This window comes from Ochlerotatus camptorhynchus, unplaced genomic scaffold (genome assembly GCF_037179485.1).
Source record: "Ochlerotatus camptorhynchus isolate MF236.1 unplaced genomic scaffold, CSIRO-AGI_Acam_v1.1 ptg000443l, whole genome shotgun sequence".
NCBI lineage: Eukaryota > Metazoa > Arthropoda > Insecta > Diptera > Culicidae > Ochlerotatus > Ochlerotatus camptorhynchus.
Window position 1 is genome coordinate 5442364 of NW_027040929.1, and position 288358 is coordinate 5730721.

Consider the following 288358-nt stretch of genomic DNA (forward strand, 5'->3'; position numbering starts at 1 on the left):
TCTTCCTAGCATTGATGTTCTTTGCTCGAACATGCCCGCATCCTGCTGTGCTCTCCTTGATGGTTTCAACTTGCATGGCTTAACGCAAATCAACTCGATACTGAATAGCAACTCTCAGCTGCTTGATCTCGGTCTGGCGACCGAAGCTGCAGGACTGGAATGTTCTATCCTAGAAGCCCCAGAGCAGGCCCAGGCAGATTGGCAGTTCCTTGACACGTGTTCATCTGTTGATGAAGCCGTCAACTACTTCGCTGAGGTCGTTGGCCGGGCAATAACTGATTCTGTCCCACTGAGGAGACCCTCCCCCAAACCCGCATGGTCCAATGCTCGACTACGGAATTTGAAGCGTCTGAGATAACCGCATTCTTTACAAGAGCTACACAAGGCGTGTGCAGGCTAATTTACGGCTTAATCCAATACAGTTCTGGTCATTCGTGAATACCAAACGAAACGAGGAGGGGCTACCCGTCGAAATTCACCTGGGTGATAGAATCGCCAGCAATTCTCTTGAGAAATGTAATCTTCTGGCAGAACATTTCAAAAGCATTTTCAATGACACTATACGTCTTCGTTGTCCCAAGTTGCTGAAGCGGTGAGGGACACTCCCAGTGATGATTTCAATTTTTCGATTACCTCGGTTACAGTAGACCTCGTCGAATCCGCCATCAAGAAGCTGAAATTTTCTAATGCTGCTGGCCCTGACGGGATCCCCTCAAGCATCCTGAAGCGATGCTGTTCAGAGCTTCAAACACCGCTTTCGAAGCTGTTCAATATTTCATTACAGCAGGGGGAGTTCCCTACGCGTTGGAAATCGTCATTCATGTTCCCGATCTACAAGAAAGAAGACAAGAGAAACGTCGAAAATTACCGAGGGATCACATCACTCAGTGCCTGCTGTAAAGTTTTCGAAATCATAATCAATGACGCATTATTCTCTAGCTGCAGAAATTACATTTCTCCTGACCAACACGGTTTTTTATCCCAAGAGATCAGTTTCAACAAATCTAGCTCCGTTCATTTCTTTATGTCTTCGGAGTATGGAAGCTGGAGCGCAGGTGGACGTTGTATATACAGATCTTAAGGCTGCATTCAACCGGGTTGACCACTCCATACTGCTAGCTAAGCTTGAAAAACTCGGTGTATCCTCGGGTTCAACTCGTTGGTTCAAGTCCTCTCTGACCAATCGGGAACTTTGTGTTAGAATCGGATCAGAGCAATCGGACTATTTTACAAACAGCTCCGGTGTTCCTCAAGGTAGCAACTTGGGACCATTGCTATTCTCGATTTTTGTGAATGAGACCGGACTGATCCTCCCAACTGGTTACCGATCGTTCTACGCGGATGATGTGAAGATCTATGTGATTGTTCGTAGCTTCGCCGATTGCTTGCGGCTTCAGCACCTAATCGATACTTTCGAAGAGTGGTGCTCAAGAAACTATCTCACGTTGATTGTACAAAAATGTAATATTATCTCATTTCATCGCAAGCTGAAACCAGTGCATTCAAGTATACGATAAATCACCAACTTCTGCAACGTATGGGCAATGTTCGTGACCTAGGAATCACGCTGGGCTGCGCCTTAACATTCAAGCTTCATGACTCGGGCATCGTTACGAAAGCTAACAGGCAACTCGGGTTCATTTTCAAGATCGCTGACGAGTTTCGCGAGTTCCTGCCTGTCTAAAAGCTCTATACTGCTCTCTAGGGCGATCGATCTTGGAATTCAGCTCGGTAGTATGGTGCCCGTATCAAGCAGTTTGGATAGCGAGGATTGAACCTGTTCAAAGGAAATTTGTTCGGTATGCCTTTCGTCACCTTCCTTGGAATGGCCCTGTGAACCTTCCGCCGTATGAAGATCGTTGTCAACTTCTGGGTTTTGAAACACTAGAACATAGGCGGACGATTAGTCAGGCCGTGTTCGCAGCGAAAGTACTTATTGGTGATATTGACTCTCCATGAATCTTGGCTGAATTCGAAATCTACGCACCCGAACGAGTTCTTCGGTCGAGGAGTTTCCTGCATCTTGGACCTCGTGCTGCAAACTACAGCTTGCATGACCCAACACGGTTCATGTCTGGGCGTTTCAACGAGTTTTACGAGTGTTTCGGCTTTAACTGTGCAGCGGAAACCTTTCGTCACCGTATTCAACGCAGACTCCTGAGAAGGTGAGTAGCTGTCCATTTAATGTACACGTGAAGGATTGCGCTACCTGTTTATTTTTTGTTTCCGGTTCAACTGCATGACGAGGACTTCTACCTGATTCACGGACAACTCTATGCCATAGGAGGATAACTTTTTTTATGCTATAGACTTGATTAATGTTCGTTGTAATTGTATTGTATTATTGTGATTCATGTATTTCGAAAAGATATGGGGTTTTTACGCCTTTTCTAGGCTTTTCCCCATCAGGCTTCAATTAAACACATTAAGTCCGCCAGAGTCCATTGTCTGAACGCAGAGCGACACGAATTCGGTCAAATTGGTTGTAACTGACCGTTTTGGGTAGAATCCATGCTGAGCCGTGGATATATAGTTTTTACAAGAGCTGAAGAGCGCCTCTCTTGATGATGATCTCGAACACTTTGGAGCAGCAACATAGTGATGTGATCCCTCTGTAATTCTGGACATTCCTTTTATCACCTTTCTTGTGGACGGGGAACATATACGAAAATTTCCACGCCTCAGGAAATTGAACCTCCTGTAGTGACAGATTAAATAGTTTCACCAAGGGAGTGAGCACCGACTCCGAACACAGCTTCAGAACGGACGCAGGAATGCCGTCTGGCCCGGCAGCAAACGAGAGTTTCAACCTTGGAAGAGCTAGATTGACGGTATGTTCACTGATGTGAAACGGACGGAGCTCAAATGCATCTGTTGGAGAATCGCTAATAGCAATCGTGACTTGATTTGGCGAGGCCGAAGATTCATTGAACGAACTCATGAAATGTTGAGCAAAAAGGCGGCATTCCTCCAAGTTTACAAACGACCAGAAACGCTTTGGATTTCTGCGAAGAGATGATTGCGTGCGGAAGACGCATCGTCGAACAGGAATCTGTTGCATTTCCTAAAGTCGTTACTTGTGCGGTTGACCTCCTTCTTCGTAATGTACGAACGCTTTTGGCAGTATCTTCGTAGCGATTTAGCCCTATACCGTTTCAGTCGACGCAAGTGACCGTTAGACCACGGTGGCTTTGGTGCGGGGCGGGCAATCTATACAAATTCAGCCATGATATCCCAAATCATTTGACTGAAATATTCAACGGCATCGTCAACACATCAAGTTAATTCTAATGGTCGCCAATCGATACCGGAAATAGCAGCACTAATCGCAACATATTCGGCTCGACGGAAATTCAGTGTACGATTATTTTCGGAACAATCCTCAAAAACGATTGGCGCTGGGAGGTTCATCAGGACGTCTAAAGCAGGGTGGTCTGCATCAAGAAAGATCAGAGGTTTTATGGCTTCCGAAACGGTGCATGTCAGAGTTGCAGCTTCGTTAGACAGAACGAGGTCTAGAAAGCGAGCGTTCCTATTCAATACACCATTCGTGAGGCCATGTAAAGCGAAACCGTCGATAAGCGTTGAACTAGCAGCCGATATAACTGATTGAGGCTCAATCTGGAAAGACCCATCGTACGACTTACTCCACCGGAGCAAATCTGGTTTTAATCTCCGAGCTGCAGAGCATAGTCATTGAATTCCAAATTGGAAACAATAGCACCGATGGATCTTGAATACCAATGACATCGTTGCGGCGGTCAGGAGGTAAATAGATCATGCCTACACTATTAACTCGACTTGGCGTAGTGATTCTAACCCACAGCTGTTCTAGAGCATCGGAAACAGGTGTCGGATCGATATAGCTGTTCCAACGAGATGAAACAGCGATAAGGACACCTCCACCATGGGTTTTTGCACTGTTGGAGGCATTACGGTTAGTGCGATAAACCGAAAAGGCATTTCCGAACAGTGTTGCACACATTAGAGCAAATTTTAGAACTTGTTGTTAAAGGCCAGCTGTTGGAGTATTTGAATAGCAACTCTTTGTTGATACCAGAACAATCGGGATATCGGGAAGTTCATTCCACGTTGAATTTGGTGTTAGCGAAGTGGAAACATAACTTGGAGCGTAAAGATATGATTGCTGCTGTTTTTTGGATCTTAAAGGCGCTTTTGAAACAATTTCTAGGCCCTTATTGTTAACATAAATTAAGCGCTTTGGAATTCCAAGTACTGCATATACATGGTTTGGAAGCTATTTGTCTGACAGAACTCAAAGGAATGTTTTAAATGATTATGTTTCCAGTCCTGTGGGGAATACCCTTGTAGTGTTCGAGGGAAGTGCATTAGGGCTACTTTTATTTATTATGTATATTAATGACTTGTGACGTGTTTTACGATTTTGCGACATTAATCTTTTTGTAGATGATACTGTGTTATTCTTGCCAGCTAAAGATTAAGATGATGACGTTTTACACTTGAATGAAGTTTGCGATATCTAAGTAGATGATTGAAGTTTGAAAAGTTGAAATTTAATACTAGTAAAACTAAATGCATGGTTATTTCACGGAATCGAGTAAACGAGAACGTCTCCGTTGTAATTGATGATGAGACTATTGATCGCGTTCGGGAGATTGAATATCTTGGCGTGAATATTGATGACATACTTAAGTTCAACTCTCACATTGACGATGTCATCAAAAAATTGCCAAGAAGTATGAAATTCTATGTCGACTGAAAAACGCTTTAACTATTGCCAGTAAATACAGCTATACAAATCAATAATTTCTCCTCATCTAGACTTTTGCCTTTCCATTCCATTTTATTTCTGGCCAATGAAACAGAAATATCGAGATTGCAGAGCTTACATTATAAAATAATGCGTATGATTTTGAGATGTAATAGATTCACTTCCTCAACTTTGATTTTGAACACCTTTAATTGGTTGTCGGTTAAGCAAAAAAATGTATATTTGGCGATGGTGTCCTATTTTAAGATAGTTAACGGTTTTCTGCCGCTATATTTTTGCGTGATTGAAATAAAAGTGGTAGTGACGTTCATAGTTATAATACTAGAAACGCGGATGAAAGAAGAATGTCACATTTCTTGACTTGTGCTTCACAAAATTCATTATATTTTAAAAGACTAACTGTTAAGCGGCGCCGATGGTGTAGAGGTAAGCGTGATTACCTCTCACCCCAGCAGGCCTAGGTTCAATCCTAGTCGGCGCCGCCGGGATGTTCTGAGGCATAACATCGCTTATCACGCCTTCCTTCGGGGCAGGAAGTAAAGCCGTTGGTCCCCGGTTCATGAGTTGATGGGTCGATTGGTAGGGTCCAGGTGTGGGAGCTGCCTCCCTAGCGTCAGTAGCATTGGTGCTCAGCATGGAAAACAAGATCGACGGAAAACAAATCAAGGAAAAAATAGACTAACTGTTTTCAAATCGTCACATTACAAATGTCACATTACAAAATCTAACATGAGACATGTAACGAAAATGGGGCAGTTTTCAATCGCATATTTCTCAAAACCATTTATGGGTAATATGTAAACAAATATGTCATTCGAAGGAGAATGTATCCAGCAATTTTATGTACATATAGTGAAAGTATTCAAACAGTTAGGAAAGTTATCGAAAAAATAGGAATATTTCGTGAACCAATCTGAATAGTGCACTTATGGGAAAAATCTGGATTCTCTCGCACGGACATCACTATCGAGCCCATGAGTAAATTTGCTTCCCGCAGTGCTATCCGGCTACACGGTCGATCTGATTCGACATCAGTTTAGTTAAAACACCAAAATAGAGGAAGAGGAAGAGCAGCTCAAATGTTCATCTGCAAAAGGGTCTGCCAAATAGCATCCACTATCAGTTGCTGCCAGATAATCGAGTTGATCGGAGCTAGCAGATATCGTAAGAGTAGAAGGAAAGCAAGAGCAGTGGAAATCTTCGTCGGTAAATGCTTCTGACAAATCACATCCACCATCCAGTTCCAGCCCGACAGTGGAGCAAGTTGGAGCTCGGTGATAATTTTTGACTGAGTAACATCACGGTTGTCAAATTGCTTCCACACAAACAGTTGAGCAAGTCTAAGCTTCGAGGCATCAATTTAATTTAGAAAAGAAGTCTGGAACGTGTATTTTTGGTCGATGCAGTGTTTAGGAGGAAAGGGAAAGACAATTTTCACAACAGTTTGCAAATTATTGAGAAAGAGTTGATATTTTTTTTTAGAACGGGTGAACTAGCATCAAATCAAAAATCAATCCTACTGGATGGATATCAATGCGGGTTTTGGTGAAAAAAAACTGTATTTTAGATGCCAACGATTCATCACTTACTTCTGTTTTCAACACACGCTGGGGATAAAAATACGCAAGTATCTGTATGATAATTAACTACTGATCCCGCAGGAGAAACTGAATCAAATAACCTTCATGAAATAAATCAGCGCTCAAGGACTTCATTTCCCACCTGATGATAACAGGTAAATAAGTGTAGAATCCATCATTTTCTCTCTATGGACACTTCTTATGTAACTTTATACATATTCTCAAGCCTCGAAGGAAATTATACGAATCTTAAAAAGCCCTCTAAACTATGTCAAAAATTGCATTCTGAAGAATTGTCTACACCCCCCCCCCATTTTTCAAAATGAAAATTGCAATCCACCTTTCAATGGCGTGCATCAAATGGGTATCAAATCTGGGTGTTTCTCAATCTATGGGTCGCGGGATGACCTAAGATGGGTCGCGGAAATTCAGACAACTTGGTTCTCGTTGGTAATATTTCGAGCAAAATTCAGCTTCATTTAATATTATGTTGGGATAATCCATATTGAATTACAGAAACATTGGGTTTAATTTGTTGCTAGTTAAATTGAATTGCAAATAATCAAAATTTTGTAAAAAATATTTAAAAAAAAAAACAACCACATCGATTGAATCTTGTTTTATTAAATATGTTGGCGTTTTAAAATCATTCAGCAAATTTAATGCCATTTGGTGATTAATGTGTTATTCAGGTTGTTTTGGTATTTTTCGGGCTTCAAGATTATTCATGCGTTTTAAAGCTATTTTGTCAATTATAAGGACATTTTACCAGTTTGGATGTTCTAGGTCAAATTGGACCATTTTGATATTTCAGTAATGGTTTTAAAGATTACTTTAAAAGCTGTCTGTTCGTTCAAGAAATAAGCCTATTTTTCAGTGTTTTGTTATTACTATATTTTGCAGTTAGCGGACTTCACACCAACTCGACTAGTGGTTGACAGTACTCTCTCATATTCCAATGAAACATTGTGGGTGTAAATATTTCATCTATGTACATACTTCAGCAACTTTGAATACTTATTTTCTTTGAAAAATATGAAGACTACCAAGACTACCTTTTCTGCAAAAAAATGCTACTCAAAAATTATGAAACCTACGCAAACTTTGTTCAAGAGTCATAAAAGTAAATATATATAATTCCTACACTTAACAAGATTTATATTTATATTTGAAAAAGATCTCCAGAATACATTTTTTGGAAAATTTAAAATTCATTTTAAATAAAAGGCGAACTTATTATCTACAACTAGGGAGATTTAACAAGAAAATTGTTATTCTAACCATTATTTTTTTCATGTTTGCACTGAATGGAATTTTAACAGTTAAATTTCATCCCAAAGCGGATGAAATTCTTACAGATCCATTCCAAATTAGAATGCAATATTGTTGGTGCCAAGACTTTGGATAATTAAGCAAGTTAACCGTAGCTTGCTATTATTTTTAAATTACAATATGTTGTGACTGAATTGTTTGCAACAATTTCCTAGCGAAAGGTTACACTTTGTTTTAGAATGCTATTGAATATTTTTGGAATGAGTCAACTGGGACCGGAGATATTTTAAATCTTAATATATATTTTTTCATTGAAGGAATTGTATTTTTGATGTTTCTTATGAAAGTCACATCGTTCCTTACAGGCCGTTCTTGCACATGTTTTTTGAAAAGTGAGTCGCAATCGACAAAAGTTTGAGAACCACTGATCTAGACGAGATATTATAGTAAATTACCGATTCAAATTCTTTCTAATTTTTAAAGATCTATTGTTAAAAATGATATTACACTGAAACCTCCGTTTACGAAGTCCTTTTTTACGCAGTATTCAATTTACGTCCCTCTTTTTACGAAGTAAATCCCAAATAACGAGGTTTTTTTTTTACGAAGTAAATCCCAAATAACGAGTTTTCTTTTTACGAAGTAAATTCCAAATAACGAGTTTTTTTTTGTGATTTTGGGAAACTGGGATATACTGTGAAATACCTCACAATATGGGTATTGTTGGAATTGGAGTGACGTGTAGGGACCGGAAATCGATGTCTGACGCCATTTTAAAATCCAAGATGGCGGCTTCCGGTTACAGGAAAACTTGGACATTCTGCCAAATACCCCACAATATGGGTATTTTTGGAATCGGAGTGACGTGTAGGGACCGGAAATCAATGTCTGACGCCATTTTGAAATACAAGATGGCGACTTCCGGTTACAGAAAAACTTGGAAATTCTGCCAAATACCCCCACAATATGGGTATTTTTGGAATCGGAGTGACGTGTAGGGACCGGAAATCAATGTCTGACACCATTTTGAAATCCAATATGGCGACTTCCGGTTACAGAAAAACTTGGAAGTTCTGCCAAATACCCCCACAATATGGGTATTTTTGGAATCGGAGTGATGTGTAGGGACCGGAAATCAATGTCTGACGCCATTTTGAAATCCTTGATGCAACTTCCGGTTACATAAAAACATGGAAATTCTGCCGAATACCACACAATATGGGTATTTTTGAAATCGGAGTGACGTTTAGGGACCGAAAATCGATGTCTGATGCCATTTTTAAATCCAATATGGCAACTTCCGGTTACAGAAAAACTAGGAAATTGTGCCAAATACTCCCACAATATGGGTATTTTTGGAATCGGAGTGATGTGTAGGGACCGGAAATCAATGTCTGACGACATTTTGAAATCCTAGATGGCAACTTCCGGTTACATAAAACATGGAAATTCTGCCAAATACCAAACAATATGGGTATTTTTGAAATCGGAGTGACGTTTAGGGACCGGAAATCGATGTCTGACGCCATTTTGAAATCCAATATGGTGGCTTCCGGTAACAGAAAAGCTTGGAAATTCTGTCATACACCCCACAATATGGGTATTTTTGGAAATGGAGTGACGTCTAAGAACCGAAAATCGATGTCTGAAGTCATTTCAAAATCCAAGATGGCGGTTTCCGGTTACAGAAAAATTGGCAAATACCACCACGTCACACCGATTCTTAAGATACCCATATTGTAGGTTATGTAATATAACTTTAATGTTTTTATGTAACCGGAAGTTGCGATATTGAATTTCAAAATGGCGTCAGACAAAGGTTTTCAGTCCTAATAGGTCACCCCGATTCCACAAAACCCATATTGTTGAGTATTTGACAGTATTTCCCAGTGTTTCTGTAACCGGATGTCACCATCTTGGATTTCGAAATGGCGTCAGACATCGATTCTCGGTTCTTACAGGTCACCCCGATTCCAAATATATCCATATTGTTGTGTATTTTACGGTATTTTTCTGTTTTCCTGTAACCGGAAGCCGCCATTTTGGGTTTCAAAATGGCGTCAGACATCGATTTATGGTCCCTACACGTCACCCCGATTCCAAAAATACCCATATTGTGGGGTATTTGACAGAATTACCATGTTTTCCTGTAACCGGAAGCCGCCATCTTGGATTTCAAAATGGCGTCAGACATCGATTTCCGGTCCATACACGTCACCCTGATTCCAAAAATACCCATATTGTGGGGTATTTGACAATATTTTCCAAAACCTCTTTTTACGAAGTAAATCCCAAATAACGAGTTTTCTTTTTACGAAGTAAATCCCAAATAACGAGGTTTTTTTTTACGCACTAATTCGATTTACGAACCCCCGTTTTGGTTCGTAAATGGAGGTTCCAGTGTACAAGAATATGATGGTACTTACAAATCTTGAAACTATAGGTTCTAATAATCATTAATTTCCCATCAGGTACACGGTAGCCTTTTTTAATGGGATTGGTCTTACTATTGGTATCCATTCCATTTCGCATCTTGATACGACCCTTTTCACACAGCCGGCCTCCATTTGCAATATTTAAAGAATTTTAAGTTTATTGATTTTAAACAACTAAAAGAACTAATCGCAAAAACAATCGGTAAACATACTTTTGAATATAAAAACCAATAAATGATCCATAACAAATTTAAAACCGCTCCTTAATAACACCCAAATCATCCATAAACCCCAGTGAACATCCTTAAAATGTGCGAATGATCCAAAAAACAATATCAATATGATCCATTTTTACACTACAATTTAGCAACACAATTGTAAAAATGTACCGCTTAATGTCTAATGAATGAGATTGAAATTGTAAGAATTATCCATACACATATTGCAAATGATCCATAAAATATTCAGCAATGAACCTTAAACTAATGAAAGTGATCCATAGAAAATCAAGTTTGCGCTCTTAAAAATATAGGCATGATCCATACATTAGACATTTACTGTTCATGTTTTTGGACACTAACTTTTTGATTTTGTTCCATAAACCTTGAAAACATGTTCCATAACTACGTAGCTACTAAGATTTACTGACATACCCGTGTTTTTAAAGTTAGAAGTGCGAATCGACGGGTATGCGTCTAGAATTAGCTTCCAAAAAAGCTTCTATAATAATCTTTTTAACACTCTGAGTACGATGCCTCTGGTCAAATGTGTAAGGCAAACTTGTAATGTTTCAAAAATCATAGCTCAGCTATTTATTGAAGAATTTCAAATCAATGGGCGCCACTTGAAACTAAAGACTTAAAAAAGATGTATTCGGTGTTAAAAGGTTTATAATATATTGATAAATAGTTGATTACTGATTTTTCAAACATAAGCAATTTGCCGTTACACATTTTACCGGTTTCATAGTGTTCGGAGTGTTAAGAAACATCCTAGGAAATATTTTTTAAAAGCTTCTTTCAGATGCTACGCTCTTCTGAAAAAAAAATGGATCCAATATAAAAAAAAATAGTGTTCAAAACATGAACAATATATGTCTGATTTATGGATCGTGTCTATATTTTTAAGTTTGCAAGCTTGATTTTCTATGGATCACTTTCATTAGTTCAAGGTTCATTGCTGAATGTTTTATGGATCATTTGCAATATGTTTATAGGTAATTCGAGCAATCTCAATGATCATTCTTTACAATTACAATTGTGTTGCTAAATTTTACATAAAATATGGATTATATTGATATTTTTTAAGGATCATTTACACTTTTTAAGAGATTTCTTGTGGTGTTTTATGGATCATTTCTTTAACAGTTTTTCAATATTTTATGGATCGTTTTAACAATTCTAAAGGTGCATACTTAGGGCTGCCAAAACAATCGTACCGACCAAACGCGATCCTATATCAAACTTCCGTTCGTGCCCCTAGGCATTTTCATATTCGAAGAATGCAGATCACTTTAATTTATACCAGACGAATTATTTTGAAAAGTTCATTGTTAACTATTGCTGACCAAAACTTTCGCCTCGATCAACTCAACTTTTAAGAACAAACATTTTGGCTGATAGTTTTCCTTCAAGCTGCCTTTTCTTATTTCATCAAGTCTTTATAAGCTCTCCTCCGAGCGAAGCAAAGCGAACTCATTAAAACGGAACTAGCTAATTAACTGCTTAAACCGTGTCTGACTGGTGTGAAAGATAAGAACCAATTCTCCGCGAAAATACACATCACTCCCACTGGCACTGGCTGGCTCCGTTCGTCTCTTCGTAAATGCACACACCTCAAAGCCGAAAAACGACTTCCGCAGTTCCTCTTTCCCTTTCTTTCAATCCGACCAGCAGCTTTTAACTCATTCTTTCAGCATGTTTTTTTTTTCGTCTTCACGCCATGCTTCTGCAAATTCCCAAGACACAGTCCACTCCTGCTTTGAAGCCCTTGAGCACACGCTAAACCTGAATAATGTGTTTTTAATCGCCTTTAATTAATCTATCGGACACATGTTTTTTCCCCCACGGCCTGAAGATGCAGACGTTTTGTTTTCCTCGTCGCTGTTTTGGGCACTTTTTACTTGTTCAGCTGTGAATAGGAGGTAAGTACGGACGGCTGTCAGGGACTATCGATTTTCTACGAAACTACTCCACGAAAGGAAGACCTAGCCCTTGATGAATGAACCGATGCACAGAAGAACTCGTTTACCAGCTGCGGGAGGAATGGGAGTCAAGTCTGATGAGGATCTGGACTTGCCATCTTCAGACACTCAAGCGAAAACGAGCCTGGAGAACCAGCCGAGGGGGCAAAGAGCGCAATGAGTTATTTTAATTACTCGCTAATATCGTTCTTCTCCCGTGGCTTCTCCGCTGGTTGAGGGAAGTGCGAATCTTCACGAGAAACCGACAAGAGTCTCTTAGTCCCCATTCGCACTAATCCATCACGTTCAATTAAAGAGCGATGATCCTCGGATCGTGAACCATCTCGGTGCGCTAGGGGCCAGCCAAATGCATGCAGCAGAAGCAACAGTGCAGAGCTCGAGGGCCGACAGAGTTGACCAAAGCGCAACCAAGCCAATCTATTATTCATCTAATCCATCAATCAGTTTAAATAGAATTTCCGGAGAAGTGGAAATCGAGCTGTTGGGCTTTGTGCCGTGTTGGTTTCCAATCGAATCTCGGAAGTGGCTGAATGGACGACGAACACAGTGCGAGAAAAGGGGGAGACCTACATTAGTAAATGTGTGTTGTTCAACTCGAGCGATTAAGATTGAAGAGGCTTTTAAAACTGGACCAACGAGCTGATTCAATTTAATTGTGGCTTTGATTGCGGATAAGTGAGAGTTTGGCCAATTTCTTTGAATGCTACGGAAAGTTAACGGAATGGAGAAACCTTGCGGAATATGTATGATAATGGTCAGTTTAATGGAACATATACTTAAATGTATGATAATCGTAGGGAAACATTTCAAAGTGCACAAGAATCGAAGCGTGTTGAACTTAAGGAACAGGTGAACGTAAAGAATGAAATTATTAAATCATATAGGCTATATTCCAATTAGGCATCGAATAAAACTTTTTTTTCACAAGTTCGAACGGCAATAAAGTCGAAAGTTTATGTGAAATTTAAGGCCCATGTCTCGCTTAACCTACAAATTAAAATGATTAATTTGCGAATTCTTAAATCCTCGTCATAAAACATGAAACTCGAGACAAATTAGCTTCTCCTCACTTTTCCTTATCATTGTTGTTTGACGGCTCCATCGGTTCTCTTCCCCGGCGCTCTAAAAACCACACTGGATCATCCCACATTTCATTCCGTTTCCCGAAATCCAGAATTTATTATTTTTAATTGGATCGTAAAAAATTTGCACGTTATATTGCCGTCGCTCTCTTTCCGAATATGACGAGATGATATAGGGTGAAAGAGTTCTACCCTGCTTTACCAAATCACAACACGATCCATCCGAAGATAACGACCTCTGCTTTCTTGACTAAAATCTCTAAAATAAAGAAGAAAGCAGCGATTTCAGCGAGACATCAGAATAATAAACATCCCAACTCCGAGAGCTAAGTCAGGTCGTTTCCATCGATGTGACGACGACGTTGCCTGGAGGCAATAATTATAACAACGGGCGTCGTAAAAGTGTTACTGCTGTTATTTTCGGAAGAGGCGAAATTGGTCACATTCGGAGGTTGGTTTCCTCTGGGAGAGAAAGGAAAAAAACGGGGGGTTTTACACTTTTACAACTGGCACGCAGTGGCTTCTGCTCCCGTACGGTAAGATCTTTTTTGTAAGTAAAAATTGATGGCCTCCATAAAAGTGTTGGCTCTATCTTGCGGGACAAGATGAATGGTTAAATTAGAGAAATAATTAGGCAAATCATAACCTGCTGGCTGAAGGCAGCCGGTGGCTCTTCCTTTTTTGTTTTCACCCGATTCGAGTGGACCATGTGGGCTGGCTCAGGTGAAATGATGACGAACTGGGGGCTTTGACATTTGCGTGAGTGTGATCATCCCTCAGGCGCCGTCGTCCGTTAGTGTGATGACAAAAGTTTCGATCGCCTCACTTGGGTTGTCGAAAGTTTTAATTATCAAACTGCCGTGTTTGGCCTAGTTTTGCTAATCACTTCCTCTTCTATCACCAGAAGAGTTTTATTGCCATTCCCCCCCCCCCCCCCCCCCCATCAACCGTCTTTGGTTCGATGCACTCTGATTGATGCTGTCGAAGTTTTAAGACAACCGGATTGTTTATGGACCTTATCAGTGGATGCTATTCCACTCGAAGATTGGGTGCAGATGTTTTGAACTAATAGTTGCATGGAGTATTAATCGGATTAACTAGGTATTAGAAACATATAAATAAGATGCACTTTGCTGCTAGACTTCAGAATGTATGGAATTTTTTTAAATGAGTTTTGCAGCATTGCAACTGACTTTTTCTTATAAATACTAAAACTACTGGTCTTATTAGAAGAGGAAAGGAACAATTTATCTAATAAGTTTGAATTATTTTTGTTGTTAGTTTTAATTTAAAAAAAATACTCTTTATGATGTCAGCTAGTTCCATGATAATCTACATTTTTTAGACCATTCCACACACAGTTAAATTATTTCAATTTTCCTTATTATTAATATTATTTCGTGGCATTCGTGTCGGGTAAAAATATATTACATAACGAATTCCTCATGGCAATTATTAAGATTAGATTTCATTTTATAGGTTGCTATCTTTGAAAAATTGTAGAACTGCTGCCTCTTTCCGTGGGTTGTACGCCAATATTTCAGCTAATGATCCATTGATCCCGCAAGCGATTCGTGTTTGAGCATATTCCCTGCATTCGACTAATATATGCTGCATTGATAGTTGCACTCCGCAACATCTGCATATTGGTGGAGGGTTGTTGTTCTGTAACCGTTCTGTTACAAAGGTTCAATACAATATTTTAAATATGCACCATGTGATCGAGCATTCAAATAAACTTGTGTAACATTTGCGGTGAAACCCACTGGGCAGACGACACGGCCATGCTTAACGGCCGACTGCTGAATAAGGCGCGCATGGCCGCGGCAAAATGGTGACACGGAGTCACGGGTGATGAGCTGAAGGGTTCTGCGATGCTTAGAGAACGGCCATCGTTCACTTTATCTCAGGCGAGCGTGTAGACCAGAAGTGTCTGTGGAATACATTTTAACAGAATACAGTGCGAGTAGTGAATCAAGGTGCAGTGGAAATCACCAATTCAGCTGATTCAGGTAAAGTCCAAGTCATCCTCTAAATTGGTCCAAGGCACTAATGGATGTTACCTCCTCGCTAGGACCTTTCTTTTCAACCAATCAAATGGTTTTCTGGTTGGCGAGTCAAAGACCGCTATTGCACGTTACGGTCTAGGTGACATTGAGCTACCTTGACCTAACCGTAAACGACATCGTTCTCGGGCTGAAGGCCCTAAACGCCAAGGAGAATTTCCCTTCCCGGTACGACAGAGGGCGGCCTTGCCGTCGTCGACCGGCTTCGTCAGAAGGAAGCGCCTGTGCATCGGAACCATCTCCACAAACCGCTATACCAGCCCGGTAAAACCAACCCGCCATCGCACTACGGCCGACGTTCGGTCAGCCTCGTTTCGTCCGCCATTGTCGGAATTGTACCGGTATTTCACCGAGCGGTGGTACCGCCATCTTGCCGACAAGATCGGCCTTTAAGGATCTTTCCGGAACCACAACGAGCGCTCGCTGGTCTACAGTCGTCGTAGTCGCCATCGTCATCAAGGGTATGTGCCAAGAAAATCGAACACAACACCACACAATCCACACTATCGGTAATTGGAGAAATACAGTGTTTAAATTGATCCGCGTTGTGTTTCAGTTTAATTGAAAGCTTGAGTGCCTTTTCATCCGCGTAGCCCCTCCAGTTTGCCCAGTAGTGCGCCGACTCTGAGACACAGTTCAAGGAGTCTCGTGCTGCTGAGTTGTTGTCGGGCAGAACATTAGTTTCAGTTCAGCAAATGCGAGTGGGTGAGTCGAGTGTGTTCTATTCGAATCCGTGTTAAAATGCGTTGTTCGGAAGCACATTTGCGATCCGGATACTTCACTGATGTGGGTTTGAAATGCCTCAGTTGAGCTTGGCTGTGGTGCCATTTGGATTCCCAAGCAGCCCAAATGTTCCTTTTGATAGCATGTATGATGACTTGAGATGGTATTGGGATGTCGAGTTCAGCTTCATTTCTTCCTTGTTTAGCTTCTTCGTTTCCGGTAATGCCGGAGTGCCCTGGAATCCAACTGAATGTGACGTTTCGGCCTTCTACGGATTTTTCGACAGATTGGATCCATGGATGTTTAGACAACTAGCAGAATCCGTCAGTACGATTGTGTTTTGCTGTTTATGCAACTTTGATGCAGCAGCGTTAAGGGCAAATGCTTCTGCAGAGAAGACGCTGCAAATACCTGGTAAACAGTAACTGAATTGATCGCTACTTATAACCACTCCAGCACCAGTGGAGTTTCCATCTTTAGAGCCATCAGTGAAAACTTGTGTGTGAAAGTGGTAGCGATCAGCGAGGAACTCTAAGAACTTTGGCATTACTATTTCCTTGTTTGTTCCCGCTCTGATATTGCTTCTCAGATGATTGTCGATTTGTGGAGTTGGTGTGAATGCTGCTTACCTTCGGAAGGGAGAATCCTGCAGATTCTGGCAGGAGTTCTTTAGCTCGTTTTACAACCGGATAGTCGATCGTAATTGGGATTTTTTCAACGAGTCGTACTGCTTATGGTGAAAGACGTTGTATGAGTGCTAGTCGGAAGGGAAGACATCCGGCCTCCGCCAAGATGGAGATGATTGGGCCTGACGCAGAGTTCTGCTAGTTAGATTTTCATACAGGTCCCAGTCAGCTTTATCGTAGATCCACCTAGCTCGATGCTTTGGTTCATCTGAGACACCGTAGATGTCAATTAAAATTGGGAGATGGTCACTATCGAAGCAATCCGGTAGGATCCTCCAGTTGAATTTGGCAGCTATCGATGTGGAACAAACGGAGGCGTCGAGAGCTTGAGAGGTACCAGTGGTGAGATCTATCCGAGTATGAGAACCATCGTTGAGCACCAGCATGTCGTGTTGTACCACTAGATCTAAAATTTGTTCACCTCTTCTTCTCTCTACTGAAGCTGATGGGCATAACCTACTGCCCCAAGCTGTGTGGTGTGCGTTTAGATAACCCAATAGCAGTACAGGTTTCGGGAGTTCGTCCAGTAATCCACGGAATAATCTTGCATAGTTTTTGTCTTTAGGTGGCAGATAGACTGATCCGACTGTTATCTTAGTTGGAGCGTATAGTTGAACGGCAATTGCCTGGATGTTGATTTGTATTGGAATCTGACGGAAAGGAGTTCCGCTCTTGATAGCCAAACCAGCGCCTTGTCTGCCATGGACTGAGCATTGACTCAATAGAAGCTGGTACCTATTTCCCAAGACACCAGTGGATAGTCTGTGATGATCAGCGTTCGTTTCTTGCAGACAGATAACGACAGTTTCATGTTTCGTGGTCAGGATCTGCAGCTCACTTTGGTGTGAACGTAGGCCACATATGTTCCACTGCATTGCAAAGGAGAGGTGTGTCCTTTGTTGTTGGAAACCACAGTGTCGCCAGAAGACTGGGAAGACGACCGTGCGTTCTCTTTTTGAGGTAAAGATTGCGGTGATGGGAGTGGTGCAGCCGGACTTTGGTCGAACTGGACTGCTTGATGGCTTGCGTTGTTTTTCTTTCCGGGCGTTGCTGCTGTTGTAGTTCAACTCGACTGGTTTCCGAGTGGATTGAAGAGATGCAAGGCACTCGTGGCTTACTCTATTCCTGTCTCCCCGAACATCCACTCCCAGTGCTGGGAAGGGGGACGTTACTACACGATCACTCTCCTCTCGACGAGGGTGTCCGTAGGACGGACTGAAAGAGCTTGAACAGGCTTCGTCGTTTTCGGTAAAGATGTCTCCGTTTTGCTTAGGTGGCTCGGCATTTTCACTGGGACCTAGATTGGTGGAGAAGGAATTGGGATTTGGCTGCTTTTTAGGTGAGCCATATGTAATGGTACTTGCCCGGAGATGCGAGCAGTCCACATCGACTGCCGCCAGAGGCTCATCCCTGGTCAGGGTCGACATGGAAGGCCTCGCGCTTGGCGAATCGAGAGTTCTAGTTGCTGTTGTCCTGCTGGATGATGGTTCACTGTTAATTTTGCGGAAATTATCGTAGGCGACGGAGTTGGAGACTGTTGAGGATGGCAGAGGCTGCAGCTTCAAATCGACGGCGGCCGAGCTGAAAGTTTGGGTATCAACGGGTTGGAGGAAGTCGTCCCGGACCCCCTCTCTTGCCAGCTTCGCTTCCTTTTTTGGAAGTGAAGGGGGTACTACACTTTCCCCGCCTTCGAACCGCATTTCTCGTTGATTGTTGGAATCGATTCGTTTTATTCAAACGTTGTTCTGAGTTATATTCCATGTCGATATTGTCGGCGTCTTTTTTTTATACAGGGGGGAATCTGCTCACAGACACCTGAGAAGGAACTCAGGGTATGGGGATGGGAGAATTTCACTCCCGACCCACTAAACCTTACCCTGTGCGCTTGGCCCTTGACCTCCCCGGAACCGCCCGAAGGCATTACTTCGTGGGAGGGGCCGCTGTAGCGCTATGGCGCCTCTCTAGCAATACTCTAACGATCTAGTCGGGCAGTAGGTAACTGCTGCTCGGCTCGCCACTGTGGTTGTAATATCGGAACTATGTGGGTGACCGCAGTCACCACCGCGCTCCAGTTCTCGGTGGTACCACACATCCTAGGAACGATGTTATCCGGACTGGTATCCGCTCCGCATATCGCTAGCATAGCGCTCGATACTGGCTCGCGAACAGGTGAACACAACGTGTTCGGCGGTCTCCTCGACACCAGCACATGTGGGGCAGATGGGAGTACTTACATGTCCGAACCTATGCAGGTAGCTCCTAAAGCAGCCATGGCCTGACAGGAACTGTGTCAGGTGGAAGTTTACTTCCCCATGGCGCCTGTTGACCCAGCTTGATACGGAAGGTATGAAGCGGTAAGTCCACCTCCCCTTTGTGGAGTTTTTCCACTCCAATTGCCATCTCGCGGTCGACACAACTCGCGCGTTGTTGCGCACCCCTCGAACGGTCCTCGCGTCATAGCACACCACATCCTCCTTAATGATAAGGCTGATTGGCACAATCCCTGCTATGACACAGACAGCCTCTCTCTAGATAGTGCGGTATGCACTGGCCACCCTCGAGCACATTAGCCTGTGTGTGCTCTCTAATTTCTGCCTGTGGTTGTCAATATCCAGTACCGCAGCCCACGCAGGGCCGCCGTATCTGAGGATAGATACTACGACCCCAGCGAGGAGCCTACGCTTACTGGCATTCACTGCCGAGCTGTTTGACATCATACGGGATAATGCCCCCACAGCCATAGACGCTCTCTTGCAGGCGTACTCGACGTGGCAGCCGAAGCTGAGCTTATCGTCGAGCATAACCCCCAAGAGTTTCAGAGAGCGCACAGACCTAATTGTGTTTCCGTCGACTGTCAACGTCGCATGCTGTACTGACAAGCGATTGTTGACTACGACCACTTCCGTCTTGTGATGGGCGAGCTCCAGTTTCCTGGTTCTCATCCATTACTCCACAAGCCTGACGCAGTTGGCCGCTGTCAGCTCTACCTCCTCGAGGGATTCCCCGCAGACTACCAGCGTGACATCGTCGGCAAAACCTACAATTTTCACGCCTACCGGGAATTTTATCCTCAACAGTCCATCGTACATGACGTTCCTTAACACCGGGCCCAGGATGGAGCCTTGTGGCACTCCTGCGGTGACTCTAACGCATTTTTCGCCATCTTCTGTGTCGTACGTCAACACACGATTCTGGAAGTAGCTTTCCAGAATCTTATACAGCCCTCCGGGAATTTGGAGCTGGTGTAGCGAGCGGACTATCGCCCCCCAGCACGTGCTGTTGAACGCGTTCTTCACATCTAAGGTTAGCACCGCGCAGTAGCGAATGCCCCTTCGTTTCCGATGGACCACCTCTGCCGTCTGGATGACGTCGCGGATGGCATCCACCGTGGATCTGCCCTTACGGAACCCGTACTGGCTGCTTGACAGGCTGTTAACACCTTCGGTGTAGGCCGACAACCTGTTGAGGATGACCCTCTCAAGCAGTTTCCCAGTGGTGTCCAGCAAACAGATGGGTCTGTATGCTGACGGGTCCCCAGGGGGTCTTCCTGGCTTCGGAAGCAGCACCAGCTTCTGCCGCTTCCACGCATCTGGGAAGATGCCTACTTCCAGACAAGTCTGAAAAACAGAACGGAACATGTCTGTATTTTCCGCAACGGCCGCCCTCAGAGCCACAACCGGGATCCCATCTGGGCCCAGGGCCTTGCCCACCACCAGCGACCTGGCAATACCGCCAAGTTCACTGTTCGTCACTCTAGACACTTCTCCTGATCCGCGCCTGGGATCCGCGGCCAGGAGTCTACGTCCCTACGCGGGAACAGGAACCCAACGATCGGAGCCAGTACCGCTGGTGATCTCTCCGGGGGTGCCGTCACGCCGCGGGTCTTTGCCATGACCACTTTGTAAGCATCCCCCCATGGATTCGTGTTGGCGCTTTGGCATAGGCTGTCAAAGCACGCGCGCTTGCGTCTGGCGATCTCTTTATTGAGGGCTGCCTTAGCCGCTCGGAGAGCGACGCGGCGTTCCTCCCGAGATTCAGTCGTACGAGCTCGTTGCATCCTCCTTCTCGCCTGGAGGCAAGACGCCCTGAGGATAGCAATCGACTCACTCCACCAGTACACCGGTCTATGGCCATGCCTGGGATAGGCTCTCCTAGGCATGGTTGTATCGCACGCCCTTGTCAGTGCTGCTACCAGTTCTTCCCCCGTCAGATCCGGGGTTATTCGCTCCCGCCTCAGTGCTTCGCCGAAGACCTCTTCCTCGAAGAACGACGTCCGCCACTCGCCTCTCACCTGGCCCCACACTGTACCGAATCGCCTGATGGTCACTATGAGTGTAACCCTCATCGACCCTCCAGTATAGGTTGCCCTCCAAACTCGGGCTGCAGTATGTCACGTCGATGACGGATTCTGCACCATTCCTTCTGTAGGTACTGACCGAGCCGGTGTTGGATAGTACAACGTCCAGCTTGGCCATTGCCTCCAGTAGGATGCATCCTCTCTGGTTGGTGTGGTGGCTGCCCCACTCCACCGCCCATGCGTTAAAGTCGCCCGCAATGACCACCGGTCTTAGGCCGACAAGTACCGCAGTGAGTCTGTCCACCATCTGCGAGAATTACTCGATAGACCACCTGGGCGGAGCTTAGCAGCTACTTAAATATACTCCATTAACCCTGGCGATTCATATATAGTTCCCGGTAAATTGATCGAAAAGTGAGTTTTTTTGTAGTAGAAAGTGTCATTTTCGGAACGATTAATCCGTGCTATTGGTAATTCGCAAACCAATTTGGGCATCATCGTTGCGTGGTCACGCATACGCGCTCACGCATACCCGCCCACGTATCATCATCATCGAGTGTGAGCACCCGATTCTACATCTACATCGTTCATCAATCATCGTGCGCCTGTGTGCGCTGAGTACCGAGCCTCGATCAAGTGCACCACAACGAAGGTCATCCACGCAGCGCGTCTCTTCCAGCCATCTGTGTAAACGCCTACACATATAACGCTCGGTGGTAGTAGTATAGAATTATCAGATAAGTTTTTGTTTTTTTTTCTTGTTTCTTTTCCTCCCCCATTAGTTAAATTTTCATTTTGTATTTCTGTGTTTGTAGTGTTTTCTGTGTATTGTGTCTGTGCGTTCAGTGGGAGAGCATTTTGCGCTCCCACTAGTTGAACAAAATGGATGTTTTGTCAGAAGACGACATGGATGACCATTCATCTAAGAAAAATGATGATGTCATCCATGGTTCGTCGTCTCAGTCTGACAATGGGCAGGCTGAGAAAAGCTCCAGATTGCGGGCCTACCCGAATGACTCGACTGGCCCATGGGTTGTCTATTTTCAGCCCAAAAACAAACCCTTGAATGTTGTTCAGATATCTGATGATCTGACAAAGCGATTCTCTGCCGTGACCGAAATAACGAAGGTTAGGCACAACAAACTTCGTGTGACCGTCGCTAACCTGAAACAGGCCAATGAAATTGCTGTTTCCCAGTTTTTCACACTGGAATATAGGGTGTACATTCCAGCCTCTGATGTGGAGATCGAAGGCGTGGTCACTGAGGCGAGCCTGAACCCCGAGATACTGGAGAAGCAAGCGGTTGGCCGATTCAAGAACCCCTTGCTTCCTCCGGTAAAGATACTGGCCGTTCATAGAATGAAGTCAGTATCGCTCAGCGAGGGTAAAAAGAGTTTTACCCCCACAGACTCGTTTCGGGTGACCTTTTCTGGATCTGCCCTTCCTCAATACATCGAGCTGGGAAAACTTCGTCTTCCTGTGCGGTTGTTTGTACCTCGGGTCATGAACTGCCAGAATTGTAAGCGGTTGGGACATACGGCCTCCCACTGCGGCAACAAGGCACGCTGCTCCACATGCGGGGAGAAGCATGAGGATGGCGCCTGCGCAGCTACTGCACCAAAATGCGTGTACTGCAATGGAACTCCTCCTCATGCTCTCTCGTCGTGCCCGGCGTACAAACAGCTCGGGGACAAAATGAAACGCTCCCTTAAGGAACGTTCCAGGCGGTCTTTTGCAGAAATGCTTAAGACAGCCAAGCCATCGACCAACGAAACAAATCCCTTCGCTCTTTTGTCAGATGACGAGTCTGGCTCTGACTTGGCTGAGGAGGGAGTTTCTTTCAGTTTTCCGGAAGGTTCTGCCCGGAAACGAAAGCGCATCCGTTCGCGGAAAGTTGCAGATCAAGAACCCCAAATCAGCTTGCCCAAATCAAGGAGTGGTGGAAAAAAGGAGACTTCTACTCCTCCTGGATTCCGCAGAACTGATTATACCCAGGATTTTCCACCTCTTCCGGGGACATCCAAAACCCCTGATGCCCCAATTTTAAGAACAGAAACTCCTTCTTCATCTGGGCTGTTCTCATTTGATGACATTGTGGACGGTATTCTCAAATACCTCAACATTTCTGATCCTCTGAAAAGCATTGTCCTCACATTGCTTCCGACTGTGAAATCCTTCTTGAAGCAATTGACTTCAAAATGGCCCCTTCTTGCAGCTATCATCTCCTTCGATGGATAATTTTCCAAACGAGGTCGGGGATTTGATCACTGTTCTACAGTGGAATTGTCGAAGTCTTATTCCGAAATTAGATTCGTTCAAGTATTTAGTCCATAACAATAATTGCGATGCATTTGCCCTCTGTGAAACATGGCTCTCTTCAGAAATTGATCTCCCTTTTTATGATTTTAACATTATTCGATTGGATCGTGAGGATTCACGTGGAGGAGGGGTACTTTTGGGGATCAAAAAGTGCCATTCCTTCTATAGAGTGAATCTTCCCGAATTCCCCGGTATTGAAGTTGTCGCATGTCAGGCTACCATTAAAGGTAAGAGCCTTTGTATTGCTTCTGTATATATTGCTCCTAGAGTCTCTGTTAATCGCAAACAACTTTTCGACATATGTGCGGTACTTCCCGCTCCATGGTTGATCATGGGAGATTTTAACTCCCACGGTACAGGCTGGGGGGAGCTGTACGATGATAACCGTTCTACTTTGATTTATGATCTATGCGACAACTTCAACATGACAATACTTAACAATGGAGAAGTAACACGTTTGGCTGGTCCATCCTCGAATGGTAGCAGATTAGACCTCACCTTTTGCTCCAATTCACTATCGTTGGATTGCACTTGGCATGTAATCCAGGATCCGCACGGTAGTGATCATCTGCCGATCAAAATTTCGATTGCCAGTGGGTTCAACTCGTCAGAATCCGTTAACGTCGCGTATGATCTAACCCGTAACGTTGATTGGACTAAGTTCCAATCCGCGATAGACGATACAGTATCGTCAGTGGAAGAGCTTCCGCCGTTGGAGGAATATAATTTCCTCTCTAATCTCATTGTCGACAGCGCACTTCAAGCTCAAACACGACCGGTGCCGCGATCGTCTATTCGTAAGAAAACACCATCGCTCTGGTGGGATCAACAATGCACGGAGGTTTACCGTAAAAAGTCCGACACGTTTAAACTTTTTCGGAAACGCGGAACACGCGAGCATTTCGACGCATACACATCTCTTGAACGCGAACTCAAGAGTCTCATCAAGGCCAAAAAACGGGGTTACTGGCGGCAGTTTGTAGACGGATTGTCGCGCGAAACGTCTATGAATACGCTTTGGAGTACGGCGCGAAGAATGCGTAACCGGTCTACTAACAACGAAAGCGAGGAATGCTCGGATCAATGGATTCTTAAATTCGCGCGAAAAGTGTGTCCGGATTCCGTGCCGTCGCAGTTGATTCCTCGCGAAACCGCGAATTCGGTAGACGAAATCAGTCAGCCTTTTTCAATGGTGGAACTTTCACTCGCTCTCCTTTCGTGTGGCAATTCTGCCCCGGGATCTGATAGAATCAAGTTCAACTTGCTGAAAAACCTCCCAGACGTCGCTAAGAGGCGCATGTTGAACTTGTACAATCAGTTCTTGGAGCTCAATATTGTTCCCGACGATTGGAGACGAGTAAGGGTGATAGCCATTAAAAAGCCTGATAAATCCGCGTCGGATCACAATTCGTATCGGCCCATCGCGATGCTGTCGTGTATTCGGAAATTGATGGAGAAAATGATCCTTTTTCGCCTCGACAAATGGGTTGAGACGAACCACCTTCTTTCAGATACTCAATTTGGATTCCGTAGGGGTAAGGGAACGAACGACTGTCTCGCGTTGCTTTCCTCGGAAATTCAGTTAGCTTTTGCTAAGAAAGAGCAAATGGCTTCTGTGTTCTTGGATATTAAGGGGGCTTTTGATTCAGTATCCGTTGAAGTTCTTTCAGAGAAACTCCACGCTTGTGGATTGTCTCCATTAATGAATAATTTTTTGTACAATTTGCTGTCAGAAAAACATATGAGCTTTTCTCATGGAAACTCTACAGCTTTTCGATTTAGCTACATGGGTCTCCCCCAAGGCTCATGTTTAAGCCCCCTTTTGTACAATTTCTACGTTAGAGAAATTGACAATTGTCTTAATGACAATTGCACGTTGAGACAACTTGCAGATGACGGCGTAGTGTCTATCACAGGGCCAAAAGAGGTTGACCTGCAAGGACCCTTACAGGATACCTTGGACAATTTGTCTACTTGGGCTATTCAGCTGGGTATCGAATTCTCCACGGAGAAAACTGAGTTGGTCGTTTTTTCTAGGAAGCATAGCCCAGCACAACCGAAGCTTCAACTTTTGGGTAAGCCGATCACTCATTCCATGTCTTTCAAATATCTTGGGGTCTGGTTCGATTCCAAATGCACCTGGAGATCCCACATTGAGTATCTGAGACGAAAATGCCAACAAAGGATCAATTTTCTCCGAACAATTACCGGAACGTGGTGGGGAGCTCATCCACAAGATCTTCTGACGTTGTACCGGACAACGATTTTATCGGTTCTAGAATATGGTAGTTTTTGTTTCCAGTCGGCAGCTAAAACCCACATCATCAAGCTGGAACGGATCCAGTATCGTTGTCTTCGTATCGCGTTAGGATGCATGCACTCGACTCATACTATGAGTCTCGAAGTGCTGGCGGGCATGTTGCCACTATCCGTCCGTTTTTCAGAGTTATCTCTGAGGCTCCTCACCCGTTGCGAAGTAATGAACCCACTGGTGATCAAAAACTTTGAGAAGCTTCTGGAGCTAAATCCTCAAACATGTTTTATGACTTTGTACTACCTTTATTTAACACAGGATGTCAGCCCTTCAAGAAATATTCCCAATCGTGTAGTCTTCTCCGATTTCGGCAATACAGTGAATTTTGATTTATCTATGACGCAGGAAATCCGCGGAATTCCAGAGCATCATCGTCCTATGATTGCTCCGTCATTATACGCTGCAAAGTTTGGCCATGTTGATTCTGCAAGAACGTTTTTCACAGATGGATCTCTAATAGAGGAGTCCGCTGGTTTTGGTGTATTTAATGAATTTCATAGCGCCTCTGGAAAACTTGAAGCTCCTTGTTCTGTGTATGTGGCTGAACTGGCAGCAATTCACTACACTTTAGAAACTATTGCTTCACTTCTTCCAGACCACTACTTTATTTTTACGGATAGTCTCAGTTCTGTCGAGGCTATCCGTTCCATTAGGCCGGTAAAGCACTTCTCGTATTTTCTCTTGAAAATACGAGAACTGCTTAGTACTTTATCCGTGCGCTCTTTCATCATCACCTTCGCGTGGGTCCCTTCGCATTGCTCAATTTTGGGCAATGAGAAGGCGGATTCACTTGCGAAGGTGGGCGCTATGGAAGGCGACATTTATGATCGACAGATCGCCTATAGTGAATTTTTTTCTATTTATCGTCAGCAGTCGCTCGTAAGCTGGCAACATCAATGGAGTGAAGGGAGCTTGGGACGATGGCTACATTCAATTATCCCTAAGGTGTCGAAGTTTGCATGGTTCAAAGGGTTGGACTTGAGTCGAGACTTCATACGCGTGATGTCTCGTCTCATGTCCAATCACTATTGTCTAAACGCTCACTTGTTCCGTGTGGGGTTGGGAGACAGCAATCTCTGTGAATGTGGACAAGGTTACCAGGACGCTGATCACATCCTTTGGTCTTGTGCGGAGTATCGTGGAGTCAGATCACATTTTTATGATTCCCTTCGGGCTCGAGGTAGACAACCTAATGTTCCAGTTCGGGATATTTTGGCTAGACGCGATCTGGAGTTTATGAAACTCATATATGTTTACTTTAAGGATATTAACCTTAGATTGTAAGTTGGATTAACCTTGTGTTTAGTTTGTATTTTGTACGTGTGGGGTTTTTTTTTTCAATGTTTGTTTCCAAGATGAATAGAAATAATTTCATGCTTTAGGATTAATTAAATAGTTGTATCGTAAACCACATTTCAAACCTCCTTCTTCCCTTTTCCCATCCAAAAAATTGTAAATCTCCACTAACCTCGAGACAACCGCGAGTACTCGGTCCAGTTCCTTTAACTTTAAATTTAAGACAGTAATAATGTATAACGCAAAGGATAACTCGGCTCTGTAAAGTTTATTCGATTGAGCCTGTACAAATAAAGTAATTATATATATATAACCCTGGCGATCACGAATCCCTCGCTCGAGTTGGACACGACTACCTCCTGAATGGGGAAGCTCCCCATCGTGCATATCGCCGCCATCCCCGACGCGTCCGTGAACCAATTCCCATTGCCGGTTGGGACGCGGTACGGATCGGAGATGATTGCGACACCCGCTCCCCATTCCGCTGCCGATTGCCGCAGCAGTTGCTGGGCAACCGAACAGTGGTTCAGGTTCAACTGCACTACCTCGAACATGGCTGAGCATTGCTCTTTGCCTTAGCAGCATTGCTCTTGGCCCCCGGGCAGCGTGGGGCACCTGCCATGTGGTTGGTAGGGGTATTCCCCTTCTCCGCGCATATAGTGCACCTCGGCGGCTTTTGGCAACCTCGCGTCTTATGGCCCTCCGAGCCGCACCATCTGCAAAGCTTGCTCCTGTCGGTGTTCTTACAGTCACGAGCCACATGGCCCTGACCGAAGCACCTAAAGCAAGCCGTAACCGGTCGGAGAATACTAACGGGGCAAACCGACCAGCCCACTTGCACGCTCCCTGCGGCTACCGCCTTTCTGGCCTCAGCTGCAGAGAGCCTGACGGTAGCCACTTGGGTGGAAAACAGTACCTTCCTCAAGGTAATCGCTTTTTGCGGTACCTCAACTTGACACACTGTTCCCGGAGCGCCGTGACTATCTCAGTCGCCTCCGTCACTTCGTCCAGGTCCTTGACCTGGATGGTGATAGTCGAGCCTAGCGACTTCACCTGCACCCCAGTACCAACGACCTCCTTTGCCAGTTTCTGGTAGGTTGGTCCCTGGTCTTTAGCACCACGCTTGAGCACCAGGAGCATCTCGCCTGTACGAGTGCGCCTGATGCTCCTCACGTTGCTGCCCATCTCCGCAAAACGCTCGTCCGTTCTCATATTCTTCTTTCCGCGTATTTCGACGCTTCCATCTTGAAGATGAGAGCTTCGCAAGCAAGGACAACTTTAGGAAGGTACAAATCGGTTTTATCATCTCTCGTTACTCGCTTTCTACTCTCTATATACAATTTTCACACTGCCGTACTCTAACGGAACTATCAATTCTATACTTTCATCTCCACATCTATCGTATAAAAATTACCACTTTAGTCTGTTATTTGAAATTATTTACCACTTTAATCTGTTATTACCACTTTAGTCTGTTATTTGAAATTAGCATCTTCAACTATATTGAGAAGGATTTTCGGAGGTAAGTTACAATAAATTTCTCAGAGGAGCCAAAAGAAACTTCTATGGAATCTGAAGATCTTCTGTGGAAAATCAGAAGAATTTTATGAGGGAAGCCAGAAGAAATTTCGGATGTCGGAAGATACTTCCGGAGATGTCGAATTCTACTTGAATAGAGAAGAAGAGCTTGCTATAGAATTTGGATGAACCTTCCAGCCTAAGTCAAATGCAGTACTTAAATATGGAAGAAGCTTCTGAGGAAATCAGAGGAAAATTTCTAGGAAACTAAGAAGAGACTTCTGAAAGAATTCGGATATATCTTCTGGGTCAAAAGAAACTCCCGAGGGTAGTCGTAATAGAAGAAGTCGGAATAAGAATCAAAAAGCTGCCTTTGATTCTTGTTCAGACTTTTTCCATTACGTTCGGATTTGTTTTCTAATAGAAACCAAATATTAGAATTAATCAATTAAGCTGTTACATACTTACATTCGTTGTCCTTACTGATTCACAATGCTACCAACGCAAGACAGGCAGCTCCCACACCTGGACCCTACCTATCGACCCATTAACTAATGGACCCCCGGACCCCAACGGCTTTACTTCCATTCCGAAGGAAGACGTGATCAAATATTTTATGCCTCAGAAAATCCCGACGGTGCTGACTGGGGTGAGAGGCAATCATGCTTATCACTATACCACCGGTGCTACTATTTGTAAATCGTTCAACATAAGTATAAACAAATAAATGCTGATGAGTAATTGTCATGAATTCAACGTTATACTTTTCTGGTCTCTGAATTAGAATATTTCCCGATTTCCGGGAATTCCCCGAAAGAGCCATCAGCAGTTTCCCGTTTTCCTGGAAACGAAACATGGTCGGAAAAAGGAAACTAATTGGAACGCACCATAATAGGAACGAATAGCCATGACTGGTGCACCTACCCTTTACTCCCGTGACAAGCTGTCTAACTTTTTTTTGTCCAAAACATCATCTCATAAGAACGAACTTTAATGTCATCTATCAAGTAATAGAAAGACGGAAGTGAGTTGTTTTTTTGTAAATAACGTTCATCAACCAGAAAAAATCCCATCCACCCCACACAGTGACCTTCTCCGGCTTGTAATCGTCCGCCACACTACTAATTAAACATCACAACAAAATGTCAACGCCGATCCACCGAACCGATATCCTTTCCTATTTTTATTTGCCCATAAATTTCGTCGCGCCATTTCTCTCGCTGCTCTTTCACCCGATGGGCACGAGACTATGGCCCGACGAGGAGTGAGATTCGTTCGCTTCGGGACCACGCGGGGTTTTATGGTACTGGCAGTTAAATTGCCAATCAGTGGCGCTAATGAGCCCATATTTTATTCGCTTTTTGGCTCCGTCGTCATACTTTGAGGAAGGAACCAAACCAAAAAAAAAAAAAATACTAAATATATTTATGCGTGCAGATAGAGCACACTAATAAATATGTCGCTGGTTTCAGTTCCCACTAAGTTCGCCGCAGTTTGCTGTAGTGGACGATTGATTTTTTCCGTCCTTTCACTCTCACCGGTTTCTGTTTTGTTTATGAGCTATGGTTGGAAACCTGTGTACGCCCCGCACTCAAGCGGAATAAGTCAAATTGATTTTTATTATTCCCCTGATCCTAATCACCGTTTTCTTCTTGTTGCTGCGAAACGCTTTTGCTGGTTGCGTGGGGCATTACCAAAACTCCCACAATCAATGGAAATGACCATTTTCTCTCGTTAGCTGGAAATGTTTAAAATATTATTGATATTTCTGGAAAAAATGCCACATTTCTATAATTACCTAACACAAAAATCAATTGGATTTCACTGTCTGTTGGAAATCACACGCAACAAGCGCGCATCCGATGAAGCGGAAAACCAAGGCCGCTGAATTTCGGTTCTACCTCCTGCTCACTTTCCCCAGTCCAGAAAAGCGGAAGGTAGTGGAAAATTACTATTCCCCTCATTGAATTTCGGGTGCGTTTCTTTGCGGACATAATAAGGAGTCACCGGGCTGGGTCGCAGGAAACCAATCATACTCAGCCAGGGCCAGCTGTCCGCTGGTTGATTGCTGCTAACGAGCCTCTCGGAGTAGGGGCCAAAGCGGAAAGTTGATTTCGATCGCTAATGAATAATGAATTTTGATTTTCCAATTTGGAGTGTTCGATTTTTCCTGGAAGAAAACGGAACATAATCAGAAGAAAAGTGACGTGAGGGGTGGAATCGAATAATTATTTAATGCCTCATTTCGGCAAAGTTTTTCCTGTGTTTTGTGAATGGTTTCCGATAAGGACGAGGTTTTATGAATTGGGGAGGATGGCGAAGCAATGAATAAAAATATGGCTGCCACTTTTATTCTGGAGCGCACCCAAGCGAAATTGTCGCAGTTGTAAAATAAATTATCCTGTCAGCCAATCCGGCCGACAACGACGACGACGGACGACAAGTCGGTGCTGGATGATAAAATTCTGTCTGCAGCAATGAAAGCAACAGTAGACCTCAGGGGACATTTGCCAAGTTTGATACGTTGATGTTTTTTTTTTTTCATTTTCCCATGCCTTTTTCTCAGAAGGTATTGAGATTTTAATGTCAGAATTGATGTTTTCGTTTTATTTCCATCAGGTTTATTTTGGATACTAAGGGCTAATTTTCTCTTGGTCTTCCCATTGACAATAAGGCACTTGTCCAAGATGCAATATGAAATAAATACGGTTAAATGACACTTAAAACTTAAGTAAACTGGGGCCTCCCTTAGCTCAGTCGGAAAAGGTGCAGCTACAGAGCAAGACCATACTGTAGGTGGTCGCTCCGTGGTCCGGTCCCGGGAATTTTTAGATTGGAAAATTTCTCAACTTTCCTGAGCATAGAGTATGATTGTACTTGCCACACAATTATACTAATGCAAAAATGGTACAGGCATCGAAAGCTCTCAATTAATAACGGTGGAAGTGCATCTAGAAGACTAAGTTGCAATAAGCAAATACAGTCAAGATTCCTATAGTACGGTTAATAGGGACCGCACTATAGGAACCGGCATTAACGAATACACGTAGCATATGGGATTAGAGCTAGTTGGGACCAAACACTGATTATCGGGCAATTTGAAGAGATAACTTCCTGATGTCTTCTGAGAAGTTGTTAAGCAGAAAGTTGGTCACCTTTTGGGACGATTCAGTTTCCGGTAGGACACAAGTCTGATCCTGTGGAAGATCCGGAATATCCGGTAAAGTGGCTAATTCATGAAACTGATCCTAGAGCTCCGCGGATTTTTCGAAACCACTCATAAACGTCTAATCAGAAAGAATTTGGAGTTGTGACCGGAATATGGGCCCTGGAGACCACGGGATGGTTCACCGGAGGATCCGGAACATCCGTAAAAGTGGTCAATTCACGAAACTGATCCTAGAGCTCCGCGGATTTTTCGAAACCACTCATAAACATCTTATCAGAATGAATTCGAAGTTATAACCGAATAATTGACCCTGGGGACTACGGAATGATCCACTATAATATCCGGAACAACCGTAAAAGTGGTCAATTCATGAAACTGATCCTAGAGCTCCGCGGATTTTTCGAAACCACTTATAAACGTTTTATCAGAATGAATTTGGAATTGTGACCAGAATATGGGCCCTGGGGACTACGGGATGGTTCACCGGAAGATCCGGAACAACCGTAAATGAGGTCAATTCATGAAACTGATCCTAGAGCTCCGTTGATTTTTCGAAACCACTCATAAACGTCTTATCAGAATGAATTCGGAGTTGTGACCGTAATATGGGCCCTGGGGACTACAGGATGGTCCACTAAAAGTTCAGGAATATCCGTAAAAGTGGTCAATTCATGAAACTGATCCTAGAGCTACGCGGTTTTTTTCAAAACCACTCATAGACGTCTTATCGGAATGTATTCGGAGTTGTGTTCGGAATTAAGACTCTGGCGACTACTTGGTGGTCCACCGGATGATCCGGAACATTCGTAAAATAGGTCAATTCATGAAACTGATCCTAGAGCTCCGCGGTTTTTTCTAAACCACTCATAAACGTCTTATCAGAATGTATTCAGAGTTGTGACCGGAATATGGACTCTGGAGACTACAGGATGGTTCAACAGAAGATCCGGAACATCCGTAAAAGTGGCCAATTCATGAAACAGATCCTAGAGTTCCGCGGGTTTTTAGAAACCACTCATAGACACCTTATCAAATGAATTCGGAGTTGTGTTCAGAATATGGACTCTGGAGACTACGAGATGGTCCACCGGCAGATCTGTAACATCCTTAAAAGTGCTAATTTCATGAAACTGATCTTAGGGCTCCACGGTTTTTTAGAAACCACTCATAGACGTCTTATCACAATAAAATCGGAGTTTTGACCAGACATTTTACACTGGGGACCACGGGATAGTTCACTTAAATATCCAGAACATCCGTAAAAGTGGTCAATTCATGAAACTGATCCTAGAGGTCCGTGGTTTTTTAGAAACCACTCAGAGACATCTTATCATAAGTTTCGGAGACGAACCAGCCCAGGGCTGAAAGCCACCTAACTAAAAATTTGAGTTCAGAATATGGACTCTGGAGACTACGGGTTGGCCCATCGGAAGATCCGGAACATCCCTAAAAGTGCTCAATTCATGAAATTGACCCTTGAGCTCCACGATATTTTAAAAAGCACTCATAGACATCTTATCACAATCAAATCGAAGTTTTGACCAGACAGTTTATACTGGGGTAATTAATTAATTGAAAGTGATTAATTCATGAAACTGATCCTAGAGCTACAACGTTTTTTTTTTCAAAACCACTCATAAATTAATATTAATAATAACTCAATAAGACGATGTTTTCAAATGGCTAATTGATTAAATTTTGATGTGATTAATTAAAAATATAAACATTGAAGCTCGTCAAGGAAAGTCAAGGGAAATAAGTTCATGAAATGCAAGGAACAATATTCAAAAATTCCGTTTAAAGTGTCTAGAATTATTAAATACTTAAATACCACCTAGAAATCATCCATGATAATATATAAAAAATGTGTCTATAAGCAGATATAAAAAAACCACAGAGTGCTTAGATCAGTTTTCTTGACCTATTCACTTTAACGGATGTACCGAATATCCCGGAGGAACAACCAATGGCCCCTAAAAAAACAGATTTCTTCGAATATCTTTTCATAAGTTCATTTCTCGTAAAAAACTTGTTTTGGTTACATTTAGAACTTATGATGACGCATATTTTTGCTGAAGCAACCAGGCTGCTATCTTTATTATTATTATTATTATTATTAGAAACTAAAGGGAGATTTTCTTCGAAAAAAATTGTTCTATAAAAATGACAATGTCTCTAAATAGAGCAAACTAATTTTCAAACTTTTGATTTCATTTAAAGATCGTATTTTTTCATTAATGGTGAAAAAATATTTAATTTAAAAAAAAAAAAAAAAATATTATTAAAATATTTAATTTAATTTAAAAAAATCTTTTTTTTTGTCAAAAAATATCCATAACTTTTAAATAAAGGAGTTATTAGTGACTTCTGCAAAAATATGCGTCATAAAAAGTTCTAAAATTATTTAGAACAATGTTTTTGTGGGAGGTTAGGGTGGCCTCTAGAAAATCGGCTTGCTTTATATATTGTTTATACGTTGATCACCAATAAAAATATTAAAAGAAAGATTTTCTAGGGGCCACTCTAACCTACTCGTTTAAAATAACCATAAGTTATGAACCATAAGAGATAAAAATTTGATGCCGTGAGCAAAGTTGGTTCAAATTAATTGTTCTACAACTTTTTTTAAACACGGCATTAGTCTATCTCAAGTAATAAAAAGAGGTTGAATTTTCAATTCACCAATTTTAAGGACCACCTTAATTTCAAATCGGCTGAAAAATATGAAGAATCTTTCCCCAAGACACCATATACCTAAAAATGATGGTTTTGGTGCTAATATTTTTGTCTTCATAAATACGGCTTTGGGACCATTGAGCATTGGTCCCAGGGTCGATTTTCTGGTCATATCTCCAAATTAATTCCGATAAGACGCCAATGAGTGCTTTCGAAAAAAGCGGACCTCTAAGCTCAGTTTCAAGAGCTGTATTTTTTTATGGATGTTCAGGATCTTCCTGGTGAACCATCTCGTGGTCCCAAAGATCCATTTTCCGTCCTAGCGTTCATATTCCAGTCACAACTCCAAATTATTAGAAGTCGGAAAAACATTGGGGGAACTTCCAAGAAAAATATTGAGAATCTTCTTAGGAAAACTTACGGAAAAATCGGATGACACTTCCAAGGGAAGCCAGAAAGGTTTTTAAAATTGGAAGAAAATTCCAAGGGAAAGCCAAAAGAAGTTCGGAAGCACCTTACAATAGAATTCGGATAAAAATCTCCCGAAGAAGCTAATGAAGAAATTTCCAGAAGAAGACGAAAGAAATGATAAAAGTTTGGAGGATCTCCAGGAAAAATCTTGGATGTCAACAAAAATTGAAATCGTCTTATTCATCAAAAGATGGACCATTTGATTTCAAATAACTTATAAGCAGACAGAAACTACCAAACACGAATTAGAGCGTTAAAGTTATCTGTCTAAATATTTTAAATAATTCGCATCCTAAAGTTCCGCAATGTTAACAAACGGATCTAACCGAAACAAGGGGTGGTAATAAGTAAGTATAACAGTATTTCATAAGAGGGGAAGCCCTACTAGAACCAAAATAATGCATACCCATCCAGCTTCCAGCAATCGGCTCTAAAGTAAAATATACGTTTGAGCTAACACACATACACACACCCGACCGTATTCAGGCGTTATTTATGATTTTCCCTATCGGCCCAAGGAAAATTCAGACACCAGCCGCCCTACAAAGTACTGGTTCGGATGTTTTTTTTTCTTTTTTCGTTTCGTTGGCTTATGGTTGAAGTTAATATTTTACTGTTTTATGGAGTATCCTTGGTAAATTTTAATAGAGCTACCTTTTAAGTTTCCGTTCCCAATGTCTGCAGCAATAGGATTGTTCATTTGAACTCACACCTTTCTCTCAAAACCCCCGGATGAAATATTCTCTTTCATTCAAATGCCTCAGGTATTTGTAAACATATGAAGAACAACACATTCAGTCTGAAATCACCATTGCCACCAGTGTTATTTATCACAAAGCGTGGTAAAAGGTATAACGTCCATGCATTCAAGAAACCATGAAAGAGAGGAAACCACAGCATGAAACGTGCAATTTCGTTTTGTTTTGCGAAATAAAATATTACATTTTGATAAAGTTCTGAAAGATAATAATTCTCACTTGTTTCCAACCGGAGGCTGTCGTTTTGGGGATCTGTTGAGAATCACTCGTGTGAGCGCATTAACCCCTACGTGTGCCTCGTATGTATGATTTCATACTTCTGTGCATTCGTTGGATGTTTGCAGAGAGGGCGCGGAATTCGTACGCTTTGATCTGTGGACGAGGCGAGGGTTGGCCGTGAAATATGTACCGCACCGACCTGACTGACTGGCTCAAGAAGCAAGTAGGTACGTTCCCAACTATAACGATTCCAAGAATTCACTTACCAAGAGACATCACCTTGTCGGTTTTGATGGAACGTGGGGATGGATTAAATTCACTCGTGCTTACTTATTTGGGGGAGCTTTCTGCATATAGACGGTCCTAAATCAACGGACCCCGAAGAATGTAATCGTAATAACTCACATGCCAGCCGAGGCCCACGGATGGATGCTTGTCTAGTGTGATGGATTTCAGGGGCGTAGTAAGTGTTTTGGTATGCAGGGATGTATGAAGAATCTCTGCCTACTTAGACCTATGGCAAGCCGTACGTCGTTGACATCTACCTTTGCAGGGTAGAATGTAGCAAAATCCCCAGTGCTTGGTCCTATCTCAACAACAACACCGGAATCTCTTCAAACAGGTCTTAGTCTTCGGCTCAGCAGAAGGTCGCAATATTGGTAGAAAGGCACCCTAAATGTCATTCTAAATTCCTCTACGATCCGCTATAGCCCACACAAGCGTGAAGTGTAGCTACTTGCCAGGAGCTGATTTGAAGAAGGTGAAATGACCTGATATTAATTCAAATTCCTGCGTGAGAAACATACGGTTTGTTGGGATGTTCATGTACTGCATACTCAGCCGTTACTCCCCCAAATGGGACCACAGCTCCAATCACATCCCTACCGTGCATGCAAAGCATCCTTCTGTTTCAGAACAAATACCTTCTCCGTTCTCCACCGGGCTTGAAGGTAGAAGGCAGAGTTTCAATCCATATGTTCTCGTTGTGTACCCTCGTAGGTATTTACTTGTGTAGCACCTCTAACCTACTTTTGACATTTCGCCTCTGGTGGGTCTTTTCTCAAACCCTATTCTCGGTACCGACAAACAACTCCCAAGCACACCCACTCATGGACATATGCGAAAGGAAAAACAGTCTCGGGGATGGAAATCAACTCCCCAGCATAAATATGTTACTTCACATACCAACTACACGCTCCGGGATGCTGTTTTCGGTGGTGGATTTGCTCCTCGGTCGGTTGGTTGGTTGGTCGGAACCGACACATGGACTGAAATGGCAAAGTCGAGAAAAGGGCCCCACATATGCAGCGGGGAAAAATTTCCAACGCCTCCGTAAGCTTTCATTTTCACAAGGCTTCGAGAATGCATTTGTGAGGAACCTTAATGAAAGAGGAAAGTGGCAACAACTATAGATAGCAGCATTGCGGCGAAATTTTACCCGCATATTTAGCATAAGTAACTTTTACTTTCCAGCTCAAGTGCGACCCGAGAGCTGGTGCTGGTTATGAATGTGGAACCGTACTTTGAAGGTTTGACGGGTTGTGTTGTATTAACAGGGAAGTTTTTTTTGATGCTTCTCGGTTTCGGGTTTTGAGCCTTCAACGTAAGGGGTGGTCGGCTTGAGTATATTTTCTTCTTCTTTTTTTTGCCAAAAAATTGTATTTCGGGAATAATTGACAAACTAAGTAAATTCCTACTGGACAGAGAAATAGAAGTGACCTTTCGTTCTTTACAATTACCATGATAAGGGTAGTTGAAACCAGATTTATTATGCAAAAATATAAGGGAATTCTGGTATAACCAGTAAAACGGATATATGAAAAAAAAAAAATTAAAACATATTCAGTCATGAAAATATCTTCTAAAGTTCATCGAAACCCATCCGTTTTTTTTAGTGGTCTTATTGCAAACACATCAATTTTCAAGGTAAATGAGAAAGATTTGGCAACGATTAACATTTTTACTTAAATTAAGCCAATTTAGAACATGTAAAGTTTTAAAATTTGTATTTTTTTTTCCATTGCAGCTTGGAAACGGTACTGCTAATTATAATATCTCCTGATATAATGTTGTAAAGAAAATAAACTCTGGGAAACATATACAAGAGAAGGTAAAAAATACTTAAACGTGAGAAAATCCATGTATCAAAATGTTAATATACCAAATATAAAATATATCAAAATGTTCATGTCCAATTTTTCAAAATATTAATAGAAAAGCTCCTGAAAAATACAAAATATTGGAATGTTAAAAATTATAGCCAATAACAAATTAACACAAATCGTATAATAAGAACGATTGATAATTTTTTTTAAATTATTTTATCTAATCTTTTTTATGTAATTTAAACTCTGGAAAAGATGTTTAAGCGAAATATTTAAAATCATGTTATGAAAAAAAAAACTCAAAAAATCGTACTAACAAGAAGTAAACACATTTTATCAAAAGTTCTTATTCTGCGATTTGTGTCCATGGTTTTGACTTTCCAAAAGTTTACATTTTTGAAACAAAATTATTGTTTGGGACTTCAGTTTATTTTTAAAGTTTACTTAGACTGTTAAAAAAATTACTATATATTTTTCTCGTATTTTTTTTTTCTACAAACTTGTCTGACACATTTAAATCAGGAGTACCGTTATAGTGCTACATTTTTTTTAATTTCAAGGACGCCATTTTGAAAATTTTACGTGATCCAAACTGATTGAATTTATGCAAATGTCAATTAATGTGCAAAAAAAAAACAACAATTATGCCAAGTTTCATACAAATCAGGGAAAATCGATTCAAATATTTTTTTTCACTTTTTGCCTGGAACTGCTCTTACGCGAAATCATTAAAGATAAAAGTCTGATGCATAGAGGAGCTGACATAGTTGGGTCATTACTAAAATTATCGCAAAATGGTAAACTCTAAACGCAAACCAAATGGGATCAACATCAAATGTAATTGTGGATTTCTTACATTCTCTGAATGATGATTGGTAATTGGGCCGAATTCCGTTGGGCCTAGGTTGAAATTTTTATCTATGTTCACTTTTCGTCATACGACATCTACATTGTACCAACTTGAGGACATACTTTTTGGAGTAAAAATATGTCTTGATCTATCACTTCGAATATTAGGACCTCTCACCACAGCAGGCCTGGGTTCAATCCCAGTCGGCACCTCCGGGATGTTCTGAGGCATACATCTTAGATCACGCCTTCCTTCGGAAGGGAAGTATAGCCGTTGGTCCCCGGTTAATGAGTTGATGGGTCGATAGGTAGGGTCCAGGTTTAGGAGCTGCCTCTCTGGCGTCGGTGGCATTGGTGCTCAGCACGGAGAACAAGATCAACGGAAAACAAATCAAGGAAAAAAAAACTTCTAATATTCCAGAGTACAAATCTTGGAAACTAAATAAGCTTCACGCTTTGCAAATGTAGCTCGATATTTGCTGCACTCAGCATACGTTGGGATCCATTTTCATATTTTTATTCTTGGAGCTGATATTTGTGCCCATTTTTAAGTAAAGAGAGATTCATCACGGCCATTTGAAAAACCTTTTATTAGAAATTTCATCAGATAAAATAATGTAAACTCGATAAATAAGAAGGAAAATCTGCTATGAAAAATAAAATCCTTATTCCTTATCCAAATTTGTTCCTATTTGCAAGATCTCTCGAATATTTTCAAAGCATTATTTCTTTAAGCATTTTCTACGCTTATGATCTTCATATTTTTCAAATGTTCACTATCGTGGATTCCAAATTGAAAAATGTTCAAATTAGGAAAGTGTTTGATTACCTTATGGGATGTCATTAAACTACGTAGACAACTGCGTACGTAGACACAATTTTAAAACTTGTATGGGCTGTGAATAATTGCCCCCTCCCTTCTGTACTGTCTTCGTAGCTAATGAACAACCCTTTAGGATAGGCTTTCCATATTTATTCAACAACACAGAATTATGAGAAATATTTCCAAAAATTCAATATTTTAATAGTGTGTGATTTTGATAGTTTTTCAATCCTGAATCAATAACATTTTTTCAAGTTCAATATTTAAAAAGGCATTTAAGAATTCATGTGTGTATTTCACTTCTAACACAAAGATATTGTAACATTTTCAAAGCTCGAGGGTGTTTTATATGTTCTAATTCTATATTTCATCTTTTCCTTTTGAAGTTTCGGTCTAATGTCCCATTCGGCATAATGAATTTCAAACCAATGACTCATTCGGTCTCATGACATTAGGCCTAATGGCGTCCAGGCCTTTGGCACTCAGCCTAATGGTGTTCAGCTTAATGGCTTTCGGCCTAAGGACGTTGGGCCTAACAGCATTTGTCTAATGGCCCTTTACCCCTCTGTATATGTTGCTTACAACAACTGTAATGGTGCTTCTTACAATGAACTTTAACGTACACGCGGGATTCGAGGAAACAAACTTTGTTCGACAATTTAGCTAACATAGAATTTACAATATTTATGCAGTGTTCCAGTGTGCTTAATTTGTACCACATTTATTGAGTTTATGTCCCGCATATGGTATTCGAGCTTCATTATTTAAAGGATTCAGAAGCTACATAAGAGGTGCCTTTGAGAAGAATTTTTTTTTTTGTCTTTTGAAAGAAAAATTCTTGTTCATACAGAAATCATGTTGAAGCAGAGTTATGGGACATGTCTTTTTTTCGTGGCATGAAAAAAAACATGATCAACGACCGCCACACTAATCTACACGAGGAAATGATCCGAATGCCCCCGAAGAAGTGGTCATCGTTAATTTAGTGCTGGCTGATTTTTGAAAAATGCCACACCAAAAATAGTTGAGTCCAGACCCTCACCTTAGCAAGCCAAACTCCAAATCACTTAAACAGATCGCCAACAAACATGAACCGGGGGGGGGGGGGGGGTAATTATAATGAAACTCTTCGCTGCATTACAGAAGAAAGCCACAAAGCCAGAAGATCCTGGATTTTTTCTGAAACTCTAGAAACTACCCTGAAATTTATGTTACTTTCCTAAAGATCTAAAAACTATCGTAAATTTATCAGGGTTTTCCTGAAACTTTCCTGAAAAAGTGGGCTTTGATAATTTTTTCCAACGTTTTTAGAGAAATAAAAATGTGCCAAAAATATTTTTGACGTAGGACTACGTCTGTGATTTCTATATGGGGGTACACTTTGTGAAAACCAAAGATGGAACATGTAACAATATTATGAAAGATTTTGAACGTTAATAACTCAGCTGCCTCTGAACCAATTTCAATAATTTTATCACTTATCGATCAGAAATATTTCGACTAATCTGTTAAACTTAAGAATTTGTTATTTTCAAAATGTCGCTATTGAAAATTGCACAAATGAAAATTATTACCGATTGCCTGCGAAAAGCGATTTCCCTAACACAGATTTCAAAGTTGAATTCCATCCCGTCTCACCAAACGGTGTTTATCGATCACCGCGTGGTGAGTGGTGGCGTTCTCCAGTACACAACAAAAGACTGCCTACAAGCAGCGAGCTGCAGCCGACATGAGCATCCATAGAAGGAGGAAGAAGCCGCACCGCTATTGATCGGAATCAGTAGCTCTTCGTAAGTCATTGTGGGTCATCTATGGCAAGCGCGTCATACTAAAGAGTTTGTTTTTTCCGTCGATCTTGTTTTCCGTGCTGAGCATCAATGCTACTGACGTGCCAGGAAGGCAGCTCCCACACCTGGACCCTACCTATCGACCCATCAACTCATGAACCGGGGACCAACGGCTTTACTTCCCATCCGAAGGAAGGCGTGATCAGAGATGTTATGCCTCAGAACATCCCGGCGGCGCCGACTGGGATTGAACCCAGGCCTGCTGGGGTGAGAGGTAATCACGCATACCACTACACCACTGGCGCCATTATCCTTCTGCAGTTAACAAATAAGATTTATTATATAAGTCCACGTAGTCCTACGTCACCATTGCGTACAACCCCATAGGGCTGGGCTGTCCCTTGTAGTATTTTTCATTTTCGGGGCGGTAATCTTCCCCTTAATGAAGTCCACAGAATTTCCTAAAAAAATCCTCCAACTTTCCTGAAGTTATTGTGTGTGATGCTCACGGTACTTCCCTTAAAATCTTTGAAGTACCCTGATCTTCTTTAGACTTTCCTAAAGCTATTGCAATTTTCTGGAATTCAAGGAACTTTCGGAAGTTTTAAAAACTATCCTCAAGCTCTCGAAAGACGTCTTATTTTCTTGCATGTGTCCTGAAACTCTTGATGCATATCTAATCATAATTTTAATTTTAAACAAATTCTTCATTATCTAAGAACTTCCCCGAATGCTTAGATATTCCTTATGTTGAAGATGCTTACCTGATATTATTGGATCTACCCGAAAGATCTCTGATCCTTACTTCTGTTGAATTCCTTGAAGCTCTTAGTATTTTTTTTTAATTTCCAAGCTAAGCAGTTCCCGGCCAAATAACGAAAATATAAACAAATTTTATATTTTACTTCTTAGTATTGCATGAACCTTCGCATAATTGTTCGCAAGGGGAAATTACCCAGGTTTGTGCTAGAATTCTGAAAATTTGACAAACGAATATTTTTCAAAATGGCATATTCGATATTTTTCAGTACATCATAGCGGAAAACATCTAATTAAAATGCCATCTGAAAAAAATTGTAGGAAACGGAATCGGCTTCTCAAAAACAAAACAGAAATAAATACACACTGAAAAAAATATATCAAATTATCGGCAAAAAAAAATAAACTGTTGGAAACTTCAATGTCAAAAAAAAAATATTTTAAAGATTGTTGAACTTGTGTTTATATGGAAGATTATCTGCTAATGCTAACTTCGTAACCAAATCGTAGAATATAAATATTTAGTAAAAATTTTGAGCTTGCTCCTAGCTATGCGAAGTTTCATGGAATTTAGCGATGGAAAATAAAATCGTTTCGGTAATTTTCCCTTAACGTGTCTGGACTTCCCTGAGGTTTGGAATATTTTCTGAAGTTCCCTAAATTTTCTAATGTTCCGAAAATTTTCCTAATATTCATAGAATTCCATGTAAATTTCGCAATTTTCCTGAAGTATCAGAACATTCATGAAATTCTCGGAAAATATCACAATTCCTTGTTATTGATGATGAGACAATTTATCGCGTTAAGAAAATGACAAACTCATGTTAAATTCTCATATTGATAATGTCATTAAGACAATTTACAAGAAGTATAGAATTCTATGTCGCTTGAAAAACGATTTAACTATTGGTAGTAAAATACGTTAAACAGATCAATTATTTCCCCTCATCTAGACTTTTACCCGTCAATTATATTTTTGGTCAATGAAACATAACGATTGAGATTACTGCGTTTGCAGAATAAATTAATGCATTTGATTTTAAGGTGTAACAGATTCACTTCCTTAACCTTAAATGCTGGGAGCTTTGCAATGGCTGTCAGTGTAGCAAAGACTTGTGTATTTGACGATGGTGTTCATTTTTAAAGTAGTTAACGGTTTGCTGCCTCGATATTTATGCGATCGGATTGGAAGAGGAAGTGATTTTCATAGATATAACACTGGAAACGCGGATGAAGCAAGAACACCCCATCTTTTGAATAATTTATTGTTTTTAAAATGTATAGGGGAAATGGCTCTAATGCTGGGCTATGAATCTAATGTTGGGCCCATCGCTAAAAATCTGCTATAATCAATTTTATCTAGATGAACGCGTCATTGGGTTGGAACTAATGGATATTTTTGGTCGCTATTGAATATTTAGTCGATTGCTGATTATATGTATGGACCCAAATTAAGGGAATTTAGGTCAACATTACATCCATTTCCCCTACATGTTTTCATTTCGATGCCTAGACTCATCAAGCATGCAACTACTCTTACATAATTTAAGAGACGCTGCATATTACATGTAAAAGCTGTTTATTGAGCAGTAATAGTTTTATGAATTGATAAATAATTTATCTTGAGGAAGTTATTTCTAACTGATTATTTTAAATGAACACTGTCATAAAGACATTTAATTTATTTGTGTAGCATGTACAAAAATTACATTTAAATAAAAAAATACTGAAAAATCCAGTTTTGGTGGATCAAATATCGGTATTCCGGTTTTTGCAGAATGGTAAAGTATTAGGGGATAGCCAAGTAAGATCACGCTGATGAGGCAACGAAACTTTATCCCGAAGCTCCTCTGCTGATCATATCCTTCAACAATGTACCCCTCTAACCTCGGGTAAGCTGCGAGTATTCGGCCCAACTCCTACTAGATATAGAAATAGGCAGTGGCATCACGTCCACATGTGCAACCTGTGCACAACACAGGTGAAAATAATTAAGAAAAAAAAACGTTTAGGTTTTTATAGATTTCATTGTCACATTATAGCTGTACTTCTTTACTCCAGACCACAAGTGACCATGAATACAATATTTAAAAGTGTGGCTCAATTAAATCTTCGACCTTGGTTTTCTTCAAAAAGGACTAAATTCAGTTCGGATGGTCTGCCTAAAGGGTGTCCACGATGAAATTGCCACACACAAAATTGATTCGCAAAATTCGAGTTTTCATCCGATTGCCATCAAATTTTCAGGGATTGAGAAATAACTATTAAACTTCATTTTACCATTTTACTCGTATTTTATTTACAGTCCATACGCAAATGCCCGCACCTTGGCCTTAACCCCGGCCATAAGATTCTGCACAACCTGTGAATCAACCGTTTTTTGCATGTAAACCCATACTTTCTTCAGTTCCTCGACTGTCTTCACTACCTTAGGTCGTTTAAGAAGGTGCTGCTTCATAATCGCCCAGTACTTCTCGATGGTGCGGAGCTCCGGAGTGTTGAGAGGGTTGAACATTTTCGGCACGAAATTGACCTTATTGTCCGCATACCACTTCAGCACGTCCTTGGAGTAGTGGCATGAGGCCAAATCCGGCCAGAAGATTGTTGGGACGTTGTGGGCCTTCAGGAGAGGAAGCAGCCGCTTCTGGAGGCACTCTTTTATGTACACCTGTCCGTTCATCGTGTCCTGGGTCACGAAAGGTGCACTCCGCTTCCCGTACATGCAGATGGCTTGCCAAACCAGGAATTTCTTCGCAAATTTGGACATCTTCTGAGTGCGGACATGCTCCGGAACGCTGAACTTATCCTTGGCCGTGAAAAACAGGTTGCCGGGTATCTGTTTGAAGTCGGCCTTCACATATGTTTCGTCGTCCATGATGCAGCATTCAACTTTCGTCAGCATGTTGAGGTACAACTTCCTGGCACGGGTTTTGGCGGACTTGTTCTGCTTCTCGTCGCGATTAGGGGTCTTTTGTACCTTGAACGTTCGAAGCCCAGCCTTAGTTTTGGCCTTCTGGACAAAACTTCGGCTTAGGTGCAGCTTCTTAGCCACATCCCTAACGGAGGCGTTCGGATTTCGGTTGAAGGCCCCAACTACGCGGTTGTGATTTTTGGTGTTGTACGGAATACTTTTTCCTTCACTTCTGGGCTTCCGATCGGTGGTCAACCGTTCCTCGAACCGCTTAATCACTCGCGACACCGTGGAATTTGCGATTCCCAACGTTTTAGCGATGGAACGATGCGAGAGATCCTTGTTCTCGTGATGAATGCGCAAGATTTTATCACGCACGAGCTGTTCTTTCGACTCCATTTCCGCGAGTTTTGATCACAGGACTTTTAAACTTGCAGGATGTAAATAATGCACTATGAGCTAAATCCACCCAAATTTTCATTAAATTCTACCCAACGGTTAAAAAGTTAGAGCAATTTCATAGTGTGGCAATTTCATCGTGGACACCCTTTAATCCCTAATGCATTGATTTCTAAGCATCTCGATATCACTACCATGACAAAACTCGTTAAATAGTGCAATGGTGTAAAAGCGAGGTTTTTTGTGTGGTGGGTGGCAAGTTTGTGAATGGTCAATTGTCTGATGTAAGCCAAGCAGACTTTCTATCTGCCTTTGAAACATACCACAAATGGTGGTTTGCACCACTAGTTGTAATTGAAACTTTCAGCAGTCACGCGTCAAACGGGAGCAACATGGAAGCAGCAGTCTACATGATACGTGCAGACCGGTTTGAATGTGTGAGTTTAAATTAGAAGAACATTTGTGATGTATGGGTGCCTAAAGCGTGCATTTCTCGCTGTGCACTAAGATATCCGATTGCAGGCAAAGAGAGTAGTAGAGAAAGAGAGCGCAAAAGTTCGCTATCACTCTTTTGTCAGTTGTAAATCTCTCAAAAAGCGATGGTTGCACCGGTGCGCCATTAAACTTATGAGCTTCCCCTGGTTCATTCTGATAGTGTTGTTCTGATGAATAAAGAGTTGATTGATTCAAGTTTTCTATTCAGGGAACTTCATGAATTTTCTCTAGATTGTGACACTGTTTTGTATCAAATTTTTTTTTTTCGGAAGTGTTTGACGGATATTCTCTATTACACTTCAGTCGAAAGAGTTAGCCTTGTGATAAAAACGAGAATTAGTTAAGTTTTAAATTCCTACTACTTCGGTTAGGACCATACAAGTTTTGTTTACACAAGATGATAGGCCCTTCAAATGTTACGTTAGGTAGTGATTAATATAGTAATTGAGAATATGTCCCTTGAATTCATGGAGCATTGAACAACAAAACAAAAACTAATATGGGAAATGTCGGCTTCGGCAATACCCTAACCTTTTTATCGTCAGGGGGTAAGCAAAGTCCTAGAGCACTCAAATTTGGCCAATAGATGCTCTGAAACAGAATGTATCCACATGCCAAAATTGAGCTCTCAAGGATGTTGTTTACCCCTTGACGATAATAGAACAAGGTATTGCCTAAGCTGTCATTTACCCTATGTGGTGGTAAACTATAACGAACAAAGTTTGGTGCACAGGTAAACAAATGAGGCACGCGACGCCTCTGGAAATAGGTGAATTTTGTTACAAAGAATGAACAAATCGGCTCCGTAAAGCCAACACGATGGAGCCTTCCAAATAAACGATCTAGATAAAAAAAAAAGTTGTTAGACAACCATCCCAAGCTTATAGTAAAATTAATCCAAAACTATATGTAATGTGCGCTATAAATAAAGATTTAGAGTGTGCGATATTTAGCGTGTTTTCCCTAATTACATTTATTTGCAGGAAAATTTAATTTATTTAATGTTTTATTACGAGCTAAACAATGTCCAATAATGCAAGAACACAATCATACGGGGTATGGTTGGCCACCGCTAAGGACAAGACAACCACATAGAACATCACATAATTCCGGCAAATAGAAGGTTATTGTCTTTGGCAAAGTTATACAGTGTGTTAAGCCGATTGGCCAGAGAACAGTAGTTCAGAGTGTTCTCATTTTGCGGCACTGTTAAAACATATCTTGAATCTTGATGATTGGAAGTTTCGTCTTCGGGAAAGTTGTTCAGCTGATCAATGTGTACGTAATTGATGGCAGGTTAATTCAGAATTACCTCATTACAAGGCGCTAGTATAAGTGTGGATTTCACGTTGATGCCTTGATCATCTAAAAAGTTGCCCGAGGCTGAAAATCTATTTAATGGCAAAAAGATCTACGAAGTTGTTGTCTTCGGAAAAAGTGTTCAGTTGATTGAAACCTTCTGGATAGGAGACAGATTACTTCACAATTTTCTCGCTACACAGCGCTTGTATGTCTATCATCAAGCCTTAGTAACCTAACCAACCATGATTCTGAAGAAAATATAAGGCATTCCATCAAAATTTTTAAAAGTTCGCTTCGTAATACGTACGGTTCAAGGCTGTTGGAAATGTTTTTCACATTGAACTGCTCTGCTCATCAAAATCCAGAACAACAAAATTGTGATCTTCGGAAATCGTATTTCTCTACATGAAACATGCTGGTTAAGCATACTTTATGCTCGTTTCACATCTTCAACAAAACTGGCGTCGCGTAGCTCATTCCTAGATTTTCCGTTTCATTTAAACGTAGTACCTATCTACCCATCCGGAAGATCACCATAGCTGATATCGCATCCAACTCCGGATAAACAAAAACAAACACACATAACAATGAGTCAAACTTTAATGCTCCTTTCTTTCACAACAGCAGCCCAGATGCAGAGCTCCAAGCGTGCCAATTTTCCTCGCATCAAATCGTTTTGTTATTTTTCTGCTCCTCCGGACTAGGTACTGAGCTCAACAAAATTAAAACCGTATCAAGCGCCGTCAGAGTGCGTGCAGAAGGAACAAATTGTCAAGTAGTCAGTCAGTCGTCGTCGTCGTCGTCGTCGTTTTAGAGAAGAAAGCTGCTCTGAACTGGAAAATCGACCAGACATGGATGAAAATGCTGATAACAGATTAGGCAACAGTCGTAAAATGCACTGCTTTATCGCTAATGGTTTTTGGCTAGGACTTTTTTTTTTTCATTTTGTTTTCGTTGAGTTTCAGTCGGAAGAAAGTTGAACCCAGTAAACGGTAGTGAGAAAGTGAGTGAGATTAGACGCAGTTGACTGCGGCTAAGTGTTATCGCTAAATGCGCTTAAAAAGGGAAAAATTTATGAGTGGTGATGGTTGAATGAAACTGATTGACTGTAACGAAAGTGCAGTTGGGTTTTTTTTTTGTCTAAGACTGGAGGAGTAATGACGGTCTGAGATCACCACATTTTCTCGAAAATTATTGCTTCACGTGAGCCTTTGATGACGATGGCAAAAACCTTTTCAGAGCAACTATTTCATCAAGGTCACTTCCACGAAATTACCCTCAATTTATCATAAATTCTTCTCAGAAAAAACCTTCATCATCAAAGTTTTCTCCGACCCGACCGCCGTTGATTGGACGGGAAAATCGAAGAAACATGTCGGGTTCAATAAATGTTTCTCCCTCGAAACAATGTCCTCGTTACGAAAGTGGTAGTGCAGGTGGACGAACTTACCTTCCATAGAGTAGCAGCTTACAGATACTCGAATCTGAACTGGAGAAAAAGACCCAATCACCATTCCACCACAACTTTAGTCAGGCTTCTAACGGCACACTGGCCTCATTACAGGGGAATCGAAAACGGACCATTCTTTGGAAAACTTGAACTCCACACTCACATAAGTTGAGCCTTCGGGGAAAATCGGAAAACGACATTATCGGATGCGACATGTGGGAACCAAAAAAAAAAGTTCTTTTCATGGATTACCTCCTAATGGTACACGACGAACGAGTGGATGGACACGTGCGTTCACGTGATGTGGGGTAGTTTTATTAATGATAAAAGTTCAAGGTTACCTTACTTGTAGTAGCACTCTATTTTTGGCAAAGCAAAACTTCAATGGTTATATACTTGGAGTTTGCTTGTGTTGGATCGAACGGTGGATATTGAACATAAATGGAAATGTTTTTATTAACATTCAATGGATCGAACATGTAAGACCTTCACCGATTTGCTTGAAACTTTGCATTATTGTATGTTATGGGTAATGTCTCACATCTTTGTTAAATTTCGGTATTTCGGATCTAGTCAAATTTTCAAAATGGCACCTTGGAAATTTATCAAAAAATTGTAGCACAGAAACGGCATTTCTGATCGAAATGACGTCTAAGACAGTCTGTAGAGAAAAATAATGTTTTCTGGGAAAAATATACAAAACAATGTTTTAATTAATTTCAAGTATACTTAAATAAAACTACATTCAGTCCACTTTCACTCGTTTTTTGAAGGGACCATTGAGTTAAAGCATTATCAACTTTTAGAATTAAAAATATGTTTTATTTGTTTTTGCTTAGTTTTAAGAATAATCCCTATTTATTCCACCCAGATGAATTAAAAAAAAAGACATCAAGAATCCATTTACGGAACTTCACTACTAAGGACTTCAAAGTTATAAGCATATATGGACAAAAACAAGCGCATAGGATTTTAATTTCTTGAAATTTAATATGTCGTATGAAAGTTCTGGTTCGTGATAGGTTTTGTTCATTTGCCCCAATGTCTGTGCTAAAAAAAGCTGGATTTAATATGAATGATATTTGATCTACCACACAGCGGGTGATGCTTCAAGACTTTTTTTTATTACTTCTCTAGCACTATGTGGTACCGGAGAGGTACCTAAGACTAGAAGGTCCCGAAATAACGTGCTCAACTTTTTGGCTCAGCTCTGGTACTCTCTTCTGTCCCTAGCTAATCGATTCACCCCTCGAAACATATAAAAATCCCCCCATTTTATCTGTCAAACTTTCATAGCTAATCAAAACAAACATTGTGTAGTAGTAGAATTTCGAATAGAATGGGATACGTTAATCGTTTGCTTGGGACCAATAGGCTAGTCAAGTAGTGAGCCAATTTAAAATCGTTCGTTTCGTATTGATTGCTGGTGGTACTATCGCCCTTAGTCAGGGATGCCAGATTTGAAGAATTGTATTCATTATGAATTTTTTTTTAATCTCGTGGAGACATTTCTTGTTTGGTGAAGTCTTTTGAAAACATATGAATGCACTTGTAGATTGAAGAAGAATTTGGATTCATAATTTAAACAGCTTTTAAAAAATGGTTATTTTAAGTAGGTTTCAAAAAAGACAGGGGCCAAATCTTAAATGATGCAATCATAAATCGAAGGAAGAGAAATCTGCTACGAAAAATCGTTTCATAGTCTCGGAGTCTTAAATAAAAAAAAAGGTGTTTTATTTCGATCTTGTTTTCGGTGCTGAGCATTAATGCTACCGACGCCAAGAAGGCAGCTCCCACACCTGAACCCAAGCTTATGAACCGGAGACCAACGGCTTTACTTCCCTTCCCGCGATCAGAGATGTTATGCCTTGGAACATCCCGGCGGCGCTGACTGAGATTGAACCCAGACCTGCTGGGGTGAGAGGTAATCACGCTTACCCCCTACCGGTGCCGCTAACGGTAACTTAATTTCGTTTTGAATATGGTATGGTATTGTAGGACGACAACATCGTAGATAGCTTACGTTCAATTAAAATAAAACTTAAAAATTTCCAGTGCCCTAGAGTTTCGATATATTGTGTGAGTTCAGTATCTTCAAAAATATTTATAATCAAAATCAAGATGCCTAAAATGCTAGGAAATCGACATTTTATTTATTTTAAATAAGCAATATTTAAAAGTTCAGCATTTTGATTATTTCAATCCATCATTCATATTTGGGATTTTCGTTTAAAATCTCCTTTTTTTAACTTAAATGCTATAAAGTATCAGGATCTTAATTTTTTCCAAGTCAGATTTATCTTGAAACCTTTCACAGGATTTTTTATGATTTGTTTAAGAATTACTTTTCAGAATCTCAGACTCTCTACATAATTTTCTTAAAAACACTCTAGAAATTATCTTAAGAAATGTTTTGAAATTTTCTCTGCACTTCAATTTTCTAATAATTGGATATAAGAACATTAATATTCACCTCAGTATTCTTCTGATTGTTCGGAATTTTCCTCAGCTTATTTTAGTATTTCTACAAAACCTCGATGGAATAATATCTTAAATTACTTTTTAAACCTGCTCAGAAATTTCTCAAAATATGCTACCGAACTCTCATGGAATTTTACTATTAGTTTCCATGAAATTCTCATAAGTACTACCTTGGAATATGTCATGGTGTAGTGGCATGGAAAATCATTTACATGCCATTGTTTCTCAGAGAATGTAAATTACATCCACTGAAAAAACCATAACAAGTTCTACCCGCTCTAGTTTGTGATGTATAAGAGATACAGGTTTGAGGTTTGTTTTCCTTAAAAGAAGTATTACGACAAAGGTAATTGCTATTATATATTTTTGCTCAGTGTTCACTCGGCTATCGACAAAAACAGGCCTCTCTCGATGTGTGTCACGCGATCGTCTGTTTTCTCGGCAGCAACCTGTGTGGTCCTCCTCATTGTTCTTCATCAGCAGTTCTTTCGGTCGATGCGTCATCGACTTTTGAAAGCAACCGTTTCGTGATAAGTGTGTGAGTGCTGACCACGTTTTGCGTCCATTGCTGCAATGGAAGCACTCTGACCCCCGTTGGCGAATTTGCCATACAATGAAACCACTGGAAGCGGCTCCACTTCTGATGGAAGAGGCTTTTTGGATAGCGGAAGATAAAGTGTTTATTGTTTTGTACCTTTGACTATAGTTTTAAGATGTATTGTATAGTGACCAAGAATCCTCCACCCTGTAAAGTTTATTACTTTGAGCCTTATCACTGGAAGCTGCTCCACAACTGATTGAGGAGGCTTTTTGGATAGCGGAAGATAAAGTGTTTATTTTGTTCTACCTTTTGACTATACACACTTAGAAATTATTATTTTTACACGAGACGTAATTCAGCTTTGACGTAAATCATGGAACGTAAACAAACATGGCATGTAAAATTAAGTGTCCTGAAACCGAAACATATGCAACTCGACGAAAAGTACGTTTGATTGAATTAATTTTCTCGTCCTTTTCAACTGATTCTTATGTCAAAAGGGCCGCTTGCATGTTTTGGTCTCAGGGCACTGAAATTTACATGTCTTCTTCGTAGTGTGTAGTTTTAAGATGTATTGTATAGTGACCAAGAATCCTCGGCTCTGTAAAGTTTATTCGTTTGAGCCTTATCAAATAACTCAATAAACAAAACAAAAATATTTTTGAAAACAGGGACAGATGGCGGAAATAAAGGTCCAGGAGGTGCGAGGCAAAGGTGTTATATCCTAACCAAATGGTAAGTTTCAAATTCACTGTTGTCGCCGTCGTAGTCATATATTTAAAATAAGCCATCAACCGCTGAAACTATATGAATTATCATATTTTGTCGTGAAGTGTTATGGTTTTTAGATGCTCGGTGACCCTGGAGGGATCGTTTTTGCTGAATAAGCAGAATGTGTCATTAATTTCAAGATCTCCCACAGCAAAATAAAACACCATCGTTGGGTTCCGAGAGCATAAAGCGCAGCTAATAAGCAAAAGTTGAATTGTTTAAACCGTGAATTTCAGAAAGAGTGTCTGCGTGATCCAGTTTGGGAGACATTGTTGTCTGGTTTTGGAGACGTCGCTTAATTTGAATAGTTTTTTGTTAAGGCGGTCGTAGATTGTGGTAATGTAAGGGTGACTATAGAGCAACCGTTTTTGCTATGCGAGCAAAAGATTATGGGTTAACACCCAAGTCTCGTTACATTACTGAGTTGATATATCCAGGCCTCTATTGTATAAAATAGTTTATAATAGAAATCGGTGGAACGATTCGGAAAAGTAATACGTAGACATACATTGTTTCGGGAATTTCATTTTATTTTAATAGCTTCTTGTAACCGATAATGAACGATCGTCGGTCGTAGGCTGTTGTGATGTTAGGGGAACGGTGGCCTTAGAGCGACCGTTTTTGCTTACTGAGCAGAAGATCGAAGGTTAGAACCCAAGCACCTTACACTGTTGGGCGTAATTAAATTCAGTTAATAGGGTGGGTACGTAAAAGAAGTAATATTTGAGTTTTAGGAAAGACGTAATATTTGAGTTTTTGGAAATCCATACCAAATTCTTTTAAAGCGCAATTGTTGTCGTCGTAGCTGAGGTCGTCGCCGGGATCTAAACACAGAAACAACAAATTGAATTAATTGTTTTGTGATATTAGGAGCTCGGTGTTCTAAAAGTGACCAATTTTGCTTACTGAGTAGAAAACTGTGGGCTCAAACCCAAGCCACTTCGAGCTATTGAATCGTTAGGACATGATTCAGTACATTGTTTACCAAAACCAATCCTGCTGTAATTCCAACCCATTTAACCAAAAGCACAGTGATTTCTCGTGAAAGTGCAGAAGTGTTCATGGCTTTGATTAAAACGAGTACTACGTCAACATATTCCTACCCATTCCTTTCTTGGCCAGCATTTGAACGTGGATCATCAGTATCCAAGTAACGCATATTGTTTCTCTGTGTAATTACAGCTGATCTGGCAATAACGGAATTGCATCCTCGGGTGGTCAATCATGCTCATGCTTATGCTCATGCTCATACAGGATTGAGTTATTGACAAAAGTTGAAGCTAATATCTAATCCTACAAATGCTTCATACTTAATCTTTTCGGAATTCTATTGATGCAAAAAGTTGGTGGCAAATGAATGTTAACGACTGTACAAAATGAAGGTACATGATTTTCCCTGCCTGGGTAGAGTTAGTGTTGAATAAAAACGAGTTGACTTCAGTGAACGTGAAGTAAACGGAATCTCATTGGATCGGGAATATTGAAGCAGCTAGAGTAAATTAATATAAGATACCTAAGCTCCTTGATGGCATTCTTGTGATGATGTTTGCAGAGAGTGGATGACTAGCAAATAACCAGCAGCAGAAAGAACAGCAGTTGGGACCTCCCTTAGCTCAGGTGGTAAAGGCACAGCTACAAAGCAAGACCATGTCTAAGATCCATATTGAATTTTGATTTAAAACATGGAATCTTGGAAAACATTTCATGATTCGATAGCTTAGTCTTCAATCCAGAATCAGAAAATGTTTTCAAGCTTAGCTTTTTTCTTTTAAAGGTCCAAGATTTTCTTCAGCCCTTTATAATTATCTTTTTTTTTAATCTGAGAAATCTGATGCATGATTTTGAAATTTGCATCAAATATCACAGTCTAATACCAACAATCAATACGAAACTATCGATTTTAAATCGGCTCACTACTTGACTAGCCTATTGGTCCCAAGCAAGTTCAAAATTCTAGTACAGTTATGACCCGATTTTTTCAGCCCCCATTTTGGATATCTTTTTCAATGTTTAACGAAACCCATGCGCTTTTTCAATGTTCTTGTTGCACCAAAGTATACCTTAAACATCCATCTTGAAGATGAGTGAACAAGATATTGAATTAAGGTTATGTGAAATTATTGAAAGATAAACATCAGATGCGCAGGAGGACAAAAACGGGTCATTCCTGTACGACACTATGTTTGTTTTGATTCGCTATGAAAGTTTGACAGATAAAATGAGGGGTTCGTGGATTTTCCTATGTTTCGAGGGGTGAATCGAATAGCTTGGGACCGAAGAGAGTACCAGAGCTGAGCAAAAAAGTTGAGAACGTTATTTCGGGACCTACTAGTCTTAGAGTTACCTATATGCTAATACCCTGTACAGACTATGGCTTATATCATGTAATAAAGGCTGTCTAGCAAGGAGCACTCACACATAGGATTTCAAGTGAAAATTAGATGTATGAGTGCTCAATGCAAGACAGCCTATATTACATTGATATAAACCATAGTCTGCGGGGTATAGCATTTTCAAACCTTCTGTTTTCAAAATTTGTGTTTCTGGCATGTATTTATCCCAGTAGCGTTAACAGACATCGAAAAATTTCAATTATCAGAGACTTTGAAAAGCTATGGAGATTACACACGTAAGAATAAATCGATTCTAGTAGGTACATAAATTTATGAAATATTTCAAAATTCTTGAACTCCCAAAGCATAAGAAAAATCCGAAAATTAAATAGGCTGTATTAGAGTTAGTATTCTTCCCGTATCCCTCTTGTAAGATATTATGATTAATGACATCAATTTAAAAATATACATATATTGAAAGCCCTCCGAATATCGATCTATTGAGAATTGACTGTACCTGTCTGTTTTTTGCCTATATTTTTTAAGAGCTTATAAAAAAACATTTGGAATGATCAAAATTATGGATACCTAAGAATTTCCTAAAATCGTAGAACAAGAACTTTTGGTCAAGATTTCAACATTTTGTGAAACAGTTTTTTCATGTTTTCATTTGATTTCATTTTCTGTGAAAAAAAAAATACACAATATAGCGTATCAACAAATAGTTAAAATATTTGACCAAAAGTTCTTATTGTTCAGCTTCTGTTTAAATTGATGCAATTAATGTCTAAAATTCTAAAAATTTGCATTTTTCATAAGTTTTTTTTTAGATTTCATATATGTTTTGTTTATTTTCTTAAAAAAACATGATTTTTCTCTAAAAAGTTTCTCAGACGTCATTTCGATCAGAAATGCTGTTTCCGTCCTACATTTTTTATCAAATTTCAAGGTCGCGTGATTACCTCTCACCCCAGCAGGCCTGGGTTCAATCCCAGTCGGCACCGCCGGGATGTTCTGAGGCATAATATCTCTGATCACGCCTTCCTTCGGAAAAAAAAGTAAAGCAGTTGGTCCCCGGTTTGATGGGTCGATAGGTAGGGTCCAGGTGTGGCTGCCTTCCTGGCGTCGGTAGCATTGATGCTCAGCACGGAAAACAAGATCAACGGAAAACAAACCAAGGAAAAAACAAAACAAATAATTTAGCAAAATTTCAAACAAATCAGAGAAGGTCGATTGCAAAATTAATGTTTACATCGCTTTTTGCCTGAAACTGCTCAGGTTGGAATTCTAAAATAAATATATAAATCTACAGACTAAAAAACTTTACTAAGTGTAACATCCTGAAATTTTTAAAGTCCAGGATCTACTTCATAATGTCATCCAACTCAAGCTTACTCAAACTCACGAAACAGCTCTTTTGAGAATTTAATGTGCCATAATTGGAGCAGATTCTAACACTAAAAGGGGATGTTCACAAACTACGTAGTCAGCTTTTAAGAGGTTTCAGACCCACCTCCCCCTACATAGACAATCGTCCATACACATTTGTACCATAGATACTATCGAACTCCCTCTCCTCCTCCTAATTTGTCCACGTGGTTTATATACAGTCCATAACATAAAGCCTCGGACTGGTACACCTACCCTACACGACGTGCGACCAAACGTAACGTGCTGATTGAAAGTGAAATTTTGATTCAATCTGCCATCTCATTAGCCAATCCCATTTCGCTTGGTCAGTGTCTCTCACCGTTCGTAGTCTGATCGTATGCCCACGGAGGAGAGGTTCAATCGTTCACTATGTGGTGTCACTTTCGCTGAAAACACCATCCCCGGAAAGTTCCGCAGGCTGCACCTCCGAGCCTGCAGCACCTGAATTAGTGCTAATTCCGCTGACATCATTCAATCGATCTCGTTTCGAATTGATTGCATTTGAAATTAATCTCTACCGTCGTGTGGCGTGGCACCAACAACAACAACAACAACAACAGCTGCTACCAGGGTGGACCTTCCGCCACGTTCGATCGGTGAATGGAAGAAAGTGGCATAAGCATAAGCCGCTTTTGTACCATATGATCAACGCGGTGTATCAAAGTTTGACGATGTCGTAGAAATTTGAAGAGCAAACTTGCAAACCATCAAATTCAGCGGATTGCATCGATATTCAATGAAAAGTTTTCGCAAAACATCTGAAATAGGAGCTCCGCAGCTTCAAAAAACGCCCGCCCATCGGAGTGATTTGATTGACCACACCTCCGAATGCTGCGCTAGCTTTGTCGGTCGGCCGGTCGTTCGTTATCCAGTAGTAGGTAGTAGCTCGTAGCAATGCAATTGTCACTTTCATTCCACGGGCTTCGGCTCACATTTGGAACGTCAAACGCGACGGATAGCACAATTGATTCAGCCTTTATTTTCTGCAACAGCACACCTCCATTGATTGCCGCTGTAAGGTAACGCTCCGGTCTTTCACTTTCGTTATTCCACGCTGCTCGTTCGTCGTCGTCATCAGAGCCACTGCGGCACATATCATCATCGACAATAGTCTTCCCCATCGCCCATAAGCCTATTTGATTGACGGGAAACACGAATCTTAATCAGCTTCGCAAACAAACAACCTTACAATTGGCTGAATCTTGACGGTGGCATTCCGTATGACTCGTGGTTGTAATGGATAGGAAGGTATGTAGGTAGGCCTCCAAGCAGCAGCATCAAGTTCGTGACGAAAGCAAAAGGAGAGAACGCGAGAAATGTTTGACCCAGCCAAAGACGAACCATACGAGCAGCTTTGCACGCACAATTAGTCACAATAGGTGTCTCTGTTTGTGTGCTGTTGGGAACACACGTTCGAGGGATATCACTTGAATCTCCGGAGGCTTCGGAACACCTCATTACACCAGGCGGTGCTGCTTCCCACCTAGCGTGACGCGGGATTCGACCCGTTCCGGCATGTATGAGTCTCGAGGTCGGGAAACGGGAGAACTTTGCTCGTTTGGTGGCGAGGAACAGAAGTGTAAGCGAGACGTGAATTTGATACCTATCTAAGATTTTGAGGTAAGCTTCCCAAGGAGTCGCTGGGCCCCCAACTCGGACGGGGTAGACAGTCGGTACAAGTGAGAATGATTTATGATTTCTGATCACTGTGTGTGATTTTGAAGGTGTACACGATGAACTTTGAACAAGCACGAAATGGGAGATTACTGCGCGGCTGTGGGAAAGTTTCTTTAGTTCTCGCTTGATTTTATGAAGGTGTCTTTTAGTAAAATTTGCTGAAACCCGTTTTTTTCGTTATCATGATTAGAAATGTTTTAAAAATGAATATCGTTAAGCTTGGGTCCAAACATTATTGACGTCGTCATATTAGCTGTCAGAAAACTTAAGTATTGTTATGTCTTAATTTTCTAGATATTCCGGCATGGCTAGTTTATTTCCTTACATATTATGGTACATATTATACCATACAACATTTCCCAAATTATTGGAGGAGTACTGTACTTGAAAGACAAAATGGCCAAACAACATTGGGTGAAATGGATCGTAAAGCCGAATAAGACTAAACGTAGAGATTGTTTTAGAAATCCTTTACAGGGTGATTCGGAATAATTGTCACTTTTAAAAATGGTCATAACGCTTGCATGATTTTTTGATATCAGTATATCCCAGATATACAAAATGTCTCTCCCTTTACCGTAATTACCAGCCACATTTGTCACGAAAAATTAACCACAACTGGCATGCACGTTTTAGTTCCAGCACTTTTAAAGTCCTGACAATGCGTGTAAGCTCTGATATTTAACGGATTTTCCACGCATGGTTCATTTTTACACACGAATTTATTCAGATCTATGACATGCTCCATTTTTACGTTCATCCCAAGTAACATTTTAAATTTTATGAAATACTACATAGCAACTATAAAACAACATTCATAAAACCTTCCGAGTCATCTCCCCTAGCCGCTTGCTAAATCTACTAGGAAAGCATCAATCAAGATCGAAAAGGATTTATACTGAATGGTATAAAAATCTTCTTAAAGATCAAAATTTATTACAATAGTTCTCTTTAGGTGGTCTTGTTTTATGTGGCATATTAAATGTACGTGAAAACATCGAAAAACTTCGATTTGATTAATTATTTTTCATTGAAAAATAAATTCTTCAGGTCGAGCTTGGCCGAGATTTTTTTATGATTTTCGCATTGAAATGTTTGCATATTGCTGAATTTACCAAAATATTGTTATAAACAAGGAAATATGGATTGAAAATCGAAGATTGTAGAAAAACAAACAAACTTATTTTAACATGTCGGTGGCATAAAAGTTGATTTTCATGGGTCATTTGTGAAAAAGTTGCTTTGCTTTCAAGAAATCCTTAACAAATTCATAATGTTTTAAAATGGCTTTAATGAAGAAAACTTGCAGGCTGCATTGTATTTATCTTAAGCCATTTTGCTTGATCCTAACCCGTTCAGATTTATGGCAGCATTTATGGCTGGTATGTTTTTAAACTTTCGAAAATGTTTTATGCATTCGAGGGCCACGTTCACTTTACTCTTCTCCGCCAGATGGACAGTCGTTGTCAGTCTAAAGAGGTAAATTTGGCTAAAATCGACTTGAATTTTTCATCCTACTTCGTATATCCTTCGAGATTTCCTTGTCATAAATTTGGCTTTTATTAACTATGAGGAACCATCTTTAAGCTAAATTTGTAAACAGAGTGATTGGAGAGTTTATGATGCACTATAAAGCAAAAAAAAAAAAACTTTTTGCTCTAATGCGAAATCCTGGTTTTATGGTTGCTTTTAATGATTGAACACGTTTATAAAGCATTATATCAAGGCATTAATAAACAGTTGCTTATGACGTTTATGCTTGAATTACAGAACAATTTAAAGGAGGGATTGAGAACTGTTTCAAATTTATTTTTAAAACAAGACAGTTTTTAAAACAACAAAAAGCTGAATTACTAAGCAGAAATGTTTTTCACTTTGAAATGCTGTATGCTGTATTTAAGCTGACTGGATTGTTCATTGCCGTTATAAAACCATCATAAATCCGAGTGGATGCCAAATGGTTACTGAATTGTTACTTGGGATGGCTGCTTGAAATCGAAAATGAATAAAATTTTAAAACCTACTATCAATTCAAGCTTATATTTGTACACATGTTAAAACAAAAATACTTGAACATATACCGATTTCACCCACTGAGTATTGAATATTTGTGAAATCGGTGACAGTTATTCTGAATCACACTGTAAAAATGCTTGTATTTGATACGTTGCTTGATAGGACTCGAATTAGAAGTTGATCACTTCTCGGAAGGTACTGTGGTTCTTTACAGATCAAGTTATACGTCATCATGATTCATGATGAGATTTACAAGAAAATGGTGATTCAGCGCGGTTTGGCTCTAGTCAAAAGAAAGTAAATCGTAACATACTATCTTAAAATTTTGAAATATTTTTGGAAAGCTTCTTCCATCTTTTCGTGGAAGCTTGTTCCAGTTTTATTATAATGTTTTCTACGACCTCCTCTGGAAGGTTCTTCTGACTTGCCTTGGACGTTTCTGGCTTCATCCTGTAGTTTCTTTCAACATCATCTGGGAGTTTTTATCAGAATTGATTATGAAGAATTCTTCTGACTGATACCGGATGATTTATACGATTTCTCCTAGAAACTTCTTCTGAGCACCCCCCCCCCCCCGCCCTTATAAGTTTTGCCGACTTACCCTGGATATTAATTTGGACTTCTGTTCTGAAGCAATTGGTTTCCTCTGGGCTACAACCCTGGATTTTTTAGATTTTTCAAAATTTTATTTTTGAATAGAGATGAATGCCACATCTCAACAAGTAATTTATGTTCTTGAATATTAATTTTAAAGTGTTGCTTTATGTATAACTTGATAGTTGTAATAACATTTTGACGTAGAACTACGTCTTTGTCGACTATACTAGGGTACAAATTAAAAAATATGTGTGGTGAAATAGTGTTAGGTTTTGAACACTTGTAGCGTTGTTATTTATAGATGAAATTAAAATCCAAATACACCAATCGGTAGGATATTACTTTAAGAATCTTCTGAAATAAATACTTTTCCAATTTTTAATAATAAAAAAAAAATTTGAAAAATGCGCGAATGATACTTTTTTTCTCCATATTCTGCACAAAAGAAACGTTCTGCCCCGCCCTGTTCATAATAATAAGTATAATAGTCAAAAATGCATGACAAACATCAACCGTTTACGAACTCTTTTTTCACGCAGTGTTCCATTAACGTCCCTCTTTTTACGAAGTAAACACCAAATAACGAGTATTTTTTTGTGATTTTGGGAAACTGGGAAATACTGTGAAACACCCCACAATATGGGTATTTTTGGAATCAGAGTGACGTGTAGGGACCGAAAATCGATATCTGGTGCCATTTTTTATTCCAAGATAGCGGCTTAAGGTTACAGAAAAACTTGGAAATTCTGTCAAATACACCACAATATGGGTATTATTGGAATAGGCGTTAAGTGTAGGGACCAGAAATCGATTTTTATTCCCTTGATTTTCGTCGATCTTGATTTCCGTGCTGAGCACCAATGCTACCGACACCGATCGACCCATCAACTCATGATCCGGGGAACAAAGGGCTTACTTCCCTTCCGAACGAAGGCGTAATCAGAAATTTTATGCCTCAGAACATATCGGTGGCGCCGACTGGGATTGAACCAAGGCCTGCTGTCAAAATGTCACTTTTGAAAACTGCACGAATGTGCAACTGTTGCTATGATAATTAAAATTATCAACGATTGCCTGCGAAAAGTGGTTTCTCTAACACAGATTTCAAAGTTGAATTCGATCCGGTCTCACCAAACCACGTGGTGATGTTCTTCAGTACATAACGAAAGACTCCCCGCAAGCAGCTAGCTATCAAGGCTTTCCTCAACTGCTGATCAGATTCAGTTCCAATCACCGTGGGTTGTGGTGTCCGGTCGTTGGCATCATCAGCAGCAGTACTTTCGACGCATGGCGTTGAACATTGTTCTTCAGTACACACCGAAAGGTTGCCTGCAGGCATCGAGTTGCGGCCCACATGAGCATCCATAGAAGGAGGAAGAAACCGCATCGCTATTGATCGGAATCAGTAGCTCTTCGTGAGTCGCTGTGGGCCATCTAAGCCAAGCGCGTCACCCTCATTCCAAACAACATACAGCTCACCAGCCTCATCTGTGTTTAACACCCTAATAGCTCAGCATTACTCAACCATCACGACAAAACGGTCCTTTTCTGGACCACCATAAATTTGTAAAAGAGTAGGACATTTGTCAAGGTTATCAATCGGATGTCAGTTCCCATATCAAGATATAGCTGGAATTAGGGCGTAGCAGCTTTTGTAAACAATGACTTCTTTAAAGGCTGTCTTGAAAGCAGGGTTCTGCATTTTCGAATCAAAGAAAAGAAAATGAATTCTCCGCAGAATCGCTTCATTTCGAGCAATATCATTTTCGTGTAAGTCATCGTGTTACTTGTTATCGAGTCACGTTGAACATTCCTCTTTTCAAACATGACTGGACTATCTTTTGTTCATCAAGTGCTTCAGTTCATTTCATAGACTTATTTCAATTGACGCAATTAATGACTCGAAAACTGCTTCCTTCGTTTTTTTTCCACTTTCACTTCAATTTGGGGCTCATTCGACTTGTCACGACCTGACGACGCTGGCATCATTATATAGTATCTGGATAGTATCCGCAGAATATCGATTGTAGTAATAATATATTATTTTTTTTTTAAACGAAAATTAAATTAACGAGGCAATTTTGGAGTCAAAGATGGCAGCCATGGGGCTCAGGGGAAGTCTCAAATACTCTACAATACGGATATTTTTGGAACGGGGATATTCGATGCCATTTGTACGTTATTTGACACTTCTTCTGAAATCGGAAGCCACCATCTTGAATTTCAAGATGGCGTCGGATACCGATTTCTTTCTTCTAGATGTCAGCCCGATTCCAAAAAACCCACATTGATCGGTATTTTACAGTTTTTCACAGTTTTTTTTCTAAACCAAAGCCGCCATATTGGATTTAAAGATGGCGTGACATAAATTTTCGGCATATTCGTCTTATCCCCATTCTGAAAATAACCATATTTTAGGATATTTTACACTTTTCCGCAGATCGGAAGCCACCGTCTTGGATTAGAAAATGGCGTCGTATATCAATTTCCAGTTTCTAGACGTTACTCTGATTCTAAAAAAATCGTATGTATGGGTATTTGATAGAATTTAAAACTTTTTCTAAAACCCGAAGCCGCCATCATGGGTTTCAAAATGACGTCGGATATTGATTTCCTATCTCCAGACGTCACCCCGATTTCAAAAATACTCATATTGATGGGCCGGCATAAGCATTTCCAATTTTTTTCTGAAATAGGAAGCCATCGATTTCCTGCCTCTAGACGCCATCCCGATTCCAAAAATACCTTTATTGATGGGTATTTGACAGTATTTTCCACTTAATCTAAAATCGGAAGCCGCCATCATGGATTTCAAAATGGCGTCGGATATCGATTTCCATCCTCTAGACATCATCCCGATTCCAAAACACCTTTATTGATAAGTATTTGACAGCATTTCCCACTTCCCATCTTGGATTTAAAATGACGTCGCATATCAATTTTCGATCTCTAGGCGTCACCCCGATTCAAAAAATACCCATATTGATAGGTAAACAAACCACCCGACAGTGATAAATTTGACATCCACGTGCGCAGATCTATGCGCATACGCTTAAATGAACCGAGTGAACAAGCAACACAAGTCATAAACTGCACGAATTTGGATCGAACAGCTTCGCTTCAATGCAAAAGTAAGTTCATTTGACAATGAAAGAAGAAATGAACACGAGTCAAGCCAAAACAAACAGCATGAAAACTGATCGATGTTGATGTTTGTTGAACTTTCAATTGAAAGTGATGATTGACAGCTTCATCGTCGCTTGAAGATTTTCGATTGAAAGTGACTTTGTGGGGCCCTGCTTGAAAGTCAAGGCTCGCCCATCCGGTCTTATCAATCGGTGTTTACTCAATCACCGCGTGGTGAGTGTTGACGTTCTCTAGTACACAACGAAAGGCTACATGCAAGCAGCGAGCTGCAGCCCACATGTGCATCCATAAAAGGAGGAAAAAGTCACAGTCGAAGGATAGGAAAATGGGAGGAGCTTAGAGGTAGGGTTTCGTTATCTCATCAAAGCGAGATTGAGGAATTAACTTATATACAATTATTTTTATTTGGATAAGTGGCTTTCACTGTAAACTTTATCTTCTTGTGTTTTTTTTTTGTCAATGATAATTATGCCCAATCATTTTTTCATGTCTTACATTACTCCAATTGGCAGAGGGTGGGGTGGAAATGCTTCAAAAAATAAATAATATGGATAAAAAAAAATCGAAAGAATTGTCTGAAAATAAAAAGTTCAAAGCAGTGCCGCTGGTGTTGTAGTGGTAAGCATGATTGCCTCTCACCCCAAAAGGCCAGAGTTCAATCCCAGTCGACACCGTCGGGATTTTCTGAGGCACAAAATCTTTGATCACGCCTTCCTTCGGAAGGGAAGTAAAGCCGTTGGTTCCCGGTTCATGAATTGATGGATCGATAGGTGGGATCCATGTGTCCTCTTTGGCGTCGGTAGCATTGCTACTCAGTACGGAAAACAAGATCGATGGAAAACAAAAGTTCGAAACTAATTATTATGACGCTTTACGAAACTTTACGGATTTTATTTATAAAAAAACAAAAACATTTCGAGTCAACATCGATTAGATAATCGTTAAGTTAACAATACATAGCAACACCTTACCTTCCATTATTGAACACCGTTGCAATTTGTTTCTGTAAGTACAGTCATATTTTGTTTCTGTGAGCCACGATGTTCAGCTTCCAGTAGAGCAGCACGAAAATTGAAAACAATGATGCTGCTGTAGCTGCTGTGCTGCCTCCAATGATGATTATGCTGGTGATCCAGTCGAGTCTAATTTACATAACGAAACAAATAAAAGCCTGAGAAGAGACCTTAGAACAATGCGTAATAAAAATAAAAATTCATAACGATAATTTTACGTATCATTAACTTTCGTGTACGATCGTTTTGCAGGAACGAAGCTTAGGAAAGGCCTTGCTTGTGCGCTCGAGTAGCAATTCCATCAATTTTCCGTTTTCCGCGGAGCTCAATCTCGATTCAGGTTCTGCGGTATAAAAAAAAAGTCAATTTCGTTCAGCCCTGACCTACGCAGTCGTCTTTTTCCCATTCGGTTGGATTTCTTATTTTAGGCAATCGATTTGTTTTCCCTTGTCGAACGGAAAGACAAGTATCATTAGTTTTTATTTCATCTTGGCTGCAATACCTTCCCATTCGTTCTCATAATCAGGCTGCTATTATGAGGTTATTAATTGTTACATAATGATTTCCATAATCGGAGAAGACTGCTGCTGTTACGGAATCCACACGCGAGGCAATGAACTGCAGTGATGCTATCGGACACAATCTGAATATCGTACTTGAATTGACCACGATGATATGAAGCAATGAGCAACCGCGGAGGGAAACCGAAAGTTTGAGAATTTGTTGTAAGCAAGTCATGATGACTTGCTGACATGAAGAAGCCGTATTGAAATCGGCATTCAAATGAATCGTAAGCTATATAACGAGCGATTTAAAACTGAAATTTCCTTAAGTTGTGCATGTAATGGTGAAGGGTTTTTTGGTCGATTTGGTCATTATTTTACGTAACTCGAGTCTCGTTTGCGAAAGTATCGATTTGTCCCGAAGCCATTGAGGAAGTGATTGGATGCATCCCACCCGACAGGGCGTCCATTATCTCCTCAATCCACAGAAAATGAAAATACCAAATCACTATTTTGACAAATCACCTAATCCACATAGGAAATCCATCTTCCAGCCACATACCTTTCACTCCGCTCACTACCCTATTTTGCGTCGGTCGGTGGCAGTGGCAGCGGTGGCATTCAAGTGGGTGTGGTTCTCTCTCGATGCTGCCACCGGCCATCCCAAAGCTATCAATCTGTCATAAAGTGCACACCAGCCCAGTCCAGGCGCGTCAATTCCGAATCATTCCTAGAAAGGTGATAGAGCGGTGGAGATTATTTGGTTCATCAGTACGGTGGAAGGTGTACCATCAGCCCAAGAAGAAAGACCGCCATCTCCGAAAAGCCCGTAAGGCAACGAAATCAAAATCACTTCCCTTCGAAGAAACCAAGCGCTCACACGTCGTGGGCTGGGACATGGTTTGAGCTATTGTCTCCTGGCGAAGGGTCATTAGGCAGCTCGCTTCAGCACTACCGCCAGATTGATCACATGTCTCGTCGGAGTCCAAGCGAAGCTCGCACCAAGATTAATGCTTACCCCCATCCATCCCTTCCGCTAGTTCACTCGTTATGCGATCGAATCGTCGTCGTCCGGTTCGATCAGACGCGAGTGGTTTATCAGATCATAACCATCTTACATTCGCCTTCGCCGATGGGGGACTGCAACGTTGCCTACAATGTTCGGAACCCGATGAAAGCTACCGATCAATGAGCTTTGAAAAATTAAAGATGATTGTCTAGTGACAAATGAAAGACCAGTTTCCCTTCGGGTTGGCATCGATAGGCATTTGGGCAGTCGAGTATAGGGTTCGGTCAGAGTGCGAGAAAATTTATCAGATTTTGAATTCATTTGAAGTCCATTTTTCTCGACAGTCAGTGGAGGATCGATAGGGGAAAGATTGAAAGCATTGTTGCCATCCTTCCAGCATGTGGAGTGGCCTCGTTTTATGTCGAACTGAATGGTTGATGAAATTCATCAACGCAAATGTTATTGCCGCGAAAATAGGGGAAATGATGGCTTCGGCATGACAGACTATTTTCGGCAACCCAAATTAAAACGCTAATTTCACTAGATTTTCTTACGAAAACACTTCGCTGAATGCATCCAAACGATTCTTTATGCTCTCAGCTTCAATTAGACTATATTTTTACCACTGAGAAAAAGCAATCTAGCAGGGTTTTCTTGAAATGAAACACACGCACTACAAATTGTAGCTGATTTCGAGTTGCCGATAATAGAACAGCAGATTTACATGCAGTTCAAATGGAACGGTTGCCGAAGAAAAACTGGTTGCCGACAATACTCGCTCTCACTAGAGAAGATTGGAGCTTTGTAAAAGCGTTTCAAAACAGTTTTTGACAATTCTTTCGACTGAAATTGTTAGAGCAGCTGGCAGCAAAAGATTGTAAACAAACCAATACTGCATATGTGTGCGTTCCATAGAGAAAAAGGCTATAGAAAGAAGGTCGCTGCTTAGGTTGCCGAGAATACGTAAATTCCCCTATATGATATTTGCCCGTGTTTTTTTTTAGCTAGAGGAGCGGAGTGACGGGCAAGCCTCCATAAGAAGCTGGAAGTGCATCTAGAACACTAAGTTGAGAGAACGTAATAAGCTTATATGCGATAAGCAATAGTAACAATGAAATGCGGGGAAGAAGAAGAAGGTCTAAATCATTATTTTACGTCACTCGAGTGGTTACTGGTGTTAGAGCAAAAGCCTCTTTGGTTATATCAAAAGTGACGTCGCGTAACCTCACTTTTTACCAGATTCATGGCGATATTTATACTCGAATCGGTTGCGAAATACAGATAATGAGTAAGACTAGGGTTAACTACCCCATTTCCGACCTATTAAGCACAACCCGCCCTTAGACTTTTTTAATCTAACGCAGCTTAGCACCAAACGGATTGTTATTATTATTGATGGCTTCCAAATTTATTTACCTTTCCGTACGAACCGTAAGATTTGATAAAGAGAAACACATTGTTGAGATATTTTTAAAAGTCTAACACTGCTTCTTGACGTCAAAATCGGCCTAACGCATTGAAACGCCATCGAAACGCCAATGAATTCACTTCGGCCTATCGGATGAAGACAAAGATTTATTCGGTCGGATCACTTCAGTAGAATTTGCGAATATTGGGTGCAAACATTTATATCACGCGTTCTTATTGACTTCGTTTGGAAGCTTATTAACTAAAGTATCGTACCAAACGCATAATTGACTTGTTAACGCCGAAATCATAGGCCCAAAATGCTTCATAGGCCCCAAAATGGGCGCTGAGGCTGTAGTAGTTATCTACCCTATTTGATTCACATAATTTTACAACAAATTTGTAATATGGCCATAAATAAGGTTTTCAAAGTAGATGGACAGGCAGTTCCAGTCCAAATAGAAAAAAAAAGTTTGACTGGACAGATTTCCATGAAAGTTTTTTATTCTCCCTTGATTTGTTTTCCGTCGGTAGCATTGTTTTCCGTACTGAGCTCCAATGCTACCAACGCAAAGGCGTGATCAGAGATTTTATGCCTCAGAAAATCCCGGCGGTTCCGACTGGGATTGAACCCAAGCCTTTTAGGATGAAAGCAATCACGCTTATCACTACACCACTGGTGCCACTTCTTGGGTCAAATTAACAATCGCTTGCTTCCCATAGCTCTTATGATTAACATCTAGGTCCCCAAAAACTGCTCAATTTGAACGAATTTGGTTCTGATCTGGATTTATGGGACTTATTCAAAGATTGTATAGGATACAGATCAAAACTATTCACTTGCTTGTTATAATTTCAAAAAAATAGCTCAATGTTTACCAAATCTGGGACAAAGATTGAGAAAACTACTCAGAACGATAAAACATCTGTGCCATCAATTATTATTCTCAGAATTACAAGGTCGTTTAGAGCTTCAGGGACGTATACTGATGAAATTAAAGAGTAAGTTCCGATGGATTCAGGGTAATTCCATAAATTTCTGGAAAACTTCTAGACCTTATTAGAAGATTGAAATTAGAACCTAAGGGCAGTTATTTTGACTTAAGGAAAATTTTAGGAACTTAACATAAGTTGTCTAAATTTCAGGGAAGTGTTAAGATCTTAATAGAAGTTACGTGAACTTCTGTGCAAATATGAGTACTCCAGTTACATGAATATCAGAAAAAATTGTAAACTACAGGAAAATTCCGCGAACTTTAGTACAGCCTTCAAACAGTTTCAAAAATGTCAGGGAAGTCCAGATATATTTAGATCAGTTTCAAGGTAATTATTGGAACATCATCAGGAAAATATAGATCACCTCAGGAAGCATTAGAGAACATCAGTCTTATTTACTTCGTGAAAATTTAAGAAACTCAACATCTGAAAAATTAAAGAAAGTTCCAAACATTTCTGGAAAGTTATTTGAACAGACTGCGGGAACACAAGTAAAGTGCCCAGAACTTCTGGAAAAGTGTAGAGCACTTCTAGATAACTTCAAAAGCCATAAGCCGGTTGCTACAGTAACTTTTTTAAATTCTGGGAACTTCAGGGATATTCTGAGAACTGCCAGGAATGCATGAAAACTTAAGAGATGTTTAGAGAATTTAAGCAGCTTTGAAGAAGTTTCAGGATGCTCAAGCAAGCTAGTGATCTTAACCCTCCGTTACTTGCGCCAACTTTTGTAACACGAGTACTCGCGCTTTGTACTTTGTACAACAGTGTGAGTTTTCCATTGCCATTTTGCAGCCGAGCTACCAAACGATATGAAAGCAACGGGTATTCCTTAAAAAACTTATTTTTAACTAAACAAGCTTAGCTTTTATCACAGTTAACCCCCAAAAAATGCGGATAATAGAGAAAATATGAATGGAAACCGCGTTATCGGTGTCCGTACTACGTGGGATTTGACTTAATTGGTTACAACATGGAAAATCTCGAGATCCTGACCAGATAGCAAGTTACTGTCTCCGGAAAAGTTGTTCTAGAGATCATAACCTTTTCACTGGTGGAGAGTAGTTCAGAATTTTCTCACTACGTAGCGCTAGAATACATGTGAAATTATCGCATGTGATATATCTCGAGATCATGACCAGATGGAAAGATACTGTCGTCGACAAAGTTGTTCAGGAGGTCTAAGCCCATGACTTAGAGCACAATAGTTCAAAATTTTCTCAATACGCGGCGCTAGTATACACGTGAAATTCTCATATAAAATATCTTGAGATCCTGACCAGATAGAAAGTTACTGTCTTCGGCAAAGTTGTTGAGAAGATCAAGGTCTTTTCGTTGGTGGACAGTAGTTCAGAAGTTTTTCACTTCACTTCATGTACAATTCTCCCATATATATAATATCTCTAGAACCTTACCAGATAAAAAGTTACTGTCTTCGGCAAAGTTTTTCAGGAAGTCAAGATCTTTTCGTTGGTGCAGTAGTTCAGAAAATTCTCACTACGTGCAATTCTCACTAGTATATACGTGCAATTGTCGCATAAACAATAGCTCGAGATCCTGAGCAGATAGAAAGTTACTGTCTTAGGCAAAGCTGTTCAGAAGATCATAACCTTTTTGCTGGTTAACAGTAGTTCAGAATCTTCTCACTAGTTAGTGCTCGTATACATGTTAAGTTCTCGCATGTGATACATCACTAGATCCTGACCAGATAGAAAGTTTTTTTTTTATCTAGTTCGTTTATTTGGAAGGCTCCATCGCGTTAGCTTTTCGGAGCCGATAATTCATTGTTCACTGTGTGTAACAAAATTCACTTAATTCTATGTGGCAGCCCTACTTTTGCTCAATAAAACAGATGAAATTTTCATTAATAAGTAAAAAAAATCTCCTTAAAATACATCGGGTTGCTCCTTAAATGATTGATCAAAATACGTTAAAAATCTTAAAATGCTCAGTAAATATTTAAAATACGCTCCCTAAAATAGAGAAAACTGTACATTAAGCAATTGAAAATGCTCCTTAGTATGCACCGCTTTGCACCTTTTTGAAGTGTAATTGTACCATATATCATCGGAAAAGCTGCTGTAGGAAGGTTAATAAGTACCATGAAATCAGCTGAAATGTTCAGTAAAAATGCACAAGTTATCACTAAATGGGGAAAAAAGTGCGGTAAAGTAAAATATTTTTTTCCGAGAAACACACTAATTTGTACCATAAATATTTGAAATGTTTCCTTACCAACATCACTTTGGCCCATAGCAACAAATCAAGAATACATTATTTATTAGCTCCATTGTGAAGCCCCCCGTTTTCCATTTCCTAGCTTATGGTTCTATCATTTGGTAACCCTATTTTGCTGAGATGTCCAAGCGGAAATATCCCTTAAAAGCAGGAAATGTACAGTAAAAATCATAAAATGATCCTTAAATAATATTCATTGTAACATCACAACAAAAATTAGTACCCACTAATAAAACACATTGCATTAAAACCATAGAAAAATGCTCCTTAAAATCAAGAAAATGTTCCTTAAGTAATAAAAATGTACCATTAGGGCATTAAGCCATCTATTTCTATTTTTGACTTAATAAAATGATTCCGAGACATTTCTAGACAAACATTTCAAAAAGCTCTATCTGCATTGATTGATTCTTTTCATCGTTTTTCTCTTTTGTTAATAACTCAGCTTTAAAAGCATTCCCTGCAGCATTAAACGGTCTGAGTTTATGATAATAGCTTCTGCTAACAAACTGTGAGCCAAACAATCACGATATGTGTTTGCATAGCCGTGGTTATCAACAGAGGAAGTCGATAAAGATAATCGATCAAACCACATAGGACCTTTTGAAATGATCTTCTAGATTTGACATAACTTCTAAGCAAGGCCACAAATTATATTCAATTGACAATATTTTTTTTTTGTCTTCTTAGACAAAAAAGTCACTCTTTCTGATCTGTCTGATGAATGTCAATCCAGTATTATTCAGTCAGCATTTATTTAGTCCTTTTCTTCTTTCTCCACCTTGGTAGCATAGGTGATCCACATAAAAAAAAACCTTTTTTCAGTAGAATCCATGAATGTGAGTAAAATTGAACATCTCTTATTCTAGTGGAAAAAGATTTTTCAATACTTACCGTCCGTGACAACCTCTATGCAGGTCCGACAGGCGAATCGAAGGTAAAATTAACAACCAACATGAATCACGGACATTCGAGGACGGGTTAGACGGAATTATAAGCCAAAAAGAAAACAAAAACAAAAACACTATTCTAGTGTAAGAAAACGAATTATATTCACAGTGTTTTACAGAGTTTCAATAAAAATCAATAACAATATGTTAATCAACAATAATGTGCAACGATTGCAAAAAAAAAACCTGAAAGAAAATAAATATATGCATTAATATATGTTTGACCATACATATACAGTACAGGACAAAAGTTTATCACCTCGTGATTTTTTCTCTCTTCAAAAAAGTTTAAAAAACTGTAACTATCTCGGTATAATTTTGAGCTTGATTGGCTAATTCAGTATGAATCTTAAGCGATTTTAGTAAAATTACTCGGTGTACCCTTTTTGAAACTGCAATTTCTTGAAGTACAATAGACTAAACAAGCTTAATTTGTGCTCATTTGTAGTCAAAACATGGGCTTTTCATATGGTTTTAGTTTTACTAGAATCCGTCCATTACGTACCATCTGAGAAAAATGATAAGGTGATATACTTTTGTCCGATCAGGGTTTTAATTCTGCAGACAAAAGTATATCATCTCTATCACAACCGTTTATGATAATAATTAGGTTTGAAGTCATGTATCCTGACTATATAGGAAGTATGAGACTGTAACATCCTAGATGGTCAGGGCACTTGGCTTCAAATCTATTCATTATCATAAAGTGATATGCAAAAAAGCAACGTGTGAATTTCGGACCAAAGTATATCACCTTGCCATTTTTATCAGATTATGAAACAAACTTTTTTCGTACTGAACGGATTGCAGTAAATCTAAAACCATATGAAAGGTCCACGTCTTGATTATAAATGAGCAAAAATTCAGCATGTTTGATGTATTGTATTCAATAAATAGCAGTTTCACAAAGGATACCCCAAAATTTGGTGTTTTACTAAAATTGCTCAAACTTCATACAAAATCAGCGAATCAAGCTCAAAATAATATCGATAAATCTTGAATACCTGGTCAACCAGCAGCCAAGGTTTCAGAAAATTTCATGATCATCCGGAATAGTAACAGTAATAACCCCAAGTAGACAAGTAATAACCCCCTCCTTATTACCCAAAGCATCTACATAGTTTATGAATAACCGCTACCTAATTATTTAATGTCCGATGTCTAAGATGAAAGAACTGGTTTAAGATTATGGCTTCCGCAAAGATATTAAGAATTGATGACGATCAAGAATGAAAAATTAAGATTCCTATTCACACTTGTGTTTTCACACACCTTATGCTTCACTTGTTTCTTTTCTTGTCACATTTGACATCTCTTGTGAGTTTGTCTTAGCTAGCTTATGTCGTTTTCGTTTTTGCTACACTACACCGGTGTAGTGTAAGCAGCAATAAGCGCAAGTCATAGACCGCTTAACATAATTTGTTTGTAAACAAAGGTGCACCCTGAAATTGTTCGGTGTACGGTGGTGCAGTGCCGATGTAGCTACACCGTAAAAACGAAAACGACATTAGACTGACTGCACATATCAACGGTTATTTGACAACTCTTGCTAGTTTGTCATTGGGCCGTATGAATAAAAAGAGTTTACTTTACTTTCCCGTGCTTTTCTTACGGGAAAAGTAAAGTAAACGTTTTTATTCATACGACCTATTGACAAATACAACAAAAAATCGTGTTCACTCAAATGATACAGGCAATGAGGGCCTTGTATACTGAATTCATTCTATTTCAGATAGGTACATACTCGCTGAGCGCTAACCTATTTTACCCCATCGGTCAGCATAGGGGAGACTGGACACATTCAGGTAAGTTTCCACAAAGTTTCGTCTAGACGTGTAGATGAAAAAAACGTAGTTTTGGGAATTTTACATCCTTTGGAGCATTTCAAGTATTTATTCAGATTTATTTCGTCAACTGACGAAGACTAGAAGTATTTCCACAGTTATTATGGTAAACGCACCAAAGGTAGTTGCTCATGATGTTCCTTCTGATTGTGGTTACTAACAGAAACTATATGATGTTACGGGAGTTTGTGAATATTTCTAACTCACTACCTAACACGTTGTTTAAAAAATCTCGATTAGTAAAACATATCTATCGTAGATCAACTTGCTTAATCAAACGGGTGCTCAGGTACTCGTGTAAATATTATCGTTTTCCGGTAGAGACAATTTCGTTAGCGTCATCGTCAAACACTACAAAATAACCGGAACCAGAAACGACCCATACCCCATCAGACAAATAATTGTCCTTGGCTAACCAGAAACAACGTAAGTGGAAATGCCCTTCGTCAAGGGAACCATGCCATCTGAGCGAGACATTTCACACCGATGCTGGCGCCGAATAATGGGTGACAGATCACCCCATGACTGGGGTGAAATTACGTCAAGTTCAGTTCATTGTAGTATTAAAATAACATCAAATTGAAACCATCGATCTATGGCGAACAATAAAACATCACAAGACGAGTCCATTAAATCATCACAAGTGTATCCACGATTCCAATAGTTTTAATGTAACACCTAATTAAATAAGAAATTAATGAATTCTGCTCGAGTCAAATTGAAATATTCATTTAATTTACGACACCACAATCAGAAGTTTCAGCAAACTCCTAATGTTTCTTATTATTTATTCTTCAAGTAGAAATGCCACCATTAATTGTCTATATATAATCACAGTTCTCTCATCTGCTAAACCTTACAAGACCTTGTTCTAAAGGAAATTGTAATGAAAAAATAAAAATAAAACGGACTCCCTTGGATTATTCCCAGGATGCCATCACGAGAGCTTCAAATGTTCTAGTACAGAATGTAACTGAAACACTGTGAATTAAGATTATTCTACTGTTACTAGAATGAGTAGAAATTAGTAAATATGTAGAATGTTTTCCGTTGTCCTCTATTTATGTGTATATGTTTGATAATCCAAGTAAAACAACACTTTATGACCGAAAGATGGATAAGTGAGTAGAGTGATGTGAATAATGTCTTACAACAATTTTAAAAAATCATTTTGCGTTGATGTGTTGAAAATCTAAAATATTTATAATAATTGGACATCATAAAATAAAGGATTTTGAATTTCCAAATATATTTTCCTTTAATTCCTGCAATTTAAACATTAATTTCAAAGATTAGTTAAACATTTTCTTTAATTGGTCAAAAATCATCTTTTTGAAAATGAACCTTCACACCTCACACACACAAAAAAAAAAGACAATACATTTGATCATACCTATAGACAAATTTCCGGTGCCGTAGATCCTGCGGTGAGCTGATTTTACCACAAAGTCCAGTTGATTATTTGGAATTCCGTCAATAACTGCTTTAACGTGACCCTTTATATCCTTCGTAGGCACTCCTGATTTAAGTAAGCGTTCTATCAGCTCATGATGTTCCTTCGCAAGCTTTTGGTGGGCTCGGTTTTGCAATGGAGCATTATGGCAGGTATGTTGCCCTTTCGCGGATATGGTCCCTTCATTGGTCGCATTGGGAATCAAAACAAGGATTTGCCTTTCGCATTGAGGGCGCGCACGGTGCTTTATCCGACTGGTACAGCGTACTAGCGTTTCCACGAATTTGTCTGCTTCCTCCACCGGAAAAAAACTTTGATGGGCTCCCACAAATCAGTAGCGGTTTCGTGATGCTAGAGAGAATAGAAATCATAAACAATGTTGGACATTATTATAAGAATTAATTGGCATCTTTTAATCGATGGACGCATAAAAAAGTATGTGAAAGGAAACAAACTTGTTGTTGTGTCTCCTCTTCCTCTTAGGATTTTTCTAATAGGGGCAAGATAGGTCAAATACCGCCATTTTGTCAAATACCTTTTTGTCCGGCAAATTGAAAATGGTGGCGGAGCACCAGCGGAAAATCAGCGCCTAGCGCCATTCACGTGGGTTTAAGCGTTGAATACCAAGCCGATTTGTCACGAAATATCAGTAAAACTAAATCGCTGTTGTTTCGCGAAAAATCGATTTGATGTTGAACGCTAAACCTACGTGAACGGAATTAGGCGTTGATTGGAATTAGGGAGCGCCACGGTCTTACCTGTTTTTTTTCAGCAAGAACTGCCGAACAGCTTCCCGGCTCCGTTTTTTTTTTCTCTTCACTGGCAGGCATCACTTAACAAAAATTTAAACACTAACTTATTACTAATTACACTTATGAAAAGTTAAAACAAAACTTGTGATCGAATGACCCAACGCGGTTGACACGAAGCGGGGAAATGAAGCAGCTACGAGACGAGCATAATGATCGAAGACCGAAAATTTAGACGAACATCAAAATGGTTGCTGACAGCAGGGCTGCGTTGGACATTGGACGCACGGAAAAACGAGTCTATGCATTAGTGAATATTTTTTAACCACTTTTAGAACTTTTTCGAGCTGTCTTAAAGTGGTTAAAATTTATAGCAGAAAAGTGCATAAAATTTAGACACTTTCCGAGAAAAACGTTCACCACAGGAAGTGTCTGACTTTTATTCATTACTGGCTGAAAAATATCTTTGTTTACATTCACGATCAGTGTAAGATGGCAGTCGTAGTCACAGTTTTGGTTTAGAGTGACGATTTGTGTTGTCTCTGGGGAACAGAGCATAAACATTAGGTAAGTTGGTTGATCAACTTGATTAATACTTATTAAACTTAATGTTAATACTTTTTTCTTCAGATTAAATGTGGCTTGATGGAACGTGACCATTCCACAGTCCTTTCGACTGATGTTCTTGCACGCGGCACGCCTATCGCGAATGTTATATTTATTTTTATTTAAGAAATAAAGTTTATTAAAATTTTTGTTTGTATTTTACGAGGGGGGCGACACATCTAAATCTCAAGTCTAGATGCTTAACAAATCTCCAACTAGCGAATCAATCTTCGAAAAATCTTCTTTGATTTCTCGCATCTACTTGCATCGCGCATCATCTTTTTGCAGGAAATCTTCAAAATCGTCGTCAATCTTCTTTCTATCTACTCAGCGTTCATGCAGCTAGCCACAGCAAAACACAATCTTTCCTGCATCGTAGATAGAGTCGTCCCCCTCGGTATTTTATAAGAGTCAATTTTTTTACCTACACAGAAATCTTTAATCAGGTTCACCCATAAGGATAAACCTGGTTTAGGGCTTAAGTAGAGGTGAAGAAACTGACTCTAAACGATATTGAAAATAAAAGACAATAATTTTAAATCATTCGGGTGTATACAATTTAACCACTTTTCAGAAAAACGTCTCTATTCATTAATGATTAAAATTTAACCAGTTTCGACGAGTGGTCAACACTTGGGCCCCGTAATACGCCTTTTTAATGCACCACCAACGTAGAGTGCGCCACGCGAGTTCGAGAAGAAATGTCAACCAAACCGTTTGTTTACATCAGAATAAGTATTTTCCCCAACGCAAATAAAAGCATTTTTCATTCAAAATCTTGCCAATTTCCATCGGTAATTGTCTTATTGTACGATTTTCCACAAATCTGAACTGATTTGCACCTTAACTATTCACACACAAGAAATCCGGTGATCATAACCACTAAGGCACTTTTCTAATTTTCCATTTTTCTCAACAAAAATATTCTTGAACACCAGCAGGATCTTTTCAAAAACGTTACAGAATTAAATTTTCCAACTGTAGCTTAAGTTTTGTAGCATCTCAGATGAATCAATTTATCAGGAAAAGTAAAAAAGTGTTCCGCTTCCTATGTCTCAGGCAAAAATTTATGCTCACAACACTCTTTTTGACGTTCTTCTATTCACCACCAGAGGTTGAATCGATCGTTTAGTTTCTATTAAAAAGGCCTATCTCAACGTCCATGGTTCGGTTCTAGTCTGCTCCGTTTTATTATTTTTTTGTCAACTTGGTCAACGTGGATTCATGATCAGGATTGCTCAAAATTGAGTTTTTTTTTATAATATTTATATGAAAATATGTAACGGCACCGGTGGTGTAGTGGTAAGCGTGATTACCTCTCACCCCAGCAGGCCTGGGTTCAATCCCAGTCGGCGCCACCGTGATGTTCTGAGGCATAACATCTCTGATCACGCCTTCCTTCGGATGAGAAGTAAAGCCGTTGGTCCCCGGTTCATGAGTTGATGGGTCGATAGGTAGGGTCCAGGTGTGGGAGCTGGCTTACTGGCACGTCGGTAGCATTGGGGCTCAGCACGGAAAACAAGATCGACAAAAAAAACAAACCAAAGGAAAAAAAAAAAAGAAAAATATGAAAATATTATAATTAAAAATTCTTTCTAAGACAACTTTAATTTTAATTTGAAAACAATATTATTAACCATAAATCGAAAAAGAAATAAAAAATACATTCCCTCGAATAAACCCTATATATTTTTATATTTAAGTATATTTCGAATTTATACTATTGCAGGCATAAACCGTTTTTGTACTAAGTTTTCATTCCCTCCCTTTATACCGACCTTTGGGTCAGTATACGGAGAGTTGCGATTTAGCGTAACTTTTGTACTATTCAGATTTCAATATTTTTTTAGTGTAGCAGAAAAGTGGTACAAAATCGATGATGACGTCAATCTCCATAAAGATTAATATGAAAAAAGTGGAGAACATTTATATTTTTGATTTTAATGAACAAAATTCGGTTCCGTGAAGCATCTAAATCTACACGGAACCGAATTTTGTTCCTGACTTCTTGTTTACATTACAGCTTCAGCAGAAACCGAAGTTAAGGATGCGGAAACCCACCTAGGCAAGTATCAAAAATAATTTCAACTACGTCACTCCGTCGTTTCTCGTGCCGATCTCCATATCATCCTCTCCCACACCCGATGTCGATAGAAAAACGAAAATCCGAAATGGATTCTGAAGCCATTCCGGATCCTTCAACGGAACACCAAACGTAGAAAGAGGCCGGTATGAGGACCAGCGTCAGAAATGACAAAACGACAAATATCACAAACTTTCACCGGTTGCGCTGAACAGAAACCCCCGAACACCCACTTCGACGAGCTCCGGATCCCGGACCAGGACCCTAATACCCACAGACCCTTGAAATCACACCCGAAAAATTGCAGGAATTTAGATGCCCTGTGTGCAGTCGGTCTGCAGATCTTTTTTTTCATTTATTTGCTTTACCCACATTCAAATACTAAAATAATTTCAAAATATGTATGTTTGTTTTAAACATCAAATGAATGTTTACAATAAACATATTTATTTTTGTTCACTATCAAGCAAAAATATTCACGTTTATTTTCAACACGGATATTTTTAAACTAAACGTGATATTATTTTTATTTTAAACATGGAAATCACATGACTTCTAACATGGAATACGTTTGAAATGAACCTAATTTATTTTGGTGGCCAAAACAAACTGAAATTACGTTTAAATTTACCTCAAATATTTTTGTTTCGACGATAGATTTTTCTGCGTGTATCTACTCGCATAGCGTTCCGTCTTTTTACAGGAAATGTACAAAATCTTCATCAATCTTTTATCTATATTTTCATTGTACACTCAAAAATAATATTATTCCAAGAATGATTAAATTTTATACATTTCATGTATAAACGTTGATTATACATCGGTTGGCTTAAAAAGTAATCTGGCCTTAGATTTTATTTTACACTAAAAAGTAATATAAGGGACAAAATCATCAACTGGCATAATCTTCGAGCAAAGTATGTGCTTGTTGCGTGTCGATCGGTCTCCAATTGCAACGAAAAAGTTTTGGTGTTTATTTAGGTGAAAAATATCATAGTGAAACAAAAACATGAAAGTTAGGATTTTCCGGTAAAAAACATTCTAAATAATTATTTCTCCAATCATAAAATGAATGTCTTAACTTTTATCATAACAACCTCACTTTATCCGATTTTGATAAATGCCTGTGTTTTTTTCGATTTTTCGATTTCGAAGGATTCGATTAAAAAAATCACGAAATTCCTTTGCTGAATGCAAATGACAACATGGGAAATGTTATGGAGGATGCCTAGGCTGTTTAACAACGCGAACAACGATGATTCGGTCTATTCCAGCTATAAATTTTGCCAACGCGTCTTGACGGCGATTTTAACAGGACAACGAAATATTTTTTATTTGTCATATTGGAAAATAAAGTTTATTAACGTGACGATTGTTTTCCTTATCAAACTAAAACAAATAACACTAATTTGAAAATGACAACAATCAAACACATTCTATGGATAATCAAACAGTAAGCAAACTATGCATACACTCACTTTATACTATTTTATGCATAAACAATTTTTGTACCAAGTTTGCATTCTCTCCCTTTATACCGACCTTTGCGTCGGTACGGAGAGTTGAGTTTTAGCGTAACTTTTATACTTTTTAGCTTTCAATATTTTTTTAGTGTACGTGCATCTCACGACAGTAAAACCGAGGGGCGATTCACTTGTGTATTTTCGATTCAGGCCAACGCATTGATGAACGTATTGAAGTATTTTTTATCGAATGAACGTGTATTTTGTGTAATAATGTATTTTTTTGTATTTTTTGAATATATGTATTTTTTTGTGTATTATAAAAATAAAAGTGTATTTTTATGCATTAATGTATTGGAAATCAGTTATAAGTGTATTCTGCCATTTCAGTGTTTATGTTTACCACTCGAACCGAGGATCAAACGCAATGAGCTGGATTACCGAGGTGAAGCAATCACTCACACAACCACTGTACGATACACGAAAGTACACGCAAGTAGTGACGTCACTACTTGCGTTTACGTTGATTTTTTGGTTTACTAATACAACCCTATTTCACGATCTGCGCCACCTCTCTCTGTACCTCATTGGATCAAACGGATCAAACTCACAATGTTGACGTTTTGTTTGACAAATGCACAACACACGCTAACTTTAAAATACCCACTGATGAGTAGAATTTCACCCATTTTAAAGAAAAGAGGCTTAACTCATTAACTCATTAGGAACTGTTCATTAACTACGTAGACAGTTTTTTTAGGTTTCTCCGCCCCCAAACCCTGCGTAGACAATTGTCCAGACAAAATTTTTAAAACTTGTATGGGCCGCGGATAATTGCCATACCCCCCCCCCCCTAAATTGTCTACGTAGTTTATGAACAGCCCCTTACCTCGCTCATTACGCATTAATAAGCATCTGTTACGCATTAATGAATAATCGTTACTTGTTTGTGGCTCACAACTACTCAAAATGTTTTTTTTATTTAATAAATGATTTAAGGCACTTTTCTTAAAAATGGGCGAAATTCTACTCATTAATGCATTGTTTTGTGATTCGAGCTCGGATTAAAATACAAAATAATAAATTTACGCATTTTGTTCGAATTCAGCATTTTGATTGTACATATTTTCGATTTTTTCGTCCAAATGACGAATTATCGTGTATTTTTATTATTCGTCGAATATTTTTGTATTTTTTTCCGAATTTTGTATTTTTTTGCATTTTTTTTAGTAATGACGAGTAATGATGAATTTTTGTGTATTTTTTTCATAAACGTATTTTCGATTCATTCTTGAGAGCAGTGAATTGCCCCTCGAGTAAAACAACATCTTCTCTACATCTTAGACAGAGTCGTCCTCATCGGGTAAAAAAGTACCAACAATTTTCACGCTATTCTAAAACTACTCATTTTTTACTTGAAAATCACTCAGTGACAAGTTGAAAAATAAATAACATTGACCTGAATCCGATCGATGTTACTCATTTGTCAACTTGTCTATCCCAACTTAGTTGAAGATGCTAATTTCAAGTAACAGACTGTAGTGGTAATTTTTATACGATAGATGGAGTAGATGAAAGCATAGAGTTGATAGTTCCGTTAGAGTACGGCAGTGTGAAGATTGCATATAGATATTAGAATAGCGAGCTAGGACAACTTTTAAGGAAGATACAAATCGGTTTTTTCATCTCTTTTTACCAAACTCCCCCTTTGGAGAGGGTTGATGAGGGGCGTCCCCCCCCCGCCACCACTGGCAAAAAGAGATGAAAACCGACCGCTCAAGTACCAACTGTGTGTTTGAAACAGTTCTACCGATTTTTTACCGCACTACGGTTGTTATGTAAAGGAAGACATCCAGTCGTAGGTTTGGAATTTTTTTTTGAGGTAAATTTAAACGTAATTTCAGTTTGTTTTGGCCACAAAAATAAACTAGGTTCATTTCAAACGTATTCCATGTTAGAAGTCATGTGATTTCCATGTTTAAAACAAGGGGTGGTCACTCTACACACTTGTTTTGCGCCAACTTTTTTTTCAGTGTACCTCAGTGTGCCGCAGCTGTACCGGCAGTGTCAAGAAGTCATTGAACTGGCTTTTGATTGCTTGTGAATAATGCCTTGTTTGGCAACCCGGTATTTGAACAGCTCTTATTTTTGTTTTTTTTCAATGTTTTCAAAAACGACACGGACTCCAGTTGGGACTACACACGGATGCATCCGTCTCCAAGGATGCCTGCAACGGACGACGGACGAGCACCGTTGCTACACGATCTTTTAATCTTCGGCGGAAGGCCGACCCCGCACAACGAACGTCAATCATTAGTCAACCAACCCTTCTGGGAGCCGGCGGAGGAAATGGATTTGCACCGAATTTTTCACCGCCCGAGTATCATCCGTCGGAAAACCAACACCGGCCGGAACACAGGTCGGACTGATGAAGGACGCACCGCTGACCCGAAACGGACCAGCCAATTTTCCAAGCTAAACTACTTGTCAGAGTCCACCAATCCGTACACCCTACAGGACAATTCGATCAGCTTCAAGGTCTACAGCACCTCCAAGAACAATCGCTTTCCAGGCCAGCAAAAATCGCATTCTCCACTTCTTCAATAACCCACCCGTATGCCGTCCGAGGATCTGCTGCTGACTGCATTCACCACCAAGGACTGCCACCCGTCGCAAGTGCGAATGTTCCCGCTGAAATCGGGAAGTTACTGCTCCAGATTGGTCGAGTTCCCGAGCGTAGCCCTGGCGGTGAACGTCATCATGAAGTGCAACCACAGCGCGGTGATCACAAATGCTCAAAACTCCCGTTCATTATGAAGCTGTGCTTCTCCAACTCCAAGAAGATGAACGGTGCGTGGAGTAACGAGAACACCGAAAACACGTTAGCTTTGAAAGAGCGGAAGCTTTTTTTCTGAGAAAGGAAAGGATTTTCCTTTTTCTGTGTAGTTAATGTTATGATTCGTAATTATAATTTCTTATTGTGTTAGTTGGAAATGCAAAAAGGAACGAGAGTAAAAATTTGTTGAACTATTTGAGATTTTGCCAAGACGGTCTTCCAACATTATATGTTGGATGATGGAATGGTTGATGTAGCAGCCACCGCCATGGATGTATTCAAGCAGTTCGAATGGTCGGATGGTATAGTTTTTGTTTGGTTGTTGACTTCCCGATTAAAACTCAAGCACCGCTTGTCGTGACCGGCCCAAGATTTCCAGCGTCGACCACGGCTATACAAATTAGCGATGCAGCTTCCACGGCTGCGGCTGATTCCAATGCTGCTGCTGCTGTTCCTTCTGCTGGTCCGTCTCCTCTAAAATTCGTCAAAAAAGACGGACCAGCAGCAGCATTGGAAGCAGCCGCAGCCGTGGGAGCTTCATCGCTAGTTGGTGTAACCATGGCCGGAAACCTCGGTCAGGTCAAGATACCGCTGTCAGCTGTTCTTCGTATGGGAGGAAATGTGGATGCGACTGCCGTCACGGGTGTAACGATTTTGAGAATCCATGGCGAGACTTGGTTGAGATTCACGGTTGTTTTGAAAATAATTCGACTAGGAGTGGCAACGTCAATAACAAATTTTGACACATGCACACTGCGCAGGCGCAGAAAAAGTTCAGTGTTGCCAGTAACTTAGAAGATCATAAAAATTGTAACCATGGGTGCCAAACAACGTCAATGACTGCACCCGGGTGTGCCCCAGTTTGATTTTGGCACACTGTGTAGAGTGACCAACCCCTTGGTACCATTTAAAGCGCAAGAGTGCGAGCAAGAGGGAAACAGATTAGTGAGAAAACAAGAAAACGTCCATTCATCCTTGTGTGCTAGATAGAGAAAGATGATTAAACGTCAAAAAGGTCTATACACCGACTCTACAAATACCATCTTCTACTATACACCTGTATACACGATAAGAAAAAAGTACCCAAAATTGAGTTCCTTTCACTCATCACGTGGCTTCCGTGGGGCTAGGTAAAATTAAGTTAAAGGAAAAAAACTCAATTTTGAGTAATCCTGATCATGAATCCACGTTGACCAAGTTGACAAAAAAATAATAAAACGGAGCAGACTAGAACCGAACCATGGACGTTGAGATAGGCCTTTTTAATAGAAACTAAACGATCGATTCAACCTCTGGTGGTGAATAGAAGAACGTCAAAAAGAGTGTTGTGAGCATAAATTTTTGCCTGAGACATAGGAAGCGGAACACTTTTTTACTTTTCCTGATAAATTGATTCATCTGAGATGCTACAAAACTTAAGCTACAGTTGGAAAATTTAATTCTGTAACGTTTTTGAAAAGATCCTGCTGGTGTTCAAGAATATTTTTGTTGAGAAAAATGGAAAATTAGAAAAGTGCCTTAGTGGTTATGATCACCGGATTTCTTGTGTGTGAATAGTTAAGGTGCAAATCAGTTCAGATTTGTGGAAAATCGTACAATAAGACAATTACCGATGGAAATTGGCAAGATTTTGAATGAAAAATGCTTTTATTTGCGTTGGGGAAAATACTTATTCTGATGTAAACAAACGGTTTGGTTGACATTTCTTCTCGAACTCGCGTGGCGCACTCTACGTTGGTGGTGCATTAAAAAGGCGTATTACGGGGCCCAAGTGTTGACCACTCGTCGAAACTGGTTAAATTTTAATCATTAATGAATAGAGACGTTTTTCTGAAAAGTGGTTAAATTGTATACACCCGAATGATTTAAAATTATTGTCTTTTATTTTCAATATCGTTTAGAGTCAGTTTCTTCACCTCTACTTAAGCCCTAAACCAGGTTTATCCTTATGGGTGAACCTGATTAAAGATTTCTGTGTAGGTAAAAAAATTGACTCTTATAAAATACCGAGGGGGACGACTCTATCTACGATGCAGGAAAGATTGTGTTTTGCTGTGGCTAGCTGCATGAACGCTGAGTAGATAGAAAGAAGATTGACGACGATTTTGAAGATTTCCTGCAAAAAGATGATGCGCGATGCAAGTAGATGCGAGAAATCAAAGAAGATTTTTCGAAGATTGATTCGCTAGTTGGAGATTTGTTAAGCATCTAGACTTGAGATTTAGATGTGTCGCCCCCCTCGTAAAATACAAACAAAAATTTTAATAAACTTTATTTCTTAAATAAAAATAAATATAACATTCGCGATAGGCGTGCCGCGTGCAAGAACATCAGTCGAAAGGACTGTGGAATGGTCACGTTCCATCAAGCCACATTTAATCTGAAGAAAAAAGTATTAACATTAAGTTTAATAAGTATTAATCAAGTTGATCAACCAACTTACCTAATGTTTATGCTCTGTTCCCCAGAGACAACACAAATCGTCACTCTAAACCAAAACTGTGACTACGACTGCCATCTTACACTGATCGTGAATGTAAACAAAGATATTTTTCAGCCAGTAATGAATAAAAGTCAGACACTTCCTGTGGTGAACGTTTTTCTCGGAAAGTGTCTAAATTTTATGCACTTTTCTGCTATAAATTTTAACCACTTTAAGACAGCTCGAAAAAGTTCTAAAAGTGGTTAAAAAATATTCACTAATGCATAGACTCGTTTTTCCGTGCGTCCAATGTCCAACGCAGCCCTGCTGTCAGCAACCATTTTGATGTTCGTCTAAATTTTCGGTCTTCGATCATTATGCTCGTCTCGTAGCTGCTTCATTTCCCCGCTTCGTGTCAACCGCGTTGGGTCATTCGATCACAAGTTTTGTTTTAACTTTTCATAAGTGTAATTAGTAATAAGTTAGTGTTTAAATTTTTGTTAAGTGATGCCTGCCAGTGAAGAGAAAAAAAAAACGGAGCCGGGAAGCTGTTCGGCAGTTCTTGCTGAAAAAAAACAGGTAAGACCGTGGCGCTCCCTAATTCCAATCAACGCCTAATTCCGTTCACGTAGGTTTAGCGTTCAACATCAAATCGATTTTTCGCGAAACAACAGCGATTTAGTTTTACTGATATTTCGTGACAAATCGGCTTGGTATTCAACGCTTAAACCCACGTGAATGGCGCTAGGCGCTGATTTTCCGCTGGTGCTCCGCCACCATTTTCAATTTGCCGGACAAAAAGGTATTTGACAAAATGGCGGTATTTGACCTATCTTGCCCCTATTAGAAAAATCCTAAGAGGAAGAGGAGACACAACAACAAGTTTGTTTCCTTTCACATACTTTTTTATGCGTCCATCGATTAAAAGATGCCAATTAATTCTTATAATAATGTCCAACATTGTTTATGATTTCTATTCTCTCTAGCATCACGAAACCGCTACTGATTTGTGGGAGCCCATCAAAGTTTTTTTCCGGTGGAGGAAGCAGACAAATTCGTGGAAACGCTAGTACGCTGTACCAGTCGGATAAAGCACCGTGCGCGCCCTCAATGCGAAAGGCAAATCCTTGTTTTGATTCCCAATGCGACCAATGAAGGGACCATATCCGCGAAAGGGCAACATACCTGCCATAATGCTCCATTGCAAAACCGAGCCCACCAAAAGCTTGCGAAGGAACATCATGAGCTGATAGAACGCTTACTTAAATCAGGAGTGCCTACGAAGGATATAAAGGGTCACGTTAAAGCAGTTATTGACGGAATTCCAAATAATCAACTGGACTTTGTGGTAAAATCAGCTCACCGCAGGATCTACGGCACCGGAAATTTGTCTATAGGTATGATCAAATGTATTGTCTTTTTTTTTTGTGTGTGTGAGGTGTGAAGGTTCATTTTCAAAAAGATGATTTTTGACCAATTAAAGAAAATGTTTAACTAATCTTTGAAATTAATGTTTAAATTGCAGGAATTAAAGGAAAATATATTTGGAAATTCAAAATCCTTTATTTTATGATGTCCAATTATTATAAATATTTTAGATTTTCAACACATCAACGCAAAATGATTTTTTAAAATTGTTGTAAGACATTATTCACATCACTCTACTCACTTATCCATCTTTCGGTCATAAAGTGTTGTTTTACTTGGATTATCAAACATATACACATAAATAGAGGACAACGGAAAACATTCTACATATTTACTAATTTCTACTCATTCTAGTAACAGTAGAATAATCTTAATTCACAGTGTTTCAGTTACATTCTGTACTAGAACATTTGAAGCTCTCGTGATGGCATCCTGGGAATAATCCAAGGGAGTCCGTTTTATTTTTATTTTTTCATTACAATTTCCTTTAGAACAAGGTCTTGTAAGGTTTAGCAGATGAGAGAACTGTGATTATATATAGACAATTAATGGTGGCATTTCTACTTGAAGAATAAATAATAAGAAACATTAGGAGTTTGCTGAAACTTCTGATTGTGGTGTCGTAAATTAAATGAATATTTCAATTTGACTCGAGCAGAATTCATTAATTTCTTATTTAATTAGGTGTTACATTAAAACTATTGGAATCGTGGATACACTTGTGATGATTTAATGGACTCGTCTTGTGATGTTTTATTGTTCGCCATAGATCGATGGTTTCAATTTGATGTTATTTTAATACTACAATGAACTGAACTTGACGTAATTTCACCCCAGTCATGGGGTGATCTGTCACCCATTATTCGGCGCCAGCATCGGTGTGAAATGTCTCGCTCAGATGGCATGGTTCCCTTGACGAAGGGCATTTCCACTTACGTTGTTTCTGGTTAGCCAAGGACAATTATTTGTCTGATGGGGTATGGGTCGTTTCTGGTTCCGGTTATTTTGTAGTGTTTGACGATGACGCTAACGAAATTGTCTCTACCGGAAAACGATAATATTTACACGAGTACCTGAGCACCCGTTTGATTAAGCAAGTTGATCTACGATAGATATGTTTTACTAATCGAGATTTTTTAAACAACGTGTTAGGTAGTGAGTTAGAAATATTCACAAACTCCCGTAACATCATATAGTTTCTGTTAGTAACCACAATCAGAAGGAACATCATGAGCAACTACCTTTGGTGCGTTTACCATAATAACTGTGGAAATACTTCTAGTCTTCGTCAGTTGACGAAATAAATCTGAATAAATACTTGAAATGCTCCAAAGGATGTAAAATTCCCAAAACTACGTTTTTTTCATCTACACGTCTAGACGAAACTTTGTGGAAACTTACCTGAATGTGTCCAGTCTCCCCTATGCTGACCGATGGGGTAAAATAGGTTAGCGCTCAGCGAGTATGTACCTATCTGAAATAGAATGAATTCAGTATACAAGGCCCTCATTGCCTGTATCATTTGAGTGAACACGATTTTTTGTTGTATTTGTCAATAGGTCGTATGAATAAAAACGTTTACTTTACTTTTCCCGTAAGAAAAGCACGGGAAAGTAAAGTAAACTCTTTTTATTCATACGGCCCAATGACAAACTAGCAAGAGTTGTCAAATAACCGTTGATATGTGCAGTCAGTCTAATGTCGTTTTCGTTTTTACGGTGTAGCTACATCGGCACTGCACCACCGTACACCGAACAATTTCAGGGTGCACCTTTGTTTACAAACAAATTATGTTAAGCGGTCTATGACTTGCGCTTATTGCTGCTTACACTACACCGGTGTAGTGTAGCAAAAACGAAAACGACATAAGCTAGCTAAGACAAACTCACAAGAGATGTCAAATGTGACAAGAAAAGAAACAAGTGAAGCATAAGGTGTGTGAAAACACAAGTGTGAATAGGAATCTTAATTTTTCATTCTTGATCGTCATCAATTCTTAATATCTTTGCGGAAGCCATAATCTTAAACCAGTTCTTTCATCTTAGACATCGGACATTAAATAATTAGGTAGCGGTTATTCATAAACTATGTAGATGCTTTGGGTAATAAGGAGGGGGTTATTACTTGTCTACTTGGGGTTATTACTGTTACTATTCCGGATGATCATGAAATTTTCTGAAACCTTGGCTGCTGGTTGACCAGGTATTCAAGATTTATCGATATTATTTTGAGCTTGATTCGCTGATTTTGTATGAAGTTTGAGCAATTTTAGTAAAACACCAAATTTTGGGGTATCCTTTGTGAAACTGCTATTTATTGAATACAATACATCAAACATGCTGAATTTTTGCTCATTTATAATCAAGACGTGGACCTTTCATATGGTTTTAGATTTACTGCAATCCGTTCAGTACGAAAAAAGTTTGTTTCATAATCTGATAAAAATGGCAAGGTGATATACTTTGGTCCGAAATTCACACGTTGCTTTTTTGCATATCACTTTATGATAATGAATAGATTTGAAGCCAAGTGCCCTGACCATCTAGGATGTTACAGTCTCATACTTCCTATATAGTCAGGATACATGACTTCAAACCTAATTATTATCATAAACGGTTGTGATAGAGATGATATACTTTTGTCTGCAGAATTAAAACCCTGATCGGACAAAAGTATATCACCTTATCATTTTTCTCAGATGGTACGTAATGGACGGATTCTAGTAAAACTAAAACCATATGAAAAGCCCATGTTTTGACTACAAATGAGCACAAATTAAGCTTGTTTAGTCTATTGTACTTCAAGAAATTGCAGTTTCAAAAAGGGTACACCGAGTAATTTTACTAAAATCGCTTAAGATTCATACTGAATTAGCCAATCAAGCTCAAAATTATACCGAGATAGTTACAGTTTTTTAAACTTTTTTGAAGAGAGAAAAAATCACGAGGTGATAAACTTTTGTCCTGTACTGTATATGTATGGTCAAACATATATTAATGCATATATTTATTTTCTTTCAGGTTTTTTTTTTGCAATCGTTGCACATTATTGTTGATTAACATATTGTTATTGATTTTTATTGAAACTCTGTAAAACACTGTGAATATAATTCGTTTTCTTACACTAGAATAGTGTTTTTGTTTTTGTTTTCTTTTTGGCTTATAATTCCGTCTAACCCGTCCTCGAATGTCCGTGATTCATGTTGGTTGTTAATTTTACCTTCGATTCGCCTGTCGGACCTGCATAGAGGTTGTCACGGACGGTAAGTATTGAAAAATCTTTTTCCACTAGAATAAGAGATGTTCAATTTTACTCACATTCATGGATTCTACTGAAAAAAGGTTTTTTTTTATGTGGATCACCTATGCTACCAAGGTGGAGAAAGAAGAAAAGGACTAAATAAATGCTGACTGAATAATACTGGATTGACATTCATCAGACAGATCAGAAAGAGTGACTTTTTTGTCTAAGAAGACAAAAAAAAAAATATTGTCAATTGAATATAATTTGTGGCCTTGCTTAGAAGTTATGTCAAATCTAGAAGATCATTTCAAAAGGTCCTATGTGGTTTGATCGATTATCTTTATCGACTTCCTCTGTTGATAACCACGGCTATGCAAACACATATCGTGATTGTTTGGCTCACAGTTTGTTAGCAGAAGCTATTATCATAAACTCAGACCGTTTAATGCTGCAGGGAATGCTTTTAAAGCTGAGTTATTAACAAAAGAGAAAAACGATGAAAAGAATCAATCAATGCAGATAGAGCTTTTTGAAATGTTTGTCTAGAAATGTCTCGGAATCATTTTATTAAGTCAAAAATAGAAATAGATGGCTTAATGCCCTAATGGTACATTTTTATTACTTAAGGAACATTTTCTTGATTTTAAGGAGCATTTTTCTATGGTTTTAATGCAATGTGTTTTATTAGTGGGTACTAATTTTTGTTGTGATGTTACAATGAATATTATTTAAGGATCATTTTATGATTTTTACTGTACATTTCCTGCTTTTAAGGGATATTTCCGCTTGGACATCTCAGCAAAATAGGGTTACCAAATGATAGAACCATAAGCTAGGAAATGGAAAACGGGGGGCTTCACAATGGAGCTAATAAATAATGTATTCTTGATTTGTTGCTATGGGCCAAAGTGATGTTGGTAAGGAAACATTTCAAATATTTATGGTACAAATTAGTGTGTTTCTCGGAAAAAAATATTTTACTTTACCGCACTTTTTTCCCCATTTAGTGATAACTTGTGCATTTTTACTGAACATTTCAGCTGATTTCATGGTACTTATTAACCTTCCTACAGCAGCTTTTCCGATGATATATGGTACAATTACACTTCAAAAAGGTGCAAAGCGGTGCATACTAAGGAGCATTTTCAATTGCTTAATGTACAGTTTTCTCTATTTTAGGGAGCGTATTTTAAATATTTACTGAGCATTTTAAGATTTTTAACGTATTTTGATCAATCATTTAAGGAGCAACCCGATGTATTTTAAGGAGATTTTTTTTACTTATTAAGGAACATCGTCATTGTTTAATGATTCATTTACCTTTTTACCATTCTATGTCTAGTAGGAGTTGGGCCGATTACTCGCGGCTTACTCGAGGTTAGAAGGGTACATTTTCGAAGGATAGGATCAGGGGAGGAGCTTGGGGTAGGGTTTCGTTGTCTCATCAGAGCGTTGTCGCCAGTATGAACGGTAGTGCTGTTCTAGCTTCGTCCGGAGTTCGACCGGCTATGGTGGGTGACCAGCGGGCGACGATGAGACTCATCGAGACGGGGGGACAAGACAAACAAAAACTAATACAGAGAGACAAAAGACAAAAGGAATTAAATTCTTATACTAGACATTTGAAGAAAAACATAAACGGACTGCATATAGCAGTGATAGAAAGTTACTGTCTTGAAAAAATGTATACTAGCACCATGAAGTGAGAAAATTCTGAACTACTGTCCATCAGCCAGAAGACCTTGACCTCCTGAACAATTTTGTCGTAACAGTAACTTTCTATCTGATCAGAATCTCGAGATAAAGCATATGCGAGAAGTGTACATATATACTAACACCACGTGGTGAGAAAATTCTTAACTACTGTTTACCAGCCAAAAAGTCTTGACCCCCTAAACAACTTTACCGAAGACAGCAACTTTCTAGCTGATCAAGATCTCGAGCTATTGAATATGGGAGAAAGACACGTATATACTAGCACCGCATAGTTAGAAAATTCTGAACTATTGTTACCCAAAAAAAAAAGATCTTGACCTCCTGAAAAACTTTTCCGAATACATTTACTTTCTATCTGGTCAGGATCAAGAGATATTTTATATGCAAGAGTTTCACATGTATAGTAGCGCCGTAAAGAGAAAAAACTCTGAACTACTGTCAACCTGCGAAAAAGCCTTGACCTCCTGAACAACTATGTCATAGACAGTACCTTTCTATCTGGTTGGGAACTCGAGATATTTTATATGAGAATTTCACGTGTATACTAGCGTCGCGGAGTGAGCAAATTCTGAACTTTTGAGCACCAAGCAATAGGCTTTGACCTCCTGAAAAACTTTGTGAATGACAGTAACTTTTTATCTGGTCAGGATCTCGAGATATATCACATGCGATAATTTCACATGTATACTAGCGCTACGTGGTGAGAAAATTGTGAACTACTGTCCTCCAGCGACAAGGCTATGATCTCCTGAACAACTTTGTCCGGGGGAGTAACTTTCTATCTGGTTAGGATCTCTATATATTCCATGTTGTAATCAATTAAGTCAAATCCCACGTGGTATGGTCACAGTTTACGCGGTTTCCATTTACATTTTCCCTATTATCCGCATTTTTTAGGTGTTAACTGTAATCAAAGTTTAGCTTGTTTAGATCAAAACAAGTTTTTTGAGGAATACTCGTTGGTTTCAGATCGATTGGTAACTCAGCAACAAAATGGCAATGGAAAACTCATGTGTGTTGTACAAAGTACAACAGCGCGAGTAACGTAGGGTTAAGGTCAGTTCCAATAACTTCAAGGTTATTGCGAGAATTTAAAGAAAGTCCAGAACTTTTAGGGAAGTCAAATCAGTGCCAACATTTCAAAGGGGCGTAATTGCTTTTGTAAACAATGACTTTAACCGTAAATTTCTCGCGAATGAAATCTTACCTCTACAAAATTACATTGCTTGCTAATAGAGGAAACATTCCTCTACCTGCTGGTGTAATTATTTTTCATGAGTGAGCTTTTATTCGCGAGAAATCGGCGACCTAAGCCATTGTTTACAAATGCAATTACGCCCCTTTGAAATGTTGGCACTGAAATGATCTCTAAGGGGGGCAACCCCGGCGTAGAGGTTAACATCTATACCTCTTACGCCAAAGTCACGAGTTCAAATTTCACCCCCGCACAAGAGCGTTAAAGTGACTATAATAATAATAAATTGCAAATATTTTACAGTAGTTTCGAAAGCTTCATGGAATTTCAAATCATGGATAGTTTAGTAAATTCTAGAAAATCTTTGAAATTTCTGGAATTTAAGGAAGCTTGATTGTTATTCTCCGGAATCCCTCTGAGGCCCTTTTTACTCAATATACCTACCTCTCCATCCGTTTTAGTTTTGAATCCACAACTGATTTGATGTAGGGGGAGAAGTAGCTCATCGATTCTTCCGGTTCGCTTCCTAGTATCGTGCTATAAGGTATCAGGCGATAACCAAGGTAGTTGATCGATAGCTCGATGACGTCATTTCGTTGGCGTCTGCAATGGAAAATTCTCATAGCAGGCGTTGACGATGGGACGTTGTCGAGTTGTTGAATAGCAACTATCGTGGTAACTCACCGATTACCTGTCGATCTGCCAAATTTGGAAAGACGTCTGCATTGAATTGTCTCATATAATAATCACAAGAAATTGCGAGTAGCTGAGTGGAATGGAGATAAGTTAAGCATTGGGTACAGGACCAAGTCTCCCCTGGGTGGTGCCAAAAGATGAGCGCAATAGAATCATCAAGTTGCCATAAGGCACGGAATGAGACTATTGCATGGCTGGGTAGTCAAAGTCTTCCATTCGTTAGTCATTTCAGGTGGATTAGAACAGGTTTAGGTTTAGGGTAGGCGTTGGCCAGATTTGGATTTTTCAGATGTAATCCTGGATAGGACCCTGTCATTGAACATCGCGTGAAAGTGGAACTTAATGAAGGCCTAAGTATTTTTTCGTAGTTTTTAGTTTTCGGATTTGAAAGATCGTCGGTTACAGTGGCCTGCTTACTGAGCAGAAAAACGCGGTCCCAGGTCCTTACATATCAAAGATAGTTATGGTAAAATCGCTTGTGTATCGTGTATTTTGCGATACTCGTTGTTGTCGTTGGTTCCGGGTTTGAATGGATACACAAATTTGAGCAACGGTATTATGTGATATGAGGGGCTCGGTGGCCTTAGCACAACCGGTTTTGCTTACTGAGTAGAACATCATGAGTCTAATCTCAGGCCCATCCACATTCAAGATTCGTCAATTGTTTTATTTGTTAATATGACTACATGGTAATAACAGCAACTCGGTGATTAAAAAGGTGCTCGTCTGCCTAGTGGCAAACGTTTTTGCTTACTGAGCAGAAGACCGTGGGTTTAGTCCCAAGCTCCTTCGCGTTATATGATCGTTAGGACATCAATTCAGCTTATCGTTTACCAAAACGAACCCTGCTGCAAACCCAACCCTCTTATCCAACATCCCAGTGATTCCTCGTGGAAGTGCAGAGGTGTTCTCGGCTTCCATCAAAGCGAGTGTCATGTCAACACAATCCTTCCCATTCCTTTCTTGACCTGTGTTCGGGCGCGGCCGGCGCTGGTATTGCCTAATTTAAGATCACCAGTTTTTACACATTGAGGATGATTGCTAGTCCCAAGCATCGTCTATTGGTTCTCTGTGTAAGTACAGCTGATCTGGCAGTAACAGAGTAGCAACCGTGGGCGGTCAATCAAGCTCAAGCTCAAGCTCAATCTGAATCCACAACTGATTTGATGTACTACGTGAGAGTTTCGGTTGAAAAAAAAAAAATTGTTTCGCCAGGGGTACATGATGTTGCTGTCAAATTGGAAATCTAAATATGCTCATTCTGAGAAAACTGCGTTTTAAGTTTTTAATTTCAAAAATAAAATATTTGGCAACACTGTACGACAACTTTACCACAAATTTATATTTAGATTCTCTGTCTAACTTTCTCATAAAACACTCTAAAATATAAATTGTGGCTTTATATAGATTTATATAGGGGAAATAGATGTAATGTTGGCCTAAATGTCCCTAATTTGGGCCCATATATTCAGCAATCGACTAAATTTTCAAATGCAACCAAAAATATCCATTAGTTCCGTCCCAATGACGCGTTCATCATCATCAATAGCAGATTTTTAGCGATGGGCCCAATCTTAGATCCATAGGCCAACATTAGAGCTATTTCCCCTATGATAAAAGAAAGTAGTTCTTTCTTGAAAATCACGAACAATAGAAAATGCTCACCTAGAACGATTGATTTGTTAATAAAAGTTAGACTAAAATAAACATTAAGTCAACCTTTTCCGATTTGCATGAGACTTTGCCATGTTATAGTCAATGATTCACATTTTTGCTAAGCTCGGCCATTTTGTATCTTGTAAAATTTGCAAAATGCCGTTTAATATTTTTTCTAAAAATCGTAGCACGTAAAGTGCACTACTATCAAAATGACGTTTGACAAGAAATTGTAAAGAAAAACTTTGTTTTGTTGGGAAATATAAACAAAACAATCTTTTAAGTTATTCACAGCAACAATAACAAAACGAATATTAATACCCAAATATATCAATATGTCTTTCCCCGATTTTTGTAAATTTTGTTTAAAAAAGCTGTTGAAAAATGAAATATTTTGAAATGTTAAACACAAATTAACAAAAATCGTAGAAAAGAGCTTTTAGTTATACATTTAAATACTTTGTTAAAAAGTTAATACATTTAAAAAAAAATCAGTTAAAAAATAATCAGAATAGCGTTCAATAATTTCACAAAATGTTCTTCTTCTACGATTTTTGTCAGTTTTCAAATGTCCATGGGATTCCTCAATTCAAAAATTTACATTTTTAGCAGTTTTTTTTTGTATGAAAATTCAAATATTGGGCAAGTTCGTTTTGAGACATTTGAGTTTAAACATTTATTTTTATTTTTAGTTGGCATCTTAATTCTGTTTTTATTAATTCCCCATATTTCAAGAACTCTATAAACTTACCTGTATTTGAAACAAACTTGGCAGCCCTGACACTTCTCGTATCATAACCCTCATCCACGACAAGCTGCTAAGTTCGAGATTGATCGCCAGTCTTTTGTGTGCTAATGGCCATCACCACAGTTGATCGTCAGCGAGCTTTGGTCTGCCTTTGGAAGGCCCTCGAGTCCACCACCAGTCAGTTGGCTGGTCGCTGCCGAAAAGAGTGTCTGATTTCATCGCACCATCCATTCAGCTCACAGCGAGTGGTATTGTATCGTCCATCTTTCCGTATCGCGGACTACCGTTAACGCACCAAAACTTGCCTTGATGTCGCACGTTTGAAGACCCACCAAACCCGAAGCCGTCGGCGACTAGCTAGCAGCTCGTAAACGCGAGATTTCCTATTAATTTAAATTCCTGTTAATGTTTTGCTAAACATGCCTCGCTTATCTTGATCCCAAAGCGCAGAACTGGCAATTAACATATTTTTGGGCTGAAATGTACGAAAAAGGAAAGATAAATATGATTCGCTGCTTCCCACCAAACTCAACCGAGCGGACAATCATATTTAATCTACAATTTAGTAGACAATCTGGGAATCCGAAAGTAGCAGAACAAATAACCCATCAATTTATTAAACCGCATTGCCTGGAATAGCGGTGCCTCCGGTAAGAATGGTGTGATTACGAATAAAAAATAATAACTATTCTAAATTCTCCACCACTGGAAATCGGATTTTGGGAAGGAATTTCATCGATCCGGTCAGTGGAAAGAGATTCAAAAATGGAAAATTTATGAACAGCGATCGAACAGATTATCAGCTCTCTTCATCGGATTCCACCTGTTAGGGGAGATCTCGGTGCCAGGTAGCCGCAGTTGGTAGTTTCCTATTCGGTCACACCGTGGCCAGGCAGTGTGGGGTATGCGAAGATGGTGATATAAATTAGAATAATCTTGATACTCATTAGATATTCCTGTCGGGTCATCGTTAACATCGGATTACAAACGGTCTTTCCTGTGATCGTGCGAAGAAACGTGTAGGAATATTTACGGTAGAGTTAATTTGGACTGTACGTTACCCGAAACGCAAGTATCATTTGCCCCGTCCGGATAAGGATTACCCCAAATATTTTCGCCATATTTCTCGACCCACCACCAAATACCTTCCGGTATCCGTTCCGGTGTTTATGCTCAGCATTCATTCGCGCTTTTATCGATTTCACAGTTCCAGCCTCCCACGTCATCATTGGCACCGACCGACCGTGACGGAACCAACGTGCATAAGAAAAACCCTTCAAAACAAAATATTACAAAGTCATGACGCATTAACATTGCAATAACTCCATCCCCCTTTGCCCCGCCCTCCCACTGTCGTTCACTTTGGTCGCGCTGTGCAAAAATGTAATTAGAATTTATGATGCCTTCGTGCCAGCCTTTATCATCAGCTCGTTTTCACAAGGCACCCTTATCCCTCTGCACCTCGTCGCACGGGGGGTAACTCATACAATTCTCCTTTTATTCTATCACCTCATTACCGGTTATTATATAGCCTCGGTTGATCCGCGCGCGCGGTAGGCTCCCTTCAGCCAGTGAACGCGAGCCCGAAATCGACCTCAAGTGGCCACCACCGACCGACCGGGACCGTACGAGGCGCAGACAAAGTGTTCATGCCAAGCAGGAGATGCGCCTCGCAGGCAATTAACGATTGGTTGGTCCTGTTGCAGGTCTTGAAGAACACAACAATCTCTCTGGCCGCACCGCAGAATAACACCTCGTTTGGATACCTCAGTCATTCTGAAACGCTACTCAACGGGTGTACCCGGAGGGGTCTCGTTTGAGGTTGAGAAATCTGAACGCAGTGTGAATGCAAGAAAGCGAAAATGCCGGCAAACGAAGCGATACCTAAAGATGCAGAAATTGGTGGAAAACGTATTCATAACATTCCACCTTGCGGGGCTGCTTAACTGCATCGACACGACCGAGCGTCTTTTCTTGCTTCCTCTACACAACCACTTACAGTCAAGGTTCGGCTTGTTAGTTTGCGATACGTTCGGAAATCGATCATTGAGCTATACAAAATGCGACGATCGTACAAAGCGAACCGCGAGTGTAGCTCCGCAGAACAACAAGCCAAAGGAGGCAAACCGCGCGAGAAACACTTGTAGTAATTGATGTAAAGTGGCGTTAGAGATTGGAGCGCGTGATTTGGCCGCAGGTTTTGGCTTAACAAGTCGTGTGAGTCTCCAGGCCGCGGCTCAACTGCATGTAGAACGTGAAATTGTTAATACCACCGTGGTGTGATTATAGAGTTTCTATGGCTCTCTGTACATGTGTGCTATTTTGTAGTCCATTGGATAGGGAAACACCTCCAACTTGGGTGATGCATATGTTTCCATCAGATTCTGCTGATTCCCCTGTGAAATCTTTTCATTTCACTTGACGCAGTCAGACGTCTTCGCTGTCTGTCAGCTTTTCGGGCTCCCTATGTGTGTTTTCAAATCAGCTGGAATGAAACGTGAACCCCAATCACAAAAGCGAGCAAGACAACCAAAATCGATTTTTATTATTTTGCCATATATCTTTCCCGCTTCTCGCTTTTCTCAGCATCCCCCGTTGATTTGTTGTGCTGTCTTGGAGCCTCCGAAATGGCACCTCTTCGGGATGGGAAGAACGAGACCTGCGTCCGCTCCCATGCAACTGACGGCTTGTGGAAGGTGCGGAAACTGACGAATTTTCGAGCCCGGAGATGCGTGGATAATAATTTAACCAGCTAATGGGTCGATTGCACCCAGGGAGCACGCACGTCTTGTTGGGCAGGAAATTTAATTTCGTCTACGTTTCGGATGGATGGGAGTGATATTGATGGGGCGAAACGGTGATTAGTGTACAGTTTATGACCTTAAAGAGGCATTTTTTGTTTTGTCTTATTTTTGAATATTTGTTCCATAGCAGTTTGTTAGTTTCTAAATCGATTTTCAATCCATGGAATATGGTACGAACTCACAGAAGACGTTCAAGTTCAGCAGCTCAGGAGCTGTTTGGTTACATTCAACGGAATTGAGGACGATCAACATCCCGAACGAGAAATTTCAAAGTGTGAAAACTATGATGGTTGACTTAACAGCGGGTCAAATTTTCAAGGACGACCTTCCTCCTGGCTTTGGCGCTCTTACTTGAGCGTAAGCCTGCTCTCAACTTCTTTTCAAGTGTTCTTTTAAGTACTTCCCATACATACCCAGTGCTCAGAGAAGTTCACGAAATTTCCAGCCTAAAAGATTGTCTGGCTGAAAAACTGGAGGGAAAACCCACCAGATATTCTAATACCCTACCTTAACCGAAATGTACTTTGCTTTATACAGAGACCGCCTCCACTCCACCACTTTACTCAGTCCATGGCTGCATGTCGTCAGGTACGCTGTCTGTGGTCCACTTATCCCGATGCTGACCTCTTCGTCTGATTCCAGGAGGGACGGTTCCAAGAACCATTTTCACCGGATTGTCATCTGACATTCTTATGACGTGCCAAGCTCACCGTAGTCAGCGGAATTTTGTAGTGTGGACATTTGTAATTTGCAGTAAAGGGTGATACGGTCAAAATTTGGTCAAGGGAAAACGCGTGTAAATCGGTGAAATCGTTTATTTAAAAAATCAAATTAAATTTCTTTTTCAAGTTCAATTAGTATAAAATTCAGGAAAAATATTCAGTTAGGCTTCCGCTTTTCCAAATCCAAATTGCCGGGCCTTACGCTTGACCCCTGCCATCAGATTTTGTACAGCCACCTTGTCCACCTTCTTCGCCGCAGAAAGCCAGTTTGCCTTGAACTGCTGCTCGCCCTTAGCAGTTTTTTTGGTCTTCTTTAGGTTCCGCTTCACAATAGCCCAGTATTTCTCAATTGGGCGGAGCTCTGGCGTGTTGGGAGGGTTCTTGTCCATGGGAACCACCTGCACGTTGTTGGCGGCGTACCACTCCATGGCCTTTTTACCGTAATGGCAAGATGCCAAATCCGGCCAAAACAGTACGGAACAACCGTGTTTCTTCAGGAAAGGCAGCAGACGTTTATTCAAACACTCTTTCACGTAAATTTCTTGGTTGACAGTCCCGGAAGCTATGAAAATGCTGCTTTTCAAGCCACAGGTACAGATGGCTTGCCAAACCAGATATTTCTTTGCGAACTTTGACAGTTTCATGTGCTTGAAAACATCTGCTACCTTTCCCCTTCCTTTTGCCGTATAAAACTCCTGTCCCGGAAGCTGCTTGTAGTCGGCTTTGACGTAGGTTTAGTCGTCCATTACCACGCAGTCAAACTTCGTCAGCATCGTCGTGTACAGCCTCCGGGATCGCGCTTTGGCCGTCGTATTTTGTTTATCATCGCGATTTGGAGTCACTACCTTCTTGTAAGTCGATAGTCCGGCTCGTTTTTTGGCTCGATGCACGGTTGTAGACGATACACCCAGCTTATTTGCGGCATCTCGGAGAGAGAGAGGTTAGGGTTTCGCTTGAAACTACCGGCAACTCTCTTTGTCGTCTCAGCGGCTTCCGGTTTTCAATTTCCCCCCGATCCAGACTTCCTGGCTGTCGACAAACGTTCCCCAAACACTTTAATTACATTTGTAACGGTTGATTTGGCAACTTTTAGCGATTTTGCCAACTTTGCGTGCGAGTAGCTCGGATTTTCGCGATGCGCGAGCAAAATTTTGATACGCTGCTCTTCTTGCTTACTTCATCATAGATGGTAGGCCACAGCTTCCGTTCAATAACACAACTAGTTGGTCCTTCACTAGCATAGTTCAGGTCTCGTGATCGTAGAGGATTCTCGGTTTCATCAACATTTTGTAGATAGCTAAATTCGTGCGGTGGTGAACTTTATGACCAAACTACACGATTAAAGTAAGGGAGATCGGCAATGCTGTCATGGTAAATTTAGAACTGGTTACTCACTGATTTTTCATGTGTGCGCCCTCTTTGAGAAGCGCCGATAATTGCAATTTCGGTATGCACACACCACTTACTTTCCTCAAATTAAAACTAGGTACGGGTAATCTTATCTGCCATCCGCTGTCCTTGAAACTTAAAAATACAAAAAATTTCGTATATTTGCTACTGAAAGTTTATCGCTGGATAAACAATGATTTATGTCTGGCGTATCGGTCTTTGAACTTGACCATATTCAGGAGATATAAAGTTGTCTTAGAACTTCCTTTGAAATCTCTTAATTTACCAGAAGTTCCTTAAATTTCCAAGAAGCTCTCGGAACTTCTTACATTCCAACAATTTTCCTGATATTCATGGTATATCCTTGAAAACCATACATATTTACAGACAATTTTGAAATATTCTTAAATTATTGGATTGTTTCATAATTCAGGAAACTTCTGGAATGTTCTTGCAATCAATCAATTGATGCATTGAACTTCTCTGATCTACCTCAAAATGCTTGAAACTTCCCTGTGAATAGTGAAACTGCTTTAAAATATTTAAACTTCCCTGAAGTTCTGTGGAGTTCCCTGAACATCTCAGAACATTGCTAAAGTTTCAGAAATTCATTGAGCTTCTTCGAACTTATGTAAAGATCCTGCAATCTACTTGAAGTTAAATGAACTAATCTGAGGTTCTCTGATCTTCTCTTATGGTCCGGAAGCTACCCTAAAGTTCTCACAATTCTCCGGAAGTGCATTATACTGCTATTGTTCTCTGAACTTCTCTATCGTTTTCTTGACTTTCCTAAAGCTTTCTGGATATCCTTAAAGCCAATAGATGCCCTGAAATAAATAGAATTTCCTATAAGACATCTGAACTTCCTCACGATTTCTGTAGTTTCTTGAATTTCTTGGAACTTCTGTGATGTTTCGGACATTTATCTAAAGTTCTGTAAACTTCCCTGATGTTCTCAAATCTATTTCTAATAATTGGAACTTCTTGAAGATTCTCGCGATAGTACTCAAAATTCGCCTAAAGTTCTTGACGTTTCCCTTAAATTTCTGCAATTTTCCTAATCATGGACCTGCACTGAGTTCTCATTTAAGATCTATAAATTCAATTGAAATTTTTATTGAAGTTAATGGAACTGCCCTGAAACTGTAGTTTTCGAAATTTTCTTCAATTTATTGAAGCTATCGGAGCTTACCATAACAAATCTTTAAACTTCCTTGAAAAAAACATAAGCAAAATTGGATGCTCTAAATTTGCATGCTCACAAAGAAAAGCGTTAGATGTTAGGATCTTGGTAGCCCTAGTTAAATAACACTTTTGACGTAGGACTACGTCTGTGATTTCTATATGGGGGTACACTTTGTGAAAACCGAAAATGGTACATGTAACGAAATTATGAAAGATTTTGAATGTTAATAACTCTGCTGCCCCTGGACCAATTTCATACTCTGGTCACACTCGACAGTAGATCGGCCATTCGTCCGAACATAACCTCGGCAGCAAGGCTGCGGCCATTCTCATTGATCGGTCGCCCGACCGTACTATAGTCACGCAGTGGGTGCTCTAGCCACTATCCATTCTTGGCAGTAAGGTTGCGGGCATCCCCGTCGATCGGTCAACCAGCCGAAACCAAGTTCGGCAGCACTGCGAATACCTACGTCGATCGGTCTCCCGACCGTACTGGGTCTGCGATCGTCAGCAACAGCCACCGACAACACCAGCGTTCACCGAGTGACCGTTCATCGTCAGTAGTAAGCAACTGAGGTAGCGTATCAAAGTCAGATTAGAACACTACATTAACGAGAAACTTTTATATGTACACACTACTTATCCTCTAACTCAAAACCACTCATGTTTAACCTAGAAAGATATTCTGTAAAGCCAATGGATATCTTGCAAAAACCCTAGTTTCCTAATGGTGACGTTAGTTATTTGATTTGAGAGTCTTTTGAGTTTGGTCCCTCGATCGTTAGACCCACCCTGAGTGAATTGGCTGGGTAGACTTTACAACGCGCATTTCCGCATCGCATTTATTTTTTTTGTATACAGGTGGTAATCTGCTCACAGACACCTGAGAAGGAACTCAGGGTGTGGGGATGGGAGAATTTCACTCCCGACCCACTAAACCTTACCCTGTACGCTTGGCCCTTGACCTCCCCGGAACCGCCCGAAGGCATTACTTCGTGGGAGGGGCCGCTGTAGCGCTATGGCGCTTCTCTAGCAATACTCTATCGATCTAGTCGGACAGTAGGAAACTGCTGCTCGGCACGCCACTGTCGTTGTAATTCCGAAACTATGTGGGTGACCGCAGTCACCACCGCGCTCCAGTTCTCGGTGGTACCACACATCCTAGGAACGATGTTATCCGGACTGGTATCCGCTCCGCATACCGCTAGCATAGCGCTCGATGGACAGGCGAACACAACGTGTTCGGCGGTCTCCTCGACGCCAGCACACCTGGGGCAGATGGGAGTACTTGCATGTCCGAAACTATGCAAGTAGCTCCTAAAGCAGCCATGGCCTGACAGGTGACAGGAACTGTGCCAGGTGGAAGTTTACTTCCCCATGGCGCCTGTTGACCCAGTTTGATACGGAAGGTCCACCTCCCCTTTGTGAAGTTTTCCCACTCCGATTGCCATCTCGCGGTCGACACAACTCGCGCGTTGTTGCGCACCCCTCGAACGGTCCTCGCGTCATAGCACACCACGTCCTCCTTAATGATAAGGCTGATTGGCATCGTCCCTGCTATGACACAGACGGCCTCTCTCGAGATAGTGCGGTATGCACTGGCCACCCTCAAGCACATTAGCCTGTGTGTGCTCTCTGAGGATAGACCCCAGCGAGGAGCCTGCGCTTACTGGCATTCACTGCCGAGCTGTTTGACATCATGCGGGATAATGCCCCCACAGCCGTAGACGCTCTCTTGCAGGCGTACTCCCCCAAGAGTTTCAGAGAGCGCACAGACCTAATTGTGCTTCCGCCGACTGTCAACGTCGCATGCTGTACTGACATGCGATTGTTGACTACGACCACTTCCGTCTTGTGATGGGCAAGCTCCAGTTTCCTGGATCTCATCCATTCCTCCACAAGCTTGACGCAGTGAGCCGATGTCAGCTCTACCTCCTCGAGGGATTCCCCGTAGACTACCAGCGTGACATTGTCGGCAAAACCTACAATTTTCACGCCTACCGGGAATCTTATCCTCGTACATGACGTTCCATAACACCGGGCCCAGGATGGAGCCTTGTGGCACTCCTGCGGTGACTCTAACGCATTTTTCGCCATCTTCTGTGTCGTACGTCAACACACGATTCTGGAAGTAGCTTTCCAGAATCTTGTACAGCCCTCCGGGAATTTAGAGCTGGTGTAGCGAACGGGCTATCGCCCCCCAGCACGCGCTGTTGAACGCGTTCGTCACATCTAAGGTTACCACCGCGCAGTAACGAATGCCCCTTCGTTTCCGGTGGACCACCTCTGCCGCCTGGATGACGTTGCAGATGGCATCCACCGTGGATCTGCCCTTACGGAACCCGTACTGGCTGCTTGACAGGCCGTCTACACCTTCAGTGTAAGCCGACAGTCTGTTGAGGATGACCCTCTCATGCAGTTTCCCAGTGGTGTCCAGCAAACATATGGGCCTGTATGCTGACGGGTTCCCGGGGGGTTTTCCTGGCTTCGGGAGCAGCACCAGCCTCTGCCGCTTCCACGCGTCTGGGAAGATGCCTACGTCCAGACAGGTCTGAAAAACAGAACGGAACATGAGAGCCACAACCAGGAATCCCATCTTTGCCCGGGGCCTTGCCTTCCGACTTAAAAAAAAAAGCCGTAATACTATAAATCCTTTGATAAGCCCCCTGTGCCCTAAAGCTCGTCTAAACAAGAATGGCCGCATTACCTTGACAAGTCGCCTTTTCGGTCACTCTATAACTCTTTACTCCTATGGAAAAATGCGAACGTCAGTCTGTGCGTGAAACATGTTAGACATTTCCTTAACCTTTCATTTCAGTGAAAAATCCTATCTTTATCTTTGCATGAAGAGATAGCGGCTCGCTGGTACCATGGTGGAGTGAAGAGATAAGACAAAATCCGCTAGATTTCAAGCACAGATTGACAGATTGGATTTTATCATAGGAGTAAAGAGTTACAGAGCCACCCTCAACGTAAATATTTACACGTTATTTCAAAACTACTAAAATTTGGGTACAATCCTCCCAGATCAGTCACAGCTTAACCTACTCAAAAATGGGTAAACTATGTTGGGAGTGCCAAGTTGACAAATGGCCAACATTGGCATGGATCTGACCGACGTTGTTCAATTGTTACCCTGTCACTCCCAAAATAGTTTACCAATTTTTTGATAGGATCAGTTTTGACATATCAGGGTGGATTTTACTCAAATTTGGGTAGTTTTCAAATAGCATGTACTGAGCATGCAACCAAATATCTGCATTCTTTCATAAGGACCAATGTCACAAACGTAAACACTGACTTTTCCAAGAATTTCTTGAGAAGGAAAACTCGCTCAAGTAAGCCACCACGACGGTTGTGTATAGGGAAAGTCCCCATAGCTGATGAGACTTGCTGGGCTACATGGATTGGCTTTGAATTACAAGATGTTTGCGAAAGAAGCCATTACTTACGTTTACGACATTGGCCCACATGAACGCTCAGTGTCGAATAACGAAAATTTAATTTTGACAGATCGATGTCCGACTATACCAGTTATACCACTGAGGCAACACAAGAAAGGGTTCAACTTTTAGTCATCAGTTTTTCATATAGTTTCACGTATGTTATGTGACCGAATGCAACCATCACACGTAATGAAACGAATTATTTTTAACACATAGAATCATATTTTGAGAATAGGGTAATTGGTTCTGGTTGGACCTATCCAAAAACTGATGATGGTTGGACCTATTTTTTCAATCGCTAGTTTAGTCAATCTTCACTAATTTTTTTTTTTTAAAGATCACCTTACTATCATAAAAAAAACTCTTTTTCTTCAATTTGCATGGGTGTTTTATTGAAAAAAAAGCTTCAAAACAATTGAGTTTCAATGTGTTTTCCAAACAGTTCACTTTCCACGCATTAGTTCGTCATAATGCCTTACTTTCAAACATACAAAAAAGGAATACTTTTTACATTTATTTTTATTTTCATGCCGTAAAATACAGCTTTAAGGTGTAAACAACACGTTAGTACGCCATTTATCCATTGGTTTCACTAAAATGTTTGAATAATTGACGAAATTTGAATGGATAAATATGATCATGGTTGGACCTACGCATGATGATGGTTGGACCTATGTGTTTCCTAAAACGGCCGCTAGGTGCGCTTCGGTTTGCTACATCGCAGCTGATTTGAAATTCGATTTTGTGTTGACCGAGTGCTCAGTTTCTTCGATTGAAAAAAAAAATGGCTAAAGAAAAGAGTTATACAGCCGAAAATCCTTTTTTTTATTATTAACTACATAAAACAGAATTTGTTTGCTACAGAGTCTTAAATTAACCTAATTTCCTTATCTTTTCATCAAACATCATTGAGCACAGTTAACAAATGTTTAATAAATTACCGAAATGAACTTTAAAAGCATTCCGATTACTTCATCTCACTTCCCGTATTTCCTTTTTAAAAACAAACATCGATGGTTCTGCTACCCTCAAATTGAACGCAATTGCTCTTACTGTTAGCCATAAAGCTGCTTTGGTGTTTGTTTTTTTATTTCTTTCATTTAATTCGAACTGGAGAACATCTTCAAGATCATGAAAATTTAAACCAAACCGCGACTGTATAACATAACTGCACCATTCCCATATTTTTTTGGCTTCTGGACATTCTTTCAAACGGTGATGATTGGAATCAACCAAACCACATTTATCACAGCTGACAGATGTTAAATTTCCGATATTGTACGCTTGCAATTTTTCACGATTTGGAATCAAATCATTCACAAATGCAAAAACTTTAGAACGGTCATGAATAGAAAGAAAATTGTAAGAAATATTCTCCCAGATCACTCTCCAATCAGCAGTCACACTAATTTCTATACTCGGCATCTGTCTGGATGACTCCAAAAGATGACCATACAAAAGTTTTGTTGTCGTGAGATCAAAGTGTTCTTTAAGATATTTCCCTTAAGTAATCCATTCTCTCACATTTCTTGTGAGTCTTTCAGAAAACTTGCACAAAATCAAAAAGGTTTCTTCCTTAAAGATTCCTTCTTCGTCTTCAGAAAGGAAGAGATTTTTCAAAACAAGGCTTTACATTTAGCCTCTGGGTCAATCAATCAGTTGATACAGTTGATTTCTATTGAATTTAAATATAAAACCCTTCCAAATAAATTTCCCACATGCAGATTTGATTTTTCCCAAATGAGCATTAGATGGAGGAATAATCTGAGCAACATACCAAAGAATGTAACAATTTAATAATTGACACCTGACACGTACACTGTGTAAATTTAGAACAACTTTTATATTATTTTTCAGTTTTGAATAATTCGTATTAACAGTAGTATTCCAAGTTTTCTCGAAAACTACTCCTAAAACTTTTAAACAATCGGTCTCAGAAATAATCTGAGGTCCTAACGGGGATCGATTTATTCGAAGGAATAAGGATTTTATAAAATTATTTTAAATTTTGCAAATTTAGCAAACGAATCAAAAATGTCGATTAGCCTGTCAAACTCTTCATCGTTCCTGATAAATACTGTTATGTCATCAGCGAATGCCATTACAGTTATGAACTTATCGTACACAAGGACATCTGAAATGGAAGCTGGCCTAAATTAAAATTCGCGGCTTAGCATTTTCATACAAAACCTTCAAACAATCTTTAGCTGAGAAAGAAATCCAAATTTGTTCAATACTTTCCAAAGATAAGCATGATCTACTCTGTCGAAAGCTTTGTTCAAATCTAAGCTAACAAGACACCCCTTAAAGGTTTTTGTTTCGCAAGACTTAGTTAGTATTCTCCTCAGATCTCTCAGGTTATCAAGGCATGACATATTATTTACACATGCTGTTTGCCCTTTACCAATCAGTTTGGCTAAAACTTTTTTAACCCGTTCGGCAATAATTTTTGTAAAAAATTTATAGTCACAGTTTAACAAACTTATGGGACGATACCAAGGATAAGCTGTTTCCACCTTTTTTAGGAATCAAGGTATCCCATCCGTAAAATTGGTCGGTGGGCGTTTGGAGCCGTTCAAGTAATTATTAAACATTTCGATTAAATCAAACTTAAGTGAATCATAGTGTGCTAAATAAAATTCATAATTAAGCCCATCTGGTCCCGGAGTTTTCTTTTGGGAACAACTTTCAAGGACAGATTTGAGCTCTGTTATCTTCAAGAGGCTGTTCTTTTAGTAAGAAATAAATATTCCGAAAACGACACTTCACGCAAAAATTAAGGGAATCCACGGCAAGATATATGGAAGGGAAATAGTGTTGAGTGTTGATTTGGAGAACCAGCTAGCGGATTGGGTTTGTATGTGCGCTGCTTCTGGTAGTCCCAAGACGACCAAAAATATCTTGGAAGCTGCTAAAGACCTTGCGTCACTAGTTGGGCGTAAATTTAAAGGAGGAAATCCATCTTCAGGTTGGCTGGTCGGTGGGTAATCACCGATTTCCGAACTACCACGAAAGCGCCGAATGAATCTGTTAATATGAATTTACATTAAGCACTTCTCATACACCTTCTGTGTGTGAATTAACTTGAAATAAAATGTTAACAAACTAAAAATTGCTAGCTGAAACTTATTTCCGAAAACAAAAACTCCTAGGAGAAAAAGAACTATTTAACCGGAATTAAGTTCTGATATTCTGTCATTTTAAACCCCTAAATTCTCCGGGGTCACCCAGAACATGCCCGGAAGCGGCCAATGTGGTCCAAGGCACTCAATTTTGTTATTGATCTTGTTATAGAATATTCGATAGCTTTCAATGGGACCACAATACCTATAGTTTGACGTTAAAACATTTCCAAATCGGGTAAATGATTTCCGAGAAAATGAGCCATGATGAATAGCTAATGCGTGGAAAGTGAACTTTTTTAAAAACGAAGTTAAACTCAAATTTCTTGATTTTTTAAAATAGCAAGTTCATTAAAACTGTATAAAATGTTTTTTTTTTTCATGATACCAACACAGAAAAACAGACGTAGCTCTTCATTGTGTATCTTCGTTCACGCATTTAACGGTTCATTTGAATATTATCAGTTCCGCGAACTACTCGCCGCAGCGCTGGCATCGGATCACTTTGACGTTTCTATACATTCTATAGAACTTTTATGCAATATTGTTTGCGAGTTAGCGAGCAAGCTTGTTTTTCGCGAGAAGCCCGAGAGATGTCGTTACTGAGGTCATATGTTTTGAGATACTATGTTTTCAAGAAAAACTTTTTCAAAGAGTTACGTCTGTTTGTCTGTGATACCAGTAAGCTCTAAACAAAGATTTTGAACAAATATGGGTTAAACTAACATTTGCAAAAATAGGTCCAACCATCATCATTTTTAAGGTCCAACCAACATCATAATTCTTTGCTGAATAAAAACGTTTTATTTAATCATTTGTTCATAATATTTAACTTTTTATGTTATTATTAGAAACAAGAAAGGTAGATCTTTCCCCTAACCAAGCATTTTTTTATAATTATATGTTGAATTCATAAAAAAATACGACATGAATGTTGACGTCGTGTGAAACCGGCCTAAATAGGTCCAACCATCATCAGTTACCCTAATATATATTTCTTTTATATTTTCTCATTTTTTAAAAAGAATACTGACTTTAGCTGTTACCGAACAGGGAGCCCGCCATTTTGTGAATATTTGTTTGATAAACCAACGTTAATGGATTGTAAGAGAGTTGATTTTATCGGATTCTTCGAACATTTACTTGAAAATAACATCATCTCTCTCAAATAAAAGCAAAACAAATTAGCTTCTATACATATAAGTTTAAGAAAACTGGGCTTTTAGACTGAAATATGTCCAATATTTATGACTTAATTATTTTTCTAATGCATCGATATTGCACAAAGTATTTTTTTTTTTAGAATTAACATCTTGAAATTTTGTATGAGATTTCAAAATATAAGTCCTGGCTTCCGGTTCTTTAGACTTACCTGAAATTCTCTGGACTTCCCTTAAGTCTTCAGTATCTTTTTAAGCCTCCCACAATTTACCTAAAGTTAAAGAACTGCCTTAATGTTCTTTGATCATCCTGGTGTAATGATCATTGAAATTCTATAGAGTTATTGTAATTTTCTCGATGATTTTGGAACTTTTCTGAAGTGCTCAAAGTACAATGGCCACCCATGCTACAAGCTCGTTGTTCCTGGTGGCGGATGCCAGCTACCAACACATAGCTCTAGTTTCCCTCTGGTGGCTGCGACCCAGTGAAGAAACCTTTTCTTCCGGACAATTTGTCCGTAAATTAATGAAACTGCCATAAAGTTCTCTGATCTTCGCTGATGCTCCCGCTGTTTTCTGAAGCTATCAAAACTGCCAAGAAGCTAATGGAACTTCCCTTAAAATGAAGTCATATTTTCCCGCTGTTCATGGAACTTTTCTGAAGATTCTGCAATTTTCCTGAAACTCTCGGAACTTTGCAAAATAGCTCGAAAATATCCTGAGTTTTTTAAGGGGCCACGTATACTTTCTAGAGGGAATAAGAGGATTCCATGAAATCTACGCTAGTCTGCGAGGGGGAGGGGGGTTATTTGACAAAGTTTACGCAGCTTAAATTTGATTTCCAATATATCTGATTTCTCGTAAACTACAAATAAAAATCCCTGCAAATATGATGAAAAGTAAGTTAGTTAGTTTTCTTTATTAAAAAGGCTTACGGAGATATGGTCAATGCCGTACATTTTCCGGTTTGTTATCGAAAAATACGCGTATCAAAATTTTTTTTTATCAATTGCATTTGCTTACAAAGCAGATTCACAACATTTTGCACTTAAATAGGGATACTTTAATTTGATTTGTTTTTCATATTTTATTCTACCATGCATTCAAACAGTAAAGTTGGTATTTGGGCATTTTAAGTTTTCTGATGAAGCCTTTGCAAGCACCGTGTGAGTGTCCATCATGGGAACGATCACCCTACACATTATTCAAAAAACTGCTCCAAATAAAGATAATAGGTTTGGAATCGTGTAAAACCGAAACTGCATCGAAATTGCTGTTATTATCTAACAATAAAGTTTACTGCCACTTTCCAACATATGTAACGCTGCTACGCTGCAATTTGAAGCTGAGGGTCGTAAAACATTTTGCACTCAAACACTGACAGCTTAGAATTGCATCAACCCCCTTTGTCCCTCTCGTTTTACTCCGTTAGTGTTCATCTGTCAAAATTTAACAGCCAATCATCTTTTTACGATCGTTCCCATCTTGATACTGCAGTTCGGCCACGAAACGAACACACGCGCAGTGGCTATCTACTGTTCGCCGAGTCGCCAAGTAAATTAACTCATCTTGTTTGGACAACTGAGGAGAAATGAGAGGGAAAAAACAATGAAAACACATTCTGGATGTGCCATCCCAAGAATGCACCCAATAATGGCATAGTTCAGAACGACCGACGGTAGATGCAGTGCACAAAGGGACATAAATAAAAGAAATTCTTTCTGATAAAAATTATCTCCAAGCGAAGACGACATCGACACCGTCGCCGCCGTCGTCATTCGGGGGAGGAGGAAAACAAACATTACAAGTTACTTTCTCAATTTCACCTTTATCATGGTTCCCTTCTTCCTCCTCCTCCTCCTCAATCACCACCAAGGGACGGTCATGGTTGTTTGTTTTTTTTTTTCCCGAGGAGCTCATTGTCTCAACCCGATCCTCCTATTCGATGGAGAGGAAATTTGTAGCTGTTCGGTTGACTTGTCTTTCGTTTATCCTTTTCATTGGATTGGACAAAATCGTGAGGACGGAAAATAAAAGAAAGATTAATTAAAAGTTGATTAAGCTAGCACTTAAGGGGAGGGAAAAGGGATAACGACCAGGATCAGTTTTCTTTGATGAAGAAGCGCGACTCTTTTTTGTGTGTGTGTTTCGATAAACTGACGCAGCTGGCGTGAATGCATCAATTGATTAAAATGTTAGACCCAAAAGTTTATCTTCTCAGCCGGGACCCTTATAGGAAATCGGTACTTGAGCATACAAAAAAGTGTCAAGTAAGTTATTAACGTGCATAGGCTTTGTCGGATGTACCTAACTACGAGCGTTTATCGGATTGGATCACAACTGAAGGAATAAAAAACGACCAAGATAGCAGCGGTAGAGAGCGAGGCGAGAAAAGACAATAAAATTTCCTCCTTCTAATGTCAGTGTCAACATGGTGTCAGCTGTCTTCGTGGTTGTACCTACAACCTGCCTGGTTCAACCCAAAATGAAGAGTGACGAACATATCAACGACTGTGGCTTGGCGTCTTCCACGAAAGTCGTCGGGAAATGCTGTTTTAATAGTTAAATTTATTTACTTTTCTCTTGGATTCAGTATTTCTATCCTATTAGAGGGATTGATGTTCGTTTCTCGCTTTCCGATTGTCGAACGTGTGGGTTTATGAGCGTCCGAGAGCAATATCGTTGATTAAGTTGAACGACACAAAAAACCGGTCCAGGACGCATCAAATTAAGTTGTTGCTCTCCTCGCTCACGGCGGGCGGTGGATTCTAATTGTTTCGGAATTGAATCTTTTTGTTGACGTTCCTTCTAGCTTTAAGAAGACCCAAAAAAAAAACTCTCTTCCAAAGCAATTCACGTTTATTTATGTTGATGTTTGTCTAGTGAAATTTTACGGCATTTGGCTTTGACTTCACTTGCCGACGTACATGCATGATTCTGAAACCTCACGCCAGCCAGCAGCATCAAATAGCGCGTCGTTTTTTGGATGCTTGCTTGTGTCGTCTAATGATTCTTTCCAAGAGAGTGGTGGTTCTTAAGCGCTCGGATTGTTCTCAGCATGACGCTACATCGGCTGGCGTCATAACCTTACACCTTTGCTCGCCTTGCCCTTCGCTAAGAAATGGTTCCATTTACACCTGAACCCGAAGCGTGATCTTGGAAGAAACTGCCACAAGTGCCACATTCTAGCTACTTTGCATGGAAACACCGTGAAAAAAGATACACTCTCTGACTGTGGCGAGAACAATTTTCTCCAGTTGGGAAGATGGGACTGCAACGGTGAACGGCGCGAAGTGACGGTCATAAATGGTACTAAATTTTAATATGACACTTATATGACAATTGAGGCAACGTGAAGAGATAAAACAGAGAGTATTAAGTAGTCTCTGATGGCTTCGTGGTTGATGGCCACTGTGCGGCAGTTGAAAGTTGAGAGTGTATTCAAAAATCTTCAGTGTGCTGGAAACTAAAATACATCGACGGTTTGTGCTCGAGACACGGTCGCTTTATGGGGGGAATCATTAAACTAAAATACAACGTTTAGCGGAAATCGGTATATATTTACAAAGACGGGATTCATTCTATATTATAATTGTATAATTATATTGCAGATTGTGTAAAACTACAAGGGACAGCCTTAAGGGGTTGTACGAAATGGTGGCATAGGACTACGTGGTCTTATATAATAAATGTTATTTGTTAACTAAAGCAGGAGCTTGTGTTTTGTGTAGGAATAGGATTTGAGCGGGGTTCTCTCTGTTTATACTTAATATGATAATATGATAATTCATAATATAAATTTGGATATGAATTTTAGTTGAGACACGTTCAAAAATTTAACACTTTTGGAAAATATTGGTGGCCCTGCAAAAGGTCGATGGTAGTCCAGACTTAAAGCATTTGGAAGATGATGATGACGTGTAGGCAGCTGGATTAATAGATCGAACCAGGCAATCCCATATTCTTCGGTTCAATGATTGGGCACTCGCAAGAGTCTTGGCCCGTCTGCTGGACAGGGGTTGAACTGGCGTCTGTGACAGGTTGGAAGGCTGCAGAATATCAGTGTCCACCATGCTAAAGTTCCCTTCTTTTTAGTGTTTCTTGTTAAACTCCTTCTCTCAACAAGTTGGTAAATCGTAGCCTTTAGCAGAAAGACACTTAACAGTATTTTCGGCGAATTTATGATCCTGTTTCACGTCATGGTTCTTCTTTATGCCTGTTCAGATAAATGAGTGCTTTTATTTATTTTCTCTACTGCGCTAAATCAAACGAGTAGAAATAGGAAGGAATGACGGTTACGCGTTAGAATAATTAAAAAATCAATAAATATTTCATCGAATAGCTGGAATTTTTTTACGATTAATCGTTAATCGAATAATTGGACTTTCAGTCATCCCTAGAAAATAGTTCAATTTCATTTTTTTGTGGTCCTTCGTAAATGTCGAACAACAAAATTGCAACCAGCAAAGTGTAACCCAAGAACCTAAAGCGACGCGATTCTAGTTTTCATTGCTATGACGACGAATGAATTAAGTAGCTTAGAAGCAGAGGAGTGACATTCAATTTTCTTCATCGATTTCCTCTTTTGATGACCATGGTTTCACTAACCTATTTCTATGCTCTTCTATTATCCAAAACAACAAACGTATCAATGAATGTGTATGCCGTCGAGTTAATAATGAAACAGAAATTCGATGAAGAGAATCGATCAAAATCACTTGGACCCCTGCTTCCAAGTTTGGTTACAAGACTACAACTATGGAGAGTATTTTGTGTGGTCGTTGGGGGCGTGTGGTTCTGAATAAGGCGATGAGTGCAAAATGTTACGCAATTGCATCCTCCCTATTCGCACACGCCCGAAGATCTGAGGCGAATGTCAATTCGACTTGTTTCGTCTACTAACGACTCTCTGATGACAGTGTTGGGGAAGCAGCAATGCTACATCGAAATGTTTCGTCTAGAAACGATTATCTAATGACTGTGTTGGGGAAGCAGCATATGCATAAACGTTATTGGAGGATTTGTTAATTATTTCGAGGCTTTTGGACAATGCTTAACTTTTACCCCTTTTTTAATGGTTTCTTGTAAAGAATCAACAATCTACAAAAATGTGTAGAAATATTTCTAAACGATTGGTGATAAAGTAATTTAAATTGGTCCAGAGGCAGCTGAGTTATTAACGATCAAAATGTTCCAAAATTTCGTTACCCCCATATAGAAATCGCAGACGTAATCCTACATCAAAAATATTTCCGAAGAAGTCAGAACAAATTTCTGATCTGAAAAAATCCTTGGCCGAACCCTGCACCATCCCAACAAATTCTTACATAATACCGTCGTAGTGGTCTACTTAGGACATTTTCGTATTCAATGGTTTAAGCAACATAGAATCCGAGTTGGTTGGAAATGCTAACATGAAGCTTAAGTGTGATAATTTATTATCTAGAGAATGATCTTTAGAAGAGGGTAGGTGGATAGTTCCGTTAGAGTACGGCAGTATGAAAATTGAATAGAAGTTGAAAATGAGCGAAGGGCCATTAATGCGACAGTTTTTAAAGTTAGACGCACATCTTTTGCCTAACCCGTACGATGTACGCGGGGACTTGAAGTATGTCTCCAAGTCTACAGGCAAAACGTGGGGCTTTAGGTAGTGATGAAAACGTCGCTAGAACTATTCCACAACCGCAGTCAGTTTATGAGCAAAAGAAGGACGCACATTTTTTGCCTGTAGACTTGGAGACATACATACAAACTATATAAAAGCATTGGAAATATTTTTTCCTTGATTTGTTTTTCGGATATCTTGTTTTCCGTACTGAGTACCAATGCTACCAACACAGCTCCTAAGCCTGGACCCTACCTATCGACCCATCAGCTCATGGACCGAGGATAAACGGCTTTATTTCCCTTCTGAAGGAAAGCTTGATTAGAGATTTTGAAATCACAAGAACCAACAGATGATGCTTGGGACTAGTAATCATCCTTTTTCTTCTTTTTCTTTTTCTTCTTTTTCGCATATCAATCTCATCGCTTAGTGCATATTGGCTTATTGCGTGCTTTCAACTTAGTGTTATGAACGCACTTCCACAGTTATTAATTGAGAGATTTCGATGCTAAAGCGAATGCATGAATTTGTATATTGTGTGGCAAGCACAATGATACTCTATGCCCAGGGAAGTCGAGAAAATTTCCAACCCGAAAGATTCCCTCAACCAGACCGGGAATCGAACCCACCGCCTCCGGCTTGGTCATACCGGGCCTTTACTGACTAGACTATGAGGCCCCTAGCAATCATCCGCAATGTGTAAAAACTGGTGATCTAAAATTAGGCAATACCAGCGCCGGCTGCGTCCGAATGCAGGTCAACTTTGTGCCGAGGAATCTTCTGCACTTCCACGATAAATCACTGGGATGCTGGGTAAAATGGTTGGCTTTGGCAAACGGTACGCTGAATTACAGTGATGGGTTCGAGCGATAAAGAATGCGACTAACGAATATGGAGGGTACTGCTCAGTAAGCAAAATGGTCGTTCTAAGGCCACCGAACCCCTCATATCAACATCACAACACTTAGATCACCCGCACCAATGCGTTGCTAAAGCTATTTTAAAAACCTCCACCATAACGCGGCAACCGCACTGGGGGTTGCTATTCAAGTGCGGGAAATAACAATCTGCCTCTCAGTGAACAGCGGGTTGACAAATATATAAGCGCGATAGCAACCGACCCAAGCGTTGCTATCTATGAGATGTTGTTTTGTTTTTCATTTGAACATTGTGATATATGTATGAATTTGGATCTAGGACAAAAATTCGAACCCAAGGGACAGCAAAGCATTCCTCTGGAAGACCCGGAACATCCGTTAATGTGGAAAATTAGTAAAATAGGATCTAGATTTTCTAAATCAACTTGTTGCTATGCTGCATGAATGAATTTGGTTTTGACACAAATAGGGTAGACAACTACTTCGGCCTAATCGCCCATTTTGGGCCTATCGAACAGAAAACTTCAAATAAATCCATGATTTCAGAGTTAACAAGTCAATTATGCGTTTGGTACGATACTTTAGTTAATAAGCTTCCGAACGAAGTCAATGAGAACGCGTGATATGAATGTTTGCACCCATTATTCCCAAAAACAAAAGAAGCGCTCTGACCGAACCAGTTTTTATCTTCATTCGATAGGCCAAAGTGAATTAATTGGCGGTTCAATGCGTTAGGCCGAGTTTAGAATCCGTAGGCCGAGTTTGGCGTCAAGAAGCAGTGTTAGACTTTTAACAATGTCTCAACGATTGGTTTCTCTTCATCAAATGTTGTGGTACGTACGGAAAGGTTGATAGATTTGGAAGCCATCAGTAATAATAACATTTCGTTTGGTGCTAAACTGCGCTAGATTAAGAAACACTAAGTGCGGGTTGAGCTTAATAGGCCGGAAATGGGGTAGTTAACCCTATGTGCATTCTGGTGGCCATGGAACGGTCCTTTGAAAGATGCGGAACATCTGTAAAGGTGATCCAGATTCATATTCATTAATGTAGCATCACTTATTTTCATGCTACATTAATTAATTTGGATCTGGGACCAGCATGCGCACTCTGCTGGCCACGAACCGATCCTTCGGGACCATGCGTAAAAGTGATCAATTTTTAAAAAAAGATTCAAGACTCCACGTTGTAGACTTCTTACAGTTTCTTATTATCTTTTTTAAACTTCCCCCAATTATACTGAAGTTAATTGAATTACCTTTAAGTTCCTTGATCTTCCATTAGGTTTCTACAATTTTCCTGAAGTTTTTAAAACTTCATTGAAGCTCACGGCACTTCGTCAAAAATCTCTCTCTCTCTCTCTTCTCTCTCTCTCTCTCTCTCTCTCTCTCTCTCTCTCTCTCTCTCTCTCTCTCTCTCTCTCTCTCTCTCTCTTCTCTCTCTCTCTCTCTCTCTCTTCTCTCTCTCTCTCTCTCTCTCTCTCTCTCTCTCTCTCTCTCTCTCTCTCTCTCTCTCTCTCTCTCTCTCTCTCTCTCTCTCTCTCTCTCTCTCTCTCTCTCTCTCTCTCTCTCTCTCTCTCTCTCTCTCTCTCTCTCTCTCTCTCTCTTGAACATCCTTCAATTTCCTTGAAATTATTTGAACTGCTCTTAGTTTCTCTGATCATTCCTTCTGCTCTCAAGGCATTCCTGAAGTACTCTCAATTCTATTGAAGTTCTTGGTACTACCCAGTCAAAAAAAATTCTCACCTACAAATCTTCAAATATCACTGAAAGTCTGAAATTTCTTGAATTTCTCGAAGTTATGAAGTTATTGGAAATGCCGCAATTTTCTCAAGTTATCTCCACATTTCTGAAATTATTTTGACTTCTCTAAAGAATTGGGCCTACTTTAGCTCAGTCGGTAAAGGCCGCAGCTACAAAGCAAGACCATGCTGGAGGTGGCTGGGATCGATTCCCGGTTCGGTCTAGGAATTTTTCGGATTAGAAAATTTCTCGACTTCCCTGGGCATAGAAGTATGATTGGACTTGCCACACAATGCATATCAGGTATCGGAAACTCTTAATTAATAACTGTGGAAGTGCATCTAGAACACTAAGTTGAGAGCACGCAATAAGCTAATATGCGATATGCAATAAGCTTGAAATGCAAAGAAAAAGAAGAAAGCTCTCAAGATATCCATAAATTTCTTAGATTTTCTTAAAAGTTCCTGCAGTTTCATGAAGCTTTTAACTTTGAAATTCCTGAAGTTTGCCTGAAGTTCACAAAAATTTCCGAAAGTTTTCGGAACGTCCCTTTTGTTCCCGCAGTTTGCCTATGAAACTTCCCTGACTCTCCCTAGACTCTCCTGAAGATCTCTAATGCTTCCTGAAGTTTACGGAACTTCCTTATGTTCTTCTGATGATGTTCCTGGAGTTCTTCAGAAATTAATGGAACTGCCCAAACGATCTTTAAACTTCCCTCTAAACATCGAACTTCTGTGTAGCTTTCTTATATTTTTTAAGTTTATTCCCTGAAGTTTTTTACTATCCTTAAATGTTCGGAATTTCTTGATGGTTCCCTCTATTTTGCTGAAATAAATGGAATTTCTATAAAGTTCTCGAAACTAATCTAAGTTTACAAGAATGTTTTTCAACTGGATCAAACTAACCATGGTGGTGACCCACACTGCTCCACCTTTGCACTCACTTGATTCAAGGATGGCTGAAAACAACCGTTCAACATATACAAAATTTATACATTCTGTATAAGACAAACCAATGCCTTGGAAAACATATCTGGCAATGCAAACCCGTCGCCTCCCCGAATCCTCCACTGCTCCCATACAACGACGAGTTTAACGTCACGAAAGAGACGATAAACCACACCACCGGAACTATTCTCCACGGCTCTGAAGGCTAACGGGCCTCGAATCATTCTCCACGTTAACCACCGCCAACATGAATAATCAAAAATTCCATTGGATAACTAGTTTAAATAAAAATGAACGGTACTTTTTTTAAATAAAAAAAAAATATCAATATGTTCCTGAGATTCTTGGAATAATTAATTTGTGCAAATATTGTATCCTGAAAGTCATGGTAAATATGAATTCAAAAATCTGTTGAAAGGTCGACTTTAATAGTATAGTTCAAATTTTCACCATGGTGATAATCTGAACAACAAACATATTTTGACGGACTATGTCTGTGATTTCTATATTGGGGTACACTTTGTGAAAACCGAGAATGTAACATGTAACAAAATTATGAAAGATTTTGAACTTTAATAGCTCAGCTTCCTCTGGACCAATTTAAATAACTTTATCTCTATTCTATCAGAAATATTTCAACGCTTCTGTTAAATTTAAGATTTTATCATTTTTTGAAATGTCACTTTTGAAAATTGCACGAATGTGCAACTGTTACTATGATAATTAAAATAATTCTTGATTGCCTGCGAAAAGCGATTTCCCTAACACAAATTTCAAAGAAGAATTCCATCCGGTCTCACCAAACGGTGTTTATTCAATCCCCACGTGGTGAGTGGTGGTGTTCTCCAGTACACAACGAAAGGCTGCCTGCAAGCATCGAGCTGCAGCCCACATGAACATCCATAGAAGGAGCAAGAAGGCGCACCGCTCTTCACATCGGTCATCTTTGTCAAGCGCGTCATACTAAAGAGTATAAAAAGAGAGAACCTCGCTAATATTCCTGTTCCTACACAAAACACATGCTCCTGCTACAGGTAACAAATAAGATTTATTATATAAGGCAAGTAGTCCTACGTCACCATTACGTTCAACCCCATACTGTCCCTTGTAGTTTTTAATATATTTATTATATTTCAGAAACCATTGTTCAAAACCTAGGTATTTTTTGGAATTAAAACATGTTTTATGTGGAACGTGGAGCATTGTGTTTTGGAAAAAGTTTTATGATCAAAACATCTTTATTTTTTCATTTTATTTGGTCCTGATTGATATGCTAGTTCTACTACAAAATAAGAAAATATTGTCCATGGTGCAGCTGCCATCCCGAGTAGCACACTTTCATCACAATAAGTTACAGCAACTTGTTTATGACTGAAATAAGTCGTATATAAGTTTCTACAATTGATTTGTGACAAGCGTGCTACTAGGGATACGTGTCAAATAAATGAATACAAGTAGCTACATCCAACATTGATGTAACAAATTCTATGCTCACGAATTAAAACCCTTAAAAAACAAAGAGGATGTCGGAAGACCGATTAAAATGAGGGGGTGCCAAAGTGAAGTGAGGTATGCCGAAATATTACCGCAACCTATGCTTATAGTTTCAGGGCTGTTTTTTTACCATGATTTGTTTTCCGTCGATCTTGTTTTCCGACACCAGGGAGGCAGCTCTCACACCTGGAAACTACCTATCGAACCATAAACTCATGAACCGGGGACCAACGGCTTGTTATGCCTCAGAAAATCTCAGCGGTGCCAACTGGGATTGAACCCAGGCCTTTTGGGGTGAGAGAAAATCACACTTACCAAGTTTCGGAGCTGTAATTTAAGCACATTCGCATTCATCTCGCTTTCGTAGCTTGTATATTTAAAAAAAAAACACAATATCCATTCCAATTTCCCAACAGACTTCCTGTGCAGACATTAATCCATCACCAATTGCTGCCGCATACAAAAGTATTGTCCATCCATCCATCCACCATCACCCGCTGGTCGGCATTAAAACTTTCTTTTTTTTTCTGTCTCATCTCCAAACCCAGGTCACCAAGCGCACAGCGACAAGATAGTCAATAGAAAATATGCTTGGGAAAAAAGAAACCCACAAACTTCTTCGAGGAAGCCCTTTGTCTCCACTTTCACATGTTACACGTGTCCTGTAAGCAGCAGGTTAGCATCCCTGTCTTCTCCGCTCGGTGCGATAAGAACAACAACCGATCTTTTTGTCGCATTTTGTTAGCTGCTTTATTTTAACTTTATTGGAATTTGTCGTCCTTAACTAAGCCAGCTCGTGTTTTATTTGGGATTTTTTTTTTGGTGCCGCTTGTTTGCTTCTTTTTTCCGGATGGCTGTTATTTTGGAAGAGAAATGCTTTCCAAGAATTGGAGAAAGCCCGCAGTAGAATTTGGGCTTGCTTTTCAAGGCGGAAGGATATAATGTTTCCAAATGGGTTTTGGGGTGAAAATGAACCCATCAACCTCTTTCCTGCCGTTTTATTAGTTGGTTTTGCAATAACACCAAGTGAAGCGAAGGAGATTAAATCGGGCGCAGTATCATTCCAAGAGTGGCATCTTTTTCCCACACTCAAAGGAGACAGTGAGCTTTCATTAAACAATCAACAGAGCAAATAGTGTGGTATATCAGCAGTATAATTAATCTGCAAACAGATCTCTGTCAGCAACATTGGCGTCGTTTCAAAGCTTCAGCATATCGTAAAGCATCGACGCGTCGCTCGTTCCATTGCACGTACGAGTTTTTAATGAATATTTATTTCGAAGCTTCTCTACCAGCACCCTTTCGCCGCCTCGCAATTTCAGGAGTTTATGAAAGTGAGTGCGAGGAGAGCAATCATCGGAGCAACCGAGAGGAGTTTGTCGTTTGTCTTTTCCTCCTCTGCTGTCCCACTCGTCAACGTATCAGGGAACGTATGCGGCATTCGCCGCAAGACTTTTCCCGCATTTCGATACTTGTATCATATATTTCCGCCATATGCCCTCCACCCCCCGCCGAGCAGCGAGTGATGCTCCACTTTGATTAACAAATAAAGTGTCATCTGGCTGCTGCCGATGCGATGTGCGACTGGGATGAGTGCGTGCGCCAAGAGCCAAGCTGTCAGCCACAGTAGCAGCAGCAGCAGCAGTTGTGTGTTATGCCTTGAGATCACCCATTTATTAGGAACAATCATGGACGGAATGTGTCTCCCCACGTTATGCTTTGTTTGCTCTCAATTTGTTCCTTTAATTAGTCGCCACATTCCAAGGGGGTTGGGACCCTGATAATTGAAGCTGATATCGCAGGGAGTCAATTGGTGTTGCAAAAATCTAGATTGCCTAAGATTGATTGTGATTACATTTCAGTTATTCGCTGCTTTCATTTGAAAATTTATTTATTTTGCATTTATTGTTAAGAAATTATCTTAATTTTAAATAAATTTTAATCAAAAAATTACTCATTTTAATCACAATCAAGTTTCTGTAACTTTGAGTGGCAGATGTGTGCTACTTGGGTTGTTTTAAATGTTATCAAACTAATACTGCTTAAACTAAGTACAAATACCAACATGATTGCTAACCATCTCCTAAGTAAAAAAAATACAATCCTTGGTACGCAAAACTTTCCGTCGCAAAACATGTCTGCAAGTGAGAAAATGATTTGCCCCCAAGCAATTAAACGCGTTCATTTTCGCACTTGTCATCGAGACTCAGTAGCTGAACGAAGCAGATCCACCCACCGCAGCTCCCTGGCAACCCATCATCGCCTTGAACCCTACCGTCAGCCAACGCTGTCGTTGTCGTAGTCACCGCCGTCGTCTCGTTCGTTAATCTGCAATGTAAATATGTTTCAATTGACTGCCAGCTACATCACGCTCGGATGCTACTCGTTTTATCATCGTATCGGCAGCAGCATGAGCACGCAACTTTTTGTTCTGCTGCATAAAGTGAGAACACAGTCTGCGAGTGAGTTGTGTGCACCCGTCTTGCGATCAATTTCAATATCTGTCTTGGCTCATTTATACCATCACGTTGAGAAGCGATCTTGCGGTCTCGATTATTTAAGACGAAGATGCAGATGATTTGAACAATTGAAACGTTTTTATTGCATGAATGCATCATATTTTGAAAATACCAAAACATGTTCGTATAGGGAATTTGTAAATTCAATCGAATTTTTGATAATTCCAACTACAATGTTAAGTGCTCCGAATTCATGAGGACAAGTTTAACTGATTCCCCATTGTTGAACATATCACCCGCCCGTAGAACCTGAAGAAAAATAAGAATCATTGCGTGACAAAAGAGCTGGAGATGGGAAAGCCTACACGCCCTCGCGCTCACTTGCATGATAATGGACGATTCCACGGCTGACTGCCGAGCCATTATAGCAAGTGTATTTTGTTCAACAATCACTGCACTATGGGGAAAGTGGTGGCCAAACATCGAAAAATTGACTTGCTTTGAATGACGTATCTTGTAAACCATTTGATAGCCAGATAGTTCAAGCCAAGATGCCCAAAATTTCAGCCCTCTGTGATGAAAACTCATTGTGCCACAGACATCAGACTTAGGAAAATTTTGAAAATTGTAGAAAAAATGCATTTGAAACAAATGCAATTTTCTCAGCGAATAACAGTCTAAACATTGAATTTAATACACCGTTGGAAAGCTAATTGTCCAAACTTAAAATAAGTATGTTTATAAGGTTACACGGTTAATTAAAATTGGTTAAAAATGGGCAATTATTGAAAAAAAAAAATGTTTTTTTTGCCTAAGTTGGACTATATCTAACGAGCAGGGCCGAGCAGTCTCAAGAGACCACCACTACGTTTTAGTTTAGGGTCTATACTATCTGCGGAACAAGGATCCAGCTGCGTATAGCTGCGTATGAGCGTCATTTTGGCACAAAGTCGTAAAAATGATTTTTTAAATGTTTTTTTTTTGTTAATTACATATATCGATTATACGAGCATTAACCAAAAAAATCGTACAAATTAAACACTGGTTGAAAAGTGGAACTGTTAAATATCAAATTTGGTCTTAAAAATGTTACACACTTAATTATTATTGTTGTTAAAAATGGGTAAAACAGACCGAAAATTATCATTACATATAGAAACCGTATCTACCCAACTGGACTAAAAAGTTTTCAATGTTTTCACGATAACCTTTTGATATTTTCAATGCATAATAACCAACGGAAAAAGAAAGACCACTACCAAAAGGTAATTACCTGTTCGAGTGCCATTTTACAATTTCTACCCACCAAACTTAGGTAAAACTATTATTGATGTTACCTACTTGCATTTAAAAGACGAGGACAATATTTTCAAATCATGAGTTTGTTTCCGCCTTAACGCTAACAACGTGTGTGTGCTAAAAACAATATTGTGCAGTAGTTTAATCGAAAATCTGAAAACAATTGTTGTGATAATATGGATCATAGGAGCATCGTGTTACTTTTTGATCCAAAAGAATCTCAAGTGAATCTCAACAAAAGCATTTGAATATATCAAGAAAAAATATAATATTGATCTTGCCAAAGAAGAACAACTTCTTAAAAAGTTGAAGTACGTAGCACAACATTTTTACAATGCGTGGCAAAAGGCTCACCGCCTACAAGAGCGCTTTGAGAAATACAATAAGGATTGGCTCGATAGTCATTTGGAACTTGCAGAGTACATCGCAGAAACACCTTCAACGTCAACTGGCCATGATGGACGCGGACGTCCACAAAAACAGTTTGATGAGCTTAGTGATAGAAGTAAGCGAAGGAAAACCGATGAAATATTTGGCGGTAATGTTGGCACTATACAAATTGCGTATAGACATGGGGATTCAAATATGGTGAATTTGATTGGCCATGTTCTCAAAAATCGAGAAAGTGCATTTAAAATGTTTACGACTCTCAAAGATTCGCATGGAATGATGTCACCTGAAGAGGCGTTCGAATATTTTTTAGACTGCGATTTTTCTAAATATGCATATGAGCAAACAGTGAAAAAGAACCCATCAAGATTTCCGAGCTACAATGTAATTAAGAGTATGAAAAAAGTATGCTCACCTTCAGCCGAGTCAATCGAAGAGTCATCATCAAAAATCCAGGTAGACATTAATATCAACATATTTTTCCAGTACACCAACTTTAAATGTTTCTTTCTTTTCAGGTCAAATTACAGGCACTCATGAATCATACAACAGAAAGAATCATTCAAATCATCGATGCGGAAATCGTCCAACAAATTAATATCAACGATGACACAGAGCTAGTGCATTTAAGCAGCTGGGGTATGGATGGCTCAACAGGCTATTCACAATACAACCAAGCGCTATCAACGCCAAATCAAAAAGATGACAGTGACGTCTTTTCAGTGACAACTACTCCTATACAACTTTATTATAAGAACAACAAGAAAAACATTTTGTGGCATAATTTAACACCCCAAAGAATTCGGTTCTGTAGGCCAATTATGCTGGAATTTATCAAAGAGTCAAAAGAGATGGTGCTTAACACCAAGAGATATTTTGAAAATCAAATAAGTCAGCTTGTTCCAGTAAAAAATCCAATTATCGAATGGTGAATATGTATTGGTTAATTTTATTTTCGTTATGAGTATGATCGACGGCAAAGTTCTTAATTATGTAACTGATACTTCTTCCATGTCCAACTGTCCAATTTGTGGAGCTACTCCGAATGCAATGAGTGATATAGAGGTAATATTTTTTTTTCAAATTTTAAGGGCCATAAAAATAACAATGTTTTTTTATACTTTACAGAAGTTTGAAGCAGGATACGATTCGAACGAAGATGCTCTGCATAACGGCATATCTCCACTTCACGCTTGGATGCGATTTATTGAGTGTTTATTACATATTTCCTATAGGATGGAAATTAAAACGTGGAAGATCACGAAGGATTTAAAGGCCAAATATCTTGAACGGAAAAAACTCGTTTCTCAAAAAATGTACGAAGCGTTCGGAGTACGAGTTGATCAACCCAGGGCAGGCGGAGCTGGGACCAGTACAACAGGAAATGTGTGTCGAAAAGCATTTTCAACTCCTGAATTACTTTCCAAAGTTTTGGATATCGATGAAGAGCTTATTATTAGATTTCGTAATATTTTAATAGTAATCAATTGCCAAGACCCGATCAATCCTAAAAAAATGGATGACTATTGTATGGAAACATATCGGCGGTATCTTAATTTGTATGATTGGTATAAAATTCCAGCAACAGTGCATAAAGTACTCGCTCACGCTGGAAGCATAATAATCCATTCACATGCTCCTCTTGGCATGTTAGCTGAGGAAGCAGCAGAGTGCCAACATAAACTACTAAAAATATGTCGTACCCATCATGCTAGGAAAAGGTCATGAGTTGATAATCTACATGACGTCTTTATTCGAGCTATGAACTCATCTGATCCTTTGATAAGTTCAATAAATCTAGGTAATAGAATCCGAAAGCAGGTATCACTTGAATATCCAGATGTTGTGAAATCACTTTTAGTATTCGAAGATCTTGACAGCTCTGAAAATATAAACACTGAAGGCAATGCACTAGATGCATTAATGGATGATGTTGAACAACTGGATGATGATTTTGGTCTTGATGAAAATGTAGAAAATGAGTAGAATTGCTTGTGAATTTAATTTAGTTTTAAGGGAAAGTTATTAAATTAATATTATTATGACAATTAGTCAAAGAAAATTATGTTTTATTTTGTAGTATATTCATCCCTGTTTCCACCTCCACCTTTCCTATTTAATCTTATGCACAGCAACCTTATTCTAGTTTTGATTTGCATTTGAACTGTCCCTAAAATTAAAAACAAACTTTCAAGTTTATTGTTCAGGAATAAGTAGCTCATTACTGGGTTTAATACTAGTTACACCTTCCGGATGCGATGAAAATACATAAATATGACTAATTTTATGCTTAACTTACTTTAATACCATCAAAAAGTGCGGAAAAACCAATAAAATATTTTTGGCCACCACTTTGTATGGAGCCGCCCCATAGTGCATTGTGGCGCGTAAGGTGTCACTCAATTAAGTCGGTTGCGATTTTAATTAAAACAAATTCTGGCTCGTTCAATTACTTGATGAAATTTCTTCCTTGGGTGCAGTTATGAAGTCAAAATCTAGAACGCAATGTTTCGTTCGAAAATTTTGGAATGAAAATCACCCACTAAGTGTTTTATGCTTCATTTCCTCAATACGAACGAATGCAAGCCGGCAATAATTTTTATGACACCATGCACTTTCCGAAATGGACCCCACATAGAACAAAAGGAAACATCAATTCACAGACTGCTAATTGTAGCCTTGGACCGAAGCAAACAAATACACTTCCCATTGCCACTTATCAATCGCGCATTTATGGAACTAGTCAAAAAGTTTTGTTGAAATTGTCCCTTCCGCCTTCCTACCCCGGTTTCCCATTTATTGTTGTTGTTGATAGTTGTACTTACATGAGTGCAATAAAACAAACCACCAACCGACCGCTTCATCGCTCTTGGAAACATTGAGTGTAGCAGAGTCGTCCCGGCGCTGTATGTCTGGAAGATATTTACGAGGCTCTACATTGTGTATTACTATTAGCTGATGGGTGCGAGGGACCCAAGGGGAGGAGGACTGAGGGAAGATAATACCGTAGAAAAATTCAAATGCGTTTTTTATTATCACTTTTGAGTTCGGTTTTACGGTCGTCGTTCCAAGTGCATACTATGTTCCACTAAAGATATATGCCCTTGACAAGGTTCATTGCATAGTGCTGTTGTGTATTTCCGTTAACTTGAACGCAGGCAATACATTGTGACAGAACTGATTTTTTTTTGAAAAACAAAAAAAAAATTATAAACGCCACCTAAAGAATTCCCATTTCACACAAGAAATTGATTAACACTGCCAATAAACCTGCTTGCTGAGGATAGAGGTGTGCGCCGATTCAAAAATGGTCGGCAGCGGCGGGTGGGTTACTTGGTGGCGGCAGCGATAGCATTGGCGTAGTTAATGGGGGTGCCAAGGTGGTCAAACAGAATTATCTAGTGATAATTGCGTTTAGCGCTAATTTACAGCATACCCTTTATGGGATTGTTTTAGTTTGAATTTAAAAAATTTATAACCTACCTACTTGAGCACAGGAATCTACCTTACTACTTAAGGGGTTATGCCACCCTAGGATTTTCAAAAAATCGATTTTTTTTACATAAAAAGGTACTCTGAAGTGTCAAGAATAAGGGACAATTGGTTCCATGTCGAACAAATTAAAATTCCGAAAATTATAAGCGAAATTACAAAACTTTGCATCACGCACCTGAATCTGTGCCTCAAACTTCAACCGCGCTTTTTTCGATACAACATTTCTCTCCGCGGCCCACACGATAGCATCTGCAATTTTGACTCAATTTGATCTAGACTTTGACGATTGCATTCTCTGTGGGCCGCGTAACACTACACGGGAAGCAGTGCCAGGAACTCGCAGTGCTTCCAACTGCCACACATGGTTTCCCCTTATGAAAAAATACTGTAAGCACCCCAAATTATGTGTACTATAAGCCCATATAAGTTAATTTAGTATGTGACTTTATTAAATAACATAAAAAAAATTAATGAAGTTGGTGCATTTTTCTGTATTCTAGGGTGGCGTAATCCCTTAAATTAGGTTGCCAAATCACGAATGATCTGGTGGTTTGATCGCAGACAGGTGACTCACGCTATGTCTGAAGGTACTTTTTTTGCAACATTCATGTACCTCAGATTTTTCTTCACAGGATGTTAGTATTGATTCTAACAATAAAATCTGTGATGGTTTTAAAATATTTCATCTTGGGTTTTTTTTAGAAGAAGTGTTTTGAAGTTTACAAAGCTGATTATGAAGGCGTATATGGACTATTGAACATACAACACCATACAAATGCAGTCAAATAAGGTTCAAAAGTTGATTGCATTAATCCAAATGGCTTTAAAGAAATTTGTTTTTGACTCCCAAGTAAGATCCATGTTGATTTTGTCGACTTTGTGATAAATCAATTAATATTTGTTCGTAGCACAATATCTTGTTTGATTTCTCTTCCCTCATAATAGTAAAAGAGAAAGAAGCGAGCAGGACAGTCCAAGACAGCCACGTTATCATAGTAGGCGTTGCTTTTCATCCTATTTCGAGTGTCTTTTTATGGATATATTGTGTAGAAAATCTGGAAAAATTAAAAAAATCTCATGAAGAAAATAGATAGCTCGCTTGTCGTGCTTCGAAAAGCGGCTTTGTAAAAAAAAAATGAAGCCACTTTAGCAGCGACGATCGTTGAAAGATTTTTACCGGAGTTAAATAAAGGAGATAGTAGGTATCCGAAAGATTTGTGTCTTGTACTCAGCAGCTGGCGAAGGTAGCATTTACCACTAAATCATCCTGAGGGGCGGAAAATTTGCTTGGATTTTTAAAAATAAAAAGATATGTTTGACTCAATGGCAAGATCGAAAATAAATTCTGGCAACCATGACGATATTTTTTTAAATCGTTTAACCGATAATGCCGATAATACAGGAATGAAACTCACATGAGGTTAGTTACTCTTGCCCAGTGAGTTTAGGTAGCCCTCACCTTGAATTACTACAGAGTTGCTAGAGCATCATTGCAGTTCCCATATTTTGTCCATGGAAATTTTCAGGAAGGTTCAGCGACCTTCTTGGAAATTCTGCGAACTATAGGGAACTGTGATGAATTTTAGGAAAGTACTGCAAACTTTAAATAATTTCCTCCAATAAAGCAGATAAATTCAACAACTTTCAGATAAGTTCATTGAACTTCAGGGAAGTTCTACAAACTTCAGGAATATTATTAAAACTTTAAAGATGTGCTTCGATAACCTTCAGGAAAATTCTGCCGACTTCAGGGACGTTTTGTGAGCTTCTGGGGAGTTCAATGTCGTTCTGGTAAGTTCTACGAACTTCAAGAGAATTCTGTGAACTATAGCAACATTATATGAATATCAATGATGCTCTGCAAAAAGTTCTTTAAACGTGAAGAAATTTTGGCAAACTTTAGGATGGTATGTGGAAAATTTAATAACCATATTGCATGGATTTAGATGCATATTCCTTGTCCGGGGGCCATCATATTGGATTTTGATCCACCATCTTGAATTCCAAAATGGCGGTGGATGTCAATTCTACACTTCCCCTCATCGAGCCCCTTCCGTAGATACCCATATTGCATGGGTTTAGGTGTATATTCCCTGTCCGGGGCCGCCATATTGGATTTTGTTCGGTCATCTTGGATTTCAAAATGGCGGCGGATGTCAATTTTTCACTTCCCCTCATCGAGCCCATTCCGTAGATACCCATATTGTATGGGTTTAGGATGCATATTCCCTGTCCCGGGGCCACGATATTGGATTTTGGTCCGCCATGTTGCATTCCAAAATGGCGTCGGATGTCATTTTTATACTTTCACGCATCGAGCCCATTCCGTAGATGGGTTTATATGAATATTCCCTGTCCGGGGGCCACCATATTGGATTTTGTACTGCCATCTTGCATTTCAAAATGGCGGCGGATGTCAATTTTTCACTTCCCCTCATCGAGCCTATTCCGTAGATACCCATATTGCATGGGTTTATATGCATATTCCCTGTCCAGGGGGGGGGGCCATATTGGATTTGTTCCGCCATCTTGGATTTGTGGGAGCCATCTTGGGTTGAAATCCACCATTTTAATTTCATCCGGAATGTTGACTTGAATTTCGGAATTGCCCAAACTCTAGAATTTCACATATCCTATGATTTTCGATGATTTTGATCTTGGTTGATATTGATGCTGGTTGATTTTGAGAATCGAAAATCACGGCTGATATTGGTCGAAAATCACGTGTGATTTTCGTGGTGATGATGGCTGGTGATATTGGTGCCTGTGATTTTAGGTGATCTTGATCTTGAAAGATTGCTGATTTTGATTTTCTGATCTTGACGCCTTTGTAAACGACTAAGTATACTTCAAAACACTTTTTCTCTAAAAACCCAAGATGAAATATTTTAAAACCATCACAGATTTGATTGTTAGGATCAATGCTAACATCTTGTGAAGAAAAATATGAGGTACATGAATGTTGCAAAAAAAGTGCTTTCAGACATAACGTGTGACTCTGAACCTTTCCAGCGTGGAAGTCTTTCTCTCCTCAAGTGTTTGAAGACCGGCCAGGTGGTGAATCTAAGAATTGCGAGTTCGCGGTGAACTGTTAAGGATCATTCTGAGGATCTTGTTTTGGATCCTCTGAAGCTTTAAGTGGTGGCACTTAGCACAACTCTCCCAGATTGACATACCATACTCAATAGCTGGCAGAATAATCTGCTTGTGGACAGAAAGCTTGTTTTTGAGGGACAGGGTGGACTTCCTGTTTATCAGAGGGTAGAGCGACCTGATCAAGATGTTACACTTGGTGGATGTCTTATCCACATGGGATCGGAATAGCAATTTGCCATCGAGGGTGAGACCAAGGTAGACTACTTCACTCGACCATTCAATGGGAGTGCTATCAAGATGGATCTTGACGTTAGCAGGCGGGACAAGCCGAGGTGAGTGCGAATGTGGAAACAGAATGGTTTGTGTTTTAGCTGCATTGATACAAATCTTCCAACTCTTGAAATAGTCGGACAGAACATCCAGGCCTGATTGTAGTTTACTCGCCAGAGCACGGATCACTCAACTTTTATAGATTATGGAGGTGTCGTCTGCGAACATTGACAGGATACCACCACCTGGCAGGGGAGGAACGTCTGGCGTGAAAATGTTTAATAGGATAGGCCCAATCAAGCTACCCTGAGGGATCCCTGCATCAACGTTGAACGTATCAGAGGGGACATTGTTCAAGTAGACCTGGAATGATCTGCCCAACAAGTAGTTTTTGATTATCTTTACGAGTTAGATCGGAAAGTTGTATCGATGCAGCTTGTACACTAGACCATCATGCCAGACATTGTCGAACGCCTTCTTGACGTCTAACAATGCCATGGCAGATGTATTGGAAACGGACTTATTCCGCTTGATGATGTTAGTAACCCGTGCGAGTTGGTGGATGGTAGAGTGGCCTTTCCTAAGCCCGAATTGCTCTTTGAGAAAGATGTTATTATCATTTGAAAACACCAGCAGACGGCTGAGTATTCACTTTTCGAATAGCTTCGAGATATAGGACGAGAGGCTGATGGGGCGATAGCTTTTGACACTGGTAGGATCTTTGCCAGGCTTGTGTATTGGAATCACTTTGGCTAACTTCCAGCATGCAGGGAAGTAGCCAAGCTCCAAACATTTGTTGAAAATAACGGTAAGATGGTTGAAGAAGTCAATACTCAAGTTTTTCAACTCGAGGTTGACTACACCATCCATACCCGCAGCCTTCATGTTTTTAGTACTTCTAATAGCTGCTATCACCTCATCAGCCGATATTCTACTATGATCATGCACTACAACGGGGGTGTTAGCGACTCTAGACATTGCCTCCAGTACGGCAGGCTTATGGGGGCTCACCATGGTTTGACCAAGATTATGTGAAATCACAAAATGTTGGCCAAGAGCATTGGCCTTTTCAACTGGGGTTGTGAGTAGGGATGGGTCTAAGTTCTGGTCAACAGAGGAAAGCGAAGGGATCGGTCTCGACTTGTTGCTCAAAATTTTGGTCATCTTCCTAAATTGTTTTGCACAATCTGGGAGAGAGCGAATCTTTTTGGTAAAGTCGTTATTTCTGAGTTTCACCATCCTTGCCTGGATAATTTTGGTTAGCCTATTGACATTGGTCTTCAAGTGGGGCAGCCCAGAACGATGGTGTTACGGAGCCTGATAAGATCTTTGGTTGGGCTGTCAAGGTTCAGAGTATGACTCACCTGTCTGGATGCTGGTACGTGTTGCTCCCTGGCACGGGATATCGCCTCGATGGCTTGCAGGCACTGATCGACTTCTTCGTTGACACGATGGTAATTTCTCCGGGAAACTTGAAACCTATTGGCGGAGGAACTTACTTCGGCCACCACCGGATAGTGGTCCGAGCTCAGTTAGGTTGGGAGATGTTATCGCCAATGTTGCTGTTGAAGATGTCGATGGTGGCATGAGCTCCGGATCGACTCAACCGGGTGGTAGTGTCCGGACACAGAATGTTGTAGTGGGCTTGCTGCAGATCGTTGTATAATATTGTGCCGTTCTGATTTCACCGACTATTGCCCCAGGCTTGATGCTTGGCGTTCAGGTCGCCAGCGATGACGAAATTTTGCCGCCGTCGTGTTAGCTTGATGATGTATCTTCGGAGGTCTGCGGCTGAGCCGTCCCTAATGTTGGTTTGCTTGGGGCAGTAGACCGCGATGATGGTGATTGGACCAAGCGATGTGCTCATCTCAATTCCGATGGCTTCGGTAATTTTCAGCTGGAAGCTTGGTAGTAGCCGGCAGCTGATGTTCTGCCTCGCAGCGATGGCCACTCCCCCTCCCCCGGAGCTGGTGCGGTCAAGCCTTACGAGCCGAAAGTCGGGAAGGAAGACGTTCAGCTCGGGCTTCAAATGAGTCTCGGTGATGACGGCTATGCCGATGTGCCGTTCGTTGAGAAAGTCAAAAAACTCGATGTTTTTGCTCTTCAAGGAGCAAGCATTCCAATTTACGATCTTGATGGCTTCACGGTCCATACTTAGTGACAAGGAACAGGGCAGTATGTAACTGTTCAGATCGAGTCTTGCAGGTGCGCATGATGATGATGACCTCGGCCACGAGCGTCACAAGTTCCTCCGAGGTGAACGGAGAATCGTCGACAGGTTCACCTGAGACAGCACCAGCGTATGATAAACCAGGGGCGGTGGATGAACCTGGATTTGGCTGGGCCGCAGTAGCAGCGAGACGATGCTGAACTGTCCGACTGTTGGGAACCATTTGGATACTCGCAGGGTTGGCTTGTTGGTTGTTGAGCGGAAACGGGGCTAGCTTCGGAACTTGTCGACGGGACTGGAGAGCTGGGTACTGGACTTCCGTGAGTACAGGAGGCGAATGATGATTACGGAGGCGACTGAGATGGTTGTTGATTGTAGCTTTCCGACGGATATTAATGAACTCCACTCGCTTGGGACATCCGCGATTGGAGGCTTGATGATTTTCACCGCAGTTGATATACGTTGGCTCGATGTCATCAACTTGCTCACAGGACGCAGTGCCATGGCCATAAGAGAGGCAGTTCGTACACTGCGTAACATCACGATGTTGGGTTTTGTAATGCTCCCAACTGATGATGACCTGAAACAGGTCCCGGATTTGGATCTCAGAGCCGCAAGACTGGTGGATCCTTTCGTGAAGTGCACCCGGAACAACTGGTCACGGAAGCTGGTATTGTTGATGAAACGGCGGTTCATCTGGAACACGGTCTCAGGTTGGAGCCCAAGCCGCTCCAGCTCGGACTTCACCGCAGCCGCCTCGAACGACGGTAATCCACGCAAAACCGCCTTCAGTGGCTTGCTCGATGGCAGATCATGCGTGAAGAAGTCCACGTTGTTTTCCTTCAGGAAACATCCTATTTGTTTATACTCCTCCAGGCTGGAGCACATGATTTTGGTACCGATGCTGCAAAGCTTAAAGCGAGGCAGCAGCTTGTGTTTTGCCAGTTCGGCACCTAGCTTGGCAACATCCTTCACCAGCGTGAAAAGCGGGGGAATTCGCTCTTTTCTTGCAATGGGAGCGGCGTCACCATCGCCATTTTCTTCCAGGAGTACTGCATACTGGTTGGCTTGCAGTACTCGTTTTCCGGCGTCATCCTGCGACGCGCTGGGCTTGATTAGCACCTTCTTTGAAGGGCCCGCTGTTGACTCATTGGCCCGCTGTTCACTCAAAGGCAGCAAAGCAGCGCTGATTTATATCTTTTCAGGTTAAGGAAGAATGATGTGCAACCAAGTGGTATTCGTTTATGATGACTGGGTTTGGGGAAAACGTTTAGTTCATGAAAACAGTGATCAAAATTAGCATTTGCGCTATTTTCAAAAGTTTTTTGATTAAAAATTGGAAAATTATTTAATTCAGAAGATTTTCTAAGTAATATTCTATCGATTGGCGCATTTGGATTTTAATTAAGTTTATAAATGACAAAGTTACAAGCGTTCAAACCCAAACACTATTTCACCACACATATGTTTTTGATTTGTAACCCAGTATAGTCGACAAAGACGTAGTTATACGTCAAAAGCTGCATGAACTTCTTGGAGGTTTTGGGAGCCTCGTTATATTTCAAGGATCTTTCTAGATGTTCAAGAATATTTGTAGATGATACCGTGGTAGAGGTAACAATAGCTGCAATTTCCAAACCGGATGCCTTCCTTCAGATAACAACTGGAGTGCGGGAAAAATCGGTAGTACTGTTTCAAACACATCGTCGGTACTTGAGCGTGTCGGTGATCATCTCTTTTTGCCAGTGGTGGTGGGGGGAATACCCCTCATCATCCCTCTCCAATGGGGGAGTTTGGTAAAGAGAGATGATGAAACCTAAAGTTGTCCTTGCTCGCTTTCTACTCTCTATATGCAATTTTCACACTGCCGTACTCTAACGGAACTATCAATTCTATACTTTCATCTCCTCATCTATCGTATAAAAATTACCACTTTAGTCTGTTATTTGAAATTAGCATATTCAACTATGGAATATATTTATGCAAAAGTATGTTTGCCAGAAATTTATAAAACCTGCAGGAACTCAGCGCTTAGTACCTGAAGATTTAAAACATTTCTTAAACAACTGAGTAGAAGTAAATCTCTCCCTGAGCTATTCTCAGTGGCAGTGTATGAGATATTATTGGCTCATTTTATCTACGAAATATTATTCCTTCAACTACATTAAGAAAACCAATAACTCCCTCCCCTTGGCTAGTTTTTGCACCTTGCTGTTGGTGGGCGGGCTTAATTTCATGCTTTATAGTGGAGACGGTAGGTTTATGGCGGGCGTTGCTGGCTCATGCCGCGATAGAATGGCGCCATGGGCAGGCAATGGGGATTACTAAGCTTAGCTAATTAACAAGGAGAGGAATAGTTTAGGAAATAAGTAAAAGTAGAGGCTTGTGACAATTGATAACTTTTAATCTTTTGTAGGTGTTGTTTTCCCCTCAGTGTATTATACTCGATTACTATATTATTCTCAATACGCGAAATCTCTTATATATGCGGTCAAAGCATTTCAGTTAACTTATTTCTTAGTGTTCAAGTACTTACATTTGTAAACAGCAGTCAATGTTAATCTATGAACTAGACCCTACGTAAAATCGATCTTTCCTTATGTGGTATTGATGCATGTTTAACTTTTCGCGGCGGTCGGATTCAACGCGCCTACGTCTACGGAGCTTGCGCAGAAGTGATTTGCAATTCTGTAGAGCTTACAATTTTTTTTACCTTATGTAGTTTAGAATTTGTTCGCTACGGTCGCGAAATTTTGAAATGATTGTTACGTGCGATAGAATATCCAAATCGAAACAAAGCTCATAAGTAAAATAAGTAGAATATCTGAGGAGGAAACCAAAATTAATCAACTTTCCAACATAGGTTATCACATTTATTTTGGTGGCACTCTTTAAATGATTATAAGCCTTTTTTTCTCGCTTCGGTTGTCTCGCACGGCTTTCGGAATTCGCGCGCTTTTTGTAACATACATAATTTAGATATTTCGTTCGAAACAGATTTATTTATTCAATCGGATGTATCTACGCGCACACATCACAGCATTTTTCCATAACTATCTTGAAATAATACAAACGGAATCCAGTGTTCAAGCTGTCAACATAGGCTAGTCCTTCTGCTGAAGCAAAATTTATTCAAATGGGTCAAAAAAAAACTGCATTAAGAAAACCAATAAGGAGGCCACCAAACAAACCTACTTTTCCAATATAAACCAATCAAAGTCATATATAAGAAAACCGGAAACTATGCAACGTTTTCCGCAAACTTCATCACGTTAGGCACCCTTGGAAAGGGTTGTTAGCGCATATTATCCGAATGCACCACATCACTAACTGACTGTGTGCAGAACGGCCCATCGTCCGTCAATCATCATCGGCAGCCGGAAATGAACCCGTTCCGAGCCGACTTCAACGGGGATGATTTAATCGGATGTGGTGCAACCTGCTTCATCAGGAAGGTCGGAGACGCAAAGGCGAGGTGGACCAAGTGAAATCTTAAATAATTGAAAATGCATTCCGACGGCGGACTTCCGACGCGCTTCTCTAGCACTGACTGACTGCCTGATGCCTTCCTTGGGTTCACATTTCAATTAAAGTTTTAGTTTGTTTTTCCCGCAAAAAAAAAGTTCCCTCAGCGCCTACGAAGTTGTTCGCAGTGTGTATTCAAGACAGGAAATTGAATTTCCATTTATAAAAGTGCCTATGAGGGAAGGGCTTTGATGTTCTCCTTAGTACAGTTCAGGGAAAAGTCAGTAGTTTTAACTACTCACGCTTTGATTAAGCGGCGTGTGATCCCATCCCTCCCCGTCCCTGCCATTTGGTGGTTCAATTTTCCCACATAATCACAGTTTGACGTTGGCAATTTTCCGCACCTTTGCCCGAGGGCGAACTTTTACACCGTGTAAGCAATTAAACTGTCGGATAGAGAGGTTTTCGCCAGAGTCTATAAAAGAACCGTCTCGCGTGTATGTGCGCGCAAAAACTATTCCGCTTTCAACGTTCATCGCTCCTCACCGCCAACCTTCATCCTAAGAGAGCAAACAGTTTTTTTTTTTGTCAGTAAGAGTGCAAGCACAAATGTGAACAAGTTGGCGAAAAAGTCAGCCATGAAGCCATGGATGAAGAAATATGAACCTCACCCAACCGCCGACCGCCAGTCTGCCAGCTAAACTCTGATTTTTCCAACCACCACCATGGCGACGCCGACGACTACGACGACGCCCCAAGGATTCAGAGCTACCATAGTAGCAAAACTAGTCGCTACGATTGGGGAAAAAAACGGCAGAGGAAATTAAAGTTCTAGTTTTACGAGGTTTTGAAGTTTGAGGTTCTTTTTTGTTTCCTTTTCTGGGCGCTGACTGGCTGGTACAGGAATCACCAAAGCGTTTATCGCTTCCATGGTTTTTCCTTGGCTGCAATTTGTTGCATATGGAGAAAACCATGGTGCGATTTTTTTTAATGAATTCAGATCAAAGGGCTTGAGGAAAGTTTTGGTGGAAAAAGCACTAATTGAAGAAAATGATGCACTAATTGATGAGTCGGACTATTGAATTGCTAAAATATTGCCCAATTAATTGATAAAGAATTGTTTCTTAGCATTCTTCCTCTATTCTTCGCAATGAACATACTTTTCCCAGACGCACAGAGCTCAATTTTTCCATTCAGTCCAACAATGTTATCTTGGGTATCATGAGGCATCACAATTTTCCATTTCACACGAATCTCTCATACCATTTCCCGTTGAGAAGATCGATCACTGTTTGATACCTACGTATTTCTACACCTTCGCTTTCGCATGCCCCCTCCTCCCTCAAGCACATCACCATAGGTACATGCCAGTTTGATGATGCTTGAGGGTTTTCCTATTGAGCTTTTATTATCAGTTCACCACTCCAGCTCCCAACCCCTCATCACTCCCCGCATTAGCAATTTTCTGCATCAATGCCGGTGACAATTCAAATGACGCCTGGGACAGAGAGAAGAAAGCGAACGTAAATAAATATTTAACATGAAAAACGGAAATTTCACTACATTGCGAAGGCAGGTGCGATAGGAATGTACCCGGCGCCCATCAAAATTCCTTTGAAGCAACAGGAATACCGAACGCCATAGACCTACTGCTCAAGAATGACGCCATTCAACATGGAACGATGGTGAGACGGGAAAAGCTGGGTCTGGAAATAATTTTCCGATGATTCACCGTTAAAGTGACGTAATCGATTCCGAAGCGACAATCGATAGCGACCGATAGGATCGATGAACTTTAAGTTGCTCTGTGTTATTTCTGATGGGGGGGGTCAACTTTCTATCTTGAGTTGTTTAAGGCAGTCTGTTTTATTGAGATTGCTATCAGATTTGGCCTCCGGTAGCAGTGGCAAAGAGTCATCGGGGACTGGTGCGAAAACTGCTAACCGACCAACCGACCGACGCGTAACTCATTTTTGATAAGATCGCACTTTCAGCCCGGAGGCGTTGGAGCGCCACCGTTTTGCCACTTCTTCCCCATGGCAATCCGCTTGCAATAACCGAACCCGGTGGAATGTGTCATGTGGATCCAATTATTCCTCTTTCTTCGTGTCGCATCTTCAGGGCACAGTGGAGCAGAGCTGCAGTTTGCAAACACGCACTTCTTTGAACCAAGCCGTTGGTTGGGCGTTTTCTGATTTTGGATGGGTGCTATGGGAGGTTGTTTGAGGTGTGGGATATTTAGACCAACACGGAGGTAATGAGCTATGATGATCTGTCGCAGCGCTTTTCAACCTGTGCGGAATTCGAGTTTATTTGAAATTGAGCTACAATTACAACCGGAACCTTTTATTTATTTTTGTTTTTCTCGATAGTTTAAAATTTTTGAATTATAAATTTGCGAAAATTTAAGCATAAGTTTTAAGTAAATTTTAAATCAAACCGTTGAGAATTCACCAATTTACAATTTTCATGCAAAACTTAAACTCCTTCAAAACGAAAAAAGCATGAAGTTCACCAAAGCAGCTTTTTTTAACTCATTATTTGTTCCAAATTCAAAATAAATTACATTTAATTTTAACCTAGGTGCTCCAGTTACTACAGTAACTTAACAGCCTTAATTGTTATGACATATATCTAAGTGTTTTTACATTGTCCCTGCCTTGCTACTTGCCCCTCCACGTCCGAGAGTAGTATCTGAAGGAGGCTTCAGAAACTAGTTTCCTACCTAGATCCTTCCAATCGAAATTCGAGCCCGCCACGAGTAATTGGTACCCAAAACTAACCTAGAAATACTGCTATTTAAAATGTAAATCAAACATTACTGATCTTGGCTCCGCAAAACTAAATCTTATCTAAGTATAAAGGGAATTAATCGTTGCAATTGAGGATTGCAACGATTTTTGCTTGAAATTATTGTCTATGTTCGGATGATGTATATATTTTGCAGCAACTTTTGGAGCAGATCAAAAACTGAAATGTATTAAAACAATAACATATGGTTTTTAGTTTCATTAACCGATACACCTATTCAAATAGTCTCCTTCTTCCTAACGATTCCAATCCTTCCTGGTCCTTTCCTACTCCTTTTACAATCCTCTCCTACTGTACTCCTCCTGTTATTTAACATTCCATGAATAATCGTAATTTTTACTTTTCGTTTCATGTAGGTACTTACAGTATTTTAAATAAATTCAATAAAACTATCACCTTTCGTTTTCTTACACTTTAATATTATTTCCGATAAAGAACTAAATTCAATCCACGAGCTCAATATGCGATTGGGTTTTTCTCTAGGTTTTGTTTAATTCTATTTTCATTCTTATTCATTATTCTCATTCTGAACTGTCAGTTTTCGGGGTTCAGCTATGACACCAACAGCTACTGCCCAGCGATGTGAACAATCCCCTGCCCGTAACATCCGGTGTCTCCTCCGGAACTTCCGGATTTACCTGACTCAATTTCCAACACCGCTAGATTCGCCACAGCACGCCTGTGCACCTTGCCATCAGCCGTCTTCACGTCAGCCTGACGAATCCTTCCGTCCGCTCCCTGAATAACTTCCAGAACTCTTCCTCGTACCCAATTCTTCTGTTCTTTCCATTGACTACGAACACTAAGTCTCCGATTTCCAGAGGCTTCTTGTCCTCGAGCCACTTTGTGCGATGATAAGCGATGGCAAGTATTCTTTCAACCAACGCTCCCACATCTTGTTTGCCCAATATTCTGACCGCTTGTAGACGTTCCGCAAGGTTTCAGCAAAGTCCACAGAGTCTTTCAGTAGCATGTCCGTACTCATCGTTCTTCCACGTAGGAAATGGTTCGGTGTGATGACTTCTTCGTCGGCTACTTCCTGAGGAACGTACGTCAACGGTCGAGTATTTATCATATCCTCCGCTTCGGCCAAGCTCGTTGAAAGGATCTCGTCGGTTAACTTCCGTCCGTCTTCGTACGCTCGCAAGGCTTCTTTGACAGATCGCACCATCCTCTCCCAGACTCCACCCATGTGTGGAGTACTAGGTGGATTGAAATGCCACGCGGTGACAGCCGAAGTGACTTTTTCAGCACACTCGATATTTATTCCCTGCATCGTCTCCATCATCGCAGTGTTCGCTCCACGGAAGCAGGTGGCGTTGTCCGAAAAGATTTGTTCTGGTACGCCACGTTTGCACGCGAATCTCCTGATTGCCATCAGGCAGGATTGAATGCTCAAACTATGTACCACGTCTAGATGTACGGCTCTCACAGCCATGCAAGTAAATACGACGATCCACCTCTTTTCCTTTCGGCGCCCCACCGTGACTTCGCCCGGACCAAGATAATCAACGCCCACTGCACTAAATGGACGTAAGTGAGGGGTGGTGCGTTGAACTGGTAGCGGTGCCATCATTGGAACCGACGGTACATAGAGATTCACCTTGCACCATACACATTCCTTCGTTACATGCCGGATTGCAGCGCGTGCCTTCGGTATCCAGAATTTCTGCCGTAATTCATTGAACACGGTCTCTCTGTTTGCATGGCCGAACTTGTTGTGGAAATGCAGTATCAACTTCTTGGTGATGTCATGCTTCCCTGACAGAATGATCGGATACCTCTTGTCGAAGGGTAGCTCTTCGTTATTTTCCAACCGGCCTCGAACTCTCAGGACTCCCTCTTCATCTAGCACTGGCGATCGCTTGTAGAGACTGCTAGACTTCTCGATCTTTTCCAGTCGTTGACCCGGGCTGCGTTCCAAATTCTTCGTAAGTGTGTTCATCTCATCTGGGAAGCTTTCGTATTGTGCCTGCCTCCACAGAATAATTTCCGCTTTCTGAAGCTCCTCTTGTTGAAGTGGTTTCTTGTCTGTCGAATATTCCGCCTTAATTAATCGTCGTTGACGATTCGTAGATTGGCAGGTTACGATTGGCAACCCGGCCCTTTTTCGTTGGCAATTGGAAATGAAACGCAGTACGGTTGCCGTCACACGCACAAGTTTTGTCCAACTGGAAACAGTTTCCGCTTCGACCACCGCATGGAACAGCATAACTCGTCTAGTTTCCTCCACGGTTTCTTCGATCGGTTCGGAAGACGGCCATTGATCGCTCGATTGGTATAGCACTGAAGGACCATGAATCCATTCCTAATCGTTTTGCAATGGAGGACCGCGACCCCACTTGGTGAGCACATCCGCGATATTCTGCTTCGTGGGCACCCACTTCCAGTCTCGCATTCAGGTTAATTCCAAAATTTCACCCACTCTGAATGCAACGAATTGCTTGAATCTGTGCTGATCTGACTGTAGCCACGATAGTACAGTTCGAGAGTCCGTCCATAGAACAGTGCGACCGATTCGGAGAGAATGCGTTTCGATAATGGTTTGGCTCATTCGGGCTCCAAGAACCGCAGCCATCAATTCCAGTCTAGGCATTGACTGCCGCTTTAGAGGTGCTACCTTAGCTCGAGACATGATTAGACTACACCTCACCGTTCCATTGATGACTGACCGTAGGTACGCCACGCAGCCATAAGCGTGCTCGCTCGCGTCAGTGAAAACATGTAACTCGAGTGATTCAACTGATGAAGAAACGGCGTCTCCCAGGTAGCATCGGGGAATTCGTAAGGCTTCTACTTCGGGCAGTAACTTGGTCCACTGCTTCCACAAGCACCAACTCTGCTAATCGATTACCTGGTCCCATTCGCAGCCATTCCGCCAGAGATGTTGTATGATAACCTTGGCGTGAATCGTGAATGGTGACAACAGTCCGAGGGGATCGAAAAGACCCATCACGCAGCTGAGGACGATCCGCTTCGTGGGCCGTTTACCGTCGTACAAATACTCTTTAACCTCCGCACGGTGCGTTACAGAAAACGCGAAAACATCTAGGTCCAAATCCCAGAATACCCCAAGAGATTATTTTGTTGGAAATTTGTTCTAAAGTCTCAACATTCGAAATTCGATGTCCCTCGGTAGTACTGTACCAGGGAGGCACCTTCAACATCATCTTCAGAACTTTGTTCTGAATCCTTTGAAGTGCTTTTTTCCTGGTAGTGCAACAACAAGACCATATTGGCACAGCGTAAAGCATGGCCGGTCTAAAAACTTGTTTAAATATTAGAAGTTTATTCGTCAGGCAAAGTTTGGATTTCCTGTTTATAAGAGGATACACACATTTTATATATTTGTTACATTTGGCTTGAATGCCCTCAATGTGATATTTAAAAGTTAATTTTTGGCCAAGTACTAATCCAAAATATTTCACTTGGTTAGACCAGGAAATCGGAGCTCCGTTCATAGTGACTATGTGACTACAACTAGGCTTCAAAAAGGAAGCTCTAGGCTTATGTTGAAATATTTTAAGTTGAGTTTTGGAAGCGTTGGAAGAAATTTTCCATTTTTTCTAAATAAGAAGAGAAAATATCTAAACTTTTCTGCAGTCTGCTGAAAATAACACGAAGACTGCTTCCTTTAGCGGAAATGCCTGTGTCATCAGCGAACAAAGATTTGTGGCAACCCTGAGGCAAAGCAGGGAGGTCCGAAGTGAAAATTTTATACAATATAGGCCCAAGAATGCTACCCTGAGGAACTCCTGCTCTAACAGGTAATCGATTAGATTTGGAATTTTGATAATTTACCTGCAGAGTTCTGTCAGTTAAATAATTTTGAACTAATTTCATAATATAAAGTGGAAAATTAAACTTTTTCAATTACGCCATCAAACCTTCATGCCAAACACTGTCGAATGCTTTTTCTATGTCTAGAAGAGCAACTCCAGTTGAGTGGCCTTCCGATTTGTTTGAACGAATTAAATTGGTAACTCTTAAGAGTTGATGAGTAGTTGAATGCCCATGGCGATATCCAAACTGCTCATCTGCAAAAAATGAGTTCGTATTGATGTGAAGCATGATTCTATTTAAAATTATCTTTTCAAAAAGTTTACTTATTGAAGAAATCAAACTTATTGGACGGTAGCTAGAAGCATCAGCTGGATTTTTATCCGGCTTCAAAATTAGAACAACTTTTGCATTTTTTCATTTATCAGGAAAGTATGCCAAAAGGAAACTTCTGTTAAATAATTTTACAAAGAAAGACACGATACTCTCTGGGAGTTTTTTGATGGGGATATAGAAAATTCCATCATCACCTGCAGCTTTCATATTATGCAACTTTTTAGTTATAGACCTTACTTCGTCCAAATCAGTTCCCCAGGAATCATTAAAAAAAATTCACCGAGAGAAAATATTCAGATAATCCCGAGCAACCTGATTCTCAATAGGACTAGTAAGACCCAAACTGAAATTATGGGAACTCTCAAATTGTGTAGCAAGTTTCTGAGCTTTTGCCAAATTTTTTATTAAAATTTTACCACCTTCTTTCAGCGCTGGAATAGGCTTTTGAGGTTTTTTTTTTCAAATTTTTTGTGAGTTTCCAACAAAAAATTGGAACTTGGGTCTAATTTAGAAACATTATTTTCAAAAATTTTGTGCCTCAGGCCAGAGAATCGCTTTTTAATTTGTTTTTGCAAATCCCTCCAGATAACTTTCATGGCAGGATCGCGTGTTCTTTGAAATTGTCTCCTACGGACATTTTTAAGACGGATCAATAGCTGAAGATTTATTATTTTTTTTTCCTTTGGTTTGTTTTTTCCGTCGATCTTGTTTTCCGTGCTGAGCACCAATGCTACCGACGTGCCAGGAAGGCAGCTCCCACACCTGGACCCTACCTATCGACCCATCAACTCATGAACCGGCGACCAACGGCTTTACTTCCCATCCGAAGGAAGATGTGATCAGAGATGTTATGCCTCAGAACATCCCGGCGGCGCCGACTGGTATTGAACCCAGGTCTGCTGGGGTGAGAGGTAATCACGCTTACCACTACACCACCGGCGACGTTAATAGCTGAAGATCGTCGTCTATTATAATTGAATCGAATTTAACCTCGCATTTTGGTACTGAGGCAGCTCTTACTTCAACTATAGAAGTAGTCAGAGATTCAAGAGCATAATTAATTTCATCTTTGGTTTGCAAAGGAATGTTTGGATCAAAGTTATATTCCATAAATGTTCGATATTGCTCCCAATCAGCTCTATGGTAATTGAAAGTAGAGCTGTTGGGATTACAAATTATTTCTTGGAATATTTCAAAAGTTACTGAAAGGTGATCAGAACCGAAGTCAGCATGAGTAACCAATTGGCTACAAAGTTGCCATGAATCAGTTAAGACCTCATCAAAAGTTGAGGGATTTCTTGCTGAAGAAAAGCATGTTGGGCTGTTTGGATATTGAATAGTATAATAACCTGCAGAACAATCATCAAACAGAATATTACCATTGGAATTGCTTTGAGCATTATTCCATGAGCGGTGTTTTTCATTAAAATCGCCAATAATAAAGAATTTAGACCTATGACGGGTAAGTTTCTGTAGGTCACCCTTGAGAAAATTCTTTTGCTGGACTACGAATCGGAATGGCAAATAGGCAGCTATAAACGTAAGATGTCCAAGTTTTGTTTCAACAGAAATTCCAAAAGTTTCAAAAACTTTGGTTTCAAATGAAGAAAGAATTTTATGTTTGATTCGTCTATGAACAATGATGGCAACGCCACCACAGGGTCCATCAAGACGATCATTTCTATAAATCAAGTAATTTGCGTCCTTCTTAACCTTATGGTCAGGTTTAAGGAACGTTTCAGTTATAACGGCAATATGCACGTTATGAAGTCTCAAAAAGTTAAATAGCTCGTCTTCATTATCTTTAAGAGATCGAGCATTCCAATTTAAAATGTTTAATGCTTTAAAATCCATTACTGAATTTTAAAGTCATGACAATATTATTTGCAAATTTTACTCCAGTTTGAATAGCATCAAACATGGAGTTAGATTTAAGCATATCAGAAATCATGTCAATTAATGATTTCTGTAAAAATTCCATTTTAGGGGCAGTAATGCTTCCTAAGTCAAAATTGTCAAAATTTCCGTTAGAATGACTTTGGTTAGTATTTTGATTTCTAACCGCTGCAATAGCAGCATAGGTAGCTCCATTAACTCGCTGAAAATTGATAGCAGCGAGGGGAGTAGGTACAGATGAAAAATTTGAAGCAGGGGTGATATTTGTACCTACGGGTACGAATGTAGAATTTGTTCCTCGCTGACCGTTGTTTTTTTTTCCTTGGATTTTTTTTACGTCGATCTAGTTTTCCGTGCTGAGCACCAATGCTACCGACGCCGTCAGGGAGGCAGCTCCCACGCCTGGACCCTTTCCTTATCGACCCATCACCTCATGAACCGGGGACCAACGGCTTTACTTCCCTTCCGAAGGAAGGCGTGATCAGAGATGTTATGCCTCAGAACATCCCGACGGTGCCGACTGGGATTGAACCCAGGCCTGCTGGGGTGAGAGGTAATCACGCTTACCACTACACCACCGGCGCCGCTAGCTGACCGTTGTTAACAGCACTGATCGTTGTTAGCAGCAGAGGAATTTGTACCTGTTCGGGAACGTGGATAGTTTCCTACCTGTCGCTTAGAACAAGATTGTAGGTTCGCTTTGCGAGTCTTACATTCCCAAAAATTGGATTTGTGGTTTTCACCACAATTTGAACATTTAAATTTCTTAGGATCTTCCTTCACAGGTCAGTCGTCCTTTGCGTGAGAGGAATAACCACAATTCATGCATTTAGCTGGCATGTAGCAATTTTTAGCTCCTTGACCCCATCCCTGGCACTTACGGCACTGGGTGAGGTTTTGGAAATTTCCTCCAGTCTTCCTGAAGTGTTCCCACTTCACTCGAACATGAAGTATAAGGCTGGCTTTTTCTTAGGCCTTAAGGTCGTTTAGTTCACTATACTTGAAGTGAACTAAATAAAAATCATTAGAAATCCCGTTGCGCGAATCGCCAGGACGGGATTTAATTTTCATTTTGATTACTTGGAGTGGCACAATTCCAAGTAATTTTGCCAGTTCATCTTTGATCTGATCCAGGGATTCACACACGTTCAATATTGGTGTAGTAAATAAAAGATTTGTGCTGCCTCTCAGTAAGATACTTGAGAAGACATTTAAATCTGCCCAAGGTTTCAGCCAATACACGGCATTCACCCCAACGTCCAATTTGTAGTGAAAACTTAACTTTCACGAAGTTCAAAAGTTCCATGCGAAGAGCATGGAAATCGGAAGTGGCTATAACAATAGGGGGAATCTATTCCTTTTTGGCATTAAGCCGGGAAAGTTTACTAGAATTTTTCTTGGATGATGGATCATTCTCATCATCCGTGAGCAAATCAAATTGATTCCTCAAATTAATTTCATCAGAAGGGGGATCAAGAGACCTTTTCTTTTGCGCTTAGGGGCCATGGCGGCAGTAATTTTTTATCTAAATCGACTTCCGAGCAGATTAGAAAAATAATTTGAAGGATCGAAGAGGAATTTTCCAAATCGATACCCAAGAAGGATTACCTCGGGTAGGATCCAAACAAGGATCGAAGAGGAATTTGAGTTGAGCATGGTAGAAATTTTACAGGTTGAGCATTGAATTGTGCTGTTTAAATTTGTTGTAGCTTTAGGTAGTAGTAACACTTCCTTCAGCAAAAAGCAAATAGATCCGCACGGCAAGAGAGCACGATGCGGACTGTTCACCAAAGCCGCTATTTCTTTCCAATGGCCATTATAGCGTTAGCAATGAAAATGGTTAAAGGTAAATGAAAATGTTTCGAAATAATTTAAATGACGGGCCATCAATCTTTAAACGCGTAAAACACCTTAATCCCCAAACGACCTTCAAAACGTCAAAATAACAATGAAAACGCACACCATGAATGAGCATTAAAATCACCTCAAAACCATTAACCAAACCATTTGAAAACGTTTGCCCTAGAAATATCCTAAGAGCCAATATTTACACATAAAAATAAAGCTCTAGGAATTTGCAAATTGTTGGAAATTATCCGTACGTCCATGTGTCGGCAACTTCTGAAGTTTCCAAAATACCAATTGCACCAAGTTCACCATCTCATGTCTCGATTCTTTGCACGAAACGATACCCTGCTACGCAGCAACGCCAAACTGTAAATCCGGTTAATCAACCGAAAAAATCAACAACATTTCCTACAGAATATCCTAAAAGTTCCCGGCAATCATGGTCCGTATCGAAAACATTCAAATATTACCACTCCTCTCTCCAAGCCGCTCTTCTTAGCTTGCAGATAGCAAATTTTATTTCCGCTTATCATCGCCCAAGGCACAACAAGAACTTGAAACAATAAAACATCGCCATCAATATCAGCAGCCTACCACCTCGTAGCACCCAGCATCCCCGGAGCTAAGGACAAACAGATAACAACAACAATAACAACAGAACCAGTGCTTCAGCAACCGATCAACCGGAAATTACCTCTGCTCGGTTCTATACGAAGCGGAAACACAGCACCGATAGCGGAAGTTATCAATTTTTTGTATTTCTTTTAAGAACGACAACGGCCAGGGAGGCTTCAGTAGAGTGGGGAGCTTTTATCGCCTATCGACCTTCCGTCCCGGATTCGCACCCGAATTCCAGGGAGTCCAAATAAAATCGAAAATAGGGACAAATCATCGAAATGCTTACTCGTGAAGGGGGAGGGTTGGGGACAGCCATGATTTGCCACTAAAATACTTGTTACTTCTTTGTCAAGTCCTTGAAATGGATTTCCACTTTTGTATGGAGATGATGATGATGATGATGATGATTATGAAGGTGACGGGACAACTTGGCAATAGGAAAAATCAATAACGCGCTCTGTTTTCTTTTCTATTTAAAGCTGCCCCTCATCATCGTGGCAATCATCGCCTTTGGAAAATCGGGGACCTCAGGTCCCGGGAGCGCGATTATGAATTCTGAGCGCGTGTGTCATTTTTCATATTTTCTTCGACGATTCGCAAGGTTGTTTTCTGAGGACGTCGCGTCGCCAGTTGGTCGTCCTGAAGAGGGTAAACTTTATTTGTTCAAGAAAGTGTCGATGGGGGAGGTAAATAAATAGTGGAAAATTATTCTGGCCACGTTCTCATTGATGGAAACCGGCGTTCCATTCGCTTGTCTCTTTGCGTGGTCCTTCTTCAGCTCTCACCCACAGCAATTTCTTCCTTTGTTATGACGAAAGAAAGTGGTTTCCGCCAACGGTTTTATGTTCTTGAAAATATGAACGAGTCCGGAAGAGCGGAACCATCAACCGAGCGATGTAGAATTATTAAATTTCTCGGCAAACAAGAAGTATCAATAAAGAAGCTCGACGAAAGTAAGTGGTTCGGATCGACGCATTGTTAGCACGGAATTTCCTAACTAACCTGATGACCCAATTCAGCGAAAGGAACGTTATGTTTAAGATTAGTTTCATGAATCTATATATCATAAAATTTCCACCTCATTGAGTGCCAAGCTATCAACAGATATCATCACACTCAGACTGTTTCCGTTTCCGGCCATCTAACCATCCATCCATCGTCCTGATGCCTTACGCAATCGTTCGCAAACATCCGGTCAATTTGAGATGGCGACCAGTGTCACACTGATGCTTTCCCAAATCGAATCGATGGCAAATTAAATTGAGAACGAAACGAAAATCCTGTCGCCATAAAAGGATTATTTCCTGTAAGTATGTGCTAGCGAACGATGTTTTATTGCCCGTTGGAAGATGTACACCTCGAATGAACAGCAATGAACAACGAAAAAAAAAATAGACCAAACCTAAAGCGATAAAAATCGTAAATCTTAAAAACTACCCCCACTTCCGATGGTGGTACACAACCGGAGGATGAAACCGAGCGAGGAAACACAAATAAAAGGACGAAACCGGGGGTGTGTGAGGTAGCCAACACGAGCGGGTGGAGGAATCCAATATCGAAAACAACCACGACTGGTTGACTTGTTCGCGCGTTGATTTTTAGCTTCTACTGCTTCCTGCCGAGCGGAAGCCATGGCAAGGCGGGTGGAAAGGGTTGTCAAGTAAGCAAAGAGAGTTCGAGACAGGGATATTAAATCTCTCAAAGCACGACGAGCCATGAGGTTCGGTGCGTAGGAAGGAGACAGTCAGGAAGAAATCGATTCCACTTCCGGTTCCAATAAACTTGTGTCACTGACTGCTGCAGCAGAGCAGTAGATAAGAGTCACCTTTGTGAGTTGTTACATCTCCGAGAGCTGACATATGTGCGGAGGCGCAGAAGAAGTGGGTGTAATACGCACCAGCGGGGTAATATGTCCATCGACCTTTTTTCAAGTATTTTTAAGGTAGGAGTTTATATGAGAATTTCAGCAAATGGTAATTCAGCACCTTCTGGATGATAAAGCATTACATTTTGTTTTATAAGTCCATGACAAATTGTTGTTGATTAGACTTCCGCGCTGGCACATTTTACACCAATTCCCCCTATTGTTCAGGGTGACTGTTTGAGATGTGAAGATAGCAGGATATGCGTGAAAAGATCGATGAATTCAAGGAAAGTGGTTTTGTTATTTTGTCCTTTGTGATATTTCTACTGAGAACATCGATCGATATTACAATCCAAATATATTTTTTAGCCATGAATGGAAGATATCCAGAATAATGTTGCGTGATTTGTCACCCTAAATGAATTATTTCTAGGCTTTTTGAGTGCTTGAGAGATTTCACTATAAGACTAAGATAAAAATCCAAGATCAAGTGGATCGATAATGCTTCCTCCATTAGACACCTGACTCGTTGTTGTAACAATGTCTTCTAGTAGAATTGGTGACTCTTTCTTTCAAATAATCCAACAAGGAAAAATCCTCTTTCTCCTGATTGTAGTGACTTTTTATTCCAAATCTCAACAGCTTAGTTGTTCGGTAAAATTTAGGCAGCTTGGTTTAATTGTATGAAAGCTACAAACATAACAAAATATCTACTATAATGACAAGATTTGTTCATAATGGCAACCGTGGTGTAGTGGTAAACGTGACCTCCCACTTCAAAGGATCTGAGTTAAATTCCAGTCGGCACAGACGGGAATTTAAGAGGCATAAAATCTCTGAACACTCCCCCTCCCCCTGGACATGGAGGTTGACGGAACTGAAGCAAAGGGTTATGTTTAATTTCTTTATATTTGCAACGATGATGATTTCCTATAGTGACACATATCACCTTCTTAATGCTTCAGTATGCCTCAAACGATTAATTCTTGGTTGCTAATAGAACTTCCTTGATGAAATCGACTGCTTCATGCAGACTGAGCAATTCTGATTATAGTATCAGATTTGTTCTGTATGCAGAGGAACTGGGAGGGCTTATTAGAAACTTCTCACCAATATAGTAATGATCTTCTAGTAAAGTTTGCATATAATTTTATTATTATTTTATTTTATTTAAGCATACTATTTTTTAACAGTCAATTAGCATTAGCATACGATACAAGAGATTTAACATTAGTTGCTCGTTTCTGCGTAAAATAATCAATAATTATTTTACTTGCAATTACATTTGAAAGTTTTTTTCAAGTTTTTTTTTAACGTTCTGAAAATTTTCCCAGTTTGGTTAGAAGTTTCGAAGCTAACGCATGTCCACAGGCCTAATAGAAAGATAGGCAGAAAAAGTGTATTATGAAGAAAGGTTTGCATGCAGGGTTGCTTCCACTCACTTGCTATAGATGAGTGATTTTCGGAGTTTTGAATTCGTTAGATGTTGTAATGGAGATTTGTGCTGTTGGATGCGGGAGGAGATTGGAGGGCGGGTGTTTGACGCATAGAGCCTGTCAATTTCGCTTTCAGAGTGTCGCAGTCAGCGGTTTTATGATTCGTAGAATCGTTGATTGTGACTGCAAGTGGATTAAGCTGGTTTTGTGTGACGGACGGTTGGTTTTTGGCCGTTTCTTGTGTCGAACATGTGCAGAGTATGATTATAGCGTGTAATGGTTTTGAGATTCCTGGTTGCGTGAAATATATTTGTGAGAATATCTTTTTGAAATTTAAGTAGTCACGTTTTGTTTGTAGTTGATATTTTATTTCTTTCATGTAATCATCGTAAATAATACCCAAGCAACACACATGTTCTATAACAGTTTAAATAACCTTTGTATGACTAGTTTTGGTTGTATAGCAGTTCACTCAACATAATTCTATGAATTTGTGCTACTCGGGTAGTTATTCAATAATAGATAGTTCATCCATATATTCGTACTTTGACGTGAAGCGCTGTGAATTATGAGATGCTCGATGACCTTGGAGAGATCGATTTTGCTTACTGAGCAGAAAATCATGGGTTTAATCCCAAGCTCTCCGTCATGACTCTTACAATTCATGATCACTAAACAGAATGAATATGTTCTTTCGATAGCCGGCTATCGAGAGATTAAATAAACAACAAATAAACAATACATACTTTTGGTTGCATCGCCAACTTTAGGTGAATCCTAACCGAATACCCTACCCAACCCTCCAACTCTGTAGCACTAATGAGGGTGTCGCTAAGTCGGTGGCCTCTCGTTAAGTAAGTACTACATCAACATTTCCTTCCCTATCCCTAGTTATGGTAAAGATGGGCGTGGCCGGGAATAGCGACAGTCATGCTTCTGTTACTCTTGTTTAGATTGGAACCAATGTTTACTCCCCAGCATTATTCCTGAAAGTAGTCTAACTGAGAATTTCAGAAGAGACGCGAGTGTCACTAGTATCCAATCTACGAAGTATATCATAACAACGCTAACGCTAACACTAATGCTAAAATCTCTGAACACTCCCCGATCTATAAGTCGACTGGTCGATTGGTAAGGTCCAGGTGTGGGAGCTGCCTCCTTGGCATCGGTAGCATTGGCATTCGGTACGGAAAACAAATCTAAGAAAAAAAAATTTGTTCAATTCAATTTGTTTTAGATTTGAGCTGTTGATTTTCCGGTAAACAATCACCGAAAACGACTATAACTTATTACCTTGAAGAACGCCTTTAGAAGTCGAATTGTTGGGAGCCTTTCAGTATTTCACTAGAACAGCCTTCATTTGCAGTTTTAGCTCTATAGCTTGCTTGGTTGTATTTAGACTAAGCAAGTAGTCGTCCACATAGTGGCTATCGATGGCTTTATTCGAAGGCTATACCCATCATCACATGTATGTAGGGATCGTAGGGACATCGTCTTGAAATAGGAACCGTTGTATCTGCTTGTCCCGTGGACTGATTTAAATCGGTTTATGGGAGCTTTGAAAACCATCTTTTAGACTTTGTATTTCCTTGATTTGTTTTTCGTCGATCTTGTTTTTCGTATTGAGTACCAATGCTACCGACGCCAGGGAGGCAGCTTCTACACCTGGACTCTACCTATGGACCCATCAACTCATGGACCGGGGACCAACGGCTTTACTTCCCTTTCGAAGGAAGGCGTGATCAGAGATTTTATGCCTTAGAAAATCCCGGAGGTGCCGACTGGGATTGAACCCAGGCCCTTTGGGGTGAGATGCAATCACGCTAACCACTACACCACTGGCACCGCTAGACTTGTAGAATTCATTAAAACCTCGATTCAACTTACAATGTTTCTTGGGCTATTTAGCATCGTCAACAACGATACCATGAAAGAACGGAAGGAAGGGACCTAAAGGGGTTTGGACTTGTAATCGTATAACATCTCAAATTAAACGTATCTTGTCAGACTTATTATGGTGCATAATGACTCCAAGATGTAGTGGGGTCACAGACGAGCAACTCTTCATAGGTAATTTTGTGTGCTTATTTATGCTTGGACCTCATATTTAAATGAAAACTTCCTTCCCGTATATCTTCGTTTAATTTCGCACACTTTCCAAGGATTCGAGCTTTTGTTCTATCGTGTTCATACTTTCACAATAATCATGTTTAAAATCACCTTGATGAGAGAAGAACCGTTGTATTCTCAAGCAAACTCCTTGGTCACTTCTCATCTGGATTAGGCCTGTCATGATGGTTACTCCATGATTCGAAAACCGATTATTTTGCTTCAATGATTTTTTTACTTCATACGTGAGGTTACGATTGTTAGAGTTGGTTGGAAATGCTATATAATATCAACATGAAGCTTTAGTGTGATAATTCATTAGCTATAGAAAGTTCTGAAGAGAGCAGGTTGTTAGTTTTGCTAGAGTACAGTGGAGTGAAAATTGAATGAAAGTTGAAAATGAGCGAAGGGCATTTAATGCGACAGTACTAGTCAAACACTTATTTTGTTTATTTTGCTAGGCATAGAAATATGGATCTACAGGCGCTTTTCATACAATTGAACGCCCATCTATCACTATGCGCTTATATGAGAAAAGATAAGTGCTCTAGAAGTGAAAATATATTGCTAGATTCCTAGTAATAAAATCAAACGCTTGAAATTAAATCAACAGATTGAAAACAAACTTTCAAAAACTACCGAGAAGTTCTGAAGACCATAGGAAAGCCCAGAACTTTGGGGAAATTTAAAAATCTTAAAGTGATTGCTTATCACCCCAAAGTGCCTGGATTCAATCCCAGTCGGCGGCGCCGTCAAGATTTTCTGAGGCATAAAATCTCTGATAACGCCTTCGGAAGGGAAGTAAAGCCAGGATATTTACAGATGTTCTTAGAATAAAGTCCAAAAAACTTGAATGCTGTTCCGAGAACTTCAGGAAAGTATAGAAACCTTTATGTAAGTTACGAAAAATTATTGATTAGTGCCCTAGGGCCAAAAACTAAAGCACTAGTGTCAAAACTGGCTACCGTACCTTTGTTTCATTAACATCAGATAAATCACTTTTAAGAAATTCTGATAACCTCTTGGAAATTCTAAGAATTTCAAGAAAGCAACAAAAACTTCAGGGTTGTTCCGAAAGTTTCAAGAACGTCTGGAACTACAGGGAAGTTTTTATATTCCATACATTTCATTTTTTCGAGGCAGTTCTATGCAATACAAAAGTTTTCAAAACCTCAGTTGAGTTCAAAGGTCTTAAAGGGAGTTACACGAACGTCGGGGCAGTTTTGAGAAATTTAGAGTTGTTCCAGGAAGCTCAGGAAAACTGTGGCAACCTCAGCAATGGTGTGAGTGCTTCAGATAAATTTCGAGATTTTTAAGGCAGTTCCATTCAGTTCAGGAGAATATCGAGAACCTTCTAGAAGCTTCAAGTATTAAAAATAGTCCAGAGAGCAACAGAGAAGTTCAGAAAACTCAATAAAAAAATCGGAAACGTCAAATTAGCTCCGAGAATTCAGGGAAGTGGAGAAGGGATTTTTTAGGATCTATACAAATGTACCGAAGAATGAAAGGAAATACCGAGCATTTCGCGGAAGTTTTATGAGTACACTGAGCAATGATAACAGAAGCCTTGATAGCATTTTTTAAAATTCGCGCACTTCAGAACAGCTGTTTCATGAGTTTTAGGAGTAGTGCAGGAACGTTTAAAATGTCTTAGAACTTGAGGGAAGTCAAGAGTTGCAGATAAGCTACGTATAGAGATCTTCAGAAAAGCTCTGAGATTTCAAGAGCAGTCCCAATAGCTCCAGACTTTTTGGAAAGCTTATAGATGTCTGATGGTTAGTTTCGAAAAAAATCAACTACATGCATTTCAGGAAAAAATTTGAGTATCAAGCAGTTCTGGGAATTCAATCACAGTTCAGAACTCAGAGAATTTCCGAAAGCATCAGAAAAGTTCCGTGATAATTATTATCGTTATTAGATACGCTTTCAGCCTTAGACTGGTTTGACTATGCAGTTCCGATAACTTCAGGGAAATGCTAAGAAAAACAGAGAAGTTTTTTGGGAAATTTAATTATTTTCAGAGATGATCCAAGTAATTTAAGGTAGATCAGAGAACTTCAAAGCTGTTCCATTGATCAATTGCAGGACAAAATCGTAACGTTTTGATCCACTGTTCACTGAAAATCCAATGCCCGAAAAAATGTATTTTTCAGTTTTATGACGAGCTGATTGCAGACAAATTCTACCCAAACGCTAGAATGTTATATGTCCGAGGATTCAGGCTTTGGACTTGGCCTTCTTCAGGGAATATAAAGATTTACCATCGCTTTTCGATATTCGCCAGCTCGCGCGGGAGTTACAATCATCGGTGATTGAGAGTCAACTTGGTATTGAGTTGATCAGACATAATTGGTGTCGATCACTTGAAGTGGTGGTGCCACCGCACAACAATCCATATCCCATGGGAATTTTAATATATAGGGGCTAAAGCGAGAGCACCGATCATTCAACCAAACCAATGCCCGGTGAATGATTTCTCTCACAATTTGTGACCCCTAATCTTGCTTCGGAAGCTGTGTTGGTAAATAAGATCAATTTTGCTCTCGTATCTGGATTATCTTGCATAATGAGTACTCGATGATCCTTCGTACGATCAGCACCTTCACAGTACAAATAGATTTGAAATGTGATGCGTGACAGTTTTAGTGTTTAGTTGATTAGAATGGATCTATTCATGAATACTTCAAGCATACTGATTATTTTAGAAATGTTTGGAATTGTTGAAGTTTTGATCTTAGAGTGTATACTCGCTGCATACATCTGCGAACAATATGCATCGCTTCTAGTTATCAAGTAAGTGACCATTTGTTGATGTTTACTGGCCGCTGATCTTTTGTAGTAATGCCTTATGCTCACTGTAATGTGTAGCCGAAATTCAGCCGGCAGTATATGGAGCGGTTGTGGTATGTGAAGAACGAGGTGCACATCACCGCACTAGCAAGACCATCATTCGTCCCACGACGGAACGACGCCATCAGGCCACCGCCATCAGCTCCCCGCCATCTGGCCGCCACAATCCGGTCGTCACCATCAAGAAATTGCCAATCCCATCAGATTGGTTTGCATAATGAATAAATTTAAGCTGAATTCTACTATTCTATTTGGTAAGGGCTTCCCCGCAATCTGAAAGCTTTCCCACGCAAAAACGTCCTAGAACCTGGAAACAAAAGAGACCTTGAGTGCCCACCACGGGAACTGCCGTTTGGCCATCAGCTCGGGGCTTACGCAGTTTTCCTTCTGGGACTAAGTAGGTCCGAGGTCATACGGTCAACACAATCTGTTTAAGATCTGAAAATAAATCTAGCCCTGATGAAGATTCCATCCCCTGGATCTAAACGATGATGATGATAAAACTGTAATCACGCTTCATCTTGAAAACTGAAAATCCCTGTCATAGTTACTAATTATTCTAAGATTTTTAAACTTTTCCGAAAGCCTACGTTTCTCTGAGGTTTCCGATGCTTCACTGAAGTTGATGGAACTGATCATTTTAAGAGATCCCACAACTTTCCTTAAGCGAATTGAACTTTTAGGAAGCTATTTGATTTTTGATCTATTTATGGAAGTTCTCTGATCCATCTTTAAGTACTTGAAACATCGCTGAAAATAATGAAACTACCCGAAAATTTGAAAACTTGCATGATGTTTTTTGGGTTTCATCGAAAACTAGTCAAATACTGAAAGTCCCTCTAATAAAGAAAATTATAATTTTGGAACTATGCTGAAGTTATCCAAAAGTTTCAGAGAATCTCAGATCTTCTGTATATGAAATAAATTGAACACCTGATTTGATGGGGCCTTGCTTAGCTCAGTCGATAAAGATGCAGCAATCAAGACCATGGGAGGTGGCTGGGTTCGATTCCCGGTTCAGTCTGGGAATTTTTCGGGTTGGAAAATTTCTCGACTTCCCTGGGCATAGAAGTATGATTGGACTTGCCACACAATCATATCAAAGCAAAAATAGTACAGGCATCGAAAGCTCTCAATTAATAACTGTGGAAGTGCATCTAGAACACTAAGTTGAGAACACGCAATAAGCTTGAAATGCGAAGAAGAAGAAGAAGAAGAAGAAGAAGAAGAAGAAGAAGAAGGAAAATAAGGTTAAGAATAATAATAAAAGGAATAGTTCTTGGCCGTGTCCTGAAATAAAAGGAACTGTCTCCAAAAGAAAAACTTTCTTGATAAACTTAGAACTACTGGTAAGTTCCAAAATCTGTTTGAATTTTTTTTTTAACTTGCAACGAGTTCTGAACTTTGAATAAACTCCCAGAACTTCTTAAAGATCATCGATTTTTTTCTTCTGAAATTCATGGAGCTGTCTTAAATTTATCGAAACTAACCATTACAAATCTAAAATTTTCCCCAAAAGTCTGGAACTGCCCTTGATATTTTTGAGCTTTTCTGATCCATAGACGTGAGGTTCTTGTGATTTATTTAAAGTTTCCACACATTTATTGAAGTTCTCTAGACATCTCTGTAGTTTCCTAGACTTCTTATAAGATCTCGGATATCCCTGTTAGGCTTCAGTTAGAAGTTAAAAGTTCCTTCAGTTAACCTAAAGCTCATTAAACTGTCTTGAAGTTCTGGAATCTTCTCTGAGGTGCTAGAATTTTTAAAGAAGTTATCAGAACTTTTCTTATCATCCTGCAGTCTGTTCATGAAACTTCCCCGAACTGTCACGATTTTTACCAGACATTCTTTAATATTTGGAGCTACTAGAAGGATCCCACTATTTTCCTGAATTCAATGGTACTGCTGTAAAATTCTATAAATTTACCTGTTTTCCTGATGTTCCTGGAACTGCTCCGAAGTTCTCCCGTAACTTCCTTCAAGATCCTTAATTTCAACTGAGGTTTTGGAAACTACCAACTGTAAAGTTCCATGCAATTTTCCTGAATTTCTTGGAACTGCCATGAAGCTCTTTTATCTTCACTGTTAAGTCCGTTGATAACCCGATAAGGGCCTTTTTGCCGACATACGGCGTTTAATTATATTCAGCCATTCCATAGTAAAACGATAAAGTGGTTCTCAAAATTTCATATAAATTGGTACTTTTGTTCCTCATCGCAGAACATTAGACCCGTATTTTTTATCATTTTTATATTCCTTGCCGGTTATTTTTATTACTGCGACCATTTCCATTCCATTTCCATTCCATTTCCATTCCATTTCCATTCCATTTCCATTCCATTTCCATTCCATTTCCATTCCATTTCCATTCCATTTCCATTCCATTTCCATTCCATTTCCATTCCATTTCCATTCCATTTCCATTCCATTTCCATTCCATTTCCATTCCATTTCCATTCCATTTCCATTCCATTTCCATTCCATTTCCATTCCATTTCCATTCCATTTCCATTCCATTTCCATTCCATTTTCATTCCATTTCCATTTCCATTCCATTTCCATTCCATTTCCATTCCATTTCCATTCCATTTCCATTCCATTTCCATTCCATTTCCATTCCATTTCCATTCCATTTCCATTCCATTTCCATTCCATTTCCATTCCATTTCCATTCCATTTCCATTCCATTTCCATTCCATTTCCATTCCATTTCCATTCCATTTCCATTCCATTTCCATTCCATTTCCATTTCCATTTCCATTTCCATTTTCATTCCATTTCCATTCCATTTTCATTCCATTTCCATTTCCATTCCATTTCCATTCCATTTCCATTCCATTTCCATTCCATTTCCATTCCATTTCCATTCCATTTCCATTCCATTTCCATTCCATTTCCATTCCATTTCCATTCCATTTCCATTCCATTTCCATTCCATTTCCATTTCCATTCCATTTCCATTCCATTTCCATTTCCATTCCATTTCCATTCCATTTCCATTCCATTTCCATTCCATTTCCATTCCATTTCCATTCCATTTCCATTCCATTTCCATTCCATTTCCATTCCATTTCCATTCCATTTCCATTCCATTTCCATTCCATTTCCATTCCATTTCCATTCCATTTCCATTCCATTTCCATTCCATTTCCATTCCATTTCCATTCCATTTACATTCCATTTCCATTCCATTTCCATTCCATTTCCATTCCATTTCCATTCCATTTCCATTCCATTTCCATTCCATTTCCATTCCATTTCCATTCCATTTCCATTCCATTTCCATTCCATTTCCATTCCATTTCCATTCCATTTCCATTCCATTTCCATTCCATTTCCATTCCATTTCCATTCCATTTCCATTCCATTTACATTCCATTTCCATTCCATTTCCATTCCATTTCCATTCCATTTCCATTCCATTTCCATTCCATTTCCATTCCATTTCCATTCCATTTCCATTCCATTTCCATTCCATTTCCATTCCATTTCCATTCCATTTCCATTTGATCATTAGGATAACCATTTTCATGTTAGGGTGATCTAAAAATCGATTTTTTTTTCACTGTGCCGATTTCAAAGACTTAAAAAATTAAATGAAAAGTAATGAAAAACGATTTGTGGAAAAACAAAATCAATTTTGTATTGGAGAACTGACTATTGACTGTTTTTTTATGGTTTTTATGGTTTGAAGATATATTTTATAATATATTTTAATATTTTTCCTTGAAAATTTAGGTTTTTTTTCACACAACATATAAGAAAATCAGCGATGTGTTTTAAATTTCGTTTTTGAGGTATATTTTATTGAAGTTATCAAGTTTTGGGTTTTTACACAATACTCTTGGGCGACTAGACTTACAAGCGACTCTATAGATTATTGACTGTAACATGGTGACGACACATGTCACAGTAATGAATTTTTGAAAAAAAGCCATTTTTGAAAAAAAAAAAATCTATGGTTGTACCACCCTAACATGGAAATGGTCACCTTAATGACCAATTTAAAAAATATACGGGTCTTTTTTGCGATAACGATCAAAACATCCAATTTTTACGAAATTCTGAAAACCACTATATCATTTTGCTATGGAATGGGTGTGTAAGTTTTATATCAACATTATGTTGCACTTTTTTGCAGTACCGGGCTTGGTGGTTATTACTTGGGTAATGTTCTCAATTTTTTGTATGAAATCTATGGAACCTCTTTATCCTTCATGTTAATCTTAAAACTTTCCCAGAATTAGGGACGTTCGTGTATCTTCAAACTTTTTCGAAGCTTTCTTACCTGTCCTAAGTATTCCTAAGCACCTGAAGTCTTTTTTAATGTTCTTGTTGAGAGCATAAAATGTGCTTTAAATTAATGTGTCTCTTCTCTGATCCTAATCTAAGTTTATGAAATTTTTTTTAATGTCATACAACTGTCCTGAAGTTCTAAGAACTTAACCTTAAAGACCTTTAAACTTCTCAAAAGTTCTGGACTTTCACGGAGTCTTTAAAACTTCTTTGAATGTTTAGGTTATTTCCTTAAGTCAAAAAGTTTTAGAATCTTCTTCAAGTTTTCAAAATTTCTCTTATACACAGTTAGAAATGATTACCGACTTCGGGAATTTTTACCGAACTTTCAACATCTGAACTGTCTGTAAAAAATCATAAAATTAATAAGTTTACGGCTTTAAATCAAGGAAATCTTCACCACAATGGCTAGACTCGATTAATCCTTTATATTCGTCGAACTTCTTAACTGAATCCCTTTGAGTGTGTTGGTTTATTTCCTTTAAATTCCGTTATATTTGCTTATCTTTTGACATATACGCGTATTTCGTCTACTACTTGCAGACTTCATCAGTGCCAAGTGCTGTTAATTAGTCTGCAAGTAGTAGCCGAAATATGCGTATCTGTCAAAAGAAATTATAATGGAATTTAAAGGAAATAAACCAACATCTATCATAACTCAAAGCTACACTCGATTATTTAAACAAGGCTGACAGTGTTTTGAAGCTAATATTAAAAGAAATAGCGTTTGAAATGATGGTTAAAGTTATACCGATCGTTCAGCTGTTGAAAGTTTGGTAAAAAATTACCGAAGGGGAAAATAATTTCTGAGTGTGTAAGCGCTTAACTTCCCGGAATTATATTAGGATTTTTTTATATCGGTAGATTTTTTTCAAGCGTTTGTTTTTATCACTAGAAATATAGCAATATTTTCGGATATAAGAGCACAGTGATGACTGAATGTACACAAATTTCCTAATGTATTATGGTGCATAGTTTTTGTATGAGAAGCACCTGTAGATCGATATTTCTGCACCCAGTTTATTTAAAAAAAAAATCGGTTTTTGGAGCTGGTTACTTAAGAAGTAACCATTAATACCCACATGAAAGTCTTGATCATGATACTCGTGCCGGCCATATACCGGTGCTGTTGTCCTGACACCTCCTCTGTTTCATCGCTAAAAGTAACGAAGCTAATCTTGGACATGCACCTGACACTAAATTTTTAAAAAAATATCATTAAACTATATTCCATTGATACTCCCCTCCACCACAACGGGTCGTTTTCAATTCATAAGAGTGTTACAAACAGTGCTGGAAAAATTCACGAAAGCTCACAACGACGCTGGTTACAAATACATTTGCCTGCAGGATCGCAGTGAAGCAAAGCAGCCGTTTTCCGGCCAACTGGCAAGATTTCGGGTTAGCATAACAATCCTGCTGCAGGTGATCGTGACGGTTTGGAATTCGTTATTCCGGGGCACGTTTTTTCTTATTTTTAGGACGCACAACTGGGGCGGGAATCACGAACGAACGAAAGCAAACAGATCTCCGGTTCTCATTTCGCACCAGGCTCGTAAACTTCCTGCAAAGTCGACGATATTTAAACTTCAACGCGTTGCACGGTGTGGCACGGGAAGATAACTGGGAGAAGTGTAAAAAGTACGTGAATTCATTGTTCTGGAGTCCATTATTTAAGACAGGCTTCCCCACTCTTTATGGACTGCAGATTGGTCCGCCTTTGATAACAGGCATCAGGGTTGTCGGCGTCGTCGTCGTCATCGTCCGTGTGGAACGGTTTGTCCGCATGTGCATACCATTTTTCGGGCGCACAGCGGAATGGCCGGCGGCGAATTCGTCGCTTTTTTTTAACGATCTCACGATTATTTTTCTCCACACTCCCTGCTAGGCAGTTGCTGACTGTTGTGTACACTTTTGCAATTGCAATTTTTAGCCGATTTTTTTTTCCGCGCGTGAAACTTATATAGAGTAGATATCTGTGCACCACCAATCGGACGGAGAGCTAGTGCCGCTGCTGCCTGCCAGACCAGGAGTGCTGCAATTTTGCCGCAAAGCGAAGGATAAGTGAAAGGATGATTATGGGGTTCGCGTGGATCGGTTTCAATAAGCCGGAAAGTTTCAGCTCTCGATTTTTTTTTCTTGTTGCACACTAGAAAGCGATGAAATTTGTGTGCAGTGAAGCAACAAGCGCATCGTGGAAAATTGAATTTCGGAAGAAAATACTCGACGCTATATCCCAAAATAAGCAGCCGCAGGAACATTTACGATGGAATCACCTCTCGCCCAGCCCAAGTGAGTGCGACAGGAGCAACAAAGGACCAACACTGAACCTTGGAACGTGAAGCAAACTTCAATCAGCACCCAATTTCTTCGTTCCTTGTTAGCTTGGCAGTTGTTGCATTCAGTAAGAACTTCGTTCAAGAATCCATCAAAGAAATTTCATTAAACTCACTAAATGAAGCTTCGCGAATTGGTAGGAGAAGTTTGCACGTAAGTACGTGCATACTCCGAAAATTCACCTTTCCTGTGATCCCTGTCGAGGAAGCTTAATGAGCACTTCGTCGTAAATATGGCAAGTAATTGCAAAATAGTTTTCCTTTGAAAGGGAGTAAAAATTAAATCGTGGAGATTAAGTGGTATATGAGCTCGTTCTCAGACTGATGAAGCCAATTTTAAGCGTTTCTCTCAAAATCAGACAGGAAGGAGAGAGAAAAAAAATGCAGTGGAGATGATGGAAAGCCAAATTAAGGCTTAAAAAATGCATTGGAAATATCAAAGGATATATTTTATGCACTCCGAATGGATGCTGGAGCGCTTCTTCCATGTAGTGCAGGACGCTATACGTCTGAGCTCCGCCATGGAGGTTTTTCGTACAGGAGGTTAAAACATTAGATTTTTTTGTTTTCCTTGATTTTGTTTCCGTACTGAGTGTCAAAGTTCCTACATCTGGACCCTACCTATCGACCCATCAACTCATGAACAGGGGACCAACGGTTTTACTTCCCTTCCGAAGGAAGGCATGATCGTCACCAACTGAAATTGAACCCAGGCCTTTTAGGGGGACAGGCAATCACGCTTACTACTACACCGCCGGCGCCGCTCGACTAACAAACCAATCCATCCAGACTAATTGTTCAACATTATGTTCTTTTCGATCTAATTGCATCTTTCAAGATTGAAGTGTAGTGAAATTCTCGACGAACATCTCAAATGGTCCTATCTGTTTGATCGGTTCTCTTCATCGACTTTCTCTTTTTATAATCACCTGCTATACAGACAGATTTCGCGCTCGATTTCCGGTAATCCTGTTCACCGACGAGACGACGAGAGCATGAGAGCGTTGATCCCGTATTAAATTCCAGATCTGACCAAGCATCCTGCTAGCGTTATGGTGTTTGGATTGGTGGCTTCCGATGGCAAAAAATAGACCCGGTGTTCATTCCAGAAGGCAACAAGGTCAACACGGATTTTGAGTAAGTTTGTTCTTCCGTGGATTAAAAAACAGTACGGTCCGAAGCCAAATGTTGTATTTCAACAAGATGGGGCTCCGTGGCACACCTCGAACCGCACTCAGAAGTGGTTGCAGGAACATCTTCCGTTCTGGGCCGCACTGGGATATGTGGCCGCCTTCCAGCCCCGATCTTAATCCGCTAGATCACTCAATATGGTGCGTCATGAAGGCCAAGGCCTGTTATAAACGCCACCCGAGTACAGCAAGCCTCAGACAAACATTGACCCGTACCTGGAGAGAAATGGATCCAGACTACATTATTAGAGCCTGCCGTGCATTCCGGAAGCGTGTGGAGGCCGTAATTGCAGCAAGTGGAAATTCGATCGATGTTTTACATAGTTTAAGACTGTGAGAAACATCCCCCCTGTGAATAAATAAAAAAATTCGAAACGAAATTTTTGAGAATTTTTTTTTAATTTTGACATTGCTTAATGGTGCAAACGCATACGGTAGTTTGGTGAAGGAGGTTCTTATCTGGCGTCAGATACGGCAGGGAGGGGTTTTGCAGCTGAGTTGTTGGCGGGGGAGGGGGAGGGGAGGGTCGTTGAGAAGAATCAACCTTTTGAGGTGTTTATCTAGAATTTGGCCCATTTTCATTTCAGACTGAGCATTGCGTTGGGTTCTAGGTAGCATTGATCGATTCTCTTCGTCGGCTTTCTCTTTCGTTGATGGCTTGGGTATAGAACCGTTTCTTGTAGTGTTTGTCGTATTGGAGGATAGAGCAGTCTGTCTGTCTGTCTGTCTGTCTGTCTGTCTGTCTGTCTGTCTGTCTGTCTGTCTGTCTGTCTGTCTGTCTGTCTGTCTGTCTGTCTGTCTGTCTGTCTGTCTGTCTGTCTGTCTGTCTGTCTGTCTGTCTGTCTGTCTGTCTGTCTGTCTGTCTGTCTGTCTGTCTGTCTGTCTGTCTGTCTGTCTGTCTGTCTGTCTGTCTGTCTGTCTGTCTGTCTGTCTGTCTGTCTGTCTGTCTGTCTGTCTGTCTGTCTGTCTGTCTGTCTGTCTGTCTGTCTGTCTGTCTGTCTGTCTGTCTGTCTGTCTGTCTGTCTGTCTGTCTGTCTGTCTGTCTGTCTGTCTGTCTGTCTGTCTGTCTGTCTGTCTGTCTGTCTGTCTGTCTGTCTGTCTGTCTGTCTGTCTGTCTGTCTGTCTGTCTGTCTGTCTGTCTGTCTGTCTGTCTGTCTGTCTGTCTGTCTGTCTGTCTGTCTGTCTGTCTGTCTGTCTGTCTGTCTGTCTGTCTGTCTGTCTGTCTGTCTGTCTGTCTGTCTGTCTGTCTGTCTGTCTGTCTGTCTGTCTGTCTGTCTGTCTGTCTGTCTGTCTGTCTGTCTGTCTGTCTGTCTGTCTGTCTGTCTGTCTGTCTGTCTGTCTGTCTGTCTGTCTGTCTGTCTGTCTGTCTGTCTGTCTGTCTGTCTGTCTGTCTGTCTGTCTGTCTGTCTGTCTGTCTGTCTGTCTGTCTGTCTGTCTGTCTGTCTGTCTGTCTGTCTGTCTGTCTGTCTGTCTGTCTGTCTGTCTGTCTGTCTGTCTGTCTGTCTGTCTGTCTGTCTGTCTGTCTGTCTGTCTGTCTGTCTGTCTGTCTGTCTGTCTGTCTGTCTGTCTGTCTGTCTGTCTGTCTGTCTGTCTGTCTGTCTGTCTGTCTGTCTGTCTGTCTGTCTGTCTGTCTGTCTGTCTGTCTGTCTGTCTGTCTGTCTGTCTGTCTGTCTGTCTGTCTGTCTGTCTGTCTGTCTGTCTGTCTGTCTGTCTGTCTGTCTGTCTGTCTGTCTGTCTGTCTGTCTGTCTGTCTGTCTGTCTGTCTGTCTGTCTGTCTGTCTGTCTGTCTGTCTGTCTGTCTGTCTGTCTGTCTGTCTGTCTGTCTGTCTGTCTGTCTGTCTGTCTGTCTGTCTGTCTGTCTGTCTGTCTGTCTGTCTGTCTGTCTGTCTGTCTGTCTGTCTGTCTGTCTGTCTGTCTGTCTGTCTGTCTGTCTGTCTGTCTGTCTGTCTGTCTGTCTGTCTGTCTGTCTGTCTGTCTGTCTGTCTGTCTGTCTGTCTGTCTGTCTGTCTGTCTGTCTGTCTGTCTGTCTGTCTGTCTGTCTGTCTGTCTGTCTGTCTGTCTGTCTGTCTGTCTGTCTGTCTGTCTGTCTGTCTGTCTGTCTGTCTGTCTGTCTGTCTGTCTGTCTGTCTGTCTGTCTGTCTGTCTGTCTGTCTGTCTGTCTGTCTGTCTGTCTGTCTGTCTGTCTGTCTGTCTGTCTGTCTGTCTGTCTGTCTGTCTGTCTGTCTGTCTGTCTGTCTGTCTGTCTGTCTGTCTGTCTGTCTGTCTGTCTGTCTGTCTGTCTGTCTGTCTGTCTGTCTGTCTGTCTGTCTGTCTGTCTGTCTGTCTGTCTGTCTGTCTGTCTGTCTGTCTGTCTGTCTGTCTGTCTGTCTGTCTGTCTGTCTGTCTGTCTGTCTGTCTGTCTGTCTGTCTGTCTGTCTGTCTGTCTGTCTGTCTGTCTGTCTGTCTGTCTGTTTTTGTGGCAGGAAAAGGTTCTGATGATGGTTCATGAAACAGAAATTTCTGCATAACTCGTATACTAATCAAGCAAATGGAACCAAATTTGGCATGTGGAGGTCATAGGGGGTAGCCGCTCAGATAAGAGGGGAGCGGTACGTAGAATATAGCATGGTTTTTTTTTAATTGGCGCATAAACTCAAGCTAGTTTTGAATCCCGAGCAAGGCCGGGGACACTCAGCTAGTATCAAATAAAACAAGGATAATCTATCCATTCAAAAGAAATCTTAAACATATCTGAAATACTGGATTCATCGATATAAATTATTCATGTTTATTTCAGGACTATGTTGATAAATCATAAAAGAAATAATTAACCTTCTACAGATTACAACAAGATCTACCTAATGACCAACATTAGCTGGAACAATTATATATTTATATTGTATTGCATTACTCATACAAACAAAAATTAAGCGGATGAAGTAGTGGAAGCAACAATAATACATAACATTATACGCATATATTTTTATACAGGTTATTTCTCGTTGTGCATGGCATCATTTAGATGAGATTCCCATTTTATTGTTAGTCCTCCCGAGCAAAGTTAGAGATCAAATTGAAATCAGAATTTGCTGTTATGATGTAACTCATTTTGAATACTCCATTTGATCTCATTTTGGTTGACTTAACGATTAACACAGCAAAAATGAGAGCACAATTTTACACTGTTGAATCAAACGGAAAACTCATTCTGCTTTCAATGAAATCAATTTGATTACTGATTTTGCATTCATAATGTTTGACTAAATACGGGCCTGTCGTAAATGGTTAGCATCCATGCTTCTCCATGCATCCATTCTTTGATTAAAAAGTCTTGACTGCATAATGAAAGCACAAAATGATATCAGACTTCTGGTGACAATTGAAATCGAAATGAATTTTCATTATGATAGGAACTGCATACTTTAATATCGATTTGCTTTCATTTTCTTAATCGACTTTGCTCGGGCTGTCAGTCATACATCACACTTTACACCTTACATTTACATCCTAATATTATTGCAAGGAAAGGATATCAAGTATAATTAGAGATAAACATATATAATTGCTTAATATAACCTTGAAATTTCAGTGTTACATCCACTTGATATGGTGAGCTGAGTAAATATAGAGCTGCATCTTATTATGTGTAAAATATTTATTATTTTCAGTGCAGAATATCAACTATTTTATCTATATAAAATTATATTCATTATTTCATATTTAATTTTCTGCTACATAACATATATTTTCATTATATAATTAAATACTGGGTTGAGAGGGAGCATCATCTGACCTGGAATTGGACGATGAAGTGGTATGACAACCGAAGTCTAGGAGGGAATAAACGCTATCATTTTCTTTATCCTACCGATTCGATTGTGGTGGTGTGAATTCTACTTCTACAGTTTCAGTGAGATTGACGCGCCCTTCTTTACAAACCATCCTGTAGGAAGCTTAATAAGTATTGCGAATTGTGTTATTCGATTTGATGGATCGAATTGTTGGAAGGAGATTCTTAAATTTCCGTGGATTTCGCGTAAGTATCTCAGCTTACGGGTCTGCTTCTCCGTTTTTGGCCCTTCATACAGCGATATTGTGAATTCAGATCGATAGCTCAAATTGATCCTGCTATTAAGTGGAGCTGCATACAAGACAAAATCTTAGAAGGGATGGTGGCTACCTTACATACATGCATACAATTGCACCTTTCAAGATAGCTAGAAGCACTCAGTCAACCCAAGTTTTATCAAGGTTGTTAAACATTTTACATGGTATACAGAACCCTCAGAAACCATCTGAAATGTTACATGCGCTTCAGAACGCACGAGCTAATGATAAACTCAGGAAGTCATCAGAAGTCACGCATAATTTCATTCCAAGCTCAAACTTTGTATCTTCCGAAAAGTCATTCGAATTCAAAAGCGCTCTCCCAATCATTCTTGCAGCCAAATTATATCGTACGCTTCGAGCTGCCACACGCGCGTAACATCGTTGTCCCTTGGAATTTCCACTGAATTGATAGACATCCTTTCGCATTGCACGTTGTGCCGACTGGAGTCAAAGTTCACCGACAGCGGATTCAATCGAGCGTCTCCGAGCCAAAGGATGAGCAGCTGATGCGTGACGCACATTTTTCCACGCTTAACATGAATCGAAAGGAAAAGTTTTTTTTTCTCTAAAACTCGGAAAAGGACGGAAGCAAAATTTTGTTTCGGTATCCCTTACCAAAAAAAAGTGTGGAAAAATCGATTCGATACTAGGTAAATTTGAGTTTTTACACTCTGAAAGACAGGATGGGAGGTTGCGTTCTGATTTGACGTATTGTCACCGGTTCAAACAATCAAGATCAATCGGAAAAGAGTGATATTATGCGGGGATGTCACTCTTTATTGATGATTGATTTCGTTTCGTGGAAAGTGACACTTTGATTGGATGTAATGTTTTCTTTACGGCTAAATTTGATTTATGTGTAATTTGGTCCCTGGAAATCAATCATAAAATTGTCAAGCTTGAGCCATGTAAAATAGAGTAGAACATTAACTCAATTATGTTCAATTTTCTCTATTGCTAAATAACAGAAGCTCAAAGCTTCATCGAGCTTCTATTAATTTCAACCAAATGGCATTCTCTTTAAGGTGAAATGTATCCGGAACGAGTATTTCCTACTGTTTACAGAGACTTATGACTAACAAACACCCACCCCCACAACCGTACATACATCGGCTCCATGGTTCAGTTTTCTCAACTCAGACCGGTCCATTCGATTGCTCATCCCAAGACGAAGCACTCACACTACAGGGCTTTAGTTTTTGCATCCCTTGCAGAGTATTTTATTCAATAAACTTTCCATTTATCATGCCTTATTTATGAACAGGAGAAAGCCTGCAATCCCCCGATTAAGTAGAGCAAGGCAAAGGGTTGGGGATATTTACCATGTTAGCAGGAAACTCTTCTCTCAAGTGGTTCACATTTCCGATGTAGTCAAAACAGTTTGCGGCTCTAGCTAAGCTGCCAGCATTTAGTTACTGCTGGAAACTACTGCACAGCACAGTGGAAAATTTTCTCAAATTAATTTGGATTCAATCTGATTTCCGGTCAACTTTCCGTTCCGATTTGCATTTAAACTCGTGTAAACATCAAATCAAGAATCTTAAGCAACCAAATACACGTGTTTCCTAAGTAATGCACCATTTCAAAACATCGCTCTCAAAGCCGCTCTACGGATGCTACACCCGGGATCGTTATTGTTGTTGATACTTGAGTAAATTGTTCGGCTTAAAGAAAACATACTCCTCCATTGTGCTCGCAAACCATCGAACTGAGTGAAGATTGTTACTTCAGTCTCCATCGTGTAGCGAAAGCCTATACAGCAAACGAGCACTGGCAGCATCTGAAGAAATTGGTAAATAGCTCTGAATTTGGAATTTTACACAAGGTAAACATCCTCCTAGGATAATGCAAATAGAAATTAATTAAATTTGGATAATGGCAGTTTTGGGAGAGGGATTTCGGCAATGCCTGTGATTCGGTGGATGGGTGGTCGGGGCTTGACGGAGGCGTGCTTCTGTCAATGAACAAAGGCTTGCAGTGACAAATAGGAATGGGTATTGAGGAAGTGTATTCATATTTTTAGATGGATCTACAGCATACTCGAAATAAGCTTTAGAAAATACGTCGTGGCACATTTTATTTTTTTGAATCTGTAAATAGGTATTTTTATTCAATAACAAATTATCGCCCGAATTATTTCACATTCATAACAAAACCGTGATATTTTTCTGGAGCACTTTGATATTCGAAGAATTGTTCTATCGACATTTTAATGAAAATCCATGAAGATAAATGCACCTTAAAATATAAAAAAGGCATGTTCACATTAAATTTTTTGAGTGTGCTTCGATACATGTGAAGGTCATAAATCGTTAGTAAGGGCTGTTCATAAACCACGTCCCACTTGGAGGGAGATGGCACTGGTTGGTGATTGTCTACGGTCCATACACATTTCCAAAAATTTTAACCTTAGACACAATTTTGGTTTTATGAGGAATCTGGAGACCATGTTTTAGACTTCTTGCAAAAACTGCAGCTTGGGAGAACAAGAACAATAAAGGTTAAATAGAAAATTGATGAACTTCGTGTATCAGGCTACTTTTGACTGATATAAAACAGGTAGGAGTGGCAGAGCGGAAACAAAAAGCCAGGAGTACAAAAACCGCAAATACACTGAAAGTTGTAACGGAAAAAGAATGGTTGGCTATAGTAGAGAAGATAGGGACACACTAGGAGAGTAAGAGGAGCAGAAAAATGTAAGAATGATCAACAAGACAACAAGGAGCTAAAAAGGTGGAGTAGGCAGTACTATAGTCACTATATTAATAGTCTGGCGGATAGAATTTCGATTTATCAAAAAGCGGAACCATTTCAACAATTGAAAAGGTACTATCAACTTTTATAAAAAAAACGTTGATTATTCTTTAATCACCAATCGAAGGTAAATTACCAGCATCATCGGTTAGGGGAAACTTTCCACAACCTAAAGATGGCGTTAGTTTGTGTAGGCGAGCTTTGAGTCACGAGAAAACGGTTTCCGAAATTTTGTTCGCAATAGCTGATGTGCTCTTTTCTGTTCTTGGTCGTGATTTGCGCGATTGGTTCCGCTATTTTACAGCTCAATTGGTTACCAAGATTCTATCCGCCAGACTATGAATATAGCGACTATTGGCAGTACATGTTGTACTTTCTAAAATCCGAAGATGAAGAGTACAAAACAGAAGAAGATTGCCGAGAAGGAAATGGAGGACACACACACACATTTTGCAAAGGAAGTGTAAATTTCATTCAACATGATGCACACAAATGGAGCGTCATTTATCATACAAGTTTACAGTTTGGATCATGGACCAAACTTATGAGATATTTCATATATTGTATGCAACAATCCGTTTTATTGAGCATCGTTTCTAGCAGGTTACCAGCTAAGATAAATAGTTCTCGATCGTTTCCTGCCGTTTATGAATAAAGTGAGTGCAGTTTGGGTTCAATATTTGTGGGTCCGCACCATTGGACATGTATTATGGCGAGTTTGTTTCAGTTGAAAAACATTCTTGTAAGCTTGTCCTCAATGTTGTTGATCTCTGTTGGTCGCGGCGAGATGGCCAAAATCGAAAATTGGGAATTGCGCAAAGCAAGCGCAATCGGCGCCGGTGGTGGCTTGGTAAGCGTGATTGCATCTCACCCCAAAAAGGCCTGGGTTCAATCGCAGTCGGCGCCACCGGGATATTCTGATGCATAAAATCTCTGATCATGATCTACTTGGTTGATCCACCTTGCCCCCTTCTTATTCCTGTTGGGTCGCTTTCGAGAACCATTTCCACTGGGTCGTCGTCCGGCATTCTTACGACGTGTCCAGTCCCCCGTAGTCGCAAAATGTTTGCAGTGTGGACGATGGATGGTTCTCTTAGCAGCTGGTGCAATTCGTGGTTCATTCACCTCCACCACATTCCGTCATGTACCACCGTAGATGGTACGCAACACCTTCCGTTTGAAAACACCTTCCGTCTGAAAACACCTTCCGTTTGAAAACACCAAGGGCGCGTGTATACTCCACACGTATAAAACAGGCCTCGCGGCCGTAGATGACGATCGGTCTAATCGGCGTCTTGTAAATAGTCAACTTTTTGCGGCGGCGAATTTTATTCGACTAGAGCGTCCTCCGAAGTCCAAAGTAGGCACGATTCCCTGCCATAATGCATATTTGATTGTCTCTGCTGGTATCAATCTCGGCGGTCACCAGTGAGCTCAAATACACAAACTTGTCGACCACCTCGATTTCGTCACTGTCAATCTGAACTCGGGGTAGGAGGCTAAAATTGTCTTTCTTAGAACCTCTTCCTCTCATGTATTTTGTCTTTGATGCGTTGATGGCAAGTCCAATCCGCCTAGCTTCAGCCTTCAGTCTGATGTACGTTTCCATCATCGCCTCAAAGTTCCGTACCATGATGTCGATGTCATCGGCAAAGCCAAGAAGCTGGATGGACTTCCTGAAGATCGTGCCACTCGTGTATCTCCTAGCTCTTCTGATCACACCTTTCAACGCGATGTAGAATAGCAGACACGAAAGTTCATCACCTTGCCGTGACTCACTTCGAGATTCAAAGGGACTCGAGAGTGTCTCCGATACTAGAACACCACACATCACTTGATCCATCGTCGCCTGGACCAATCGCGTCAGTTTATCCGAAAATCCGTATTCGTGCATAATCTGCCATAGACGATCTCGATCAATTGTGTCGTTTGCGGATTTGAAATTGATGAACAAATGCTGTGTAGGCACGTTGTATTCGCGGCATTTCTGCAGAACATGCCGAATAGCAAAAATTTGGCACCCATGGATCCCGCCTGGTATTGCCCCACGAACTCTCTTGCAAATGGTGACAGGCATAGGATTTGGGAGATAACCTTGTAGGCGGCGCCCAGCAGTGTGATCGCGCGGTAGTTGCAGCAATCCAACTTGTCGTCCCTTTTGTAGATTGGGCATACGACACCTTCCATCCACTCATGCGGTAATATCTCCTCCTCCCAAATCTTGGCAATTACCCAGAGCAGCGCTCTAGCCAGTGTTTCACCACCGTATTTTAATAGCTCACTTGGTAGTTGATCTACACCAGTTGCTTTGTTGTTCTTCAGCCGACCGATATCATCCTCAGTTTCTTGAAGATCAGGGGCCGGTAGCCTGTCGTCTTCTACGCGTGATCCAAGGTCTGTTGCCGTTTTCTGCTGCTTCACCGTTGAGGTGCTCGTCATAGTACTGCTTCCACCTCTCAATCACCTCACACTTGTTCGTGAGAAGGTTACCGTCCAAGTTCTTGCACATATCGGCTTGCGGCACGTAGCCTTTGCGTGAACTATTTAGCTTCTCGTAGAACTTCCGTGTGTCGCTTACGCGGTACAGATTTTCCATCGCCTCGCGATCTCGGCTTCCTGCTGACGCTTCTTCCTTCGGAAAACCGAGTTTTGTCTGTTCCGCGCTTGTCTGTATCGCTCCACATTCAATCTCGTGCGGTGTTGCAGCATTCTCGCCCGTGCTGCATTCTTCTCCTCTACTAACAGTTTGTATTCGCCGTCAAACCAGTCATTTCTTCGGTCCGGGATTGCAGTACCTAGTGCCACTGTCGCAGTACAACCTATGGCGGAATGGATATCACTCCAGCCATCTTCAAGAGTAGCTGCACCAAGCTGCTCTTCCCTGGGTAGTGCAACTTTCAGATGCTGCGCGTAATTCTGGGCAACTCCAGCGTCCCGTAATTGCTCAATGTTGGGTCACGGCGTTCGACTTCGATGGGTGTTATGCACCGTCGAGAGTTTTGAGTGCATCCATACTGCAACTAGGTAGTGGCCCGAATCCATGTTCGCCCTGCGGTACGTTCGGAGAAGAACTTCCTGTCGATTAGAAGGTGATCCATTTGGTTTTCTGTGTGTTGGTCAGGTGATTTCCATGCGGCTTTGTGAATATTCTGGCGGGGGAAAAAGTTACTTCGGAATATCATATCACGGGAGGCTGCAAAGTTCACGCATCGTTGGCGGTTGTCTTTTGGCCCGATTGCCGGTCTATACATTGCCTTCCGACCTACCTGAGCGTTCATGTCGCTGATGATGATTTTGACGTCCCGTTGCGAATAGCCGTCGTCTACGTTGATGATGCTGTAGTTGAAGAAACGGTCCTTAATCCTCAACTTGCACACCCTTGCGTTGATCGGCTATCAAGCAAGTAGTTGAAGTTTTTTGTAGATTTTGAAATACCTAATCGAATTAATGAAGATCCTTTTCGCTTTTTCATACCTTTATGTCTCCGGGTTTGAAAGATCGTTGGTTGGTGTGACTTGTTCTGGTGTAAGGGGCACCGCCATCGGGTTTTAACGGTTACAGCATTAGCTCCATCATAAGTAGTGTGTTAGGATATCAAGAAAACTCAGCTGCCTTAGACAGCCGTTTTTGCTTACTGAGCAAAAAATCGTGGAACAAACCAAAGACCCACCATATTAAAGAGTTTCATTGTCACATTGCTTGCTCTTCGTGTTTTGTGAAAATTATCGTCGTTTTCGTCGGTGCCGAGTTTGAATGGCTACAACAACTCGATAATAAGTGGTGTGATGTGATATGAGGGGCTTGGTGGCCTTAGAGGGACCGTCTTTGTTTTCTGAGCAGAACATCATGTGTTTTATGTCATAGCCCTCCACATTCAAGATTCGTCAGTCCCTTTTTTCTTCACTCGAGCCCATCACTGTAATTTAGCGTACTGTTTGCCGCTACATTCTCAATCCTTTTATCCAACATCTCAGTGATTTATCGAGAAAGTGCAGAGGACTTCTAGCCTTCCAACATTGCGGGTATCACGTCCACTTATTCCTACCCAATCTTTACTTGAACTGCATTCGGACGCGTCTGGTGCTGGTTTATTGCCTAATTTTAGATCACCGGGTTTTTCACATTGAGGATGATTACTAATCCAAAGCATCAACTGTTGATTTTCTGTTTAATTGCGGGTGATCTGGCACTAACGGAGTAGTGGACGCGGGCAGTCAATGATGCTTATGCTCATGCTTATGCTAGAAAGACTTTATGTAAATTTGATTAGAAGTGATCTTTTCACGCACTGATTTAAAAAAATTGAGCACGTCATTTTGTTAAAAAAATTATGACTGAATTTTAGCACAATTCAAGGCCAACAATTGAAAAGGCCTCAACTCCATTTTGTTAATAAACCCTGGCGTCGGTAGCATTGGTGATCAGCACGGAAAACAAGATCGACGGAAAACAAATCAAGGAAAATAAAAAGGTTTGTTTACAAAATAGAGTTGAGGCCTTTTCAATTGTTGATCTTGAATTGTGAATTATTACCCATTATAAACAATTATACAAAGTTTAATTGAAAACCGAAGACGGTCGAGTTTTTAAAGTTTTGTAAATTTCATGGTTCATTCCTATGGTCCCAAATTACCTGAATTGGAGCATAATTATTTCGACCCCTTGTTTATTTTAACGTTATGTGTCAGCAGGAAAATACGCGAAAATATATGAGCTAATGAGATCGACTCAAATTTGAGTGGTTTTCCACTCAACATCGCAAAAACGTACGTTACTCATAGACTGAGTAGAATTGACTTCGCTTTTCCTAAAAAGTCTGCTCGAATATGAAAAAAAGTCTAGTAACATTTTACTCAGTCTAGTAGTATTCTAATATACTGAATGAAACCTCTCTCGATTTTCCTCATATTCGTAAAGTTTTTCCTAGAAAGTTGAGGATAGTTTTACTCAGTCTATGAGTACCATACGTTTTTTTTTTGCGAATGTGGGTGCACGGAACTATAATTTGAGTTGGTTTAATCTGTTGTGTGACTTATTTTACAAGGAAAATCAGTGACGAGCCATTTTAAGATTCTATCACATGAAGAATAATATTGCACAATTAAGCCATGTGCATATTTTATTGCCAGTCCAGATAAAAATAAGCATTCAAACTGACAAATGTAGCATGCGATTAACTCGCAAACCCGCAACGTCTGATATCGAAAAATGCGAAAACTATCATAACTCCGTAATTTTTAAACATATGTTTTATCTATTCATCTCAAAAACCTCAAACTCCTTAAATTTTGATGAGCTTAGAATAATAAAAAAAAAAAAACTACAACGGACAGTCCTATGGGGTTGTACGCAATGGTAACGTAGGACTACGTGGTCTTATATAATGTTATTTGTTAGCTGCAACAGGAGCTTGTTTATAAGAACCTTTCGATATGAATTTTAGTTGGGACATGTTCAGAAATTTAACTCTTTTGGTATATCTTGGTGGCACTGAAAAGAGCCGATGGTAGTACAGGCTTAAAAATGATGGTGACGTGTAGGCAGCTGTATCAGCAAATCGGACCGGACATCCCATATTTTTCGGTTCAATGATTGGGCAATCGAAAGAGTTTCGGCACGTCTGCTGCTGGACAGGGGTTAAACTGTAGTCTGCGGCAGGTTGGAAGGCCCCAGAATATCGTTGATCTCCCTAAAGCTAAAGCTCCTCCCATTTTTAGTTTTTCTCTCAACAAGTTCTTAGGCTTTAGCAGAAAGACGCTTTTGGCGAATTTATGATCCTGTTTCACGTCATGGTTCTTCTTAATGCCTGTTCAGATAAATAAGTACATTTATTTATTTTCTATACTGCACTAAATTCAACGAGTAGATATGTTGCGGACTAGAATAATTAAAAACTTAATTAATAAATATTTAATCGAACAGCTGGAAAAATCTTAACGATTAATCGTTAATCGAATAATCGTCTTTTAGGCATCCCCAGAGAATAGTTCAATTTCACGTTGTTTTTTGTGGTCCTTCGAAAATGTCGAACAGCAGAATTGCAACCAGCAAGTGTAACCCAAGAACCAAAAGCGGTGCGATGCTAGTTTTCATTTCTATTACGACGAATGAATTAAGGGGCTTAGAAGCAGACCCCTCTCTCTATCAATTTTATTAATCGATTTCCTCTTTTGATGATGGCTATCATCCAGAACAACAAACATATCGAAGAATGTGTTTGCCGTCGAGTTATTAACAAAACAGAAAATCGATGAAGAGAATCGATCAAAATCACTTGCACCCCTGCTTCCAAGTTTGGTTACAAGATTTCAACTCTGGAGAGCATTCTGTGTAGTCGTTGGGGGCGTGTGGTTCTGAATATGGTGATGAATGTGCAAAATGTTATGCAATTGCATCCTCCCTATTCGCATACGCCCGCAGATCGGAGGCGAATGCCACTTCGACATGTTTGGTCTAGAAACGATTCTCTGATGACTGTGTTGGGGAAGCAGCCTGTGCATGTACATAGTTGGTGGATTTGTTAGTTATTTCAACGCTTTTGGACAAAGCTTGACATTTACTACCTTTTCAATAGTTTTTCGTTTAAAATCAACAGTCGATAGCAATGCTATTGATGCGTAGAAATATTTCTGATCGATTGGGTGATACAATTATTGCAATTGTTCCAGGGGCAGCTGAGTTATTAACGTTCAAAATCTTTCATGATTTCGTTACGTGTTCCATTTTCGGTTTTCACAAAGTGTACCTCCATATAGAAATCATAGACGTAGTCCTACGTCAAAAAAAAATTGTTTATTCTGAAAATATTTTGGATTGCAATGGAGTAGTCATTGCGCACGGGTGGGATCCCTGCGTTGTGTTACAGATATAACATTAAACAACACCACTTGCTTTGCCGTCCTGCCATGGCAAAGGAAGTTAAACTATTGATATGATTATTTATTCTTAACATTTGTATCCTTGTATCTGCCTGTTGATGTGAATGTGTGTATCGTCAGTAGGATATGTGCACATATATACGACGTGTTGCACAAGCAGGTATTTTCTAGACGTTGGGGATTTGAGAGCAAAAGTTGCGCTGGTGAAATAATCTGATGGCTACCAAGCCTTTGGGATTTTCCTTATTAGAGAGTTGAATAGATTTTTCTCCTTTAGCTTACTTAAATCTTTGGTTTTAATTAGTTAGGTAGGTTCCGATTCAACACATTGTAGTTTCATTTATATACCTGTGATCTTGACTTTTATACCTAGGGGATGAGTACTTAAGGGGGTTAGATTTTGATAAGTTCTTTAGTGGGAATGACACTGATGAAGACTGCACATTGTAGTCGAAATACGTATCTGTCATGGATACCAAAATTAATTAAGTGGAATTAAATGGAAGATAACCTTTTTTGCTGTTTTACTGTCACAGGTTGTTTATTTTGAACTATGCTGACTATAGTTTCGACCTACTGTAACAGAGGGAAAGTTGAGTTTGAAGTAGCGACGATTTCGAGGTGGTTTTTCATGACCTAGTAGCACTAGCTTGCCGTAAATCGGTTGTAGAAACGCCTGCACGACTGATTTCAGTCATAAACAAGGTGCAACCTTTTTGTGATAGAAATGTGCTACTTGGTGATATTGATATTCTTAAGGATTGACATGTTTATGTTAGTTCTAATGGAGAAAACTGACTCTGTAAAATGTATGCAATTTTCAATGTAGTAAATAGGTGTTTTATGTCCATAATTAAGAACACGCTTTCAATTTTCACCTTCTCTCAAACCAGCAGATACTGGTCAATGACAAATCCATTTCGACGAATATTTGGTATCCTAACCGATCAACAGGAGTATCACAGTTCGCGTTGTATCCTACCTTCACAACATCTCTCGCCAAATTCCCCAACCGATTCCATTAGAATTCCATCCGCATCGATTCGGAACGATCCTTCATGGTAGTCTTTATGACTGTTCGTTGGTTGGTTCGTTCATTCACTGCGTTCATTCAGCGACCGACCGATTTCTATTTTAGTGTGATGAGAACCCGTGACTTCCATTCTTAAAAGGATGCTTCACCACTGACCGCGGCCGGTTCGAGGGACGAGAGGTTGCTTCCGGTTGGTTGCGAGAAAAAAGCAATATAAATAATTCATCCTTGAAGGGTTTTCCCCAGTCTGAGGAAGGGGATGGTTTATGGGTCAACCCATGGTCGAGTATATGTTGTAGGTACAGGAATAATAAAAATTGAAAGCAAACATTGCTACCGATGATCCACAGCAAGAGCGCATACTTCGAGGAAGGAATGTTTTCGCTTCGTTCCGACGAGCAGTAATTTCCCCAGCTGACCGAAATCATTAGCATTTTCCAACTTCTTCATAGACTGCTAAGTGTTTTATTACCTTCGCCAGGAGTCCTGGTGAGATAATGCATTTTCCAAACCGGCAGCAACTATGCATCCCACAAAAAAAAATACTCGTTACCTCGGCGGGAAGCTCGAAAACGCCCCAACAAGTTCATTATCAAATTATGAAATTGTTTATGAATTTATATTGCAAAATTAAGTGTTGGAAAACTTTACCCGCAGTGAAAGTGTGGTAAATTTTCTTTCCAAGTCGTCTACTGCTTCGTACATAGTCAATGTCGCACAAGGCTCATTGTTGGTAACTATTTGCATTAGGTGCTGGGTTGCTTGGCCGCCAGAGACAGACTGAAAGACAGACGGACGGACGGACGGAAAGGTTTGCCGAGTTTTCCCTGGACGAGCGTCAATCCCACACAGTTGCAGTGACCACTTTGCCTGACCATCAGCTGGGAAGTGGCACTGCACCCACTATATTGTGCTTCGTTGTGGTGCGGTGGTGTAAGCAAGTGGTTGCAATTAAAATAATTTTAAAGCACATTTTACGCTCACCTGACTCGAAGGGTGCTTACTTTACAGTGGGGCCAGCAGCACCACTCCAGAGTGGACAGCGATGGGTTTACTTTGACGAACTGCGAAACATTCAAGAGTGAATGGTATGTAACAGACAGGTAAGCAGCTTAATGTGTAATAGTTGGACATTTAATGGGCGTTTGCTGTTGGCAAACGGTTCTAGCAGTTTTATGTAGGAAAGTGTATAGTATACATTGTTTTGTTTCTACGCTTATTACTGAGGGTGGTAATAGGACTGTTTGTGCAACGCACTTGCTGTCCCCTCGAGGGGAGCAGAGTTACCAATTAGAGCTGATTACTTTTAGCTTTCATTTTAATTTTAGCACAGGCTTGAAAGGGTGTAGCGAGAAAGGGTATGCGCCTCGATACGGAAGATGTTTTGCTTATTTTTGGTTTCGTTTCGTTTCGCTTAAAGGAAAACATTTCGCGTTAAATTATAAAGTTATTAAGTTTTCGAAATGTAACGGAACTTCTCATCATTGACAAAAATATTGTCACCAATCTTATATTATATTACTGCAAGCTGTTTTTTAAACGTTTTCGAATGCCAAGAATAGTTAAGTTCATTCAACTCAAAAATTATCTTCAACTTTTCCAAATAAGTCTCGATTTGCCTAAAATCAGTAACAATATGTGTCAGCAAATAAGATGATTTATAATTTCTACACTAATCCTGCTGCTGGTTTAATCTTACTGAAAAGTAAAACTTAAATAAAGAAAGAGAGAAGGATTAGTAATTGTCATTTAGTTCCTCTACCTTATTTGCTTATGCTTACAGATACGCGTATTTCGTCTACAATGTGTAGACTTATGTACAATACACTGAAGAAGTCTACACATTGTAGACAAAATACGCGAAACTGTCAAGGCCAAGCAAATACGGTAGTGAAAATTAAATGAAATTAACTAACCCTTCTCTCCTTCTTTATACACGTATTCCAATAAGACGCCCACATTTATTAGGAGTAAAGTTAAGTTAATCAAATGATATAAATTGAAATTGAAAAACATAGATGAACTTCAAAACACGATCTAAATTATTCAATAACATAATCGTGAATGACGTGCTACTGACGCCAGGGAGGTGGCTCCCACACCTGGACCCTACCTATCGACCCATCAACTCATGAACCGGGGACCAATGACTTCTCTTCTCTTCTGGAAGGAAGGCGTGCTCAGAGATGTTATGCCTCGGAATATCCTGGCGGCGCCGACTGGGATTGAACCCAGGACAGCAGGGGTGAGAGGTAATCACGCCGCGGTAGGCCTGATATAGTATTAACGAATGTACGTAAATTAAGGGTCAGATACCAATCTGATTACTAAACATTTTGAAGAGACAACCTGCTAGTGTCATTAGAAAGATTTCCCAGTAGATAGTTGTCCACTTTTTGATGATACGTAGGTTGCAGCGAGTCATAAACTGGTCCTTCAGAAGATCCGAAACGTCCTTTAAAGTTGCAATTTCTGAAAGCTGATTCTACAATTCCACGTTTTTTGAGGAAAAAAGATCTTTTGAGCTCGTTAGCAAATTAGCTGAAAGTAACACTTAGCGTAAACCAGGTCATGGTGGTTACTCTTTGATATTCCATGAGTAACCAAAGAGTGTACCCCATTATGCATAAATACGTTAGGCATACGGACGTTAGGCATACGGACGTTAGGCATAATGGACGTTAGGCATTAAGTCATTAGGCATAATGGACGTTAGGCATAATATACGTTAGGCATAATGGACGTTAGGCATAAAATACCTTGCTGCTGTGCAACTCTAGAAACCTGCTTAACCTGTAAACCTGTAAACAGTGCTTAAATTAGGCTTACCGTTGAATAAAAAATGATACAAGTTAAACAAACATAGTTTATTTAATAAGCACAGTTTGGAATCCAAAACTAGCTGGACTCAAACATATTGATCAAGATGTACAAGAACTAATGGGAATATCCTAAATATTCAGGTAAGTGTCGAAAGCTGCAGGAAAGTTCAGAGAACTACATGAATGTACTGAACTTTGGGAATTTTAAAGGGTAAGTCCTGAGAAGCTCTGGGCTGTTCCATAAAATACATTTAAAAAAAACTATAAGAAATTTGAGAAAACTTCTGGTAAGTTAAAAAAAATAAGTGGTTGTATCCAAAACACGACCGTAGATTGAACTTAGACGTGGATTTTTGGTTTATTAAATTGGTTGGTAAACGGCTGGACAATGCGTACTGATACTTCGCGTATCTGCAGGTATAGAATAGACCCCACTAGCGGTACTTAGCCTCTTGTCCAATAACTCCTATGCCTATCTCCCCATGGTGCAGGCTGGGGTACGAGTAACCATAGAGAAGATCGGGTAACCAACCCCGGTTGGACCTTGGTCGTATGCTGACAGGGAAGGGGGGGGGGGGGCTGGGACTCTTCTCTCCGGAGAGTGCAGTCTTCGAGCGTCTGTTCACCATGGAGGTGCGGCTGAAAACGGCGTCTGTTCTCCATGTTAAGAGCGTCTGATCAACGTCCTGATGCCAGCGTGGGACTCTAAGCAGTGCTGTGCACGAGAAAATGGGTGCAGGCCCAACAAACCAGCCTTAAAAAAAACAAAAGTACATGAAGCAAGCAATGTAAATACGAACTGGAACAATCGGCATATACCCAAGCAACGGAAACGGACTAACGATTGGAAACTCGGAGCATGGAACTGCAAGTCTCTCAATTTCTTGGGAAGTACCCGCATTCTTTCCGATTTATTGAGGGTCCGCAAGTTCAACATCGTAGCGCTGCAGGAGGTTTGCTGGAATGGATTGTCGGTACATACGATTAGGGATGGTTATACCATCTATCAGAGCTGCGGCAATACACACGAGCTGGGTACAGCTTTCATCTTGATGGGCGAAATGCAGAAGCGCGTGATTGGGTGGTGGCCAATCGATAGCAGAATGTGTAAGTTGAGGATCAAAGGCCGTTTCTTCAATGTCAGCATAATCAACGTGCACAGCCCTCACTTATGAAGTGAAGATGACAATAAAAACGTTTTTTACGCGCAGCTGGAACGGGAATACGACAGCTGCCCAAGCCATGACGTCAAAATCGTCATCGGAGATCTTAACGCTCAGGTCGGCCAGGAGGAGGAATTCAGACCGGTTATAGGAAAGTTCAACGCTCACGAGCTAACGAACGCCAACGGCCTTAGACTCATCGATTTCGCTGCCTCGAAGAACATGGCCATACGTAGTATCTACTTCCAGCATAGCCTCCCATATCGGTACACCTGGAGATCACCACAGCAGACAGAATCGCAAATCGACCACGTATTGATCGACGGAAGGCACTTCTCGGACATTATCGACGTCAGGACCTATCGCGGCGCAAATATCGATTCGGACCACTACCTTGTAATGGTCAAGGTGCGCCAAAAACTTTCCGTTGCCAACAACATTCGGTACCGACGCCCGCCATGGTACAATCTGGAGCGACTGAAGTCTCAACTGAGTACGTGCAATGCCTTGACGCAGCGTTGTCGGATGAGGGAGAGCTCACCGAAGCCCCTTTTGAGGACTGCTGGAGCAACGTGAAAGCAGCCACCAACAGCGCTGCTGAAGGCGCCGTTGGCTTTGTGGAGCGAAATCGACGGAACGATTGGTTCGACGAAGAGTGTGTAACAATCCTTTTTGTTACGCCCGCTCAGCCCACAAGTGACTCTAACCACACTCTGGGTCGGCTTCTTTCCGCCGAGGTTTGCGAAATTAGAGGAAAAACCACAAGACAATTAATTAGATTACTGACGGCGATTTATTGAATTTAAGCCCTATATTTTCCTATCAATAATTACTCACGGTTTCTGTTTGTGTGTGGTGTCAGTGTCGGGCCCGTCGATGAACATTAGCTGGCTGATTCTGTAACGGCTGGCACGAGGACTCCGTGCCTGGTTGGATGCTACGGACTTTGTCTCCTTCCTTGTTGTTCACGCCAATCGTGCCGAATGCCCCGATTGCACCGTTCGCGTCGATTACGCGGATCTGGCTTCTCCGCATCTGGTGGGATGGTTGTGCCAATCGTGCCGACTCCCCGATTGCACCGTGTACGTCGAACACGCTTATTGTGGAGATTGCACTCGTCTGGTTCCCCGGGACGTAGATGGTTTCACGTCGACACGTGTTACGACGGGACTACGCTCGGTGGAGCCTTGATTTGCAGCCTTATTGACTGGCTTCGTCCACTTGATGACGGTGTCGCTTAACGTTTTATTCAAGTATGGCAGTCGATCGTGGTTCACAGAATTTTTCCACCACTTCACTTGGTTTTGATTTTCTTCGAGAGTTAAGGTCTGGATGCTTTTCTGGTGCTCAAGCAAGTGATCGAGCCTATATATTTGCAATCCTCAGGAGCGGGCGAATAGGCATTTTAATGTGGTTGTTGTAGGTAGCATCCACCCATCAGGCAGTACTGCTACCAAAAATACCAGCGTTTAGGGGTGTATTGTGGGTGTGTCGTGTTGTTGAGGTTGCGTGCAAAACCTGCACAGTGTGTTGTGTTTTTTTATTTAGCCGTTAGCCGTCTTTTGCCTCCTAGATTTATTTTGCATGATACCTAGTTTAATTTATTTATTTGCATGAATTTTATTATTTATAAAGGGGAATTTACGTATTCTCGGCAACCTAAGCAGCGACCTTCTTTCTATAGCATTTTTCTCTAAGGAACGCACACATAGGGTAAATTATGGCTTCGGCACCGATTGACTGTTTTCGGCAACCGAAATTGAAACGTTAATTTCACTGTATTTTCCCATCAAAACTCTTCGTTGAATGTATTAAGCCGATTCCTTACCTTTTCAGCTTCAATCTGATTGCACTTTTACTACTGTGCAATCCTGTTATGCCAGATTTTTCTATAAATGAAATATATACGCTACAAAATACGGCTGATTTCGAGTCGCCGATAATAGAACAGCTGGTTAACACGCAGTTCAAATGGAAAGGGTGCCGAAGAAAAAGAAACTGCCGATAATAGTCACACTCACCTGAGAAGTTTGGAGCGTTGTAAAAACATGTTCAACCCATTTTAATCAATTCTGTCTATTGGAATTGGCAGAACAGCAAGCAGCAGATGAATGTCAACAAACAAACCCGTCATGTATGTGTGTGACGCTGAGAAATCGCTAATAGAAGTTCGGACGCTGCTTAGATTGACGAGAATACGTAAATTCCCCTATGCAATATTGGTTTGTTTACAATCTTTTGCTGCCAGCTGCTCTAACAATTTCAGTCGAAAGAATTGTCAAAACCTGTTTTGAAACGCTTTTACAAAGCTCCAATCTTCTCTAGTGAGAGCGAGTATTGTCGGCAACCAGTTTTTCTTCGGCAACCGTTCCATTTGAACTGCATGTAAATCTGCTGTTCTATTATCGGCAACTCGAAATCAGCTACAATTTGTAGTGCGTGTGTTGCATTTCAAGAAAACCTTGCTAGATTGCTTTTTCTCAGTTGTAAAAATATAGTCAAATTGAAGCTGAAAGCATAAAGAATCTTTTGCATGCATTCAGCCAAGTTTTTTCGTAAGAAAATCCAGTCTAAACAGTGTTTCAATTTGGGTTGCCGAAAATAGTCTGTCATGCCGAAGCCGTCATTTCCCCTAGCTTTTATATTTATTATTTTAGTTTGAATTAAGTCCCTATCTAGCTAGTAAAGGTTTTATTTATGATTTTTCCTACAAACGCATATATAAATCCCCATTGGTGGAAAGAATACTATGGACTGAGTGAACGAACGGAGTGACTTGTCACAAGTGTCAGACGGTTTTGAACGAGAAGAACGCAGCGCGGGCGGCGATACTGCAGCAAGGAACCCGTCATAATGTGGAGCGATGTAAACAGAAGCGAAGACAGCAAACCCATTTTTCTGGGATAAGAAGCGCCGCCTGGAAGAGCTGGAGTGCGAAGAAATGGAGCAAGAAACACGCAAGTTCTACAAGAAACTCAACGCATCCCGCTAAGGCTTTGTGCCGCGAGCCAAAATGTGTCGGGATAAGGAAGGGGGTATCTTAACGGATGAGCGTGAGGTGATTGAAAGGTGGAAGCAGCACTACGATGAACATCTGAACAGCGCAGAGGCAGAGAACCAAGGCGGCAGGAGGAATGGCTTCATCGGTACAGCGGATGAGGGGGACATGCCAGCTCCCACGATAAGTTAAGTTGAGGATGCTATCCAACAGCTTAAGAACAACAAAGCAGCTGGGAAAGATGGTATCGGAGCGGAACTTATCAAAATGAGCCCGGATAAGTTGGCCACTTGTCTGCACCGACTGATAGTCAGGATCTGGGATACAGAACAGCCACCGGAGGAGTGGAAAAAGATTGTGATATGGCCAGTATATAAAAAAGGTGACAAACTAGAATGTGAGAACTATCGAGCGATGACTATTCTTAACGCGGCCTACAAAGTGCTTTCCCAGATAGATCATCTTTCGCCGTTTATCGCCGCTAGCAAGCAGATTTGTGGTAAGTTATCAAGCCGGTTTTGTGGACCGGCGATCGACAACGGACCAAATCTATACGTTGTGGCAGATCCTCCAAAAGTTTCGTGAATATCAAGTCCCTACGCACCACCTATTTATCGATTTCAAGGCCGCTTATGATACTATTGACCGTGAAGAGCTATGGAAGATTATGGACGAGAACGGTTTTCCCAGGAAGCTGACCAGACTGATCCGGGCTACCGATCAGGAATATCGGGTGCGTTGTCGGACTCGTTTGAAACTCGCAAAGGACTTCGACAAGGCAATGGTCTTTCCTGCCTCCTGTTAAACATTGCGGTAGAAGGTGTTAAACGTGCGGGCTTTAACATGCGGGGCAGGATCTTCAATAAGTCCAGCCAGTTCATCTGCTTCGTTGACGACGTGGACATTGTCGGGAGACAGTTGCAGGTCGTGGGAGAGCAGTACACCAGGCTGAAACGTGAAGCAGATAAGGTTGGATTAAAGGTGAATACGTCGAAGTATCTGTTAGCTGTAGGAACCGAGCGGGAAAGGGCTCGCATAGCCAGAAGCGTGACAATCTACGGAGATAAGTTCAAGGTGGTGGATGAATTTGTGTACCTCGGATCATTGGTGACGTCGGATAACAAATGCAGCAGAGAAATTCGTCGGCGTATTATTTCCGGAAGTCGTGCTTACTACGGACTCCACAAGACCCTGAGGTCGGGTAAACTTCACCTCCGTACTAAATGTACCATGTACAAGACGCTGGTAAGACCGGCAGTTCGCTACGGGCACGAGACGTGGATGATGCTCGAGGAGGACCTGCAAGCACTGAGTGTTTTCGAACGACAAGTGCGGGGTATGTGAGAACCCTGTATCCAGAAAGTTGCGAGAGCTGGACGGGTACGATGGGCGGGACACGTTTTAAGAATGCCGGACAACAATCCCGCAAAAATGGTGTTTGCCTCGAATCCGGCCGGTACAAGATAATAAATAAATAAATTAATTAATTAATGATAAAAGTAATTGATAAAAAAAGAGAAAATTAATTCGAGGAATTTTCCAAACGCGAGATATTCGCTATCAATCATCTAGATTTGTAATTTTTTTGCTTTTTTCTAGCGTCTTGGAGAAAACCTTACGTTAATTCGGAGGGTTTCTGGTTAACAGACAAGGTCATGTGGTATTCGGTCATTGCAAGAATTTGTATGCACTTCTTCAATTCTGTTACGCATTTGACCATAAACGTTTGGTTGCTGGGTACAATTATCAAAGAGTTTTGGGGTGATGTGGGTGGAAGCAAGCAGAGTGAACGTTCAATGAAAATTAACTCCTAAACAACAATAATTTATGCTGGCCATGAAAAGAACGGTTTTGTCATGATGGTTGAGTAATGCTGAGCTTTTAGGGTGTTCAACACGGATGAGGCTGGCGAGCTGTATGTTGTTTGGAACGAGAGTGACGCTTTTGACATAGATAGCTCACAGCGGCTCACGACGAGCAACTGAATCCGATCAGTAGCGGTGCGGCTTCTTCCTCCTTCTTCGGTGAATCGAGAGCATGCTAGCTGCTTGCGGGGAGCCTTTCGATGTGTACTAGGGAAAAATGAACTCCTGTTGCTGATGACGACCGGACACCACCACTCACCACACACGGTGATTGAATAAACACCGTTCGGCGAGACCGGATGAAATTTGAAATCTGTGTTAGGAAAAGCGCTTTTGGCACGCAATCTGTGATAATTCTGATCACCATTGCAACAGTTGTGCATTTGTGTAATTTTCAATAGTGACCGTAGACAAATTTCCATTAGATTAGCTTGTTTAAAATTAAAAATTCAACCGCTATTGACAGAGTTATAAATGGTCGAAACCTGACCGCTTTTCGTAGCGCGATCGATTTTGCCGAAATACGTAATCCTACGTCAAAAAATTATCATTTCAGGATCAATGGCCAATAACTATGAAACGCGTTGATCAATTTTCATGAAGTTTTCACCAACTAGGTTTAGTGGTCCTATTCTCGGTCTATGGTACTTTTTTGGGCCTAACTCTAAAACTTAGTTTTAAGCCTACTTCGTCCTGATTTTTCTGCTGGAATGAAATATAATGAATTGCATAGTATCATAAGTAAATGAAAATTAATGGTATGTTGCATCAATCCTCAGTTTTACCGTTAGGCCCACAATACTCATCAAAATATTATAAATACTGGCTCTGGTGACTAGGGGTGTGGTGGTACATTTAAACCTGCGTCAAAATTTACTTTTAGTCAACAATCACAAGATATCATAATTAAACACCATTTATATATATAATAAAATAGAGAACTTTGGTGGTAAAACTCACTGGAACCCTTACCTCTTGCATTATCTCCAGATTATTTTTTTTCAGTTCATCATGGCTAAGGAAAATTAATGGGTAAATTTAATTTGGTAAACAAATGCTCCTAAAACCGAAACTTTTCGAAATTTCTTTAAAATTCAGCTATTTGTTTTAATTTTTTATGGATTTTTCGGAAGTATTTAATATATATAATTTATATATTAGAGTTTATTATAAATATTAGCCATTTAATGATAAAAAAGGGGTCTCTGGGGACATAACTAAGTTAAAACCAGACTTCCCGCATTTTAACCAGAATTAAACCGCTTCAATTCGATTCCTCGGAGTTTTTGCGTTTAGAAATTGTATGATTTATTGAGTTTACATCTAAAAACCCATCCAAATGTACTTTGTTCACATATTTTTATTTTTTTTTATCTAAATATGGCAATGCTGAACCTTAAGAATTTTAAGTCCATTTTTCAATTTGGTACACACGATTATGAAGTACAATCGTAGCTTTGAAATGAAACTTTTTTTAATCGATTGACATTACACTTTTGCCGCGGATACACTTGGATGACAAATTATGAGCACGACCATTATTTGTATAATATTTATGAGCACTATAGGTACAACAACTGTACAAAAACTATACAAGTGTGACCAAGGATATGCTCATAATTTAGTATACAAATAATTCTCATGTTCATAGTGTGTTCATACAAGTATATCCGTGGCATTAGTTAATGACTGTAAAACAATTTTAGGCACTTAAAAAATAGGGTAAAGTTCCTTACTTTTGCCTCAACCTACACGACAATGATTCGTGCCGTGCGCAACCACCTGTGTATTCGATATATAGTCATAAAAAGTTAACTTTTGATGCATAAATATCCCATCGTAATGCCTTTAAAAAAACCCTGTGCACTGATTGTAGTTATACGCTATTAAAATAACACTCTAAATAATTGATAACAGTAGATACTGGCACCAATTGGCTCGAGTTATGTTTTCAATGAATTGTGGTCGCCTATTCAGCCAGAACAATACATATCGTGAAAATATCACAAACACTTGAACCTAATCAACATCTTACAAGCACCAAAGAATGTGCCTCTACCAACAACATCCAAACTGTACAGTACAACCAATTGAAGCGCAAAGTCCGTTGTCCTAGGTTCAGAAATTAATTTCCCCAGAACCAACTGTTTCACTTAGCGAGCGCTTTCATCATCCGGCCATCTGTTGGTCGCAGGCCCATTTCCGTACGCTGGCCACTCGGCTCCAGTCCACAAGACAAACGAACAATGTTACCACAATATCACCGAAAAACTAGCCTCGTTTCGTCCCGAAGCCTCATTACGGAGCACCATCTGCTTGTCCACCGACCGAATTTGACCGAGTTGCCTAGCCTGCCTTCCGGTGTTGGTAGGAATTAGTTCCTGCTACGCACACGACCACCAAACGGCAACCGGGTGCTGGCTGCTGGCTGGCAAGAAAGGATCGCACAGATTTACGACAAACTGCGTTCCGACGTCCGTCGGACGTTGGACTCTGAACGGGCGCAGAAGACAACAACCGGCACAGAATGAGAACGAGGTCTCAAATTTAATTAAAACTCACTGAAAACCGTTCCTCCTGGTACTGGCGTCCACGGTGAAGGAGAAGTTGCGGACATTGAATCTGGAGCACCAGATTTGTGGGGTCGACTGCTGCTGACTGAAGCGTCGAGGAAGTAAGAGTTATTAGAAAATTTGTTGTCAGCAATAAAAATGCAATAAAGCTATTCTAGAAGGGAGCGTGAGTGGAGCCAGCTGGGTGTGCGTGTGTGACTGTTGTTCGAAAGTGGGTAATTTCTTTGCTTTCTTCCTGTTGGCCAGTGAGTTTCGGGCTCTGTAGGTACGCATTTCTGCCCGCATGGGCCTCGGGTGATTGTAGTGGGCTTTCGACAATCCGACCAGATGATGTCCAAGGCAGAGGAAGACCTAGCCCAGTTGATAAAAAGTGAAACATTGTCACATGCAAGCGCCTCAACAGAAGTAGCAGCAGTGGCAGTGTACGAACATAAAATTTAATTAAAAATAAAAGTTGGTTCGGATAGCACCAATTGCAGAAGCACCGCAGGCTACAACTGACGACACACTATGCGGAGTTTTAGTTTTGTAGCGTTAGTGTATTTTGGAAAATGCAAGATTGTGCCTCGTGCTGTTGAATTTGTGTTTTTTTTTTTTTTTTTTATTTAGGCACTAGGACAAATCCACATTGCGTTTGGTTGAACACCAGTCAACAACCTCTCACCATATCTCACATCTTGCTCACTGAAAGCAGGCTCTAATTTGCCACTTCCGATTGGCTCCGAATGACCATTACAATTCTAACTATCCCCCTCGCAGCTCATTACGCACAATCTAATACGAACTTGTAGCAACAAATCGAGGGAAAAAACTCCAATTCAGCAACGCATTTTGTTCCGCCAGCTGGTTAAAATTTGGAGGGTTTCAAAACTCCTACCGGAACACAATGGAACGATCGTAAAAATTAACCTCACACGCAGAGACCGAAACAGTTTGTTGAGAGACGTTCCACTCGCATTCCTAATACCACAAGCGAGCTCTAATTTATACGGACCCAGCCGGTTAGGCGAATAGTTCACCTGCGAAAGAATTCCCCTGCTAGCCGGTGTGACGGTGACCATATAGTGCCGAACGGTAGAAGCTCAACACCGGCTAAAACAAATAACAAATTATCCAAATTTATGACCCACAACAAGTTCACATGCAAGCGCACGTCACGACGGTCTTCCTGCTCGGGACTGGCCGTTGAAATGCGATCGCACGTTTTTTTTTGGAAAAGTTCTTTGTGTGCCGTGTCGGAACATGCGTAAGTTGAGTGGTGAGCTGACGCTGTTTGACTTTGGTTAGTTAGGAGCATAGAGATGTGCTGAACTTGAACACAGGTTGTTGAATGTGTGGAATTCATTAGAACAACATTCTGCTGAAATTACAGCATAAGTTTCTGTTTTGGATTATGTCTCGTTACTAGCGTTTCCATTTCCTGGCCATTTCTGGCTACGCGTGAGTCGGAAAATATTTTTATCCAGCGACCAGATATAATTGTTGATACCTACTGATTATAATTATTACCACTTATGCCACAGTGGTTATTCTTATGAAGCATAAAACATATTTCATCGGGAAGATTTGCACGAATTTCTCCCGGTGTTCCTAGTTCGCCAAAGTTTCCCCCAGAAGATTTCTTCTAGGATTTTTTTTTCTGATTTCCCCTTGAAGATTTTGATCGGTTTCTTTGGAAGGATTCTTATGATTTCTCTCGGAAGTTTCATCCGACTTTGCACGGAAGTTTCTTCCAACACCTCAACGAAATTTTCTTCAAACTTTCGGTTCCAACAGTATCTTCTGGTTATATCCTAAGAAGTCAACTGTCTTCTTCTGGAAGCGGACATTATTTTCCATTTCACCCAGAGGTTCCTGCTGACTTCCTACGGAACACTCTTCTGAATTATTCAGAAAGTTTCTTCTGGTTTCTTCTAATTTATACGCGTTATTAGTGTTTCCATTTTGCGCCATTTTTTGAAGAATTCCTGAGAATCGGAAAATATTTATATTTATCCGGTGACCAGACTATTCAGTTGAAAGCTATGCATAAGAATTGGGACTTTTTCCGGATTTGCGCGGGAGTTTCTTTCAAAATCCCATGGGAATGTCTTCCAAATGGCCCTGGTAGATTTTTCCATCTGGATCCCCAGAAGTATCTTCCTACTACCCCAAGAAGCCTACTGACTTCCTATGTATCGTTACGTTTTCCAGGGCACTCTTCTGATCTCTTCTGGTACTTTCTTCCGACTCACCAAAAAACCTTGTAACTTTCTTAGGAAATGTCTTCCGGAAATTCCTTCCGACATTTTCTAGAAGTCTCTTCAAACTTCTTCTGCAATCTTCCGGAAGTTTCCTCCAGCTTCTCTGAATACATTTATCTGATTTTCCCCGGAAGCTTATTCTTACGGGGACAGTCCCAGTGTAGCGGTTAACATACATATCTCTCACGACAAAGTCACGAGTTCAAATTGCAGCCCCGAACAAGTCATGAATGACCTTAGAGTTCTTAAGTGACTGTAATTATAGTCAAAAGCATCTTCTGATTTCGTACGATAGTTTCTTCCCATTTTCTTAGGAAGTTTCATACAATTTGATTTGGAAATTTCTTTCAACGTTTCTAGAAAAATCTTCCGCCTGCTGAAAGTTCCTTTTTCCTCAGAAGTTTCATCAGATTTCCACCGAAAAACTCATTCGACTTCTCCACGAAGTTTCTTCCGACTTCCCAAAAGTCCATCTTAAAGGGCGAACACGAAATTATTGCGACACATTCAACAGGGCATAACTTTTTTACCATTGGGTAAAAATCAACCAAATTGTGCACACTTTCTCATTGATGTGTATTGTGCACATGCTGTCAAACTCGAAGTCGTGTTCTTCGATTCAACGAAAATGGAGGTGAACCAACGCGAGTTGAGAGAACAAATTCTTTCCAAACACCTGGAATTTCCTGACCTGTCGCACTGGCAGTTGGGAAAAATGTTGAACATTCACCATTCAACCGTCTCCAGAGTAAAGACAATAAATATCGTTGCTGAGTGACGTATAAAAGCAAAGGACGCATAACATCAGCACCCATTAGCGATTTAACCATTGCATTGTTCGTACTTCTGGCATTGTTGTGATTCGTGAATTGCAAGTTTGTAAAGAAATGGACTCGAGTGGATCGGCATCTGAATGTACAACCGACGTGTAAGTATTATTGACAGAAAAATGTTGGTGAACAGTGATGATACCAAAATATTCCTTGATGTTTAGTTCGACGTCAGAATCAGAAAATGGTGAAGATACCGAATCTATGTCATCAGATGAATCATTTGGCTCAAGTTTGGTGGATACGGAATCACGGAAAAGGTAGCTTGCTGCTCACTTTAAGTGTTTTTATTTTTAAAATATTTAAAAGCATTCCTTCTTCTTTCTATAAAGATGATTCTGAAAGAGAAATCGGCTCCATTCCTACGGATTCTGATGATGACTTAGACGTAAGCCATTTGTTTTCCGAACCAGATCTGTCTGAGGAGGAATTTGAAGACTTTCTCGAATCAAGTGACGATGATTTTTCCACGGATCATTCAGAATATGTTCCTGAAAACATCGATTCAGATGAATCCAAAGTTGATTCATTTGATACGTCCGGCTTCAATCAGTCTGCATTACTGGAGAGTGACGTGAGCATTGAAGCTACGACAGAAGTCGTTACACACTCAGAAATGTCTGATATACCTGGCGAGGAGATCGAGACTGCCGAGACCTCAGAAGCTGGTGAGCCTAGCATTATGCTAGAGGGAATGGAGACTTTCGCAGAAGAAACAAATCGACCACGAAAACGTACGAGGTGTCCAGGCAAGTGGGAACGAAATGTCCGTAAGATTAAGCGACTTTCTGGACAAACCTATGTATCTACGCGAAAACTCTGGAGGAGATCAGAAGGTTAACGCCTCCACGTACCGCAAAATTTTCAATGAAAATTTCAACCTGGGGTTCCACAACCTCAAAAAAGATCAATGCCGTGTCTGTAATTACTATGACAATGCCGATAATGAGTTGAAGGACTCATTGAAAGATAAACACAACCTGCATTTGGCGCAAAAGGAAAGAGTTAGAAATGAAAAGCGGAACGATAAACTACAAGCTGAATCATCAAACGGTAAGCTAGTATGTGCTTCATTTGATCTGCAGCAAGTTCTGCTTGTACCTTACGACCCGAAGAACAGTGCTCTTTTTTACAAGCGGAAGCTTTCAACGTATAACCTTACGATTTATGACATGGTGAACAAGCAAGGGAATTGTTTAATGTGGAATGAAACCGAAGGTGGCCGAGGCAGTTGTGAAATAGCCAGCTGTATTAACGTCTTCTTAATGTCACTTCCTTCAGAAACTAAGGAAGTAACATTCAACAGTGATAGATGCGGAGGGCAGAATTTGAATAAGTTCGTTGCTGCAATGTTCATGCAGGCAGTGCAGAAGTTGGAACATATTGAGAAAATAGATCACAAATTTCTCGTATCTGGCCACAGTGAAATGGAGTGCGATTCCATGCATTCGGCCATCAGTACCGAACTCAAGCGCGTTGGTCAAGCCTCATGGCCTGAGGACATGAAACAAATAGCTCGTAGCCCACAGAGGGCGAACGATGAACCCTACTTGGTTCAAGAAGGACACCAGTGGAGACATCATTTCGTGGCCTAAAATGATTTGGATGCGTTTCTTGAAATCAGAGCCATACAAAATGGCCATCAAAACATCGTATGAAGAGGAGTTTCGCTACATTGATTTCAACAAGCGGAGCAAAAGAGAATTACATAAGCCACTACAGCAGCTTTACCGTTCACCGATACCAATCTCGACAGCAAAATACAATGACCTTAAGTCTCTCTTCAATTTGAAACCACCTGCCCTTTAAGATTGCTACAAATCGTTCTATATGAATCTGGCATACGATAATCAAGTCAACGACGAAGATAACAGCTCTGAGGAGAATGAAGAAGATCTTTAAAGTGCGAATAAAACGTTTAAACGTGTTAATACATACATTAAAAGTTGCCAAATAAATGAATATTTCGATTTTGCGTTTAACAACTTCTTTCTCATTCATCAGAAAAACCGCTATCTCAGAACAAATGCTCTAGAAAATGTTTAGCTGTGCATGCTACAACTAGGTAACTCGGTATTTTTTTTTAACTATCTATATTTTTTCCCATACATCCACAAAGGCACCGTAATGTTCACCTGGCTAGAATGGGGAATAGTATAATTCATGTATACTGCGTAGAAATAACCTTTTTACGCTTTTTGACACGTGAGTCATCTTCTTTAAAATAGGTCAAATTTTGAAATGTGTTTTTCTCAAAACTTCGATTTTTGAGATACCTAGTTGTAGCATTAAGGGGACGAATGGAGAGTAATCTGCCGCTCATCGCAAGTCGGTCTCATTTGCGTCTTTTCAAAACTGAGTTTTTAGTGGACATGGTAATTAATCACATATATTTTCATAATACTGAATGAACACAGCAACTTTGTTACTTTGTTGAGATAAAGTTTGTCCCATCACAAAAGAAGTACCATTAGCAAACTTAAAATGCGTTTTTCTCGACTTGCTGATTTATGCGGCAGAAATTTGTTCCCAAATATTTTCTAGAGACTATCGACATACAGAAAGATCGAGATAGAGAGAATACCGAGGTATAGAAAACTGAATGTTTAGAATTCGGAATGGACTGCCCAACTCATCGAGATAGAGAGTAATGTCGAGATATAGGACATCAATGGAGAGTTTGCTGTATGGTTAGATTTTAAAATTGGAGGATTAAATCAAGGTTTTAACTAAGTTGTCTACAAAATCGTAGAGCTTGGACTGTCCCACCCAGATATTTTTAAGCGTAGGACATGTCCCGCCTGACCCACCAACTCCGCGCGTCTCCGTACGGTTCTGGAATGCGTTGACAGCAGTTTGTTGCCTCTTTAAGTCCTGAAAGTTTTGTAACCTTTCGCATAATTTAAGAAATAATATGTCTGAGAGAAAAAGAGAAATGAAAATGATCCTTGCACATCCACACTGAAAACGATGCTAACTAAGAGAGTGAGTCACTTTTTCTCAGTTGCGAGTAACTTCTACTCATCTGTATGGAGAAATTTCTAAAAACGTTTTTCTCTGTGACTCATTCTCTGATTAAAATTCGTTTTCAGTGCACGTCAAAAATTAGTCGTCAGTTCTAAAAATCGCAAAAACGTTAAAGATTCTAGAGCAGTTCCAGGCCAAAGAGCAAACAAAAATTTGATTCGACCTTCTCCGATTTGGATTAAACTGTGCATAAATGTTTGTTATGAGCAATCATTCATATTTGTGCAAAAATTCACCCATTTGGAATCTTGTATTGTTTTTTTTTTTCACACATGTCGAAAGGCCGAAACAAATAAATAATTTTACTTTTGTCAACCCACATTCGAATCTGGCGAAGCGGGAGAGGATAATGAAAAAAAACTTGAAATAAGAAGTCGAACCTAAACGAAAAAGTATTTTTCATTTCTTTTGCATTATTGGGGTTTTTTTTTCAATGTTTGTTTTCAAGATGAATAAAAATAATTTCATGCTTTAGGATTAATTAAATAGTTGTATCGTAAACCACATTTAAAACCTCCTTCTTCCCTTTTCCCATCCAAAAATTTTAAATCTCCACTAACCTCGAGACGACCGCGAGTACTCGGTCCAGTTCCTTAAACATTAAATATAAGACAGTAATAATGTATAACGCAAAGGATAACTCGGCTCTGTAAAGTTTATTCGATTGAGCCTTTACAAATAAAGTTATTACAAAAAAAATTCCTTTTGCATTATGTTTTAGCAAGGGATCTACTTGCATGCTTTTCAACGTCGGTATTCAAATTTAAAGCTTCAGTAACAAATCAATTAATCATATCGTCCGGCCATTTTCCACAGAGATGGCGCTGTTCCGCTGGTAGGAAGTGATAAAAATCCCCATATATAATTTGAGAGAAGTGGGAATAATTCGCTTTCGATGCATATTCAGGTAAAACAAGTGAACGACAACCTAAAGAAATTAGTCAGGGATTTCCCTTTCACAGACTACAAAATATAGTACCTGACACTGCAAAACATTTCTGGTATCTCTATATATGCATTTTTATTTATTTTTGTTTCTGTATATATCTTTACTAACGACACTTTCATCCCTGGGCTGGTTCGTCTCCGACCGCAAATTTTTATTAACATTCGAAGTCCATCCTTTTTTATATATTCTGTGCAAACAATACTTTCTGCCCCGCCCCATTTATATAATTCGGCAGGATATCCTGTGAGGGGTGAGCTTTGGATGTTATTCTAAATGCACATTTAGACATGTTTGCACTTCACTGTCCTCTGTGAACAATTATCGGAAAACAGATTATGAATGCAAAAGCTTGACAAAATTATTAATTCTCTGAATTTTCAAAAATGCTGCTTACTTTAGAAATTTTTACATCAGCATTTTTTTTTTAAATATTATAAGAGGCTGATCATTAGCTCTTCCTGTCCATACATGGAATATAATCAATTTTTTTAAATTTGAATACTACTCTTCCGCTCTTTAACCTATCCACATGATTATGCTCATTTCCAAAGTTAAAGAAACCAAATTTCTCCTATGCCACCTACCGAAAGTTACTGATTAGTTTTGTCGCATTAATGGCCTTTCGTTTAATTTCAACTTCTATTCAATTTTTACACTGCCATACTCTAGTGGAACTATCAACCTATTCTCTTCAAAACTTTCTATAGCTAATACATTATAACACTTAAGCTTCATGTTGGTATTAGAATAGCATTTACTCCCAACTCTAAAAACACTGAGGTTTGGATAGGTACAAAATCTTGGACAATTCAATATGCTGAAGAGAATTCGGATTGTGATTATAATTGCATGAGTAATTGATTGAAATTCTAGAGCAATTTTATAGTTAAGTCAGAGCATTAATTAAAGGAAAACTAAACATAATTAAAATAGAATCGAACTCTGAAGATAGTGCTAAAGAAATCCTGGAGGGAAAGGAATGATTACACTCCTAATTCAAGGAATTTTAGGAGACAATTCAAAACAATTATTCCAACGATAGATCAAAAGAAAGTCCCAATGGCGATGGTGGTGTAGTGTTAAGCGTAACTTCCTCTAACTCCAAAGCCTGGGTTCAATCCCAGTCGGTGCCGTCGGGATTTTCTGAGGCATCAAATCTCTGATCACGCCTTCGTTGGGAAGGGAAGTAAAGCCGTTAGTCCCTTAAAGGTAGGGTATTGGTGTGGAAACTGCCTCACTGAAGTCAGTTGAATTGGTACTCAGTACGGAAATCAAAATCGACAAAAAGCAAATCCAAGAGAACTTGAAATTGTGTTCCAATAAAATCCTGAAGAGAATTTCATAGATATTTTGTCATATACTCGAGGATTATGTAGGCCAGAACTTCTTGGAAAATTTTAGGAGATTTCCAATACAATTCTGTCTCTGAGAGTCTGAGGAATTCTGATGTGAATGCCATGTCAACCATTAGGGACTTTCAAGTCTCAATTGGCTCTTTAATACAGAATTATGAAGAGAAAATAAACTATCACTATCACTATCACAAAGCTCGTTAAATAGTTCACCTAAAAGCGAGCTTTTTTGGGGTGGCGGGTGGCAAGTTTGTGAATGGTCAAATGCCTGATGTAAGCCAAGCAGACCTTCTATCATCTCTTGAAACATACCACAAATTTTCCACAGGACATGGCAGTTTGCACCCCTAGTTGTAACTGAAACTTTCAGCAGTCACGCCTCAAATGGGAGCAACACGAAAACAGCAGTTTGGTACGCTTTGGACGTGTATCATATTTGCAGACCGGTATGAATGTGTGAGTTTAAATTAGAAGAACATTTGTTATGTATGGGTGCCTAAAGCGTGCATTTCCCGCTGTGCACTTGGATATCGGAATATCTGATTGCAGGCAAAGAGAGTAATGGAGAAAGAGAGCCCAAAAGCTCGCTCTCACTCTCTTGTTAGTTATAAATCTCTCAATTACCGACGGTTGCGCCAGTGCACCTGTCAAAACTTATGAGCTTCCCTGGTTCATTCTGATAGTGTTGTTCTGATGAATAAAGAGCTGATTTATTCAAGTTTTCTATCCAGGGAACTTCATGAATTTTCTCTAGATTTTGACACTGTTTTGTATCAACAATTGTTTTCGGAAGTGTTTGACGGATATTCTTTTTTACACTTCAGTCGAAAGAGTTAGCTTTGTGATAAAAACGAGAATTAGTTAAGTTTTGCAATTCCTTCTACTTTAGTTAGCGCGAAAAGGACCATACAAGTTTTTTTTACACAAGATGATTGGCCCTTCAAATACTACGTTAGGTAGTGATTAATATAGTAATTGAGAATATGTCCCTCGAATTCATGGAGCATTGAAAAAAAAAAAAAAAAAAAACTAACATGTGGTGGTAAACAAATGAGGCACGCGACGCCTCTGATGAATATACTAACTCTTCATATCATTATTGACATGGCGTTAAATGATGATGAACTAAACAGTTTTTTATGGAAACTGTCCAAATTAAATGAAAAATTTGAACACGGTTTATAAGTCAAAAACAATAAAATATGGTTAGGAAATCGAGATATCAAAATTTTGGATGTGCATCATGCCAAGGGAGGTAACTCTATCTTAGATGTGGCAACGATTTCACTTTGTTGTAGCTCAGCACAACACGCACACGCTGAATAGATAGAAAGAAGATTTATGAAGATGTCCTACGAGAAGATGAATTTTCGTAGATTGATTTGCCAGCTTGGGATTTTCATCTATAGGATTGAGGTTTATCTGTGTTGCAGCCCCTGCTTCGTGAGGGACTGAAGTTATGTTCGTTTTGGAAACTTTCGTGAAATGTTTAATTTTTTCGACCCTATTAACGTGATGAGAGGTGCTTCAATTTGTTCAAAGAAATTTTTTTAAACTACTTATCAAACAAATATTTTTTAAACTAATTATCAAATAACAAATGCAATCTACAATGGGATAATCTTATTGAATGATTTATATTTTTTGTCAATCAACAAAGTTTAAATATCAATTGATTTCAAGGAGGTGACTAAGTTGAGTGTGCGGTTTGTTATAAAGAGAAATGAGCGATTAATTTTTTTGATTTTGATGGTAAAAATTCGGAAGGGTTGTAGAAGGCGTGCAATTCAACATACCCGCAGACGTCACTAAACAGTTTCTAAGGCTAATATTAATAAAATCTTTGAAATATTTCTCAAGAATTAAAACTAAAATTTTAATTACAAATTCCAAAAAGAATTGTATAGAGTTTAATTTTTTTTCGTGTTGTATAAAGAAATGCTAAAAAGTTGTGGAGAAAAATTCAATTATACTCCTGAGAAAACACCTTTGAAACGATTTCTGGGGAAGTTCTAGGATGACATTCAAACAATATTTGCGAATGTATTTGAATACAATGTCTAAGGGAATTCAGAAGAAATTTGGGTTGAATACTTTAAGAAGAAAATGAGTGCAATAAAATTATATTTTAGCAATACTTGCTACAATTTTTAAAGAGCAGAGAAATTCAAAAATGTTGTGGAGACAATTTTGAAGTTATTTCAGAAAGAATCCCAAAATTAAGACTAAGCTATTTTTAAAAGAACTCAGGAGGAATCCTTAGATACTTTCAGGGATATTTTAGAAAAATAAAAAAGATTGAAGACATCAACTTAAGATAAAGAAAGAGAGAAGGATTAGTAATTTTTATTTAATTGCACTACCATTTTTGCTTGCATTGGCAGATACGCGTCTTTTGTCTACAATGTGCAGACTTCTTCAGCGTCTTGTACTAATACTCGAATACTAGTCGTAAATGGAAATTACTAATCCTTCTTTCTTTCATTTTGCAGGTTTTCCACTGTAGGCGCTCACATTCCTCAGGAATCAACAAAAGAAGTTTAATTAGCAGACTTAACCAAATTCGGAACTACAAAAAATTATCTTTTGTTTAATTTTAAGCGACATTTAGTGAAATTTCTTACACCAACTCGTTCAGGTGGCTCAGTTCACCAACTGCAAAGGTAAAAAAAACTGCAAAGGTTCTGCGTAATTTCCGCTATTCTCGTTTCTCTTTGTATTTATCGATTTTAAAGGGTGTTCACGATGAAATTGCCACACTATGAAATTGCTCTAACTTTTTAACCGTTGGGTAGAATTTAATGAAAATTTGGGTGGATTTAGTTCATAGTGCATTATTTACATCCTGCAAGTTTTAAAGTCCTGTGATCAAAACTCGCGGAAATGGAGTCGAAAGAACAGCTCGTGCGTGATAAAATCTTGCGCATTCATCACGAGAACAAGGATCTCTCGCATCGGTCCATCGCTAAAACGTTGGGAATCGCGAATTCCACGGTGTCGCGAGTGATTAAGCGGTTCGAGGAACGATTGACCACCGATCTGAAGCCCAGAAGTGAAGGAAAAAGTATTCTGTACAACACCAAAAATCACAACCGCGTAGTTGGGGCCTTCAACCGAAATCCGAACGCCTCCGTTAGGGATGTGGCTAAGAAGCTGCACCTAAGCCGAAGTTTTGTCCAGAAGGCCAAAACTAAGGCTGGGCTTCGAACGTTCAAGGTACAAAAAGCCCCTAATCGCGACGAGAAGCAGAACAAGTCCGCCAAAACCCGTGCCAGGAAGTTGTACCTCAACATGCTGACGAAAGTTGAATGCTGCATCATGGACGACGAAACATATGTGAAGGCCGACTTCAAACAGATCACCGGCAACCTGTTTTTCACGGCCAAGGATAAGTTCAGCGTTCCGGAGCATGTCCGCACTCAGAAAATGTCCAAATTTGCGAAGAAATTCCTGGTTTGGCAAGCCATCTGCACGTGCGGGAAGCGGAGTGCACCTTTCGTGACCCAGGACACGATGAACGGACAGGTGTACATAAAAGAGTGCCTCCAGAAGCGGCTGCTTCCTCTCCTGAAGGCCCACAACGTCCCAACAATCTTCTGGCCGGATTTGGCCTCATGCCACTACTCCAAGGACGTGCTGAAGTAGTATGCGGACAATAAGGTCAATTTCGTGCCGAAAATGTTCAACCCTCCCAACACTCCGGAGCTCCGCCCCATCGAGAAGTACTGGGCGATTATGAAGCAGCACCTTCTTAAACGACCTAAGGTAGTGAAGACAGTCGAGGAACTGAAGAAAGTATGGGTTTACATGCAAAAAACGGTTGATTCACAGGATGTGCAGAATCTTATGTCCGGGGTTAAGGCCAAGGTGCGGGCATTTGCGTATGGACTGTAAATAAAATACGAGTAAAATGGTAAAATGAAGTTTAATAGTTATTTCTCAATCCCTGAAAATTTGATGGCAATCGGATGAAAACTCGAATTTTGCGAATCAATTTTGTGTGTGGCAATTTCATCGTGGACACCCTTTAATATGATTGTTTTTGGTACCCGAAAACCACAAATAGACTGCTTATTTTTTTCCTTGATTTGTTTTCCGTGCTGAGCTCCAATGCTACCGACGCCAGGCAGGCAGCTTCCACGACTGGACCCTACCTATCGACCCATCACATCAACTGATGAACAAGGGACCAACGGCTTTACTTCCCGTGATCAGAGATGTTATGCCTCAGAACATCCCGGCGGCGCCGACTGGGATTGAACCCAGGCCTGCTGTGGTGAGAGGCCATCACGCATACGACTACACCATCGGCACCGTTTTAGACTGCTTATTATTCACTACAATCTTACAGAACGAACGTAGCATTTTCTAATGAGTTCCCATCCTAATCCTCCAATGGATTCCAATGCCTTTATGGGGTTTCTTTTTGTTTGAATATTCACCAAACAAAACTTCAGAACGAAAGCAACCAATCACAAATCACTTTCCATCAACTCCCATTTCAACACAACTTCACTCGCAGCCCGGAGCCTCATTTTTCCTCATTACTGCAAGCCACGGTCCTTCCGCCTGCAAATTGCCTTGCCATCTCCCAATTGACATTCATTTTCTGCTCTTTGCCTTACCGACTCCTTCCGACAGCTTCCGTGGTCAGGTCATGGCAAAGCGAACACTTCCAAGGCCATAAACAAGAAACGAAAATTGATCGTAAATTCATGAAAAAGTAATACCAAAACTCACACTTTCCAATCGGACCTTTCCAATCAATCGCTTTCTGAGGGACCAATTTTCCAAACAAGTCAATACACATGGTAGTCTTCGTCATCCTACACCATCTTGAATCCAGAACAGCTGCTGCTCCACCTACGTCGTCGTCGTCGTCGTCTTTGTCGTTCGAGCAGTAACACTTTATTGATTGAAAAGCGAACGGCAAATCCCGTTTTCCCGTGCCGGGTTGTCATCTTCAAGGCTACGGCGGCCGTTAGAAAGGATTACGGATGCGAAGGCAAAATTGCGGCAGTAGAAGCCAAAGGCTGCGGAGAAAGAAATTGTCCTAGTCCTCTTTCTGACATCCAGCGAGGCCGGGGAGAACTCTTCATGACATAGCGGATGACACAGATTCTAAAGTTGCTTGAAACGAACGACAGGAATGTGCATATTCGGGATGTTTATGATTTTTGTTCGCATCGAGAGGTGTATTTTACAGTGGACGCATAGACAGTTCGGCTAGGTCAAAACATGGATTGAAATGAAAATTTCCCATCGCTGCAATTTCATGGAGACGCACTGTGTTTGGTGAATTGACAATTCCTTCGAACGAAATCTTAAAAACAACGGACACCAACTCCCACTGTTCGGCCTACAATTTGGACAATCACTCACTGGTTCAGCTGACAGCGAAGCCTTGCTGTTGTATATGTCTTGCCATTTCTCTATTCGCAATTTTGAACTGTCGCTGCCGTCGACTGACAGAGAGGACAGGGCCAGCATAGTACTCGGGAAAAGAATGTCATCGCCTGGAGATGAAAAGTGAAAATGCCTTGAAGATCCTTTCGATCCACAAGCGTGCTTCGCTATCTTGTATCCATTTTTTTACGTTTCTGCAGTATCATCTTGGTCTCGTTCCAAAAAAAAAGTAAAAACGAAGGAAGGCAAATACATTTTTCTTGGGATTGTGCCGACATCATGCTCGGTTCGGCTGACTTGACTTTCGCGAAATTAAATTGCAGTGCATTTTGAAGCAGGGTCGCTTTCAACGCGGCATGAATGGATCTGAACCGGCAGGAAAGGCATCATTAAAGCATCCGGAAGAAAAGCGATCCTCCGGGGAGATAAGGTTGATGGAAAACCTTATGGCGAAAGAATCCTTTCCCATCGAGACTGGTCGGTCATGCTCATCAAAGCCAAGATACGAGCTTCTTCCAGTGGTGGTTTAGAACGATATGCTTTACTTTAATTTTGGCTTGTTGGCTCGTTGCCACTCAGACATTTCTGGACTGGGAGCATCTTTGGTGAACAGCGGAAAAGTGAATAATTGAAGCTTCATCAAATAAACCTCCTGGGATGGAGAGAGAGAGCGAGAGAGTCGTTAGGGATAATTTGTTTACTCTTTTTGCTGAATCCGAGATACAAGATGATTGTTGAATATAGGACCGGATCTGGAGGATGGAGAGCCTCCAGCTGAGAGTGGAAATATGTCCAAACAACCAACCACCCACTGATTGCCAGCACGTTTCGGTAGACCGAAGGAACTGCGGTAAATGGAAAAATAACGTCCTTGAGCTCGTTTGCGCGTGGGGTACCTATTTTTAAAACGCATAATGCAACCATATGGGATTAATGTGAACGAATCTAGGCCAAGGAAAATGAAAATAATGGGGATTGAATTGTAGGAGTAATGAAGATATTTGCAGCATGTGGAAGATAATATTTATAAATAATTTTATAGGAAATGAGCGCAACTAACAGATAATTTCTACTGTACTGGAACATTGCATTCATTCTCCATTCAACCGGTTTGATTTGTTCAACAGAAGACCAGTGAATAAAATGGAAGTTTTAAGATGTTTAGGACCGATTCATTAATTTCTGGGTAAGAGAATTGTGAGAACATTAGGAAATCTACAAGAGCATTAGCAAACATAAACAACCTCAGGGTAGTTCAATGAACTTACAATTCTTGAAAAATAGAGTTCTTTGCTATAGTATAGTATGTGTTGAAGAACACATTACAGCTTGACAATAAGTAAAACGTCAATATAAACAACAAAAACAAACATTATGTATGACAGTGGCCTGTATTTGATAATTTGTGTTTACGGCATTTGTTGTTTTAGAGTTATTATATAATTTATCATGTTAACATCACGTTACTATAAGGACAACAAAAGTCTGTTTGATTTACTTACAGGGAAAAACAGAAAGTTTTCTTTGAATTATGACATATTGCAAAAGCTGTTACAGTTTGACTTATGTTGGGGTTAGACAGCCACCTTTGGTTGGGATGTGTTAGACCTCAAAGTTGAAACTGAATACAGTAAATAACAATATTTCGTTTCTGAAATATATCAGGTTTTTTTTTCGAAAACATTTGTAGATCTGTAATCAGAATAAATTCGTGTTATGGAGGCCCCGGGGATCCACCAAAAATACGGAACCTCCGTACAAGCAGTCAATTCATAAAACTAGTTTCTGGGTTTCTGTAGGATGATCAAGGCATTTCAAATGGTGATGGTGCACATGTAAATTTGGAATTGTCTCACTATGTGAAGTTTCTGAATGTATAAGCTATAACTTGAAATCCTCACCATTTCCGAAGTCGGAACATCTACGTGAAGTTCACGCACCGACTAGTGTTTGCGTAGTGAGAGAATTCTGAACTAACCAGCTTGTAAATTGGTCGCATTGGTCACCTGAAAAATTTTCTCGGAGACGAAGACTTTCTAAATGGTAAAGATCTCAAGATATATTTTATATAGGAAATTGATTTTTGTACGTTAGCACTGCATAGTGAGAAAATCCTATTATACTGTTCTCTAATCAATTGATAAAATTGTACAGTAGGTCATATGCAATTTTACCGACGACAGTAACCATTTATATGGTTGTTTTCAATGTCTTACCCCTAGGGGTAGCATGGTTTTTTTTTCTTTTATTATTTCTTTTTATGGTTCGTGATAAAACATCATCAAATGAGAAGGAAATTTTCTGAAAATCAATGTTATGAGGAAAAGTACTCTAAAAAAAAATCAATATTGACTTAATTTATTGCGGACATTTTATACAGCTTTGGTTAAATTTTACTTCAAACTCAACGGTGGACATCTTACTCCGTTGTTCCCTAAATTTCAGGGACTATAAAGTAGTTCCAAGAACCTCATAAAATTTTCGTTCGCAAATCGAATTAGCTCCGCGTTGTGTAGTGACGCTCTCGCTGACCCAGCCATGGGGAAGAAATCGCGCGGTAACGCGAGTGCCGGCTTACCGGGAAAACAGCCTCTCCCAGGAGACGGCGCGACCACCGAGCCAGCCCAGAAGAAGCTAGAAGAAAACCCCATTGCCCGTCCCAACGGGCGTTGCGGACCCGCAGCCGGGGCCTCCCGGAACTAAACGACCCAGACCTGAAGACAGTAGCGCCACCGCATCGGCAGCAAAAAAACTGCTGAGCAACAATCCGTTCTCCGCCCTGCAGAACGGAGCCCAGCCGCAGTCGGACCCTGAGACGGTGCCGAAAAAAGTGAAGTTGCCACCCTTCTATGTAAAGGGCTTCCCTCCCGGGCTATGGGAGCAGCTGGATTACTACATTAAGGAGGGCCTTCGTTGCACCATTCAACGGTGCACGGAAGGCTACAAACTGATGGTCCCGGCCGAAAAACAATAGGGCCCTCTTGGACAGGATGAAGCTGGAGTACTTCTCCCACGACGTCGAGGCCACCAAGCCGCTGAAAGTGGTGCTGCGCGGGCTTCACGACATGAACTCCACCACCTTAATGAACGAGACTAAGGCGAACGGCCTCAAGCCGGTCGAAATCCACAAGATGACCCGCAGCAAGGCCATCAAGTATCGTGACCAGCTCTACCTGGTCCATCTGGAGAAGAAATCCACAACCGTGAAGGATCTCCAGACGACACGCACACTGTTCCACATCGTAGTGAAGTGGGACCGGTATAAGCCGACCAACCGTGGCGTCACTCAGTGCTCGAACTGCCTATTGTTCGGGAACGGCACCAGGAACTGCCGCATGGCCAGCCGCTGCATCAAATGCGGCAAAAACCACAAGATCAACGATTGCGACAGCATCGAGGAAGCCGTTCCCACATGCGCCAACTGCGGTGCCGCCCACAAAGCCACGAGTAAGGCCTGTCCGAAGCGGGCCGAATACGCCGAGATCCGGAAGAAGGCCTCGTCCAACAACCAGCCCGGTCGCATGAAGGTTCCGGAAAACAACGCGCAGAACTTTCCTCCGTTATCACCGGTCCAACCACGGCCAATTCCAGTGTTGCCGCCGCTCCCGCTCAACCAACAGTTGGCTGCTGCCCAGTCGGCTGCTGCCCAGTCGGCTGCTGCCCAGTCGGCTGCCGCTGCAGTACCCGGTCAAGCCTCCGGGCCATCGACGGATCCCCCTGCTCCGGGATTGGCCGGTACAACCGGCGAAGCTTCAGACGATTCTCCGCTGTCAACGGATGAGATCGTCACACTGTTGGCCCAGGCCATCATCATCAAGCGCACCTGCGCTACAAGAACACAACAGCTCCAAGCTATTATCTCCTTCGTCGCTAATTATGGACCGTGAATCCATAAAGATCGCCAACTGGAACGCTCGCTCCGTAGGGGCGAAAAACATTGAGCTTGCAGACTTCCTCCGCAAGCACGACATCGACGTGGGCCTTCTCACTGAAACCCACCTCAAGACCAGTGACAGCTTCTGGCTGCCCGACCACAGCATTGTCCGGCTTGATCGCACCAGCTCCAGGGGGGCGGTGTCGCCGTCATCAACAAGAAAGGCATCAAGCACTGCACCCTACCCCACTATCGCACTTCCATCATCGAGGCCGTCAGCGTAGAGGTGGAAACATCGACTGGAAACGTCCGTTTCATCGCCGCCTACTGCCCCGGCAATGTACCGTTAGCAATGGTACAGCACAGCAGTTCAAGAACGACCTTGCCATCATAACCCGCACCAATGCCCGCTTCGTAATCGGAGGGGACCTGAACGCCCGGCACGAGGCCTGGCGGAACTACCAGCAGAACCAGAACGGCCGCCTACTATTCGACCATTCCCAGCATGGTCTCTATTCCGTCTGGTTTCCGGACGAACCAACCTTCACATCACCGGCGGGCAACTCATCGACGCTGGACCTGTTCTTGGCAAACACCGGATTAGCCAAGCCGGTTGCCGTCAACAACCTGAGCTCGGATCACCAACCGGTGCTGACCGAGCTGGGCTGCAACTTGGCCCCTGCACCGTGCCTGCGGAAGGACTACCATCGAGTCAACTGGGTCCAGTTTCGGCGCGTGGTCGACCGCCACATCGACGACAACCCACCGCTCGACACAGTGGAGGACATCGACCGGGCCCTGGAGGGTCTCCATAAAGCCATATCCGTGGCTGACGAAGAGTGCGTTCGACGAGTTCCTGTGAGGGGTAAGTTTCAAGCAATTGATTCCCACACCAAACTCTTGATTCGGCTCAGAAATGTTCGTAGACGCCAGTTTCAGCGGACTGGGGATCTGCAGCGTAAATACGAAATGGTCGATCTGAATCGGCAGATCGCTTCCAGAATGGTCTCAATCCGGAACGAGAGTTTCGGGCGGCTCTTTCAGAACCTGAACGACCGTTCCAGACCATTCTGGAAGGTTGCCAAGGTGCTGAAGTCTCACCCCAAGCCCATTCCACCACTTAGAGTCAATGACGAATGGCTTATCACCAACGAAAAGAAGGCCAATGCGATTGGGGAGCACATTTCCCAGTAGACTGATGCAAAATTTGACTTTTTCGCTCCACAATACTTAAACGATTCCAAATCGGATCCTGACTATCCTCTCAAAATTTGAACCCCTTTGGTGAGAAACTGAGATGGCACAAACCATTTGAAGTTTGTATGGGAATTACTATGGTAAAACCTAGATTTTTGTTCATGTCTATCAAATAATTCACCATATCGGTCTGCTTCAAAAGCTTTCAACTGTACTTGTAGGAAATTTTCCCAGCTACCACTTTACCGAAGACCACTTTTTGATTAAATACCAGGATCGAAAGTTATCAATGGTTCAATGCGCTGATGTCTTATGATCATGCTCAATCAACTGCTCAGCAGGCAACATTGGTGTTTCTGGGACGTTGAATAGGACACAAAAATCATGGCTACTATGTCACACTGCAAAATACAGTGTTGCCTACAGAGCAGCTGCTTGATCATGTCATAAGTTTACCAATCTCTTAAATAATTAATAACTTTTTCCTGTCTCGTTTTACATAGAAACAATCTTCAGCAAAGTTGTAGCTCTATAAGAATGGCTATCGAACTGTTTCGCAGCTCAATATGGAAAAAGACTAGAAGGCACTGAACAAAAAGTTGAGATTTCCCATAGTAATTTACATGCAAACTTTAAATGGCTTGTGCGAAGTCTGTTTCTAACCAAATGAGTTGTAACTTTGGGAGGCTAATCAGGACCCGATTTGAAACCATTTAAGCATTGTGGAGCGAAAAAGTCAAATTTTGCATCAGTCGCATTTACTTGGCTCCAAAATCCCAAGTCCACTCGAGAACCAGCTTGCGCAGTGCGTTCAGACGTTAGATGCCTCCCCTTGTGCCGTCCCTCCAGAAGAACGGATTACAGAGGAACAAATTTGCTCAGCGCTGAAATACAGTAAGAACATGAAGGCTCCTGGGTTTGACGGAATATTCAACCTAGAGTTGAAAAATCTCAGCCCGAGGGTGCACTCACTGCTGGCTGCCATCCCCAACCTGGGAAAGACCCTTCACTACCAGCAAGCTACAGACCGATTAGCCTGCTCTCAGCGCTGAGCAAGCTGTTCGAAAAATTGATCCTCAGCCGACTGAACAAGTTTGTGGAGGAAGATGACATTCTTCTTCCGGATCAGTTCGGGCTCCGCAAGGGGCATTCCACCAATCATCAGCTAGTGCGGGTGATGAATAATATCCGAAGTAACAAAGCTGTATCCAAGTCCACAGCCATGGCCTTGTTAGACATCGAAAAGGCGTTTGACAATGTCTGGCACGACGGACTTATATACAAGCTTTGTAACTCCAACTTTCCACCATACCTTGTGAAAATCACCCGTAACTACCTCCAGCAAAGGTCGTTCAGGGTGTCGTTGAATAGTTCCCTTTCGGGACAATCTCCAATCCCAGCAGGTGTTCCGCAAGGGAGTCTGCTGGGACCACTGCTTTACAGCATCTACACGTCGGACATCCCTCCTCTAGGAGACGGTTGGGTTGCGTGTTCTTCCTGTTCGCAGATGGCACCGCGATAGCCGTCAAGGGTAGGATGCCTCGTGAAATTACGAACAAGCTCCAACGATGCCTTGACACCTTTACTGATTATGCCACCACGTGGAAAATCAAAATCAACGCCTCGAAAACCCAAGCGATCATGTTCCTTCACAGACAATCGTCAAAACTTAAACCGTCTCCCTCCTGTACCGTAATAATCGATGGTACAAGGGTCGAGTGGTCCGCTGATGTTACTTATCTCGGGATGTTGTTCGATGAGAAGCTCCTGTTCCGCTCGCACATAGAGAAAACCCTAGTTAAGTGCTCCGCCTTGGTTAGGTGTTTGTATCCGCTCATTTGCCGCAGATCCCGCCTCTCAAGGCAAAACAAACTGGCTGTCTACAAACAGATCATAGCCCCCGCGATCTTCTATGTCGCCCCGGTGTGGGAATCGTGTGCTCAGACCCACAGGAACAAAATCCAGGTTGCACAGAATAGAGTGTTGAGGATGATCCTAGATCGTTCATTCGACACAAGAATAGCAGACCTCCATCAAGAGGCAGAAATTCCCAAAGTAGATTCCAAAATTGAGGATATGACAACCAAATTTATCCAAAAATGCAATCTTTCTGAACATGCTTTAATAAGAAATTTGTACTTAGTAGGTTAAGTGTATATAGTAGAGTAGGTTAGTTTTAAGCTGTAAATAGTAGTATTAAGTAGTTTCTCTTAAAGTTCTAAAAACAAAACAAACCAATCCCGCCAAGGTGGTCGACCGTGTACTAAGTCTAGGACTAATTCTGTAAAACAAATTTTTAATTTTGCCCATACCTAAAGATGAAGAAAGCAATTAAATCACTAAAAAAAATGGATATGGTAATCATCCAAGTTGAACTGAAATAAAGATCATTTAAACTAAACTAATCATAAAATTTTCGAAAACTTCAACATCAAGAGAAGGAGGAGCAGTTCAATGGAAGCTCCGTAAACTTCAGAGCAAGGTTTCAGATCGGAGAACTTTAAGACATTAGTTTCATACCACTGCAAAAACTTTTAAGCAGTTCCAAGACCTTCAGAGTTGATCAAACAACGGACGGGTTGCAGTCACACGCGAAGTCGGTAACTCCGCCATAAATTGCTCTATCATTTTAGGACGGTTCCGGAAGCAAACGACGCAGCTAGGGACCATCCGCTTGACGAGATCCCTGGCCCCTATGATCCAATACCGGAGACAAAGAAGCGTGAGAAGAAGTTGTGGCGCTGCGTGAAGATGTCGAAAATGGAAGGATCTAACCAGTAGCGATGAGAATGCGTGTGACGATGGCAGGATGACAGGATGCTTGTTGTCGAACGAAAGTTGCGAGTTGCTTAGTCGTCCACCGATTCGAAGGACTTGATTGTCATGATGATCGTGGATGAAACCATCGAAGACGAGATTTCGCTGGTACATGTTGCCGTTGTAGTAGTTGTTGTCGTTCGCTGCCAAAACATTGTTGCTGCACTAGCTTGATTAGCGTTCTGTATCCCAGCGACGTGGTTCCACGAGCAGTTTTCGGTAGCAAACTGGATCTTGGATACTCGGTTCACCACGAATGTTGTCCATGTAGAAGGAGTGGATTTCAGCCAGCAGAGGACCACAGTGGAATCGACCCAGAAAAAGGTGTCAGTTGAAGGGATTTCATTACCTTCTCGTTGAGTTCAGCACCAACGAGTGCTCCACACAGTTCGAGTCGCGGAATGCTCTGCTTCTTGATTGGGGCGACTTTCGATTTGGAGGTCAGGAGCGCTACCTTGACACAACCATTAGAGTTCATTGATCGAAAGCAGACACACGCACCGTATGCGTGATCCGAGGCGTCGGTGAAGATGTGGATTTGCAGTGACGTTGGTGCTGGAAATAGAACACAGCGGTGCACACGAAGTTCGTAAACTTACACATACAAGCATCAACAATTCAAAAGGGTGTATTCGTAGAAAATGAAAAACACATAAGCAGCTGTAGCTTTTCAACTATTGTACCAAATGACTTGACATTTTCACTGCAGAGTGTTTAGTCCATGCCGGTTGTGGTTGTGCAAGGAAATTATTTCAATATGTTTGGTGATAAATCTTGAAACCAAACGATTTTTTTTTGCAAAATATGAATTTTCCCAAGTGCCTGCTACTTCAAAAATTTGACAAATTTTGACTTAAAAATCATATCCTTTTTAAAGAAGTAAAAAACAATCCTTATACGCCAAACAAAAACAGTTTTTTTCTGACACACTTTAAAAATTCATAATCATTGAATAAATTGAACAAGGAATGGAAAAAAAATGAGTTAAAGAATCAGTTTCTTGCCACTTTACAACATTTTTAAGACAACATATTGTTTGTTTTATCAAAGCTCAAATTAAAACTAATATTTGAATCATGAAATACTTTTTACTTTTTTAATACTCTCTTAATCATCCTTGAAATAATTGTATATAGTAGTTAAAAAGTTGCAGCTGTTTATGTGTGAGCCATTTTTCCAGAAAAACAATCTTTATATATTTTACATGAGCATTTGCATAGAAAGATACCAGATTTTTTTTTTATCAGAAGGGGGAGAGGATTGTAAAAAAGATGCGAAATTTTAAATGTTTGTGAAAGTCATGTTCGAGCAAAAATGACCTGCTTTTATCTAATTGAACCTCATTGGAGTTGGGAATGCATCCATTTACGCCGTATACATTAAAAACAATTAATAAAAAGATAAATTACGATTACAAATCAAATGAGGTCGACTCAAAGATAAGATTAGTTCACTCATGTTCTTGAAAACGTAGTTAGCTCATAGACTGAGAAAAACTTCCCGAGCTTTGACAGGAATTTGTTTTCTAATATGAGCAAACACTTAAATTTTATTTGACACAAAAGGTTCATGTTATTTTGTGATGCAATTCCCGATTATGATATCACATGAAAGTTATGTGAAATTCTATTGAATCTTTTCATGATTTGAGGATATGTGATTTATTCTTTGAATGTATACTAATTTTTCGTCGATGTTTGTCAAAGTCGAAAAAAATTATGAGGCTCTGAAAATTATAAAACTACGTTTTCTAGAGTCTCGAAAAATTAAACTTAAATATGAGTCTGGTCCTTTTGCACGCCAGCAGTGAAATGCATCGTGCGATACCTCAAATCACATGGAACTCAATATAATGATTAGTGCAGGTATTTGTATTGATTTTCCTAAACTTATAGCTCACCTGATCCTTTGAAAAAGTTCGTTATGAAGTTTTCTCTCGGGTTTCCTTTGATTTTTCTCGAATTTGTTTCTATATTTTTACGACTCTTATTCAGAGGTACAAAACGGCGAAAATGGCTGCTTCGTTCAGCACTAAAACTGCATCCTGGGGTGGGTGTTCTCGAATAAAAAGATGGAATAGGATGGAAATATACTGTCTGCTTCATTCAAGAGAGACTACAGTAATCTGCTTCACATTTCTATAAAATATGCTGAAAAATATCGATTTTTTAAGATAAATTTGAGTAGTAATGAATAACAACAAGTACCTGCCAATATTATCCGATTTCATTCAATATTTCTCGATAATCTTGGATGTGGTAGATTTATCGAGCATTATGCTGATGTTGATTTTAGTGTGTTTTGTGATGTGAACTGTTACTTTCTTGAGCACCTGCTTTTGTGATTGTTGCATGTTCAAACTCTGGAAGCAACGATATTTGCCCGGAGATTTAGCCAAACGTGACCAAACTTCGACTCGACCAAACCCAAGACCAAACGATAAGTGCCATCGATGCTGATCTTCCCCGGATGCCTGATATTGGGGAAGTCTGTTGAGGTAGTGATGGAAATCAGTGATGACCATGGACATTTGCGTGCCATATGCGTTTCCGCACTTCTTATAATGTGTGTAATGCGCTATACTATCATCTCAAAATTTCAAGAGCACAGTTTTCACAAAACATACAACAATGAATCTGGAACTTCAAATTTAATGCAGCAAACAGGGAGTTCCAATTTCATAAGTGATGTCACAACTGTGTCCGAAAATTGTGCTCTAGAACACTTGCCATCCTCAGGCAGTTTGTGAACTCTTCAAGGAATCACCGTAAATAATTTTTGAACATACGATTTTCGAACAGATTTAACAACCAACAATACTAAAAAGTGGATCAGCAAACTCGTAATGACCTTATCTTGCAAACTGAAGCACGCTTACGCAAACGAATTCCATCATCGAATAGGAGAGAATTTTCCCTAGCCGATGGTGTTGTGGATGTGGCAAGGCGAGTTTCAATTTGCGAAAAAAGATCATTACAAGATTTGATTACAAAAACTGATCCACCTTTTTGAATTGTTGGTGGATCGTTCCTTTCTTATAAAAAAACGGCTTTCATCGTTACCTGTCATGATACTCATAGAGATGCAACCCGATATAAGAGATGTATACGATTAAATGGATTTCCCCGACTATAAATCAATAAATCAAACTTTAGAGTAATTTTTGGCAAATTTTGGCGGTTTCATTCACTTTTTCAGTGACAGTGACTATAGACAGTCAAGTTAAAGACGGATCAACGTGAGTTGACGTATCCAAACAAACCATCAAATCGTATGGAAAATGTTCGTCTTGGATACAACTTGGCAGCACTTTGACAGGTCTATAACTATGACCATCTATAACAGTGACAGCTCGTTCGTGTGGTGGATTTGAAAACGCACGAATTTCTAATGCGTGTTGTAAAATGCATCGCACGTGCAATTTGAATAAAGATGTAAAACAGTGTAACCAAATAAATTTTAAAATTTTCCCTTTGTTATAAAAGTCTGTAAATGTCTGTGAAAAAACCAAACAGTCTGTAAATGTCTGTAACTAAAAAAAATGTCTGTGAAAAAAATAAAAGTCTGTAAATTCACAGATATGCCTGAAAATCTGAGACAACTTTTGATCAATTTACCTCATATTCATATTCCCGGAAAAATAAGAAAAAAATTACTCACTCACTGAGAAACTCCACTTTTTGCAATTTTGAGTTGAACTCGATTCAGGTACTGCGCTACTCGCATCGACCGTGCAATATTAGCTATAATCTCTCAATAGCTTCGTCTTATCCCGCTGAAACGGAACACCCATTGGCCAAATCACCTCTTGAGTTAGACCAAATTGAATCCAATTTTGGATCAAGATAAGCACGGATTTCGTTCCCGTCGAAGGCACCCTTTCTCTGTCAGTCAACAACTGCAAACGACTCCATTTTGTAGCCTTAGCTGCGGGATTAAAGACAACGAATGGTTGGTGGTTTCGATCCAGTCTTAATACTCGGTGTCGTCAAACGTGCTGATGTTTTCGTTATCGACTCGAGATTGAGTGTATCTTGGATAATGTTATACACCACCACCCTCCATCCTGGCAGCTGCTGTTACTTCAGGAGGTATACTGAATCTCTCTCCCCAACGTGCATGTTTGAAACGTGCACTATTTGTTGAATTGATACTATCACAATTGAATTTATAACGTAAACAGCATGCGAGAAACGATGTGCAGCGCGTTTCGCATGACAGTAAGGGATGCAGTTGATTCTGAATCGGGGATCACCTTCATTTTACCGTAACGGAAAATGCGTCGAGGGGTTCTTGCATGTTTTGTTATAACAAATGACAGTGAACTTTCATGATCTGGCGACTCAATCCTAAATCCCCTCGTTTCGAAATCTTATTCATAATCCTTAAAAGACCACATCCTGTAGCACTTCACATCCTCTATGCCGGAACAAGTGATCCATCTCCGTTGCTTATCGACACTGTTCTATTCACTATGCAGTTTAGCGAGCAACGCAAATAAACACAACTCAAAGACGCATCAACGGTGAAACGACGTCGACGACGATGTGCAGCTGTATAGTTTGGTATGCATTATTCACAGCACGCAATCCTGATACCCCCCTGGCACTCCGCTGATCCTGAATTGTGGTCCTGTAAAACCTTCCCCAATCAGATCTGCTGCCAAGACTAGCTGGTGCTGGTGTGGTGCCGCAAAGTTGATTTAGTTGCGAAAATCCTCACCCGCCTTGGAACCCAGCTCGCAACCAACTTATGGGAACCGGGAAAACTCCTTCAGAAGCTCTTCAGATCGCTTGATTTGAAAACTTTTGTTATATTATATGGAAGCGTTCGGATGCGGCGCGTTTCTTTGATATGTAAATTGCATCAGCAGCAGATGCCTGCAGTAACAGCAATGGTAGTAGCATGTAGTTGTGGCAGTAGATTGCATTTGGGCGAATCTGTGCATGCAGTTCGGTGCACTACCGCACAGATTCGAGCTGCAGGTCGTGTAACGCCGTGATTGGAAATCAACAGCGAGGGAAATAGTTTTGATTGAGTTGCAGCGGAATGCAGAGACGGAGAATGTATAGTTCTGATTGCGGTTCCAGTTAATCAATACGCTGCTAACAGAACGAGGGTTTCAAGTGATGTAACCGAATTCCGGTCGAGAACGAATTTTGTGGTCCCGTCGATTGCAACCGAGAGAGGGTTGGAATCGATTGCACATTTTCTTCATCATCCGCGTGGTAATTTCCTCGCAGTTTCCGTGTTATGATCGCCTTTCGCGAACGTCTAATTCGGCTCACGCCTCACCATTACGCCTTAACGCTCGAAGGCTTCCATTCTTTGATGGCTTAGTAGCTTTAATTTTATTACGACAAACTAAGCGCCAGTGCGAATGGTCTCCCTTCCCAAAGATTATGTTCTCCCTGTCTCAATGGTTTCCTTCAACACATCGATGGTGTGGACCTGTTGTTCGCAAGTGGGCTTCTTCTGAACCATTAAGGTGGGTGGTGAAACAGTGTCTATTTCGGCGAATCGTGGACTTTTGGGTTCATACTTTTCACCAGGGTCAAATTAGGACACTCATACGCCTTTTTATTGTGTTTCAATCGTTTGATCTCTGTCCTATCATCAGACAAAATGCAATTTACAAGCCGAGTTCAATTCGTATTGATCGATTCATGAAAAAAAAACCCCAAATTGACATCATTTCCTGGATCCAACCCCGTTTTCCTGCTATCATCCACTGTAGACGGAGTACATAGCTCAGCAGCAGCAGCATACGCGTATGAATTTTTATGGTAATTCTTGGAAAAGCGCTCCCGGCGGTGGCAGCGACAGCAACAGCGACCAACAACCCATCAAAAACCCCACAAAAATGCGTTTTCTTCTGCTGCTTGCTCCCCCTCGCTCACCGTGTTCCGGAGGTTGGCAATTTCCTGCACACTGAATGCCAGGATAATTGGAAGGTACGTCCTCGCGGAGTTGACTTTTTCCTTCTCCTCTCGAGTCTTTCTGCTGCGCTCTTCACAAAAGTCACAAAGTCGACCGCTGGGTGAAATTTCCATCAAAGAATTCAACTTTTCCAGGCACGGGGCCCGAAATACGTCATTAATTGGATTTTAAACTCCCCGTCGACGGCAGGTTGCTGGAAACCTTTGTAACCTTTATATTTGCATGTACTTTCTTCAGTTTGGCATCCGGCACGCGCTAAGTTGTAAATTACCGGCTGCGAGTTGGATAATTGTTGGAGAAATTCACAAAATGTGGTTTACATATTTATCTCACCAGGGGGAGGAAAGTTTCATCCAAGGGCACTTTAGGCTGATTCGTCCATCCAGTCAGTGGTCGACTCAAAGCGCATTAGCATTTTTCTTCATCTGAGCCGAAGATGAAAGAGGATCATTTAAAATGGTAATTTAGTGGGTACAACGAAAATTTTAATTCAAATCACATTTTATTGACCACCAAGGATTCTACAGAAAACATCATCAACGATGTCATCAAAGTTTATCACGTTTTGGGTGACATTTTTAGCGATCTTCGTTATAGTATCGCCCAGCGAATCCTTCAGTTTTTGCTCGTTCCTCGACTTTTGAGCTAATCCTTGAATTTTCACCTTGGCATGACACGGATCCAAGCCAATCCATTCGAACGTCCTGTTGGTACTTCTGGCTATCTCTAGAACATCATCCCGCCATGGGCAATCCCACTGATTGCCATCGAGTCGAACGGTGTTCAATCCCGGTAGTTGAACTAGAATGTTCTCAATTCGATCCAAGCTGTTGCTCGAAACGTCCAGTTCATTCAATTCGGGCATGATCCAACGGGAGATGTCCAGCGTGGTGATTTGGTTATGAGCTAGATTCAGAAATTTCAACGAAGCTATCCTAACAAGTCCTGTTGAAAACACAGCTTTGATGCTATTGTAACTCAGACCCAAAATGGTTAGCTGATCCAATCCGGTGAAGTCTTGCATGTTGAGAAATGAAAGATGGTTATTCGACAAATCTACCAAAGTCAAGTTTGAAAGATGACTCAAATCTTTCGGTATTGCGGCAAGTTCATTCTCAGGCAAATGAAGTTCTGTTAAGTGGTATGGCTCAGCAGTGTCGATCTGGATTTCATTCAGCTGACAGCGGGAAACTCTGAAGTACTTCAACTCTGGTTTGAGGAATGCACTTTTTATATTACTGTTGAAGATGTCCAATCGTTCCACATTCTGCATGCGATACAGTAGCTGACTAGAAAGTTCATCCAGGAGAGCAAACTGCAGTTGAATGGATGTGTGCTCGGGAAATTCCACCCTGCAGGAATGGATATCGGCAGTGACGCTCGTAATCAAGCAAAACGAATCTTCCTCGCTGTAGTTATCGCAAAAATATCGAGCTCCAAGTGACGTCGAGGTGAATGATACCACTCTGAAATAAGTTTTTGGTTAGGGAAAATGAATTTGAACTACTGTAGTGAACTTACAAAATAAACAGAAAACGCTTAAATCCAGCCATGATTTCTAATGCCGTTCACGTCAAAGCACGTTCGGGTTCGATTGAAGAGCGATCGTTACTGGCATTATGAAATCAAAGTGCTGCTGCGCGGTACTAACTGCCCTTATCATGTGCTATGACAAGCAGTGTGCATTTCAGCTGAAATTCATGCACGACAAACATTATCAATCATAGCTGATTGAACCCGTTTTCAAGTATACAATGTTTCTAGAATTGCAGGCTACTTTAATGAATACAAGTAAATATTGATAGTCATCATGGTTGTAGGCCTGTTAACATATAAAAATAAATACTCACCTCTTGATCCCGGGCATTCAGAACTGAATCATACTATTCTTAAGGGCAAGGTTGATAGAATTCTAAAATGGCCGTTGGCCTAACTGATTTGCCTTATAAAATCAGCCATGATAGGGAAGATTTATGGATTCTAGTAATCTTGTGTGTGCGACAACACTGCTACTGATTCAGCAAGATAGTGTGTTAAGGAACGATTACAGTCTTTTGTTGCGTATAGTTGTGAGACGATAGGGAAAGAAGCGGTGTTCAGTTTCCTCAGAAATCAAACGCCCTTAATTCCTACGAATTTGAAAGTGGTAACGAAGTTGGTCTTTGCCAAGTGGCTTTCCCACCGGGAACACGAAAGAATTCGTTATTATACCACTGTAGTGCGATCAGATTGGGAAACTAAAGCTATGTCCATTTAGAATCCGGAATAATAAAATCATCTGTATATCGGTAACGGATTAACGTAAAAATAAGGTTAATACATCAAAACAAAGGTAATTCACTGTACTTTAAGGAAAAAACATCAATACAAATCATTTCTCTTGTTTTGTAATAAAAAATTGCACTTTCTTTTTTATTCCTCCCATCAAACGCTGCACATCTCCGGAGTCAACTTCCTTGGCACATTTGTTCCACATTTTGGTCATCTGAATCGTGTCCCGAGCCGTTTTTCCACTTTTATTAATTGCCCAAAATCTCTGGATGGGCCGGAACTGCGGGCAGTTGGGTGGATTTATGTTTTTATCGATGAAATCTACGTTATTATCGCGGTACCACTGGATGACTTCCCGACTGTAGTGGCAACTCGCCAAATCTGGCCAAAACTTCACGGGACCTTTATGGGCTTTAATGAAAGGTAGTACGCGGTTTTTGAGGCATTCTTCCTTGTACAGCTTCGAGTCCATCGTCTTATTCGTCACGAACACTTTGGTCTTTGCTCCGTAGCTGTATATCCCTCATTTTTTTGGAAAATTTGTCCATAAAAGCAAACTTAAACTTCGCAGGAACATCTCCTCGTGCCGTCGCCATGTAGAATTTTTGGCCAGGAAGCTGTCCGAAATCCATTTTGACGTAGGGTTCATCGTCGATGAGCAGGCATCCTTGGTACTTCGTCAAAACCTGCTGGTAAAATTTCCGAGCTCGAGTTTTGGTGACGAAACTTTGCTTCAACGTTCTGTTTGTTTGGATAAGAACGATATCCTGCTCGCAAACGAATTCTTCGAACGGTACTGCGAGCAGCAGCGTATTTTTGTGCGATTTCATTATCTGATATTTTAGGGTTTGCTTTGACGGTTCTCAACACCTTCTGGTTCTGCTTGCGGTCATATGTATTGGGCCGTGATATATTCAGTGGAAATAAGTATCCGAGGAACTACTGTAGTTAATTAAATACTTTATTAATTAAGGATTAGCGACAACAAAGCTCTCACTTGAATGGTGCTTTTACGAATGTAGAAAAATAAGGTAAGCGGTGCTGTCAGTGTAGGTAGAAAGTTTAATTCTTGACAACACAGCTCTGATGGAAAGAGCATCTCGATCGTTGCTCCTACCAATACTCCTCCTCAACGATCTCCGCCGGTCAATCCCAGCATAGCAGAGATCTTCCGAAGCTTCACCTGTCCAAGTGCCTTGGTAAGTATATCCGCAGCCATTTCTTCGGTTGAGCAATACAACAGTTCCAGTACCTTTGCATCGCACAACTCCTTGACGAAACACTGCCGAGTCTGAATGTGTCTCGATCGCTTGGTCGTCCATTCCGAAACAATGAACTTAATGCAGCTCTGGTTGTCTTCCCACAGCGTCACTGGCTTGAAGGACGGTTCACCGAAGTCGTCGAACAAATTCAGAAGCCAAACAGCCTCTTGGCTCGCCTCACTCAACGCCACGTATTCCGATTCCATCGAAGACAATGTGACGAAATTCTGCAGACCGCTTGTCCACGAAATAGCTCCTGCTGCTAACATGGAAACGATGCCGGTCGTCAACTTTCGAGTTTTCAAGTCACCCGCCCAGTCCGCATCTGAGTATCCAATCAACTTGCCGTCAGGATCTCCGTACTTCAACTGCCACTTCTTTGTACTTTTCAGGTAGCGAACTACCCGTTTAGCCGCTATCCAATCGACTTCCGTCGGGGCACACACACGCATCTCCCCAAAATAGACACACTAGCAGCGATGTCCGGTCTCGCGCAGACTGCGATGTACAACAGTGTCCCGACTAGACTCCGATATTGCGTGTTTGTTTCGAGTGGAGGACTGTCCTCCCTGGTTTTGACGAATCCATCCTCCATCGGGGTTTTCACACTCTTGGCGTCACCGAGGCCGAATCTCTCAGCAACTCGGTCCATGTAGCTGTCCAGCGAAATGCCGTACTTACCATCTTCCTTCTTGATTTCCATCCCCAGGAAATAGTTCACATCTCCTAGGTTGGTCATCTCGAACTCCTTACTCAGGGCCGCATAGATCTTTTCGATCTCCGTCTCGCTTTCGCAGCCGATCAAAATATCGTCAACGTAGACAAGCAAGTATACGCGCTTTCCGTTTACAACCTTCGTGTAAAGACACGGATCAGCCTGGCTTTGCTTGAAATTCAGGACTTCGAGAACGGCGTGCAGACAGTGATTCCAACAACGAGCCGACTGTTCAGCCCGTAAGTACTCCCTTTCAACTTGCACACTTGCTTCTCCTTACCTTTAATCTCAAAACCGGTTGGTTGCCGCATGCATATCTCCTCTTCCAGCCTCCCGTATAGATACGCAGTCTTCACATCAAAATGCTTAAGTACCAAGCTCCGTTTGGTCCCGATCGCCAAAAGCGTCCGCAAAGTGGTCTGCTTTATAACAGGTGCGAAGACCTCGTCATAGTATTGACCATACTTTTGACAAAAACCTTGGGCGACCAAACGAGCCTTACTTAATAGCTTCTCCAGCAGCATTTCGTTTTATCTTGTAAACCCACTTGCACCCTGTAGTAGATAGAGTTAGTGTTGAATAAATAATGAGTAGAATCAAGTGAACGTGAAGCGTGATAGTTCGTATGTAAACAGAATCTCATTGGTTAGACAATTTTGATAGGTTAGCAGGTATAAATATGAAGTACCTAAGCTCGTTGAAGTCATTCTTGTAACGAATTTTGGAGGTGAATCACCACCAGCAGCAGCAGAAACAGCAGCAACAGAAACCTCAGCAGCAGAAACAGCAGCAGCAGCAGCAATAGAAGCAGCCGCACCCGTGGGAGCTGCATCGCTAATTCGTGTTGCCGTGGCCGAGGCTGGAAACCTCGGTCCGGTCACGACAATGGCGCAGTTGGTACGATAGTGTAAGTATAGTGGAATGACTAAAGAACTGAAGAATTATTTTGAAAAAATTGCCATGACCTGATGGATGGTAGAAAGAATTACCATGACCTGATGGATGGTAGATAGAATTACCATGACCTGATTGATGGTAGATAGAATTACTATGACCTGGTAATTCTGGAACGGATGGTAGATAAGAATTTCCATTACCTGATTGATGGACTGAAGAAATTTAGAAATAGTTAGAATTGCCATGACTTGATGGATGGACTGAGGAAATTTTTAAATAGTTGGAATTGCAATGACCTGATGGATGAAATATCTCTGAGATGGTAGATGAAAGTCCTCCGAGAGGGTAGATAAAATTCCCCCAAATGGGTGGATATAATGCCCCTTCCTCAATTAAGGAGAGTAGAAGAGGGGAAGAATGTAGTAGATAGAGTTAGTGTTGAATAAATAATGAGTAGAATCAAGTGAGCGTGAAGCGTGATAGTTCGTATATAAACAGAATCTCATTGGTTAGACAATTTTGATAGGTTAGCAGGTATAAATATGAAGTATCTAAGCTCGTTGAAGTCATTCTTGTAACGAATTATGGAGGTGAATCACCACCAGCAGCAGCAGAAACAGCAGCAACAGAAACTTCAGCAGCAGAAACAGCAGCAGCAGCAGCAATAGAAGCAGCCGCACCCGTGGGAGCTGCATCGCTAATTCGTGTTGCCTCGGCCGAGGCTGGAAACCTCGGTCCGGTCACGACACACCCTACTGGCTTTCACCCAGCAGGGGGGTTTACCAACTCCCACGTTTCGTTGTCTTCGTGAGATCGCAGCTCGTCAGTCATGGCTTTTCTCCACTCAGCACCCTTACCACAGCTCAAAGCTTCCTGAAGCGTTCCCGGCTCCATCTCCTCCTCTGGGGGAAGCGTGCCTGCCATGACCTCAAAGATCGCCTAGTGATTTCATCCAACGGGAAACCATGGAACGATGAATCACCATTAGACGCGATCGTATACTGCAAACTGTCCAACTCTTCTGGATCCGCTTCCTCATCACTATCACTACTTTCAACAGCTTCGGGAATAGTAACCTTTTCAATCTTCTTCCCCTCAAGCGGTATAATAACCTCTTCACTCGCTTTTTCAGGAAACAGAAACGGTTCTTCTTCGCGAACTTCCTGCCGGCACCCGTGGGGCACCTCTTCTTCACGCACTTCGCATCACGGCTGATCAGAATCGTATTGTTCTCGAGATTCAAGAAACGATATGCCTTGCGACCCTCTGCGTATCCAACTAAGACCAACTTCACTGCTTTCGGATCCAGCTTTCTTCGCTTCTCCTTTGGCACATGCACGTATGCCTCCGAACCAAAAATACGCAAATGAACATACGACGGCTTCTTGCCGTGCCACAGTTCATACGGTGTCTTCTCAATGACAGACGACGGAAGACGATTCTACAGGTAATTCGCCGTGTTCAACGCTTCACCCCAGTACTTCTTCTCCAATCCTGCCTCCAGAAGCAAACACCGGACCATTTCGACCTCATACCGGTTCTTTCTCTCCGCTTTGCCGTTCTGCTGCGGCGAATAGGGTGCCGTTTGCTGCAGAATCATGCCTTTCTCAGCAAGAAACTTCTTGAATAGGGATCACCCGAGGAAAACGTCCGAACTGGTTCTTTACCATACTGCAATATTCGCGCACTTTCAAATCCACTTCTGACTTCACCCTCAATAGGTACACTACAGTGTAACCGCTGAAATCATCCACCATAGTAACGTAGAATCGGTTGCCCAACTTCCATCGGACCACCAACGTCCGAGTGCACCAGATCTCCAACCGCTGATGACTTGCTCTGGGACTGCTTCGGAAACGAACTCGGACACATCTTCCCTTTCAAGCAAACTCCACATACGCAATTTACAGTACACTTCTGCAATTTCAGGCCGAAACCTAAACCCCCCCTCCGGATCGCGATGAGCCAGCCTACGACGCAACAAATGCTCACACAATTCAGGATGTTTCCCAGTGGTCGCCAATGCTTGCTCTGGAAACTGCTTCAACCGATATAACCCTCCATTCCTCTCGCCTACCAGTACTGCTTCCTTGTAGGACTCGACAACCAGACTTCTCGAATACGACACTGTACCCAAGATCGCAAATCTTACCTACGGAGTGTAAATTACCTGCGAGGGAAGGCACATGGTACACATCGTTGAGCGTGACGTTCATCCGGATTCCATTTCCAGTTAGCGACACAACTTTTCCGGTTCCAGAACCACCGAACCTGATGCGTGTACCATCGGCCAAACAGATCTCAACACTTTTACTACGGCCCACATTGTTCAACATGTTCACGTCACTCGTCATGTGCGACGTCGCTCCGGAATCCAAATACCACTTTCCAGCGTCACACGGAGTCGCAACCACCAGACACATTTCCATCACACCACTAGAAGCTTCTGCCGCTATGTTCGCTTTTCCAGCATCGTTCTTCTCCTTTTGCGACTTTTCCTTCGCAAGCTTCGGATAATCGCGCCGAAAATGTCCGGGTTGGTGACAATGATGGCAAATGACTTCTTTTTTCTTCTTTTCGAATTTGCTTTTACCACTCACCATCTTCAGAGCCTTTCCCCTGCTCTCCACACCATCACCACACACTTGTCGACGACGCCATTCTTCACGCAATTTGCTCTTCACGAACTCGACAGTCACTTCCACCTCTGGTCGGCTCTCAATCACGTTGATGAGGCTACCGTACGACATCGGAAGGCTTGAGAGAATCAACGCCATGAACATTCTGTCCTTTAGTCCTTCTCGCATCACTTCCAACTGGTTGTGCAACGTTGTCATGTCATTCAGATGCTCCAACAGATTGCCCTCTTCAGACAACCACATCGAACACAACTTCCGCAGTACGTGCAAGGTTGAAGAAAGAGACGACTCCTCATGAATTTTCTTCAATGAGTCCCACATCTCCTTCGTCGTCGTCTTCCTGATGATGTGCACCAGTTGCGAATCTTCCACAGCTAGCCCGATCATGGCACGAGCCTTTCCATCCTTCTGGATCCATTCGGCCGTCGCACAGTGGACACCATCCATACAAATCACGGACAAAAATCCAAAAGTTGTCTGAATTTGATGGAATTTTCATATTGTAGTGATTTTTGGATGCTGCGTCCGTTTTTGATGTTTTTACTTTAAGTGGCGATCCATAGAGTACGTTACGCTATATTGAAGGAAAATCAGCCCTTCTCTCTCCTCTTTCAATGCATTTTGCCTAGACTTAATACATTGTTTGTCAAAGATTCTTCATGTCCCTTTCCCCTCTTAGGGCATGACGTAATTTATGGACGCCCCCTCATCGCCTCACTTGAAACCGCTTGAAAAACGGTTTTTTTACCCGAGACGCGCAAGGTCGAGCGTCATATACAATTTATCATTAACAATATCTGTATTTGTGTGTTTGTGTTTCCAGGAAAAAACTTCTCGGATATTCGGAAAATCCACGCAAATTTTACTCAGCCTGGTCTATATTAATAGCATCAGAACCACAATAATTAAACCCTTTTCATTTAGTTGAAGATGCTAATTTCAAATAACAGACTGTAGTTGTAATTTTTATACGATAGATGGAGTAGATGAAAGCATAGAGTTGATACTTCCGTTAGAGTACGGCAGTGTGAAGATTGTATATATAGATATTAGACAAGCGAGCTAGGACAACTTTTAAGGAAGGTACAAATCGGTTTTTTCATCTCTCTTTACCAAACTCCCCCTTTGGAGAGGGATGGTGAGGGGTGTCTCCTGTGTGTTTGAAACAGTTCTACCGATTTTTTACCGCACTTCAGTTGTTATTTGAAGGAAGGCATCCAGTCGTAGGTTTTCATTGTTATATAAATTTTCTTGAAAATAACAGACATACTAGGTGGTTTACACGTTCTGGGCAGTTCCGAGGAGAAATTCAGATCAATTCGCGAATACATAACGAGGCATGTGGGAATAATTGATGTTATAATAGGCGCTTTGCATCGCGAACACTTACGCCGCTGGAACAATGCAAATTCGAATGAATGAACGATTTCTGACAGCAAATGCAGAATTGTTGGATCAATTCATAGCGATTGGTGGAGCTTCCAGTTCCAGTTCAGGTTCGAAGAGTGGTCGGCCGAAAAAGAATTTCAACAGCAGTTGCGATAGAATCAAGCGTCGCAAAACAGAGAACCTGATATGAGCTTGTAGTTCGAGTGAGTAATTAGCATTGACGCATTTCGTGCCAAATTGTATTCGGATCTGGCAGCAACCTCTCAGATTTCAATGAAACTTTCTTCAGCACTTAAGTTCACTTTGATTAATCGAGAATTTCATATGAAAAGGGCTCATGATGCATTTCTCGCCAAATCGTATTTGGAATTGGAAGCACCCTTTCAGAGTTCAATAAAACTTTCTGGACATGTAGACCATGTCAAAACAATATCATTCCCTTATGCTGTTGTCTACTTCTGAGACAAAATCTGATAATATGTGTGAGAAAAAAGACAAGATTTTTCATATATTTATTTATATATTTTCAATGTTTTAAACCTATTTTCATACATGCTATTTTTTCCTTTTTCCAACCAAGTTTAATATTTTTGACTCATCTTCTGAATTAGAATACCTTTTTGCCGCTGCTTTATCACCAGTTATAGGTACAAAACTGTGGAATTTATGTGTGCCAGATATTGTCTTTGTGCTATTATATATTATTATTATTTAGCTTTATTTAGGAGGCTTTCAGCCTTACACTGGTTCGCCTCCATGCTATTATATAGTTCTTCGAGTTATTCTGACATTTTGATGTACTGTTCAGTGGATATGTTCTCGAAACGTAGTTTTGTGATATTTTTATCTGTTTATTCAACTGCCCAGTTATATAATTCTCTTGGAGTTGTTATGGTGTTTCCATAATCTCGAGCAATACTAGCTTTCTTTGCCATTCGCTTGAGAGTGCCACCAATGGCAGACAGAGTTCTTCAGTAAACTTGGCCTGCACGTTGATAAACCTCGTCCTGGTTTTGGCTCAAGCAATACTGGCAAATGCGGAAGTATCTTCGGCAATCACCCATATCGACTTGAATTTGATAATAAGATTTCGGACCCTGTTAAAAGCTATTTCTAGTGGAGAATCCATTGATTCTGAAAAGTTTCAGAAATATGCAACAGACACGGCTCGTCTGTACGTCCAACTGTATGACTGGTACCATATACCGACATCGGTCCATAAGTTGCTGATTCACGGACATTCGATAATTCACGAAGCATCAGTACCGATTGGCAAGCTTTCAGAGGAAGCTCAAGAAAGCCTGAATAACGAGTTTCGGAGGATGCGCAATGACAATGCCTGGAAAGGATCACGAGAAAAAACGCTACGCGATGTATTTTGCGGATTGTTGTTAGCATCAGATCCGATTGTCACCAGTTTTCGGCACGAAACAGCTAAAGCGCCGAGGGATTTGCCTAAAGAGGTGAAGTCGTTATTAATTTTTGATAAGGCAAATTATAGTAAGCCTGAATTCGAGCCCAGCGATGAGAGCGATGACAGTTAAATGAAGTGGTTGGAGAGTAAATAAACGTATTTGAGGATAATAACCCTATCTTTTTTTTTCTAAGACATATCAACATTTTCATCGTCAAACATCATCTCTATGAAAAGTGGACTAACAAAAATCAAAGCATCGCAAAATCCTTTTGTGTTACAAACTACCATGCGTCTCAACTGTTGTTTTCTTGAAAAATCGTTCCCAAAGTTTTTTTTAAATGATACCTTGGGGCAAAACAAGATGTACATTTCGAAAAAGAACAATAATTTTCCATCATTGTGCGATCTTTTCGAACTGTTTCAAAAAAATGTAGAAGCTCCTTAAACATTAAGATTTGCAATTTTCTGCATGCCTTATCATTTATAGTCGAATGTAGGAAAGAGAAGGAAAACTTGTATTGGATAAATCGAATGGCAAACATAAGCTGGATGGAAACCCTTCAAATTAAAATCATTTTGACCCAAATCAGAAATATAGTTGAAAAGATATATTCATATCAATGACAGAGGTTTGCTGTTGTTTTTTTAAGCAAATTCCCACAGTATTTCTCGACGTCCTCACCTTTGAATATCTGCTAAAAAAAATAATTTTCTTTATAATGTTGTGATATTGTGGGAAAACCTTATTCAATATGTACGTAACAATAAAAAATAAATCAAACCATTGAAACCAATAAATAATTTTTTGATTAAAGTCCAGCTTGGTGCCATTGTGCGTCGGTTCAGCAGGCTTGGCTACCATCACAACAGAGGTCAGCTCCTCCTTCACCAAGAAGAGCTCCATTTTGAACTTCCACACCGCGAAATTATTGTCATTCAACTTTTCGAACGATACTTTTAAGTCCGCCATTTTGTTTCACGAACTACCGGCACTACCAAACCGAAAAAAAAGTCCTTGAGCTCCAAACGCGATCAGCTAAGTTGAGTTTAGAAGGAATTATTTGTATCAGCACTGCTCCCAATCGTGATAGTTTGCTGAGTAACATTTTGTGATTGATGTTGTCGAAATCTGTTTAAGGTTTGTGTAGGTTACGTCTACCTGCGCTTTTTCTTCCATAACCGTAAAACAGGTGGTAGTTAGATCCAACAAATTGCCAGGAATGAATCCTTTTTGATCGGTTGAGATGTGGGTCTTTCTAGCACGCAGAATATAATCGCTGACGATAATCTCGAATAACTTCGAAGCAGGTATTTAAACGTGCATAGATTTTTTTTTCTGTATTGGATTGCCTATTTTACCTATTTTATAAACTTTTTTTTTTATTTGGAGCTAAGTAGTCATCTACTGCCCACAACCAGGGTTACTTTCACTCACTTACCATAAAAAATGTTTTTCAGAATTATGAAATTATTAGATGTTATAATGATAATTAGTACTTGTAAGTTACTAGAAGAAGGCTGAAAGCCTCCTAAATAAAGCTAAATAATAATAATAGTTACTAGAAGAGGTCGTTAAATATGTGTTTAACAAATAAAATCTGTCAATTTTGCTTTTAGTGCGATGCAATCAGTGATTTAACGATTCGTGAGCGCTCACACTGAGTGACGCTTGCGATTCATATGATCGCTGATTGTGACGCTCTTCAAGCGAAATTGACAGGTTTTATGAGTCAAACACATACTTTACACCTTCGACTAGTTACTTACAAATACAACATATCGTTACATCATCTAATAATTTCATAATTCTGAAAAACAATTTTTTATATCAAGTGAGTGGAAGCAACCCTGCCCACGACTACCCACAACCCCAGCATTGGCTATCTCTTTGTTTAAAGCATTAAGTTCGTTTTTTTTAATTCATTAACAATATGTTTAAAGGGATGTCTGTACCTTTTCTGCATTTGTATAATTAATTGTATGGCAAGTACAATCAAACTGAATTCCCAGGGAAGCCGATAAATTTTCGAACTCGAAACGAAGTGCACCAATATGTTCAGGCCTACAATTCCACACCTTGTATAGACCAGGTTGAGTCCAATTGAGTTCGGTTGGCAACCTTTTTCGATTTTGTTTCAACATGATTCATTTACTCACTAATACACTTTACATTTTTCTTTTTCATTTTTTTGCAGCTCGGTATGTATCATCCTCCGTTCATGCGGTTTCCACTTACATCCTGCGATGATAAATCCTCCATTATTGTAAGCGAATTTTACATCTACCTGTTGTTTGTAGCTTCCACTGCATCAACATGATGAAAATCAGGTTACAATTGCAAAGCGTTTATATGTAGTACACTACATTAACAGATGATATGTCTCATTGACAGGACCTGCCACCCAAGATCAGGTCATAAAGCTCTGCAAAACAACATCAACCAAGCTCATCGCCCACAAACCACACTCTTAATCACGCTGGTTACCCATGTCGACTCTACACGCTTCCTTCGAAACCAATTAGCCGTAGAAAACCGAAGCGTAAATATTTAAATTCAATCACACTGTAAACACTTAACCACACGGCTTCTCGGATCGAAAAAGCGTTCCAACCCCATGTCCGGAAAAAATGACCTCTCGAAATTGTTGTTTCCATTTCACACTTACATCTGCCATCCAGCTTTCTTCTCCAAACGATGATCATCGGCATGAATATCATCGACAAAATGCTGGCACACCCATCCAACCCATCCGGCCACCTTTTCCAGCCATGTACTCACTCCTCATAGGTCAGCTCCCTTCACAGCCATGCTAATGGCAACCGGAAATGAAAACGGAAAGCTCGAATAGAAAATCACTTGACGCTTTCTTGTTGTCGGACACACAGTTTCCTGAAACCCTTTTGCTTTGTGCTGCTGCTGATCCTATGGAACGAATCGAACTACGTTCAGACGATTCGAAAGATTTCACTATCAATTTCAGAAATAATGTCAAATTTAATCCAAAGAAAATAACCCCCCTGCAATCGAACGGGGACAGAACCAAGCGTACCTTCATTGCGAGAGGGTATGGACTAAATTGAGGAGAACAAAAAAAAAGAATTGAATGAATAATATAGGAGTAGGAAAATTGCGATTCGAGATCGACATTTCCTTGGCGAACCGTTCGTTCCTTGCATTGGCCAAGAAAATCAGAAGAGGCACCGTCGTTTGTTCGCTGTGACCTCCGAGCGAAGCAGGAAGTTTGAATGTGAGGAAAATCAACTCGGAAATAGGCCATCACGTGAAATGTGTTAAACTGAACGGCACCAGAGACGTGCTCATACCGTTTCCGAACGGAAAGCAACAAGAAGAGCATTGTGGAGAATTTTATTTCCTGCCTTTGCCCGGTTGGCTTTTCGGTTCCTTTTATTCTAAGATTTTTTTTTCGTTTTGGACGGTGCTCGTTGGATGCCTCGAAGCTACGTAGCAGCTCGTTACTTTCTATTTCAATCTCGTGTCTCTCGTCTCCCGCAGATGCCGAAAGGTCTTTCAGCCTTCAAAAGGCCAACTCAACGAAAATGATGGCAGGCTCAATTGTGTTCCGTTGTTGGGCGGGAAAATAAGGTACTTTTCCATCTCGATGTAATTTTTCCACTTTTCTCTGCGCCTGGGTTCGTTGAGCAGCTTTTCCTTGAAATGACGAATATATGCTGCCACTTTACCACATTGAGCAAAAAAAAAAAAAGCACAAAGGAACGGAGCGAAATGAGACGAACATTGTTTGATAACGAACAGATTACAAACAGCTTCTCGCATATCGAATTCGTCGTCATCGTACTCGTCGCAGTCAAGCCCCTCATTGTTCACAAGTGGCCCAACTCCGAAATGGTTGATCCCTTCCAATTTTCCGGAGCTCCTTGGCAATGAAATTGGTTGTTAAGGTTTTCTGGGTTTATTTTTTTTCGTACGAAAGAAAGTGAATGAAGTTTGTGGAACGAAGAACGATGGTAAATTATATTGTTTGCATTGAGCGGATACGAAGAAAATTATGAAAGCCATTTTTTGTAATCCATTTATCTAAGATACGGTATTATGTGAATTCGTCCTTAGAGTAAAGTTGATTTGTCATACAATGAATGCCTGATTATAAAAATAACTTTTATGACATTTGAATTAATATAAAAGGAAGAAATGAGCATTGAATTATTCCACTACAAATACAGCAGCAGATAAATAAATTAGTAAGTTCAGACATTCTATCCAAAAACAACAGTAGCAAATGCATTTTTTCATGCTCACACAACTTTCATTTTCAAACAGTCCAACATTAAATCCAAAAACATGTTTCGTTTTCTCTGAAATTGTGAAATATGATAAAAAGTGAAACCCTACTAATCCCACCTCAATGAAACATTCCACCTTTTTCCGGAGGCGGTAAATTCGGGTTCCCAATGGCCTCTACAAAGCCCAATCAAATCCAACTCGAAACGTCTCAATCAGTGCCCGTCCGTCCGTGCGTGTGTCATATCAAAAGGCAATTTGTCTCAATAATCACTATCTATTTTATGGTTCGATCAATTCCGTCTTCCACGCGCGGATATTGTACAAAACTAGGTGTCAGTTTTATAGCGGGATTGTGTCCGCCGCACCACCACCACGGTCAGTGACATCTCCCCTTGAGGTGATGACTCGAGTCGGTGATGAAAAAAGCTGCCGACAATCTCCCTCATTCACACAGACACGCACCCAACGAAGCCGAAGCCGTATTAAGAGATAATGTTTCTATGCTAATTTTATTAATGCCATATTAACCTATATGTATTTCAACATCACGCGTTGACCCGGCTGATGTGTGTGAGTAGAATTGGGCGGGATTCGATTGATAGTGCATGGCTGACGGGGAGTCGTGAGATAAACGCTTCGATTTCACAAGACGGCCGACTATTCATGGTGACAAAAAGCGACTAAAATGCTCGATTTTCTTACCCGGCTTTCTTCAGGTTTAGCCGACAAAGGTGATAAGGAACTTTAATGCACTTTTCAGGTTGACGATTTGTCTTGAAGCGGCTTAAGCTTGGAGTTTTGTAAGAGTGTTTCACGGTTTGGATTTATGACAGGTCAGTATGATGGCTTGTGCTGGTGAACAGGTTTATATAACAGACATATGATGTGAGCAATAGTGACCACCAGGCTCAATTGATTTTTAATCCGGTCTTGTTCATTCTCTCACAATTGGAGTAAATATTGAAATTACTATGGGAAAACATAAATTTATACTTTGACTATATGTTTTAGTATTACTTCTACGTGAAGTCAACGATTTACACAGTTGAAGATGCTAATTTCAAATAACAGACTGTAGCGGTAATTTTTATACGATAGATGGAGTAGATGAAAGCATAGAGCAAAGCAATAGTTGCAATTTCCAAACCTACGACTGGATGCCTTCCTTCAAATAACAACTGAAGTGCGGTAAAAATCGGTAGAACTGTTTCAAACACACAGTTGGTACTTGAGCGGGTCGGTTTTCATCTCTTTTTGCCAGTGGTGGCGGGGGGGGGGGACACCCCTCACCATCCCTCTCCAAAGGGGGAGTTTGGTAAAGAGAGATGAAAAAACCGATTTGTACCTTCCTTAAAAGTTGTTCTAGCTCGCTATTCTAATATCTATATGCAATCTTCACACTGCCGTACTCTAACGGAACTATCAACTCTATGCTTTCATCTACTCCATCTATCGTATAAAAATTACCACTACAGTCTGTTATTTGAAATTAGCATCTTCAACTACATAAATTTATGTTTTCCACTTCCTAGCACTTTGCTATAATAATTTACGGAAACGCTTGCTATCTTATTTTATGTAAAATTTATCAGCTTCAACTTTGCTCAAGATTACTTTTTGAATTGAGTTCAAGGTATATACCCAGACAACCAGAATGCACGTATATTCAAAGTTGTTTCTGTGATATATAAACATATATACAAACAAACAAATCGTATGAAATGCAAAAAAAAGGGCTTATGCCTACAAAATTGGAGGCCATATAAATGCATTTTTTTTTTTAAAGAGTTGATTTATGTATAACGGAAAGGATAACTCGGCTCTGTAAAGTTTATTCGATTGAGCCTGTACAAATAAAGTAATTATTAAAAAAAAAAAGTTGATCTGACAGCACATATAATTCAATCTATAATAACAAATTCAATTTGAAAAGTCTTACTGTCTAATCTGATTTAATTAGTGATACAGTACGATGGAAAAATGATTCATCACATATAAGTCAGAAATTTGCATTCTATACGATTTAACTTAAATATAATGCGATGTATTTCATACTTATATGCGATGTTGACTTGAACTGTAGTTATTTAAGATACAGTTTGTACATTGTTATACGACTTCTGGTTGTCTGGGTAATTATTAATTGATTTCGAAGCCGATAGTTTTCTGATATGATTAATTTACTGCTTTCAGGGCAACACTGTATCTTCCACTGCACAGTGGCCCAGAATGCAGATTAAGGTGGAATGATATGTTTTGAGACTGAAATTGAAACTTTATACTAAAAGTCTCTTCTACAAAGCTATTCCTTATAGTTAGGCCCTCATTTTTAAGGACAATGAATTCTAGGTTGGTTCCTATTATCATTAAAATAAAAAATCTAACTATTTTGTTTGAATAAATTAAGGTATACATTTTTCGGCAAAGTTATAGCTGAACTAATTTCAAGCAACTTTGTTGAAAAAAACTTTTTGTATCTCTTAAATTGGCCGATTAAGAACTATTTTCTTGAATTGAGTTAGGGTGGCTCTAAAAAAAAAACAGTTGTTTTGTTCTAGTATTCTTTCTTCATTTTTCTCAGCTAAGGTGTTTTCAAATAACTTTTAGATCTTTAGAAGGTGCAATTTTTTTCTGCAAGAATCTTGTCAATATCTTTCGCCGATCAAGAGTTATTGACGTTTTTACACTAAAAATATGCACTTTTCAAATGTTAATATCTCTGGTTGGGGCAAACAAACAAAAAAAGTTATTTTACGGCATTTGAAAGGGCGTATGTTATTCTCAATAATATGAAAAAAATTTGGAGGTATGTTTTTTTTCAAACTCGTATTGAATTTATTGAATTTATTCACCTTTTTATATTTGGGCATATCTTTTTTATTAGAAGAGATACAGACAACAAATTTGGCTATAAATCATTTGTCTTAAAGAGTTTCAAAAGTCTCTAGAAGATGACTTTCATGAGAAATTTGCGCCTTCTAAAGATCTAAAAGTTATTTGAAGACACCTTTGCAGAGAAATTAAAAAAAGAAAACTAGGACAAAACAACTGTTTTTTTAGAGCCACCCTAACTCAATTCAAGAAAATAGCTCTAAATCGGCCACAAAAAGTTTTTTAAACAAAGTTGCTTGAAATTAGCTCAGCTATAACTTTACCGAAAAATGTATACCTTAATTTATTCAAACAAAAAAGTTAGATTTTTTATTTTAATGATAATAATAACCACCCTAGAATTCATTGTAATAAAAATGAGGGCCTAACTATAAGGAACAACTTGGTAGAAGAGACTTTTAGTCTAAAGTTTCAATTTTAGGCTCAAAACATATCATTCCACCTAGATCTGCATTCTTGACCACTGTGCATTGCCATATAGTAGACTGGATTTTTTATCCAATTCTTCGCGCCAAACACCCCAATGTTGCCTGCTGAGCAGTTTGTGGAGCATGTCAGAAGCATATCATCTTTCTAATAAATTAATAATTAATTATCCTGAAGCTCCATCCAAATGCGGTCTTGCGCAAAGTTGCAGCTGAGAAAATTTCACATTTCTACAAATAGTAAACTTTTTAGCAAATCACTACAACGAGGAGCTAGAATGCTGAGAACATAAGGTTCACTTTTCCCATAGTTATTCCCATATAAACTTCAAAGGGTTATCCAGGAAACAATTTGATGACTAACAAGTGTTCCTTCGAGTGTTCACTCGGCTGTCGACAGAAGCAGGTCCCTCTCGATTATAGATGCTACAATGCAAGATATCACAAAAGTTGTTGTTATTCACATCGTCGTGATTGTGCACTGCTAAATTTGTCGATTTTTTATCACACGGGCTATCGTTATTCGTTTTTTTCAGTTCGGTATACCTGTAGTATTGTACTGGTTGTTAGTGGAAAGTGCAGTTCGTTGCGATAATCGTCTAATTAGAGCATATTTTGTATTGTGAAAACAGTGAAAAAGTTATTCAATCGGACATATTGTAGTGTATACTGTTGTGTTATTGTCGATATCAGACTAGCATTGGGCGATCTTGAGAATCCAATTCCTCTTTGCGTATTAGAGCATCTCCAACGCTGTTTCTAAATCACTTTTGGAAACTGAGTCAGCATGACTTCCGCCTGTGACCAATGCGCTAAACCAGTTAAAGGCGATGAAGAATCCATCTCCTGCATGGCTTTTTGCGACAGGATGATTCACCTAAAGTGCGGCGGCACAAAGCTGAATAATCTTTTTTGAATATTGTCCACACTAGCCCGAACCTGTTTTGGATGTGTAACGAGTGCGCCAAGCTGATGAAATGTGCTCGGTTCAATACTGCCGTCTCGTCGTTTGGCAGTGTGATTAATTCTATCACCGAGAGACAGGAAATCGCACACGCTGAGCTTAGGAAGGAAATGGCTAAGCAAGAACAGCAGATTGCTCAGCTATCGAAACGAATCGCATTGACAACTCCGACAAACTCCGATTTCATGCGTAAACCGCCATTAAAACGGCGCCGCGATGAAGGTTCGCTCACTAGCAAACCACTTGTTGGTGGTTCTAAAGCAGTAACAGGCGACAATGCCTTTACCGAGGTCCTTACTGGCCCTGAACCCACCGAGCTGTTTTGGCTGTACCTTTCTCGTATTCATCCTAGTGTGAAATCTGAATCAATCGAGAAGCTGGTGAAAGGTTGTGCACAGTGTGAAGATCCGATTAAGGTTGTGCCGCTAGTCAAAAAAGTATCCGACATCAGCCGTATGAGCTTCATCTCGTACAAAGTCGGAATGGATCCCAAACTACGCGAAGCTGCTCTTAGATCGGATACATGGCCGAAAGGAATTTTGTTCCGTGATTTTGAAGACGGTTAAAAAAACATGTGGTTGCCTCGTTTGAACACGCCTACCATCACGATCTCTCCTATTCCGGGACCTTCCGAGTTCTCAACTCCCATTTCCGGACTAGACCCAGTCTGCTGATTCAGAATTGGATTTTGCGTTGTGAATTGGAGCGCTGTAGACCAGAACGCACTGCCTGTCGCATTATGGGAGACCCCGAACCACTCGATCCAGTCGCGCTTGCTGTTTCCCGCCATCAAAGCCGTTCTATTTCCTGCCATCAGTGTCGTTCTGGCCCTGCGGTCGAGTTCGGTGATGAGGTCTCCCAAGCATCGTCGTCAGGCAAGTATGCATACATTAGTTACAGTCATTTGCCTGATCAGTTTCCGTGTTCCAGTGCAACGCTTGATGATGTTTACACGATTTCCAAGAATAATGCTGCTACCTTTATTGCTTCTGGACCACCACCATCACCACCGAGACGCATCGTGGATAGCACTGTGGAAGCCCCTGATTTCTCTGCCTCAGTCACGCTTATTCCAGCCAGCGCTCTGCATAGTCGTCTCGGCCCTGAGTGTAGTTGTAGGTCGGGGGTCTTCCAACCAGCTATTACTGGCAAGTATATTGACGATTCAGCTTCTCCTTTGCCTGATACCGCTTCTACTTCTAGCTGTGTTTCCGGTTCTGCGATCTCCACACTAGCCACATCATGTCCATGCATCCGTCTTGCCAACTACCAGCAGGTTTATGCCGCCACCTGCTCTTCCTCGGATCCGGGACACCCTAAAACAGGCACTGAGGAAGCTTCCAAACCTCCCGACCCAGTCGCGCTTGCTGCAGACATCTGCCATCGTCATCGTCCCGGTCCTGTGGTCGGTGATGGTATCGGGGGCTTCGGGCCTGCAACCTCAGGCGAGTATGTTAGCGATTCCGAGCTTTCGGTACCTGATGTCCTTTTGATTTCTAGTTCCCGTGATTGCTCCTCGAATGGTCTCCGGATCTACTACCAAAACGTGCGTGGGCTGAGGACTAAAATCGACTCGTTTTTCCTGGCTGTTGCGGAGGCCGAATATAATTTGATTGTGCTGACGGAAACGTGGCTGGACGACCGAATTTACTCATCGCAACTTTTCGGGTCACTCTATTCCGTCTTCAGAACTGACCGGTCTGCCCTAAACAGTCAAAAATTAAAACAGCAAAAAAAGGTTATCTTCCATTTAATTCCACTTAATTAATTTAGGTATCCATGACAGATACGTATTTCGACTACAATGTGCAGTCTTCATCAGTGTCATTCCCACTAAAGAACTTATCAAAATCTAACCCCCTTAAGTACTAAGTTAGATTTTGATAAGTTCTTTAGTGGGAATGACACTGATGAAGACTGCACATTGTAGTCGAAATACGTATCTGTCATGGATACCAAAATTAATTAAGTGGAATTAAATGGAAGATAACCTTTTTTTTTTCATTCCGTCTCGCACGCTGAGCCGATCAAGTCGCATCGGTCTCGTTGTACGACACTATCATTTAGTTTTGAGTTTTTCCCCACGCGAGGGTTTTTTCTCGCCAAAGTTAATTGGCATAGTGTTTAGACGACTAGTGCGCGAGTGAGGAAGCCGTTAATGATATGCCGAGTGCTTTCATTACGGTCCAGCTTTAACCCAGCATCATCGCAACATCATCAGCAAAATCATCACCACTATCGGTACATCACCCCACCGATAGCAACAACGAAAGAGCGTCATATTGCCTACCGAGTCGACCGAGGCACACCAGCATCGAGGTTATTGACTCTGCAGCAGTTGGATCAAACAATTATATCTCTCCAGTCTGCTGCCGCCTCAGTGCGTTAGGTATAAATCGTGTCGTTTGTATTGTTCTCGCCAGTATAGCATCTCCCTTGTTTCCCTGGTCCAATATTAGATTGGTGTTTAATTAGGGTGATCCAAAAATCCAATTTTTTTTTCTTGATTTTTTTTTCTTGATTTTTTTTTTATTATTATTTTTGTATTACTTAGGGTGATCCAAAACTCTGTAAATAATATATAATCATTATTTTTTTTTTATTTTTATTATTTTTTTTTATTTTTTTTTTCTTTGCATGTATTACTCGTTAGTAGAGTGAAACTATATATATATATATATTTTTTTTTTGATATTATTTGAAATTACTGCAATTATTTGTAATTTTTTTTACAAAAAACACCATTGCGGCGATATTTAACCGCAATGGATGAAAATGATAAAGGATCCCCCGCCCCCGCGGTCGCTTTCCATCTCAGACGACGAAACTCTTAATTCCACCTCACACGAAAGTCTCGAGGAAGTTGTGGAAATGGAAACCCTTGACGTTCCAGTTGACTCGCTCTCCAGCAAAAATACTGGAGCATATCCCAAGAAAAGGTATCGCCCACAACCCTCTCCCCCACCATCTCCTCCTCGTCCACCTGCACCCCCCACACCATTGCCCCCAAAAACCTCTGCGCTCCCCCGCCTAAAGGCTTACCCAGAAGCCTCGAAAGGCCCATGGGTTGTTTTTTTCCGGCCCAAACAAAAACCTTTGAACATTCCGAGGATCTCTAAGGATCTAACAACACATTTTTCGGCCGTTACCGATATTTTCAAGGTAACACCAATAAAACTGCGCGTTACCGTTGATGACCGGAAGCAGGCTAACCAAATTGTTGCGTGCGAGCTTTTTTCATTGGAATACCGAGTCTACATACCCAGTAGTGAGGTAGAAATTGAAGGAGTGGTCACCGAAGCGAGTTTGACTAGTGATGATTTCTTGGGTCCCGATTCCTTCGGAATCTTTAAAAACCGTGCTCTGCCGAAGGTGAAGATATTGGACTGCCTTCAAATGCAGTCAGTATCCGTAGTAGGCTCCAAAAAAACTTATTCCTTGTCAAACTCGTTTCGTGTGACGTTTTCGGGTTCAGCGTTACCTCACTACGTCGCTATTGGCAAGGTTCGGCTGCCTGTACGCCTGTTTGTACCTCGGGTAATGAACTGCTCGAAATGTAAACAACTTGGTCATACATCGGACTACTGCTCGAACAAACCACGCTGCGATCAGTGTGGCGAGCAACATCAAGAGGGCCCTTGCGGTGCTCCACCAAAATGCGTGTACTGCAAGGAGAGCCTGCATACCCTGACTAACTGCCCGAGGTATAAACAGCAGGGAGAAAAACTTAAGCGGTCTCTGCAAGCTCGCTCCAAGAGAACACTAGCAGAACTCTTGAAGAATACCGCTTCATCTTCTCAGACCACACCAAAAAACAGTAACACGTTCTCCATTTTGCCAGTTGATGATCTAGACTCTGACTCAGAGGGCGGTGAGGGTAGTCCGTTTGTCTTTAAAGGCAATACGAGAAAACGAGCAAAACAACACACCACCGAAAAGCCTCGTAAGGCCACTCGTACGGACCACCCTTCCACCTTGGAAAATTCAAGAGGTAACGGAAATACACCGAAACCCATTCCACCGGGTTTTAAACCTTGTAATTATGACAAGAACTTTCCGTCACTTCCAGGATCATCTAAAACCCCAGATGTCCCAGTTTTTCGGCCAGAAAAGCAGCTGAATAATCAGCAAGAACATGCCCCCATGTTCACGTTTTCTGGTATTGTGGATAGCTTCTTCAGTATATTCAATGTCTCTGACTCAACGAGGAGCATTATTAATTTAGTGCTGCCAATGGTGAAAACTCTTTTGAAGCAACTAGCTTCTAGGTGGTCCTTCCTTGCATCGATCATATCTTTCGATGGATAATTCTCCGAATGAGGTCGGGGATATGATCTCTGTTCTTCAGTGGAACTGTAGAAGTCTTATGCCAAAACTTGACACATTTAAATTTTTAGTCAACAACTCACTTTCTGATGCATTTGCCCTTTGTGAAACATGGCTCTCTTCAGACAACGATCTTGCTTTCCACGATTTCAACATTATTCGCCTTGACCGCGCAGATTCGTATGGAGGGGTGCTTCTGGGGATCAACAAGCTCCATTCCTTCTACAGAATCGATCTGCCTTCGGTGACAGGCATTGAAGTTGTTGCATGTCAGGTTAATATTCGAGGTAAATGCCTCAGTATTGCCTCAGTATATCTTCCACCGCGAACTGCGATTTCTCGTCAAAGTTTCTCGGATATCTGCACGGCTATGCCGGAGCCACGGTTGATCTTGGGAGATTTTAACTCTCACGGTACAGGCTGGGGGGAACTGTACGACGACAACCGCTCAACCTTGATATACGACATGTGCGACTTCTTCAAAATGACAATTCTGAACACCGGGGAAGCAACACGAGTAGCTAAACCTCCAGCAAAAATAAGCAGATTAGACCTCTCACTTTGTTCGAGTTCACTATCGTTGGATTGCTCGTGGAAAGTAACTCAAGATCCCTACGGTAGTGACCATTTGCCAATCAAAATTTCTATTACCAATGGTTCATCTTCTACTCGTTCGGTCGACATCGCGTACGATCTTACAAAAAACATTGACTGGCGAAAATTCGCGACCGCGGTTCTTGATGCCAGCCAATCGGTTGACGTACTTCCTCCGCTGGACGAGTACTCCTTTCTCGCGCGTCTTATCATCGATTCTGCGCTGCGAGCACAGACGAAACGTGTTCCGGGTATTTCCGTCCGCAAGCGACCTCCCACCCCGTGGTGGGATAAGGATTGCCCCGACGCGAACAGCGAGAAGTCCGCCGCGTTTAAACGGTTCCGCAAACACGGCAAGGTCGGGGATTTCGAGCGGTACACCGACCTCGAGAAAACTTTTAAGGACTTAATTAAAGCAAAAAAACGCGGTTACTGGCGTCGGTTCGTCGATGGTTTGTCGCGAGAGACTTCCATGAGAACACTCTGGAATGTCGGCAGGAGAATGCGAAACGCGTCATCACCGATTAACGAAGACAAGGAGTACTCGGACAGTTGGATATTCAGCTTCGCGCGGAAAGTTTGCCCGGATTCGGTGTCGGTTCAAACCAACGTTCGTGATCGTCCGTCGGGTAATAACGAAATAGATTCCCCGTTTTCGATGGTGGAATTCTCACTTGCTCTCCTTTCATGTAACAATTCAGCTCCAGGAATGGATAGAATCAAGTTCAACTTGCTTAAAAATCTCCCAGATGTCGCGAAGAGACGCTTGTTGAACTTATTCAATCAATTTCTGGAGCACAACATTGTTCCGGATGACTGGAGGCAAGTAAGAGTTATCGCCATTCGAAAACCCGGTAAACCCGCGTCGGATTATAACTCGTACCGTCCCATCGCGATGCTGTCCTGTATACGGAAATTGTTGGAGAAAATGATTCTTTTTCGTCTAGACAAATGGGTCGAGTCGAATGGTTTACTTTCAGATACGCAATTTGGATTTCGGAGAGGCAAAGGAACGAGCGACTGTCTTGCGTTGCTTTCAACTGAAATTCAACTGGCCTATGCGCAAAAACAGCAAATGGGTTCAGTTTTCTTGGACATTAAGGGGGCTTTTGATTCTGTTTGTATCGATGTCCTTTCGGATAAACTCCACGATAGTGGGCTTTCACCAATTATGAACAACTATTTGAGCAACTTGTTGTCTGAGAAATATATGAGCTTTTCTCATGGAAACTCGACAACTTCACGAATTAGTTACATGGGTCTCCCCCAGGGTTCATGTTTAAGCCCCCTTCTTTATAATTTTTATGTAAAAGACATTGATGGTTGTCTTGATGAAAATTGCTCGCTAAGGCAGCTTGCAGATGACGGCGTTGTATCCGTTATAGGGCCAAGTGCACCGGACCTGCAAGGACCATTGCAAGATACCTTAGACAATTTGTCTACTTGGGCTATAAAGCTGGGTATCGAATTCTCTCCGGAGAAAACTGAGTTGGTTGTTTTTTCTAGGAAGCATCATCCTGCACAGTTACAGCTTCAACTAAAGGGTAGAACAATCACTCAAAGTATATCTTTCAAGTATTTAGGTGTCTGGTTCGATTCCAAAAGCACATGGGGAAAACATATTGCGTATGTGAAACAAAAATGCCAACAAAGAATCAATTTTCTTCGTACAATCACTGGAACTTGGTGGGGAGCACACCCGGAAGATCTGATCAGGTTGTACCGAACAACCATCTTGTCGGTTCTAGAGTACGGAAGCTTCTGCTTTCAATCCGCGGCGAAAACACATATCCTGAAGCTGCAACGGGTTCAATACCGTTGCCTCCGAATCGCGCTCGGCTGTGTGCACTCGACGCATACGATGAGCCTCGAAGTACTCGCGGGTGTTCTCCCACTGACAGATCGTTTCGCGGAACTGTCCTTCCGGTTTCTTATCCGTTGTGAAGTAATGAACCCATTAGTAATAGAAAACTTTGAGAAGCTGCTCGACAGAAATCCTCAAACAAGATTCATGAGTCTCTATTACGAGTACATGACGCTGGAGATTGGCCCTTCTTCATTCAATTCCTCTCGTGTTTGCCTCCAAGACTTTTATAGTTCCTCTGTAAATTTTGATCTGACCATGTTGCAAGAAATCCGTGGAATACCAGATCACCATCGGTCGATGGTTGTTCCCTTAATTTTTGCAAACAAGTACCACCATGTTAGTAACAATAAGAGTTTTTTCACAGATGGGTCAACTATAAACGCTTCCACTGGATTTGGAGTATTCAACGAATTTCATAGCGCCTCATATCAACTGCAAAAACCCTGTTCCGTATACGTTGCGGAACTAGCAGCCATATTTTACGCAGTAGAGCAAATTGCCTCACTACCATCTGATCACTATTTTATTTTTACTGATAGCCTTAGCTCGTTGGAGGCTATTCGATCAATGAGGCCGATGAAGCACTCCTCGTATTTCCTGACCGAAATCCGAGCAAAATTGAGTACTTTATCTAACTGCTCCTATACTATCACCTTAGCTTGGGTCCCATCTCATTGCTCAATTCCGGGTAATGAGAAAGCGGACTCGCTAGCTAAGGTGGGCGCTATGGAAGGCGATATTTTTGATCGACAAATCGCCTTTGCGGAATTTTTCTCAATTACCCGTCAGCACGTCCTCACCAACTGGCAACAAAAATGGAATGAGAGTGATCTGGGAAGATGGTTACATTCTATTCTCCCACAGGTGTCGAACAAGCCATGGTTCAAAGGATTGGACATGAGCCGTGACTTTATACGTGTCATATCAAGGCTCATGTCCAATCACTACTCGTTAGACTCGCATTTCTTCCGAATCGGGCTCGCAGGCAGCAATTTGTGCGCTTGTGGTAGTGGCTATCACGATATCGACCACGTGCTTTGGTCATGCACCCTACATTGTGTTGCTAGATCCGAGTTATCCGCATCCCTCAGGGCCCGAGGAAAACAACCTATGCGGCCCGTTAGAGACATCTTGGCGAGCCGAGATCTCGAATATTTTAATTTAATTTATGTGTTTTTAAAACGGATCGATCTGAGGATTTAGTAGTTAGTGTCATCTTGTGTTCCCCCAAGTTGTTAGCTGCCCATCGGTGTACCCCCATGTTTGTCTTTTTCGTCAGTTGGTCGCTTAGTTCGAGATAAAAAGCACATTGCTCTACAAACCTTGTGTTCTCAATCCCTACCCTGCCATCCATTTGTTACAATTTGTTACCCCTAACCTCGAGATAGCCGCGAGTAATCGGCCCCCGCTTTACTAACGTTAGTTTTAATAAATTTTGTCATCCAAACAATGAATATCGGCTCCGCAAAGCTACGGCAAATAAGCCTGGAAAAATAAACGCATTTAAAAAAAAAAAAAAAAAAAAAAAAACCTTTTTTTGCTGTTTTATTTAGCATTCCGCTAACAACCCAATTTCATTACTTCAGTCAAAAATTGCGCGGTGGCGGAGTCCCGATTGCAGTATCTACTAGACTAGCCAGCTACGTAAGTACGTCACCCATTTCCAGTCAACTGGAACAGCTGTGGATTGTCGTAGAACTTCCACAAAGCAAGCTTAGTGTAGGCACAATCTACCTGCCTCCCGACCGCAAAAACGACTGCACGATCATCCGTGAGCATGTGGAATCGTTAGGGTCAATTTCGTCACAATTAAGTCCCTGCTCTCCCGCTTTCGTATTTGGTGACTACAATCAAGCTGGTCTGCAGTGGCGCTTTACAGACAGTGGCACACCATTAATTGATCCACTGCTTTCGCATATGCCGGTCGCTTGCTGTGCTCTTTTGGACGGTTTTAAGTTTTACGGGTTCACACAAGTGAATACTTTTCCGAACCGAAATGGACGTTTGCTAGATCTTGTCCTGGCAAATGATTCCGCACTACCGGGCACTTCTGTTTCCTTGCCGGTCGAGCCACTGATTGATCTGCTACTCTTTGGACTTTAGCCGGGCCGATTATGTTGCATTGAACAATGCGCTTGCGGAAATTGATTGGCAATTTATCGAAACTGCCGCTAGCGTGAATGATGCAGTGGATTTTTTCAGTGCTGCACTGGAAGATGCTATTTTCCGCATTGTCCCAGCTCGACGACCTCCGCTAAAGCCTGCATGGTCTAATCCACGCCTACGCGTGCTAAAACGTCAACGCTCTGCCGCCCTCCGAAAGTATTGTAACCATCGCTCGCCGTACTACAAACGACTTTTCAATTTTGCGAGTCGTAGTTATCGAAATTACAATCGTTTTCTCTATAATCGACACGTGAGACGCACGGAAGCGAACCTTCGCACGAATCCGAAAAGTTTTTGGTCGTTTGTCAACTCAAAACGGAAGGAATCCGGGTTGATTTGTTCCATGTTTCTCGGGAATGACTCAGCTAATAGTGAAAGAGAAAAATGCGACTTGTTTGCTCGTCATTTCAAGCAAGTGTTCAACGATTTCTCCGCTTCGCCAACACAAGTGCTGGATGCTGCTGTTGGGATGCCACGTGATGTGTTTAGTTTCGTTATTCCGCGCATTTCAGAAGACATGGTGATAGCCGCAACACGCAAACTGAAGCTCTAGTAACTATTTAATTTAAGTTTTATTCATTTAGACAGTAATTGTCAGTTGAATTTTTCAATAAACAATAAACAATAAACAATAGTCTGGCGGATAGAATTTCGATCTATCGAAAACCGAACTATCAAACAATTGAAAAGGTAATATCAACTTTTATAAACAAAACGTTGATTATTATTTCCTCGCCAATCGAACGCAAATTACTGGCATCATCGCAAATTACTGGCATCATCTCCAACCCAAAGATGGTATGAGTTTGCGTAGGCGAGCCTTGAGTCACGAGAAAAGTGTTTCCAAAATTTTGTTCACCATTGCTGATGTGTTCTTTTCTGTTGTTGGTTGTGATTTGCTCGATTGGTTCCGCTATTTGACAACTCATTGGTTCCCGACATTCTAATCGCCAGACTATGAAAATAGCGACTATACTCTCGATGTGTATCACGCGATCGTCTGTTTACTCGGCAGCAACCATTGGGTGGTTCTTCTCATTGTTCTTCATTCATATTTCTTTCGGTCAATGCGTCGTCGAATTTGGAAAGCAACCGTTTCGTGATGAGTGTGTGAGTGATGATCATATTTTGCGTCCATTGATGCAATGGAAGTGCTCTGCTCCCCGTTGGCAATACTGCCATACAATTAAACCACTGGAAGCAAATCCCATTCTCATGGAGGAAGCTTGTTGGATTTATTTTTCCTCTGTTCAGTTAATTGATCCCGTGTCCTTAGTGCATGTCGTATTACTCCATCAGTATTGAGAAATGATGAAGTATTCGATTTTTTTTACAGTTGTCATTCTCGCATTTATCGCAAGGATCCGACTCTAATTGAAAAGTCCCGCTATTTATACCCTTCGGAGTGTTGAAACACCCTCCAAAGGCGTGCCCCTTTGTCAGTCAAAATTGGATTGCTTAGCAACAAAATTAAGGTATGACACCGATAATGACCATGCATCAGAACCCTAGTCTTAACCACTTCAAACTACGGAACAACGAATAGAAGATTAGGAATCACATAGATGAAGACAACTAACTCATTTTTTTCCTTGTTTTAAGATCATCCCCGGTGGACAAAGCCGAGTCTTGTCACTATCAACAAGGCATAAAAAGTAACAAGGACTAAGATGTGTTCCTTGGATTACTGAAAAATCCTGTTCCCCAGTTTGAAGTAGTCAGGCCTAGGAATCGGTGGTAGATCTTACATCCCGTAACGTACCACGAAAAGGTGATCTACCCACGTTACGGGGCAGGCTTGTTGGATAGCGGAAGATAAAGTGTTTATTGTGTTGTACCTTTCGACTATAGTTTTAAGATATTTTGTATAGTGAACAAGATACCTCGGCACTGTAAAGATAATTCGATTGAGCCTTATCAAATAAATTTATTAAAAAAGAAACAATTTTAATTCAGCATTCGTTTGATTAATTGTTGTACATAGACTACGTGAACCTTTGTTCAGCTTTTAAACACCTGAATCTTGTGAATTTAAACATCCGAAAGCTTAGCAGTCAAATAAATTTTAAGCTTTTTAGGGCATTAAATAACAGTTTTTTCAACCCTTGTTCAGCCTTCTAGTTTAAATTAAAAAATGGTCCATGCAAGGTGCATGTATTATATGTTTATGGGACTGCTTTACCTTATGTACACAAATTGGCTTTAAATAGTTATATTGATATTGTAAGCCAAAAATAAACTTTTACGTTTCCTGATTCAACCCTGTTGGGAACTCGCGATATCTGCTATATGCAGGCAGTTTATGTGTTTCTTCAAATGTCTAGTATAAGAATTTAATTCCTTTGTCTTTTGTCTCTTTTTAATAGTTTTCGTTTGTCTTGTCCCCCCGTCTCGATGAGTCTCATCGTCGCCCACTGGTCACCATAGCCGGTCGAACTCCAGACGAAGCTAGAACAGCACTACCGTTCATACTGGCGACAACGCTCTGATGAGACAACGAAACCCTACCCTAAGCTCCTCCCCTGATCCTATCCTTCGAAAATGTACCCTTCTAACCTCGAGTAAGCCGCGAGTATTCGGCCCAACTCCTACTAAACATAGAATAAAGTGAATTTTGTTACAAACATAGAACAATGAACTATCGGCTCCGTAAAGCTTACGCGATTGAGCCTACCAAATAAACAAACTAGTTAAAAAAATGTGTAGGTAAGAAAAAAAAAATGTGTAGTGGTAAGTACGATTGTCTCTCACCCCAAAAGGCTTGGGTTCAATCCCAGTCGGCGCCACCGGGATGTTCTGAGGTATAACATCTCTGATCACGCCTTCCTTCGAAAGGGAAGTAAAGTCGTTGGTCCCCGGTTCATGAGTTGATGGGTCGATAGGAATGTCCAGGTGTGGGAGCTGCTTACCTGGCGTCAGTACATGGCGAATGAGAACGACTCAAATGTGAGTTTAGTTCACTCATAATCGCCAAAAGTGCAGGAACTCAGCGATGAGTAAAATTTGTCTCATGGTTTCCTGTGGAACACCTAAAAAATCTGCCGGAAAATGAGGAAATTGACGAAAATTTTATTCAGTCTCAAAGTAGTACCAATATACTGAGTGAATCCAATCTTTACTTTTCTCAAATTTGGGAATTTTTCCCTGGAAAATTCTGGAAAAACCTGGGAAAACATGAGGCAAATTAACTCATTGCTGAGTTCCTGCACTTTTGGCGATTATGAGTGAACTCAACTCAAATTTGAGTCGTTCACATTCGCCGTGTAGCAGTATGGAAAACAATATCGACGGAAAACAAATCAAGAAAAAATGAAAAGCAAAAACACAGGAATACCTTTGCAGTTCACTTTTACCTGGAGATATTCTTTAAAAGCTCCTCTTCCTTGTCTTTACTGCTGGCGCTGCTTGTAATTAGAAATGTAGGCAATGAATTCATCTCCTTGGGGACCACTGTAACGCCATTTTCGCTGTACCACTGTCTGGTGGAATTTGAGTAGTGACAGATTTCCAAGTCCGGCCAAAATAGACATCCACCTCATGCTGCTCCAGAAAAGGCAGCACTCCGTAGGCTTTTCTCCTGGTAAATTTGCTGGTTCATGGTCCCAGAAGTAACGATAGCTTCGCTGTTCAGCTCACAAATGCAGCTTGCTTGCCAGACAAAGAAATGTTTGGGGAATTTCGACTTATTTTTGATTTTACATTCTTCCGGTCAACCGAGGTATAATGTTTGATCGAAAACTGTCAGGATTTTGACACGATGTAAACAAATAAACTTATCCTGACAACCAATGCCTACTGTGATTGTATGCACTCGTAGCCTGATCCAGAGAAATTTTGAATAAATTTACTCAAAAAATGCCTTGATGGCAGCGTTATAAATTTGTTCAGATTTTGTCGTGTTCAACCTTTAAGGGAAAGAAGTTAACACTGAGACAGCAGGAACACTTAGTCAACGGGAATATCTTGATATTTTCCTAGGAAATTCTTGATATTTTCCTAGAAGGTGAAGTTGGTCAAGCTACATCACGTGATGTAGTTTGAGAAAAATATAATAACTATTTATTGTATGATTTTGCAAAAATCAATTAAGGTGAGGTCAGACTAAATTTTGATGCCATCAATTTAAAGTAAATGTCAACAACAAAATGTATATTAAATTAAATTTAAATAAACTTGTTGCTATCGCTATGTATATTGTTTGTTTGTTTGAAACCTCTATTTTTACACAATACCTTTGGGGAACAGTGCGAGTATTCTTTTTATAGGGAACGTCAAATAATTACGTCACGCGAAAGACCCACTTTCATACCCCGTTCCCCTTTTGTCACATTTTTTGTATGGACCTTAAATTTTTGGGTAAGGATTGACATGGTGTCCAGCGGCGCCAGTGGTGTAGTGGTAAGCGTGATTACCTCTCACCCCAGCAGGCCTGGGTTCAATCCCAGTCGGCGCCGCCAGGATGTTCTGAGACATAACATCTCTGATCACGCCTTCCTTCGGATGGGAAGTAAAGCCGTTGGTCCCCGGTTCATGAGTTGATGGGTCGATAGGTAGGGTCCAGGTGTTGGAGCTGCCTCCCTGGTGTCGGTAGCATTGGTGCTCAGCACGGAAAACAAGATCACGGAAAACAAATCAAGGAAGAAATAAAAAAAGACATAGTGTCCAAACCACCCCCCGCCTCCCCCTTAAAAGTGTGACTTAATTTATGATCGTTTCCATACTCGATAAACAACACGAGCTCTCAAATAAGGTGTGGTCGATCCAGAGCTGCAGAGTCGGAGTCGGAGTCAGAGTTGGATGCATTTTTGAGCACAAGAAGTCGTAGTCGAAGTCGAAGAAATGGTACTGACTACGAAAAAATTATTATGAAAAAATAATTTGAGACTAGAACCTAATTTGGACCAACAACATGTGCAACATTTTGGTCTTATGATCGATTCGATTGAAATCGAATGACTATTGCGAAAGCTAATTTGAACCGTCTAAACGAGCGTTTCTCAATATAAGGATCGCGACCCACCGGTGGGTTGCGAGGTACTCGTAAATGGGTTGTAGGAATTGGAAATTTAAAATTATATGAACTCAGTACGCAGTTGACATTTGCACATGTTTGTTTATAATGGCTTAAAATGCGAATTTTTAATAAATTATCTAAAAATACACTCTCTCGCCTAAAAAAAAAGTAAGAGGTTGTATCCAAGACACGACCGTAGATTAGACGTAGGATTACGATAGGTAGTTATGATGTCACAGCAAAAGTAAAGTATTGATTATTAAATAATATATAAAAAAAAAATATTAAATTAATTTCTTAACTCGTTATCAGTAAAAAATTTAGATAGGTTGAAATTCGGAAGCAATTTGAGAGTTTGTTCTTGAAGTGCTTGAGGTTCAATCCCAGTCGGCGCCGCTGGGATGTTCTGATGCATAACATCTCTGATCATGCCTTTCTTCGGAAGAGAAGCAAATCGGTTGGTCCCCAGTTCATGAGTTTGATAGGTCGATAGGTAGGGTCCAGGTGTAGGAGCTGCATCCCTGGTTTCGGAGCATTGGTGCTCAGCATGGAAAACAAGATCGACGGAAAACAAGATCGACGCTAAACAAATCAAGGAAAAAAATTTGACAGTTTTACAAGTTAATTACAAACGTCAAAGCTTTTATTTGAACTAAAAAATAATTGGTGGAATTAAAACTTTGTATTTGTTTTTTTTTTTTTTTAATGGTAGAATGTCAGAAATTTTCAAATTGAATATACATGAACACTTACAATAAAAATTCAGAATCTTTTAATTTTAAATTTCACAACTTTTAAGCTTAAATTTTTTTAAATGTCGAATCAAAAGTTTCGACATTTATTAATTGTGTGTATCGATTTGCATCCGACTTCACAACTCTAGGTCGAACAATAATGTGATGATTTGAAATATATTAAAACATGTGTCACATTGTTCAATATTCTTTGTCTTATTGTTCCCACCTAGTGAGGAACATTGAGACAACAATTTACCTTTACATTTCTGGTTGCTGATTCCGAAAAAAAAACTTTCTAGCTCTATTGCGCATTTGCAAGTTTGCTCAGTTTCTTACCGTAACAATCTTTTTTGTAGTCAATTCAGCCATTGTAATAGTTGATTGTAAAATTTTAGTGTCGCTGCCATGTGTGTTGATTCTCGAATGTCAAGTTGAAATGTTTTTTGAGGGGGGAGGAAATAAATTATATGGTAGCTCGACGTTTGGGAAATTGCAGTTTTGGGTATCTGTCAATGGTGAAGTGTCAAGTGTTTTGGAAGTACTGAAGCGTAAAGAAGAGAAAAGTATTCCATTTCAAAGTAAAAAGGAACCGAAAGTGGCAATTATAAAACTAATTGATTAGGGAAGGTTAACGGACATGATGAGTGAAAGTGATGTGAATAACTTACCGATTGGGAAGGAAAATAATGGTAAAGTTATTCCGGAAGATAACAGTGAAGATAGCTGTTCGAGATATGAAAACAACAAAAGATTAGTGTTTGAAGTGTTTAAAAATGGTCTTTTAAAAGTGCTCGCATTGAAACATAAGAGGAAAGAATGGTGTGAAGAGGAAGTTAGGGTTCAGGAAAGATTAATTAACAAATTTTTTAATGAGATAACAAGCATTAACTTTTATGACGACGAATTTTTTAAACAGGATCACTTAATAAACAGGTTAGCTGTGAGGTTGACGAAAGAAAAAGTCATAGTTAAGGAGGAGAAAGATATCGTGTTTGGAGTCACAGAGAGAATGAGGAAGTCAGAGCCCTATATTTTGGAAGTAGTGGAGAAAGATAGTGAGATGCAATTTGGTGCGGTAATTACAAGACCTCATTTCAGGCATTAAAATTAGCGGAAGACAGATACCTGACTAAAACAAAAGAAGATTATTACAATTTAAGCTTACAATCATCTAAGGAAGTTCTTAAGATTAAAAAGATAGATCCCGAGTAGCACACTTACATCACAATAAGTTACAGCAACTTATTTATGACTGAAATAAGTCGTATATAAGTTTCTACGATAATGTGGTGTGAGCTTTTAATAAATGGAATTAATTTAATATTAATAAATGTTCATGCACCTAATGTTAGACAAAATACATTTTTAGCTAATCTTGGTGATTTAATATCAAAAAACAAACATAGAAAGAACTTGATGATCATGAGTGATTTTGATGCACAACTAGGAACAAAAGACATGAATAGTGAGAACCATAAATATATAGGAAATGTGATCGGTCATGATTTCTGTAACGCAAATGGAGAACTGCTCAAATTATTCTTGCATACATCAAAAATTTAAAACGTTTCATCCAAAATAGGGAAGGATATAAAAGTAACATGGAAATGTAAAGACAAACAAAGTCAAATAGATCATATTCTAGCTCAGCAGTATAACAATATTAAGATTAAATTTATTAAAGGATATTGGACGCAGGTCAAAACGTTATGGTCCGTTGATTCAAGTTGGCATTTCACTTAAAGATGTAGAAATTCAAGCATCAAAAGCAAAAGAATCATTACGCATCTGTATATAATTGTTTAAGGATCCAATTATTAAAAAGAAATATCAGGAAAAAATAAAATCAATTAAAGTAAAACACACGGTAGATCAAAGATACTCAAACCTAGTTAAAAAGATGAAAATAGCCGCTTCTAGCATATTAAGAGTAAGTAAAATCCCAAGTACACCAAAGCGGAGAAAAGTTTTTAGTAATTTAAGAGATGCTTTGAGATTTTCCAAGAAACATCCTGACATGCAGAACTATAAATACAAACTAGGTAATCGCAAACAAGAGTTAGCTCAAGCTATAAAAGACCATAAGGAAAAGGAAATTATGTTATTCTTTAAACAATTAAACGATTTTGATGTAGGAATGAGAATAAGAAAAACATACAGTTATCTAAAAAACTTCAGAAAACAGAAGAACAACAAGGCAATTAGTACACGAGTATGGGATAATATTTTGATGGATTGTCAAGGGTCAGAAATAGATTTTTTGTAATGAACACGATTACGTTCTGTTACCAAACCCTCCTACCTTAGATGAAATTAGATTTATAATCAATACTTATGGTAATGCAAAAACGCCAGGGCCAGACCGAGTTTATTTAGAATATCTTAAAAATGCAGATCAGAGCACGATAGAAGAGCTAGTTGAAATTATGAAGTTGGTATATGTAGAAAACATAATGCCCAAAGACTGGAACAAATCGACGCAAATTCCCATTCCAAAAAAGGCAGGAGCTTCAGAAGCCGATCATTTTTGTAGAATATCCCTTTGTAATGTGGCTTATAAAGTATATGCTAAATGGATAGGTAACCAGCATCGAAAATTCACAGGAGATCCAGGGTTCCATCAAGCAGCATTTATAAGAAGTAAATCAACAGATGATCATATATTTATTGCTAGGCGAGTCATGGAAGAATATTGGAATGCAGGAAACGATCTAATTGTTTTAGCGTTGGATATCAGTAAGGCATTTGATACAGTAAATGTGAAGAGTTTAAGAGAAGTTTTACTTAATTTAAATGTTCCATCTAGATTAGTTGACAGGGTGTTATTATGTGTTAAGGATGCACTCACTAGAGTTTTATGGCAAAACCAATTTTCTAAAGAGTTCAAAAGAGGTAAAAAAATTAAACAAGGATCTCCCCTGCCACCTCAACTTTTTAATTATGTAATATAAGATGTTCTGAAAAACGTTGCAAGAGATATTCCTGAATTAGAATTGATAGATGTAGATTGCCTAAAACTGCCGATAATTTTAGCATTTGCCGATGACATATTAATAATAGCAAGAAGTATAAATGAGTTAGAGAATATTCTTTAAGTACTAGAAGAGGAGCTATCCAAAGTAGGTCTTCAAATCAATAGGGATATAGTAGTATTTAGTATTTAGGAGTTCGTCTAACAGCAACCCTAAACAGGAAATTAACCAATAGGCATAGATCTATAAACGCTTTAAAAACTTCAAGATTAGTAGTAGATTTTTGTACAAGATTTCATCTGAGCTGGGAATTAGGAAAGCTTATATGTAATACAGTTTTGGCGCCACCGTTATTATACGGAACTAAGGTAGCGGTATTAACAAAGAAAAACAGGGTGGCACTAGCAAACAACGAAAAAATTATTCTAAGGAACATTTTTAATAGCTGTAAAAACCAAGTAATATGAAATTTAAAGCAAGAAAAATTTCAGCAGGAAAAACAATAAATAGACGAGTTAGGGTAGGCAGAATAAGTTATTTTGGACAAATCAGAAGAAGAGATATGAATCATCCACTGCAATTAGCGTATAGATTCAGACTCAACAAGAAAAAAGAGGGTATACCAAGCCTTACTTGGAGGAAATCATTAAATCAGGACTTTGATAGATATGAAGAACTTGATATAGAAGAATGGGAAGAACTAGCTAAGGACAAGGAAAAATTAAAAAAGAAAGTGGAATAAATTGATAAGAATGATAATAGCGAAATTTCAGATGGTGTATCGACAGAGGAAAAAGATCGAGGAAAAGGAAGTTATAAACACTGGAAGAAAAAAGGATAAGACAGAGAATGTGTTACTATTGCAAAAAAAAAACAAAAAAAAAAAACAAAAAAAAAACAAAAAAAAAACAAACAAATAACAAAAAAACAAAATAAAACCTGGTTGAATCTCTTTTTCATTTGCATGCATTCCGGGTGACGAGCGAACATGATGAAGAAGATGGCTTTATCACAGAGCCCCGTCTCGAAACGAGTGGATTGTTGAACGACATGGTCTACGATTCAAGATTGGTTTTTGTAATGATAAGTATCACGATCTTCATCGAAATGTAAGTATTATTGACAATAATCATAACAATCAACTCGTATATACATTGAAGTACATAAATAAAAGGGAAGGGACGGTCCAACAGGGCACCCGATTGAAGTGATTTGGACGGGGAGAGTGGGAATGCCAACTCCCTGTTGATAACATTTCGTGGATAAAGGGCGGGCTCTTCTCCCCACTCATTGGGGCATCTTCCTGTTTGGGGGCTTGTCTTTTTGACCAATTGGCTGATCAAGTTGCCGGAAGGAGATTCTTTATTATTCCGTAGATGCGTACAGGCGACTTTGCCTATCGATCTACCCAATCCGTTTTTGGCCCTTCGTACGGCGACATGTTGAGGACAATCAGAGGTTATTAAGCTTGATCAAGACAAACAGAGAAGAGAGCCCACTGCTGTCGGACTTAGTTTCCGTGCTACAATGGGTGGTAAACCACTATCATGCATGCACAATTAGTAGACAAACCAATTTTGATTCAAATTTGAAAGGGTCTCGATAATTTCTCGCAATTTCTCGATAACTCTAGATGGAATGATCCATATATAGTTTTGAGCACATTTCATAACCATGTCTCAAACCTGTAGACAGCTATCAATGAATATTTCATTATGTATTTAAACATCTTTACATGCTTAGAGATTTCAAACTTCGTTTTTATTTACGGAAATAGAATGATTTAAGCTGAATTTTAATCAAACTTGATTGATTTTTTAATAAATCAAAACACAGAGGAATTTTGAAGCTCCCCACTCCTCGAATACTCCAATATTTTTCCGAGATATTGAAAAATATGCTGATAAGCATCGAAGCTGCATAGTATGGATAATTTTCACTGATATTCTTAGTTAACAGTTTAGCTTTTACAGAACATGCTAAATGCATTTCTATGATGTGAACAAGCTCACTTCTCAGCAACGCGACAGTCGTGCTGCGTCACAGCATCTACACGCATTTTACAGGTTAGCTATCCAACTTTATCTCAAAGAAATAAAGCAAAATACTAGAAAGCAAAGAATATAAAAATTGATTTTCCCATTTAAATTTGAAATGCCTTTTAGTTAGTTTCAAATGATTAAAAAAATGTGTGTGACTAATCAGGAGTCAGAACCCGATTTGGCCTAATATACCTTATGCAAACCGTCCATCTTGCATATCGTACTGTATGCATTGCATCCTAACGCCCAGCGTTTGTTTTGCCTAATCGTATTTATGCCTAACGTCGAGCACCGGTCAAATGGCCAGCGTTACGTTTTTATTATTTTAATCATTAATTTGAGAACTGACTACATAATTGTGTTAGAGGAATTGAAAATAGCTAATTTAGTCATCATGATTTGGCATTCAGTTCGAAACCATTTTCCAATTAAACCCGATCCCACATATTGCGGTCAGGCATCATGTTTCGATTACCCGACATGACCACTCGCACTAGCAGAACATGGCAACAATCCTTAAACGAACCACCTAATAAGTGCAATCAATAATTCCACACTGGAACCACAAAACGAATTTAGGTGGTCCTGAACTAAGTCAATAAAATGCACATTGGAAAATTTAATTTCCAAATCACACACACACACACACACACACACACACACACACACACACACACACACACACACACACACACACACACACACACACACACGCACGCATACCTATACGTTTGAATCTAGCAAACTCGACAGATACAATATTGCTCAAAACTATGCAATCCTCTTGAACAGTGAATCACATTTTGTGCACCGGAGTGCATATATGTGAAATCCCTTTCCCATTCGGTTGGTTTGGTTTTGCATTTGTATTTGTGTTCCGATATCGAAACCAGAATGGTAAATGCCTTGCACACAATCGATATTTATTCCTGTTTTACAATAAATTGTGCTTTGCATATGAGCCGTACGGGTTAGCCTCCACCAGCATGCACCGGTCGGTGTCGTTCATCAATGAATGTATATGCAGTCGGCAGCACAAGCGGAAGTAATTGTAACCCATCAATGCATGGAGGAGTCAGCTGGGAAAACTGAAAGAAAGTTACAGAAATCATACCGATGCGAGCCTTGTTCTAGGGTTGGGTGGGGTAAGAGGAACATTTTGTTTGTGACCCACATCGTTTTTGATCCTGCAGGCAAGCATGTGCCTCATTTCACATGCACCGCACAAACACACACACGCACAGATGCACCCCCATCCATGCATTACCAGTCAGTCGTCATCGTCGTCGTCGTCGTCATCGGAAGAGGTTGAACTAGGTGGCCTGCTGGCACATATGAGAAAAGGCACGTGATTCGAGTGTTTGCAATACTTTGTACCCATATCCATCCCATCGGTAGACTAACTGCTGCTGATGGTGGTGCGTTTATTCGCTTGGAAATTAATACTGAACAAGCACAAATGAAACTACGCCGGGTGAATGGTTTATGTAGGAAAAGGGGTATCGTCGGGTAGTGCTGCCAGATGATCCAGGACCCCCTTATTACGATCTACAACAATCAGCTGGTAACACTGCCAACATCATCGGGAATCCCCCAGTTGCTTTTCTGATCGTTCCACAGCGATGCAACGTGCCTCGATATTTAAATTTTAAAGTGTTTGAACAGCACTTAAGTGTGTCGTGTGGTCCAAGTAATTTCCTCGATCCAAGCCCAGAACCAAGTGAGAGTGTTCCTCCTACAACAACGCTTCAGGAAGGATCTGCTCTCGTCTCGGCCGGTACTGTGCGGGTGGTTCTGATGTTTCCACATGGGAAATCAAATTAATATCGATGATGTGTGTTGTAACATGTCATCTGGATGTACTTTAGAGAAGTGCACAACACTCATTTGCTCTCGCACACTCATTCAGTGCAATTATTCGAACCGAACTCGAGTAGGCTCAAGTTGATTGCGACCATTTGTGCCTGTGATTTGCGTTGCCACCAGTGAGGGTTTGATTGTAAATTTACATTGGGGTTAAAACCCGATGGAGCACTCTTTGGACGGTGGTACACTGGAGTGTTCGTGAACGTTGTGAAGTTTGCGGGTTTGTGAAGTTTCCAAAGGTAAGGTACCCGAGCAAAGTCCAGCATCAAAATGACAGAAAATTCATGTGAAAACTGATGTGTTATTCACAGTGCGTTCAAAACCCTACCACCGGGGGAAGAGCAGTGTTTTTTTTTCTGTTTTTAGCATGTAAGCGACTGTGTCAAATGATGTTCATGGCGTATGGGCAGAAAACTTTTTCGGGAATGGGTTGTACTATTTTGAAATTTTTACAATTTTGCATTTATTTCACATTTTGACTCATCCAACTTATTCAAACGAAACAACGCACAGTGGGACCATTCTGAAAAAAAATACGGTCAAAACCCTTATCTTGCTTTTCTCGATGTGTTAGCGTTTAGGTGGCTTCGAAAAAGTTTCTTGAAATTTTGTTATGCCTTTTGCAACTCAACCAAGAGGAAATTGAAATAATGCATAGCATGTACGGAAAACATTGTTATCATTGTATGTAGTCTACTTTTCTAGAAGAAATAAATAAATATCCATTTACATTTGTATTAAGGTGGTATTACACTTAGAAAAACAAACTTTTTGTAATCACAAGATAATATGTTTGTATCATCTGTAAAGTTGTAGAACTATGAATTTCCTTCCATGCAAACGCTCTGGAATGTCGGCAGGAGAATGCGTAACGCGGCATCGTCGGTCAACAAGGACAAGGAGTACTCTAACAAGTGGATTTTCGACTTCGCGCGTAAGGTTTGTCCCGATTCGGTTCCGGTTCGATGCAATACTCGCGATCCACCGCTGGAAAACGATGACATGGACTCCTTCGTTGGTAGAATTCTCAATTGCTCTTCTTTCATGCAATAACTCGGCTCCGGGAATTGATCGAATCAAGTTCAACCTGCTCAAGAACCTCCCAGAAGTCACAAAGAGGCGATTGTTGAACTTGTTCAATCGATTCCTTGAGCTCAACGTTGTTCCGGATGATTGGAGACAAGTGAGAGTTATCGCCATCTAGAAGCCCGGTAAACCCGCGTTGGATCATAATTCGTACCGTCCCATCGCGATGCTGTCGTGTATTCGGAAGCTGTTGGAAAAAAATGATTCTTCTTCGTCTGGACAAGTGGGTCGAGGCGAATGGCTTACTCTCAGATACGCAATTTGGATTCCGTAGGGGCAAAGGGCCGAACGACTGCCTTGCGTTGCTTTCAACTGAAATCCAATTAGCCTATGCTGAAAAACAGCAGATGGGTTCAGTTTTCTTGGACATTAAAGGGGCGTTTGATTCTGTTTGCATCGACATCCTTTCGGACACACTCCATGCGAGTGGGCTTTCTCCGATTATCAACAGTTTCCTGTTTAATTTGTTGTCCGAGAAACGAACGAGCTTCTCTCATGGCAACTCGGAAATTGCACGAATCAGTTACAAGGGTCTTCCACAAGGCTCATGTTTAAGTCCCCTCCTGTACAATTTCTATGTCAAAGACATTGATGAATGTTCGGCCGAAAATTGCACGCTAAGGCAGCTTGCAGATGACGGCGTGGTTTCCACGGTTGGACCAACAGCACCTGACCTGCAAGGACCATTTCAAGATACCTTGGATAATTTGTCTACTTGGGCAATGAATCTGGGTATCGAATTCTCTCCGGAAAAAAACCGAGATGGTTGTTTTTTCTAGGAAGCTTTATCCAGCACAGTTTCAGCTTCAACTTAAGGGTAGATCAATCACTCACAGCATGTCATTTAAGTATTTAGGTGTCTGGTTCGATTCCAAGTGCACTTGGGGAAAACACATAGCATACCTGAGGCAGAGATGCCAACAGCGAATAAATTTCCTTCGTTCCATTCCCGGCACTTCATGGGGAGCCCATCCGGAAGATCTGATAAGACTCTACAAGACCACCATTCTCTCGATTTTGGTGTACGGTAGCTTTTGTTTTCAATCGGCGGCGGGGACGCACATATTGAAGCTCCAAAGGATTCAATATCGTTGCATTCGAATCGCGCTAGGTTGTATGCAATCGACTCATACCGTGAGTCTTGAAGTTCTTGCGGGCGTCCTCCCCTTAACTAATCGTTTTGCAGATTTATCGTTCCGGTTCCTCATCCACTGTGAAGTCATGAACCTGCTGGTGATCGAAAACTTTGAGAAGCTGCTAGATCCGAATCCTCAAACACGATTCATGAGCTTGTACTACGAGTACATGACTCTGGACATCGGCCCCTCCTCGTTCAACCCCAATCGAGCTGTCTCCCATTATTTCAGCTGTTCTTCCGTGAGCTTCGATCTCACAATGAGGCAGGAGATTCAAGGAATTCCAGAGTCTCATCGTTCCCTGATTGTCCCAACTATTTTTGCGAACAAACACCGCCACGTCCCCACCGAGAAGAGATTTTTCACAGATGGGTCGGTGATAAATGCGTCCACTGGTTTTGGAGTATTCCACGATCTTCATAGCGCCTCATACAAGCTTCAAAAGCCGTGTTCGGTATACGTTGCTGAACTAGCAGCTATATCGTACACGTTAGAGCGTATTGCCTCACTTCCACCTGACCATTATTTCATTTTTACGGATGGCCTAAGCTCCCTGAAGGTTATGCGTTCAATGAGGCCGATGAAGCACTCGGCGTATTTCCTCCAGGAAATACGATCGTCATTGAGTGCTTTATCAAACAGCTCGCATATCATCACCTGAGAAAGCGGACTCGCTGGCCAAGGTGGGCGCTATGGAAGGCGATATTTACGAGCGACAAATCGCCAACCACGAATTTTTACGATATCTCGTTAGCAAGTCCTCGTCAACTGGCAACAAAAGTGGAATGATGGTGATCTGGGAAGATGGCTACATTCTATTGTCCCACAGGTGTCGATCAAACCCTGGTTCAAAGGGTTGGATATTTATGAGTCGTGATTTTATTCGTGTAATGTCCAGGCTCATGTCCAATCACTGTTCGTTAAACGCCCACCTCTTCCGTATTACGCTCGCCGACAGCAACTTATGTACCTGTGGAAACGGTTATCACGACATCGAGCATGTTGTTTGGTCCTGCTCCTTGAATCATGAGGCGAGATCCGTTCTGTGTGATTCCCTTAGGGTCCGAGAAAAACAACCCTTCAAGCCAATTAGAGACGTCTTGACTTGCCGTGATATCGACATTATGAAGCTTATTTACGACTTTCTTAAAGCTGTTGATGTATGTGTTTAATTGTGTTTTAGTCATCCTTTACGTTTCAGTTTTAAATTAGTTCAAAATGCTTTCCCTTGTCCTCCCTCCAAATGATCAATAAATGTAATCCCTAATCTCGAGTAAACCGCGAGTAATCGGCTCCCGTTCCACTAACATTAGTTGTAAGAAAATGATATTCACACATAATAATGTTTAAAATATTCGGCTCCGCAAAGCTAACGCATTTGAGCCTTGACAAATAAATGGAAAAAAGGCATAAAAAGTAACAAGGACTAAGATGTGTTCCTTGGATTACTGAAAAATCCTGTTCCTCATAGGTTGAAGTAGTCAGGACTAGGAATCGGTGGTAGATCTTACATCCCGTAACGTACCACGAAAAGGTGATCTACCCACGTTTCAGGGGACTTGATGATGATTTTGATATCTCATTAGTCTAATTTAATAAATAATTGAAATATTTTATTCACCTAATCAATCATAACCCATGCTTTATTAGGTACATGCACTTTTGCTTGTAACAACAATTAAGCGTGTTTCAAGTACTTTTGACTTTGAACTATATTTATTATATCTTAGTTCGACCCAGGTGACACCTTCAAGTAACTAAAATGCTTCAGTTTGAAGTTAGTTTCCTAGCTGATTTTTAAATTATATAGGGTATATGCTCCAACTATGCTCACACGCTTCCACTATGTCGCACTACAAAAATACGTATGGGTATTTCACAATAGAAGCACGCCACAGTGTAAATCCCGACCAGCGTTGCCAGTATTCCAGATTTTCAGTCGTCTTGTCAGACACACAGACACATCACGTTTATTTCCAGATTTTTAAAATATGTTCCAGATTTTCCCGGATTTTTAAAATATGTTGCTTTAACAATATCACAAATATTGATTTACCGTTTATTTTTTTCAAAAATAAAAAGCCAACGCCAATTAACTTCTAAAAGACCATCGATGTTTCCGTGGTACACTATTGCAGCATCGTACATGGAATTGTTATTGCAGCATCTTACATGAAATTGATACACCATGTTTGCTGTAAAAGTGGTGTATCATGATCATTGTTTTATGTTTTGTGGGAGCTGAAATTTGAGCCACTGAAGATTGAAATGATCATCACATCTGTCGGAAATAAAAATTTGCAAAGATTTACCATACAAAATTTGGTTTAAGGAAACGGCAATAACGTTTGGAATTATGAACCAGATTTTTCGAGGAAATGTTCGAGCATTTTATTTTTTAACTTAATTTACAATCGAAACTAATTTATTGACAACAAAAATTTATAGCATTTTAATATTTTTTGTTAGTTCATCTACCACGAAAGTTTGATAAGCTCCAAGATTGCAACAAATTTCAGTATTTCGAGGCATGGAGACATTTTTAAAATTTTGAAACTTAGATCAATCAAAAAATTGTTTAGAGCTTAAAAAAAAAATGAGCCTTGGAAAAAGCTTGGCTTTAGAATCTTGAAATTTTTTTCGGGAATCTAGCACCACAGACAAACAGACGTAACTCTTTGAAAAAGTTTTCCTTGAATATATAAAGGGTGATACGGTCAAAATTTGGTCAAGGGAAAACGCGTGTAAATCGGTGAAATCGTTTATTTAAAAAATCAAATTAAATTTCTTTTTCAAGTTCAATTAGTATAAAATTCAGGAAAAATATTCAGTTAGGCTTCCGCTTTTCCAAATCCGAATTGCCGGGCCTTACGCTTGACCCCTGCCATCAGATTTTGTACAGCCACCTTGTCCACCTTCTTCGCCGCAGAAAGCCAGTTTGCCTTGAACTGCTGCTCGCCCTTAGCAGTTTTTTTGGTCTTCTTTAGGTTCCGCTTGACAATAGCCCAGTATTTCTCAATTAGGCGGAGCTCTGGCGTGTTGGGAGGGTTCTTGTCCTTGGGAACCACCTGCACGTTGTTGGCGGCGTACCACTCCATGGCCTTTTTACCGTAATGGCAAGATGCCAAATCCGGCCAAAACAGTACGGAACAACCGTGTTTCTTCAGGAAAGGCAGCAGACGTTTATTCAAACACTCTTTCACGTAAATTTCTTGGTTGACAGTCCCGGAAGCTATGAAAATGCTGCTTTTCAAGCCACAGGTACAGATGGCTTGCCAAACCAGATATTTCTTTGCGAACTTTGACAGTTTCATGTGCTTGAAAACATCTGCTTCCTTTCCCCTTCCTTTTGCCGTATAAAACTCCTGTCCCGGAAGCTGCTTGTAGTCGGCTTTGACGTAGGTTTCGTCGTCCATTACCACGCAGTCAAACTTCGTCAGCATCGTCGTGTACAGCCTCCGAGATCGCGCTTTGGCCGTCGTATTTTGTTTATCATCGCGATTTGGAGTCACTACCTTCTTGTAAGTCGATAGCCCGGCTCGTTTTTTGGCTCTATGCACGGTTGTAGACGATACACCCAGCTTATTTGCGGCATCTCGGAGAGAGAGGTTAGGGTTTCGCTTGAAACTACCGGCAACTCTCTTTGTCGTCTCAGCGGCTTCCGGTTTTCGATTTCCCCCCGATTCAGACTTCCTGGCTGTCGACAAACGTTCCCCAAACACTTTAATTACATTTGTAACGGTTGATTTGGCAACTTTTAGCGATTTTGCCAACTTTGCGTGCGAGTAGCTCGGATTTTCGCGATGCGCGAGCAAAATTTTGATACGCTGCTCTTCTTGCTTGGACGGCATTTTGACAACTGAAGAGTGAATTCCAAAATCAAAATAGGAGCAACATTCTACACACACACACACCTTCAAAATGAGGGGTGTTCAGGTTTTTTAAATGCAAAATTGAAAGAAATACGTCAAGTTGATATTGACCAAATTTTGACCGTATCACCCTTTAATATTCAAATTAATCGTTAAATTCATGAACGAAGATGGAAAATAAAGAGTTACGTCTGTTTGCTAGCACCAAGCCTGGCACTTTGAAGTATGTTGGTGAGATTTTTGAGGATAATTAATTAGATTCTTAAAGGAGAATTTAAAAGGCATTTGATCATTCCTAGCACTTTTATAGTATCTTAGGATTCTGAATAACCTTAGAATTTCCAATTACTTTAGAATTCTGGATTCCCTTAGGTTTTCTGAATTTTATGTTTATTCTGAAAAGAGTTGATAGGGAAGTGTGAGGTGAATTCCTTGTGAATTCAAAGGAGCTCCCAAGAAATTCTGAGCAGGCTTGATGGAGCCTTACTCGCGAGTTTGAAATGAGCCGAGCCTAGCATTTTTTTGATGAGTAGAATGCCTACTGCCAAAAATCATTCCACTGAGCTTCAGAGCTTGTGAGCGAAGGGGGATTAAATGAGAGTGAGGTTTGCTGCTATTCATGTTTATGCTTTCAATCACAAGGTTTTACTCTCACTCTGGGTGAACTCTGAGCTTCTTGCGTCGAACGAAAAAGTCATCCGCAGTTTACTTCTTCCATATTCCTGCCACTTCTCACTCGAGGTGGGGGCTGGCTAAACTCGCAGGACAAGAGTGTTTTAAAACCTCCAGTGAGTTTGAGGAGTTTCAGCAAGCCTGATTCTGAGTAGAGTTCCATCTCAGATGATATTCGCATGGAGAGGAGATTGTGTGGAGAAAGCGAATAGAGCATTTGTAAGGAAATCTGAGAATAATATAATGGGTATGGTGAAGAGAATCCATAAGGGAATCGTTAAGATAATGTCAATGGAATTCTGACGAATGTTTGTATGAAATTCCGTGATTAATTATAATCAAATGTTGACGAATTTAAAATGAATTCGAAGAGAAGAACCTCAAAGAACGGTGTACCAAGGAATTTATACAGAATATTCCAAGTGAATTTCGTAAAGAATAATGAATAATGGGAATTATTACGAGTTTGAGGGAATTATGGAATTGTAGAGTGATTTCTAAGAAATTTCCATATATATTCATGTGGTCTACAGAGAACGCCTAGAATGTTATTGAAAAATATGGAGGTTATCAAGATTAGTGTTAGTGAACTCAGAAAATAAGTTTGATGAAATTTTAGGATGATTAAAAGGGAACTCTTGAAAAAATGTCGTAGATATCCTGTGGAGAGTTCCAAGGAAATTCAGATTAGCAAACATTTCCATGATCTGGGACTTCCATTTGTGTTTAATAGTAAATTGATTTTTTGGCATCGTGGATTAATCATGATTATGTTGATGTAGTGGTTATGCAGTTAGTGGAGTTACCCGTAGTTAAGGTAAATTGTGTGCGTGTCACGAAGTAAGGATTTGATTTGTTCAGGACCTAACACCACTGCGACCAGTAATTTGATCTATTGTAGTATATCCCGTGTGCTTAATTTAGTGCATGTCGTATTACCACCGGTTGGAAACTAACGATTTAAAATTGGCTTACTACTTGACTAGCCTATTGGTCCCAAGCAAATCGATTAACCTACCGCATTCTAATCAAAATTCTAGTACTACACTGTTTGTTTTGATTCGCTGACAGATAAAATGAGGGTAATTGTTTTTTTTTACAGTTGTTATTCTTGCATTTATCGCAAGGATCCGACTCTAATCGAAAGGTCTCGCTCTTTATAGGTTACAGTAAAAACAACCTTTAAAAATATTAAGTATTTTTTACATAAGGCTTAACTCTGTACGGATATTCAAACTTTTTGGACGCATTGTGAAAATAATTTTCCTAGCTTTTTTATGGTTTTGATACATCAATTTGATTTCTATAGCATTATTGTCACTACAGTTTAAAATTAAAAGAACCCACCAGCGAAAAACGATTTTACTCTCTTTCTAAACGTCATACATAGCGTCAGAAGAACTATAATGCGTACTACTTCCGATACAATGTATAACGTATAAATCTAGAGAAAAATCAATTTTCGGTGGTGGGTTATTTCAGTTTTCAACTGTAGCAACAATATTTTAAAATAGGATTTTTACGTATTGGGTTGTTTCTGAGCATTCCAGATTTTTCCAGATTTTATATTCTAACTTGAAAATTACCGGGCAACGCTGATCCCGACCCATAGTTCAAACACTTATCCCAAATCAAAATGAATCACATATAAGATTAGTTACAATACCATGTACAAAAATTGTCACGGAAATAGCTTGTCACGGAAATAGATGGAGCACCGTTGGGCACTTTCTGAAATATTTCAATAGATTGCAAACCCAAATAAATCTTGCAAACCCAAATAAATCTCATTAACTTGAAACACGTCAAATTTAAGTTGAATAATAGCAATCCAGCAATCTCACTGCGTCCTAGCAAGAAGTACGGTCGACTTGTTTCGCGCTCCGTTAATTTGGAAGTTTTCTCGCTATTATCTGACGTAAATAATCAGTTTTTTCTCGCTTAGTGATTCCTGGCATAATTCCCGATAAAATTATCAAAAAGTGAGTTTTTTTTCTGAGAAGAAAGTGTGTTTTCGGCATCATCGGAAGGAAAATTGTTTTGGCGATTGCCAATTCGCCAACCATTTTGCGCACCATCGGTGCGTGGTCACGCATACCTGTGCACACGGATCATCGTCATCGAGTGTCAGTATCTGCCTCCACATTCAAACCGCTCATCCATCTCGTGTGTTCAGCTGAGTGCCGAGCTTCATACAAGCACACACCAACGAAGACCGCCCGCACACGCGGATCGAAGATCATCAAAGCTGCGCGTCGCTCCGCTGCTGCTGTGTAAACGCTCGGTGGTAGTAGTATAGGATTATCAGATAAGTTTTTGTTCTTGTTTCTTTCTTTCTCCCATCAGTTAAATTTTAAGTTTGTGTTTCTGTGTTTGTATTTTTTTTTTCTCGTGTATTGTGTCCGAGTAATTTTGATTATCGTTGCAGTGGTAGAGCGTTTTTCGCTCCCACTAGTACGGCAAAATGGACATTTTGTCAGAAGACGAAATGGACGTTTTGTCGGAAGATGACACCACTTTGCCACGCGATAGCAAGAAGGGTCGAAAACGTCTGTCATCCCAGAAATCAGATGATGCCATCCCTGCTTCGTCATCTCAGTCTGGTAATGGACAGGGACAGATAAGCCCCCGATCGCGAGCCTACCCAGAAGACTCGACTGGCCCATGGGTTGTTTACTTTCAGCCCAAAAAGAAACCTTTGAATGTAATGCAAATTACTAATGATCTGACGAAGCGGTTCTCGGCCGTGACCGAAATCTCGAAGGTGAGGTACAATAAACTTCGCGTTGTCGTCTCTAACCTGAAACAAGCTAACGAGATTGCTGCCTCCCAGCTCTTTACACTCGAGTATAGAGTGTACATCCCAGCTCGTAATGTGGAGATCGAAGGTGTGGTCACCGAAGCGAGTCTGACCCCCGAGATCTTGGCGAAGCAAGCGGTTGGCCGTTTCAAGAACCCCTTGCTTCCCACGGTTGAGATACTGGAAGTCCAGAAGCTGAACTCAGTATCTTTCAGCGAGGGTAAAAAGAGCTTTACCCCCACAGACTCGTTTCGGGTGACCTTTTCTGGTTCAGCCCTTCCTCACTACATCGAGTTGGGAAAACTTCGGCTACCTGTGCGTTTGTTTGTTCCTCGGGTCATGAACTGCCAAAACTGCAAACAGTTGGGACATACGGCCTCTCACTGTGGCAGCAAGGCACGCTGTTCCAAATGCGGGGAGAAGCACGAGGATGGCGCCTGCACAGTCACTGCACCAAAATGCGTGTACTGTAAGGGAACTCCTCATGGTCTCTCATCGTGCCCGGCGTACAAACAACGCGGGGAGAAACTAGAACGCTCTCTTAAGGAGCGTTCCAGGCAGTCTTTTGCAGCAATGCTAAAAACAGCCACACCATCAACCAACGACAAAAATCCCTTTGCTGTTTTGTCTGATGACGAGTCTGACTCTGACTTGGCTGAGGAGGGAGTTTCTTTCAGTTTTCCGGAAGGTTCTGCACGGAAACGAAAACGCATCCGTTCGCGGAAAGTTGCAGATAAGGAACCCCAAATCAGCTTGCCCAAATCAAGGAGTGATGGAAAAAAGGAAGTTTCAACTCCTCCTGGTTTCCGCAGAACTGACTATAACCAGAACTTTCCATCTCTCCCGGGGACATCAAAAACCCCTGATGGCCCATTTTTAAGAACAGAAGCCCCTTCTTCATCCGGGTTGTTCTCATTTGATAAAATTGTGGACGATATTCTCAAGTACCTCAATATTTCTGATCCTCTCAAAAGCATTGTTCTGGCAATGCTTCCTTCTGTGAAGACTCTCTTGAAGCAATTGACATTGAAGTGGCCCCTCATTGCAGCAATCATTTCCTTCGATGGATAATTTTCCAAACGAGGTCGGGGATTTGATCACTGTTCTACAGTGGAATTGTCGAAGTCTCATTCCTAAATTAGATTCTTTTAAGTTTTTAATTCACAATAATGATTGTGATGCATTTGCTGTTTGTGAAACTTGGCTCTCTTCAGATATCGATCTTCCTTTTTATGATTTTAACATTATTCGACTTGATCGTGAGGATTCGCGTGGAGGAGGGGTACTTTTGGGGATCAAAAAGTGCCATTCCTTCTATAGAGTGAATCTTCCACAATTTCCAGGTATTGAAGTTGTTGCATGTCAGGCTATTATTAAAGGTAAGAGCCTTTGTATTGCTTCTGTTTATATTCCTCCTAGAGCCGTTGTTAATCGCAAACAACTTTCAGATATCTGTTCGGTACTTCCTGCTCCACGGTTGATTATGGGAGATTTGAATTCCCACGGTACAGGCTGGGGGGAACTGTATGATGACAACCGTTCTACTTTGACCTCTGCGACAGCTTTAATATGACAATTCTTAACAATGGAGAAGTAACACGTTTGGCTGGCCCATCCTCGAATGGAAGTAGATTAGACCTCACACTTTGCTCTAACTCATTATCGTTGGATTGCACGTGGAATGTGATCCAAGATCCTCACGGTAGTGATCACTTGCCGATCAAAGTTTCGATTGCCAGTGGGTTCAATCCGTCGGAACCCGTTAACGTCGCGTACGATCTTACCCGTAATATCGATTGGACAAAGTTCAAGAATGTGATAGAAGATGCCCTAACGGTTCCAGGAACGTCTTTCCGTAGGAAACCTCCTTCCCCTTGGTGGGACCAGCAATGCACTGAGGTTTATCGTAAAAAGTCCGACGCGTTTAAGCTTTTCCGGAAACGTGGAACACCCGTACATTTCGAAGCGTACTCGGCTCTTGAACGCGAACTCAAGAGCCTCATCAAAGCCAAGAAACGCGGATACTGGTGGCAATTCGTGGACGGATTATCGCGCGAAACGTCGATGAATACGCTTTGGAATGCGGCGCGAAGGATGCGTAACCGGTCTTCAAACAACGAGTGCGAGGAGTACTCCGATAGTTGGATCCTCAAGTTCGCGCGAAAAGTATGTCCTGATTCTGTGCCGGCACAGATGATTCCTCGCGAAACGACGAATTCGGTAGACGAGATCAGCCAGCCTTTTTCAATGCTAGAGCTCTCACTCGCGCTCCTTTCGTGTGGCAATTCGGCTCCGGGGGCTGATAGAATCAAGTTCAACTTGTTGAAGAACCTCCCAGACGTCGCTAAGAGGCGCATGTTGAACTTGTTTGGTCAGTTCCTGGAGCTTAATATTGTTCCGGATGATTGGAGGCGGGTGAGAGTTATAGCCATTAAAAAGCCTGGAAAACCCGCGTCAGATCACAACTCGTATCGTCCCATTGCGATGCTATCGTGTATTCGAAAATTGTTGGAGAAAATGATCCTTTTTCGCCTGGACAAATGGGTTGAGTTGAACCACCTACTCTCAGATACTCAATTTGGTTTCCGTAGGGGCAAGGGAACGAACGACTGTCTCGCGTTGCTTTCCACTGAAATTCAGTTGGCTTTTGCTAATAAAGAGCAAATGGCTTCTGTCTTCTTGGATATTAAGGGGGCTTTTGATTCAGTATCGGTTGAAGTCCTTTCAGACAAACTCCACGCTTGTGGCCTTTCTCCATTAATTAATAACTTTTTGTACAATTTGCTGTCAGAGAAACATATGAGCTTTTCTCATGGAAACTCTACAGCTTCACGATTTAGCTACATGGGTCTCCCCCAGGGCTCATGTTTAAGCCCCCTTCTGTATAATTTCTACGTCAGAGAAATTCACAATTGTCTAAGGGACAACTGCACGTTGACACAACTTGCAGATGACGGAGTAGTGTCTATGACAGGACCCAGAGAGGCCGACCTGCAAGGACCCTTACAGGATACCTTAGACAATTTGTCTACTTGGGCTATCCAGCTAGGTATCGAATTCTCCACGGAGAAAACTGAGTTGGTCGTTTTTTCTAGGAAGCATAGCCCAGCACAACCAAAGCTTCAACTTTTGGGTAAACCGATCACTCATTCTATGTCCTTCAAATATCTTGGGGTCTGGTTCGATTCAAAATGCACCTGGAGATCCCACATTGAGTATCTGAGACGAAAACGCCAACAAAGGATCAATTTTCTCCGAACAATTACCGGAACGTGGTGGGGAGCCCATCCGCAAGATCTTCTAACGTTGTACCGGACAACGATTTTATCGGTTTTAGAGTACGGTAGTTTTTGCTTCCAGTCGGCGGCTAAAACACACATCATCAAACTGGAACGGATCCAGTATCGCTGTCTTCGTATCGCGTTAGGATGCATGCACTCGACTCATACGATGAGTCTCGAAGTGTTAGCGGGCATGTTGCCACTCTCTGATCGGTTTTCGGAATTATCCCTCAGGCTCCTCACCCGTTGTGAAATTATGAACCCACTGGTGATTGCAAACTTTGAGAAGCTTCTTGAGCTAAACCCTCAAACTCGTTTTATGTCATTGTACTACGTGTACATAACACAGGATGTCAGCCCTTCGCAGCATAATCCCTATCGTGTTTGCTTCTCCGACTTCGACAGTTCTGTTCATTTTGATTTATCAATGACGCAAGAGATTCGCGGAATCCCAGAGCATCATCGTTCCATGATTGCTCCGTCAATTTACGCTGCAAAGTTTGGCCAAGTTGATTCCGCAAGATCGTTCTTCACAGATGGATCACTAATAGAGGCGTCCGCTGGTTTTGCTATTTATAACGAATTTCATAGCGCCTCTCGAATGCTTCAAGCTCCTTGTTCCGTATATGTTGCGGAACTGGCGGCAATACATTATACGCTAGAAACGATCGCTTCACTTGCACCAGATCATTATTTTATTTTTACTATTCGCTCCATGAGGCCGGTAAAGCACTCCTCGTATTTTCTCATGAAAATACGAGAGCTTCTAAGTGCTTTATCTTTAAGATCTTTTGTCATCACCTTTGCATGGGTCCCATCTCATTGCTCGATTCCGGGCAATGAGAAGGCGGACTCGCTTGCAAAGGTGGGCGCTATGGATGGCGATATTTACGATCGACAAATCGCCTACGACGAATTTTTCTTCATTTATCGTCAACAGTCCCTCGCCAGCTGGCAAAATAAATGGAGTGAAGGGAGTTTGGGACGATGGTTATATTCAATCATCCCTAAGGTGTCGAAGTATCCTTGGTTCAAGGGGTTGGATGTGGGTCGAGACTTCATTCGTATGATGTCTCGCCTCATGTCCAATCACTACTCGTTAAACGCTCACTTGTTCCGTGTTGAGCTGGGGGACAGTAATCTCTGTGAATGTGGACAAGGTTACCAGGACGCAGATCACATTATTTGGTCATGTGCTGAGCACCGTGGAGTCAGATCCGAGTTGTATGATTCCCTTCGGGCTCGAGGCAGACAACCTAATGTTCCAGTTCGGGATATTTTGGCTAGACGCGATCTGGAGTTTATGCAACTCATATATGTTTTCTTGAAGAATATTAACCATAGATTGTAAGTTTGATTAACCTTGTGTTTAGTTTGTGTTTTGTATGTGTGTGTGTTTTTTTTTGTAGATTTCTTTCTGTAATAATTGTATAATTACAGAGTTGATATAACGTCGATAGGATTAAGTATTTGTTTTAGAAATAGTGAAATTTTTGAATCAAAAATCATATTCCAAATCTCCTTTTCCCTCTCCCGATCCAAACAATTGTCATCCACTAACCTCGAGAAGACCGCGAGTAATCGGTTCCAATCCTTTAATTTTAGATTTAAGACATTTATAATGTATAAAGAAAATGATAACTTGGCTCTGTAAAGTTTATTCGAATGAGCCTGTACAAATAAAGTAATTAACAAAAAAAAAAAAAAAAAAAAATCTACCTGCGTAAAAAAAAATATATAAGAGTTATTTGCGGCAAAACCTTCCAGTATCGCACCCAACGTCAGTGCCTATACGTAAGCGTACTACGGCGCGGTTCTCAAACAAAGGAGTAACAAGTTTGATACTATCACTGCTGGACTAGATCTTTGGTTTTCCCATGCAGTGGTTCATCAGAAAGGGGAAGCTTAGTAATCCCCATTGCCTGCCTATGACGCCATTCTATCGCGGAATGTGCCAGCAACGCCGGCCATAAACCTACCGTCTCCAACACTCCACTATAAAGCATGAAATTGAGTCCGCCCACCAACAGCAAGGTGCAAAAACTAGCAAAGTGGAGGGATTCGCTTTGAAAAGCGATTTAAAAGAAGAATTCCACCAATTTGACGGCTAAATTTTCTCTAAAAATTGAACTTTCTGGCATTTACGTTAATTGATCAATCATGATATGAAGTTCAAATAATCAAACATGATTTGAAGTTCTAATGTATCAAACATCATTGATGGGTCTGCTGGGATTCATTTTTCCAATAGTTTTTTCGATGATTTTGGTTTTATTTTTATTTTATTTTGCAAATTTCATAAGTTTTTTTTTTATTTGTTTTTAATAATGTTAGCTATGGCAAACCAGTTACCGAAACATACAAAACATTTGTCAGTATTATAACAAAACATCCTGAAAGCAGCAAATTCGCTTTCCTCTTCCACAGGTAAGCACACTCTTCTTCTTCTTCTTCTTATTCTTCTTCTTCTTCTTCGCATTCCAAGCTTATTGCATATCACATATTAGCTTATTGCGTGCTCTCAACTTAGTGTTCTAGATGCACTTCCACAGTTATTAATTGAGAGCTTTCGATGCCTGTACCATTTTTGCATTGGTATAATTGTGTGGCAAGTCCAATCATACTTCTATGCCCAGGGAAGTCGAGAAATTTTCCAACCCGAAAAATTCCTAGACCGGACCGGGAATTGAACCCAGCCACCTCCAGCATGGTCTTGCTTTGTAGTTGCGCCTTTACCGACTGAGCTAAGGGAGGCCCCACTCACTATTATCAAAAATTACTCAAATATTTAACAATGTTAATTCAGTGATGACAGCAGTTACTTTTGAGTCTTTATAAAAAATCCGATTTAAAAAAAAAATAATTAAAAAATTATGAAATAACAAAACTAAATGTAAAATATAACCAGAACGATCGAAAAGACTTTTGGAAAATCCTATATACTCGAGCAGACCCGACAGTGATTTATGGTACACTGGTACTTAATATTGGTACTTGATATATTCCAAACAACTGTTTCCATCGAAGGAATTATTGCTGTCATACTGACCGGTGACATGGTGGGACCACGTTAGAATAAGTAGATCCACTATTTGATAACATCACCGTTTTGCTCATCTTAAGCCGGCCATGCTAGCTTTCATGAAAAACACCCGCTCGACTTCTGCAGGATCACACCGAGAAAAGCCAACTCAATTGAACCGAAAACTTATTTTCCAATAGAACGTGTCGCTTCAAGCAGCCTCTTCCATGCTCGGTCCCACTCCAACAACGCCAGGAGTGGGGAAGAGCTAAAGCCCACTCGAACAAAAGTTAATCTTATTTGACAAATGTAATAATCTCCTTCGTGTTTCCAGTGGGTGTGGTAGCTTTTTCCTTCTTGTTCTCGATTGAGCCCATTCGACGAATCGATTCGATAGCAGCATTAGTCGAGTGGAATTTTATTTTCTTTAATTTGTTTAAAAATGTTCAAGTGTCTCGTTTCTCATTTTTCTTCCCTTTCGCAGCGATGCTTTCTGGCCTTTCATTGCACTTTCCAGGACCAGACCGGAAATCCACCGAACCGAAACGGCAATTGGTTTTCCTTTCTATATAGCACTAGGTAGTAGACGCTACTTCAATTTCTGTGATGAGCAGCAGAACCGTTACAAAAGTTCTATCTTTGTGGCTGAACAAATAGAATTTGGAGATCTCGAACAGTCGCGCTAAAGTGGCGATGGAATTAAAATTTTATTTTGGATCTCTTCCGATCGATTGGTCATTGAAGGCGGGAAACGGTTGATTCGACGATAAATTTGATTAAAGTTTTTTTTTATATTTCATCCAGGCCCTCGAAGGCACTATCCCGTTGTGGCTTGTGATGGTAGGACTTTTTTGCCACTCGTAATTGGATCATCCAATTTTTGCCAATTCGGGGCTTCTCTATTGCTCCAAAAACTATATGAAGTTTCAACGATGGAAAGTCAGGAATCGGTGTTTTACGAGGGGCCTGAGGTGGGAATTCAATTCACTTTATGCATCAGGGTTTTTTTTTGTTTGCACGAGATGAGCAGCTGCAAAAAAGGCGTGCTCTATGCACGCAAATCCAATAACCTACATAGTTGACGTTTGAGGCACGAAATTTGCTAGCTATGCATGTGAATTGCAAATATTCCAGCTGGGCCTATCGACCTAGAGAGGTTGTTTTATTTTATTAGCATTTGGTTGCATTCTTTGTACGACCTGTAGCATGATTCGTGGGTCAGGAGGACATTCAGCGTGGCCCATTACTTGATTTGGAATTCTGTTTCCGTTGCCTATGGGGAATGCAATCCGGGTGGAGTGGATTCGATAGGATAAAAATATGCATTTGTTAGCAGAATCGGATGTTTTTGCAATCCCAATTGTAATGTGTTTCGATGCGGATTAAGGATGCTTCTGTTCGAAATTTTCCGCTTGTTGGGAGCTCTGACAAAAAGGGAAAATTGAAATAGATGCATTCAAGTCGATGTTTAGATGATTAGAAATAAGAGCCAAAAAGGTGATTATTTTCAATTTAATTCCACTTAGTGTCAGTATCATTCCCACTAAAGACCTATTGAAATTTAACCCTTTTAAATACTCATCCAAGATCAGGTATAATAATGAAACTAGATCGTACAGAATCGAAATCAACCTAACGAATAACCCAAGATTCAACTAAAGAAAAGAAATTTAAGCAACTGTTCAGCAAAGAAAAATCTCCAAGGCTCCAAGTTTAATTTTAATACCTGATCATAAGTACATAGGGTTAGAAACTGATGAAGAATGCACATTGTGGTCAGCCGCACTCAGGTTTTTTTTAGGTGGCGAACACTCATTTATGAATCCTGATGAATGTGGGCGTCTTAGTGGAATACCTGCATAAAGAGAGAGATAATGATTAGTTATTTCCATTGTATTCCACTACCTTTTTTGCTTATCCTTGACAGATACACGTTTTTCTTCTGAAAATTATGATAGCATCAGATTTCAGGGTTTCTAGTGTAATAGGATACTTTGTTCATTAACTCTTGATCGTTTGTAATACTTATGTATATTTTAGGTGGACAAAAAGGAGAACTAAGAGGACGAGAGGACGCCTAAGCTTTTTCACATTTATATCGCTGTGTATCAACTGTAAACTCTAGAGGGAATTTATATCTGTAACTGTAACCAGTTCGATTTTGTTTGCTGACCTGATTAAAATGTCATATTTAATTATCTTAAAGATAAATCGTCCAGGGGCAAGAGGTGGGACCATGATCATCATTCCACAAATCTGGTGCACTTTAGCTTATTTTACTTGCGTAGATGCCGACTTACAAGTTGCCGTGATATACATCGATCTCAAAGCAGCCTTCTACCGAGTTGATCATCGAATACTGCTATCAAAACTTGATAAGCTCGGAATCTCCGGAGATCTCATTAGATGGTTTGAATCGTACCTTACAAATCGCAGTCTACATGTAAAGATTGGATCTGAATCATCGGAATGTTTCTCCAACAAATCTGGTGTCCCACAAATGAGCAATTTAGGACCACTTCTATTCTCCATTTTTCTCAACGATTTATCGGAACTGTCGTCTTTTCTAAGCGGACGATGTTAAATTATGCGTAATCATAAATTGCATCCAGGATTGCGACCTGCTACAACAACTGATTATCAAATTCGAAGAGTGGTGCTCAAGAAACTTATTAACGATTAGTATTTCTAAATGTAATGTAATAACGTTTCATCGGAAACTGAACCCAATCATCTACGACTTCAACATTTCCAACCAGTCTCTCGAACACGTGAATCATATACGTGATATGGGAGTTCTGCTAGATTCTAGACTCACATATCGGCTTCACTATCACAGTTAGCGTTAGCGTTAGCGTTAGCGTTGTTATGATATACTTCGTAGATTGGATACTAGCGACACTCACGTCTCTTCTGAAATTCTCAGTAAGATTACTTTCAGGAATAATGCTGGGGAGTAAACATTGGTTCCAATCTAAACAAGAGTAGCAGAAGCATGACTGTCGCTATTCCCGGCCACGCCCATCTTTACCATAACTAGGGATAGGGAAGGAAATGTTGATGTAGTACTTACTTAACGAGAGGCCACCGACTTAGCGACACCCTCATAAGTGCTACGGAGTTGGAGGGTTGGGTAGGGTATTCGGTTAGGATTCACCTCAAGTTGGCGATGCAACCAAAAGTATGTATTGTTAATTTGTTGTTTATTTAATCTATCGATAGCCGGCTATCGAAAGAACATATTCATTTTGTTTAGTGATCATGAATTTTAAGAGTCATGACGGAGAGCTTGGGATTAAACCCATGATTTTCTGCTCAGTAAGCAAAAACGATCCCTCCAGGGTCATCGAGCATCTCAGAACCATAACGCTTCGCGACAATACAGGACTACGTTTTCGCTTGATATGCAAATAGTTTCCAAGATTAATGTTCAATATCAAATATACAAATGATGTTGGCGATTTATTGTGCTGTGGAAGAGCTTGAAATTAAATCCGTGATTTTTTGCTCAGTAAGCAAAATCGATCCCTCCAGGGTCATCAAGCATCTCATAATCCACAGCGCTTCGCGTCAAAGTCCGAATATATGGATGAACTATCTATTATTGAATAACTTTCATTTACGATAATTACATGAAAGAAATAAAATATAAACTACAAACAAAACGTGACTACTAAAATCTCAAAAAGATATTCTCACAAATATATTTCATGCAACCAGGAATCTCAAAAACATTAGACCCTATAATGAAACTCTGCACATGTTAGACACAAGAATAGGCCAAAAAGCAAACGTCCGACTCTCAAAACCTGCCAAAACCACTTGCAGTCACAATCAACGGTTCTACGAATCGCGAGCGCTCACGAATCATAAAACCGCTGACTGCGACATTCTGAAAGCGAAATTGGCAGGCTCTATGCGTCAAACTCCCGCCCTCCAATCTCCTCCTGCATCCAACAACACAAATCTCCACTACAACACCTAACGAATAAAACTCCGAAAATCATTTTTTCTGCCTATCTTTCTATTAGGCCTGCGGACATGCGTTAGCTTCGAAACTTCTAACCAAACTAGTAAAATTTTCAGATCACAAAAAAAAACTTTTAAACGTAATTACAAAATAAATATTGATTATTTTACGCAAAAACGAGCACTTTTGTATCGTATGCTAAAAATAAAGTATTAATCTAATTAAATGCAAAATTTACTAGAAAATCATTACTTTATTGGTGAGAAGTTTCTAATAAGCCCTCCCAGTTCCTCCGTATACAGAACAAATCTGATACTATAATCAGAATTGCTCAGTCTGCATGAAGCAGCCCATTTCATCAAGGAAGTTCTATTAACAACCAAGAATTAATCGTTTGAGGCCTACTGAAGCATTAAGAAGGTGATATGTGTCACTATAGGAAATCATCATCGTTGCAAATATAAAGAAATTAAACATAACCCTTTGCTTCAGTACCGTCAACCTCCATGTCCATGGGGAGGGACTGTAACCGACGATCTTTCAAATCCGAAAACTAAAAACTACAAAAAAGTACTTAGGCCTTCATTAAGTTCCACTTTCACGCGACGTTCAATGACAGGGTCCTATCCAGGATTACATCTGAAAAATCCAAATCTGGCCAACGCCCACCTAAACCTGTTCTAGTCCACCTGAAATGACTAACGAATGGAAGATTTTGACTACCCAGCCATGCAATAGCCTCATCCGTGCCTTATGGCAACTTGATGATTCTATTGCGCTCATCTTTTGGCACCACCCAGGGGAGACTTGGTCCTGTACCCAATGCTTAACTTATCTCCATTCCACTCAGCTACTCGCAATTTCTTGTGATATAGTGGGCGGAATATTATTATATGAGACAATTCAATGCAGACGTCTTTCCAAATTTGGCAGATCGACAGGTAATCGGTGAGTTACCACGATAGTTGCTATTCAACAAGGAGGCGAACCGGAAGAATCGATGAGCTACCTCTCCCCCCCTATCGGCTTCACTATCATAGTATCATCACAAAGGTCAACAGACAAATAGGATTCATCTTCTAAGTTGCTAATGTCACTTGCAGTCACTTTATTGTGTACGTTCAATTTTAGAATCCAATGCAATCGTGTGGTGTCCATATCAGACCACGTGGATAAGTGAAAAGAAATCAAAAGAAATTCGCGAGATATGCTCTTCGTAGTCTTCAATGGCAAGATCCTGTGAATTTACCGCCGTATGAACATCGGTGTAGGCTCCTTGGGCTTGATTTATTGGAACGTAGAAGATTTATTGCACAGGCTGTGTTTGTCGCGAAAATTATGTTGGGTGATACAGATGCAGCTGAAATACTGGCCCAACTAAACGTCTACGCACCCGAAAGAGTTTTACGATAGCGAGATTTCTTGTCACTTGAAGCACGTTATGCAGGGTATGGCCAAGACGATCCGATTCGATTTATGACGGCAATATTTAATGAGGTTTACCACTTTGACTATATGTTTTAGTAATACTTCTACGTGAAGTCAACGATTTACATAGTTGAAGATGCTAATTTCAAATAACAGACTGTAGTGGTAATTTTTATACGATAGATGGAGTAGATGAAAGCATAGAGTTGATAGTTCCGTTAGAGTACGGCAGTGTGAAGATTGTATATAGATATTAGAATAGCGAACTAGGACAACTTTTACAAATCGGTTTTTTCATCTCTCTTTACCAAACTCCCCCTTTTGGAGAGGGATGGTGAGGGGTGCCCCCCCCCCCCCCGCCACCACTGGCAAAAAGAGATGAAAACCGACCCGCTCAAGTACCAACTGTGTGTTTGAAACAGTTCTACCGATTTTTTACCGCACTTCAGTTGTTATTTGAAGGAAGGCATCCAGTCGTAGGTTTGGAAATTGCAACTATTGTTTACCCCTACCACGATATGTGCTCCTCCCAAGCAACACCATTTGTTTCTCAGTGAGCAACAACAACCTTAGTGTGACTAAATGAAGGTCTAAATTATGGACAACGCATCGCATATAAAACTTCATTGTACCTTAAAAAGCGCAGAAGGTGGAGTCTCTTTGCAACTTATGTTTGTTGCAATAGGTGTTGCAAATAAGTTTCATGTTACATAATATTTTAATGACACAAGTTGCAAATGCGGTTTTGACTGACTTAACTGTAATGTTTAACTGACATCGTTAAAACAGTACAGTGATGTTTTCGAATACATATGAACGACATTTTAGTTAACCATATCTTTGTATTGGATATTTAGGTGTGGTTATGAGGAAAAAAATACTGATGCTTTCATTTGGAGTTTATGTATATATTTTCGTAGATGACAATCGTAGAAAAAAGTAATTAGAAGAAACATATGAAATTAATGACTTCAAAGAATTGATGTCTATTCCGTTTTTTTCAAACGCTTCAAGTTTTATGGTGAAAAGAAACATTTTACTTCGAATAAATATACGCGCCTTCTGAAAATTAACAAATTGATGTCACAAATCTGTTGTGTTAAAATAAAAAAGTAATTTTCGCAAAATCAATTTAATTCATACCATTAGAAAAAAAACAGCTGTAATAAATATTTCATATTTTTATGTTAATATGGTGTGAAACATGAATAAATTGAAAAACAAATTCATTATATTTATTTCCGGAGGATTGCATATGGCTGTCAGTCTTACCAAGAGCATACTGATTATGTACATTGCGGGTCAAAATTTTCAGTACAATAATATTTCTCTCTACACAGCAAAAAAATAATTTTGATATCACATCAAAGTGGATGCACTACAATCATGTCGAAAATTTCATGTAATTTTTATGACCACATAAATAAACAAATGCAGTAAAAGCAGCGTAATGTCAGTTCATGCATTGTATTAATGATAATTTTGTCCTTTTTAGCAAGTAATATTACACCATATTTTCGACATGATTGTAGTGCATCCACTTTGACGTGATATCAAAATTATTTTTTTGCTGTGTAGATGTGGGTGTGTTTGTGTCTGTGATTAATTTTTGGTTTCATTCGATTCCGATCGGTTAGACTTTAGCATGAAGATACGTTCTTAAAACTCAAAATTATGGTCAAAACAAAATTAACCATCAATGGGATGGTGAGTGCTCACTCTAAATAATGTGCCCAGGTGCTTTTTCGGTGCTCTAATGTGAGGTTCACCGAAAAGATCTTCTGACAGGCTGGTAGAAGTCGCACCGTCGTTATATCAGTGGGTGCCCAAAAAACACCTACCAGCACCCTATTTCATTAATATTTCAACCCTAAGCCACAAACCTAAATTCCAATCAACACATCAAATTTAAAATAAATACTTTCCAAGCAAAAACTAAGGGCTAAAGTGCTTGTGTAGCTTTTTTTAAACCAATTCAGCTTTTTTTAAACCAATTCAGCTTTTTTTTATTCAGTACACTGAAACCTCCGTTAACGAAGTCTTTTTTTACGCAGTATTCAATTTACGTCCCTCTTTTTACGAAGTAAATCCCAAATAACGAGGTTTTTTTTACGAAGTAAATCCCAAATAACGAGTTTTCTTTTTACGAAGTAAATTCCAAATAACGAGTTTTTTTTGTGATTTTGGGAAACTGGGATATACTGTGAAATACCCCACAATATGGGTATTGTTGGAATCGGAGTGACGTGTAGGGACCGGAAATCAATGTCTGACGCCATTTTGAAATCCAAGATGGCGGCTTCCGGTGGCATAAAAACATGGAAATTCTGTCATATACCCCACAATATGGGTATTTTTGGAATCGGAGTGACGTGTAGGGACCGGAAATCAATGTCTGACGCCATTTTGAAATCCAAAATGGCGGCTTCCGGTAGCATAAAAACATCGAAATTATGTCATATACCCCACAATATGGGTATTTTTGGAATCAGGGTGACGTGTAGGGACCGGAAATCAATATCTGACACCATTTTGAAATCCAAGATGGCGGCTTCCGGTATCATAATAACTTGGAAATTCTGTCAAATACCTCACAATATGGGTATTTTTGGAATCGGAGTGATGTGTAGGGACCGGAAATCGATGTCTGACGCCATTTTAAATTCCAAGATGGCGGCTTCCGGTAACATAAAAACTTGGAAATTCTGTCATATACCCCACAATATGGGTATTTTGGAATCAGGGTGACGTGTAGAGACCGGAAATCAATATCTGACGCCATTTTGAAAAGATGGGGAAAAGTTCGCGAGTCATAGTGATTTTTTGCGAACTTTTCCATCACTGCTTACACGTCACTCCAATTAAAAAAAAAACACATATTGTGGGGCATATGACAGAATTTCCAAGCTTTTCTTTTACCGGAAGCCGCCATCTTGGATTTCAAAATGGCGTCAGACATTGATTTTCGGTCTCTACACTTCACTCCGATTCCAAAAATACCCATATTGTGGGGTTATTTAACATTATTTTTCTGTTTTTATGTAACCGGAAGCCGCCATCTTGGATTTAAAAATGGCGTCAGACATTGATTTCCGGTCTCTACACGTCACTCCGATTCCAAAAATACCCATATTGTGGGGTATCTGGCAGAATGTCCAAGTTGTTCTGTAACCGAAGCCGCCATCTTGGATTTTAAAATGGCGTCAGACATCGATTTCCGGTCCCTACACGTCACTCCGATTCCAAAAATACCCATACTGCGGGGTATTTGGCAGAATTTCCAAGTTTTTCTGTAACCGGAAGCCGCCATCTTGGATTTCAAAATGGCGTCAGACAACGATTTCCGGTCTCTACACGTCACCTTGATTCCAAAAATACCCATATTGTGGGGTTATTTAACATTATTTTTCTGTTTTTATGTAACCGGAAGCCGCCATCTTGGATTTCAAAATGGCGTCAGACATTGATTTCCGGTCCCTACACGTCACTCCGATTCCAAAAATACCCATATTGTGGGGTATCTGGCAGAATGTCCAAGTTTTTCTGTAACCGGAAGCCGCCATCTTGGATTTTAAAATGGCGTCAGACATCGATTTCCGGTCCCTACACGTCACTCCGATTCCAAAAATACCCATATTGCGGGGTATTTGGCAGAATTTCCAAGTTTTTCTGTAACCGGAAGCCGCCATCTTGGATTTCAAAATGGCGTCAGACATCGATTTCCGGTCCCTTCACGTCACCCTGATTCCAAAAATACCCATATTGTGGGGTATTTGACAATATTTTGAAAAACCTCTTTTTACGAAGTAAATCCCAAATAACGAGGTTTTTTTTACGCACTAATTCGATTTACGAATCCCCGTTTTGGTTCGTAAATGGAGGTTTCAGTGTACCAATATTTCATTTTAATTTTCATTTTGAGCTGATTGGAAGCATATTGAACGCAAAACTGCTGAAAAACCAGAGAAGTGGCATCTTTCTATCTACTAATAACAATAGGGAGCATAACCGCGAACCTACGCTTAGGCCTAGCTTTGATTGATTCGTTTTCACTTTTGTATGCTGCATACGAAAAGATGTTGGCGTACCAGTCCCATGTGAAAATCTAATTTGAAGAAGTATTTTATGGACCTAGGGTGGGTGAGCCAGTACACCTACCCTATCCATACGGATTCCGAAGGACACGTATGACTGCCAGAAATATGAAACAACAATTCAATTCCAAATAAAGATACCAGCTATCTGCTGTGTAGCATCAATTTCCGGTTACTACATAAATGCATGATTTTTGACCCTTTTATCGATCATAATATTACAGGTGCACACACTATCCAATAATTAGTGTAGCTTCAAACCTCCAGGATTCAAACTTCTAGTTTATACCCCTCTGGCTGACCGAATATAGTAGCTTAACATAAGACTAAATTTATCATTTTTGATCTGACTGAGTGACACCAGCTGTGGAAGTGTAAATCCGTCGATTACGCAAACCGTAAGATTTCAAGCCATCACTCACTCATCTTGAAAACATAGCTTGTGCTTATAATGCAAAGCCTTGAACCGAAATTCCTATAAAGTACAAATCAAAGCCTTCACTTGAACAACATTATACCATAAGCAAATAGAGTCGACTTCTTTGAGTTCTTTAATATCCTGCACCCATAACAAACCAAAACGCTCTCACATAATCATCGTCTAGTGCATAATTCTTAATTGATTTATTATTTCAATGTTCGGAATATTTATGTTCATACATTTTCCAAACGTTAACATTCCTCATTATAGCAACATAAATTTGGTCGGTAGTGTACGTTTCATCCAGATATAATCCAACTCACTGAACTGTTGCAAAAATGTTAAATAGTACGTTACAACAATGTAGCTATTTTTCAAGACATCATGAAAAGTTAACAACAAGTAATGTTTACGTTACAGATGAGTGGAAATTAAAATTAAATATTCTCATTAAACTGCAACAACACCGCAACGGTTTGTTAACATATCTGCACCATTGGATATTATCGATGATATCCATGTTCCAGTAATGTTGAAAATAAGTAGCAAATGCGTAGTTTGAACAATCATAGAATTAGTTGAGTATGTACGTGCTTTAAACGTCACTTGTCAGTAGTAATGCGGCATCGAGTTGTAGCGGCATCGTTTTGGCATTAGGAGCCAATAGTTCTGGTGTCAGCTCGAAATCGGCATCAAAATTTACAACAGCTCCAACAACAATCGATCCAACGTCGTCTCAAGATTCTCACCGTTCTTTTTGGCGCTTTAGAACACCCTCTCAACTGATTATGGCCACGCCAGCCGCTGTTGGCGGAAAAATCGTCGGAGCCGCTGTAACATCACCTCCGCCGGCGTTCAACTTTTCCGCTGATTAGGATGCTGCTAGCGGGGGACCTGCCGCATTTCTGCTGGTGCAAATCTTATAGCTGCAATCGGGGATCTCTTCGGAATGCCCAACGGAGCCGCTGGTATTTTGCATAGGAACTGGAGGGGGTGAAACTGTGTCACTCAGACCCGGATTGAAAAGATTCTTTATTATTGGGCCTCAAATAAATTTCGACTTTGCTTCTGTGGTTATCGTTTTTGTCTAAGTTCGTATCGTCGTTAGTCACCATCGTCCTCCGTCGTCCGTAATCCTATCGTCCTCGTCGTAGTCTTCCTCACCATGGTTATTTGTTAGATTCATTTACTATGCAGATGTTAGCACATGCATTACGATTTCTCCACTTTTGCCAATGTAGTCCAAAAGTGTTTTACAACATCACAATTACATGAAATATTTGAAAACTTAACGCTTAATTGCAACAAGATTGCAATTAGGTTCACCAACACATCTTGGTTCGTAAACTTTTTGGTAACATCTCTAAACAGTTGCTCAATAGATACAAAAAACATATCATTCACACTATGTTGCACCAAAGCTTCAAGAAATATAATGTTTTAAGGAACTTGTATGCAACAACTACAACGCAAGTTAGATTTGTTGCTCAAGTGTTTCATACAATATCACGTAGCATATAACTTCATGCCAATTTGAGTGTAACATGCTTGCTCCTCTCATTTTATGCATGATTTTAGAAGTCATCCAAGCAGTATACTGAAACAGTTGAGTTCCATTATTGAGACCTAAAGTAAATCAAGCAACAAACTTGAAACAGTTTCATATCACGATGTATTTCTTGTACCATTTGAGGGATATGTGGGCAACGTGAATAAAAAAATCAAAAATTAAAGATGTTTACTGTGTTGCTTGGGCTGTCTAACAGCTGTTCTAACATCTATATGCAATCTTCACACTGCCGTACTCTAACGGAACTATCTACTCTATGCTTTCATCTACTCCATCTATCGTATAAAAAAATACCACTACAGTCTGTTATTTGAAATTAGCATCTTCAACTATGAGGTTTACCAGTTCTTCGACTTCAACTCATTCGCTGCAGCATTTCAACGTAGATTACCGGACAGATGACACATGAGACTGACAATCAGGCGACCTTGCATACAGAATCGCCCACCGCAGCATGGCTCTTCTTTGCATTGGACATAAGTTTAATAACCTTTTGACATAGTTTTAAGTTTTATGTTTGATAATGTATTTTGTTAGCATGAACTTATTTAATTTGTGTAACTGTTCAATGTAATTAGCTTGTAATGTGACAAGCACAAAATATATGAGGTTTTTATGCCCTTTCGAGTAAAGTCAACCTGCTCAAAGGGGCTTTTCCTCATCGTGCTACATTTCATTAAAGCGTCAAGCTAGATGAAAGTAAGTTAAAAGTAAATAAATAAATTCTATTCACTATCGAATACTTCATGTGTCTCAACCGACGTGTCTCATTCGAAGCGGGTTGCAATCATCGGTGCCATGCTGCCAGAAGAAGAGCTGATCGACTTTCACATATTGCAGGATTACAGCTTCGTAGTATATTGTGTAAAAAATTAAAACAAGTTATCGCAAATTCCGTACCCCTAGGTACTGTTATCCTTACAATGTACGCATGTTGTTTTAAATGTATACGGATGTTTCGTACTATTGTCAATCAATAGGGTTTCGATTGGAATAATTCGTATTAATTTCATAGCAAGTGTATAAACGTTTCGTAAAATACAATAATGTTACGAGCTGCATACTAATTTGTGAATTTGAACGAAACTAGCTTAGTGGCAGGTGATGTAGTGGTAAGCATGATTGCCTCTCACCCCAAAAAGCCTGAGTTCAATCCCAGTCGGCGCCACTGGGATTTCCTGAGGCATAAAATCTCTGATCACGCCTTCCTTCTGAAGGGAAGTAAAGTCGTTGGTCCCCGGTTCATGATTTGAAGGGTCGATCGATAGGATCCAGGTGTAGGAGCTGCCTCCCTGGCGTTGGTAGCATTGGTACTAAAAAAACTAAGAAACTAGCTTCTTTGTATGTTACGAATTTATTTAGTTGCAGAAACCAACGAATGCATTCGTAATATAAACAAAATTTTATGTTCAGTGTATATCTTTCGGATTTGCAGCGACGAACTGATGCTCCAAGTTCTTCAGAATGAAGCGGAATTCTTTCTCCCACGGATTTGAATTTTTATCACACAGTTTTATAATAATACTTCAAACATTTTAAATAAAAATGCTCATCATATGTCTGGCAGCAATGGGAATGTCCACTAAATTATGGCGACCCCATTTTCCACATCCACCTATAAACATCCATCACACACTCACTCTTCGCGTGGGAGTGACCGAGTAATTCGTTATTTATTGAACGCCAATTAGTGCTACTGCCAGTAATTAATGCCTTTACCAAGTAGCTATGTACGTGGAATGGCCGTATCGCACTTTTCGGAGCGTCCAACGCTAAGCAAACAAGCAAAAAGCAGTAAAAGAAAAAAAAAATAACAAATGACCTCATAAAATATGAAGAGCACAGGAGTGGTTATCACACGAACGACCCAACCAACCCAGCAGCGGCATCGAGAAGGACGGTGGAAGAATATTTCTTGTGGAACGGAAGCCTTCGCTAATTCACGGAAGCCTTGCGCTATAGCATCAGCTGATCTTCCACTTTTTTTTTGTGGCGGCAAGAAAAATC

At 40.4% G+C, this 288358-nt stretch overlaps 2 protein-coding genes across 2 annotated transcripts; both read right to left on the reverse strand.

Moving 5' to 3' along the window:
* Positions 1-29366: 29366 nt before the first annotated feature.
* LOC135711830 (uncharacterized) lies at positions 29367-204658 on the reverse strand. The gene is made up of 6 exons (XM_065234782.1): positions 204643-204658; positions 204429-204562; positions 174580-174705; positions 140829-142219; positions 93307-93465; positions 29367-29385 (listed from the first exon to the last, which is right to left on the reverse strand). Exons 1-6 carry the CDS (start codon positions 204656-204658, stop codon positions 29367-29369), a joined length of 1845 nt encoding a protein of 614 aa, XP_065090854.1.
* Positions 204659-218763: 14105 nt separating this feature from the next.
* Positions 218764-219898, reverse strand: LOC135711920 (toll-like receptor 3). The gene is made up of 2 exons (XM_065234897.1): positions 219802-219898; positions 218764-219746 (listed from the first exon to the last, which is right to left on the reverse strand). Exons 1-2 carry the CDS (start codon positions 219831-219833, stop codon positions 218783-218785), a joined length of 996 nt encoding a protein of 331 aa, XP_065090969.1. The 5' UTR covers positions 219834-219898; the 3' UTR covers positions 218764-218782.
* Between the last annotated feature and the right edge of the window lie 68460 nt (positions 219899-288358).

Bases quoted from the DNA above. Each gene is read 5' to 3' on its own strand.
- LOC135711830 (XM_065234782.1), bottom strand. The intron at 174,706-204,428 runs GTGAGTGATTGT...CTTGCTTGATAG, and splicing joins CTTCGCTGTCAGCTGAACCA to CCGATCAACGCAAGGGTGTG. The intron at 93,466-140,828 runs GTCAGAATATTG...TTTCCATTGCAG, and splicing joins TTGCGGAACGTCTACAAGCG to ACGCCAACGAAATGACGTCA.
- LOC135711920 (XM_065234897.1), bottom strand. From the start codon at position 219,833: ATGGCTGGATTTAAGCGTTTTCTGTTTATTTT. The intron at 219,747-219,801 runs GTAAGTTCACTA...AACTTATTTCAG, and splicing joins AAGCGTTTTCTGTTTATTTT to AGTGGTATCATTCACCTCGA.